Source organism: Chiloscyllium punctatum, chromosome 42 (assembly GCF_047496795.1).
Source record: "Chiloscyllium punctatum isolate Juve2018m chromosome 42, sChiPun1.3, whole genome shotgun sequence".
Classification (NCBI taxonomy): domain Eukaryota; kingdom Metazoa; phylum Chordata; class Chondrichthyes; order Orectolobiformes; family Hemiscylliidae; genus Chiloscyllium; species Chiloscyllium punctatum.
In genome coordinates, this window is record NC_092780.1 from 35,981,837 (window position 1) to 36,239,344 (window position 257,508).

The 257,508-nt window shown below is 42.3% G+C and overlaps 2 protein-coding genes across 4 annotated transcripts; both read left to right on the forward strand.

Annotated features, from left to right (window-relative positions):
- The first annotated feature begins 3,806 nt into the window (after nucleotides 1–3,806).
- Nucleotides 3,807–237,632, forward strand: LOC140465894 (rho GTPase-activating protein 15-like). 3 transcript variants are annotated; one of them, XM_072561796.1, is made up of 18 exons: nucleotides 3,807–4,211; nucleotides 64,862–65,917; nucleotides 175,994–176,395; nucleotides 184,031–184,273; nucleotides 186,969–187,049; nucleotides 188,347–188,478; nucleotides 199,475–199,561; nucleotides 200,082–200,149; nucleotides 203,949–204,036; nucleotides 206,743–206,847; nucleotides 212,322–212,420; nucleotides 214,476–214,566; nucleotides 216,908–217,036; nucleotides 218,721–218,819; nucleotides 220,347–220,424; nucleotides 224,951–225,085; nucleotides 226,939–227,044; nucleotides 229,827–237,632. In XM_072561796.1, exons 2-18 carry the CDS (start codon nucleotides 64,919–64,921, stop codon nucleotides 230,023–230,025), a joined length of 3,141 nt encoding a protein of 1,046 aa, XP_072417897.1. In that variant the 5' UTR covers nucleotides 3,807–4,211; nucleotides 64,862–64,918; the 3' UTR covers nucleotides 230,026–237,632. The 3 variants fall into 3 exon arrangements, with proteins under 3 accessions (XP_072417897.1, XP_072417898.1, XP_072417899.1); XM_072561797.1 differs by lacking the exon at nucleotides 199,475–199,561; XM_072561798.1 differs by lacking the exons at nucleotides 3,807–4,211; nucleotides 64,862–65,917 and adding an exon at nucleotides 138,918–139,017.
- A 14,395-nt stretch (nucleotides 237,633–252,027) lies between these two features.
- On the forward strand, nucleotides 252,028–252,568 carry LOC140465895 (small ribosomal subunit protein eS10-like). Its single transcript, XM_072561799.1, is given in 2 exon segments — nucleotides 252,028–252,049; nucleotides 252,052–252,568. Coding segments are annotated over 2 exon segments (483 nt in total). The 5' UTR covers nucleotides 252,028–252,033; the 3' UTR covers nucleotides 252,519–252,568.
- The last annotated feature ends 4,940 nt before the right edge of the window (nucleotides 252,569–257,508 follow it).

Sequence of the window (257,508 nt, forward strand, 5' to 3'; positions counted from 1 at the left end):
TATGAAAATGGCTGATCATCCAGCTCAGTCTCCTTTGATCCCTTTAGCTCTAAGAACTCCTTCTTGAAAACATTCAATGTTTGGCATTGACCACTTTCCTTGGCTGAAAGGCAGACTACTCTCTGGGTGAAACAAAGTTCCTCATTTTAGTCCTAAATAGCTCATCATGTATCCTTAAACCTGGAGTCCTGGTTCTGGAAGATTTCTGAGTTACCAATGTGGAGCTGGGATTGATTTCTGACAACTGTGTGAATAAGGAACAAAGTAAATTACAGCACAGGAACAGGCCCCTTCAGCCTTCTAAGCCTGCACCGATCTAGATCCTCTATCTAAACCTGTTGCCTATTTTCTGAGAATCTGTATCCCTCTGCTCCCTGCCCATTCATGTATCTGTCTAGATTCATCTTAAATGATGCTATCGTGCCCACCTCTACCACCTTGGCTGTAATGTGTTCCATACACCCAGCATACACCCACTTTCCACACCTATCTCCCTTAAATGTTTCCCCGCTCACCTTGAACTCATGACCCTTAGTAATTGAGTCCCCCACTCTGGAAAAAAGCTTCTTGCTATCCATCCTGACTATACGGGTCAAGATTTTGTAGACCTCAATCAGGTCCCCCCTCAACCTCTGTCTTTCTAATGAAAATAATCTTAATCTACTCAACTCTCTTCATAGCTAGTGCCCTCCATACCAGGCAACATCCTGGTAAGCCTCCTCTGCACCCTCTCCAAAGCATCCACATCCTGTTGGTAATATGGTGACCAGAACTGTACGCAGTATTCCAAACGTGGCCAAACCCAAGTCCTATTCAACTGTAACATGACCCGCCTACTCTTGAACTCAGTACCCCGTCCAATGAAAGAAAGCATGCTGTATGCCTTCTCGACCACTCTATTGACTTGCATTGCCAGCTTCAGGGTACAATGGACCTGAACATCCAGATCTCCCTGTACATCAATATTCCTCAGGACCTTTCTATTTACCATATAGTTCACTCTTGAATTGGATCTTCCAAAATGCATCACCTCACATTTGCCGGATTGAACTCCGGCTGCCGTTTCTCTGCTCAATTTATCTCTATTCTGCTGCATTCTCTCTCAGTCGCCTTCACTATTTGCTACTCCACCAAACTGAGTGCCATCTACAAACTTGCTAATCAGATTTCCTATATCTTCCTCCAGATTATTTACATATATTGTAAACAAGAGTGATCCCAACAAGGATCCTTGTTGAACACCACTGCTCACAGTTCTCCATTTTAAGAAACTCTGTTCCATTATTACTCTGTCTCCTGCTGCCCAGCCAGCACTCTATTCATCTAGCTAGTACTCCCTGTACTCCATGTGACATCACTTTCTCCATCAGGCTACCATATGGGGAAGCTTATCAAATGCCTTACTGAAGTCTATGTGTATGACATCTACCGCCCTTCCCTCATCAATCAACTTTGTCACTTCCTTAAAAAATTTTATTAAGTTGGTAAGACATTACCTTCCCTGCACAAAACCATGTTGCCTATCACTGGATAAGCCCATTTTCTTTCAAATAGAAATAGATCCTATCCCTCAATATCTTCTCCAGCAGCTTCCCTACCATTGACATCAGGCTCACCAGTCTATAATTAGCTGGAATATCCCTGCTAGCCTTCTTAAACAAGGGGATAACATTAGCAATTCTCCAGTCCTCTGAGACCTCACCCATGTGTGAGGATGCTGCAAAGATATCTGTTAAGTCCCCAGGTATTTCCTCTCTCACTTCCCTCAGTAACCAGGGATAGATTCCATCTGGACCTGGGGATGTGTCCACCTTAATGCCCTTTAGAATACCCAACACTTCCTCACTCCTTATGCTGACTTGGCCTAGCATACTCAAAGATCTACCCCTAACATCATGATCTGCATGTCCCTCTCCTTGGTGAATACCGATGCAAAGTACTCATTAAGAATCTTCCCCCATTTTCTCTGACTCCACGCACAACTTTGTACTTGAGTGGCCCAACCCTTTCTCTAGTTACCCTCATGTTCCTTATGTATGAATAAAGGGCTTTGGGATTTTCCTTAAACCGGTTTGCTAAAGATATTTCATGACCTCTTTTAGCCCTCTCAATTCCTCATTTCAGATTGATTCTACTTTCCCAATATTCTTCCAAAGCTTTTTCTGTTTTCAGTCACCTAGACCATGTGTATGCTTCCTTTTCTCTCTTAGCTAGTCTCGCAATTTCACCTGTCAACCATGGTTCTCTAATCTTGCCATTTCTGTCCCTCATTTTCACAGGGATATGTCTGTCCTGCACTCTAATCGACGTCTCTTTAAAAGCTTCCCACATGTCGAATGTGGATTTACCCTCAAATAGCTGCTTCAATCCACATTCCCCAGCTCCTGTCGAATTTTGCTATAGCTGGCCTTCCCCCAGTTTAGCACTCTTCCTTTCGGACCACTCTCATCTTTATCCATGACTATTCTAAACTTACAGAATTGTGTTCACTATTCTCAAAGAAATCCCCTACTGAAACTTCAGTAACCTGGCTGGGCTCATTCCCGACACCAGGTCCAGTATGGTCCCTTCCACAGTTGGACTATTTACATACTGCTCTATAAAACCCTCCTGGATGCTCCTTACAAAGTCTGCTCCATCTAGACCTCTTATACTTAGTGAATCCCAGTCAATGTTGGGAAAATTAAAATCTCCCAACACCACCACCTTGTTGCTCCTACATCTTTCCACACTGTAAGTAATCTAATCTAATCTAATCTTTCCATAATCTGTTTACATATTTGTACCTCTATTTCACACTCACTGTTGGTAGGCCTGTATTACAGCATTGAGAGCGTGGTGTTAGAAAAGCACAGCAGGTCAGACTGCATCTGAGGAGCAGGAGAATTGATGTTTATCAGGACCAATGGTCTTGACTGGTCTTCCCTCTCTCCCTCAGCAATCCTAATCTGCAGTGCGATCAATTTACTAAACGTATCCACGACCTCGTCAGCATAGCGTGGTTCTTTTAAAGCTGATGTTTGTTTTGTTTTGTTGATAGGTGTGACTTAATGGGCTGCTGTCTGAGGTCTGATTTCTGTTGCAAAAAAAATCCCAATGAATAGATTGGTGTTTGCTATACCTTTCGGAGAAACTCGCCTTTTTTTTGGTCACACCCTGTTTTGCAATTGAAACCCCTCCCATTGCTGAACAATTGGATGATCTGCTCCCAATCCCCTACCCCTTTTTTCAATCTGTGGTCCCGCAAAGTCTGAGGCATTTAACTAGGATCACAACAGGAAGGGGTTCAGGAAGTCGTGATGTGAGTTTCTGGGCAGCTGTTGGATGTAAGCCAATCCTCTATGCAATTAGCTACAACACTGAGTGCAGGCCACACGCACATTCTCTGGGGAATAGCATCTTCTCCAACTGAAGTCTCGGCCATTAATGAAAACAAAACTAATTGTAACTTTAACATTTCACAGCCTGTAATTTGTACCCACTCCTTTCCTGGACTTCCCAGCGGAATGTTCCTGTCTGACACCATCCTCCTTACCCCTCTGTAATACATTTATTAAATGGATCTCAGTTAGTAATTTAACTTAATTATTACTATTCAATCCCAACCTTTGTTAATTCATTATCAATTAGTTTAAAACTTACTTTATTGAATACAGCATTATTTCTTTACTTTCTAGAAAATGTTAATTGACGTATTTATCTCACATATTACCATTGTCCCTTATTGAAAACATTTTTAGATTTTTTTAAAAAGTGGTCTTGCATTTTAGAGTGTGACGGTTAATCTTATTTCTCTAATTTTGCAGATAGACTGAGACTGAAACTGTGGGACTGAGGAAGTTTTGAGAATTGGCTTCAAGCGGAAGCCAGAGACGAATAGCGAAAGGGAGCGAGCTACTGAGAACAAGTCCTTACCCGCAGAGGAAAAGAGAGAGAGAGAGAGAGGTAGATATGCGGGTCAGCTTTGGGACGTCCCATTAAACATCAGAGCACTGTCAGTGACTACACAATACGGAGCTACCAGGACTCTCTTCAATCCAGACGCGGGTCACATCACCATTCAAGGGCACGCCACAGAAACCGTCCAAAGGGAGGGAAAAATATGCAGGAATTCCGGTCACGTTTGGGAGAACCTGTTTGCTGGACTAAACTGCTGGAGCGTAGCCCTTTTCTCTAGAAGGTGAAGTTTCACCTACAAGCAGAAATTTCAGGTAAAAATTATTTTTAATCAAAGGGTTAATCTTTCTTTTTACAAAATACCAGCTCATTTAACGAGGATTTTTCCCCCTTTTAATAATTTATTTAAGAATCAGTCCGATTGTAAAATTAAGTTGGGAGAGAATAAAGCTTGGTTCGACAATTTTATTTTGTAAGCCCGTGTTCATTGTTCAAAAAGCGCATATTGATTGCCGGCTGAGGTTTTAAAAAAAGATCGAGACGGAGGAAGTGTTTCCGCACTTGGGTTGGTACATATATTTACATTAAATAGGGCAGTGTTAGAAGTTTGGACTGAAGACATTTTCCATGGGCTGAGCTGAATTGAAAACAAACCGACAGCACTTCTCAATCCGGTCAACCAGAAATAGCAGTAGTTGAAAAATGGTTAGGAATGAGTACACATTCCCTTTAAGTTTGAACACTTTAATTACACCATAATTTAATTATAAATATAACAGCACACTTTATTTGAAGGGGAGAAAATCTATTCTTTGGAAAATATTATCGTTAGAATTTCTGTAGAGATTGCTTTGTAATGTCACAGTTTTATAGTTTGTTGGCAATAAGTAAACAAGCCTTCATATATCATGATTGTTGTAACCGCATTGGCAGTTTCTGTTCACATAAGGTGCAAAGTTGAGACAATACATTCTGTTTAATTCAGGGCGGTGCTTTGAACATGACCTAATTTTTAAGGCTTCAAGTGACGATTGAATCTCCAATGTCAGGCAAAATGTTAAGTGTGACATATTTCCTCAGAGCACAGGTTGCAAGCCTATTCAGAGGTGTGCAGTTTCTGTTAAGAATGTCATTCCTCGAAAAGGGTGCAATTTAACATCAGAATAAATGAAGTTTCACTTGACATTTATTCAGTCAGTTTGGTAGTATTCAAAAGAGACTCCTGATCAGTTACTTCCAGGGATCTACTGCATGTATTTCAATATATTGATGTACCCTCAGTGAGTAACAATGGTTTCATTTATTAGATAACATTTTATCTTACTAACTTGAATGTAGTGAAAAGAAGAAAGTGTTTAATATAACAGTGCAAGATTAGAAAAACTGAAGGAGGAAGCTTGCAGGTAGTCCAAGGGCTGCGAAGACAGATTCTGATGTGGCCTAATATCTGCACAAAGTTTTTTTTAATCAAATTTATTTTGCACATATAATCTAAAGTGGATTTCCCCCAATGGTAGTGTTGCTGTTTCTATACACCAGTACGCCAATATTTACAGAGCAAGATTGAAGAGGTAACTGCCAGACAATATATTCTAACTCTTCAATTCATTAGTTTGCCAAGGAATGTTTTATTTTATTTTATATGAGATAGGTGGTTTGGAGAAATGGAAAGTAGGGTGCAGCTGAGTTTCAGTTCAAAGAAGTGAGGGGATGTTCTTTCTGCGAAAATACATCGGAAGACAACGTGAAATAGTTCAATTCTTGGAGGAGAGATGGGAGGGTGGTTGGAGGGTGCAGGAGAACAAGGGAAAACCTGTTCGTGCCTGTAAAAGGAATACAAGTGAAGGCGTATTGTGATGATTCTATGGCTTTAGGAGGTGCACTCTTGTCGTCTTATGAAGAAAGGTTGAGATAGAAGTGTTGACTGATGTGCTCAAAAGTCAATAACGTAAAAGCTTGTGAGGCCTTGGTTTATTTTAGAAGTTGGAACATTAGAAGCAGCTTGAATGGATGGGATAGAGTTCCGACAGCACCAGGATTTTTATTTTTACCGTTCAGCAGTTGCTGAGATCCTGAAGTTGGATGTGGGTGCTCTTATTCCTCCCTCTATTACAGCTAAAAACTGGGGGTCGCTTCTGGCTGCTAGAATCGCAAAATAATGTCTTGGGGGTAGGTGCTGCCAATGAAGGCAGGAGATTGGAACTACATAGCAAAACTCATTTAACAAGCTGCGGCCATGATGGGCAGTCTATTTTACTGAATTTGCCTTTGCCAAGGGTGTGTGTATGGGATGTTACTATATAGGAACAGATATATATAATAAGAAAAGAACTGGCTTATTGAACGCAATGCCTTACACTTAACTGCAAAATAAATAAACGTTCAAGTCTAAGCTATTTTAATGTCTGTTTAGGGGGTGTGGTCTAGTCTATAACAATGTAGTTAATGTGATCTACATAAGAAAGAAGGATGAAGTGAGGAAAAGTACTTTTCACTCAACGAGTAGTTAGGGGAAAGACTGCGCTGTCTGGAGGTGTGGCAGAGGCCATTTTAGTTCAGTCATTCAAGGTGACATTGGGTGATTTAGATAAAAATACAGTGTCGGAGGGGAGGGGGGAGACAGGAGATTGGAACGAGGTAACAAAACCCATTTAACAAACTGAAGCCACGATGGGCAGAATGTCGTCCTGTGCAACAATGCTGCTCTGATTATATGCAAAGAGTTGAATTTCTTAGCAGATAAAACACTTCAGCAATGTGCCCAAGCATTATAGATAAGTGCAACATTGGTGAATCATGAAATCTTGTATTAACTTCCTGGGCTATGCTCAGTAAAGATATCAAATGCGACTAAAATTCAGGCTATCAAGGATGGAGAAGAAACCAATAACTCTTGGTTAATATTCAATGATCCTGCTGGACATTGTGTGTGAAGGGGGTTCTTGTGCCGTCTGTGGTCACTTAGCCTACTGATGATTATCTTTTTGGCAAAACGGCAATCATTATCCTTGAGTAGTCATCAACAGAGGAGGAATGTAGATTAATGGAAATAAACACCTTAAATTCAATTTTGGATGAATACTGTTTAAAAGTAGTTGAAACAAATATTGCTGATAAGACACCTAACAGAGTAGGGTTATACAAGTATGAATACACCTTCCATAAAAAGTGAAGATGCCTTCCTATCCAGGCTTGCCATTTTGGAATTATTCCCAGATGATGACGTCAAAATGTATTGTCTCTACCAAAAGCTATTTGCTAAATGCTTCCACAGACCGTTAGCAATCTCATCAATCTCATGATGGAAACTTCTGTGTACATATTTACTATCTACAATATTTTGCTGCTTGCTCCTAGATTTCAGTATTTGTAAATGAAATTTCATGTGGTTCCAACAACTTAAGGGAATTATATTGCATTGGATATTTGACCTTGTCAACCCTACCTGCAATTGTACAGTGATTAGATATTTTAGAAGTAGTGATTCTTCTCTGGTCTTATCTAATGAGTGAATTCTAATTATGATAGATCCTGTGGTTTAAAAGAATGATACAAATTTACAGCTATTTAAAATTCATTCACAGACAATTTTTGCAGACGATCGTACATTTAAAACTATTATAAATCCTCTAAGGCAGTACATTATAACCATCTGCATCAAAATAGAACAGAAAATCAATATAGCAGATTTATGTGAAAATTAAATATTAAAGATGCTTCAATACGGTTTAAAATTTCTCAGTACAAGAAGTGATGATTTAAGAGACACTTCCTGCTTCTCTCAATATTTCAATTCTAATGGTGTACAGTGCTGAAGATCCAATCACTAAAGTAAGCTGAGTACCTCAAGCAGTTGAATTAATGTTGCAGTCATCTACAATCTTCCCACAGATTCCCAGTTAAATATACAACTATGGAGGTTTCTCAAAGTTAGTTTTTCCTGGTGAGGTACATAGGAACAGGTATAGTCTCCCTGAGCTTACCTTAGCCATTTGTTTTGACTATGATTGACCCGTCTCTCCACTCCATTTACCCACTTTCCTTTCAATGCTTAAGGAAAATGCTTAACTCTTGAAAATTTTGTTTCTCCACACCTTTTTGGGAGGAGTGAGTTTCAGAAATAGCATTCTGATTTCACTACTAAATGCCCTAGATCTAATTTGAAAAGTATGCTTCCTTGTTCTGATTTCCCAACAGTGCTGAAAAGTTTCCTTTTTCTACCCTACTGAATTTGCTAACAATCCTTTCATCATATTTAATACCTTTGATTAGATCAGTCACCAACTTCCGAACACAGTGTAAACATGCTTGTAAAATCCATTTTCCTAAGTTATTACTTAAAGTGCCAGTATAATTCTGGTAAAGCTGTGCTTTATTCTGGCAAGGCCAATATATCCAACCTGAAGAGGAGGAGCAAAAACGGATTACAGTAGTCAACATAGTGTTTGGCCAAGGTTTCATTCAATGCATCAGTTCCTTCCCTTTGCATTCCAACCCAAATGAGATATGGAACAAAAGAGACTGGTGAGTGCAAGTTCATAGTTCCTTGAAAGTGGAGTCTTGCGTAGATAGGATAGTGAATAAGGTATTCAGTATGCTTTCCTTTTATTGGTCAGAGCATTGAATATAGGAGTTGGGAGGTCGTGTTGCAGGCGTACCTGACATTGGTTGGGCCACTTTGGGAATATTGTGTGCAGTTCTGGTCGTCTTCCTATAGGAAGGATGTTGTGAAACTTGAAGGGGTTCAGAAAAGATTTACAAGGATATTGCCAGAGTTGAAAGATTTGAGCTATGGGGCGAGGCTGAATAGTCTGGGGCTGTTCCTTCTGGAGGCTGTGGGGTGACCTTTTTATAAAGGTTTATAAAATCATTAAGGGCACGGATAGGGTAAATAGACAAGATCTTTTTCCTGGGGTCGGGGAGTCCAGAACTAGACGGCATAGGTTTAGGGTGAGAGGGGAAAGATATAAAAGGGACCTAAGGGGAAACATTTTCATGCAAAGGGTAGTGTCTCTATGGAATGAGGTGCCAGATGAAGTGGAGGAGGCTGATATGGTCACAGCATTTAAAAGGCATCAGGATGGGTACATGAATAGGAAAGGTTTAGAGGGATATGGGTCAAATGTTGGCAAATGGATTAATTTAGGATTCTTGTCCGCATGGACGAGTTGGACTGAAGGGTCTGTTTCCCTGCTATATATTCCTATAACCAAAGTTGTGTTGCCCTTTTTCCAATTGAATTAAAAATATTTTTCACAGCGTTCTCTTCTGGGTCTCTCTCTCTCAGTTTGGTGAGCAACAATATCTAATTTATGCATGTTGGACGAGAGTCTATTGTGGCTTTTTTCATTTGCAGTGTCAATTTTGGGAGAAGAGACTTATACAAGTCTCCCAGCACTACATTTCCTTTTTGATCTTCCTATCATCTGATGGTTTGCAAAGAATTAATTATATCAAATTTGATGAAGTTTCTAGCACTCACCATAATCTCAGCCTTCACTGATATGGGTATTATCATTAATTGGAGTCAGTAGTCTGACATGCTTTAAATGTGTAATTATCTAAGATCAGAAATCACTTGACACCAGGTTATAGGCCAACAAATTTATTTGAAAACACAAGCTTTGAGTGCTGCTCCTTTGTTTTGAATGCTTGTGATTTCCAAGAAGCCTGTTGGATTATAACCTGGTGTTGTGTGACTTCTGACGTTTTCCATGGGCACCCGCATGGGTCCCAGCTCTGTCTGTCTCTTTTATCCTCCCACTTCCTCCAGACGAAAGGGGTAGCCACGGGCACCCACAAAGACCCCAACTATGCCTGTCTCTTTGGCTATGTAGAACAGTCCATCTTCCGTAGTTATACTGGCACCACTCCCCGCCTCTTCCTCCGCTAGAACCCCTTGTCCACTCCAGTCCAATACCTCCACATCCAGAAATATCTAATAGCGCAAGGTGAATACTCTCCCACTATCTTAAAATGGAAACCTCTGTTTACTGGAAAATTTACATTTTTAATCTCATTAACACTTGTCGAGCTTTTCAGTACAGAAAGAGGCCCTTTAACCCACTGATCATGGTGACAACCTGCCCATCTGGAAAGAGGGAGTCATGGGAGTGAGCACTGTGAGCCTGCGCCCAACCAATAATTTATCCTTCAGTCTAAATGCCTCAAGGTCTTTTTTTTCCCCCAGAAGATCACATTGTGAGAGCGGGTGAGTAATTTTCGATATTGTAAACGTACCCTACTTGGGTCCTGTTCACCACTAGAATTTTGCTTGTGCCTTGTCTGTGTCTGTTGGAGATGCGACTATTCATCGCTTCAAACATAGCGAGATGGACCTTTCCCCTTTTTTTTGTCAAAGCATTCTTTTGTTATTATTTCTTATCTCTTCTAATAGCTCTGATTTCAATGCTATTGTTGTGCTAAAAGAACAGGATCATTGTAAGTCATCGTTTACAGGAGGTTATGTATTGTTTTTGTCATGGTAGTAAGTATGGATCATCTACAGCCAGAAATAGCAGTTGTCATTTGGTTAATGTATATTCACAGCAGAAGGAATACAATCCAGAGGAAGTTCAGGAAGGACATCAAGTACGGATCTTGCCATTTTGAAAGCAAAACTGTCAACAAAAGAGGAGGAGGCTGTAGTGAGAGAAATGTAGAATTTGCAGGAATTGTAGGCCTGGAGGAAAAGGTAAATATGTAAATTCCAGGTTCTGGGGGCCAGTGTAGACCAGTGAGCAGAGGAATTCTTCAGCTCTCCTTTGCTGTTCTGAACTGAGCCTAGAGCCACTGCTTATTAATGGGCTGCTGTCATATAACTGGTTAGAACATTACAGTACTTTACAGGCCCTTCAACCCTCCATGGTTTCACAGTTGGGCACAACAATCTGAAGCCCATCTAACCTACTTTACACCAATCTTGTCCATATGCTTATCCAATGACCACTTAAATGCCTGTAACATTGGCGAGTCCACTACTGTTGCAGGCAGTGCATTCCACGCCCCTACTACTCTCTGTGTAAGGAAATTAGAGATAAAAAAAACTGCAAATACTGGAATCCAAAGTAGACAGGCAGGAGGCTGGAGGAATACAGGAAGCCAACATTATGGGTGTAACCTTTCTTCACGACGGGGGGTGGGTGTAGGGGGAGCTGCAGATAAAGGGGGTTTTTAGGGCAGGGTGTTGAGGTAGGAATAGGTGAAGCCAGGTAGAGGATATGACCTGGTTGGTCAATGGGAGGAATTAATCTGGTTGGTGGCAGGGAGGAGTGGAAAGGAGGGGGAGGGGCTAGAAAGGGAGTCAGGTGATGGGGAGGGAGGTTATTTGAAATTGGAGAACTCAAATTTGTTCTTCGGGCTGAAGGCTGCCCAGGTGGAAGATGAGGTGGTGTTCCTCCAATTTGCAGTTTGGTTCATTGTGGCAACGGAGGAGGCAAAGGATGGTCATGTTAGAGAGGGAAAGGGAACTAAAATGGGCAGTGACTGGGAGGTCCCGTTGTGGCCTGCAGGCCCAGCTGAGATGCTCGGCAAAACATTCTTCCAGCCTTCTCCCTGTCTATGTCATACAACTGGTGGCAGTGCCAGAATAAATTTGGCAGATTGTTCATGTTAGCTTTGCACTAGGCTAGTCTTTGTGAATCTAACATATCTGTTTTGGTGTTGGCACCAGCTGCATAAGGAATGCATTTTTGGTACCACTAGTCGATGACTGAGAATGTGCCCACTCTATAAATTGGATAGATCTCAGTGCTAGGAAAGCCAATGTTAAGTGTTTTTATAATTAAAAGCTAGTTAAAGCTATTGAGATTGCAGACCAGGCTGTCACCTTTATGTTTATGATCTGGTGGAGGGCAAGTAACTATACTTTAACCATTTGTGAGTGATCCAAGGAATTAATTAGAATCACATGGTTCCATAGGTTTTGAATGAACAGTAGTAAAGTTGACTTTTACAAGTCAAGAATATGATCTAATGTCATATACAATACATACCTTATTTTAATTTTGGGGTATAAAGAATAAATGATTTACTTTGGTGATAGACTGTGTTTGAAGAAACGTGATATGTAGTAAATATGATCAAGATAAATCCCAAGTTTAATTACCACTCCCACCAAATACTAATGACATGATGGGTCATCAAATCTAATTGCACTTCACAAGAGGTCACACCTTTTCATTTGTCATACCAATCTGGACTTGGAAAGTGCCTCTGACAGCTCTGTTACAATTAAGTCCCTCCTTTCCTGTACCCTAGATTGAGCTCATGGGCTTCTCAGCAATGTTAATGGCACAATGGGTCAATGTATCTTATTAAACCTCTTGATCGCAATGATGCTTCCCTCTTGCCAGTCTGAGCTTAGACTCCTTCTCAACCTGCTTTGTTGGGCACTGTCTCAAAGACTCTTGCTGTTTTTGTTGATCACCCTCCTGGTGTTACTGGTCTCTGAAACTGCACTCATGACCAACCAAATCTGCAGCTCTTTACCGACTGTGAGCACCATCGATTAAGCTCTGCTCTGAGGATTTTCTCCAAGCTCAAATCTTAGTCAGCTGCATTAAGCATGTACTGCTGGTGAGCTTTTCAAACACCACCTCCTTCCCCCTCCATTTCTCAGCTGCATTGAAATATTAATGCTAACACACTGCTTCTGAACTCCTTACAGCTTCCCACAACACAGAGCTACTGACCTTTATCTCTTGTTCCGTTCCTCACGACTACTTCTGACTTCAATATTTGGCTACATACTAATTCCTGCCTGGGTTTAAACAGCTGTTTTTGATTCCTCACTGAATCTCCTACACAGAATCTGTGTATTTCGGTGGCCCTCCCGGCAGTACAGTTAACTGCGGCATTTCCAACATGATGTGCTCTTGTGTCTCTGGCATCCTCACTCAGTGACTTTCCTACTGCCTGTTTCTTTCTCAAAATAACTAACACTTGAACCCCACCTCAGTCACCCTTGAACTGTCCTGAGACCTTTTCAAAACCTTGGAATAAGCCTCTCCCCTCAACTTTTACCCCGCAATTACTCAGCAAATCTAACAAATCTTGGGAGCGAGCATACCTTGAATGTTCACAGGTTTCAAACTTATAAAGCAAAACATTCGTCATATCTTGTCTTAGGTAGACAGAACATTTTACAATGTTAAGATTTCTTTAAAATAGCTTTAGAAATACAACAAACATCTTATCATAAACTTATTACAAACTTTGCAGTTAACCCATTTAGTCACTTTTATAGTTCTATTAATGTGATGTGTCAAAGCTTAACTTAAATAGCTGCAAGAACATGTAACGTGTAGGATTAACCAGATATAAACATCACTACATTAATATAGCTCAATGCTGGTGTTTTCCATGTACCTGTACTTTAAACTCTGGGCATCACATCAATAATTAAGGGCTTTTGTTTTTACATACTTTTCATGTTCAATCAACTGCAGTGAATATACATCAGTTTTCTTTCAAACCTCTTTATCAGCTTGTACTTCTATTTTGTACTGGGGGTTTTCAGTCTGGTGTAACTACAAGCCAGATGCTGTAGAACACCTCCCCTTCACACATGGATGTATATTAATTCTGCTGGATGATATAAATGACTTGGATTTCTCAACTGGAATACAGATGAACATGGGTTTTTATACTATTTCCCTCTTGATAAAAATACACTTGCAACAAGTCCTTTACTTTTGCTCTGGAATACATGTATTTCTGATTGACAATGAGCTTTGTTAATCTGTGCTTCAGCTCCTCATTCTGTTCCTTGAAATTAACCTTAGCTGCTCTTAAAGTCTGGAGCTGCTAATTATTACTCCTGTACTTGTTCTCCAGATTGCATTGTAGCTCAAAAGTTTTACTGCTCTTTTCAAGATGCATTTCCTATAGTCTGTCAATCTGAGCTTTTAATTCTGTATTCAGCCATCTGTTCCTCTCCTGTTCAAGGCAGTTTATACAGACTTCAGAGACTTCTATTATCTGAAGATTTTCAGGTTTTAATTGAAGATCTATTTTGGTTGGATCTATAGGTTTATCATAAAATATTGCAAGCCCTCATTCAAGTGTTTTCACTTCCTGTGAACAAAGTTAAAGTGTTGTCACCCACTTCCCATTTTTTATTAACAAACTCATCTGAGACGATAGAAGTTGGTTCTTTGCACTCAAGTTTTTCTTAAGTCAAGCTAGTTCCTGATGTTGCCTTTGACATTCTTAGATATCTCATACTGACTTTCCTTGGTCCTGGGCTAGTCAATTTTCCATTTTACCCTGTCCAACTTTGAACTTAGCCTATGGTTTTTGTGCGAATAGACAACAATCAAGGATATTCTTCGTGAAAAATCTCTTGTTTTTTCACCTCAACTAGTTCTCTTCACTCTTGGAATTGCTAAGAATTTTACACATGCCAAAACATTACTCAATATAAAATCCACCCTTTTCAATATTTAAACTTGGAACAATTCCCACAGTAAGAACACTGTCTCCTAAGTCACTTCATAGATTAACTTTGTACTGGAACACGCTCGTAAACCACATCGAGAAGCTTTCTTTTCATCAAACCATCTGGAATACAAATTGTACTGTACACCATCATCAATGACTGATCTATGCAGTAGCTTTCAAATATATCAATTTGTTTAGTTTTTGAGGTGCAAGGGAACACTTCACCTTCGGAGATAAAGCCTCAATTACCTACAGTAACTAACTTGATTTCAATGTTGCAGTACTTGAAGTATTCCACTAATTATCCTGAGCTGAATTTTCCATTTTAGTAGTTTCTGAGAGCATACATTTCAACACTCATTTCCTTTACTGATATTGTTTTCTGAAGACTCCTTTAAATATTATTGTTTCTCTAACCGGTTTACCATTCCACTTTCTAAGAATTGGATTTTATATTCCCCCTCATGGCAAGGAAAATATACAGACTTTTTGAAATCATTTTTTATTCTCGATAGTGTAATTCCTAGTGACTGGTTCAGCTTCCCTTAAATCATATAACCTAAAGCATCTTTTACCCACTTCATGATTTTTGATTTCTTCTGTCTTTGAAGAAACAAGAAAAGTGAACTATCTTAACAATTTCTTTCTCTGGATTTTAAGATTTGTCTTTTTCAAGTTCACGAGTTCTCTTTCTCTTTTTCTGTTTCAAGCTGTTGATCTCTGCAACTGAATTCTAGCTACACAAGCTATGTCCCACCTGGGTTAGATTCTTCCTCTTTCAATTGCTGATGTCATGTTATAAGGGTGACGGTGGTTCAGTGGTTAGCACTGCTGCCTCACAGCACCAGGGTCCCAGATTTGATTTCAGCCTCGGTCGACTGTCTGTGTGGAGTTTGCACATTCTCCGTGTCTGCATAGGTTTCCTCCAGGTGATCTGGTTTCCTCCCACAGTCCAAAGATGTGCAGGTCAGGTGAATTGGCCACGCTAAATTGCCCGTAGTGTAAGGTGCATTAGTCGGTGGGTTACTCTTCGGAGGGTGGTGTGGACTTGTTGGGTGGAAGGGCCTGTTTTCACACTGTACCTAATCTTTAAAAAAAACCTCCATTAACCCTGCATTGTTAGACCTTTTTAATTTCAAGTCCACTTTTCTGACTGTGCTGTTTACCTATCCTTGGTTAATTCTTGCAAATTATTCATGGATGAAGCTTACTTTTCCAGCAAAGTCCTAGCAACAAACCGTGATTTTGGTTGGTAAACCATATAGCAAGTTTTACCGTGATACTATCAGCCAGCCCATAACTTCAGCATATCCCAGCATTCCTATTTGTTTGTGGATTTTAAATCTCAAATTAACAGGTAGTTTACTGAAACCCTCACAGGGCACATGAAATAACAAATGGAATCAAGACTGATCCCACAGATTTCTCAGGCATTTTGCCCAGATATTAATGACCGTGAATGCCAATAAACTTCACAAGGGATCATAAAGCTTCACTATTGCTAAGTTGGCCTTGGAACCTCCTCCTTGAACAGCTTTGTGCACTGCCTCAATTATTTGTCTTGTTCTGTTCGAATTCCCAATTCCCTGGGTCCAGTTGCTCCTGGACAACAAAATTGCATTCCAGTATTAATTAACAAGCAAACCTCCCACTCTTTATTGACTGCTAGTTTCGCTGAGTCAGTCAGCTCCCAGGATTTTCCCCAAACTCCAATCTTGCTCAGTTGTATTGAGCAATTATTCCTGGTGAGATTTTCATCTCTCTCACTCTATGCTAGATTGAAGTATTAGTGATTTCAGGTTTCCTCCAACAGACAGCAAGCCCACTTTCTCCATTTCTCAGGATGACTTTGAAGTGCTGACTCCAACACTTAGCTGCCTACTAATTCCTGAACTTCTCTGTGGTTCTAATAGCACCAAGAGGTCCAGCTATTCTTGACAAAGAAGGGCTTCTGCCCGAAACGTTGATTCTCCTGTTCCTTTGCTGCCTGACCTGCTGCGCTTTTCCAGCAACACATTTTTAAACTCTGATGTCCAGCATCTGCAGCCCTCACTTTCTCCTCATTGAGTATACTACACAGAAACTGTCTTCCATGGTGTACGGCTAACCACACTACTCCTTGAATGAATTGACCTTGTACCCCCCTCATCCTCATCAGCTGACTCCCCAGTGCCTGCCTCTTTCTTTAACTTCCTGTAACTTCTGAATTCCACCTCTCTCGCTCTTGGACTGTCTTGAGGAGTCATTTATTAAAGACGTTGCAAGAAACCTTGTCCCTGTTTGGGCAGAGTTAAATGTAGCCACCTAGCAAATCTTAGCCGTGAATGTGCTCTGAATGTTACAATTCAGTTTGTTGCAGTCTGAACACAAAACAAACCTTACAGAAAGTAGGATTCACCGACGAAAAGCACAGGTGTTTTCCTAAAACAGAAGCACTGAACATTTCTCTGAAAAGAATAGCAACTGAAAGTTTGTGGTAAAGTCATTTTCACCACACTGTTATTAATACAAGTGTTTGGCATATTCCATTTCACGTTCAGGGATTTAAAAAAAATACATAAACCATGAATACCACTATTTTTACAGACTGTCAGTTCAGAACTGCTTGAGCTTCAACGAATAGCTGTCAGTTATTCCTCGATCTGGCTACTCTATCTGATTTATATCAGCCAATCCTAAACAACATAATAAAGACACCAGAATGCAAAACTATTCCTGCAAGTTTATAGATGACAGCATCATGCTTCACAGTGTAAAGAAAGTAGGGATTATGCACTTTGTGCAAAGGCTTTGGTGTAAGTCTCTTCTATGTGGTTCGGTAAAATCCCATTACTCTGTTAACATTAGGATGTGTAGAATGGATATGGACTTGGTCTCAGCCATTTCAATCCAACTCTACAAAGTAATGACTATACAAAAAAACACATTGCTCGAGAAATTCCGCAGGTCTGACGTGTCTGTGGAGAGAAAAGAGTTAACGTTTTGAGCCCAGTGACCCTTCAGAATCAATTAATAGCTAGCCCATTGTATTTATTTCACCTTTTAACTACTTTGGTTCCTGTGTCTATTTACAATGCTATCATAAATGTGCAAATGTTTTCCTGGTTGGTATTTCTAGTGCAGTAGTGATTCCAGTGTCTCCTTTTATAATTTACACTGGGGCTATGTATTCACAGGAATTCACAGCCTGTTTTAGCAAATGTGATAAGTTTACTCTGGGACTGTCGATGCCTGTTTAGAGATCTCTACTCTCCCACTTCTAAAAATCACCTGTTCTACCAGGTTTAGATTGATTCAGAATGGTGAAATGGAAAGAGATGGGAAATGTTACTCTTGAGGCAAATGCCTTGTCATTTTAAAAGTCGTCAAGCTTTTATAACATGGAAAACACAGTCAATTTTTTTTTGTGTAGTTTTTTTTCTGTATTTGGATATAATTTCTGGTTTTCTTTTCTGAGAATTTTTACATCTGAACAGATGTATAAGAAATCCCCACTTCTGAAGAGACAATGTTGGGGATTTTATGCTGAACTGTTGATTGCTGTATCAACTTATTATGTAACATCATTTGAAAAGTTAGAGATACACCATTGGTTTGGCAGCATTTGAAGAGAAAGGAACTGTGTTAACAGATCAGGCTGACATTTAGTCAGAGTTCATTGGTTAATACTGCTGCCTCTCAAGACCCAGGTTTGATTTCACCTTCCAGCAACTGTCTGTGTGGAATTTTCCCATTCTTCCCTGGATCTGTGTGGGTTTCTTCTGGGTGCTGTGGTTTCCTCTTACACTCCAAAGATGTGCAGGTTAGGTGGATAGGCTGTGCTAAATTGCCCATTGTGCCCAGGAATGTGCAGGCTATTTGGATTAGCCATCATAAATGCAGGGTTACAAGGATAGGGTGGGGGGTCAGGGGGATAGGTTTGGGTGGGATGCCGTTTGAAGGGTCAGTGTGGATTCAATGGGCCAGTTGGTCTGCGTCCACACTGTAGAGATTCTGTGATGCTGATGTTAGATTAGTGCATGACCTGAAATGTTACTACTGTTCCTCGCTTCACAGGTTCTGGCAGGACTGCTGAGTATTTCCAGCATTTTTTTATCTACACCTTCAATATATTGTTTAGCTGAGATCAATATTTTGGACAGGGATACTTAGATTCATTGACCACTGCACTGAATTGACATCCATCCCTTTCCTACATGTTCTCCCAAGGTGTTGCTAAGATATGCTTCATGAGAATTAGCGACCAGCTAGTACATTGCTCAGGTGAAATTCTTCGTGGGGGAAACAAGTGTTAGCAGGCTATTTGACCATGAAAGTCACCATTGTCGGGCACAGCCCAGATCTTGCTTTGTTCTGTGCTTTAACCTAACTTTGGTACTAATATGGTAAGATACTTAATATCTCAGGGCTGTGGGTGTCTATATAGATACATTGTTAGAGGCTGCTGTCTCCTTAGCATAGAGTGAAGCAATTTTTTTTCCCAATACCGACTTCACTAGAAATTCACATGAGTATGGTCTCCAGCAGGAATTATTGGATGACAGTGGGAGTGGCTTTTTGAGTGAGGCTGATTTCAGTGTCTCAAGGTCAAATTGCCAATAGACCTACCAGACTGTAGGGCTGCTTTCTTATTAGAGAGATGACTGGTGATTTAACCTGAGGGCCACCACACCTCGGGCAAAGGGGAGAGGTTGAGGAGAAGGAGAGTTCTTCATGGCAACCTCAGCGGTGCGAAAATTGAACCCACGGTGATGGCATCACACTGCTTTGTAAACCCACTATCCAGCCAACTGAGCTGCCTAGGCCCCCTATACTGCAAGGAGCAGCTAGCCCAGCAGAGATGGGAGATATCAGCCATTGGCTGACTTCACTCCTCCCTTTTATTCCTTTAATCTCTGCAAACCTCTCACAACTCCATTTTCCTCCAAACTGAGCCGTTTGTATGTCCTCCCCTTCCCGTGTTATCAGCTCTGTGTGAATTGGTTCAACCCTAAGTCATAGAGTCACAGAGATGTACAGCATGGAAACAGACCCTTCGGTCCAACCTGTCCATGCCAACCAGATATCCCAACCCAATCTAGTCCCACCTGCCAGTGCCCGGCCCACATCCCTCCAAACCTTTCCTATTCATATACCCATCCAAATGCCTCTTAAATGTTGCAATTGTACCAGCCTCCACCACTTCCTGTGGCAGCTCATTCCATACATGTACCACCCTCTGCATGAAAATGTTGCCCCTTAGGTGTCTTTTATATCTTTCCCCTCTCACCCTAAACCTCTGTCCTCTAGTTCTGGACTCCCTGACCCCAGGGAAAAGACGTATATTTATCCTATCCATGCCCCTCATAATTTTGTAAACCTCTATAAGGTCACCCCTCAGCCTCCGACGCTCCAGGGAAAACAGCCCCAGCCTGTTCAGCCTCTCCCTGTAGCTCAGATCCTCCAATCCTGGCAACATCCTTGTAAATCTTTTCTGAACCCTTTCAAGTTTCACAACAACCAGAATTGCACGCAGTATTCCTACAGTGGCCTAACCAATGTCCTGTACAGCTGCAACATGACCTAACTCCTGTGCTCAATACTCTGACCAATAAAGGAAAGCATACCAAAGGGCTTCTTCACTGTCCTATCTACCTGCGACTCCACTTTCAAGGAGCTATGAACCTGCACTCCAAGGTCTCTTTGTTCAGCAAAACTCCCAAGGACCTTACCATTAAGTGTATAAATCCTGCTAAGATTTGCTTTCCCAAAATGCAGCACCTCGCATTTATCTGAATTAAACTACATCTGCCACTTCTCAGCCCATTGGTCCATCTGTAATTTGAGGTACCCCTCTTTGCTATCCACTACACCTCCAATTTTGGTGTCATCTGGAAACTTACTAACTGTACCTCCTGTGTTCATATCCAAATCATTTATGTAAATGACAAAAAGTAGAGGGCCCAGCACCAATCCTTGTGGCATTCCACTGGTCACAGGCCTCCAGTCTGAAAAACAACCCTCTACCACCACCCTCTGTCTTCTACCTTTTGAGCCAGTTCTGTACCAAATGGCTAGTTCTCCCTGTATTCCATGAGATCTAACCTTGCTAATCAGTCTCCCATGGGGAACCTTGTCGAACGCCTTACTGAAGTCCATATAGATCACATCTACTGCTCTGCCCTCATCAATCCTCTTTGTTACTTCAAAAAACTCAGTCAAGTTTGTGAGACATGATTTCCCCATGCACAAAGCCATGTTGACTATCCCTAATCGGTCCTTACCTTTCCAAATACATGTACATCCTGTCCCTCAGGATTCCCTCCAACAACTTGCCCACCACCAAGGTCTATAATCCCCTGGCTTGTCTTTACCGCTTTTCTTAAACAGTGGCACCGCGTTTGCCAACCTCCAGTCTTCCGGCACCTCACCTGTGACTATCGATGATACAAATATCTCAGCAAGAGGCCCAGCAATCACTTCTCTAGCTTCCCACAGAGTTCTCGGGTACACCTGATCCAGGTCATGGGATTTATCCACCTTTAACTGTTTAAAGACATCCAGCACTTCCTCCTCTGTAATCTGGGCATTTTGCAAGATGTCACCATCTATTTCCCTATTTCCCTACTGTCTATATCTTCCATATCCTTTTCCACAGTAAATACTGATTCAAAATATTCATTTAGTATCTCCCCCATTTTCTGTGGCTCCACACAAAGGCCGCCTTGCTGATCTTTGAGGGGCCCTATTCTCTCCCTAGTTACCCTTTTTCCTTAATATATTTGGATTCTCCTTAATTCTATTTGCCAAAGCTATCTCATGTCCCCGTTTCACCCTCCTGATTTTCCCTTTAAATATACTCCTACTTTATACTCTAAGGATTCACTTGATCTATCCTGTCTGTAACTGACATAATTCGGAGATGCCGGCGTTGGACTGGGGTGTACAAAGTTTAAAAATCACACAATACCAGGTTATAGTCCAACAGGTTTAATTGGAAGCACACTAGCTTTCGGAGTGACACTTGACAATCACCTGATGAAGGAGCGTCACTCCGAAAGCTAGTGTGCTTCCAATTAAACCTGTTGGACTATAACTTGGTGTTGTGATTTTTAAACTTTGTACCTGACATATGCTTTGTTCTTTTTCTTAACCAAACCCTCAATTTCCCTATACCTACCAGCCTTCCCTTTCATCCTGACAGGAATATACTTTCTCTGGATTCTTGTTATCTCATTTCTGAAGGCTTCCCATTTACCAGCCGTCCCTTTGCCTCCAATCAGCTTTTGAAAGTTCTTGCCTAATACCGTCAAAATTGGCCTTTCTCCAATTTAGAACTTCAACTTTTAGATCTGGTCTATCCTTTTCCATCACTATTTTAAAACAAACAGAATTATGGTCACTGGCCCCAAAGTGCTCCCCCACTGACATCTCAGTCACCTGCCCTGCCTTATTTCCCAAGAGTAGGTCAAGTTTTGCACCTTCTCTCGTAGGTACATCCACATACTGAATCCTGAAAATCTCTTGCCAAACCTCTTCTCTCATTTCCTTTTTTTAAGATGCTGCTTAAAACCTCCCCTCTTTGACCAAGCTTTTGGTCTGTTCCTGCGGCTATTTGTAGCTGCTCCTACCATGAAGTATGCTGTTCTGGTATATCACGCTTGTCTGCCTTCTGCCATCCTCAGACCCATTGCAGATTGTGCCTGCAACTGCTCAGTGCCATCTGCCATCCAACTGTGAGGCTGACCTCTCTTGTTCTCAGCGTCAACATTCTGCTCTGGAGGAGGTCACTTTGGCCATCTCTCCCAAGTGGCACTTAGATTTATTGCCTTTACCAAACAAAAACCTACGCACGTTGTTGCTTTTGAGTTGTGTATATCAAGTGATTCACTGGGGGAAGAAGTGGAGCTCCTGTTGTTGAATTACTGTGTGGGGCTAAGCTGAAAGGTACAGTAGCTGGGAAGGGAAAAAGAAGACTCAGCCAAGGGCGTTCACAACTGATGAGATGATCTGTCAGTTGGTGCAGCTGGAACATGCAATGGCAGCAATTGGAGAAATGAAGCAATTCAAAAAACTATGCAAATCCCTGGAGCTGATTTGGATCAGCTGTTCTCCTTTGGTTGCTGTTTACCTCTTTGATTTGAACTACTATTGCCAATAATTCCGCTCCAAGGATGGTGAAGCAGTGCAGACTTGTGCTGTATTCAAACAAAGCATTAACAATGACTGTCCTGGCAATTATGTCGTGTGACATATATAGCTAGGCAGTAAGCAATGATCAAAATGCATCCAACTAAAACGTTGGTCACTTTTGTATCCTCAGGCTAAATATTTTAGCACAATTAAGAATTAGTGGTATTTTCTACCTCAGCCTGCATACTTGTCTATTCTTGAACAAGATGCCATTCCTGTATAGGAATACTTGTTCAGCCCACATGTAACCATGTGCAATTTTAAAACATAGCTAAATTAATGGCAATCTCAATCACTGAACAAAAGGACAGCGAGAGCTGTAATCATTTATGGAAAAAGTACACTTTTACAGCTGTAAATGCAGAGTTGACATGATTTATCACTGGCAATATTGGCAGGTGAAAGGTTAAGGTATTTACATAGTATTTCTTTGTCTGCTATTTGAACGGGGGCATTTGCCACTGGAAAAGGATCAGTTTCACAAGCAAATTAAGCTATCAGATCCACTGTCCTGCAAATGTGTTAAACATTTGTCTAATTTTGAGTTTGCTGCATTCAGTTCTGGTCATTATGGGCTACAATTTAATAGAACATGCTCCAGCCTATTCTGTGTATCATAATAACATAAGAACTAGGAGCAGGAGTAGGCAATCCAGCCCTTTGAGCCTGCTCCGCCATTCAATAAGATCATGGCTGATCTTCTTGTGGACTCACCCGCGCACTCGCCGTATCCCTTAATTCATTTATTGTTCAAAAAAAAAAATCTTAGCTTTAAAAATGTTTACTGAACTAGCCTCAACTACTTCACTGGGCAAGAAATTCCATACATTAACAATTCTCTGGGTGAAGAAGTACCTTCTCAATTCAGTCCTAAATCTGCTCCCTCTAATCTTGAGACTATGCCCTGTTGTCCTATCTGCATCTAACAGTGGAAACCTCCTATTTACTTCTATCTTATCTATTCCCTTCATAACTTTATATGTTTCTATAAGATACCCCCTCCATTCTCCTGAATTCCAATGAATATAATCCAACTCGACTCAGTCTGTCCTCCTAAGACAAGCCCCTCAGCTCCAGAATCAGCCTAGTGAATCTCCACTGCACTCCCTCCAGTACCAGTACATCCTTGAGTAAGGAGACCAAAACTGCACACAGTTCCAGAGGTGGCCTCACCAGCAACTTGTACAGCTGCAACATAACCTCTCTGCTCTTAAACCCAATCCCTTTAGCGATGAAGAACAAAATTCCATTTGCCTTCCTAATTACCTGTTGAACCTGCAGACCAAACTTCTGTGATCATGAAGCAGCATTGGCAGAGTGATGGCTCTCTGATCACCAGAGGTAGCTACTCAATGAGAAGAGTGTTTGTGGAAGGCACTTTCTGAAATTCTCCACATGGCCTACACTGGGGAGTTAGGAGGTGAGTTACTCGCTGCAGATGGTTTCACTTGGTGTGTATGGGTCATTCAGTTTTGGGGGGGAAGTGGAGGAGACAGAATGCCCCTCCATAATAGAACATAGAACATAGAAAAATACAGCGCAGTACAGGCCCTTCTGCCCTCGATGTTGCGCTGACCGAAGCCTACCTAACCTACACTAGCCCAATAACCTCCATATGCTTGTCCAATGCCCGCTTAAATGAACATAAAGAGGGAGAGTCCACCACTGCTACTGGCAGGGCATTCCATGAACACTCAACCCGCTGAGTAAAAAATCTACCCCTAACATCTGTCCTATACCTACCACCCCTTAATTTAAAGCTGTGTCCCCTAGTAACAGCTGACTTCATTAGCGGAAAAAGGTTCTCACTGTCAATCCTATCTAAACCCCTAATCATCTTGTACACCTCTATCAAATCTCCCCTAAACCTTCTTTTCTCCAATGAAAAAAGCCCCAAGTGCCTCAGCCTTTCCTCATACGATCTTCCTACCATGCCAGGCAACATCCTGGTAAACCTCCTCTGCACCCGTTCCAGTGCCTCCACATCCTTCCTATAGTATGGCGACCAAAACTGCACACAATACTCCAGATGAGGCCGCACCAGAGTCTTATACAACTGCAACATGACCTCAGGACTCCGGAACTCCATTCCTCTACCAATAAAGCCCAGTACGCCATATGCCTTCTTCACAGCACTATTTACCTGGGTGGCAACTTTCAAAGATCTGTGTACATGGACACCAAGATCCCTCTGCTCATCCATACTGCCAAGTAGCCTACCATTAGCCCAGTAATCCATCATCTTGTTACTCCTACCAAAGTGAATGACTTCACACTTAGCTACATTGAACTCCATTTGCCACCTTTCTGCACAGCTCTGCAACTTATCTATATCCCGCTGTAACCTGCCACATTCTTCTTCACTGTCCACAACTCCACCGACTTTCGTGTCATCCGCAAACTTGCTCACCCAGCCTTCAAGCCCCTCCTCCAGGTCATTTATAAAAATGACAAACAGCAATGGTCCCAAAACAGATCCTTGTGGAACACCGCTAGTAACTGCACTCCAAGATGAACCTATACCATCAGCTACTACCCTCTGTCTCCTTCCAGCCAGCCAATTCCTAATCCAAACCTCTAATGCACACTCAATGCCATACCTCCGTAGTTTTTGCATTAGCCTGCCATGGGGTACCTTATCGAACGCCTTGCTAAAATCCATATACACCACATCTACTGCTTTACCCTCGTCCACTTCCTTGGTCACCTTCTCAAAGAACTCAATCAGGTTTGTGAGGCACTACCTGCCCTTCACAAAACCATGCTTATTATCCTTGATCACATTATTCCTATCCAGATGTTCATAAATCCTATCCCTTACAATTCTCTCTAAGACTTTGCCCACAACAGAAGTGAGACTCACTGGCCTATAGTTACTCGGGCTATCCCTGCTCCCCTTCTTGAACAAGGGGACCACATTCGCTATCCTCCAGTCTTCTGGCACTATTCCCGTAGACAACGACGACACAAAAATCAAGGCCAATGGCTCCGCTATCTCCTCCCTAGCTTCCCAGAGGATCCTCGGATAAATGCCATCAGGCCCAGGGGACTTATCTATTTTCATCCTTTCCAGTATTCCCCAGACCTCTTCCCTACGTACCTCAAGGCCATCCATTCTAATCACTTGTGACTCAATATTCACATCAGCAACAGTGTCCTGTTCCTGAGTGAATACTGATGAAAAGTATTGATTTAGTGTCTCACCAATCTCCTCCGCCTCCACGCACAACTTCCCACTACTATCCTTGACTGGACCGATACCTACCCTAGTCATCCTTTTATTCCTGACATACCTATAGAAAGCCTTAGGGTTTTCCCTAATCCTACCAACCAAGGACTTTTCATGTCCCCTTCTCGCTGCTCTTAGCTCTCTCTTTAGATCCTTCCTGGCTACCTTATAACTCTCAATCGCCCCAACTGAACCTTCACGCCTCATCTTTACATAGGCCGCCCTCTTCCCTTTCATAAGGAATTTCGATTCCTTATTAAACCACGGCTCCCTCACTAGACCCTTTACTCCCTGCCTGACTGGTACATACTTGTCAAGGACACCCATTAGCTGTTCCTTGAACAATCTCCACATATCATTTGTGTTCTTCCCTTGAAGCCTACTTTTCCAATCCACGCATCCTAAGTCATGCCTCACCGCATCATCATTTCCCTGCCCCCAGCTATAACTCCTGCCCTGCAGTGCACACTTATCCCTCTCCATCACTAGAGTAAAAGTCACCGAGTTGTGGTCACTGTCCCCGAAGTGCTCACCTACCTCCAAGTCTAACACCTGGCCTGGTTCATTACCTAGAACCAAATCCAGTATAGCCTCACCTCTTGTTGGCCTTATAATAATGGCCTTATGGCTGTGGCCACTTTCTACATTTTAAACACTGCAAGGTCTTCAGAGGGTCTCCATCTTGAGGTGCTGTCCTCTTTCTCCACCAATGACAGTAGAGTTGCTAATCTTTCACTGGTAGTAGACTTCCTATTGACTTCCCAGCTTGAGAAGCTCACCTAACCTTAATTCAACAAGGCCTTTGAAGACCACCACTGGGTTGGCCTGTTTCCTTCAAACTCTTCTTGATGTTGCTGCTTTTTCCAATTCAAGGCCCAATTTTCTTCTCGGTGTGTTACTCAGGACCCAGGAATGAAAAGTCATCCCCAATTCCCAGGAAGGGTTTTGTGGCCCAACCCCCTTCCATTTGCCCTTTTGTCCCCTGAGTTTCTGATCAATCTTGTGCTATGATATCAGTGTGGGGTTAAGTCCTGAGTACTATCTGCAGAGATTGAACCCAAACTTTGGTGTTATTCTGCAAAATGCACTTTAGGTATCTAAACTAAGCAATCAGCCCAACAGAATAATACCTAGATTAAATGGTCAAATTGTGAAGACAGGTTGCATAGGCCATGTTTGGGCATTCCTCTGTGTATGAAAAATTGAGGGATGATTTAATTCAGATGTGTATAATGATGAAAGTGCTTTGGATAGAAACAGTTTCCTTCAGAGTCGTGGTTCCTTCAAGGTTAAAGTTAGATTATGGCCATTCAAAGGTGATTTTAGGAAGAATTTCAGCAAACCAAGGTTAGTGGAAATCTGGAACAATCCGCCTTAAAAGATTGAGACCACTGCTTAATTGAAAGACCTCAACTGAAATCAATGGATTTTTGTTAGACTGCTTTTTTTTAAAAAGGGTTATGGAACCAAGGCAGAGAGATGAATTTCAGATCCAAGTCGACCATACATTAGACAGCAGGGAAAACTTGATAGGCTGAATGGCCAACTCCTAAATTCTAAACAAATCTGGCTGCTTGTGCTAAACATAACACAGTGACATGTTGGCTTCAGATATGACGACCAGTTATTCTGTGAATAGCTCTTTCACACTAGTGATTTGCATACAGGTAAAGTGTAACGATAAATTTGCTTTTAACAAGTTATGGACAATTGTTTCTGTTTGCTAGCTTTAACATGCAAACTAAAATTGAGTCTCAAGTGAGATTCTGTAGTTTGCTTAGTTTCTTCACCAAGCATGGGAGACCATTTGACTTCTTTGGCTAATTTTCACCTCTTCCTCAGTTACCCTGTACTGTTGACTCTTCCTATCTGGTTCTCAGGCACGAGATATTTTCTAGTTTCTCAGCTTATTGATTGACATTTTATGGTTGGACCTGAACCATGAGTGTCCACAAGCAATTCAATTTCCACTGCTAAGCTTGCTCCACCTTTATCTGCAAGCTGATTTGCTAAAGTTCCAGGTCCAAAAATACCCTAGCTAGTCACAATTATCATTAATGCTTCAAGTACAAATTTATAAACTCTTAACACTTACCAGATAAAACTGTAATTGCCCTGATGGGTTTTCTGACTTCCATTCATTTACTCACTGACAAATATTGCCTTGTGAATTTTTCAACCGAACTGTTGTGGGTGATATCCAATTTTGAACCCTCTGATCTGCCAAAGGATGCAAACATTACAATATTGGACATATATCAATCCATTGGACTGTCTTCCAGTGTTTACTGTTGGGACAATTGCAGCAAGGATGTCTACCTACTTCTTTGGGGTTGCCATTCCTTTCATTGGGGTGCAGCCATTTCTATTTAAGAATAGAGTTGACAGCTGTGCTCTTCTAATCGGAAGCCTCTTCCAAATTGTGGGAATTTTCAGGTAATGCAACAACTTTAAATGCTAACACCTGAATTTGGCATTGCACATTACCGTTTGAAAACTGCCATTATCCAAAATTTCCTAATTTGCCCACACATTCATTTCAAGAACCCCTGGTCCCCAGTGGCTTGATCTTTGTAAAGCTGCTTGTCTTCACCTACTCAGCTGGACACTGCAAATTCCAACTCAACCATCATGCTGCTGTCGTGTTACATTGACCTTACTTCAGCCTTTCACAAGTGATCCATTCACAACTAATTCACTTGCAAGCCTTCATTTTTATTTACAGATTTGTCCATGGGTTTTTTTTGCTTCATGATAACTCTGTAATCTCTGCAATGGGGCAGCATGGTGGCTCAGTGCTGCCTCTCAGCACCAGGAACCCAGGTTTGATTCCACCCTCAAGCAACTGACTGTGGAGTTTGGCACATTCTCCCCTTGAGCGTGGGTTTCACTGGGTGTTCCGGTTACCACCTCTAATCCAAAGATGGTACAGGTTAGGTTGATTAGCCATGCTAAATTGCTCATGTTCAGGGATGTGGAAATGCAAGTAGTGGGTGAGTTTGAGTGGAATGCTCTTTTGGAGGGTTGGTACAGACCTGAATGGCCTGATGCCCCATTGTACGGATTCTACAATCTCAAATGTCATAGCATACTTCACTCTTCTGGGTCACAGTAATGTGTTTTTGAATTCCTTTCCTAAATTTCAGCAGCTTGTTTCACCTTGTGCCTTTATGACTTTACATAGAATCGTACACTCTCTACAGTGTGGAAACAGGCCTTTCAGCCCATCAAGTCCACACCAATCCTCCAAAGAGTAACCCACCCAGACACATTCCCCTACCCTTTGAACCTATATTTACTCCTGAACAATGCAATTAACCTACACATCCTTGAACACTATGGGCAATTTAGTGTGGCCAATTTACCTAACCTGCACATCTTTGGATCATGGGAGGAAACCCACACAGACACTGGGAGAATGTGCAAACTCCATACAGACAGCTGCCCGAGGCTGGAATCAAACCTGTGTCCCTGGCACTGTGGTGCAGCAGTGCTAACCGCTGAGCCACCGTGCCACCCTGGTGGTGATTTCTATGATGCTGGAAATCAGATGCAATACCAGATGTTGCTGGAGAAACTCTGCATGTCTGGCAGCAGCTGTGGAGAGATAGCAGATTTAACACAAACATAGATGGGAGACCAAAACGGCGCACAATATTCAAGGTGTGGCCTCACCAAGGCCCTGTATAACTGCAACAATACATCCCTGCCCTTGTAGTCAAAAGCTCTTGCAATGAAGGCCAACATACCATTTGCCGCCTTTATTTCCTGCCGCACCTACATGCATACCTTTATCCCAAGTTTAATTACCACTCCCACCAAACACTAATGACATGATGGGTCATCAAATCTAATTGCACTTCACAAGAGGTCACACTTTTTCATTTGTCATACCAATCTGGACTTGGAAAGTGCCTCTGACAACTCTGTTACAATTAAGTCCCTCCTTTCCTGTACCCTAGATTGAGCTCATGCCCTTTTCAGCAATGTTAATGGCATTATTGTCACACTCTCTCCAAAGTTCTCACCTATCACTAAATCTCACACCTGGCCTTGTTCATTACCAAGTACCAGGTCCAGTGTGGCCTCTCCTCTTGTCGGCCCTTGGACATACTGTGTCTGGAAATTCTCCTGTACACATTGGACAAAAACTGATTCATCTGACGTACTAGAGTTAAAGCATTTCCAGTCAATTTTGGGGAAGTTAAAATCCCCCATAATGACCACCCTTATCTTTTCACTCCTACCCAGAATCGTTTTGCCAATTCTCTCCTTTATATCCCTGGAACTTTGAGGAAGCCTATATTTTAAAAAAAAAAAGTCCCAGCAGTGTGACCTCTTCTCTCCTGTTTCTAACTTCAGCCCATACCACCTCATTAAACGAGTCCTCGTCAAAGGTTTTTTCAGCCGTACTGTCTGTGACTAACAAGGCCACACCTCCCCCCTCTTTTACTGCTTACGCGACCCCGAGCGGTCCGCGTCCAACTACTTAGAGGGACAAGTGGCGTACAGCCACACGAGATTGAGCAATAACAGGTCTGTGATGCCCTTAGATGTCCGGGGCTGCACACGCGCTACACTGAATGGATCAGCGTGTGTCTACCCTACGCCGCCAGGTGTGGGTAACCCGTTAAACCCCATTCGTGATGGGGATTGGGAATTGCAATTATTTCCCATGAACGAGGAATTCCCAGTAAGTGTGGGTCATAAGCTCGCGTTGATTAAGTCCCTGCCCTTTGTACACACCGCCCGTCGCTACTACCGATTGGATGGTTTAGTGAGGTCCTCGGATCGGCCCTGCCGGTGTCGGACAAGGCCCTGGTGGAGCCCCGAGAAGACGATCAAACTTGACTATCTAGAGGAAGTAAAAGTCGTAACAAGGTTTCCGTAGGTGAACCTGCGGAAGGATTATTATCAGCTGGGGGTACGCCCGTTTCCGGTTCACCTCGTCTCGCGGGGGTGGTTTCGGGGCCAGCAGGATGGAACCTGCAACATCCATACCTGACCCTGCTCTATCCATGTCTCTGAAATGGCCACAATGTCGAAGTTCCAGGTACCTATCCATGCTGCAAGCTCACCTACCTTATTCCAGTCACACCTGACGTTGAAGTAGACACACTTCAAACCAGCTTGCTGTCTGCCAGCACACTCCTGTGACCATGAAATCTTGTCCTTGTCCTCCTTACTCTTATCCGCCTGTGCACTGCAACTACACCTCAGGTTCCCATCCCCCTGCTGAGCTAGTTTAAACCCACTGAATAGCACCAGCAAATTTCCCATCCAGGATATTAGTATTCCTCTGGTTCAAGTGAAGACTGTACTGTTTGTAGAGGTCCCACCTTTCCCAGAATGAGCCCAATTATCTATATACCTGAAACCCTGCCTCCTGCACCATCCCATGTGTTCAGCTGATATCTCTCCCTGTTCTTCACCTCACTATTGCTTGGCACAGGTAACAAACCAGAGATAACTGTTTGTTCTAGCTCTCAGCTTCCACCCTAGCTCCCTGAAATCCTGCCTTACATCCCTCTCCCTCTTTCTATCTATGTGGACCACAAATTGGGGCTGGTCACCCTCTCCCTTCAGAACCCCAAAAACACGATCCGAGACATTACAAACCTTGGCACCTGGGAGGCAACACACCAACAGTGAGTCTCTTCCATTCCCAACAAACCACCTATCTGACTCTCTAACTATTGAGTCCCCAGTGACTTAACACTCTTCTCCTTTTTTCCCCTCCTTCCCTTCTGTGCAATTGGGACATACTCTGTGCCAGGGACCAGCACCCCAATGCATGCCCCTGGTAAGCCAGCCCCCCCCAACCCCCATCCCCAAACTGTATCCAAAACGGTATACTTGTTTTTCAGGGGAACGACCACAGGGGATCCCTGCACTAACTGTCTTTTTTTTTTCCTCCTTCTAACAGTTACCCACTTTTCTTCATGCCTAGGAGTAATTATTTCCCTGTAACTCTTCTCTATCACAGACTCTGCCTCCCGAATGATCTGAAGTTTATCCAGCTCCAGTTCCCTAACGTGGTCCTGGAGGAGCAAGAGTTGGGTGCACTTCCTGTAGGTGTACTTGGATGGGATACTAATGGTGTCCCTCGCCTCAAACATCATGCAGGAGGAACATTCCTCTCCCTGCACTGCCATCCCTGCTAGTCCCCTTATCAGATTGTAAAAAAAGAAGAGAAGCTTACCTGATGTGTCCCTGGCGTTTAAGGTTAGAGGAGGTGGATGGGTGGGAGGCCCTACAGGATAGATTCTCTGGTTTAGAGAAAACATTCATATAGCTGAAGGGGGAGAAAAGGCCCTCCTTTCCCAGAAACCTCTGCTCTCTGAGGTAAGCTTTTAAAGATTTCAAGATTTAAAGGTTTAAGGCAGGAAAGAGGAGTTGAGGATTCAGATCTGCCATGATCAAATTGAATGGCGGAGCAGACTTGATGAGCCGAATGGCCTAGTTCTGTTCCCATGTCTTATGGTCTTCTATGAATTCATTTTGCCTTATTGCTACTGGAGTCTGTGGCTTAGAAGATCGCAGAATCTTTGGGGTGGAAGGGGGCTGTAAATGTTATATTGTGTCCAAGCAGTGCTGTATCCAAGCCGGTGAGTTAAGACTTGGTAACACTTGAGCCTCGGCTCACAAGGTCCTGGGACTCCAGAACCACAATGCAAAAACTCAAGGCTGCTGCACAGTACTGAGGAAGTGCTGCATGTAGGGTGTGATGTTAAAAACGAGGCTCCATCTTTCTGCTTGAAGATCCTAATTTTGCAGAAGACAGATGCTTTATTCTCATCTTTATTCCTCAATCAACATTGAAAAGACCTTCTATGAATATTAAAGAATGTATTAGGTTGTAGATTCGTTCACCGAGCTGCTGTAAATTTCTGCAAATGTTTTATTGCCTTGCTAGGTGACATAGTCAGTGCATCTTTGATTTAAAGTGTTGTCTATCCTGTCTGGTCTGTTACTTCCGGTTCTGTGCCTAAGTGATTTGTATATAGGGGCTGAAGAAGGGCTTATGCCCAAAATGTCGATTCTTCTGCTCCTTGGATGCTGCCTGGCCTGCTCTGTTTTTCCAGCACCACATTTTTCAACTCTGGTCTCCAGCATCTGCAGCCCTCACTTTTTTCTCCTGATTTGTACATAGGGCCCAGTTCAATGTGTTTCTTGATTTTAGTTCCGGCTGGAGTGCCAGGCTTCAAGAAAGTCTCTCGCCTGTCTCTGTTTGCCTGTGCTATGATGGTTACATTGTCCCAGTTGTCTGTGTGGTTGGAAATGAGTGCGCTAGTCATGCCTGGCAGTGGCGAGCTGATGTTTGTACACTTGTATAGTCCGTTTTATTCCTGTTTGGCCTATGTAGTGCTTTTCACAACCCTTGCAGCGTATCTTTTAGATAACGTTTGTCGTGTTGGATGTGAGTGTTGGGTCTTGACCTTTTGCGAGGAGCCGGTGAAAGGTGTTTGATTGCTATCAGGATTCCTAGGGGTCTGAGTAGTCGGGTAGTCATTTCTGGTCTGTCTTTGATGTATGGTATAGTCACTATGTTGCCTAGTCATGTAGTGTTTTTTCTTCTTTTAGGTTTGTTGGTAAGCTTCGGAGGATAGTGCTGTTGGGATATTCATTTCATTTAAACCCCTTGAATAGGTGCTACGGTTCTGCCTTCTGTAGTTCTGGGTTGCTGCAGTGTGTTCTTGCTCATTTGCATAGTGTCCAAATGCAGGTCTGTTTGTGGGTGCTGGGGTAGTTGTGTTATAGTTCAGTATCTGGTCTGTATGGGTGTTCTTCCTGTACACACTGGTCTGGAGTTCACTGGTAGGTGTGCATTCCACTAATACATCCAGGAAGGGGAGTCTCCTGTCGGTGAACTGGTAAGTAGATACCTTTTGGTCATCACCAAATGTACATAACTAGAAGTAACCCACCACCACATTAATAACTTCTTCACAGGAATAAAGTTCATGAAAGAGGAGGAAAACAACAGCAGACCCTCCTTCCTGGATGTACTAGTGGAATGCACACCTACCAGTGAACTCCAGACCAGTGTGTACAGGAAGAATACCCATACAGACCAGATACTGAACTATAACAGCAATTATACCAGTACCCAGAAACTGAGCTGCATTAGGACACTATATTCAAATGAGCAAGAACACACAACAGCATCCCAGAACTGCAGAAGGGGGAACAGTAGCACTTATTCAAGGGATTTAAATTAAATGAGTGTCCCAACAGTACGATCCTCCAATACTTAGCCAACAAACCTAAAGAAGAAAAACACTATATATGACCAGGCGCAATAGTGACTATACCATACATCAAAGACTTATCAGAAATGACGACCTGACTACGCCGACCCACAGGAATCTTAAAGGCCTACAAACCGGCAAACACCTTTCACCAGCTCCTCTCAAGGTTAAAGAGCGGACACCCACGTTCAACAGGACGGACGTTATCTGCAAGATACCGTCCAAGGGTTCTGAAAAACATTAAATATGACAAACAGGAAGAAAACTGAGAGCACAAACATCAGCTCACCACTGCCAGACGCAACTAGTACTCTCTCTCATTTCCAACCACACAGAAAACAAAGGACACAATGTCAACTGGGACAATGTAACCATCTGAGCACTGGCAAAACAGAGACCTACCAGAGAATTCTTTGAAGCCTGGCACACCAACCGGACCTGGATCAATAAACACATTGAACTGGATCCCATACACAAACCATTCAGATACAGAACCGGAAGTACCAAAAAGCAGAGAGACACGCATACCAGGCAGGATAGACCACTAATGCTTTATCGAAGATGCACTGATGATGTCACCTAGCGAGGTGATGAAACGTGTGCAAAAAACCACATCAGATCAGCAAATGAATCTAAGATCTCATCTCCAACCCAAGCTACAAATCTTTTCAAAGTCTCTAAAGAATGTATTGACATAGTGGACCCAACAGGGCTTTTGCCTCCGTCTAGATTATATCCACGCAGATGCAAGTTGGCAAAACTGTGTACTAGTACAAATATCTTTCCAAATAAAAAAAAGCCATAGCATTATGCCAGACCTTTCATATGATTGGTGTGTTTACATATAATACAAAAGAAAGTAAAACAACGTTTTTTCTTTTGTCATCCGGCTGTCACTTGCACATGTGTGCGCACATGCAGCCCCCCCCACCTTAAAGGGATTACTTAGAGCTAATGAGTGCCATGTACTTATCTTCAAGATTCTGCACAACTTAGAGGGAACATTGCCTCCAATCACGAAGCCAAGTCCTCCAGATCCCTTCTCCCCTGCAAGACATGTGACCACCCCAACACACCGAGAGTCTTGAGTCCTATATCACTGAGATAGGTCCTTTGACCCAAACTGGTCCATGTCGACCCAAATGTCCATTCACACTAACCTCATTTCCCTGCACTTAGCCCATATCTTTCTAATCCTTTTCCTATCTGTGTATTTGTCCAAATGCCTTTTAATGTCAATGTACCTGTCTCGACCATTCCGCCGGCAGCTCATTCCATATGCATACCACTGTCTTTAAAAAAAAATTGCCCCTCCGGTTCCCATTTATTCTTTCCCCTCTAACCTTTAAACTGATGCCCTCTAGTCCTCAATTCCTTAACCCTGGGAAAAGGATCGAGTGCATTCATTCCTATCCATGCCTCTCATGAATTTTACATCTCTGTAAGATCCCCCCTCAGTCTCCTACACGCTAAAGAAAAAAGTCGTAGTTTGTCCAACCTCCCCATAACTTAGACTGTTGAGTCCTGGCAACATCGTTGCAAATTTCTTCTTCATGCTGTTTCCAGTTTAATAACCTCCGTTCTACAGCAAGGTGACTAAAACTGAACGCTACTCCAAGTGCAGTCTCAGCAACATCCTGTACACCTGCATCATAACTTCTATACTCAATGCCCTGACTGCTGCCTTCACTGCCCTGTCTACTGTGACTACATTTTCAGAGAACAGTGCACTTGAACTCCAAGGTCCCTCTGTTCCCACTACACTTTTTAAGGCCCTACCATTCACCAAGAAAGTCCCACCTTGATTTGATTTTCCAAAATGCAAGACCTCATACTTAACTAAATTAAACTCCCTTTGCCATTTCTCAGCCCACTTCCCCAACTGATCAAGGTCCTGCTGCAATTTCTTATCTCCCTCACTGTCCATGATACCAACTATATTAATGTCAACTGCAAACTTACTTATCGTGCTTTGTACATTCTCATCCAAATCATTGATATAGGTAAGAAACAGCAATGGGCTCAGCACCGACCCCTGAGGTACACCACTAGTCACAAGCCTCCAGTTTGAAAGCATCCTTTCACTATTACCCTCTCCTTCATACCATCAAGCCAATTGTGTATCCAATTTGCCAGCTTCCCCTGGATTCAATGCGATCTAACCTTCGAGAGCAGCTTACCCTATCCAAGGTCTTACTGAAATCCATATGGACACCGTCCATCGATCTGCCCTTGTTAACCTTCCTGGTCACTTCATCAAAGAACTCTAACAAACTCGTGAGGCATGATCTCCCATGCAGAAAGCCATGATGATGACTCCTAATCAAACCCTGTCTTTCTAAATGCATGTATATCTTACCCCTCAGAATCTTCTCAAGTAACTTACCTACCACAGCTGCTAGACTTACTGGTCTATAGTTCCTATGACGTTCCTAGCAGCCCTTCTTGAAAAAGGGCACAACATTCACTACCCTTCATTCTTCCGGGACCTCACCCATGGCTAATGACGATGCAAATATATCAGCCAGGGTCTGAACAATTTCTTCTCTAGCCTCTTGCAGTATTCTTGGATAAATCTGGTCAGTACCAGGAAATTTATCCACCTTCATACACTCTAATATGTCCGACACCTCCTCTACCGTGATATGGACTGTCCCCAACATGTCACCACTCACTTTCCCAAGTCGTCATGTCTTTCTCCATGGTGAACACAGGAGAAATGCTCATCGAGCACCATCTCCTGAGGATCTACACGTGTCCACTTTGGTCCTTGAGGGGTCCTAATCTCTCTCTCTCTCATTCTTTTTCCTTTAATTACAAACCACTTTTGAATTCACCCTAATCTTCTCAGTCAAGGCTATCTCTTGCCCACTTTTTGCCCTCCTGATTTCCTCTTTCAGTGAACTCCTGTATCCCCATATACCTCCAGGCAATCCCTTGATCCCAGCTGTCTGTACCTGAGCCATGCCTCTTTTCTGGCCAAAGCCTCAGTGTCTTTTGTTATCCAAGGTTCTGTATCCTGCAAACCTTGCCTTTCCTCTTCACAAGAACGTATCGACCTTGAACTGTAGCTATCTCTCACTTTTAAAGGCCTCCCACTTGCTGGAGGTCCCTTTTGCCTGCAAACAAACTGCTCCAATCATGCTCTGTAAGCTCCTGTCCAATTCCATCAAAGTTTGCCATGCCCCAGTTTAGAACTTGGTTCTGTGGACCAGTATTGCATCTCTCCAATGGAACTATAATTACTTGTCTGAAGGTGTTTCCCCACTGCCACTTTCGTCACCTGTCCTGCCCTATTTCCCAAGAATAGGTTGGGTTTTGCCCCTTCCTGAGTAGGACCCTCTATATCCTGCCTGAGGAAACTTTCCTAACCATGCTTAACAAGTTCCACCCCATCTAAGCCATTAATTATCTGGCAGTCCCAGTCTGTTGGGAAAATTAAAATCCCCTCCAATTATAACCCTATTGCTCCTGCAAGTCTTCCCCAATCTCCCTGCATATTTGTTCCTCAATTCCAATTGGGTATTTGGGGGCCTATAGTACAACCCCAATTTGCCAGCGTTCCCATCTTATTTCTTAGCTACCATAAAGACTAGTTGGATGACCCTTCAGTTATTTCATCTCTGATTAAGGCAAGTATCCCAGCAGTCATCAACATGCAACTCCCCCCTCCTTTCCTTCCACCATCTCTGTCCCGTCTCAAGCACCCATACCTTGGCACATTAAGCTGCCACTCCCGTCCCTCCCTTAGACATGTTCTGTAATGGCTATTCCCACATACCTATCCATGCCTTGGGTTCATTAGCCTGACCTGTCAGCTCCCCCCACCTTGTATTGAAATTGATGCAATTTAATCCAATAGGCATTCCTCACTCCGTCGTGTTCCAGCCTGGCCTGTCTTTTCAGCTTAATATTTCTGATTACTGTATCTCCTTCGAGGCTGACACTTGCTTTGCTGCTGTTGAGAATCCCATCCCACCCCCCCTGGTCAATCTAGTTTAAACCCTCCCATGCAGCATTAGCAAAACTGGCTAAGATATTGGGCCTCCTCCAGGTCAGGTGCAAACCTCTTGAACAGGTCACCTCTGCCCCAGAAAATATCCCAATGATTTAAAAATTTGAATCCCTGTCCCTTTCTGATCTCCTTGAGGTCTCAGAATTCTCCCAATCAAGGTATCCACTTTATCATCCAGCACCTGAAGGCTCGAATCTCAACCTACAATACTGAAGTTTCTGATTTGCTCCTCTGTGCCCCCCATGGTCGTCCTCCTAGAAACTTCAGTCTATTCCTAAGGTCAATGGCCTTCTGACTGCTTGACCTTCAAACACCTGCCCCCAGGATCAATTCTCTCTCAGTAATCCCTGCCTGACTGAAAGCTAAGCCTATCTGTGACAGCAGTCCCTGCCTTCTGCATTCCCTGAGCTTTGCTGGCCCTCTTACGATTTCACATATTCCGAATGTTGAAACGACCCTCTATGTCAGAGAGCTAGCTCTTGGAAATGCCCACAAACGACAAACATCTGAAATCTGTGCACAAAGGCAACTGGGTCAGTGTTGGGTAATTCAAATACAGTAATGTTTTTGGTTGATACTTTGCATGGAGTATCTATTGCAAAAACATTGGTATATCTTCTTTTCCATTACCAATGCATTTATGATGAAACAACAGAGGAAGAATGTCACGCAGCTTCTGGCCAAAATTAGATGTTATGTTTCCTGATTATTGATGTGCAAATAAATAATAGTGAATGGAAGCTAAATTCATCCCATTTCCTAATGAAGTGTTTGCATTTAAGGTCTGACGTTACTGATTAGAAATTTGTACATTGTATTTGGGAGGAGTCAACTGTAGTTTGCTAATCAAACTTCTACAGTCCCACATTGTAATTGCTGTAGAACATCTTAGAATTAGCATTTTTTTACCACTTGATTTTACAGCTATGTTAAACTGTTCCTGCTGGTGAGTAAAATGTCTGAATCCATTTGGAGATTGCAAAAGAATTAGCATGTTTTTGTTATGTGGCCTTTTGCGTCCTCAAGATATCCCAATGTGTTTTACACATTGATAATTACACATAGCAGTTTTGGTGTTGCTTATTTCAGAAAGATGGTAAATGTGATGAAGGCAGCTCAGAGAAGGTTTGCTAGATTGATTTCTGGAATGAGTGGGTTGCCTGATGGGGAATGATTGGACAAGCTGCACAAACACTCACTGTCTGCTTTAGATGCAGGAGATTCCACACAAGCACATAGACAGAAATGTGCACAGTTACTTAGAACCATGTCGAGAGAGAGCTGCTATGTAGATGAGCAGAAACTGGGTCAAAGTATTCTTATAACAAAGCTTCAGCAAAGCAAGGCACCTGACAAGCTCCAGCAAACCACATCTTGCTGCACCACCCTGTGTTGCAGACCACACCATTCTTGATGGCTTTGAGCCTAAGAATTGCAGCCTCTTTGGTTTCATGTCACAATTTTAAAAACAATATATGGTTGTTATTCTGCTGATACCTTGTAGGAATATTTCAGAAAAATTGAATTCTACTTGTGATTAATCTATGGTGGATGAAGCAAGTATCCTGTCCAGAGCCATGTATACCTTACAGAAGTGCAGTATTTTAATGGAGGTGGTTGGTTTTGCAACTTCACATAACTTTGTAATGGAAGGAATTTCAGCTAATTAATACTCTGACATGAACGTTCCCTTGTGTGACTATGACCGTGGGTTGGGTAGACCGAAACAGCAGCAGAGATCCAGGCTTTAAATCCCTTAGAATGACTGCATTGGGTCAGGTATCCCCAACAACACCCACATAGAGCAAATACTTCCCATCAGATGTCAAGCCTCAACTTAGAACCAGGGCTCAGCATTCTCTGGTGGTTATTTCACCAATATGGACTTTTTTGATTCAATTGACAAAAACATATTATTAAAACAGTTTCGTGCTGGAAAAGCACAGCTCGTCAGGCAGCATCCAAGGAGCAGAACAGTTGACATTTCAAACATATTCTCCTCTTCAGGAATGATGTCATGGCCCAAAGGGGCTGAGAGATAAATGGGAGGGGAGTGGGGCTGGGGGGACGATAGCTGGAATGCAATAGATAGATGGGGGTGGGGGGGGTGGTGGTGATTGAGGCAGATGTGAGAAGCGAGATGGACAGGTAGGATAGTTCAAGAGGGCAGTGCTGAGTTGGAAGGTTGGATCTGGGATAAGGTGAGGAGAGGGCAAGTGAAGAAATCTACATTGATCCAAGATGGAAGGTGAGCCATTTTTCCTCCAAGCGTCGGGTGGCTAGTATTTGCTGGCAGAGGCGGCCCAGGACTTGCATGTCCTTGGCAGAGTGGGAGGGGGAGTTAGTGGTTGGCCACAGGGAGGTGGGGTTGCTTAGTGCATGTGTCCCAGAGATGTTCTCTGAAATATTCTGCAAGTTGGCTTCCTATCTCCCCAATGTAGAGGAGACCTTACAGAGAGCAGGAGAATTGACGTTTCGGGCATGAGCCCTTCTTCAGAAGGGCTCGTGCCCGAAACATCGATTCTCCTGCTCCTTGGATGCTGCCTGACCTGTGCTTTTCCAGCAACACATTTTCAGCTCTGATCTCCAGCATCTGCAGTCCTCACTTTCTCCTCGAAGACCTTACAGAGAGCAATGCTCACCAGATGATGTGTGTGGACATACAGGTAAATCTCTCTGATATGGAAGGATCCTTTTGGGGCCTTGGATGGAGGTGAGGAGGGAGGTGTGGGCGCAGCTTTTGCACTACTTGTGGTGGCAAGAGAAGGTGCAGGGGGTGGGCTGGTGGAGGCTGTGGACCTCACAATGGAGTCCTGGAGCGAATGGTCTCTGAAATGCCGATAGGGTGGTGAAGGAAATAGATCCCTCGTGGTTGGGTCTGTTTGTAGGTGATGGAGGATGATCATTGTATCTGGGTGCAGTGAAAAGTGAGGACCGGGGTTTGTTTGTGGGGGGGGAGGTGATCTCTCCTTTGTTAGGATTGGAGGAGTGGGGTTCAAAGGCAAAGGTGCAGGAAGTGGAGGAGATGCCCTGGAGGGCATTGTCGGCCATGTGGGAAGGGAATTTGCGGTCCTTGAAGGAGGAGGCCATCTGGGATGTTCTATGGTGGAACTGTTCCTCTAAGAGCAGATGTGGCAGAGGAATTGGGAATAAGGGATAGTGTTTTTACCGGAAGCAGGGTTGGAGGTGGTGGAGTCGGTGGGGTTGAAGTAGATGTCTGTGTTGAGTCTGTTGCTGGAATTGGAGATGGAGGTATCCAGGAAGGGGAGAGAGGTGTCTGAGATGGTCCAGATGAACTTGAGGTCAGGGTGGAAGGTGCTGGTGAAGTTGATAAACTGTTTAAACCCCTCACAGGAGCATGAGGGTGGAGCCTATACAGTCATTGATACAGCAGAGGAAAAGCTGGGGAATGGTGTCAGTGTAGCTTTGAAAGATGTACTGCTCCACGTACCCGACGAAGAGGCAGGCATCTCTGGGGTCCATGTGGGTGCCCATGGCTACACCTTTTTGGCTGGAGAAAGTGGGAGGATTGGAAGGAGAAATTGTTGAGGGTGAAGTCCAGTTCACCCACTCAGTTGACAACTATTAGGTGAGTGTGTCAGTGGAAGGGTACTGGTTGGGTTAGTGGGAGAGGGAGAAACTGAGGGCTTGGAGGCCTTCATCGTGGCGGATGGATTTATACAGGAACTGGATGTCCATGGTGAGGGTAAGGCATTAGGGGCCAGGGAAACAAAAAGCATTGAGGAGGTGGATGGTTTGGGGAAATCCTCGATCAAGGGGTACAGGACGGTGTCAAGGTATGCAGAGATAAGTTCAGTGGGGCAGGAGCAGGCTGAGACGATGGGTTGACTGGGGTAGTCAGGTTTGTGAATTTTGGATAGGATGTAGAACTGGGCAGAGCGGGGTTCCCGCTCTGAGGTTGGAGGCTGTGGATGGGAGATTCCCTAAAGTTGGGTTTGGAGCAGAGAGAGTGGAGGACTGCGTGTTGCAAGGGTGAGAGGGATGGACAGGTCGAGGTGGTCAGTGTCACGACGGCAGCAGTAGAAGAAGAGATAGAGACCAGCACGGGGTGTCCAGGTGGATGAGGTGTGTTGGAGGGATGAGAAGAGGTCCACGGCTCCCACAAACTCACCTTCCACTCCCAACACCTTCTTTTGCCACCACAAGAAGTGCAAAACCTCTGGCCACATCTCTTCTCCCCCCACCACCACCACCTCCACCCAAGGATCCTTCCACATCCAACAGATTTACCTGTACTTCCACACACATCCTCTACTGTATCTGTTGCTCTCGGTGTGGTATCCTGTACATTGGGGAGACAGGATACCAACTTGTGGAACATTTCAAAGAACGTCTGAAGGACGCACGCACCAAACAACCTCATTGTCCTGTGGCTGACTACTTCAACTCCCCTTCCCACTCCGACAAGGACATGCAGATATCGTGGGCCACCTCCACCAGCAAACTCTGGCCACCTGACACCTGCAGGAAGGAAGCTCCATCTTCTGTTTTGACCCAACCACATGGGATCAATGCAGATTTCGCCAGTCTCTTCATTTTCCCTCCCCCACCGTATCTCAGATCCAACCTTATAACTCAGCACTGCCCCCTCAATCTGTCCTACCTGTCCATCTCCCTTCTACCTATCCGTTCCACCCTCCTGACCTATCACCATCACCTCCCCACCTCCATCTACCTATTGCATTCCTAGCTATCTTCCCTCACACCCCCTCAGATTTATCTCTCAGCCCCCTTAGGCCGCCACCTCATTCCTGATGAAGGGCTTGTGCCTGAAACATCGATTCTCCTGCTCCTTGGATGTTGCCTGACTGGCTGTGCTTTTCCAGTACCACACATCTTTGACTTTGATCTCCAGTATCTGCAGTCCTCACTTTCTCCTATTTTATTAAAAGACACATAAGCATTCATAATGAGCCATATTGAGGTTAAAGCCTTAATGCATTAACTTACAGATCGATGTAAATGCTGAGGCTCCCTTCCTAACAGCACTGTGCGTTTATCTACAGTGTGTGAGCTGCAGTGATTCAGCAAAGCAAATTGCTACCAACTTCTCATGGCCAACAGGAGCATAAGATATAGAAACAGAATTAGGACATGCAGCCCATTGAATCTGCTCAACCATTTGATCGAAGTTAATGTTTCTCGACACCATTTTCATGCCGCCTTCCGTAATTCTTGATCCCCTTACTGATCAAGAACCTATCCTTCTCTGTTTTAAATGCACTCCTCAATGACTTGGCCTCCACAGCCCTCTGTGGTAATGAGTCTCACTGATTTAACCACCCCTCTGGCTGAAGAAATTTTTCCTCATCTCCCTTCTAAAGCATCTTTCCTTCGCTCTAAGGTTGTGCCCTCAGATCCTAGTCTCTCCTAGTGGAAACATCTTCTCCACTTGCCCTCTATCCAGGTGTCATAGTATTCTGTATGAGTCAATGCAATCACCCCCACCCCCTCCAAATCTATTCCTTATAAACTCCACTAAGTGCACACCAGGGTCCTCCGCCGCTCCTCTTATGCCAAGCCCTTCATTCCCATGATCATTCTTGTGAACCTTCTCTGGGCCCTCTCCTAGGTCAGCACATCTTTCCTTAGATATGGGGCCCCAAACTGCGCTCAATGTTCCAAATGCAGTTTAACCTCAGCCTTGTACAGTATATTCCTGTTCTTGCATTCTAGCTTTTTTGAAATGAATACTAATATTGCATTTGCCATCCTAACTGCCTACTGAATCTGCATGTTAACTGTAAGAAAAGTTACAGTTCAGACTTCAGACTTCCAATGCCATTTCCCATTTTGAAAATAGTCCATGTCTCTCTCCTTCTAATCAAAGTGCTTAACCTCACGCTTTCCACACTTTGTACTCCTTCTGCCACTTCTTCACCTACTCTCCTAGTCTCAGTACTTCTGCAGTCTCCCCACTTTCTCAACACTACCTGTCCCTTCAACTATCTTTGCGTTCATCTTCAAACTTCGCAACACTGCCCTCAGTTCCTTCATCCAGATCATTTTATGTGTAACATCAATACTTGTTGTCCCAACACTGACCTATGTGGAGCTTCACTAATCACCAGCTGCCATCCTGAAAAAGCCCTATTTATCCCCACTCTCTGCCAGTCAGCCAAAGCACACTCCATGCCAGTACCTTGCCCCTAACACCATGTACTCTTATCTTATTTAGCAGCCTCCTACATGGCACCTTGTCAAAGGCCTTCTGGAAATTGAAATAGACCACATGCACTAGCTCTCCTTTCTCGAACTTGCTTATTACTTCCTCCTGGAATTCTAATAAATTTGTCTTTTGTGATATCTCTTGATAAAGCCATTCTGACTCAGCCCTATTTTACTTCTGGTAAGATGGCACTGGAGGAAAGCTGCTGAGCCTGAGTTTGCTTTTCTTTTTCTCTCTTCCCTCTAGCCTCTTCTCCGCTACCGCCCCCTCCCCCTCTCCTCTCTTTTTACCCCCTTCCCCCTTCCCCCTTCCCCCTTCCCCCTTCCCCCTTCCCCCTTCCCCCTCCCCCTTCCCCTTCCCCTCCCCTGCCCCCCATGAGTGGATCAGCAGGCATTTATTGGGTGTGAGGAGCAATTGTTTCCATTTAGCATTCTTTCAATCAGTAACTTGCTACTGGCATTTCCTTTATCAGTATTCATCAGGAGTGGGTCTAATTGTTAGCCAGTTAAATGAAAAGAAATTCTGGTGGGGAAGTACTCAGAATTGGAAAATCACTGGAATATCTCTGAATTTGTGCTGAAAGATGTGTTGGATTTGGTCGTAAAACAGATATCAACAACAATATGCTGTCATTCCCTGTTAATTTTACCTGGTGCTGCTACACCTGAGAAAAACACCTTGAAGCTTGATTGATTGCTATTGAGTTAGGATCTGGAATGGACTCCCTTGAAGGATGATGAAGCAAATTATTATAACTTTCAAAAGAGAATTAAGTGCATATTTGAAAGGAAGATGCTTCAAGGAAACAGAAGAGCGAGGGAGTAGGATTCATTTAAAAAGCTGGCACAGCCATGGGCACAATGGGTTAAACAGACTCCTGTAAAATTATGCGGCTGAGAAAAATAACTGAGCAGCTTTTCAGCCACACCCAAATGTTTGAATTCAGTTAAAGCGAGGTTGCTGGGCTGACTTAGGCGCAGGTTTAAAAAGTTTGTAGAGATAATGTGCTGAGTGACAAGTCTCGCAGGATGTTTGTGTTGCTTTGAGAAGTTGGAGAGGTGGCTGGGAGAGAAGTGAAACAGGTAGAAAAGAGCACGGCCTCAGAATGAACTCTGTAGGTCCGTTGCAGTCTGGCCCTGGAATTTACACCCGCTGCATTTATGGCAAGGGTATTCACAGGAGAATCGTAATCTTCAGCCACTGACTGTGGCAAAGCGTTAAGACCACTTTCTTGCTTAATGCAAGGTTTATTGGTGCATGCAGTTGCTGTAAATAGAAACAAAGCAAGTTGCTTTTTATCACTAGCTGATTTTTGTTACTTGTTGAATTCATTGCCTTGATGGCCTGGACCTTGGAACTATCTCAAAGTTACAACTTTCCAAACAATTTCAAAAATAGAGAAGAAAGACTCTGGGTGTCCACTCTTCTTGGTAGCTTTTAAAAAAAACATTTACATAATGTAAGATCGACCAGATAAATGAAAGTGAAGGGGAAATGTCTCGCACTAAAATTTCTGCATGGATAGCTCCTTAAATTATATAATTTAAAGTTGAATATTCAACGTTATCATTCACCTCCACCCCTTGAACAAGAGAGAATTTTAAACTTAGTAACCCACAAAAACCACTTTACAAAGATTAATGCTGTAGTGGACTTTGCACCTGTTGTGGTTAATAGTGCTGCCCCTGATACTTATTGACCTGAACTGGTGATTTTGTTGCTTGGTGCAACATATACAGCTTTTCTTGATTTGTATTGATTTGATTGTATTATTTTATTGATAACTGAGATCTGTATGTACATAGTACTAATGAAGTGTGAACAGCAGTGCTCAGTAGTTAGCATTCTCAGCTCTGAGATTCTGGAAGAATGTAGACACTATACTAAATAGAGACTTCTGTAAGATTTTATGGTGAAACTAAATGAATAAAAATACAAAAGCTACCTTTTTTTTGAGGTATATTTTCTAGTTGAGATGTTACACTGTGCCCCTGTATTTCCATTATTTTGAAGTAGTGCAGAGAGGTTCTCCTGATGTTTAGGCCAGTGTTTATCCCTCTTCTATACCTCCTCTATCTCTGGTTATTAGCACAAGTGGGATTATACTGCAGGTGCAAAATCCTTTATCCAAAATGCTTGGGACCAGCTGGTTTTCAGAATTCAGAATTTTTCAAATTTCAGAATAAATGACAATATAATGGTGAAATTTTTAAAAATCTTACCAGACAGCAAACTCACTGAGTAAAATGGGCCTGAAAATAGAATTGAGGTCTGCCAGTGCTGGGCCCCACACACACACACACACACCTACTAACAACCGTCGCATCTGAGTGACACGCGTCGACTTGGGTTAACTGTTTGTATGCCAAACAACCTTGTGAAAAAAAACTTCACAAAAAAAGCCTTTGGACTTTAGAGCTTTTGGATTTTGGGATTTCAGATAAAGGGTCGTCTACTTTACTTTTCAAAAAATAATGGCTGCTGCATTACTTCCATTGTAACATTTAATCTATTCTGGAATTGTATTCAATGTCTGTACAGTGGTTTTGAATATTCTGTAGGACATCCTGCATGTAAAAACACTGGGCAAGATGAAGGAGAATCCGAAGATATTCCATAAGTATAAGGGTGGGTGAGTAACCAGGTAAAGAGTAGGGACCAAGCAGGCAATCTGTGCATGAAGCTGGAGGACGCTGGGAGAGTGTTAAATGAGTACTTCACATCTGTATTCAGAAAGAGGAGGATGCAAGTACAGAATTCAAGAAAATGCACTGTAACATTCATCAGCAGATTGATACAAGAAGGAAGGGTTTTTCGATGGATTTAAAAATGAATAAATTCCCAGGTCCGGGTGAGTTGTAACCCAAGCTGCTGTGGGCGATGAGGGAGGAAATTAAGGGGTCCTGACCCAAATTTTTTAATTGCTTCTGGCCACCGGGAAGATGCAAGAGGCTTGGAGGACAGCTATTGTGGTTCCACTTTACAAAAAGGGTGGTGTAGAGACAGGCCAAGGTACCATAGACATCAGTGATAGGGAAACAATTTGAGAAAATAGTGAAGGAGAAAAATAATCTCCATTTAGACAGGCAAACTATGATCAGGGATAGTCAACATGGCTTTGTCAAAGGGAGGTCATGCCTAACAAATCTGTTGAAATTTTACGAGTAGGTGACCACATGTTTAGGTGAGAGTGGGGCAGTAGATGTATTTTTATATGGATTTCAGGAAGGCGTTTGACAAGTTTTTCTCGTGGCAAACTGATAGAATGTAAAAGCTCGTGGGATCCAGAGTAACTTGGCAAGTTAGATCCAAAATTGGTCTCGTGGCAGGAGGCAGAGGGTGGAGGTGGAAGGCTCTTTGTGTGACTGGAGCCTGCTGTGTAGTTGCATACCCAAGCATTGATCCCTATAGTTCCTTATTGTTTGTGATATTCATAAATTAAGCAAACAGGGAGGGGGTGGGAATGATCCGTAAATTTACAGATGGCACAAGGATTAGCTAGGTGGTTGATAGAGATTAGGAAAGTCTTGGGTTCCAGGAGGATATAAAATGATTGGTTGGATTGGTAAATCAGTTGCAGATGGAATTTAATTCTGATAAATGTGAAGAAGGAACAAGGGAGTTCTCAACAATGGCAGGACACCAGTAAGCTTAGAGGAATAGAAGGGTGCTTGTCCACAGATCCCTGAAGGTGGCAGGGCAGGTTAAGGTATATAAGATGCTTGACTTTATCAGTTGTGGCATAGATTTATAAGAGTAAGTTGGTCATGTTGGAGTTGTACAGACCTTTTGCTTAGGTCATAGCTGGAATACTCTTTGTAGCTCTGGTCACCAGTAGGAAGGATGTGATTACACTGGAAGCAACTGGAGGAGTTGTAGAGGAGATTAACCAGGACAAAGCCTGCGATGGAGCATTTCAGTGATGAGAGGCTGAGTAAGCTCTAGTTTTCTCTGGAGCAGAAAAAGTTAAGGGGATCCTGATAGAGGTGTATAAGATTACAAGTTGAATAGGTGATGGGGTGAAAAGAAGGAGGGTCATTAACAAGGGTGCATAATTTTGCAGTGAAAGGCATGCAATTTAGTGGGGATTTGAAGAAAAACATGTTCACCCAAAGGATAGTGTGGGTTTGGACTGCAGTGCCTGGGAGAATAGTTGACATGCAGGAGGCTGGAAGGACACAGCAAGCCAGGCAGCATCAGGAGGTGTAGAAGTCGACATATTGGGCGTAACCCTTCAGGACTGGGATAGTTGAGGCAGGAAACTGTACAGTCATTTAAAAAGTCCTTGGATGAGCACCTGAAATGTCATGACATGCAAGGCCATGAGCCTAGTTCAGGAAAGTGGGACTAGTGTAACTATGGCCATTTTTGATGGTAGAGGCAATTTGGGCTGAAGGGTCTTTTTTGTCTTGTATAATTCTATGTAGGTTCTAAAAGATACTACATAATTTCAAGTCTTTTGTTTCCCTTTTTGTTCTCCGAATGACTGCTCTGCTGTAAATGATCTCATCTTTTTGCCAAATACTGGGCTAGTCTGATTAGGTGTGACATTAGTTTGATTGCTAGTTATCTGCCTTTTTAGCGTCTCATTGGCTTTCATACTCCCCACCCCATGTTCATGTCTTTCAGCTGCTAAGACATGCCTCTACTGGAAACAGTCATTCAGAGGAAGATCCACTCCTTGCACAAACACTTTTGCTGTTTAATGGATAAGGAAGAGCTCAAGATAAAAGTCAGAATTACACTTATCTTGACTTCAGGAGGTTCCAGGCACTTTACAGCCAGTGAAGCATTATGAAGTGTCATCACTGTTGTAATGGTATTGTTTGTACATGGCAAATTCTCAGAGGAGAAGCTGTTAAATAATCTGCTTCAGTGATGTTAGGGGTTAAATATTGGCTGGAATACTGAGGAAAGCTCCTCTCTTCTGGAATGCGTGCTATATATTTCGGCAGTGCAGCTTGTAGATAGTACACATTGCTACTATTGAGCTTCAGTGTTGGAGGGAGTGGATGTTTGTGAATGTGATGCCATTCAAGTGGGCTGTTTTGACCTCTGGTGTCAATCTTCTTGTGTTGTCAAAGCTGCATTCATCCAGGCAAGTGAGGGGTATTTCATCACACTCCTGACTTGTTCAAGATCTACAAAACCAAGGCTTTCTGGAGTCAGGAGGTGAGTTATTCATTGCAGTATTCCTAGATCCAGGCTTGGGCTAGAATCTGGCAAGTAAAAATTCACACCACAAATACCAGGCTATGACCATCTCCAATAAAAGAAAATCTAACCATCACCTCTTGACAATCAATGGTATTATCATCACTGAATAGGCAAAAGTGAGGACTGCAGATGCTGGAAACCAGAGTTTAGATCAGAGTGGTGCTGGAAAACCACAGCAGGTAAGGCAGCATCCGAGGAGCAGGAAAAAAAAATCGACGTTTCGGGCAAAAGCCCTTCATCAGGAATGTCACTGTCATTCCTGATGAAGGGCTTTTGCCCGAAATGTCGTTTTTTTTTTTTTTTGTTTTTTTTTCCCCCCTGCTCCTCGGATGCTGCCTGATCTGCTGTGGCTTTTCTAGCACCACTCTGATCTAAACTTATCATCACTGAATCCCCACTAACAACATGTTGGGAGTTATAATTGACCAGAATCTAAACTGGACTCACCGTATAAGTACAATGGATACAAGAGCAGGTCAGAGACTAGGAATGTTATACTGAGTAACTCCCCTCCTGATTCTGAAAGCCTGTCCATCATCTACAAGGTACAAATCGAGTGTGTGGTGGAACAGTCCCCACTTGCCTGGGTCAGTGCAGCTCCAACAACACCATGAAACTTACTATCATTGAAGACAAAGCAGCCTACTTGATTGCCACTACATCCACTCCCTCCAGCACTGATGCTCATTAGCAGCAGTGTGCACTGTCTACAAGATGCACTGCAGAAATTCCCCAAAGATCCTTCAACCACACCTCTGAAATCCATAGCCACTAGAAGACAAAGGCAACAGATGCATGGGAACACCACCAAGTCCCTCTCTGAGCATCAACATCCTGACTTAGAAATAGAATTCCCTCTCTAATGGTACTGTGGATCTGCCTACAGCAGTGTGGATTGCAATAGTTCAAGAAAGCAGCTCATCTGGTCAGCAATGCCCATATCCCATGAATGAATAAGAACAAGTCCTAGCCAGCTGTGCAGGCTTGGCCATAGGCCACCTCCCTGCAAGTGGACTAAACTTATTTGGAGGCAGATCAACATAAAGAAGTGCAGGTAGGATAACGTTCACTCATCAGGACACTTTCATCAATGCCGCAACAGGCCCCAGAACATAACCTCAATTAAGGATTTTCTGCTGAATGTAACATACCTTTGGTACAGCTCCAACATTGTCTCCTGTTTCAAACAAATTGGAAATTGCTGTTGTGCTTGGCCAAGTATTTTCATTCATAATGATGCAGGTTGCACAGGCTATTTCCTGGTGTCAAAAATGCCACGGATGCTTAATTATATGATTTCACCTTTACGCTGAACAATAAATTTATAATACTTTTTGATCATTACAAATCCGTTGTAATCTGTGGTTGTCAAACAGAGATTAACATATGAATTGTCACTTCTCGGATGAAAGTTCAAACCAGAAACAAATGTTAAATTGCTTCAATGAAATTTGCCGCCATTTTAAAATAAGTACTTTACTGGCAAGCAAACAAAGACACTTTGTACAAATGTGTTGCCATAGGATAAAAAGGGAGAACCACAAGCTTGATAATAAATGACCATTGTCATAAAAATTCAATTGGTTAACTCATGTGGTATAACATAGGTGTAACTAAAAATAAGGTGTGACAAAGTTACAACATAAGCTATAGACATGCTAAGCAGTGGAAGCAGCATGCCTTTGACCATGCTAAGCAATCCCACAACCAGCAGATCAATCGACGCTCAAAATAGGTTCAGTCATGAATGGTGGATTCAAGAGATTGCTCAGGCACCAACATTGCCTCTTTGGCTTCATCTATCAAAATGGTAGCTACTATTTTTGAAAATCACCCTGGCAGAGTGGTGTGGAATTACTGATTATGCAACTTCTCAGTCTCTGAATCAGTAATGAGCTATCGAACAGAGCCATCAGCTGTATCTCTCAATCAAGGATGCGTTGACTGTGAGGTTTAAATCTGAAAGGGACACTGTCGTGGTGTCTGGTAAAGTCTAACAAAGGTATTCAAAGACAAATTACCTTGCCTGTGATTCATGGCTGCACTTATCCAAGAGGTCGTAGAGATGCCGGGGGTGGGGGTAGGTTTGGAGGCCTAGCAGGGAGGCATGAAAAGAGGTAATGGTTAAAATAAGATGCCTCCAACTATCACTTGCCTTCTGGTACTGGCATATTATGGCAGTGGAAGGGGATAATGCCCTTAAATGGGCCTTAATTGGTCAGTTATAAGCCTCAAGGGTGGGTTGGATAATGAGCATCCCAATCACCCCTCAATTTATGATGATTTGCATTGAGAGGAGGTACAGAGGCTAGATCCAGTCATTAGGTGTCACATGTAGTCATTACCCCCATCCTTCCAACAATAGTGAACCAGAGGGTACCCTTGCCAACACGAGCTTTTTATTCCGGATGGTATTCGGTGCATTGACTTTGAATTCCCTAGCTGCCGGGCTGAATGTTGAACTCGGGCTGGATTTTTCTTGCCAGTGGTAGGAATAGATGGTCCCACTAATCCCACAGTTCTGGCCCTTTCATCTTCACGCCATCAGAGTGAAATTTCATGATGGAGACAGGTCTGGTGTCTACATGGCAACCTCAAAATAGGAAAGAAGGTAGGCTGATTCTAGAGTGTAGATTAGAGTGGTGCTGGAAAAGCACAGCAGGTCAGGCAGTATCAGAGGAGCAGGAAAATCAATGTTTCAGGCAAAAGCCCTTCATCAGGAATAGAGGCAGGGTGCCTGCAGATTGGAGAGATAAATGAGGGGGAGTTGGGGGGCGGGGAGAAAGCAGCCTAGAGTACCATAGGTAAATGGGGGTGGTAGGTAAGATGGAAAGCCAGCTTCATCTGGGATAGGAGAACCCAACACCCACACATATATGAATTAATCCAACCCCATCAGCAGATGCCACCTCACTATTGCCTTCAGACATCTTGCGTCTTTGCACAACCTACTGCCAATGTAAATGTTATTATGCTGATTTTTGAAATAAGCCTCAATCAGTGTCCACTTTCCCCTCTGGATGATCCTTGACTCCTTCAAGGTATGTTTTTAATAATTCTTTACCAATAGCGAGTGTTACTGGCCTGGCAAGCATTTAATATCCATTCCTAATTGATCCTGAGAAGGCAGTGGTAAGCTGTTTTCTTGAACCACTGTAGTTTTTGGAGGGTAGATAGACCCAGATTGCTGTTAGGAAGGATGTTCCAGGACTTTGACTAAGTGACAGTTGAAGGAATGGTGACGTAGTTCCAAGTCCGTATGATGTTTGGCTTGGTGGGGAACGTACAGCTGGTTGTCAGAGTCCTAGAGCTGTACAGCACAGAAACAGACCCTTTTGGTCCAACTCCTCCATGCCAACCAGATATCCTAACCTAATCTAGTCCCATTTGCCAGCACTTGGCCCATATCCCTTTTTAAACACTTCCTACTCATACACCCACCCAGATGTCTTTTAAATGTTGTAATTGTGTCAGCCACCTCCACTTCCTCTGGCAGCTCATTCCATACAAGCACCACCCTCTTTTTAAAAAAAAGTTGCCCCAGAGGTCCCTTTTAAATCTCTTCTCCACCCCCCCCAAACTTATGCCCTCTAGTTCTAGACTCACCCGCCCCAGGGAAAAGACCTTGTAAAATTACCCTATAAGGTCACCCCTCAGCCTCTTCTCCAGGAAAAACAGCCCCAGCCTATTTAGCCCCTCCCTGTAGCTCTAATGCACTAACCCTGGCAACACCCTTGTAAATCTTTTCTGAACCCTTTCAATTTTCACAGCATCCTCCCGATAGGAGGGAGACCAAAATTGTACACAATATTCCAAAAGTAGTTGTGTACCCATGGATCTGCTACTCTTGACCTACCCAGTAGTAAAGGTTGTACATTCGAAAGGAGTTGTTGAAAGACCTGATTACTACTCCTTCCTTTTTAAGCTCTATAAACTTTTAAAGACCATTTCCATTTGCTGTTTCCATCTGTGCCTGCCTCCATGCCATTTCCCCACTTTATCCAGCTGGAGTGATTCTTGAGGGCTTCTGACATCTGGCAGCCTTCGTCAAAATCTCAAATCTTCCAGAGGTATGCATCTAATGAGCCCACAACAATGCTAAGTGAATCATTGAAAGGTGTGGGTTTTAATTCTGCCAGCGCACTTTTTTTTTGTGTGTTTGTTTTTCCAGGCTACACAAATGGCACTGGGTGGAACCAGAAGTGGGATTTCTAACTTGCAACACTTGTTGAATCATAGAATCCCTGAAATGTAGAAATTGGCCATTTGGCCCATTGAGTTCACAACAACCCTCTGAAGAGCATCCCACCCACACCCACCCCCTACCGTAGCCTTGCAACCTTACATTTTCGCATGGCTAATCTGCTTAGCCAGCACATCCCTGGACACTATGGGGCAATTTTGATCATACTGTTGGGTGTCTGGATTACTGGCCTAGTGTGATAGCAAGTTTCCTATTATAGCAATAATCAATCCTAGACCATTCTGAGTTTGCACTTGGACTTGTGTGAAAAACTATAAACAATGGGTTCATTGGTATTCAGTCAGATAGTGAGTGCAAAGGAAAGGAAAACTGATTTATACTTTACGATGCAACTCACACCATTCTAGTCGCTCATTAAACTGCAGCATAGGATCCTGTTAACAATGCACCCATAAGTGTTCCATTTAGTTTTGTTCTTATTTCATTCCTGCATTAAGTGGTTCCTGTTTCTCACCTTCAACAGGAATTCAGTGAATCACTTGTTGAGCATGGCTCACCTATCCTATATTAAATGGAACAGTTGTCTACTTTGCAAAAGACCTAACACAAGCCAATCATCACAGCAAACCTCAAAATAATTCTGCAGGAGCCGAAACTGGGGGGAGAAAAGAAATTGTTTTGTTTCAATAGCCAAATACAAGGAGGTGGGAGGGTAAAATAATTCATTTTGACATTTAAGATAACTTTAGTGATGTTCTCTTAGGTTGTGCTGGGACAGGGCGATACAGGGGCTCAGACTGACTTCTTTCAGAGATTGCTTGTTGGATTTGCTTTAGAAACTGAATCAAATGAAAGAAAATGTGTACTAATGTTTGGTATTTATCTTAACTATTTCCTGCTTTCCTCCTTTTTTAGTTTGTTATATGGGTTAGATAACTGAATCATGAATGTTTTCAGGATAAGGCTATAGGCTACATAATCTGCTTTTTACACTATAAAGGCTTGATTGGTGCTGCAATCTATCAGCTCAGTACAGTATAATGATCACTTGACAACTGTGCATTAAATTATTACTCTGGAATCCCACAGTACAGAAGGAGGTTATTTGCACATGTGTTTGTGGTAGAAAGAGCATCTCAATTAGTTCAACACCTCTGCTCTTCCATCATTCCATTCCAGTATTTTGCCCCATCACCTTATTACCCAATTCTGCTTTGAAGATTATTGTTGTATATGGTTTCACCACTCTTTCAGGAAGTGCATTCCAGATTATTAACAGTTGTGTAAGAAAGGATCATCTGATCTCCCCTCTGTTTATTTTGCCAATTATCATGGAGGCCATAAACCAATTAACATTTTGATAGGAATAGAAGAGAGGTGGTAGAATACAGGAGACAGTGGCAACTTGCTGGTGTTTCCCAATTAAAAGCTGACTACTGTTTTTGCAATTATTTCAAATGATCAGAAGGAGAACTGACATTTAAATATGTCTGACAAAGTGAGAATGGTGGTACAGCTTTAACAGTCTTGTGTGCAGGAATTCCATATGTGCTGATTGAGAGTTTTTATGGTGAAGTATTTCCAAAGGTTTCCAAAAGATAGTCTGCTTTTCAACTATTAATCGTTTACTTGATATTACATTTATAAAGGCTGAATCCATGATCCTGTGCTTCCATAGGAAATTGCAGACAATTTTCATTTTTGCAGAGTGGAAACTCTCGAACTGCATGCCCATGCTTACGGAGGTGAATATCCTGTGAGAACGATTCATCCTTGTGTGCGCTGGATCACAGAATCATGCCACAGTTGAATATCCAATTAAAAGTGAAATTGCATGTAAGAACATAGCTCAATGCACATGTAATTACAATGAGGAATATCATAGTTCTGAAGCTGATTGATTCATCTGACATTCCACTGTCAGTTATTCACCACTTTCTCACAGCGAATTAGGGATTAGCAATAAGTGCTGGCCCAGCTAGTGATGCCCATATTCAGTGAGTGAGTTAAAAATTAATCTTACACTCATTCAATAATGGGTTAATAATCCCATTAAAGAAAGAGATCTTATTTTGTATAGTGGGAATACTCCAAAGTTCTCTCAAGTTAAATATAATTCAAAACAAAGTTACTTTAGTGTGACCACTTTGCACACTAATGTGATAACAACTAGATAATCTTTTTTAGTATTATTGGTTGAGGGATAAATGTTGTCCAAGGCACCTAGGAAAACTTCATTGCACTTTGAATAATGATGCTTGAATTTTTATGCAAGGGCTGGCAGGGCCCCTGGTTTAAAGTTTTCACTTGTAAGGCAGCACTTCTGATAGTGTACAGCTGTGGAGGGTTATCCTGAAATTTGCCCTCAAGACTTTGGAGTAGGACTTGAACCTACATGTTCATGACTCAAAGGCAATACAGTATTCTCTGCCTAGCAGCACTGGGTGTAACTGCACACATGGACTACTGTGGTCCAAGAAGGTGACACTCACCCACCTTGAAGATAAACAGGAACATGCAATAAATGCTATGTCCACATTTTATGAAAGAATAAAGGAAAAATCATGAAAAGATGAAAGAGTTTCATAAGATTTTGTTAATAATTTACAATTTAATACTGTACAGTCCTGGAGAGTATGCATTAATGACTTGTAAAATCCTGGATACCAATAGCCACATATATGGGAATATATGATAGGGGGTATGTTTAAGAGATTTGATCTATTATTCACTGCAGTTCATTTATTACAGCATGGCAGAAGATGCAAAGGGCTGTAGAGCCAGCATACGTTCAACAGATGGTAAATGTGAAGAGTAATCACAGAGGACTCTCTCTGTAGCATTAGATTAGTGATAATAGTTCAAGAAGTGCTTGAAATATACAGCTGGCTCATTGCTGTCTGAAACCAAAAAGACAGGATAAGATTAGGGTTTATACCTTTCAATTAGATGTTCTAGACATGTTTTTTCAAATTTATTGCCCACAGTATTTCCTCTCCCCTCTCTCCTTTATGTTGAGAAACTACATTTATTTGCGACATCAGACTTTTAAAATAGAAAGGAAGAACAAAAAGGAAGGCATTTATTTCCGGGTGGTTTCTTCCAAAGTGTATCTAGAGACCCCCAAACTCCTGATAATCCACAGATTTACCTCACTGGTAAAAGAGAATGCTTTGAAATGGAACTTAGAATGTTTGTTGTGGGGAGACCTTTGATATAACATTTGTGCAAGGGTGGTGAGAGCATTGGCTTATTAGAGAAAAGCCAACTTCTCCATGGACACTGCCATTGGACTTCAAGTTGCTATAATATGATAAATGTTGTTAAATGTGTTATTCATAGTGGCTAGTTAGAGTGTGGTGACAAGCAGGAGGCTTGTCCCTAACTAAGTTAGTGTGAGCTGTTAGCTGAGGTACTTTAAATTAAGAAGTAAACATCATGAAAGCAAATTACATATTCATTTATTGGACCATTGTATTGCACTTTTTATGCCAACTTAGCCTCCCTGACTCCTAGCCCCTGTTATTCTGAAGGGACCTTGACAAAATGTGAAATGAATTTTTATCAATCCAGTCTTTTTTTCAAAAAATATAGCACCTTCATAAAATTTGTAAACCTACATCACAAAACGTTTCTACTTGAATGTTACACAATTTGCAATAGAATTCAACTTGTCTCCATACAGCTTGTTCCACTCAACTCAATCCAATTGTAATGGGTTTAATTTTTCTGAAATATATTCCATGTACTACCAGAGAGCAGCAACATTTTATTAGAATCATAGAATCCTTAAAGTGCAGAAAGGGGTCATTCGGCCCATTGAGTCCTGCACTGATCCTCCAAAGAGCATCTCACCTCGATCCAATCCCCCCCATCATGTCCGTATAACCCTGCACTTCCCATGGCTCATCCACCTAGCCTGCATATGCTTAGATGCTATGGACAGTTTAGCATGGCCAATCCACCTAACCTGCATGTCTTTCGATATGTGAGGAAACCAGGGCACCCAGAGGAAACCCACACAGGCACTGGGAGAACATGCAAACTCTTCATATTTTAAACCAGAAATGATAGATAATCCAATTGTTCTCATTTTTTTCTCATTGAAATGCCTCAAAATAGTTTTAATACTCTGCAAAGAATGTGCATTATGAATACAATGTACTCAGCACAAAGGGTTCTGTGGTTTCAATGCTGTTACAGAAAGGCCTTCGCAGCATCCTTTTGCCATTGTGCCTCTGTAACAACTGCCCTGAGCTTTACTGCATCAGTTTGAATGTGGTCCTTGACTTAAAATGTGCTAACTTTCAACACTTGAATCAAGAGCAGCTCCACGTGTTGGAAGACAGCAGTTTTCAGGCAGACCAAAGAGCATCTTTCACAGAGTTGTTGACCCTCCAGGTGCGTTTGATGTTTGTCTCTAAATGTAAAACTAGAGTCAGCCCATAGTGCAAAGTACAATGCTGCTTGAGGAGAAACTTAACCAAACAAAAACCCACTAGCACGTTGGGTAACCTAACCTGACAGTGAAAGGGACAAAGACGTGTGTGTGTGTGTCCAGTTAGCAAAAACATGGCCTTGCTCTTGCTTTGATTTACCTTGGCTCCTGAAGTCAATTCAAATTGGTTGTAAAAATTAATCAGTTTGCCCACCATTAGTGCATTTAATCTGAAGGCTATGCTGTTGTCCATCGATGAGGAGGCTTTAACCTGACAGCCTGCAGTTCCTGTGATAGCCACACCTCTCATTCTCCCATCCTTCCTGATGGACTTGGTGAAAACTTCTCTGCAACACATGTATAGGATAAAGTTAGCTTGCCTGGCTCCAGGTTTCAGATTCCCACCGAATGATTGAAACTGCAGTGGAGGGATTGGTGGATGGTGAGTTGCAGGACTACCTGACAGTGGTTCCATACATGTGTCCCTCCTAAATTTCCCTTTTCTTTACAAAACTGAGGCAGTGTTTTGGGTAGCCTTTGTAGAGGTGGCCTGACTCATCATGCAGATTGCTGCATTTATGTGATATTATTCCTGCTTGCATGTCTCAAGGATAACTGTACTACATTTGGCCACCACTTGGCCAGATTTGCCACAGGAACAATACACTTTGATTTGCTCATGGGAATCCAGGAAGTCACTACCCAACATCGAAGCTTGGAGGGAGGATAGAAGGATTGCTTCCTTATCGTTCACCTTAAGTATTACTTTGTTGGTCCAGATCTTGACGGTGTCCTTCATTTGAAAGCCATCCCTAAATTGATCAATGCACATCCAGGTCGGGAACATTGCGTTGTCACTACCTGGTCCAAGTGGGGACGGCAGAGTAAACAATTGGCTTTGCCATGAGAATGTTCAGCTGCAGCAGTTTCTTCTTCTCGTTGAAGAACTCAATTGAGGCAGCAAAGTTGCTGAAGGATAACTGAAAGTGCCCAACGCTGGGGGCAAGAATTGTAGACAGTAGCTGTGCACAACTTCAAAACTGCAAATTTTACAATTCCTTTTTTTTTTGGATGAAGGAAGTGTGATCCTTCTGAAATACATTCTTTGCCATCCTTCCAACCCCACCTGAACTGTGTTCCATACTCCCTTCAGAGATCACCATCACAATCTTACTGTCCCCTGACAGCAAGTCTCCGCAATGGATATAACTTAAACTTTAGAACACATGCTAACTGAGTTTGGGCCTGCCCTTAGCTGATGTCCACATTGCAGGACTCGAATGATTCTATAATGTGGAAGCAGGTCATTTGGCCCATCGAGTCACACTGACCTTCAAGTGCATCCCGCCCAGACCCAACCCCCTACCCTATTCCTATAACCCTGCATATCCCACGACTAATCCACCTAGACACAGGGAGAACATGCAAATTCCACAGAGAGTCACTCCAGGGTGGAATTGAACCTGCGTCCCTGAAGCTCTGAGGCAGCGGTGCTAACCACTGAACCACTATGTTGCCCTGCACTCAGTTTTTATTGGTTTTGATCAAGATTAAGGACAGCAATAGATTTTTCTTTGTCCTTCTCCAGCTAAATAAAATTGTACTGACTAGGCTGAATGCGTAAACATCCATAAACTGTTAAATACTGAGATTGAATAAGGATTGAACAAGGGCCTTTTTACCCTTTATGACTAATTTTCAAAAGGATACTGAGTAGTCTGCTACTCGGTGCATGAACTACACAATGAAACTTACATTAAAATTTACTTATGCCTCATTTTAAAAAGTTTGTAAATCACAAGTGTGCAAACATATTTATAATGAAATGTTATGTTTAGATCTGTATTATGTATTTAATCAATTTATTCTATAAGTTTGCACGTTGAATGTATAATCAAAATGAAATTAATAATTCAAATCAAATAGACAGTAAATTCAGAGGACACAAACGTAAATTAGAGTTTTTAAATCTAATGTTAGAAAAGCTAAAAGAATAACAATTATTTGGAATAGTACAGAATGCTAATAGAATGGGGCTGCAATGATTGTAGTGATAAAGCATTGCCCTTATTGGACATTGCATGTAATTTGATTAATTGGGAACATGGATGATTTAAGTGGTGGTGGATGATAGATAAAAAGTACCATGGGTGATTTGTGGTGGGGAAAAAATTCCATTTGGTTGTGTTATAACACTAATGAAAAAGAAATAAGAGTAAAGGACTGAGGTTCAGTCGGACAACCTATGTGCTGAAGCAGTGGACTTAGTTATGGCAGAGAAAATACTGGAAAAGAGTGGTTCAATAGGAGAACCAAGGTCCTTGTATGCAATGAGTTTCATTGGGCAAGTCAGATATCTTGCGGGATACGTGTTGATGGGAATTTTTATCTTTTGAGGAATGACATTTATTGGCTGATTTAATGTACGGAAAAATCAAGTGACATTTTCTTACATTGAAGATGCACTGCTGGTATAATACAGATTTCTGTGCAATGACAGTAAGACATGGTGTTGATACTGCTCATTGTGTTGGTGATATTTCCTGTTATGTTTCTTTGCAAGTCGACCTATCTACCGGTGTGCACTAAGTTGTCCGTCTGCTGTAACCAAACAGATGACGGAGATAAAGTGGGTATCGGAATCTGAGATAAGGATATTGTTTGTTTCAGTTTATATAATTTCCCAAATCTACTTTTGTTATGTGTTGTCACTATGAAGGATATGATAGAATTACTAATGTTAACTAAAGAGCAAGTATGTTGTGCATTTTGAATATTTAATTTTTAAAAACTTTGTTCATCACATTTGCTTTTCAGAATTCTGAGCCAGTGACAGTTTAGTTGTGGAGCACTGAAAGTTTGGACAATTTTGTTTTCACTATCTGAATGTGTTTCTCACTGTTTCCTTAGTTCTCAATGAATCCAGTAATGGACTGAAACATAAAGTTCAGGAAATTACAATCGTGGCCCATGACCTAACCAGCTGGGATATTGCATCACCAAAATTCTGTCCATTCCATTCCAATTTTTCCCCATTCTAAGGGAATAGCTGTAACTTCCCAATGTTTGCTCTAAATAGAAGTGACACTATAGGTGTACTTTTCTTTATTAATAGCATGTTAATTTCCACTTCATAATTAACCATGCTGTAAACCTAATCTAGTCATTGGGAGCCACCCAACTAGGATACATTTATAACAGTTCTGCAATTAACTGGCTAGCATTACTTACGTATGTTGCCAACAGAAATATTGTTTGTCAATAGTTCTTGTCTGTCTTTACGGTAAATGCCTTAAAACATTAAATCTTCCTCTGCTATCTTTTCTGTTACAAACTGGAACTTTGATTTCAAGTTGTTGCTTCTTGGGGATCATACCAAATGCACAGGTAGGAACTGGAATAAAACATTGAAGAAATATAGACCAGTTAGCTACTACAGTGATCATCTTTACATTTTTATATATCCTTCTTCTGATTATTCAAAGTATTTTGTACTAAGCTGCAAATATCAATTAAATTAATTTGAATGTAAAAAAAATCTAAAATAGAAAACAATTAAAAATCAATCTCAATTCTCTGACGTGTTTTTCTCTTGGATTGAAGGTGGGAACTGCTGGAAGCTGTTTCTTTATTAAGGATAGTGAGCTGATTGAATCTGTCCCCGGTGGTTGTTTGTAAGGCCTGCTTTAAAGCGTCGAAGTGAATCTGAACTATTTTTTAAGACCATAGACTCGAAGGAGGAATGACCATATGTGTGAAAGATGTGTTTTCTGTGCAGGCTGCATAGTTGCATTTCTGGCTGCACTGCTGAGAGTTGTGTTAGTAATAGGGAACACTATAATCAGGGGATAGAAACTTCCTAGCCACTGCTAGGAACTCAAATCGTCACGTTGCCTGACACTACAGTTAAGGCCATCTCCTCACGCTTGCGATGAACTTGGAGTGGAAGGGGAAAATGCCCCTGTAGGAACAAATAATGTAATTAAAACATGTTCCCATGAGCGATTAGGGTCCAATTTTAAAATACAGAACGTCAAAGGTAATATTCTCTGAGATTGTTCCCTAAGCCATGTGCCAATTGGCATTGGGTCAAGCGCTGTGGAACAGCTCTCTTTCCTGAGTGATGATACCTGTCCCCCATGAATCAAAATCGCATCTTCTGCAATAATTGGGTAAATTTAGCAGTGGTTAACAATAGCAACAATACTAAGACATAATTCAGTAAGCTGTTAATTTGTAAGACACATTACCCTGATTAAATTGAGGACTGCAGATGACTGGTTTCCTACTCATGTTAACCTTGTTACTAAAAGTATTGATTGAAAGGAAGTGTGCACTTTGTTCATTGAAAGACCATTATGGTTCTATTTGTGCGATGATAACATGAGGTGTCACAGATTTATCTTGGGAATCAGTGGGTTCGTTTAAATTGCCTCTCAAATTGTTTAATTCAATCTCCTCAGCTTCACTGAAAATTGCTGATTCATCTAGCTTAGGACAACCAATATTACATGATTTCAGAGCAAAAGCATGTATCTGCCAAAATATATTACAAAGCCAAAATAGACTGAGACAGTTTTTTTTTAAAGTGGGTAGAGTATTTAATACTTTGTGGAAGTGGATTTTGAAAGCAAATGTGGAGGTTGTTCTCGGAAAACGATCGTATCTAGTTTTCCACGTTTGGACAGGCAGTTGGTGACCTTATCTGGCAAGTACTTTCCTTTTCACCCATTTGGTCTCCAGACAAGTTTTCATGATTCCTGAAAGTTGGCATCAGAGAAAACAGAAAAGGTAGTTTTCTTGGACTTGTGTTAAAAAAATTGCAGATGCTGGACATCCGAAATAAAGATGGAAAGTGCGAGAAAAACTCTGCAGATCCGGTAGCATCTATGGGGAGAGGTGATGGCCTAGTATTATCACCTGACTGTTAATCCAGAGATCCAGTTAATGTTCTGGGGACTTGGGTTCAAATCCTACTGTGGTGGAGATTGAATTCAGTAAAACCTTTACTGAAGTGGTTGACTCTGAATTGCCCTCAACTGCTTCAGAATGCACAGCCAGATTTTTTTTTTTTAGATTACTTACAGTGTGGAAACAGGCCCTTCGGCCCAACAAGTCCACACCGACCCGCCGAAGCGTATACCACCCAAACCCATACTCCTACATTTACCCCTTCACCTCACACTATGGGCAATTTAGCATGGCCAATTCACCTAACCTACACATTTTTGGATTGTGGGAGGAAACCGGAGCACCCGGAGGAAACAGATTGTTCCTTCAGTTCCTACATTCTTTTTTCTTTCTGCATGCTTTTAACCACTTAGTTTTATAGCAGTTTGCCATTCAGAAGTTTTCCAAAATCTCAAACATGCAAGACCAAATCCAGCAGCGAATATCTCTGGACAACCTTTCAAAATATATTTTGACCTAATAATTTGTTTTAAAAACGAGAACCTAGTGGAATGTGAGAAATACCTGTTTTTTTTGCTTTGCTAAAATGGATGCTAACAAAGCTAGATCTGGAAACATTTTAGACCTTTCTCATAAAAGTCTTGCTCTTCTGTTAGAGACAGGTCTGAACTCTGACAATATTACAAGCTGCTCAGTGGTTAGTATTCGTTGAAGTTGCGATTATGTCTGTTTTCGGCAGTAAGAAATTTCATCCCCTTGTTGGCCAAACAGAGTTGATCTTGAACACGTGATTTAAACAGAAGTGAGACTAATAAATGGCTGCAGTTTGCTGGATACTTGATTAAGAGCACATTTTCAGAACTCTTTCCTATGTTCAGCTGTAAATGCTTCACACTGTCTGGATGTGAGTCATGTGGATTCTTGGATCTGTCTACCAGGTAGTGTCATAGAGATGTACAGCATGGAAACAGATCCTTCGGTCCAACCCAATCTAGTCCCACCTGTCAGCACCCGGCCCATATTCCTCCAAACCCTTCCTATTCATATACCCATCCAGATGCCTCTTAAATGTTGCAATTGTACCAGCCTCCACCACTTCTTCTGGCAGCTCATTCCATACACGTACCACCCTTTGTGTGGAAAAAGTTGCTTGTTATGCTGAATTGTCTGGTACCAGTGGGACCAGCTACCATAAAGTACAATGCAAAAGTTAGATAAAGAATCAGCCAATTTTTTATGGTGAATGTTACACAATGGCCTTATGTATGGCAAAGGTGACTGTGTTTGGTGTGTATATTGTGTCGATGCCAGTTGAAGATCGGTCTGGGCTCAGCTAATATGTGGTCAAATAGTTTGCTGACCTCCATTCAACCTTTTGATGCATACACAGGAAATGGTTGCATAGGTGTTGCTGAAAGGAAACAAAATTGAAGCTTTTGTCTTGCACTGTCCAGGACTGAAATGCAAGAATAAAACTAATTTCAGAAAAAGAAACATTTCAGACTTGGGGAGATGATGGTGCTGATTGCTTGGCATGGAGATACAAAAGGAATGATTAGCTACTTATGGATAATTTCATCAATTCAAATCATGCAGGTTGACTGTGAAATGTTGGATTATGGCTGGCATGGAAATTCATTGAGCACCCTGCATGTGTGAAAATAGCTGGTACCTTTTCAAACTTGGTTTTTTGTTGCTTCAGTTCTAATGAGTTGAAGATGAAAGGTTTTTTTGACTTCAGCGCTTTTTGTTTAAGATCTGTATATCTACATTGCTATTTGCATGGATATGTTACTAGAGACAAACAACGCCCATGAAACAATAACTAGCATCAAACTTTGCTGCAAACGACTTACAACATGAGGTACTGACTGATATTTCTTTCTCTTACAGAGATGAGGTTACATTGCTAAAAGGAATCTCACTGAAAGCATCTATTCTGGGTTGGAGATGTCTACTGTCCCACGGAAAGTGTTTGTTCAAGTTGAATTTGACTATGAGTACACAAGGGATGGGAGACTTATCTCTATTAAGCAAAATGAGCGATACATTCTTGTCTCAAGAACCAATGCCAACTGGTGGTATGTTAAAAAGGATTCCCACTCCAAAGCCTTCTATCTGCCGGCACAATATGTGAGGGAATTGCCTCCAGAAGCTCCGGCCTCTCCTGGGGTGCAGTCCCTGAATGGATCTGACTGTCCTGATAGCCAAAATGTCGGCGGGCCAACAGATACAGTAGGTGTGACTCAAAACTATTGTGACGTTGGGGAAAATCAGCTCCCTTACCAAGACCAACCAGGCCAGGATGGCTGCAGTTCTGATCCAATCCAGGAGATAAAGAACTCCATTCCTGCTCAAGACAAGAACCTTTCACTCAATCTGGTGAGCAATAGTAGCCCTCCAACAGTGCATGGCTCAGCAGACTCTCCACCAAGTTTGACTGTGACACCTCATTTGCTCCCATGTTACAGTGAAATACACAGACCTGCAGTGAACAATGAAGAATCCAAGAATCCAAAGTTAGCTCCTGCAAAAGCACCGAAATGGCAAAGCTCCACTGTCAGGGTACGTCCCAAACAGCAAGGTAACCATACCCAAAGACTTAGCCTGGTAGGAACCTTCAGTCCAGCACAGCTGACGTTTAGTCCCCAGACCCTAGATCCCAAGCTCAGACTCAGTGTGGGAAAAGACATTGATCAATCGGAACAGCTCAACCTATGCCAAAGTTTCAGCTTTAGCCATGAGATCAGTTCCAAAAAATGTTCTTCAACAGAGACCATTGCCATGACATTGGAACGCCCGAGAACTGCAGAGAGAAAGGATGTAATGAACTCCAAGTCCTTACCACAGACACCAGATTATGGTTCTGAAAATGTTTATGAATCGATTCCAGACTTAACAAAGCCAAAGACTAAAACCCAAAAAGAAAAAGCTCGTCATTCACCAAAGGTATGTTGACAAAAGAGAGGCATTAAGAGTTTTGGGAACAAGGTGAACGTGTGTGTCTCTGTCTGTCTGTCTCAGAGAGAAAAGGTTTGTTTGTTTGATTTTTGTTCGTCTGAGGAAATGTTATTCAATCACTCGTAGCCTTTTTCCTTTGTCCAGCTTTTGTTTCCATCAGTTTTAGTTGTTGCCTTGTTTCTGTGTTCTGAACACTGCTCTAATCTCTCCTAGTAATAGGACCATGGAGATTTGATTTGGTTTTAGTCTTCATGCTAGTACTAGATAATGAATTTCTATTTGCCTGGATGTCCAAGTCATAAATACAATTTAACAGTCTTACTTGAGTACATCACCTTTACAGACCCTAGTCTAGATGCTGAGAGAAGTTGGAATGGACATATACAACAGGAATGAATAAATATTTTGTTTAGAATCTTAAGACCCAAGTGGGGCACTGAATTAAGAGAAACGTAAGGTTTTGTTCACAATTTAATCTCTTGTTCAAAGGTCAGTTAGAACAAATAGAAAGTGCCCAAATTGCAACCACCTAGAATTTTAAGGAAATCTGGAGAAGGATTGAATTGAGATAGCATCAAGGGGCAATATTTAATGCAAGCAACAGTGTCTCATGGACCGACTGCAGAGTGCAAATGCATTCAATACCTGATTAAGGGACTTGACATCAGTGTGGTGATTGGGGGTGTGTAGTGCATTGAGAGACACTTCCCTGCTCTTTCCCTGCTAAATCTCAGACACTTATCTGCTCCTTCATCCCATTGTCATTTGCCTGTGTCCTGGATGGGTATAGTACCGATAGCAGCCACTGACTCCTGGTGCTGCCACTCAGTAGAATTGCTAGTCTCTGGCCAACAGTTCTTTGTTCTCTCTATGATATTATTGCATGTGATGGGCCTTCCCAGTGAGAGGCAACTTGGGGCTACCATTAACTGTGAAACCTCAATGGAAACTTTAAATACCACCTACTATTTCAGGTTAAGATAGGCAGGTGGATTAGTTTTTGGATTTCTATTCCCATTACTACCTCAGAATTCTTTCAGATCACCTCCTCAGGTCTTTCTATTTAGACCCCTAGACTGAAGAGGTCCATTGGAAGGTGAACAAATTAGAGGAGGTGCAGAAAAGATTTATGACAAGATTCCATGTTTTTATGACAAGATTTCACTAATCTAAATATGTTTAGAAAGTTGGAATTGTTTGCTTACAGTGGAGAAGATTGAGATGAGATTTGATTAAGGTTCTCAGTCATGTTTGGTGTAGGCAGGATAGATAGCAATGTTACCAGTGATGGCAGTTTGAGTGCTAGAAGATAAATGTCAGTTTATTTGCAAAAGAAAATCATTGTGACACAAGCTGTTTGTTTTTGTTTTGTTTTTGTTTTCACCTGGAATGCACTGCTTGAGAGTATGTGGTGAGATGGATTTAATTGTAGTTTTTGAAAGGCAGTTACTTAGGTGCCTAGAAAGAAAAATTAAATGCAAGCCTATGGGTAAAGTGCGAGAGTGGGACGAGTTGATTGGCTCGTGAAAAGAGCTAGCACAGTGTTGGCTGTCTGAATGGCTACTTTGTGTTGCAACCATTCTATGATACTATTGCGTGCACAGTTCCTCACTCCAGTTTCTAAAGTGTGCATTTTTGCTCGACCTAATCTGTTATTACTTTTTTTTTTCTGAAGGGGGACTTAACAATGATCTAAAAATAGTTCCAAATTGTAACAATATACTGTAGCTTTGTTTTTAGTACTTCAATTCTCTGAACTGCGCAATGGAGCGATCCACCTTGAAATGGCATTTAGTCACCAGCAGGGAGTGGTACTATCTCTTTTTGAGCAAAAGTAACAAATGAGGATGTAATCCATGCAGCAACCATGAGATTTTTGCACTGTTTCGATTTCCATTCGGAAACCAGTGACTAAAAGCATTGTTCTGGAAATTCTGAACGTGGTAACTCAAATTATTTGCCCACACAGGGACTCCTATTGTAAAACAACATTTAAAGCACAACCTTTCTGTGTAATAGTCATACTTAAACTTTGTAAGCTTTATGAAATAGATTAGATTACTTCGTGAGGAAACAGGCCCTTCGGCCCAACAAGTCCACACCGACTTACTAAAGCGCAACCCACCCAGACCCATTCCCCTACATTTTACTCCTTCACCTAACACTACAGGCAATTTAGCATGGCCAATTCACCTAACCTGCACATTTTTGGATTGTGAGGGGAAATCTGAGCACCCAGAGGGAACCACCCAGACACTGGGAGAATGTGCAAACTCCGCACAGAGTTGTCTGAGGCGGGAATTGAACCTGGGGGTCTGGCACTGTGAGGCAGCAATGCTAACCACTGTGCCACTGTACCGCCCAAATGTTTTGAGAGTGGGCATTCATGTTTATGTTCTCAAGATATTTAATCTTTGCTAATGGACACAGATGCACATGTGTGCAAAGCTTTTGGACCTGCCATGATCTCACTAAAGCCAGGCAGTTTAAAGAAGGTACTACCAACTGCAAGCTGACAATTAATTTCTAACTGTAATCATCTTTGTTCATGATAAAATTATCAAGTTTGCAGGTGATACCAAACTAGGAGGAATGGTGGATTCAGAACAGACAGACCTAACAGACTGGAATGCATTGAACAAAATATGTCAGTTGAGGGACGTATTTAAAGTAGTCTCAGGTTGCTATGTGCAGAACATCTAACTTGGAAATATGTCACCGCTACTTCACTGTCACTGGGTCAATATGCTGAAATTCCCTCCCTAATGACAAATTGAGTCTACCTACAACACATGGACTGCATCGGTTTAAGAAGACAGCTGAAAATGTGTTGCTGGAAAAGCGCAGCAGGTCAGGCAGCATCCAAGGAACAGGCGAATCGACGTTTCGGGCATCAGCCCTTCTTCAGGAATCAATATGCCTGGCTTTGAGAAGACAGCTGCCTACCATCTTCAAGGGTAACTAGGGACAGGCGAGAAATGCTGGCCAGCCAGTGACACTTACATCTCTTAAGTGAATGAAAAGAGCAAGTGAAATAACAAGCATGCTTAATGCTGAAATGCCTCTGGTTGAAACCAAACCAGAGTGAGGAATGTTAGGGTATTGAAATTGAGACTGAGCAACTGGATGTTGCCCTAACTACAGCAGAACTAGTTGTGGCCAAACTTTAAAGTTTCTGGTCAGACTTTTTCTTGAATACTTTGTGTAGTCCTGGTGCTCCAAGGAACAAGAAAGTGCTGGAGGTAGTGCAAGAAAGGACCATGAGGATGCACACTGTTGTGTCAGAGGTATATATTAGAACAGACTTTTGATTGTTGACTTCAAATAAAGCAATGAAGTGATTTCATGTCAAATTGTTAAAATATAAACAAAATGAACCTGGAATTTTAGTTTAAGTTAAGATGCAGAAATAAAGCTAGAGTGCTTGGGTTCAAACTCTCAGAAGTTGATTTTAGAAGTTATTGGGAAATTCTGCTTCAGAGTGCTGAATATGTGGATTGCCCTTTTGGAGTATGGAGGCAAAAACTCTGGAATCATTTTAGAAAACAAGTTGGCTGCCACAATTCAAAGTCTCCCAAACTGATGAACTAAGATGGGGAAAAAAATTGTTTTTCTCATCAATAACTGTCTCATTATTTTGTGAAAGAAAATTCAATTCCAAAACAATAATTTCACTAATATCATCCTTTTGTTCTACTTTTGCTGTGGCCTTGTGGGTTGATCTCTGACTTCACATATAATTTTGGAACTAGTTCAAGGTGACTGATCTATTTAGGACTTGTGCAGGACACATCTAGGGCAGTTCACTGCTGTGTATACACTTGCCTACCTATTTAGAATGAATACAAGCACATTTGTCATCTTGATTGAGGCATGTATGCATATTTCTGTCTGTCTAGATTCCCAAAGATCTTTCCATCTGTCTGGAATAGATGGGCAGAAATATCTGTCCAACTGACTGAGGCATGCATGCAGTATCTATTAAGTATGGGCAAAATGAGCAAGTGATTCATTTTCCATCTGTAAGATGTGTTAACCTCCGTATAGGGTGAGGCAACAACACAAACTTCAGTTTGTCTGGGAATTGTCTTCAACTCAGCTCTCTGTTAAAATTTGAAATGTGTTATACAGAGTTCATGAGAGACAAGGCTGCGAAGCTTACTGAAGGAGCTGGTTTGATGAGCAAAATTAGTCTTCAGTTTCTTTTGAAAACTGCTTTTATATGTATCCCGTAACAGGGAGAGAGCAGCATAATCCAAACTGAGTTTACAAATTTTCGAAGACACCCAGTTGGGAGAACCTACTTTCTTCGTCTTCACTTACTTTAGTGTCCAGCAACAATGTTCCTTGCAGACTTTACAAAATTTCTTCTTGAAAAGATAGATTGACCGTAAAGTGCATGTGGTGCAGATTCACTTGAATAAAGCTGGGATGTGGAGGTGCCAGTCTTGGATTGGGGTGGAAAAAATCCGAAGTCACATGACACCAGGTTCTATCCAACAGGTTTATTTGAAATCACAAGCTTTTGGAGTGCTGCTCCTTCCTTCACCTGACAAAGGAGCAGTGCTCTGAAAGCTTGTGATTTCAAATAAATCTTTGGGACTATAACCAAGTTTTGTGGACTTCTCAATAAAGCTGGGATTAGAGAGATAAATTGCGTGGACTGTTTGTGTAGACTAGGCCTGTATTGCCATCTGTTTAGATAGACTCTTACTGCGGCAGCAATCAGTGATATGTAGAAGCCAAATGTCAAGGTCAGTCTGTTTGTTTTTTTTTGTGTGCTGTGGGAGCATTGCAGTGTAGCGATAATGCCACTGGGCTAGTAACCCAGGATTATGCTTTGTACTTGAGCGTGGTGCTGGAAAAGCACAGCAGGTCAGACAGCATCTGAGGAGCAGGAGAATCGACATTTTGGGTGTAGGCCCTTCGGAATCAGGCTTGTGGGCCAAGTGGGGTGAGGTTGAGGTGGGTGGGTTGGGGTGCTGATGGTGGGGGGGGGGGGGGGGAGATAGCTGGGAATGTGATAGGTCGATGCAGGTTGGGGGGGGTGGGGGGAGGTGATAGGTCAGAGAGGAGGGTGGAGGGGATAAATGGGAAAGGTGACGGGCAGGTCAGGAGGGTGGTGCTGAGTTGGAGGCTTGGGACTGGGATAATGTGAGGGGAGGGGAAATGAGGGAGCTGGTCTCTCATGGTCATGGCGAGTCCTGGAGGCAAGCCTCCCTCGGCCCCCATGTTATCCCAGTCCCAAGCCTCCAAATCGGCAACCCCTCTTGAGCTGTTCATCAACTTTCCCATCTATCCGCTCCGCCCTTCTGTCCGACCTATCACCTTCTCCCCCTCCTTCATCTACTAATCGCATTCTCTCATAACTTCCCCACCCTTCTCCCATTTGTGTCTCAGCCCACTGGCCCACAAGCCTCATTCCTGATGAGGGGCTTCTGCCCGAAACTTTGATTCTCCTGCTCCTCAGATGCTGCCTGTCCTGCTGTGCTTTCCTAGCATCACACTCTCGACTTTATCTCCAGCATTTGCCGTCCTCGCTTTCTCCTAATGCTTTGTATTCATAAGTTTAAATCATGTTAAGGTGCTAATGGAGTTTAAAATTAGAACATAAGAGACAAGAGCAGGAGTAGGCCATGTGGCCCCTTAAGCCTGCTCTGCTTTTAACAAGATCATGGCTGACCTTTTTGTGGACTCGGCACCACTTACCTGCCAGCTCACATAACCCTTGATCCCTTATTGCTCGAAAATCTATCATTGCTTTAAAAACATTCAACGAGGTAGCCTCCGCTGCTTCACTGGGCAGGGAATTCCACAGTTTCACAAGCCTTTCGGGTGACAAAGAAGGTCCTCAACACGATGAATCAAAGAATAAATCTGGAGTATTGCTAATAATGGTAACTGTGATAAGTGTCATTGATTTTGCTTTGTATAAACCCATCTGGCTCAGTAATGCCCTTGAAGGGAGGGCAATCTGCCTACATATGGCAACAGACCAACATGGGTGGCTGATTGATCACTGTCCTCTGCAATGGCTGGACAAGCCACTCAGTTCAAAGGCAAGTAGGGATGAGCAACAAATGTAGACTTCACCAATGTCAGTGACCTCCCGTGAAAGAATAAACAAAGGGAACCACAGAGAGAGACAGGCTGTGATCTAATAGTAAATATGAAGGATTTAGAATGTATTTAGGGCATGTTCCCATAAACTAGCCTCTGCAGTGTGAAAGCACTTTTATGTTCTTATGTTTACGCACCTGCCTTACTTCAGTTACATTGGAACAGATGACATTTACTGATGGAAAGTTGTGAATATTTAGTAAACCTTGCCGAAGACACAACTTTGTATCTGTGTGATCTAAATGATTTTTCCACTTCTGGCTTGACTTGTCCAGTATTTTAGAATATTGTCAGTATATTTTAATTTGCCTTTAATAGGCTAATCCAGTTGCCCTATTTGCACCATCCTGCCCCAGAATCACAGCATTGTTACAATGCAGAAAGAAACCATTCAGCCCATCTTCCCTGTATCATTTCTATTACCTTGTCCCACTCTAGTGCCTTTCCCATCTCCTTGCACACTACTCCTATCCAAATAATTATCCAGTGCTCAATTGAACTGACCTGCATCACATTTCTAGGCAATATATTTCCATTTTCTCTCATTACTTTTGCTTCATTTGCATATCACTTTATATCTCTGCCCTCTGGATCTATTTTCCTTTTAGGATCTGGAACAGTTTCTCCATTCTGTTCAGCATGCTTATGATCTTGAAAGCCCTCATTGGCAGCCTTGGCTCAGTAGTTATACTCTAGGCTCAGACCTGGAGGTTGTATGTTCAAGGCCCGGGCTAGAAACTTGAGTATGAAATGAAGGCTGACACTGCGGGAGTACTGACTATTGGAGCTGTCTTCTTTTAGGCTCTCTCAAATGCTTGTCACTGTTTGTGTTCTTCCTCGTGTTCTTCCTCGTGTTCTTCCTCGTGTTCTTCCTCGTGTTCTTCCTCGTGTTCTTCCTCGTGTTCTTCCTCGTGTTCTTCCTCGTGTTCTTCCTCGTGTTCTTCCTCGTGTTCTTCCTCGTGTTCTTCCTCGTGTTCTTCCTCGTGTTCTTCCTCGTGTTCTTCCTCGTGTTCTTCCTCGTGTTCTTCCTCGTGTTCTTCCTCGTGTTCTTCCTCGTGTTCTTCCTCGTGTTCTTCCTCGTGTTCTTCCTCGTGTTCTTCCTCGTGTTCTTCCTCGTGTTCTTCCTCGTGTTCTTCCTCGTGTTCTTCCTCGTGTTCTTCCTCGTGTTCTTCCTCGTGTTCTTCCTCGTGTTCTTCCTCGTGTTCTTCCTCGTGTTCTTCCTCGTGTTCTTCCTCGTGTTCTTCCTCGTGTTCTTCCTCGTGTTCTTCCTCGTGTTCTTCCTCGTGTTCTTCCTCGTGTTCTTCCTCGTGTTCTTCCTCGTCTTCACTAGAAAGAGGCTATCCATTCTTATCATGTTTCCTGTATTACAGTAGCACATCATTGATTGTAAAAGGACTCTAAGTGCAGTACCTGGTTTGCCCCACTGGAGGGCTACATTGTGTGATGTTGGAAACCTGACACACTTGGCCTCCAACTGAAAGTGAGACCTTCTCAATCGGCTGCCTTCCAGTGCACCTTTAGCCTTTCATAGAAAAATCAGACGTGGCTGTTATGGGGTAACTAGACATCCTGGTTTTACTGGGCTAGTCCTGACTTTTCATTAAGTGTTCTAGTATCCTGTCAAGTTCGTAAAAATGGTTCAATTGTCCTGAATTTCACTTGTTCCTTTCTCATTGCCAAAGATAAACTGGACCTGGAAAGAGGGCATTTTTGTGAAATTTGCTTCTTTCCTGTCAACATCCACCATATGTTGTGCAGCAGAACTGTATCGCTTGCCCCACCTACCTTCCTGATGCTTCCAAGGGAGGAGTTACTAACTTTTGGCACTGACGGCACCATTGCTGATGAGTTGTGGAAAAATGTTGCCAAATCGGACTGGATAGTTTTATAAGTGATATCACATAACTTCCGATCTTCTTCTGTCCCTCTGTTGGACCCCTGCCATTGGAACCTTTTTTTTCCCCCCTATGGTTTTTCAATGTGTCTTAGTTTTAAATTTTGAAAATCAAGGTATCTTACAATTCGGGGATGCCAAAACTCCAGAAAAAGTCATGTCCCTTCAATCTACTCTGCTAATGGATAAAGTAGTGGCTGATCTGAACTCTGTTCTTGGCTGCCCTGAGTAAATTTTCCCCACCTTCCCCACCAACGACGTATCTGCCCTGCCTTAAATAAATTCGAAGATGCTGCTTCCAATGTCTTTTGAGTAAGATCCCTCTGAAAGAAAAGTAATCCCTAATCTTCTTAACTGTGAGATTTTTTTACATCATCTCTTGTGGTTCTAGTCCCTTCCATAAGGGGAAATATCCTTTCAGCATCCTGTCCAGATACCTCAGGAATGTAGATGCTTTTTCTAAGATCATTTTGAAGTTAGTACCGTGATTGTGGTGTACATGGTAGGCTCATTTAGAAAGTAAGGAGACATGGAATACAGGGGAATTTGGCTGTCTGGATACAGAATTAGCTGGCTCATAGAAGACAGAGGGTGGTGGTAGATAGAAAGTATTCATCCTGGAGCTCGGTGACCAGTGGTGTTCTGCAGATATCGGTTCTAGGATCTCTGCTCTTTATGGTTTTTATAAATGACTTGGATGAGGAAGTGCTTAAAAATGTGTTGCTGGAAAAGTGCAGCAGGTCAGGCAGCATCAAAGGAGCAGGAGAATCGACGTTTCGGGCATAAGCCCTTCTTCTGGAATGAGGAGGGTGTGCCAAGCAGGCTAAGATAAAAGGTAGGGGGGGTGGGGGGCGTGTTGGGAATACGATAGGTAGAAGGAGGTTAAGGTGAGGGTGATAGGCTGGAGAGAGGATGGGGGCGGAGAGGTCAGGAAGAAGATTGCAGGTCAAGAAGGCGGTACTGAGTCCAAGGGTTGGGACTGAGAAAAGGTGGGAGGAGGGGAAATCTGCATTCATCCCTTGTGGTTGGAGGGTTCCTAGGCGGAAGATGAGGCGCTCTTCCTCCAGGCGTCGTGTTGCTATGGTCTGGCTATGGAGGAGGCCAAGGACCTGCATGTCCTTGGTGGAGCGGGAGGAGGAGTTAGTGTTCAGCCACGGGGTGGTTGGGTTGGTTGGTCCGGGTGTCCCAGAGGTGTTCTCTGAAATGTTCTGCAAGTAGGCGGCCTGTCTCCCCAAAATAGAGGAGGCCACATCCCGGTGCAGCAGATGCAGTAAATGATGTGTGTGGAGGTGCAGGTGATTTTCTGATGGATATGGAAGGATCCCTCGGGGCCTTGGAGGGAAGTAAGGGGGGGGAGGTGTGGGCGCAAGTTTTGCATTTCTTGCGGTTGCAGGGGAAGGTGCCGGGAGTGGAGGTTGGGTTGTTGGGGGTGTGTGGATCTGCCGAGGGAGTCGTGGAGGGAGTGGTCTTTCTGGAACGTTGATAGAGGTGGGGAGGGAAATATATCCTTGGTGGTGGCGGAAATGACGAAGGATGATATGATGTAAATGGACATTGGTGGGGTGGTAACTGAGGACCAGTGGGGTTCTGTACTGGTGGCAATTGGAGGGGCGGGGTTCAAGGGCGGAGGAGCAGGAAGTGGAGGAGATGTGGTGGAGAGCATAGTCAACCACGTCTGAGGGGAAATTGCAGTCTTTGAAGAAGGAGGCCATCTGGGTTGTTCGGTATTGGAATTGGTCCTCCTGGGAACAGATGTGGCAAAGGCAATGGAATTGGTAATATGAGATGGCGTTTTTACAGGGGGCAGGGTGGGAGAAGGTGTAATCTAGGTAGCTGTGGGAGTCGGTCGGTTTATAGTGAACGTCCGTGTTGAGTCGGATGCCCGAGATAGAAATGGAGAGGTCTAGGAACGAGAGGGAGGAGTCTGAGACGGTCCAGGTAAATTTGAGGTCGGGGTGGAAGGTGTTAGTGAAGTGAATAAACTGTTCAACCTCCTCGTGGGAGCACGAAGTAGCGCCAATACAGTCATCGATGTAACGGAGGAAAAGGTGGGGGGTGGTGCTTTCTCCTTGGATGAGGAAGTGGAAGGGTGGGTTAGTAATTTTGCCAATGACACACAGGTTGGTGGAATGGAAGATAGTGTGGAGGGCTGTTGTAGGTTGCAACAGGACATTGGACAGGATGCAGAGCTGAGCTGATTGGAGGCAGATGGAATTTATCCGAGAAGTGTGAAGTGATCCACTTTGGAAGATCAAATTTGAAGGCTAGTTTAAAGTTTAGGTTCTTGGTGGTGTCTTATTTTCCCCCCTCAGTCGAAGCAAAGCAGTGAGACACAGTATAGTTTTATCTCCTTCCCATTATTCCAGGCCCTGGAGGGAGACCGAACAGAGACCTGGGTTCTCAGTCTTTTCTGGAAAAGCAGTTTCTTCATGAATTATATAGTCATTTTACAGGGAGGAGCATCGAAATAAGGCAACATATTTTTTGGGTGACCGTTACAATCAACGAGTGTCAATATTAAAGATTAAGCCACCTGCTGTTACACAGTGAATATTCTTAACCTTAACTGGCCTCACATTAATGAATACTTTTCACCTTGTTAAACTGATCTTGTGTACTGAATGCTTCCAATATTGTTAAATGGCTCGACATAATGAATGCTTTTCCACCTTGTTAACCCATTACCCTTGCCTCCAGCACCCATTATTAACTGCTAGTTCTTATCTGATCTGAGTCATGCTCAGCTGAACCACATGTTTCACAAAACTCAGAACTTAACTCCTTCCCTACACACGTTCTCATTGGCAATGTTGAGGGACAGAGGGATCTTGTGGTCCATGTCCCTAGATCCCTCAAATTCGCCACCCAAGTTGATAAGGTTGTTAAGGTGTATGGTGTGTTGGCTTTCATTAGCAGGGGGATTGAGTTTATGAGCCGTGAGCTGCAGCTCTATCAAAGCCGTGGTTAGACCACACTTGGAATATTATGTTCAGTTCTGGTCGCCTCATTATAGGAAAGATGTGGAAGCTTCAGGGAGGGTGCAGAAGAAATTTACCAGGATGCTGCCTGAACTGGAGGGCATGTCTTATGAAGAAAGGTTGAGGGAGCTAGGGCTTTTCTCACTGGAAGAAGAATGATGAGAGGTGACTTGATACAGGTGTACAAGATGATGGGCTTAGAGTGGATAGCAAGAGACATTTTCCCAGGGCGGAAATATCTGTCACAAGGAGGCATAATTTTAAAGTGATTGGAAGAAGGATTAGAGGGGATGTCAGAGGTGGGTTGTTTACACAGAGTGGTTGATACATAAACTGCACTGCCAGCAGTGATAGTAGAGTCAGATACATTAGGGGCATTTTAGCGACTCTTGGATAGGCACATGGAAAATAATACAATGGGGGGTATGTAGGTTAGTCTGATCTTAGAGTAGGATAAAAGGTCAGCACAACACTGAGGGCCAAAGGGCCTGTACTGTTCTATGTTTTATTACCTCTCATTCTTCTAAAAGCCAATGAATCCGTCCAAATTGCGATCCGATCTTTCCTTGTAAAATAACACCCTTATTCCAGGAATAAATAGAGTAAGCCTTCTCTGAACTGGGAGTTTGAAAGGAATGTTACAGAATGACAAACCTTTAATGATTTGTGAAACATCTACCACCTGTTTTAATTCCTGAATAATTGAGGTTTTGTGTAATTGAAAAACGAAACAATTTTGAGACTACCTAGCTCTGTTCAGGATGTCCGAAGTGATTTTTACAGTGAATGGGATACTAGCATAGATAATTTATAGGTGGCACCTTTTAATCTTGCTGGGAAGAATAAACAGCCCTGCAAGTGTTTCGGTGAAAGGATTGTCAGTTACGCTCAGATAATGGCCACAAACCTTTGTGTTTCCAGATTTAGCTCATCCATTATCAGGTTGAGCCCTAAGTAAATATTTGCGAAAGCAGTCTTTTATGGTGCAGGAGATGCAGCATAAACTGAACAATTACTAATTGACTCTGACTCTGAGATCTGTGCCCTCAGAGCACCGTGTCTTGGAAAATTCCTGAAGGGGTTGTCATTCGTGAATTCCTGGCTACTTTGTGAATTATTCAAGCGAGGGATTCCATCCAAAATGATCTTCTCTTTTGCATGAAAAAGCCTTGTAGCTCAAAGCTTCATTCGTGTGGTGCCGCACCTTATAAAGTGGGCAGGGCATGTTCATCGCCTGATTCCAGGATTTTAGTGTGGGAGGGGTGGAGTTGGTGGTGTCATGGAAATGTCACTCATTGTGTATTAATCGAGAGGCCCAGGCGAGTGCTCTGGAAACACAGGTTGGAATCTCACATTGGAACTGAAAATTAAGTAATAATTCTGGATTTGGAAATTAGTCTCAATTGTGGTAACCATGACAGTTGTCATTTGATTGTTGTAAAAACTCATCTGGTTCTTCTATTTCCATTGAGAAAGGAGATCTGTTTGTGCATGTGGCTCCATTGTAATGTACTTGACCCATACCGGCCACACAACTCGAGGGGTAATTTGTGATGAGCTACAGAGGCTGGGACACTAACATCCCATGAAAATAAAAGAAAGACATTCGGTCTATTGTGACTAAACTGTACCAGTTCTTGAGAGAGTTATTTGACTTGTCTCACCAAGTGTCTGTCCATTTCATAACTGAAGCGAATTATGAAAATACTTATTTAGAATTTGCTGATATCACGCTGTAACAGCCAAGCTAACTTCCTTTAGTCATGATAAATTACTATTTTTTTGACATTAGTGGTTCACAAAAAAAGACTCTTGAATTAGCTTTTATTGTCATGTGCATTCGAATGAATGCCCTGGTCTGGCCTGGGGCACACTGCCCCCACCCCCGCCGAGGCCTGGCCCGGGACTCACCACCAGTATTGCATTACAGAACACATGTTGCCCAAGTGCACTTGACATCTGTGGCAGTTTCTTGTGAGATGTTTACTTCAAGTTGTATCCTGAAGGAGCAGTCAGGGTATGATTAATATCAGTTTAAGTAGCGGGTGGCAAGGCAAGTTTGAAACTTGGAGTTCATAATCTTTCTCCCACTCAGCTGCCTCAATACCATGTACCAAAGCCAGAAAATCTACCGCAAAGTACAAGGCTTCCCAAAATGGAGATTGGAACCCAAGTAGGGGAGCAAGCTGAAATGTTTGGGTTGTACAATCTTGGGCAACCTTTAGTTCATTTGTCCATGGGATGTGGGCATCTCTAGTTAGATCATTTATTATCAATTCCATATCATCCCGAGGGTAGTAAAGATACAGCTGATTTGCTGTAGGTTTGGAGACGCATCTATAGGAGAGTGTGTAATTTCCTAATGGCTATTAGTCAACCAGATGTTTTTATATATATTTTTTTCTCTATTCCAGAATTTATTAAATTCAAATTTCACCATCTATTACAGTGGCATTCAAGCCCATACTGAGTAATGGCCTGGGCTTCTGGATTACTAATCCAGTAACAAAATAGAGGCATGGGATTGAGGACGATTTAGCAGTTTGGATCAGAAATTGGCTAGCTGAAAGAAGACAGAGGGTGATGATTGATGAGAAATGTTCATTTACTAGTTACTAGTGGTGTACCGCAAGGATCTGTTTGGGACCACTGCTGTTTGTCATTTTTGTAAACTAACTGGATGAGGGCATAGAAGGATGGGTTAGTAAATTTGCAGATGTCACTGAGGTCAGTACAGTTGTGGATAGTGCTGAAGGATGTTGTAGGTTACAGAAGGACATGGATAAGCTGCGGAGCTGGGCTGAGAGGTGGCAAATGGAGTTTAATGCAGAAAAGTGTGAGGTGATTCACTTTTGAAGGAGTAACAGGAATGCAGAGTACTGGGCAAATGGTAAGATACTTGGTAGTGTAGATGAGCAGAGAGATCGCGGTGTCCATGTACATAGATTCCTCAAAGTTGACACCCAAGTTGATAGGGCTGTTAAGAAGGCATATGGTGTGCTAGCTTTTATTAGTAGAGGGGTCAAGTTTTGGAGGTTATGCTGTAGCTGGACAAAACTTTGGTGCGGCTGTACTTGGGAGTATTGCATACAGTTCTGGTCACCGCATTGTAGGAAGGATGTGGAAGCTTTAGAAAGGGTTCAGAGGAGATTTACTAGGATGTTGTCTGGTATGGAGGGAAAGTCTTATGAGGAAAGGTTGAGGGACTTGAGGCTGGTTTCGTTCGAGAGAAGGTGGTTGAGAGGTGATTTAATTGAGACATATAATCAGAGGGTTAGGTAGGGTGGACAGTGAGAGCCTTTTTCAGAGGATGGTGATTGTTAGCACAAGGGATTATAGTTTTAAATTGAGGGGTGATGGATACAGGAAAGATGTCAGAGGTAGGTTCTTTACTCGGACAGTAGTCGTGGCGTGGAATGCCCTACCTACAACTGTAGACATGCCTCCTTTTAAGGGCATTTAAATGGTCATTGGATAGGCATATGGACTAGAATGAAATAGTGTAGGTTAGATAGGCTTCAGATTAATTTCACAGGGCAGTGCAACATTGAGGGCTGAAGGGCCTGTACTGCGCTGTCACGTTCTATGTTATAACATTACCATTACACAATTACCTTCCTCACCATAGCTGCCCTGGAGTTCTGAAGAACTATAATAGCTGCGTTTCTGTTCCAGCAGGGAGAAAATGAGGACTGCAGATGTTGTAGATCAGAGTCAAAAAGTGTGGTGCTGGAAAAGCACAGCCGGTCAGGCAGCATCGGAAGAACAAGAGAGTTGACATTTTCAGCATAAGCACTTCAGGAATTGGGGGTGGGGGAGAAGGGCAAGCACGCTGAGAGATAAATAGGAGGGGGGTGGGGCTGGTAGGAGGCAGCTGGGAATGCGATAGGTAGATGAAGGTGGGGGTGAAGGTGATAGGTCGGAGTGGAGGGTGGAGCAGATAGATGGGAAGGAAGATGGCCAGCAGACCCCTCTGTCCCCTACTGCCCTTTTCTGTGAGCATTTCTGACTATTTTCAAGCATTGAATTAACATAATGATGGGGATAAAGATTGGGGAGCATTAACCTAGAAAGAAAAGGAAAGCAGATACACAGGAACCCTACCGGTTACCAGACGACATCCAAACTTCGAAATCTCCCACAGTTTTTTTTTCACTGCTGATCAAATGGCACTCTGGGTGCTCTTGCACCACATAGTTCAAGAAAGCAGTGTACCAGCACCACCTCAAGGGCAGTTAAGGATTGACAGTAGCATGTAATGCTCAGACTGCGAAATAATAAAGAGAGAGAAACCTCGATCCATGTGGCCATGAGCTCAAAACTAATAGGAATAGCTTGACAGTATTATTACAGGGCTGACAGGATGTGTTCATGGGAAATGTGTCACTCATGCTTTTTATTGCATTTGGTCTCCGATACACTGGAGAAAAATAGAGGGGTCTATTCTTCATCTAACGAGGGTAAATCTCAACCCTCTTGAGAAACCACCATCAGATGCCTTTTAAGGAAGGAAACCCGTAGCCATACTAGGTCTGCCTTATGTGTATCTTCAGACTCACAGCAATGAGGCTCAAAATTGTCTTCTGAAATGGCTTAACGAGCCACTCTGTTGGAGGGCAAATAGGGGTGGGCAACAAATACCAAACTTGTCACTGATGCCCAAGCCCTGTGAAAGAATAAATGACTTGAAAAATTAAATATGTTCAATGACTCCTACATGCACGATTCAATATAAGCTGCCTGACCATGTGAGTATGCAGTTGATGAATTTAGAGAGCTAGAGCGAAGGGACTGGAGAAAAGCTGGGGAGCTCTTTTGGGAGCCAGTACAAATACAATGGGTCAAAAGGCCTCCTGCACTGTAAAATTCTATGATTCTAATTAACTGAATGGTTGTTGGAAGCCAATGTAATAGCAACTTGGGGAACAGGAAATATCTGAGAAAAGGCAAACATTGTGTCACTGGGGAGTCCAGCCTTGTGAGGAAAGGCTGGACAGATGAGCTGTGTATTCTCTAAGTTAGATATTTAAGATCCTGAGGGGATTTGACTGGATGGATGTGGAATGAATGTTTCCTGTTGTAGGAGAATGTTGAACTAGGGATAAAAGCTTAAAAATAAGAAGATGCCTATTCAATTGAGATGAGGAATATTTTTCCCCTCTGAGGGCTTTGGAATTCCCTTCCTGAAAATACAGTGGATGCAGAATCTTTAAATACGTTGAAGGCAGATGTAGGTTGGTCCTGCTTGCCAAGGAGATGGAAGATTATCAGGGGTATGCAGGACTGTAGAGTTGAGATTAAAATCCAATCACCCATGATCTTATTGAATGGTGGAGCAGGCTTGAAGGGCTGAGTGGCGGCTTCTTGTTCCTTGTTTGTATGAGTGGAACTAATTTGTGTGATGCTGCAAGTAGGTCAAGCTGTGAATGGTATCTTCGTATAGACTCTTAGAAGTACAGCATGGAAATAGACCCTTCAGTCCAACTTTTCCATGCTGACCGGTTATCCTAACCTAATCCAGTCCCGTTTGCCAGCGCTTGGCCCATATCCCTCTAAACTCTTCTTATTCATGTAGTCATCCAGAGGACTTTTAATTGTATTGTAATTGTATTAGTCTGCACCGCTTCTCCTGACAGCTCATTCCATACACGAACCACCCTCTGTGTGAAAATGTTGCCCCTTAGGTCCCTTTTAAATCTTTTCCCTCTCACCCTAAACCTTGTCCTTTAGTTCTGAACTCCCCCACCCCAGGGAAAAGACGTTGTCTATTTTACCGTATTTATGAAAACTCTCTAAGGTCACCCCTTAGCCTCTAACCTGTCAGGAAAAACAGGCCCCACCCATTGTGTTTCCCTGAAGCTCAACCAGTCTCCTGCCTACCTAACCGGTGTAGAAGATACTTTGAACATTATGATGATGATTTCTTTTTCCCCTGTGGCAAACCTGTCCAAAGGTAGTTTTGTGCTATTTCTTGGCAACATTCCTTGTAGCTGAGCATCATTTATTTACCAAAAGGCCTACCTCTTCCTGTTAGCTTTAACAGCCTGGGAAAGTTGAACCACATTGAAGCTGCGACATAACTGGAATCTGTTAGATTAGGGAATCTGGATGAACAGCCTTTTTTGAATAGTGTTTACAAATGCTACTCATAATGGGTTTAGCATGCAAATCCATCTTCTCAGAGGAGGATAGGGTGTGAAGATACCAAAACAAACAAGCAAATTATATACTTTTCTCACTAGGAAGAGGCCCAGTAGATTTCAAAGCAACTTAAGGGGCAACCTTTTCAGGCAGGGGATGGTGCATATATGGAATGAGCTGCCAGACAAGTGGAGGAGGCTGAAATGCAACTGCATGGGTATATGAAGAATATGGGCCAAGTGCTGGTGAATGGGTGTGGATTAATTTAGGATATCTGGTTGGCATAGATGAGTTGTTTTCCGTGTTGTACGACTGTGTCTATGACTCCATGAACATCATGAAAACTTGAAGCAAATGATCCTTTGACCTTCTAGATTCCAGAGAAAACAACCCTGGATTGTGTGATCTCTATTTTAATGCATGAAGTCCAGTTATTATTCTGGTAATTCTATGCTGCACACTCTTTTGGGCCAGTGAATTAAGGTGTGGTCCCTGGAACTGCTCATTGTAATCTAGGTGTGGTCTCTGGCTTTGTTTTTGATGCATGACTTCTAACCCATTTCTTCCTGTTTCTGTGAAAGTAAAGGTCAATAATCCATTCATCTTTACTTGTACTTGTTCTTAGCATTCTAATGATTCATCTATCATATAAATGCACATTGTTATGACACACACACACATTCTCCACAGCAAAGCCCCAAGAACTGAACTAGGATAAGTGATTAGTTAATCTAATTAAGGAGTTTCGGCAAAGTGAATTCCCATCCTGGGAAGGCTAGTAATATAGCAATCTTTGTTTAAACTAGCACCTTACATGAACCAGCACTCACAATAAAGTGGCAAATGTTGTATACCTGAAATACCAGAAGCTTATTGTGTTATCGTGATCTCTGCAATGTCCAAGTAGTTAGTTGAAAGTGTGAGTGAGGCTCTCTGCTGGTAGGCTTTATTTAAGGCAAAGTTGTGTTATTATTTAAGTGATTTATGCTGTGTATGAAGTGTAGCAGTGATGTGTATACCTCCCTGCATTACATTTTTATTACTTCCTGGGTGTTTTGACATTGATTATGTGGACCTCTTGATCAACCGGAATATTTGATCAACTGGTAAACTCCATATGTGCCGCTTAGTAAAATGTTAGCGGTTCGAAGATGAGAGAGAGGAGGCCAGTTGTACTTTCCTGTAGCTTATGAGAGATGTGATTTGAAGGAGGATTTTATGCTCCCACATACAATTTGTTGGATTTATACAGCATGCGAAGCTGATTGCACCCTTTTATAGACTGTTGTCTTGTGATTAATTGTTGATTCTTCATGTATTTATGGGCAGGTTTTTGTAACTACTTGACTAAGTGGTTCAATAATCAGTGATTAGCCATTTCAAGCCATTGACAAAAGGGGTAGCCGGGGGAGTTGAAGACGAATGTTTTCATTCAGACATTGGAATCTCGACTTAAGACACGGAAACTCATTCTGTAAGTAATTTTAAAAAGAATGTGTGATAGGTACTGGAGGATAAAATACATGCAGGATATGGACCAAGTAGTGGGGCTGCTGTTTCAACACCCAGACAAACCGTGTGGGCTGAATACTATACGTTTCTATGATTCCATTATACCAATAAGGGTGGGATGATGTTTTCCTCATGGCAATAGAAGCCTTAGTGCAAGTTTTTGTTTGTTGCACAAGTTGTCAATGCCATTCCAGTAGCTAAAGATCTGAATAGCTTCGTGTTCTACACAAAAGGTCTAGCAACCTATAGCATAACATGCTATCATTTCAGTGTATTTATTTTCTTCTTGTCTCCCAGGAATGTTGCCAGCCATGTTTTCAGAGTATCAGCCCTCAAATGCCCCTCCCACATAATCACTTGTCAATTGTGAACTTGAACAGGGAGTAGGAGGTGGTTTGACCACAAGGGTCATCACCGTTCTGTTTCTTTACTTTAATTATTCATTCTCAGGATATGAGTACCACTGGCTTGCCCGTCCCCAATTAGGAGTCAACCACGTTGCTGGGGGTCTGAAGTCACACGTAGGCCAGACCAGGAAACGATGGCGGTTTCCCACCTTAAATGATATTAGTGAACCAAATAGGTATTTTTCTTGATAATGGTTTCATGGACATCGTTAAGCTCTAAATTCAGGTTTTTATTCCATTCAAATTCTGCCTTAATGGGATTTGAATCCATGTCCCTAAAACATTACCTGGGTCTCTGGATTAATGTGTTCTGAGGAAGGATCACTGGACCTGGAATGTTAACTCTGATTATCGTCTCAGATGCTACCAGATCTGCTGAGCTTTTCCAGAACCTCTGGTTTTTGTTCTCTAGGTTAATAGTCTAGTCATAATATTACTGGGTATTTCCCCTCCCCTGATGAGCAGAGTTAACACTCTTTGGTCCCCATCTTCTGAAGCCAAGATGTCCTTGATGCCATCTACTGATACTGACATGACTGAGGTATATTAACTGTACATGGATCAGAGACCAAGCCTGGGGGTGACTGGTGTTCTGGATTATTGTCTCATTAACCAGTACCTTTACAAACTTCTCATGGAGAGGCATTAAGGTTTTTTATATGCAATTCAACCTAAGTCTGTTTAAAATTAGGTAATGTGGGGGAATCTAAGATGGCGGTGATCTGAAAAGATCACACTGCAGAGCTTTGCATCGCAGCAGGAGCAGGACGGTCCTTTAGCCCACCCAACCCAGGTCATCAGGATTTCTTGGGGTGTTGGAAAGATTGTGGAGCCCCAAGAAACATTTAAAAATTGACTTACCTGTATTTTCAGCTGTCCAGAATTGTCTAAAAAGGGAGGAGCATCTGAGGCCGGGCCTGCAGCTCAGCCTGCAGCAGCCTCAGAGCAGGTTATTCTCCAGGACCTGGTGAACCAGCTCTCGAAATCTCGCGAGATGTTGGGGAAACAGATTGAAGATAAGCTGGCTCCAGTCTCTTTCATGCTGCAGAAGCATGAGCAGCAGCTGGGAGACCTGGAGAAGAGGACGAATGAGGTGGAGCGCAGGGTCACAGTGGTGGAAGCTGATGCCCGTTCATTCAAGGAAGAGATCCAAGCCCTGAAGACGCAGGTTCGTAATTTGCGTGACCAAGTGGCAGGAGAAAAAACATTCAGATCATCGGTCTGCCTGAGGGTAAGGAAGGTGAGCAGTTTGCGGAATTTGTTGAAGATTGGCTTCTGAAATTCCTTGACTTGGACACTGGCATGAGAGGATTGAAGATAGAGGGCTCACCGGGTCACAGCATGGAGTTTGGATCTGGATCAACGCCCTTGTCCTTTCCTGGTGTGGTTCCATCATTACTAGGATAAGGAGAGTGTCATGGAGGCTTCCAGACTCCAGGGGAAGGATCCAAAGGCCCTAATTTACGAGGGGTCTAAGATCATGTTTTTTCAGGACTTTTTCAGCGGTGGTGATCCAGAAACGAAAATCGTATGATGATGTCGAGAGAAGATTGAAGGAGCTTTGGGATTCAGTACTCCGAGATATCCGGCAGTGCTTCGGATCACCTTAGATGGGTCCATGCATCTCTTTGACACATTGGAGAAGGCAAGAGACTTTGTGGACAAACTAACCTAAGTTACACAATTGTAGTATGTATTGGATACATACTATTTGGATAATTTGGATCAAATGATGTTTGGCGGTGGCTAAGATGTACATTTTAAATTTCTAAGTTAGGACATAGCAAAGGATGGGTGGGGTATTTATTCCCTTTTTTTATATAAAAGAATGTTTTTTTAAATTCATATTGATATTCTATGGGGTGTTTATTCTTTTTAGCTTGTGCTTGCGATGTGGCTCTAGCTGGGAGAAGTGAAGGTGGTCGAGATGGTTAGATGTCTATTTATGGGCAGTTCGGGACGGGTAGTTGCCCCCTCTGGGCAGGGGGTGAGTTCCCCTACTCAGCACTATTGGCACTTTATATGTTGGTTTGTTTTCTGGTTTTTGTTTTTTATTTTTAATAATTTTGTATGTTTGTTAAATGTAGTGGTTTTAGTTTATGTAGTTTTTGTATTTGGTGGATCATGAGACACTAAGGGTCAGCAATTTGTGGTTCGGGTTCCTCCTCTCTGGAATTTAAATGTAATTGCAGATTATGGCTAATGATTTGATTAAATGGTGTACCTGGAATATCAAGGGATGTCACTCACCAATTAAGAGGAAGATGGTACTCTTGAGTCTTAGAAAGGAGAAGGTGGATATTGTTTTGTTACAGGAGACACATTTGGATGACAAGGAGCATCTGAAATTACAGCAGAATGGCTTTGACCGAGTTTATTTTTCATCATAAAATACCAGAAGTAGGGGAGTGGCAATATTGGTTAGGAAAAATCTCTCATTTAAATTGTTGGACTGTGTTAAAGACACATATGGGAGATTTGTAATTCTTAAAGCCTTGATAAATGGGGAAGCATATGACATTTTAAATATTTATTGTCCCTCACCTCATCCTCTTAAATTCTTGGTAAATGCTTTTTCTAAACGGATAAGTCTCAAGTCTCGGCACATCATTATAGGGGGAGATTTTAATTGCCTTATGGACCCCACAGTAGATAGGTTGCCTAAAGGTCCCTTGATACCCTCTGCACAAACTAACTGTTATTGGGTTTGTGTGGGAAATTAGGATTGGTGGACATCTGGAGGTGTCTCCACCCTACAGGTAGGGATTTCAAGTTTTTCTCCAATCTGCACAGATGTCACATGAGGATTGATTTTTTTTTTTGACCCCTGCGGTAACCCTGAATCTGGTGGCATCCTGTATGATTGGTAATATTGCCACCTCTGATCATGCTCCAGTGTACCTCATGGTTAAAATTAAGGATGTTACAGTGGATTCAAGGACTGGCGAATAGACCCCTTTATCCTCATGGACAGCAAGTTTGTGGAGTATTTCTGTAGGGAATTTCGGGCATTCCTAGACATCAACGTAGGCTCGGTTGATAGCTCATCTGTTCTTTGGGAAACTGCCAAAGCTTATGCTAGAGGGTTAGTTATTTCATATTCCACAAGTAGGAAGCGACTGAAGGTTGAGCAGCAACGTCTCCTTGAAGCACGGTTGAAGGCAGCCGAGAAGGCCTATTTTGACAGACCCTCATTGGTCAAACTACAGAGGATTACAGCATTGCGGTCTGCACTAAATTCTGTGCTCACGCAGACGGCAAAGAAAGAGCTGGCTTTTGCAAAGCAAAGGTTATACGAGCATGGTGACAAGCCAGGCAAATACTTAGCATACCTTGCCAGAAAGAGAAGTGCCCCACAAACCATTACAGCAATTAGGGAAGGGTCTGGGAACCTAACATGTGATTCTAAAAAGATTAATGTGGCGTTCCAGCGATTCTACTCTAAATTATATCAGTCTAAGAATTGTGAGGAGGGGCAGGCCACAAGGGAATCCTTTTTTAGAGATCTGAAGCTTCCAGATGTGACTCCCGAACAACAGTCCTTTCTCAATGCCCCATTATCAGAGCAAGAAGTGCAGGAAGCTGTGAGGCAGCTTCAGAGTGGAAAGGCGCCCGGCCCAGATGGACTTCCCAGTGAATTCTATAAGGAATTTATAAGTATACTGTCAGGCCCGATGCTGAACATGTTTAATGATTCTTACAGTCATGTTCCTCTCCCACCATCTGAGAGAGGCCAATATTTCACTTATCCTTAAAGAAGGGAAGGATCCGGAAGACTGTGCTTCATACAGGCCCACCTCACTCTTAAATGTGGACTTTAAGATCGTCTCTAAGGCTCTTGCGTTAAGGCTGGAGACTGTGTTACCCTCTTTAATAATAGAGGATCAGACGGGCTTCATAAAGGGTTGCAGATCCTCCAATAACATGAGGAGGCTGCTTAACGTAATTCAAGCATGCTGACAGCAGTCAGTACAGGGATTGGTGATTTCTTTAGATGCAGAGAAGGCATTTGACAGAGTTGAGTGGCCGTACCTTTTCTATACTCTAGACCGGTTTGGTCTGGGCGAAGTTTTCATAAGATGGGTAAAGGTTCTTTACAGTGTACCTCTCGCTGCGGTCATTATCAACTGGGTACGATCGAGAAATATTAATATTTCTAGGGGCAGCCGGCAGGGCAGTCCCCTTTCACCGTTACTTTTTTACGTTGGTGATTGAACTGTTGGCAGAGGCCATTCGTGGGGATCTCAATATATCAGCTCCAGAAGTGGGGTCAAAATTACATAAGATCTTGCTATATGCAGATGATCTAATTTTCTTGACAAATCCAGCAGTTTCAGTGCCTTGCCTGATACAATGCATTCATGGTATAAGATTAATTTTGCTAAATCAGAGGCTATGCCTATGGGTGGTCTTACAAAAGCGTTGGCTCTTGAGAGTGACTATAGATTCCCATTTAGGTGGTCACAGGGGGGTTTTGTGTATCTGGGCATATTCATTACTCCAGTTCTGGGTTGGCTGTTCAAAGTCAATTTTACTCAATTATTTGAAAAAATTAAAAAAGATGTCCGAAGGCACTTCCAGTCTCATGGTCGGGTCGGATAGCGCTTATTAAGATGAATATTCTCCCTCGTTTGCTATACCCTAGACGGATGCTCCCCCTGGTTTTCAATAAACAAACACTTAGGAGACTGAACAGTTGGTTCAGCTCCTTTATCTGGCACCATAAACAACCCCTCATTAAATTAGCCAAACTGCAGTTGCCTCACAGATTGGGGGGAGTAGACCTTCCGGACATTAAAAAGGACCAATTAAGCTCGTTTTTGACCTACGTAAGTGATTGGGTTTGTGGGGACCCTCTTTCAATATGGCTAGATATCGAAACCTCCCAGGCGAGATGCCCCATTACCAGTTTGCTGTTTTTGGATAAGGTGAGGACAGTTAGGGAATATTGCCATAACCCAATAGTCATCAATACTGTTAAAGCACGGAGGGCAATTCGGCAGAGGGAAGGTAATGTTGGCAAAACATCTTTGTTTACACCTTTAATGGGTATGCCAAGTTTTCAACCAGGTATGATAGATTCAGGATTTAAACGTTGGGCAGCTAGGGGTATATCTTGCCTGAGTGATTTATTTGAGGGAGATGTAATGATGTCCTTCGATCAGTTAGTACGGAAATACGAGTTACCTAATAGATACCTCTTTCGGTTTTTTTTCAAGTTAGGGATTTTATTCAAAAAAGGACCACACTTTTGACTGATCCCTACAAATCTGACATAGAAAGAGGGGTAACTAAGGGCTAAGAGTACACTCTCACTGTCAGTACTCTATATCACCAACTGGGGGGTGCCACCTCAGATGAGTCTGATTGACTCTGCAAGATGTGGGAAAGAGAGCTGGGTGTTGAAGCTTCTTCAGAGGCATGGGAGGATATTTGGGAGAATGCAAGGAAGATATCAATTTGCAATAGGACCCATGCTTTACAGTTGAAGATTCTCCACAGGGTCCACTTAGCCCCAGACCATTTGTCAAAATTTAAACCAAGGGTATCTTCAGCATGCACCAAGTGCAAGGTCTGTACGGATACTCTTACCCATTGTCGTTGGTCTTGTGACAGGCTTCAAACATATTGGAGCACTGTGGTGGGTGCAATGGAGAGGATTTTAGATGTAGGGGTGGAGAAGGAGCTGGAAAAGCGCAGCAGGTTCCGCAGCATCCAAGGAACAGGAGAATCGACGTTTTGGGCATCAGCCCTTCTTCAGAAGGACCCTATTTCTCTCCTTTTGGGCCTACCTATTCTATTTCCTGTGGACTCGCATAAGGCAAAACTTTCCAATATTCTTACATTCTCTTCAAGGAAGAATATCTTGCTAGGTTGGATATCAGAAAACCCCCCCAGGCCTGTCGGGTTGGTGGAAGATTGTTATGGAGCATATTCCCCTGGATTTTCTCACAAATATGGTACACCACAGACTGAGAATTTTTACAAGACATGGCAACCCTTTTTGAAATACCTGGACACAGATTTATCTGCCACACTAACAAGGGCTTTTATATAACCTTAACAATTGTGTTACATGAGTCCAATATCCAGGGAGGGGGAACTGTGAATGTATGAGTGTTTTGTTTGGCTGGGCTGAGCTGAGCTATTATTATTTATTTGTTTGTTGTTAGGTATTTATTTAGTTAAATAGCTAGTTTAGGTTTTTCTTTAATTTTATACTTCTCTGTTTATGTTTATAGATTCGTATTGGAGGGTGGGTTGGGGATTTTTTTTATTATTTGGGTTTAGTTTTGTACTATTTTTGTACTGTTTTGAATTGCAATGTTTTGTATTTATAATATTTTAAAATCTATTTTTTCTTATAAAAATATATTATTAAAAAATTAGATAATGTGGAATGGTAATAAAGGGTTTAAAGATACCAGGTAACAAGATTGTTTATATGTGCTAGTTTCAATGGCAACCAATGACACATACTTCATTCACTTAGGACTGAGAGATCTAGGAAGTAGGGGAATGGAAAAATAATTCTCAGGCTAGTGAATGCCCTCCAGTGAAACAGTTTTGGGTGGTGCTTGGCAGTGTATCCACACTACGTTAATGCTGCATTCCTGAGCTGCTTATGGTAACGATGAAGTTTGGAAATGCTCAGTTGTTACAGTTGTCAGTTCATTGAGTGTAGTGCCACACCCACAGTTCAGTATCCTGCAAAGCTACACCCGCATAGTCTGTCACAGCTGCTGGAGGTCACAGGCAATATCAAAGCCTCCGATCTGCCACAGTACTTTGTCAATATTTTGAGTCATTATTGGGCCAACCACAAGATGCACTGGGAAAGTGGTACGATAGTGTGGCCTTCCATGTCTAATTTTCAGTTTAAATAACATGTTTTTGCCCCAAAATTAGTATCCTTAAGCATTTAAGAATTAAATATTAGTATGAATGGTTAGCACTTTCCTATCAAGCCTCTATTTCTGATTAGGTTAACACTAACATTAACAAAAAGGTGCCTTTTACATTGAAGTATTAAGCCTTTGAAAGCTAACAATCACTCAAAAGTCTAATTTAATAATGTTTTATATCAATAAGATATGGGGTCCAGGAAATAAATTGGATTGTGTTGATGAACCAAGTAGAGTGGAAAACTGTCACAATGGGAGCATGTGCCTAACGATGTTGGTCTGGGTCTTGCTGAACATTAGGCTTAATATATATAAAGTGGGCAAGTTGCAACACCAATGGGGCTGGCAGTCCACAAAGTGGAGCAGGAGTGGTGTTCTAGGTGGATTCAGGATTCAGGAGGGCTGTTTAAGAAAATTTATTTATTTGTTGGCGAGGGCAGAGACATTAAAACTTTCTTATTGGACTGAAATATCTATGAGGAGATGTTCAGACACACAGTCCTGCACTTTCCCAGCTACCTTCCCTCCTTGCCCCCCTCGCAAATATCCACCCCCCTTCCATTTATTTCTCAGCACCCTTGGGCCAAAGCCCCTTTCCTGATGAAGAGTTAATGCTCGAACTGTCGACTGTCCTGATTCTCGGATGCTGCCTGACTGGTTGTGCTTTTCCAGCACCGCTCTTTTCGACGGTAGAGGATAGGAGCATATTTAACCAGGAGGAGGGAATAGTGTTCAAATGTTTAACTGGGGCTCTGAGCAGATGGACAGGCTGCAGATCATACATTAAGGAATGTAAGCGTACTAGAATGTGAAATGACAAAACAGTATCAAAATTTACACACTCCATTATGGGTATTCAATCATCCATCACTGTTTCCACCCAAGCTCTCTAGTCACTTAAGTTTTGCTTGCTTCCTGGTATCTAAACTTAATTTTCAGAATCTTTATCCTCCTTACAATACTCCACATCATCCGCTAGTCTCAATAGAGAACAATCTGAAGTTCCTCAAGCCCAGAGGGCAGTTGTATCCCATTGGATGTCTGTCATCTCAGTCCACGTTTAACCCTCACTATTTTAAGCTGAGATTGTGGTTTGATTTAAGGTATTCTGGGCTTTATGAATCAAAGTGTAGGGTATTAAAGCCTGGAATTACTGGTGAATCTTTGTAAGAGCATTGTTTCCAATTCTGAGCATTCTAGCTTAGTGAAGGCTTTAGTGAAGAATTAGAGAAGAGTCGCAAAATAGGCATCACCGACTTCAGTTATGTGGATGGATTGGAGAAACTGGAGCTGTTCTCCTTCGAGCAGTGTGTTATGGGCCAGATCAAAGCCTCTCAAGTATATCAAGATGGCGTAAACCACACTTTTTCTTATTTTTAAAGGCAATTGTAAGGCTTTGTTCTGAATGCAGTTCAATCGGTCCAACTACCAGGCTTGAAGCAAAACACACTTCATTCTTCCACTATAGTTAAGACACAAACAAAAGAAAGAAGCATTGGAATAACTTGATTTTATTGAAAGCCTTAACAGAATGATTTACCTATTAAACAACAAATGTTCCAATATAGCAATATCCCATAAACACACCCTTTGGTGAAGGCAAATTCAGTAAAATAGATTCTCGCCTGCAATTTTCCAATCCAGAAAGAAAGAACATCAAGAAAAACCTCTGCATGTGAGGGAGAGAGAGAACTCGAGCATTTGCTGCAGCAAGGAGAGATGTATAGCAGCTTTGAAACCCCAAGTGCTACTGAATATTGAACTAAAATCCTGTTTTTTTCTGGGAGCTTGACTCTTCTTCATGCTGCTTCTATTGTTCCAATTTGGTAAAAAATGCCCAAGTCCCCACAAGCTGTTTTCTTTCTTGGCTTGGAACAGACCACTCGGAACCTCTGTCTCAACCTCTCTTCCTTTTTTTTTTAAAAAAGGACAAAATGCACCTCTTGCAGCCATAGTATCTCATAAGAGAAAGTTGCGACAAGATTTGATAATGTGTTCATTTTGATAAGAGAGTGAATAGAGAGGGATGGTTTCATTTGGAAGAGGGCTTGTTCACCATAAGCCTTTGATTTGAGGAGATGAGCAAGATAACCAAAGCAACCAAGAGGAATAAAGTTTTTAACATAGCAAGTGATTAGGGTTTGGAAGAGATTGTCTCAAAAGCAGTCCTGAATTTCAAAAAGCACCAGAAGAGAAAACAATTGCAAGCTTAAGAGAAAGGGACAGAGAAGTGAGTCCAACAAAATTTGGAGATGCTGGTGTTGGACTGGGGTGTACAAAGTTAAAAATCACACGACACCAGGTTATAGTCCAACAGGTTTAATTGGAAGCAAGTGTGCTTCCAATTAAATATGTTGGACTATAACCTGGTGTTGTGATTTTTAACAATAAATTAATATTGCCAAAAACTGCTCCTTGATGGACAGACTGAATAGCATCCATTTATCCTGTAGCTGGATTATTCCCAACCAGATGACCTTAATTACCCATGTTAGTGGACGACTGTTTGATATTGCAGTTCTGTGGCAAAAATATCAATTTTACAATCAATGCAAAATTAATTCCTCTCTCTTCCTGGCCTTTTGAATGCAGAAGAGATGAGAAGACTGTGGTTTGATTGTTCTGCTTATTAGCTGTTTGAAACTGATTGTCAGGTTCTGTTCCTGTGATGGAATTGGAGTGATAAAGAGGTTACCTGAAAATATGCTTTGGTGAAGAGCATGTATTTTCTGATTTAGTCAGAAGCGGATGAGTCGTTCACTAATGGGGATCTCAACTGTGGAGATCATGTTAAGTGTCTGAAAAACAGTTGATTCTGTTAGGCTCCCCAAACAGAATAGTGCGATGGAGACTGTGTTGGTTCTCCAACTGATGCAAAAGACCCTCCATCAGTCTAACAAAATCTCGGCCTTAGTCTGTCTTCTGTATATTCTTCTATTTTCTGCAGCCCTGTTGGACAATGACCGCTTGTGTGAGTCAGATAATTATAGATGAGTAAAAAGAGAAAATGAACGTTCTGTCACAACCAATGCTTCTGTCAGTAACTCAATGGAAAGAGTTCCGGAAGCAGCTTTACTGGGATGCTTCCTTTTTCTGTTTAATGTCTGGATCCCTTGAGAGCAACAGGATATCCTTTTATGTTATTGGACTTTGTAAAGCAAAGAAAATGTGCTGATTTATTGAAGGAGATTTACCTCCATACTTTATAAACATCATTTAATAATTTAAAAAATGACAAAATAAAAATTAATTAAAGGAAAGGTAACTTCTCATTTCTGTAATTTTCTATGGATAAAGCATGCACGATGACAGGAAAAGAATTTTCAAAACTCTCTTTGCAATGTTGAAATATGATTTAGATTGGAGGCTGATCTCTCAACTGCAATGGAAATTAAAGTTGAGTTGCATTACTACTATTGTTGTTTAAGGTTTATTTATTGTCTTGGTGTTGTCTGCCTCTTTCTTTTTGCTTCATAGAATAATATCCATATCCCACTGATATTTATCTGAATAGCACTAACTAAGCTACACATGGTTTGCTGAGATGGAAGTCTGATAAGGAATAAGTTAACTTTTTTGTGTTCATTCTTAGAATATGGGTGATATTGGCTAAGCCATTATTAGCCATGTATTAGCCATTCCTAATTGCCCTGGAGAAACTGGTGCATCGAGTGAACTGCCTTTTTGATGGTCTAGGGATACCCACAGTGCTGTAAAGACGAATAAAGGGTCTTTAAGATTTCACGCCATGGGACTGTGGATTATTTCTATTGGAAACTTATTCCACTGTGGGATAGTCCTTGAGGGGGGATGATTGTTAGCTCATGGTCTTGGAAACACATGGTCTTTGTCATTTCTATGGTTAACTACCTCATGTTTTCTCACTGCTGGAGGGTATGAGGTATTTGTTTCTGTTAATTCCCACCAACCCATGCCGTATTTTATAGAACGTTGTTGTGGTTCTGTTCGCCGAGCTGGGAATTTGTGTTGCAGATGTTTCGTCCCCTGTCTAGGTGATATCCTCAGTGCTTGGGAGCCTCCTATGAAGCGCCTCTGTGATCTTTCCTCTGCCATTTGTAGTGGTTTGAATCTGCCGCTTCCGGTTGTCAGTTCCAACTGTCCAGTGGTCGATATATTGGGTCCAGGTTGATGTGCTTATTGATTGAATCTGTGGATGAGTGCCATGCCTCTAGGAATTCCCTGGCTGTTCTCTGTTTGGCTTGTCCTATAATAGTAGTGTTGTCCCAGTCGAACTCATGTTGCTTGTCATCTGCATGTGTGGCTACTAAGGATAGCTGGTCGTGTCGTTTCGTGGCTAGTTGGTGTTCATGGATGTGGATCGTTAGCTGTCCTACTGTTTGTCCTTTGTAATGTTTTGTGCAGAATGTGGTTAGTCTACTTTCCTCCCACATTTGCTGCAGTGATTCCCATTCCCAACTTTTGATCCAGACTGTTGCTGTGGTGTATTTTTCATACAGAATTGTTGAGTCAATAATGCCCATTGTGCAGTCGTGTGGTCAACCACCTGAGTTGTTGAGGCATTTTTCCAATGGTTTCCCTCACCTGGCAATTGAATGCTATTATGATTAGTTTCATTTTTATTAGTCCATTTCTGATTACCAAGTAAATTCACCACTAAACAGCCTACGCAGTTTACTGCTTCCTGATCTGGTTTCACTGTTTTCATTGTTCCCTCATCTCAATATGAGCAGATTAAAGACAGGAGATTAAAGGGCAATCTAATTGAGGTGCTTAAGATAATGGAAGGATTAATACAGTCAGAGAAATTATTTCCTAGTGAAGGGAGTTCAAAACAATAAGGCGTAATCTTAACGTGAAAGCCATGCTGTTCATTGTGACAGCAGAAAGCGCAGCCTCGCATGAAGAATAATGGCACTCAGGGTTCTCAACCTCCGAGGGGTTTGGAGTCTTGGTCAAAACTGAAGCTGAGCTTCATTGGGTGAGAATACAAAGTGTTGTGAAACCAAGGCAGAGAGATGGGGTTAAGTAGTAGCTGTGATCTAAATAATTCTCGAAGCATACCAAATGAGTTGAACTTTCCTACATTTACGGACCAGCAGTTAATTGGCCAATAATATGTGATATTAATTGTCACGGGCAAAACATCATGTCCATCACTTTTTGTTTCTTCTCTTTAGAAGAGCACAGTCATTGGCCAGGGTAAATGTGGAGCACTGTTGATTAAAGGATGTGCTACATCAAGGAATCTTTTTATTAGAATTCCTACAATGTGGAGGCAAGCTATTCGGCCTGTCAAGTCAACACCAGCCCTCGAAAGAGCATCCTACTCCATCCCTGTAGCCCGTACTTCCTATGGCTAATCCATCTCACCTGCACATCCCTGGACACCATGGGCAATTTAGCATGGCCAATCCACCTAACCTGCACTTTGGGCTGTGGGATGAAACCAAAGCACCTGGAGGGGGGAGAGGCAGAATGTGCAAACTCCACACAGACAGTGCCCTGAGGGTGGAATCGAACCTGGGTTCCTGGTACTGAGGTAGCAGTGCTAACAGCTGAGCTGCCATGCCGCTCTAATTAGAATGTTAATATTATTGAGAAGGCCAAGAAATAGTGCCCATCTCCAATCAGATGGTGCTGAGCTACTTGCTTCAATATGATTCAGTAGCTGTAGGCAAGTTCCAAAACATTATTGGGGATCTGGAGTTAGATACAGGGCAAACTAGATGAAGGATGACCGATTTCATTCTCTAAAGTATTTTGAGTAGAATGGGTTTCTAAAGAAATTATGGTAGTTTCAAGGTTGCCATCACTGATATTAGCTTTTTATTCCAAATTTACATAATTTGTTAAAATTACAACTGTAATGCAGAGTGCTATTTTCTGGGTCTGTAGATCGAAAGAAGCAAAAACGGCCTATAGTAGAGTGGTATGCTCTTGTCAATTTGGGAGTTTATGGAGAGTTTGCGGTTACTTAGGATTATATCTATAATTAGATTAGATCAGATTACCTACAGTGTGGAAACAGGCTCTTCGGCCCAACCAGTCCACACTCACCCTCCGAAGAGTAACCCACCCAGACCCATTTCCCTCTGACTAATTGACCTAATACTATGGGCAATTTAGCAGGGCCGGTTCACCTGACCTGCACATCTTTGGACTGTGGGAGGAAACCGGAGCATCCGGAGGAAACCCACGCAGACATGGGGAGAATGTGCAAACTCCACACAGACAGCTGCCCGAGGCTGGAATCGAATCTGGTACCTTGGTGAAATGTCATTGGTTGTGAATCCTATCAGATTGAATGGATCACTTGAAGAGGCAGTTAGAAGCAATGAGGAATTTGAGAGCAAGGGAATGTGATGGATGGCAGTTATTGGAAGGGAAGAAAGTCTCAGATACAGTCATGTATCTGATGGGTTAACTCCAGGAAAGGTAAGAGAGGTAGGCATATAGTGCAGTAGTCTTCTGTGGCTATCCCCATTTCAAACAAGTATAGAAAATGTAAGGGGTGATGGACACTTAGGAGTACATAGCACAAACAGCCAAGTTTCTGGTATTGAGACTGGCTTTAATGTAATGAGAGGTACGTCGGGTTCCAAGCGATCGATTATGTTAGGGGACTCTCTGATCCAAGGTACAGTCAGATGTTTCTGTGGCCAGCAGCAAAAAAATCGCAATGGTGTGTTGGTTCCCTGATGCCAAGATCAAGGATATCTTAGAGAGGGTGCAGAATGTTCTTGCGGGGAGAGGGACTAGCAGGAGATCATTGTACATATTGGAACCAACGACATAGGAAGGGAAAAGGTTGAGATTCTGAAGGGAGATTAGAGAGTTAGGCAGGAATTTAAAAAGGAGGTCCTCAAGAGTAGTAATATCTGGATTACTCCTGGAGCTACGAGCTAGTGAGGGCAGGAATAGGAGGATAGAGCAGATGAGTAGCTGGTGTACAGGAGAAGGATTCACATTTTTGGATCATTGGAAGCTGTTTTGGGGTAGAAATGACCTGTACAAGAAGGATGGATTGCACCTAAATTGGAAGAGGTCTAATATACTGGCAGGGAGATTTGCTAGAGCTGCTCGTGAGGATTTAACCATTAGTAAGGGGGGGCAAAGGGGGGACCTAGAGAGATAGTGAGGAAAGAGATCAATCTGAGACTGGTACAGTTGAGAACAAAGGCGAGTCGAACAGTCAGGGCAGGCAGGGGAAAAAGCAGAGAACGAGGTAGGACTGATACATTGAAATAAAAGCAGTTAAATTTAAGAGGCCTAACAGAGGAGGCAGTTGAACTCTGCATGGTTAGGAACATGGGACTGGGATATCATAGCAATCACAAACATGACTCAGGGATGGGCAGGACTGGCAGCTTAATGTTCCAGGATACAAATGCTACAGGAAGGACAGAGGGAGGCAAGAGAGGAGGGGAGTGGCATTTTTGATAAGGGATAGTATTACAGCTGTGCTGAGGAGGATATTCCCAGGAAGTTATTTGGGTGGAACTGAGAAATAAGAAAGGGATGATCACCTTATTAGGATTGTATTACAGACCCCCTAATAGTCAGAGGGAAATTGAGAAACAAATTTGTAAGGAGATCTTGTTATCTGTAAGAGTAATAGGGTGGTTATGGAAGGGGATTTTAACTTTCCAAACATAGACTGGGACTGCCATTGTGTGTTAAGGGTTTAGATGGAGAGGAATTTAAGTGTATACAAGAAAATTTTCTGATTCAGTATGTGGATGTACCAACTAGAGAAGGTGCAAAACTTGACCTACTTTTGGGAAATAAGACAGGGCAGGTGACTGAGGTGTCAGTGGGGGGAGCACTTTGGGGCCAGCGATCATAATTCTATTAGTTTTAAAATAGTGATGGAAAAAGATAGACCAGATCTAAAAGTTGAAGTTCTAAATTGGAGAAAGGTGGCACGCTGGAAGATTTGGAGGTTGGCTAGTGAGGTGCCACTGTTTAAGAAAGGTGGTAAGGACAAGCCAGGGAACTATAGACCAGTGAGCCTGACGCGGTGGTGGGCAAGTTGTTGGAGGGAATCCTGACGAATAGGATGTACATGTATTTGGAAAGACAAGGACTGATTAGGGATAGTCAACATGGATTTGTGTGTGGGAAATCACATCTCTCAAACTTGATTGTGTTTTTTGAAGAAGTAACAAAGAGGATTGATGAGGGCACAGCAGTAGATGTGATCTATGTGGACTTCAGTGAGATGTTCGACAAGGTTCCCCCTGGGAGACTGGTGAGCGAGGTTAGATCTCATGCAATACAGGGAGAACTAGCCATTTGGATACAGAACTGGCTCAAAGGTAGAAGACACAGGGTGGTGGCGGGCGGTTGTTTTTCAGACTGGACTGCCACAAGGATCAGTGCTGGGTCCACTACTTTTCATCTCAAGAAGTATAGTTAGCAAGTTTGCTGATGGCACCAAAATTGCAGGTGTAGTGGACAGCGAAGAAGCTTAACTCTGATTACAACAGGATCTGGACCAGATGGGCCAATGGGCTGATGAGTGGCAGGTGGAGTTTAATTTAGATAAATGTGAGGAGCTGCACTTTGGGAAAGCAAATCTTAGCAGGACTTATACACTTAAAGGTAAGGTCCTAGGGAGTGTTTCTGAACAAAGAGAACTTGGAGTGCAGGTTCATAGCTCCTTGAAAGTGGAGTTGCAGGTAGATAGGATAGTGAAGAAAGCGTTTGGTATGCTTTCCTTTATTGGACAGAGTATGGAGTACAGGAGTTGGGAGGTCATGTTGTGGCTGTACAGGACATTGGTTAGGCCAGTGCTGGAATATTGCGTGCAATTCTGGTCTCCTTCCTATCGGAAAGATGTTGTGGAACTTGTAAGTCTTTCTGAACCCTTTCAAAGATGTTGCCAGGGTTAGATGACTTGAGGAAGAGGTTGAATAAGCTGGTGCTGTTGTCCCTGGAGCAGTGAGCCTTATAGAGGTTTACAATATCATGAGGGGCATGGGTAGGATAAATAGACAAAATCTTTTCCCGGGGTATGGGAGTCCAGAACTTAGAGGCCATAGGCTTAGTGTGAGAAGGGAAAGATGTAAGAGAGACCAAGAGGCAACTTTTTTCATGCAGTGGGTGGTATGTGTGTGGAATGAACTGCCAGAGGAAGTGGTGAAGGCTGGTACAGTTGTAACATTTAAAAGACATTTGAATGGGTATATGAATAGGAAGGATTTGGAGGGATGTGGGTCAGGTACTGGCAGGTGGGACTAGATCGGGTTGGGTTATCTGGTCAGCATGGACGAATTGGACAGAAGGGTCTGTTTCCGTGCTGTACACCTCTATGACTCTATCTGACCACATTTCTCCAGGTCATTCATCCAGATCTCCAGATCATGTTACTGGACTCTATTCCAATGTACCCAGTGTATCGGCATTTGGTGTTACGGACAAATCGTGCCTTCGTGACAAGTTGCAAGCTGAGACTGTTGGTGCAAGTTATTCTGCTATAACACATCAGTTGTGTTCCTCTGCAACTTTATCCTATGGAAAACTCACTATACCCATTCAGCAGAAAGTTTTCATCATGGTAACAATGTCCACAATTCAACAATTGCATTATAGCCAATTTATGCTGACAAAATGCACATTATACAAGAACTATCTCAATACCTCCAGGTTGATTGGTGGGATTTTATACATTGCACAAAGGCAGCCACTTGCTTTGTGTTTCCTTTCCCCCAAAGGCTGTGGGTACCGGGATAAATAACACTTTCGAAGATAAGCTTGATGGGATTTGAATGAGGTAAGAAAACCAAGGAATATGGTGCAAAGGTCAATAAATGGGTTTGAAATACCAATTGGCTTCAATTTTGGAGCAAACTCTGATGTCTGACTAACCTTCTGAAGTTATAGACCTGCAGTATGTTTAGCTGAAGCTCCTGCTAATCCATATCAATCAACAGGCATTTGTTCTCTCTCTAATCCCATCCTTGTACAGTACAGTGGAATTTGAATTCAGTAAATATCTGGAATTAAGAGTCTAATGATGATCATTATCAATTTGTCAGGGGAAATAAATCCCATCTGGTTCACTAATATCCTGAAGGAAGGAAACTGCCATCCTTACCTGGCTTGGCCTACATGTGACTCTAATCCCACAACAATTTGGTTGACTTTTAATTGCCCTCTGTGCATTCAGAGGTTGGTAGTAAACACTGGCCTAACCGTTAAGTCTACATCCACACCCCCGCCTTGTGCCTTAACAGGAAAATGTCAATGTGGCACAATTTCTTTGCTGTTAGAGCTTGTTGTTCCAGAACCTTGCACATGAACAGCCCCTGTCATTGTGGAGAGTTCCTTCCCTTACAGTTGAAACCAATACTGATTGTGGATGTTTCTTTGGTTTATTGACAGGCTTTTCAATGTCTGCTTTGTTCTCTGTCTCACTCAAAGTAAATCTGTGTTTTTCATTTGCTTCTTAAGGAATCCTCCTGGGCACTAACCTGCTGGCACCAAATGACCCTGCCTGCAGTTTAAAACCATTTGATACTTGTATGGTGAGTGACATCCTGGCTGCCATCCCAGAGGGTGAAGGGTATTCTGCAGGCACTGTGGGGTGGATTTGGGAGTGAGCCTGAAAATATGGTAAACATTGATACCAATGACAGGATCTCAAAATCTACTCTCTCTAAGGTTAGATTTTCTGGGGGTAGGGCGAATGTTAGAAAGTAGGACTTTGAGGATAGTCGTCTCTGGTGAGGATCAGTCCCAGTCGCATGTGTTAACTACGATACAAACGAGAAGATAAGAGGATACTTTTAATCAGCATGTTCTGGGGAAGACGTTACAAATTCAAAAGAGAGCAGTTGCACCTCCGAGGGGCAGGGAGCAATTCCCATATGGTGATTCACTCTTGTAGGTGTGGATGTTTAAACTAAATTGGCAGTGAGATTCAGAAAAATCCCAAACTTTGCAGAGGATATATTCCGAGGAAATCTCTCAAATGGTGAAATTGTGAACAGTGAATGTTTTATGTTTTATAATTGGATAGGCTCCAACCATGTAAAAGTCTGATATCTACAGATATTGTTAGGCCCTTTAAGAAGTACTTTGAGCACTTGAAGTGTCGTAACCTCCAAGGTTTTGCACCTACTGCTCCTACCTATATCTCGTATTGGTAGTGGTGTATTTTTTTGTGTTACAGACTCAGTGGACCAAAGGGCCTCTTCTGTACTATGATTCTATGAATAAGAGTGTTATTAATAGAGTCCAGTAATGTCTTCCGAAAAATAAACCTGGGCCAAAAGTTCAATGCAAACTGCTCATGGTAACCCGGCTGATTTGGGTAAATCTCCTTTGAATGTGGGCAAATAAGAGGGTTCCTGTGGCACAGTAGGAGTGTTCCTACCTCTGGACCAGGAGGTATGGGTTCAAGTCCCACCTTAGTGTGCCACAGCATCGTTGAACATGCTGACTAAAAATACCTACAGGGTTTTTCCCTCTTATTTGGGATCCTATCTGCACAAGTCTACCAGCTAATTTACATGAACTATTTAAAATCTGAGTTATAGAATGCCCTAGAATCATACAGCACAGAAACAGACCTTTTGGTCCAACTAGTCAACACCAAATGTATTCCTAAACTAAACTAGTCCCACCTGCCTACATTTGGTTCATATCCTTCCAAAGCTTTCCTAATAAACGTCCTTATCTAAATGTCTTTTAAATATTGTAATTGTACCTATATCCATCACTTCCTCTGGCAGTTTATTCCACACATGAACCACTCTCCATTAATAATGACAGGTTGCCCCTCCAGTCCTTTCTAAATCTTTCTCCCCTCATCTTAAAAATATAATCCCCTAGTTTTGAACTCCCCCAACTTGGGGAAAATACCTTTGCCATTCACCTTATCTATAAGCCCTCAAAATGAGGTCATGTTCCCACACCCAAAACAAGGAGAGATTTTGAAAACAAAAGAGACAAGTAAGGGTTTCTTGTGGTAATGTCCCTACATCAGGACCTGGAGACCTAGTTGAAGTCCCACCTTCACACATGTGTAATAACAACTGTCAACAGGGTGATTAGAAAATAACTAGAAGAAAGTGAGGACTGCAGGTGTTGGAGATCAGGGCTGAAAAGTGTGGTGCTGGAAAAGCACAGCAGGTTAGGCAGCATCCAAGGAGCAGGAGGATCAATGTTTCGGGTTTATGCCTGAAACATAGAATCTACTGTTCCTCGGATAGCGCCTCACCTTTTGACTCAGAAAATAATTAGAGGCAAGTAAGAAAGGGTTCTTGAAGGTTCCAGGGATTGGAGATTTTCATTGTAGGGTTTAATTGGAAAAGCTGGAGTTTTATTTAGAGCAAGCAGGATTTGATAGAGGTGTGCATGATTACGGGAGACTTAAAAATATAGATAATAAAAAATTCTTCACTTGGTTTATTGTATGGGGATCAGGGGACACAGATTTAAGACTTGTGAAAGGTGACAGGAAATTTGTATAGCCATTGTGCAGTTGATGATCCTATCGCATCCTTTCAATGAGAGCAAAGTGTTTTCCTTTAATCAGTTCTGCAATATATAATGAGTATTTCCCTATTGTGTGGAGATTCTGAATCTGTGCAAAAAGCTGTAACTTTCGTTGGCATAACAACTGTCACTGAGGGAAAAAAAGCAGGATCAGTTTATGTTTCTGAAGAACATGATAAGGGAGTTAAGATACGGGGGTTGCAAAATGCATTGTACCATTACTGAGTCTGACTACAATTTATTTTGAAATAAATCACCTGGGTTTATATCAGTCCTTACTCCCTCAAATTTAAACTCCCTACCATGTGAAAATTCCTTCAGTCTTGTTGAACCCAATCTGAAAACCACCTCCAGCACTTTTCAATTCTCATAAATAGTTGCAATGCAGTGAACATAGTGTTAATGGCCTTTAAGAAAACCTTTTTAAAAGGTTTTAAAACCTGGAAATGATTGGAAACAAGACATTAGTATGGAATTAGGGGAAGAATAGCAAGCTAGAGTCAAATTAGATGACATATTTTAGTTTTAACAAAAGCAGCAGCACTTAGATCTGAAAGGAGGTGCACATTCACAGACATTAAAGGCAGCTCTTTCACATTATTGCCTCTCTTTATCTCTCCACTACTGACACTCAGTAGTAAGTGTGTCCCAAATCCAAGATGCACTGACATAATTTACCAAGATGTGGAGGTGCCAGTGTTGGACTGGGGTGGACAAGTTAAAAATCACACAACACCAGAATATAGTCCAACCTGCAAATAAACCTGTTGGACTATAACCTGGTGTTATGATTTATAATTTATCAAGGCTCTTTAGTCAGCATTTTCCAAACTAAGACCGCTACCACCTCAAAGGACAAGGTTGTGGGTATGTGGGAAGGTTCCCATCCATGTCCCTCATGATCCTGTCTTGGAAGTATATCAGTGTTCCTTCAGTGATGTTGGGGCAAAGTCCTAGAACTCCATACCTAACAGTATAGTTGATTTAGAATAGATTCCCTACAGTATGGAAACAGGCACTTCAGCCCAACAAGTCCACACCTGAAGAGTAACCCACCCAGACCCATTCCCCATATTTACCCCTGACTAATGCACCTAACACTATGGGCAGTTTACTATGGCCAATTCACCTGACATCCACACCTTTGGATTGTGGGAGGAAACCAATGGGGAGACATGGGGAGAATGTGCAAACTCCACACAGACAGTCACCCGAGGTAGGAATTGAACCTGGGACCCTGGTGCTGTGAGGCGGTAGTGCTAACCACTGAGCCACCGAGCTGTCCCACCATCACCACCTCGAGGGCAATTAGGGATGGACAATCTAGAGATAACAAAAGCATCTACATCCCGTGAATGAATAAAAAAACGTTTGGCTTCTCTTCGTGTTCCTGCATTGTTATTGCTTGTGCCTGAAGAACCTTTCCTTGACCCCATATGGCTACTCATATCATCTGAAGGCACCATATTGGTTTTTCTCTCACATACTGACAACACACAGTTCCACTTCGCCATCACCTCTTTGATCCCTCCACTTGCGAAATTGCTGGACTGTTTATTTGGCATCCAGTCTTGACCAAGCAAAAGGTTCCTCTAATTTAATGTTGGGAAAGCAAAAGCTGTTGTTTACGGTCTCCACACCAAACTTTATTCTCCACCTTTTGACGACTCCTCTCTCCCAGTCTGAGATTAATCCGACAACCTCTGTTGGTCCCAAGATGAGTTTCTAACGTGCTATTTGCTTAGACCACCTCTTTCCACTCTGCAACATCTCTCGACTTTCCCCATCTCAGCTCATCTGTTCCTTAAATCACTATCCATGCCTTTATTATCTCTAGATTCAACTATTCTAATTTACTCATGGATGCTTTCCCAAACTATACTCTCAAACTTGAGGTGGATCATCTAAAACTCTGCTGCCTGAACAAGTCCTAGTTCCTTATCACCCTGAACTCATTGATCTAAATTTGCTGTTAAAGTTCTCATCCCTGTTTTCAAATTTCTTTATGATCTTGCCCCACCTACCTGTATAATTTCTGCTAAATTTACCATAATTCTGGCCTTTTTTTTACATCATAATCATTAACACTTCACCACCGGTGGCCATGCTCCGGTTCACTTAATCTCAGGTTCTGGAATTCTCTCTTTATGTATGCGACCTCTCTAACTTGCTTTTATCTTTGAAGATGCTACTTAACACGTCTCTTTGACTAAACCTATGATCAACTAGGCAAAAGTGAGGACGGCAGATGCTGGAAATCAGAGTTTAGATCAGAGTGGTGCTGAAAAAGCACAGCAGGTCCGTGGAGCAGACAAATCGACGCTTCGGGCGAAAGGGCTTTTGCCCGAAACGTTGATTTTCCTGCTCTGATGCTTCCTGATCTGTTGTGCTTTTCCAGCACCACTCTGATCTAAACCTATGATCATCTGACCAACTAAATCCTTGGCCCAGGTTGTACTTTGATATTCCTGTCATGTGCCCTTGAATACTTCATTATGTTAACATTGCTGTGTAATTATGAACTGCTGCTGTTGTTTAATCTTCTTTAACATCCAACTTATTGGTCAAGCATTTAGTTGCTCTCTTCATCTGTTCATTTATATCACAGGGTTTGTTTTCTGTGCATATTTGGAATATTTCTTGTCAAAAGCACTGCCTGAGTAAAAGTTGCTCCTTCCTTTATCAATTATTAATTAAATCTCACTTTGCACTCCAGACACACCAGCAGTATTACCCTTAAGGGTGGGTAAATTTGCAGACATTATTGCAGAGACAATGCACAGATATGTGGTGTTTACAGGTTAGTTAGTACCTTTCCATTGCTACTGTAACAAGCACAGCTCAGCTCTGCTATTTACAGCAGAACAAAAACTAGTATTACAGGTCCCAACTGTAGATACATGCAATTATTAGATTTGAGATACCAGTGCAGACTTGCTACTGTGTAACTGACAGCTATTTCTGGATTTGGTTTGCTCAACAGGAACACACAAATTGCTCTATATAATGACACACACCTGTGGTCAATACTAAACAATTGATATAAATACCTGTAGTTGTTCATTGGGTGCTTTTTATAATAATGTTTAAAGTTACATTATTCTGGGTATACCTAAATCTAATTCCCCATCTTAAATTGTAGAGGGAGAAGACTCAAAACCAAAGTCTCTCAGAAAAGGGAGATCATCGGCTTAGTATTGGAGTATGGGTCAGTTAGGTGGTGTCAAGTCAACCAGCAATATGACACCAAGGCAGAGCTTTGGTTCCTGAGCTTGGAAGAGGAAAACTCACCACAACTCCATGTGTATGCATGTTTTGCTAATTGCCGTGTTAGAATGTAGTACAGCATACCCTTTGGCTCACATTGTGCCGAACATGATTCCAAATTAAACTAATCCCTTCTGTCTACCCATTGTCCATGTCCCTCTAATCCTTGAATATTCATGTGCTTACCTAAACGCCCCTTAACTAATGTATCTGTGAAAATCCCTATCATATTAGATTGGATTAGATTAGATTTCCTACAATGTGAAAACAGACCCTTTTGGCCCAACAAGTCCACACCGACCCTCTGAAGAGTAACCCACACAGACCCATTTCCCTCTGACCAATGCACCTAACACTATGGGCAATTTAGCATGGCCAATTCACCTGGCCTGCACATCTTTGGACTGTGGGAGGAACCCGGAGCATCCGGAGGAAACCCACGCAGGCACAGGGAGAATGTGCAAACTCCACACTGTCACCCAAGGCTGGAATCGAACCTGGGTCCCTGGTGCTGTGAGGCTGTAGTGCTAACCACTGAGCCGCCGTGCCACATCTGTCCCTATTGTATTAGAGTCATAGAGATGTACAGCATGGAAACAGACCCTTCGGTCCAACCCGTCCATGCCGACCAGATATCCCAACTCAATCTAGTCCCACCTGCCAGCACCCGCCCCATATCCCTCCAAACCCTTCCTATTCATATACCCATCTAAATGCTTCTTAAATGCTGTAATTGTACCAGCCTCTACCAAATCCTCTGGCAGCTCTTTCCATACACGTACTACCCTTTGCGTGAAAACGTTGCCCCTTAGGTCTCTTTTATATCTTTCCCCTCTCACCCTAAACCTATGCCCTCTAGTTCTGGACTCCCCGACCCCAGGGAAAAGACTTTGTCTATTTATCCTATCCATGCCCCTCAATTTTGTAAACCTCTATAAGGTCACCCCTCAGCCTCCAACGCTCCAGGGAAAACAGCCTCATCCTGTTCAGCCTCTCCCTGTCGCTCAGATCCTCCAACCCTGGCAATGTCCTTGTAAATCTTTTCTGAACCCTTTCAAGTTTCACAACACCTTTCTGATAGGAAGGAGACCAGAACTGCATGCAGTATTCCAACAGTGGCCTAACCAATGTCCTGTACAGCCGCAACATGACCTAACTCCTGTACTCAATCCTCTGACCAATAAAGGAAAGCATACCAAACACCACCTTCACTATCCTATCTACCTGCAACTCTACTTTCAAGCAGCTATGAACCTGCACTCCAAGGTCTCTTTGTTCAGCAACGCTCCCTAGGACCTTACCATTAAGTATACGAGTCCTGCTGAGATTTGCTTTCCCAAAATGCAGCACCTCGCATTTATCTGAATTAAACTCCATCTGCCACTTCTCAGCCCATTGGTCCATCTGGTCCAGATCCTGTTGTAATCTGAGATAACCCTCTTCGCTGTCCACTACACCTCCAATTTTGGTGTCATCTGCAAACCTACTAACTTTACCTCTTATGCTCACATCCAAATCATTTATGTAAATGACAAAAAGTAGAGGTCCCAGCACCGATCCTTGTGGCACTCCACTGGTCACAGGGCTCCAGTCTGAAAAACAACCCTCCACCACCACCCTCTGTCTTCTACCTTTGAGCCAGTTCTGTATCCACCTGGTTAGTTCTCCCTGTATTCCATGAGTTCTAACCTTGCTAATCAGTCTCCCATGGGGAGCCTTAATAGCTGTTATTTGAACACTTGTCCCCCCCCAGAACATTTGATGCTAATTCAATGAACCAAGCACCTCCCTCTAGCTTGCAAAAATCTGGGAAAATACCTTAGCACTTGACAACTTTACTGCCAGGATCATGATCCCAAGTAATATTAAGATAATATTGCAGAATAATCTTAAACCCAAATATTCATGCATGACGTACCTCTTTATGTTAATCTTTTAATTGAGTTTTCCTTTTTTTTTAAAAGAGACAATAAGTATGGTTCTCACCTCAAAACTACAGTTCAGAAGAAGTGCTCCAATGTTCGTTCCATTTTCTGTCTAGTCTCAGCTATTTCTGGCCACTCCATCAACAGTGGTCGCTCATTATCATGTGAGATGTAAAAAGAGAATGTGTGTATCTTGCCAAAATCTAGAAGTCTGGTTCTCCGGCACATAATTACATTCATTTGGAGGTGTGCACAATCTAGATGCGTTACTGAAGTAATTTGTCAATGTAGAGCAAGAAAGAAGGATAATATAAGATTCAAAATGGATGGGTATTGAATGAAAGAAGTCATTGCAGCCTATGGAGATTGAAGGAGATTGAGAGCTGTATAAAATGTGAAATCCCTCCGGGAAAACCTAAGTCTTTAAAAGAATCCTTATTTATAGCCATGTTCCCCTCCAAGCCACTCACCATCCTAACTTGGAAAAAAATCATCTTCACTGTCGCTGGTCAAAATCTTGTAAGTCTCTCCCCAATGGTATTGTGAGTCAACCTAAACAAGTAGACTGCAGCGGTTCAAGAAGGCAGCTCACCTCCACCTACTCAAGGGCAATTAGGAATGAGCAATAAATGCTGGCCTAGCCAGAGATGCCCACATCCTCCAAAAAATGAATTTTAAAAAAACTAGAGGGCAGAGACGTAGGATCAAGTTTCTTTCAGAACATAAATATTTATACAATGGCTGATAAATATATTGACTGTGGACCAGATCAAGTATTGATGACTGGCCTTACGGATGCTGAAATTGAAGTTGGGGGCTTTTGTATTTCAGATTTGAGAGAATGATGAGCTTTGAGCTCAAGGATCAATTTTCATCCTACAATTTGCTTTGTGCCAGAATGATATCAATAAATAGGAACAGGACCATGCCATCGGTCTCCTGGAGCCTGCTGTCACCTTCAGTGCGGAACCTGTCAACTTCACCTTTCTGTCTTATCCCCAGATCCTTTGATTTACTTATTATCCAAATACCTGATAGAGCCTCTGCAACTTTCATAGTTCTGAAATTTATGTAAAGGTGTTTTTATTCAGTACTCGAAAGCCAAGTCTTTACCCTGAGAGCTTTCTTCAGGGATATGATCAGCATCAGTTTCCATTTGATGACAGGTAAAGATTTGTCTGGCTACCATGTCAACACTTGTGTTGAGGCACTCCAAAAAAAGTCCATGTCACTGGCAATCCCAGTGCCATAACCATGTACATGATCTTGTACAGCTAGATCCTATAAAGCAAAACTGGCAAAGGTAGTACTCTGGAAGGGCAAGACCAAATGAATTGAAGTGCATTTTTCATGTAATGGTTATTCTGACTTTCCAAACATTTAACAGCACAAGAGTTGCTGAGGAGAGAGAGTAATTCTGTTATTCAAAAATATAAACCATTTTCCGCTACTATAATCATCTATTAAACGTTGTAAATGCTCAGGAACTTTTCTCCCTTTTATATTTATTTCCCTATTCATTTCCTTAATACTTTTCTTCTCATCCTGTGTCCAATTGGCCGTATAGTGAATCACTCTGGATTTCTTAAACCTCCCTTTTTAATTACTTTTCCTGTTATAATACATCGTGAAACCAACGACTCGAGGAATATTTCTGCACCATTGTGTTCCATGAAGGCCTTAGCAACTATTTCAGCTCAGATTAACTCTGTCTGTAGAGCTCCTTCGACTCAGACAGTATTGCAATGTCTGTAGAAGGGTCAGCTGACCTGAAACGTTAACTTTGCTTTGTCCTCACAGATGCTGTCAGACCTGAATTTTTCCAACAATTTCTGCTTTTGTTTCAACTTTCCAGATTCTGCAGGTGATTAGGTTAGATTTTCTACAGTGTGGAAACAGGCCCTTCGGCCCAACCAGTCCACACCTTCCTTCCAAAGAGTAACCCACCCAGACCCATTTCCCTCTGAATGATGCACCTAACACTATGGGCAATTTAGCATGGCCAATTCACCTGACCTACACATCTTTGTGACTATGGGAGGAAACTGGGGCACCCAGAGGAAACCCACGCAGACGCAAGGATAATGTGCAAGTTCCACACAGACAGTTACCTGAGGCTGGAATCGAACCTGGGACGCTGGTGCTGTGGGGCAGCAGTGCTAACCACTGAGCCACCCAGCTCTTTGCAATAGCTTTGATAGTCAGCTGTGGCTCAGTTGAAAGCAAAAGCATTTTCTTTGAATCCAATAGGTTTCATCAAATCTCTCACCAGAGATTGAAACACAGAAGTCTGGATTGATATGCCAAGTATTACTGAAGAGTGCTTCATTCTTGGCTGTGTAGTATTTTGGATGAGACCTTAAACTGTGCCCGACTTCTCAAAGAACACGGCATTATCCTCCATCAATATAACAGAAACTGACTAACTGGTCATTATCATTTTTGTTTGTTGGGATGTTGCTATGCATAAAATGGATCTCACATTTCCCAAATGCCACTTCATTTTTTGACCCTTCAGTGTTTTGGGATGGCTGGAGGTGGTGAAAAATGTCTCCCACAAATGTAAATGTTTTCCTTTCTCTTTTGACACATTGGAATATATTGTACATGGAATGGTGTATCAATGGGGCCGCAGAAAGAAGAAAGATTAGAATCAAACTTATTGAAGGCTAACCTATATATGAAGAAAATCATTTATGTTTTAATTATCATAGTGATCACTGTCTAATCCCTGAGAGTTTTACTTGAGTTTGTCAGTTTTACCTCTAGAATTACTAGGCAGGAATCAAATTCATCTCATGCGTGATGTTATCTTGATGTTTTTAGGTTTGTTTTGATATTCACGTGAAACTCAGCCCCAAACGAGTGCTGTTCATATCTACAGACAAATACTCCATATTTACGAGCAAGTTACTACAGATGCTGGAATACTTAAAAATCTGTGATGTTGCCGGACTCAGTGTGATTTCCAGCACTTTTTGTTTTCAGTTTCATGTATTGAATTACTTACATTTGTCCACTATCTAAAGAGTAGTATGTATCGATTTAAAATTAAAGTTCTTAATGGTTGCATTAAAGAAAAAAAATGGAATGCATGTTATTTAGTCTATTTAGTATACAGTATTGTTGATCATATTTTATAAGCCCCCGGTCTTGATGGTGTACTGAATGGTGACTGCATTTCAAAAAAAATTGAGTTGAGGATTGAAAAGACCTTTTCAAAATGCGAGCTTTTAAAAAATGTTTCTAATCTGTTTTGCTCCAAAATGATGAGTAACGTGAAGGGAAATAATTCAGCCATTCACTGTATAGGAGGGTTACAGCAGTAGCCTTGGTTTTAACTCTGGACATGAGGGCTGTGGCTGAAAATAGAGGTAACCCCCCAGACTGAGTTTGAGGAGATTTACACTCCCTGGCCTCAGGTAAGTGAATGCTGTGCCCAAACCCAGTGAAAGTCAATATCTGACCAATTCTTGGGAGTGTAACTTTGGAAAACAGGATTACCATAGCCAGTACTCGGGGATCAATCTTTAAACATTGGAGATGAACCCAATCTTGGAGACACTGGCTTAAAATTCCTCTGTAGAACACAGCTGCAGATCTGCGTGACAACCAAAACAATGTACTTCAGGAACACATCTGGCCAGCTTCCTGATCAGCACTTAATATCATTCCAATCCCAAAGGAATGTTATTCTTCAACTATTTGACAGTAATAATGTCCCTGTCTGCCTGAGACACAGATGAAAATCTAGCAGTTAACATGGTGACAGCACAATCTCATGGGAAGTGCCTGATTATGATGTTACTCCACCCACCACAGCTCTGTTGCCAACTGTTCAAATAAGTTCTTTATTTTTATTATCACATTGACCTCCAACAAATCATTCCTTGCATGACAAAAGTTAAGAGGAGTATTTTCAAAAACAAATGGATCTTTCTATGACAAAAAGAATCAGTCAACCTTTTACAAATGAAGTTCAAGATAGACTGAGAGATTATTTCCTGCATAGAGGAGGAAGTATCAGGTTTATTGAGAAATAAATGTATAAAGAGCACAAAATAATCATGTGAATCGGCTCAATGCTATAATGGCAGAGATGCCATATTTGGATTTTTGGATGCTGTAAATGATCCTAATGTGCCTGCTCAGATGTTAAAGACCAATATATTCCCTTATTCACCGGAGCATTCATACTACGTTGTGTTTCCATCATATGGAGGTGCCAGTGTTGGACTGGAGTGTACTAAGCTAAAAATCAAACAACACCAAGTTATCCCACAACAGGTTTATTTGGAAACACTAGCTTTCAGAGCACTGCCCCTTCATCAGGGAACTAGTGGGGCAGGATCCTAAGACACAGAATTTGAAACAAAAGATCATAGCATCATGCAGCTGCTACAATATAATGAATGTACCTAGATTGCTGTTAAGTCTTGCGTCACTTAGAATACGTTGCAGGTATCAATGCATGCAACCTGATGAAGGAACAGCACTCCGAAAGCTAGTACTTGCAAATAAATCTGTTGGACTATAACCTGGTGTTGTGATTTTTAGTTTTGTATTTTCATTACCATCCTTCGTTGTCTGCTCCCTCAGTTTAGACAGAGTATGAGTAGGCTATTTCTGAACCAATTTCTTGCTCAAATGTCATTCCTGTATGATAATTGAGTCGAAGTGCTTGAACTCCCTCCCTAACTACAGTGTATCAAAAGATCTGAGCATGTTGAGTTCGGGTCAAGTTAGTGCTGGAATGGAATATGATGAGACATCTGATAACTTGCCATTGCTAGTAGTAGGAAGGGCAACATCTCCCTGAATGTGAAGGAATTACTATAAGATATGAGTAATCTGGGTCAAGTTATATATGGTAGGAATTATGAGAGTATGATGGTCATGGAAAAAGGCCTTAAGAGACTGCAAACTGTCTTTGAGCATGGAGAACTAAGTGATAAAATGAACTCAGTACAAATTAAGTCATCGGTCACAAAATTAATGACAGTCATTTGAGATTTTCCTTGGTAACTGTTTTTATTTCTATTCAGTGAATTAATTTATTAAAATTATTTTAATACACAAACAATATGCTTATGCCTCCAATCAAATGTAAGAAATAAATCAGCAAGAATATGGTACTCAGTAAAGTATTCAGTTTTGGTTGGCCTATATAGTGTGGTGATAAGATATTGTGGAGAACCTCAATCAGCAATGAACTGAATAATGTCTAAGGCTGTCTCTTATGCTGTTTAAGAATCACTATTCTATTAAGTTGAAAGAAAGTTGGTTGTTGGAAGAATCAGATGAGAATTGCATAGAGGTAGTCAGTATGAAAGCAGTAGCAAGAAGCTCTCTGGTTTTCAAAGGCAGGTGGGATGTTGAAAAGTTGGTGAAAAGGTAGTGTCTCTCAATGAGAATATCCAGCCAAGGTTTATTTCATATAGGGACATTTAAGCGACTGCTGGACATGCGCATGGATAGCAATGAATTGAGGGGTGCGTAGGTTAAGTTATTTTATTTAACATTAGGATTAATCCTCGGCACAACACCGTGGGCCAAAGGACCTGTTCTGTGCTGTACTCTTCTATATTCTACGTTCATCCATGTTCAAACGTGAGAAAAGGCAGGTTGAGGTCATGTGTGAAATTTCTGATTGAAATTTCAATGCCACCTTAACTGGCTGTTCTGCGGTTAAAATTATGCCTGTTTGAAACATGCAAATCATGAGCAAAGGTAGGCCATTCAGTCCCTTGAGCTTGTGCTGTCATTCAAGTTGATGCAAACAGATGAAAAAGTATTGAAAGGGCAACATTAAGCAAATGACAGTAAACATTTGCAGTGATCTCCCTGATGCCCTGTAAGGAAATGCAGCAGCTTCAAAGTTTAGACACTTTCCTCCTTATTTATGTTCAAAGGATTGCTGATCTGATGGATGTCAGAATGTGTGTTCTTTTCTCGAACAAACTATCATTTTGGCACAAAGTGAAATCAAGCATTAAACTATTCCCTTGAAAAGCTGCCTTCATAACAAATGTTGTGCCTTTCATTTGTTATATTTACTTTAGGTTAATTAATAAGTTTATAAGCGTAGTCATCAGATGTTCTGGCGACAGGTCTTGGACCTGAAGTGTTGAAAAATTTAATTTTCCAGCAGGTGTCAGGAGCAACACATTGGAAGCATTTCCAGAACGTGACCCTGCCATTGCCTTATCTTATGAGAAGCTGCCTCCGCATTTATCATCCAAATAAAGAAGGCAGTGTCAGATGAGCCACAGCACCAGATGACACCGCTGAGGCTGGAAGAGGAATGTCAGGGCACCTCAAAACGATGCTCATCTCATGAGTGAAATTGTGTTAATGTTTCTAGTTCAAGAAGGTGTTGTTGCCCATTCTCTCTGATTCTGGTCTATGGGTCAGGAAGTTGAGGATTCAGTTGCAGAGGGTGGAGCAGAGAAAGGCAGGCAATGTAATCAAAGACCCCTCCAATCCCAGTTGTACTGTCTGCCAAACTCTTCCATTGGACTGAAGATATGAAAGCTTAAATACATAATCAGAGAGATCTACAGCGTGGAAACAGACCCTTTGGTCCAATCCGTCCATGCTGACTAGATATCCCAACCCAATCTAATCCCACCTGCCAGCACCTGGCCCATATCCCTCCAAACCCTTCCTATTCATATACCCATCCAAATGCCTCCATAAATGTTGCAATTGTACTAACCTTCACCACTTCCTCTGGCAGCTCATTCCATACACGTATCACCCTCTGCATGAAAAAATTGCCCCGTAGGTCTCTTTTATATCTTTCCCCTCTTACCCTAAACCTATGCCCTCTGTTCTGGACTCCCCAATCTCAGGGAAAAGATTTTGCCTATTTATCCTATCCATGCCCCTCATAATTTTGTGAACCTCTATAAGGTCACCGCTCAGCCTCCGACACTCCAGGGAAAACAGCCCCAGCCTGTTCAGCTTCTCCCTGTAGCTCAAATCCTCCAACCCTGGTAACTTCCTTTGTAAATCTTTTCTGAACCCTTTCAAGTTTCACAACATCTTTCCGATAGGAAGGAGACCAGAATTGCATGCAATATTCCAACAGTGGCCTAACCAATGCCCTTGAGTATGGAGATTCAAGAAGGCATGAGAACATTGTATTTATGCAGCACGTTCTATGATATCAGGGCATCTTAAAATGCTGTACAGCCAAATAAGTAGAGACGATTTAAGCACAGCAAAACACAGCACAGAGCGGAATACTAAATGACCAGTATTAGTGATGTCTGTTGAAGAATAAATGGAGAGGGAGGTGGAAATCCTTGAAGTCCACAAGAGAGCGCCAGCTAGAATTACCAAATCTCCAAGTTTGTTCATGAGATTCCAAGAATTAATCTTTTTTTAAAAATTATCTATTTTACTTTGCACACTTCCATTTATTAATTATAAAGATTCAATTGATGCATTCAAGAGGACATTGGATGATTAGGTTTGGTGGATTGGCCGTGCTAAATTGCTCATACTGGCTGAGGATGTGCAGGCTAGGTGGAATAGCCATGGGAAATGCAGGGTTACAGGGATAGAGTAGGGATTGTGGTTCTGGGTATGAGGCTTTTCAGAAGGTTGGTGTGGAACTGATATAGCGAATGGCCTGCTATATCACTATAGGGATTCTATAATATGATTCAATGGTTATTTGAATAACACCCAGTGAATCTGACCTCTGTAATCATGAATTCCTTCAGAATGCTGATCATGGCCCACATCAACTCTAACCTCACAGCCTGCCTCAATCTCCTGCAATTTGCTTACTGATGTAACAGGTCCACAGACCGATGCCATTTTCCTAGCCCTGTACTCGTCCCTGGAGCATCTGGACAACAAGAGCCCCTTCGTCAGACTCCTGCTCATCGACTACTGCCTTTAACTCCATTATCCCCTCTAAACTGATCTATGACCCTGGCCTCTGTTCCACCCTCTGCAACTGGGTCCTCCGCTTCCTGACCCATAGACTGCAATCAGTGAATTTAGGCAACTGCACCTCCTCCACAATAACCTTCAACACTGGAGCCCCCCAAGGATGGGTCCTCAGTCCCCTACAGTACTCCTGTGCACTCATGACTGTGTTGCCAAATTCCGAATGAACGGCATCTACAAGTTAGTTGATGACACCACTGTGGTAGGACAGATATCTAACAACACCAAGGCAGAATATGGCAAGGAGATAGAGGGCTTGGTGAAGTGGTGCAATGATAACAACCTCTCTCTCAATGTCGGCAAAACTAAAAAAAACTGATGGTTGACTTCAGGAAAAAAAGGAGGCGAACACGCCCCCATCCACTTCAGTGGAGTGGAGGTTGAGATAGTTGAGAACGTCAAGTTCCCAGGAGTAATGATCACTGACAACCTGTCCTGGACTTCCCACATAGATGTGATGGTTAGGAAGGCACGATAATGCCTCACGCAGCTCAGGAATGTTGTCATGTCCCTAAAGATCCTCACCAATGTTTACAGATGCACCATAGTAACCATACTGTCTGGGTGCATAATGGCCTGGTACGGTAACTGCTCTGCCCAGAACCGTAAGAAATATCGGAACGTTGTGTGCACAGCTCAGTCCATCACGGAAGCCAACCTTCCTTCCATGGACTCTATCTGCATGTCTCGTTGCTGCAGAAAGGCTGCCAACATTATCAAAGACGCACTCGACCCCGGTAATGCTCTCCTACAACCTTTTCCGTCAGGCAGAAGATACTGAAGCTTTAACACCTGCACCAGCAGGTTCAAGAACAGCTTCTTCCCCGCCATTCGACTGATGAATGGACTCCACTTGAAATAATGCTGGTCTTGTTAATGTGGTTCTTGCCTTGCACACATCCTGTGCGGTGTAAACTATATGACTTACTCTGTCCAAGTCTTTTTCCCCACCCTATAATCTGTACATCCTTACTTACTATGATCTGCCTGTACTGGTTGCAAGCAAAGCATTTCACTGTACTTATGTATATATGACAATAAATCAAATCAAATCAGAATGTGAATTGAAATGGGAAAAGGCAAGAGATTGGCCCTCGGAAATAGAACAAGTCCAGGCACAATGGACTGAATGGCCTCTTTCTGTACCATTGTGATTCTGTGATAAAGAATATGGAAGAAAGGCTATTTGCCTGGATAGTTCCAATGCTATTGTTGCCTTAAAGCTTGGTTAATTCTGTCTTCACTTCACTGGACAAGCACTAATAAAAATCGAAAGCTTGCTGCAGTCAAACAACCTGTCTTTCAATGCCATGTCAAATGAATTAGATACTTTCTTGTTGAATTCTGAGCGGATAGAGGGATTTCCTAACCCTCTCAGGCCCCTGAGTGTGTAATTTAATCAGGTGGTTGTCACTGCTTTGAGGAATTGCTAGGCTCCTCCCATTCAGGTGGAGGGAGTGTTGTACCTGTGTCACTGGGCTCTGCAGTCATTGGAAGGGGCGTGATTTAAACCAGCCATGCTATTAGCTCACGGTATCGGAAAGGCTTTAATCCACTTTAACACCAGGCACTTAGCTGAAAGCAGTCCAGGACTCAAAGCACCTGCTTTTCATGGGAGACATACCCAGGATTTAGAGCGTAACCCCAGTGGGTTTAACAGAAGGAGCAGACTTGGCTTCAATCACAGCAAGTCTCAATAGTTGGTAAGGAGTTCTTTTCCTTCCTGTTCTGTTTTCTTAGGCTAGTGGTAAGGAGAGTTTGAGGGAGAGGAGTTTGTGTATGGAGTTAGGGTAACCTGGGTGTGGTGCATTATTGATAGGTCACGCAGAATGTTTGTAGCTATGTAGTGTTTAGGGCAATCGGATTTCTGAACCGATTAGTTTCTCAGTTGTATTTTGGAGTGAGAATCCTTTCATTGTGGCTCCTTTTCCTAAACATTATCCTGCTCAAGGAAGTAGCAGGTATTTTTACAACAGCTCCCCAACTCTGAGATGCACTGAGAGAAATACATCTCTTCCTTGTAGTGTAACAGGAAACACTGGTGGCTTATGAATTTTGTGAAAATCTGACTGTGTAAGGTCACAATCATTGTCAGCCACAATGACAGCACAGCTGATCGAAAAGCAAAATGACAGCTGTCTGTGTTTGACTCGCTCTACAGCCCCATATTCCAAAACAAAACCAGTCCCAGCCAGTGTACGCAAATGTATGTTGTAGATACAGCACTCTTTTCAAAATGACTGTGTGCTCTCAGCAATATGACCTGATTGGAACTGAAAACAGGCTGGGAGTCACTGATACTGCAGTGTGCCTCACCCGTATTCTTTCTCTTCTGAATGTATTGATTTGTGTTCAGTTGCTGGTTCCCTATTGCTTTGTCCAAATAGCCATGCCTGAACAATAGTTATTAAAATTTGTTCTTGGATTGTGGGTGTGTCTCTTACTTATCATCCATTCCTGATTTCCCTTAGCAGTTGGTCGCTAGACTACTTCACACTAGTTAAATGTCAGCCCCCACTATATGTTGGGCCTCGAGTCAGCAGGATAAGGATAACAGGTTGCCTTCTTTTAAAAGACATTGAGAAACCAATTTGGTTTTTTTTTCACAAAAATCGAACAAGTCCACTCTCAGCTTTTTAAACTGAATTCAACATTGAAAGGTGCTACAATGGGATTTGAACCCATGTTGTCTGGATTAATAACCCTCTTTACATAACCATTAAAACATAGTCTGTGATGCCATCATATAACAGAAGGTATCCTACTTGACAGGCAGACTAATTGGACAGTGACTGGGTAATGTGATGTTCTTTGTGTGCAATTGTGACTGCTACTTTACAGCATATCTTGAATATAACCGACACAAGCCATGAGAAAGAACTGTGCCATACCTTTGACGGAAACAATTCCTTGCTAAGTATGCGCCAGTATTAAAAGTGCTGTTTCTTTGAGGGGAGTAAATTAGAGGCTTCTACCTACCTTCTCGAATGGATGTTAATTTTGCTTTATTTGCTTGTGGGATCAGGGCATGTCTGGTTGAGCCAACAATCATTGCCTGTCCCTGGTTGTCCTTGAGAAGGTGGTTATGAGCTGTTGTCTTGAACTGCTGCAGTCTGTGTGCTGTAGGTAGACCTACAATGCTATTTGGATTCTGACCCAGCAATCCTGAAGGAACAGTGATTCATTTCCAAGTCAGAATGGTGAGTGGCTTGAAGGGGAACTTGCACATGGTGATATTCCCACGTGTCTGCTACTATGGCTGGAGTTACAGTAGGTTTGTCACTGCATTAGAGGTTTGGAGAAGAGGTGAAGTATCAACTGATATTCATTGGCAGGGCTTGGCTAACTTAACCAGAACGGTCATGTTTTTAAAATTTTTACGATTAGCATAATATCTTAAAAGCTTCAATGTTGGCAATAATAATGGAAAACAAAAGCGCATTTTAACGGTTTCCTTTTACAAACTGATAGCTAACAATATTTTATTCTCATGCGCTATGTTCACAATAGTTTCTTTTTATGACAAAGCATTTAATTACTATCAAAATGTGTTTAATCAATCAGGGTTAGAGAGTCACAACAGGTACTTTAGTGAACTTCGTGCTCCGGAGTCACAGGTTGCTAAGCCCTGCTGTATGGAAATACAGTTGAAACAAAATACCTCTGGAAAGGGATGAAGAATGGACAAGATCAAAGAAATTCAAATAATTGTGGCAAGGGTGTTACTAACCTATGCAAATAATGTGACGCTTCTAGCTCAGCTGTTAATTCAGACCTACAACTTCATCATTCCTGGTGGCTAATTGTTTCATTTCTAAAGGCTTGTCATTTGTGTTTTCATCCCTACTCCAATGCAGTATTCCAGGGTTATATAGGAGCTATGTACAGGTACCCTATTGGTATATAATTTAGTATATAAATTCCCTGTGCCCCATACCGCAAATATTAATGCATTGCTCAGGGTGCAGGTGAGTTCATGCTTCAGTCTGAATAGGAAGAAGAGTAGCTCCATCCTTCCCTTCCTGCCAGTTTGACCACTTAGTTAGTTCATATTGAATCTGTTTCTCAGTTTTGTCTGCCTGCCTCCATTCCACATCCCTCACCTGACGTGGAGCTCATTGACTAGGTCACTGAAACTTTCAACCACAGTCTTGAAATGTCTGATTTCCATTACATTTTGACAGTGCGTTTTGTAATTCCCTCCTTTAAAACCCCAGCTATAATCTTAAAGTGACATCCTTTTGACCTTGATTCCCTAAGCAGGAAATTAGTTTCTCTAGGTGGTATCTTATGGTTTTGGAGGGAGGGAAACCACGCCCTGTGCAGATGGGAAAGACTGCCAGATCTTCTAGCAATCAGGCAGCTGATTGGTGAGCTTCCTATCAGAACTAGATCCCTGGGATGAGGAAATCCTGGATGTTGACTGCTACCGGTGATTCAGAGCATTATTCATGGGTGAGGTTTGGTGTTTGCTGGGGAGGGATTGGGATGGTGTCATGGGATGGTGTCATGGGATGGGGAACATGGGAAGAGGGGTGTAGGGGTTTAGCAGCAAGGGCAAGGGTAGGGCAGAAGAAGGCCTCGAGGTATTATTGCTGGCGTGCTAATCCAGAGACCCAGGTAATGTTCCATGGGACTTCACTTTGAATCCTGCCATGGCATAGTGTCATGTACAGCTGAAGCATGACCTAGTGGCTCTGAAACTCAATCCCAGGTATAAAATTTCAACATACAGGTGGTCTCGGAAAATCATGTTGGCCGTGGATCACAAGAAAAGGAATTTGTGGACTGTCTATAAGATGGTTTTTTTGGAGCAGCTTGTGGTACAGCCCACAAGGGAACAGGGAATTCTGGATTTGGTGATGTGTAATGAGGCAGATGTTCTTATGGAGCTTAAGGTGAAGGAACCTGCCCCCCCCCCACCGGGAGCAGTGTCCAGTTCTGGTTGCCACATTACTCAAAGGATGTGGATGCTTTGGAGAGGGTGCAGAGGAGGTTCACCAGGACATTGCCTCGTTTGGAGGGCATGTGCTATGAAGAAGTCGAGTAGGTTAGGATTATTTTCATTAGAAAGATGAGGTTGAGAGGGGACCTGATTGAGGTCTACAAAATCATGAGATATATAGACAGGGTGGATAGCTAGGAGCTATTTCCCAGAGTTGGGGACTCAATTACTTGGGGTCACGAGTTCAAGGTGAGGGGGAAAAGTTTAAGGAAAGTTCTTTATGCAGTGGGTATTGGGTGCCTGGAATGTGTTGCCAGTGGAGGTGATAGAGGCAGGCACAATAGTGTCACTTAAGACTGTGCTGGGTCCTCTACTTTTTGTTACTTACATAAATGATTTGGATGTGAGCATAAGAAGTATAGTTAGTAAGTTTGCAGATGACACCAAAATTGGAGGTGTAGTGGACAGCGAAGAAAGTCACCTCAAATTATAACAGGATTTTTATCAGATGGGCCAATGGGCTGAGAAGTGGCAGATGGAGTTTAATTCAGATAAATGTGAGGTGCTGCATTTTGGGAAAGCAAATCTCAGCAGGACTTATACACTGAATGGTAAGGTCCTAGGGAGTGTTGCTGAACAAAGAGACCTTGGAGTGCAGGTTCATAGCTCCTTGAAAGTGGAGTCGCAGGTAGATAGGATAGTGACGAAGGCATTTGGTATGCTTTTCTTTATTGGCCAGAGTGTTGAGCACAGGAGTTGGGAGGTCATGTTGCGGCTGTACAGGACATTGGTTAGGCCACTATTGGAATATTGCGTGCAATTCTGGTCGTCTTCCTGTCGGAAGGATGTTGTGAAACTTGAAAGGGTTCAGAAAAGATTTACAAGGATGTTGTAAGGGTTGGAGGATTTGAGCTATAGGGAGAGGCTAAACAGGCTGGGACTGTTTTCCCTAGAGTGTCGGAGGCTGGGGGTTTTTTATAGAAGTTTACAAAATTATGAGGGGCGTGGATAGAGTAATTAGGCAAAGTCTTTTCCCTGGGGTCGGGGAGCCCAGAACTAGAGGGCATAGGTTTAGGGTGAGAGGGGAAAGATATGAGAGGCCTAAGGGACAATGTTTTCACGCAGAGGGTGGTAGGTGTATGGAATGAGCTGCCAACGGAAGTGGTGGAGGCTGGTACAATTGCAACATTTAAGAGGCATTTGGATGGGTATATGAATAGGAAGGGTTTGGAGGGATATGGGCCGGGTGCTGGCAGGTGGGACTAGATTGGGTTGGGATATCTGGTCGGCATGGACGGGTTGGACCAAAGGGTCTGTTTCCATGCTGTACATCTGAGTCTGTGTATCTGGACAGATACATGAACGGGCAGGGAGCAGAGTGATATGGATCCTTAGAAAATAGGCAACAGGTTTAGATAGAGGATCTGGATCGGTGCAGACTTGGAGGGCCAAACGGCCTGTTTCTGTGCTGTAATATGTTCTTTGACCGTAATATGATGGAATTCACCATGCAGTTTAAGAGGGAGAAGCTGCAATCAGATGTAACAGTGTTACAATTGAATAAAGGTCACCACAAAGACATGAGGGAGGTCCTGGCCAGAGTGGGCTGGCCAGCAGGGAAGATGGCAGGGGTTTCTGGGGGTAATTTCGGTGGAATTTGAATTCAATATGTTCTGAGTCCAGTGTGACTCTTGCTCAGAACTGGTTTATATAAAGAAGACATGTTGCATTTGTATAGGTTTTAGGACCACATTGCGGTTACTGTGTGAAGTTTCCATGCTTAAGAAAGGATATGCTTGCTCTCTTTGGAGAGTCGGTGTGGACTTGTTGGGCCAAAGGGCCCGTTTCCACACTGTAGGGATTCTAATTCTAATTCTAATTCTAATTCTTTGGGGGCAGTGCAACAAAGATAGGTCCTAGGTTGAGGATGAATAAATTGGGTTGATGCGTTTTGGTGTTTCAAAGAGTGAGAAGTGAGTTCACTAAAACGTACAAGATTCCTAAGAGATTGCGCTTTAGATCCTTGATCTGCAGAAACAGTCAAAGAGTGTGGTGCTGGAAAAGCACAGCCGGTCAGGCAGCATCTGAGGAGCAGGAGAGTCGAAGTTTCGAGCATAAGCTCTTCATCAGGAATGAGGAGGTGGCCCAAGGGGGCTGGGAGATAAATGGGAGCAGCGTGGGCCGGGGGAAGGTAGCTGGGAATGCGATAGGTAGATGAAGCTGGGGGTGAAGTTGATAGGTCAGAGAGGAGGGTGGAGCAGATAGGTGGCAAGGAGGATAGCCAGATAGGAAAATTCAGGAGGGTGGTGCTGAGTTGTTAGGTCCACACCCACCAAACTGTTCCTTGGATGCTGTCTGACTGGCTGTGCTTTTCAAGCACCACACTGTTCAACTCTGCTCTCCAGCATCTGCAGTCCTCACTTTCCCCTCTGCAGAAACAGTGTCAAAATAAAGGGTTGGTGACTTAGCACTGAGATGCGAATTATTTCACTCCAAAGGTTGTGAATTGGACGAGAGGAGAAAGATTTAAAAAGGACCTGAGGGACAATGTTTTCACGCACAGGGTGGTTTATATGTGGAATGAACAGCAGAGTCATGGTGTGGAGGAGCAGATGTTTATACCGGGGCGGGCAAAGTTTAAAAAAATCACACAACGCCAGGTTATAGTCCAACTGTTGGGCTGTAACCTGGTGTTTCTTTTTAAAATTTGCAGAAGAAGTGGTAGATGCAGGTACAGTTACAACATTTAAAATGCATTTGGACAGGTACAAGAATAGAAAATGTTTCTAGCGATATTGGCCAAATGCAGGTAAGTGGTCCTTGTTTAGTTTGGGAAACGTGGCATGGGCGGATTGGACCAAAGGATCTGTTTCTATGCTGTATGACTCCATATTTTAAAACAAAATCTGGAATTAAGAGTCTAGTAATGACCATGTTAATGTTGGAAAAACCCATCTGGGTCACTAATGTCTTTTTAAGACAAGGTAGTTGTTTTCCTTACATTGTCTGGCCTACACATGACTCCAGACCGACAGTAATGTGGTTGACACTTAAAGGCCTCGGGGCAGTAACTGCTGGCCTATCCTGTGAATAAATCAAAAATAAAGTCCCTCAGTTAGTCACATGATAATGCAGATTCTGTGATCCCTGCCCTGAAACTGACATCTTGCCTGCCCTGGTTAACCAGTCAGGTAGCCTGATGTATTCTTGTCACACGCAAACTTGAAATACTCGCACCCCAGTTGAATGAGGCCCCTGAATGATTGCTGATTGAGTACTCAAGCTCCTGCATTGGCAGTGGGGCAGAAAGTGAAGCTTCAGCTTTGTCTGCCCCACACTGTTGTTTGGGAAAAGGCAGGAAAGTGGCAGGGTTCGGCTCTCCGACCATTCTGCCTGAATAAGATCCACTTCTGTTTCCAGCCTTGCTGTCCAAGTCCGAAATATTCTGCCCCCTCCATGCTTCCTTCCCACCACCGGATTACTGCCCCCTGCCCCCTCTATCCAACCTCCCACGGCTGGATTACTGTTCCCTCTATCCTACCTTCTCACCGCCGGATTACTGTCCCCTCTATCCTTCCTTCCCACCGCCGGATTACTGTCCCCTCTATCCAACCTCCCACGGCTGGATTACTGCCCCCTCTATCCTACCTTCCCACCGCCAGATTACTGCCCCCTTGATCCTACCTTCCCACTCTTCCATGTGAGGATGATCGCCATCCAAATTGCCCCCTTAAACAGGATAGTTTCACATATCTTTACTGAGACTAGCATTTTATTTAAGATTTATTATTTTAATTTAAATTTCAGAGAGTGTTATGGTGGGATTTGAACCAGTCTCCACCGAGTGTCAGCCTTTGGATTATCATAATAGTCAATTTTTTAAAGTTTTAAAAATGTACTTTATTTATACAAAATATCTTTGTGTATATACAGGGCCCAAATGCAATTTAGTTCTGTTCAAGGGAACAAACTTTGGGGTTTGACTGTATCCAACTTGTCAAAGACGTCTCTTACAGAAACAAAACTAAAATTGCATGCTTTGAGACACTGGGGGTGGTTCAAAAACTGAATGGACCCCCATTTAACTTCAGCAGAAAGACCAGATCAGTGACATTAATACTGTGCCGTCTTCAAAAATTGGTGAACAGGCAAACCCAGTTCCCCTGCGGTGACTCTGTTTACTGCAGGATATCACATATAAAGTCCCTTCAACCCAGTATTACCAATCTGTACACTTGCACATCTCTGTAATTCTCTTGAATACTTTTTTTCCCTGAAGCTTCCTCTCAAAAATGGAGACATTGATCTTATGTTTTTGCTTTTCGACTCTCACCAAAGGATTGTTGCTGTTTTTCTCTTGAGGGCACTCCCTCTCTCCAACAATCCAATGTCTTCTCTAGTTTGTACTGTCACCCCGTCCCCCTCATTAGCTTCTCTATCTGACCACTTTAGTGTCGGGAGAGAGGAATATTTTGTGAAAACACAAGCATTGAGGCACAGCAAGGGTTCTGTTATAATCTCTTTATCATCGACAGAATGCACATTGTTTCAAAGCCCACTGACGCAATCTAATATAAGGAGAGTTTGGCTTCCCTTCAGACTTCAATTGTGATACAAACTTTTTTTTTGGATTTAAAGGTACACTGTTAAAGATGAGTTAGGGTTTCTATTATACCACAGAAAAAATCCTTGCCATAAAGAGATAAACAAGTATTATGCTGTGGTGACAGGACCTGACCTCAATAGCTCCAAAATGGAAGGAATGTACATTCTGGCATCCATTGGAAACCATTTGCTTTATCTGTGCATGAGGCTATCTTGCTCTTCCCTTCTGTTTGCAACTTACTCCCCTCCTCAATAGAATGCCCAGCATTTGACACCACTTGCCTGAATGTACACTCTAAATAATAAATATTGGCCAGCTCTTTTACCCTGGTTGGCTTCACAGCTACATCATATTCCTGAATTCACCGTCACTGAGCACTTTTCAGGAAATCAATGAATAAAATGCAGGACTACTATCTTTGAACCTGAGGTATTGGGATCAACAATTACACCTTGGTCACTTGTGAATGGACTAATTAAGCACAGAATAAAAATTTAACTTTTGTTGAACTGTATGGTTCAGGCCTATACTCTGTGATTATTGACTGAGTGGTTGGGATAGCAATGATGAGTAAACAACAGGTTTTGTTTTGTTTCATCACAACTTAAAGAGCTTGCATCTCTAGAGCACCTTCTACAATCTCTGGTGTCACAAAGTACTGTACAACTAATCAAACACTTCTGAAGGGCTGCAGGTTTGATGAAGGGAAAATCATAGCCAACATGGAGACAGCACAAACACACACAAGCAGCACTAACAGATCGTTTCTTGTTAGTGAGAGTGTTTTGAGGGAGTATTGACTGTGCAAAATAGGAGCAGACAGACCATTCAACCCATCAAGTCTGTTTTGTTAATCAATAGATCTCAGTTGATTAGTTTGTGTTTTGAATTCTACATTCCCATCTGCCCTTCTTAAACCTTGATTCCCCTCTCGATCAAGAATCTAGCTATCCCCATTCAATGGCTCACCCCCACTGCCTTCTCAGACAGAATTCTAAAGTCTCACAACATTTTTGAAAATAAAAGATATGATCTCAGTCCTGAAAGGATGACCCCTACATTTGCAGAAAGCTCTAAAATTGTTGGCATAGTAACCAGTGAAGAAAGTTATCTAAGGTTACAAAGAGATCTATTGAGTTAATGGGCTGAAGAGTGGCAGATGGAGTTAAATTTGGCTAAAACGCGAGGTATTGCTTTTTGGTAAAACAAACCAAGGCATGACTTGTACAATTAAAAGGAGGGCCTTGGGAAGTGTTGTGGAACAGAGAGACCTAGAGGTTCAGGTGCACAATTCTTTGAAGTTTGCATCACATATAGACAGGGTGGTGTTCAGCACTCTTGCCTTTGTTGCTCAGATCTTTGAGTCTAGAAGTTGGGATGTTATGTCGAGGCTGTGCAGCACGTTGATGAGACGTCTTTTGGAGTACCGTGACAAGTTCCCCTCCCCTTATTACTGGAAAGATAGTATCAAGCTGGAGGGGGTTCAGAAGAGACATACCAGAATGTTGCCTGGATCGGAAGGTTTGAGATATAAAGAGAGGCTGGGATGAGCACAGGAGTTTGAGAGGGCACCTTCACAAATGTTTACAAAATCATGACAGATGTCGATAAGGTGTCTTTTCTCTAGGGTGGGTGATTTCAAGACTAAGGGGCCTATTTTTATGGTGAGAGGAGAAAGATTTTAAAAAGACCTAAAGGCAACCTTTTCCACACAGTGGTTTATGTTTGGAATGAGCTACCAGAGGAAATGGAGTATGCAGGTCCAGTTAACAATGTTTAAAAGACATTTAGATAAGTGCACGAATAAGAAATGTTTGGACGGATATTGGCCAAGCGCAGCCAGATGAGGTTAGTTTAGTTTGGAATTATGGTTGGCATGGACTGGTTGGATTGAAGAGTCTTTTTCCATGCTGTGTGACTATGATTATAAATCAGTATCACTATTTCTGGACTGACACACAAGAGGAAATTGTCATTCGCCAGCACATAAGGAAAGCCCTCTAACTATTCTTTGAAGATCTTTTACATCCATTGGAGCTGTTTAATGCTCCATCTAAAAGCTGACACTTTAGCAGTGCAGTATTTCCTCAGTGGTGCTGTGGTGCAACTGTCTGGAACTCATGTATGTATAGTGGAATTTAAATTCAGAACCTCCTCAGTTAAAAGTAGGCGTGGTATCCACTGAATTACAGCTGACAGCTACAAAGCTTATACATTAAACAAAGTGAATCTTGAGTGCATAGGGAACTTTAGGTGCACCCCTTCTCCATGTTTGAGGAGTTTACCAATATTTTGTTCTTATGTTTTTACCATTGCTAGAAAAAAAAGTCAATCTTTGAATCGAACAATCCCTATAGTGTGGAAACAGGCCATTCAGCCCATCAAGTCCCACGCCGACCCATCATTGAGCATTTCACCCAGATCCACCCCCCCCCACCACCACAACCACGCTGTCCCTTGAGTCTGCATTTCCCATGGCTAATCCACTTGCCTGCACTTCCCTGAACACAATGGGCAATTTAGCATGGCCAATTCGCCTCGGCTGCGCATCTTTGAAATGTGGGAGGAAACCAGACCACGCAGAGGAAACCCGCGCAGACATGTGGAGAATGTGCAAGCTTCACACAGACAGTCGCCTGAGGTCTCTGGTGCTGTGAGACTGCAGTACTAACCACTGTGCCACCAACAATAAGTTTGTTTTTCTACTTGCTTATTTAACCAATTTTCTCACCCTTACTGATTAACCATGTGTTTGTGGTTTAAAAATATTCCTGAGAAATCTAATGCAACAATGCTGAAAATAAATGTAGTTCTTCCTCAGAAACCTCATTGTGATGTTGTGATTCTCCCAATAGTGCATTTGAAAATCCAGTACTCCAGACTTTTATTGAAGCACATCTTGTAGACGGTACACACCGCTACCACTCTATCAGTAGTGGAGGGGGTCGAAGGTGGTAGATGGGGTGCTGATCAAGCAGTTGCTTTATCCCAGATTGTGTCAAGCTTCTTGAATATTGTTGGATGTGCACTTATCCAGGTATTCCAATATGCTCCTGACTTGTGCCTCTGAATGTTGGACAAGCCATGGGGAGGTACGCATTATTACAGAATTCCTAGCCTCTGACTTGCTGTTGTAGCCACAATACTTAAATGGCTAGTCCATTCAGTTTCTGGTTGGTGGCAATGCCAAGCATGTTACTACTTGGGGATTTGGTGATAATGCCACTGATGGTCAATGGTTAGACCCTGTCTTGTTGAAGATGGTCAGTCCTTGGAAGTTTTGTGGCAAAAATGTTACTTATTGCTTATAGGTTCAAGCCTGAACATTGTCTAGATCTTATTGCGTATTGGCAGAGACTACTTCAGTATCCAAGAGTTATGAATTGTACTGAACATTGTGCATTGAGCTGCTTCCTTCAATTTATTTCATTGCCCACCAGCATTCACAAACTGCATAGCTTTGATCTGATTGCACTGTTTAGATCTATCTCATGCAGCTTTCACTATTTGATATGCAAGTGGTCCAGTGGAGCTTCACCAGGTTTTCATCATCTCTTTTTAGATATAACTAGCGATGTTCCTGGCATACCCTCCAGCACACTCTCTTGAACCAGACTTAGACTCCTGGCTTATTGGTAATGGTAGCGAAGGGACCATGAGGTAACAGAATGTGGTCAGATTTGGCTGCTTTTCATAGTCCAAGGCACCTTAGGAATGTCCAGTTTTGAATTGCTAGACCTTTTTGATATCTATTTAGGTTGGCATGATGGTAGCGTCTCGCAGCATGCTAGGGGATATCCTCAGTTTCTGTGCAGTGGTCACACTTACCAATACTGTTAGACCATAAGACATAGGAGAAGCAATTAGTGTATTTGACCCATCAAGTCTGCTGATAGATTTTTCAAGCCCATTTTCCTGCTTTCACCCCATAGCCTTTGATCCCCTTGGCAATCAGGAACTTACCAGTCTCTGTTTTAAATATACTCAATGACCTGATCTCCACAGCCTTCTGTGACAATGAATTCCACAGAACTCTATGGCTGCTGGAGTTTCTCCTTATCTCCATTCTAAACGGTCTTCTGTTACGCAAAGATTGTCCCCTTGGGTCCTCATCTCTCCTTCCAATAGAAACATCTTCCTAATGTCCACACTGTCCAAGCTGTTCAGTATTCTGTAAGTTTCAATCAGATTCCCCCCTCATTCTTCTATACTCCCAAGTATGGTCCCAGAGTCCTCAAACATTCCTTGAATGTTAAGCCTTTCATTCCTGGTATCATTCTCGTGAACCTCCTCTGGACCCACTCCAGAGCCAGCTCATCCTTCCTGAGATATGGGGCCCAAAGTTGCTCACAATGCTCTAAATCTGGTCTGAGCAGAGCCTTATAAAGCCTCAGAAGTACATCTCTGATTATATTCTAGTCTTCTTGAGATGAATGGCAACGGGCAGCACGGTGGCTCAGTAGTTAGCACTGCTGCCTTACAGCGCCAGGGACCCGGGTTCGATTATAGCCTCGAGCGACTGTCTGTGTGGAATTTGCAAATTCTCCCCGTGTCTGTGTGGGTTTCCTCCGGGTGCTCTGATTTCCTCCCACAATCCAAAAGTGTGCAGGTCAGGTGAATTGGCCATGCTAAGTTGCCCATCGTGTTAGGTGCATTAGTCAGGGGTAAATGTGGGGAATGGGTCTGGGTGGGTTACTCTTCAGAGGGCCAGTGTGGACTTGTTGGACCGAAGGGCCTGCTACTATGCAGTAGGAAATCTAATCTAACTGTATTTGCCTTACTAACTACTGACTCAACCTGCAAGTTTACAATAACAGAAACCTGGACTAGGACTCTCAAATCCCTTTGTGCTTCAGATTTCTGAATTTTCTCCCCAATTAGAAAATAGTCCATGCCTCAATTCTTCTAACCAAAGTGCGTGACCTCACACTTTCCCATGTTGTACTCCATCTGCCACTTCTTTGCCCACTCTCCTGACCTGTCTAAATATTTTTGCAGCCTCCCCACCACCTCAATACTACCTGCCCCTCTGCCTTTATTTGTATCATCTGCAAACTTAGTCAGAATGCCCTCAGTTCCTTCATCGAGATCATTAATGTATAAAGTGAAAAATTGTTGTCCCAACACTTTGTGGAACACCACTAGTCACCAGCCTCCCATCTCTACCTTCTGCCAGATAGCCAATCTTCTGTCTATGTTAGTACCTTGCCTCTAACACCACAGGCCTTTATCTTATTTAGCAGCCTGCTGTGTGGCACCTTATCAAAGGCCTTCTGGAAGTCCAGATAGATAACATCCATTGGCTCTGCTTGGTCTAACCTGCTGGTTACCATCTCAAAGAATTCTAATAGAGTTGATAGGCATGACCTCCCCTTTATGTTGCCTGGTATGGAAGGTGCTAGCTATGAAGAAAGGTTGAGTATGTTAGCTTTATTTTCATTAGAAAAAAGGAGATTGAGGGAGACTTGATTGAGGTTTATAAAATCATGGGTATAGACAGGGTGGGTAGAGACAAGCTTTTTTCCCCAGGTTGAAGGATTCAATAACAAGAGGTCACACTTTCAAGGTGAAAGGTGGAAAATTTAAGGGGGATCCACGCGGCAAGTACTTCACACAGAGGGTGGTGGCGTTTGGAATGAGTTGCCACCAGAGGTGGTAGAGGCAGGCCCGGTAGATTCATTTAAGATGAGTCTGGATAAATGCATGAGTAGGTGGGGAGTAGAGGGATACAGATGCTTAGGAATTGACCGAAAGGTTTAGACAGTAGATTTGGATCGGCTCAGGCTTGGAAGGCCTGGGCTGTAAATTGTCTTTGTTCTTTGATGAAACCATGCTGACTCAGCCCTATTTTACCATACACTTCCAAATATTCAGAAATCTCTTCCTTCACAATTGACTTCAAATTCTTAGTAAAAACTGAGGTCAGGCAACTGGCCTATAAATTCCTATCTTTTGCCTTGCTCCCTTCTTAAACAGGGGGTTTACATTAGCAATTTTTCAGTCCTGTAGGACCCTCCCTGACTCCAGTGATACCTGGAAGATCACTACTGAAGCCTTCACTGTCTCTTCAGCTATCTCCTTCAAAACTCTGGGGTGTAGCCCATCTGGTCCAGGTAATTTATCCACTTTCAGACCCTTCAGTTTTTCTAGCACCTTCTCCTTGGTCAAGGCCACCATCATGGTGGGATGCTCTTTACAGTTCGGTGCTGACTTCATGGGCTGAATGGCCAACTTCCACACTGTAGGGATTCTGTGATTCTATATTGCATTCAGGGACTCAGCCAGCAATGGTGCCCATAGTGAACAGTGAAGTCCCTATCCAGAGTACATTTTGTGTCATTACCACCTTCAGTGTTTCTTTCAAATGGTGTTGAAAACAGAGGACTATTAATTCAGCGGTTGGGGTGGGAAGGGGATCACTAGACCAGAATCATGAAGGGGTTTCTTTGCCCGTGTTTGACATGGCATCATGAGACTACATGGGGTCTAGAGTTTCGAGAACTCGCAGTGCCAATCCCTTCCAAGTGTCTACCACTGTACTGCCACTATGGGTAGATCTGCCATGCTGGTGGAATGGGGCATATCCAGATACACTGTTTGTGTTATCTGTGGCATTGTCTGTAACGTTCCTTTTGGTGAGTGTGACTATCTCAGGCCGTTTCTTGAACGGTTTGTGGGGCAGCTTTGCTGTTAGCCCCCGGATATTAATTAAAGACTTTGGCAAACCCAGCCCTGCTGACCCTATTATGTCATTTCCAATGCCAAGGTGAATGGCAAACAGCCCATCCAATTTATTTATTTTTGAATGTTTTGTAGCAGTTTTATAGAAACAACAGTCTTTTCCCTGGTGTGGGGGAGTCCAGAACTAGAGGGCATAGGTTTAAGGTGAGAGGGGAAAGATATATAAAAGGGATCTAAGGGGCAACTTTTTCGCACAGAGGGTAGTGTGTGTATGTGTGTGTGGAATGAGCTGCCAGAGGAAGTAGTGGAGGCTGGTATAATTGCAACATTTAAAAGGCATCTGGATGGGTGTATGAATAGGAAGGGTTTGGAGGGATATGGGCTGGGTGCTGGCAGGTGGAACTAGATTGGGTTGGGATATCTGGTCAGCATGGAACGAGTTGGACCGAAGGGTCTGTTTCCATGCTATACATTTCTATGACTCTCTGACACTAAATGACTTGTAAGGCCATTGCTGTGGGTCTGGAATCACATGTAGACTTCCTTCCTTAAAGGATGGTCATGAACTCAGTACATTTTTCCCAATCATCTCTAACGGTTTCATGAGCACTATTACTAAGTCTTGTAGTTTCAGTTTTATTAATTAACATATGAAATCATTTAATTCCATTCTCTGATTCATTGAATTTATGTCATTAGTTTTTATTATCTAATATATAGAAGAATAACAATACAGCTCACACTCATGGAGAGTGTGCAGTTTGTTCCATTTAGCAACTTCAAGAAACTTCCCATGACCTTCCACATATGCAGATATTGTCATCAATTGTAGCAGCTTGACCCATGTGTTTTGGAGCTTGAGCAACAGCTAATGGTACTGTGGTGCACTCGTGAGCTTAAGAACTTTGGACAGTAACTTAATTCATGTGGTCATCTTGCATCTTAATGGTATGTAGGATGAAAGGAATGGGTGATCACTAAGCAGTCCAAAAGGAAGAGACATGTATATTAACAGTTCCGGAGTGTGTCTCACTTTTGCACCAGTATTCAGTTTTAGTGCGTCTGAGGCTGCAACTCTGAATCAGGATGGTATGTTGGCTTCATTATACCAGGTTTAAGGTTGTTATTGAATGACTGCAGAGCACTCAGAGGGTGAACATCCAATGGTTATGATCCATATCAGTACCAATGCTGTGAATGGGGAGAAAATTATTTTCTGCTGTAGTCAGAATATAGGGAACTAAGTGGGAAACTCGCAAGCAGGATCACAAAAGTAGCAATCTCTGCATTATTGTCAGTATCGTATTTAAATGAATATAGCAAGCAGAAAACATCACAGATGAGTAGGCTATTTTTAAAATACTGCATTTAATGTTGGTTTCCCTGCTATTGGAATGATGTTGTAAAACTTGAGAGGGTTCAGAAAAGATTTACAAAGAATTTGCAGGGTTTGAAGGTTTGAGCTCGAGGGAGAAGCTAAATAGGCTGGGGCTATTTTCCCTGGAGCATCAGAGGCTGAGGGGTGACCCTATAGAGGTTTATAAAATCATGAGGGGCATAGGTAACGTGAATAGCCAAGGTCTTTTTTTCCCATGGTAGTGGAGTCCAAACCTATACGGCATAGGTTTTAGGTGAAGTGAAAGATTTAAAAGGGACCTAAGGAGCAAGGTTTTCATGGCGAGGGTGTGCGTGTATGAAATGAGCCACCAGGGGAAGTGGTAGAAGCTGGTACAATTACAACATTTAAAATGCATCTGAATGGGTATATGAATAGGCAAGATTTAGAGGGATAAGGGCCAAATGTTGGCAAATGGGACTACGTTAATGTAGTATATCTGGTTGGCATGGACAAGTTAGACTGAACGGTCTCTGTCCATGCTGTACATGTCTGACTCTATAACTTGAACTTTAACTCCGCCAATGTGGAGAAATGGTGCAGGAGGAAAATTGTAGATTCCTGGGACATTGAACCATTTCTTGGAAATGTGATATGTTCAGGCCTGATCCAAGTTGCACCTGGATCAATTTCCTTGTGCTGTTGGAAATGGTTTAAGTTAACTTGACAGGATTGTGGGAGCCAAGAGGTGCCTGACAGGAATGCCAAGATGCACATAGAATCACAAAAGACAGATAAAGTAGTTTGATATTAGAATGTATTACTTTCCCTCCTACTCTGATTCCAAGTTATGTTCAGTGTGCATGTATGTGATTGTGTTATGAGGTTGGCTAGATACTAAGAGATATGAAAATGGGGATGTGGAAGCAATAGGCGTAATTCTCAAATCCTCCTTTTTATAGGAGTATTTGCAGGAGATTGTGAACATTTTTGAACAAAGGTAATCCCAGCAACTGTAATCCTTAGTGGTGAAGCATTTGAAACCAAAATTCAGGGAAAATATTTCAGAGAATAACTCCAGTGATGAGGAATTTTAGTTAAATAGATAGATTAGTGAAGTTGGGATTGTCTTCCTTGAAGAGAAGAAGGTTGAGAGGAGATTTGACAGAGATATTCCAGATCGTGAAGTCAGTGGAGAGAAACTGTTCCTATTGATGGAAGAATAGAGACTGATAGGGCACTTGATTTAAGGTGATTCACAAAATGGCAACATGAGGCACAATGTTTTTTGATGCAGTTTGTGGCTAGGATCTGGAATGCACTGTCTGAGAGTGTGGAGGAGGCAGGTTAAGTTGAGACTTCTGCAGAAGAGCGTTGCAGGACTGGTGAGACCTAAAACAATGTGCAGAGGCATGCAGTAAAGTTGGGAATGGCACAAGACAAATTGATCTTTCTAGAGAGCTATAATTGTTCTGACCAGTCAAATGGCCACTTCCTGTGCTGAAAACACTAAGAACTTTTCAAAGTGTGGTCACTATTGTAATGTAGAGAAATGTGGCAGCCATCTAGCACAAAGCAAGTACTTTGAAAGTCCCTTTCCAAACAACCTCTTACCCCCCCCACTCCATCCAAAAACAATTTCAAAAGATGTTTGGAAATACCCTCCAAACATCCCTGCAAGAAGCTCTGCTATAGCCCGTAACTGTGAGCACATACTCCTCTTTTTACATGAAATGGTAATAACAGATCCAGACCCAGTGTCAAAATCTTGTTCACCTATTTAAACATTTGCCCACATGATTAGGATGGTGGTACTGAGCTCCATTTAATGGGCAGTGTGAAAATTCAATCAAGCTGGTCTTGGAGGACTTAGAAACAGGAGTAGAAAATGTGTTGGTGGAAAAGCGCAGCAGGTCAGGCAGCATCCAAGGAACAGGAGAATCGACATTTCGGGCATAAGCCCTTCTTCAGGAATGACCTGCTGCGCTTTTCCAGCAACACATTTTCAGCTCTGATCTCCACCATCAGCAGTCCTCACTTTCTCCTAGAAACAGGAGTAGGCCATTAGGGTTTTAAGTGTACTCTAACCATTTGTTTAGTTCATGGCTGACCTGATTGTGGCCTGAACGCCACTTTTTTGTCTGTCTTCTTTAATCCTTGGCTTCCTTGTTGATCAATAAACGATCTCACTCAACTTCCACTGCTTCCTGGGGAAGAGATTCCCACACACCCTGTGCGGGAACAGAATTCTCTTCACTTCCATCTTTTAATACTGTTCTGTGAAGTTCTTGTTTACTCACAAGAAAAATAGTCAACCCTATTGAGTCTCCTCAGGATTTTTGGATCTTTTGGTAAGATTACCATCTTCTAAACTCCAAAGCATATAGGCTCAAACTATTAAACCTTTCATCACCATCTCTTCATCGAAGGAATGAGTAGAGTGAATCTTGTTTGAATTGCTCTGACATAATCAGTGATTCAACATAGGGTACAGTATTCCAGGTGTGGTTTACCAATGCCCAAGGGTACTGGGGGGTGTCAGATGTGCCCATCTGATTTCTCAGGTAGGGCTGTCAATCCTGAATGGACCATTCCTGGAGTTTTATCACATGATCTCTCACCTCCACTCCCACGTTCCTGCCATTGGCCACCTGACATCACCATTTTTGTAGTGCCTTGCCCTCTCCAAATATTTGCAACTGAGCAGCGTCTTGGCTGTCTAATTAGATTGCAAAACAGCCTTTAAACCCTCTGAGGGAAAAAGTTTTGCCCCCAGTGCAGGAAATTGAAAATGAAAGATTTTCTTTTAAATTTGAACCCTATGATTTTCCTCCTAAGATGCTCATAGTAGTGTCCTGGAGATCAGTTGCTAGAAACTCCAGGACAAAGTTGAAGCACCAGCAAGCTCAAGACTGAGCGGCAGTTGTCAAAAATTGCTGCACAGTGAGACTTGTTAATGGTGTATGCAGATAGTGTCGGGCTGAAACAAATGTGACACCACAATTGAGGAAGGGAGGAAGAGACAAAACATAAACACACCAGTTAGCTTAACATCAGTCATCAGAAAATCTTAACTGCATGTTGTATGATTAGACAAAGTCAAAATGGTTTTATGAAAGAGATAATATGTTTGACAAATTTTTTTTGAAGGAACATTTATCAGTAAAGTGACTAATCAGCCACTTTGCTCTTTCTGGCAGTTTCTGGTTTTGCTGTGCACACCATCTAACTGTTGAAAAGGTGTGAAAGTGGTATCGAGTGTCAGTAACAATGAGCGGATGTGATTCTGCTGTTAAATCTTTGTAAACACAATGTTCTCATAACTTGCAGGTTCCTTTTAATTTTCTGATTGGGTATTAATAAATGTGTATACAAAACCCAGGTAGTATGGATATTGGAAATCTAAAAGAGCAGAAAGCTATAACTTGACCTCTGTTTCCGAACACAGATGCTGCCTGACCTGTTTGAATTATTCCAGCTTGTTTTATTCTTGATTTATAAATACATTTCTTGCATATGTCGATATATCAAATGAGGCAGTTGTACAGTGATGCATGTCGAATTCAGAAGCCATCAAATTAGTCCGAAAGTGTTCTGTTCCTTTTTTTGTCGCCGATCACACACTAATGTGATTGACTCAGGAAGCTTTGAGCTTCGATGTTGCCTTTTTTTTTGCTTCTTAACAGCCAAAAGGTTCCGTTTTGCAGTTGATGTCCTGATCTGAAATCGAGCCAGGAAATGACGCCACAGTCAGTTATGATAATTATAGCCTCCTTTTATAGTGTTGTGATGGACTTCACAATGTGAAATGTTTACTGCTCAAAACTGTACTTTGTGTTGATATGCCTGATGCTATTCCCATGGCGTACCAGGGTTCAAAAAATATGGACCACTGCTTGACCTCTGCAGCCTATTCACAGGTAAAGGACATGATTGACATTTGGTTGCCCTTTCGCATTTGTCTGTCTTTTCTTTTATGTTAAAAAGCTTGCAGCTGAAACCGTTGGACACTGTCAGCGGATGGTTGCTTCTTCTTTTTCCTCCCATCACTTCCTGTGCATCCTGAACAGTATTTTAGAATGGCTGTGAAATAGTTATTGCAGGGAGAGTATTCAAACTGAAACAATGTAGAGGAAGTTCTTACAGACAAAATTATCTTGGGGCTGAAAGTTTAGGAAAAGGGTAGCTTCTGAACTTGAACTGTGCAGAATTTCTCAGTTGTTATTTTGCTGGTGCAGCTCAGTAAAATATTTCTTTAATTAGCAACTATTTGTGAACAGTATTAGGCCTAAGTGTCAGATGGTAACTCCCCGCCACTTGAGTTTATTTTCTGTGCAATCTAGGGTTTGAGGGGGAGGCTTTATTCTTTAATTGTGAAAATTCCAACAGGCTGGTCACTGGAACTGAGTCTCCAAATTATTCACCATTATTGTTCACCTTTTGGCTACTGGAATTAAAGTCTTGCATTTGTATGTGAAGTAATTATAATGAGGTCAGCCAGGTGGAACACAAAGAATATGAGTTCCCTGGCTGGGGCTGTTAATCTGGCTGACAAATAAGAAGAGGAGTGTCAGAGGTTCTGTTCACTCTGAGAGCTGGCTGTGAGGAAGCTGGGCCAGTGTCAAGTACAATGCGCATGTAAATAAAGGGTGACTGGGTGACTGGACGCCAGTTCTATGGACTTATTTCAATATGAAATCTTTGACCACCAAACATCACAAAACTCTGCATGGCTAATTAAGTCTTTTTGAAGGGAAGTTACTGTCATGGGAACACAAAGCCAGGTTGCACACAGCAAGTTCCCATAAATAGCAATGTGATAATGATTAAATGATGTGTTTTGTGATGTCCATTGAGAGATAAATATTGGTCAGGATAATGGGGTAATGACTCTGCTCCCCTTGAAAAAAAGTGTTTGATTACATCTGAAAGGTGATGGCTTTGACAATTGTAGCTTGCCCCCAGTACAGTACTGCACTGGGGGCAAGCCTTGATTTTTTTCTTTGTGCTCAAGTCCTGGAGTGGGACTCGAATGCACAACCTTCTAACTCCGAATCAAAAGAGCTGACACAGAACCACAACAGCCACCTTGTATTTTGTTTTTCTGGCTGACCCTTCTTTACTTTGCTGGTCAGCATGCAGCATAATATGATGATTATGCTATGTGTGTAATTGTACAATCATCGGAGTGTATCTGGGAAAATTAACGAACAGTGAAATTCATAAACTGATCTTGGAGGAACCTGTTTGGGAGAGGTCACAGCACAGACGGATAAGTGAATAGTTTTAAGTGTGGCCTTGGGGCCTTGCTGTAAGTCTGCAGTAGTGAATAGAGTTGGTTCTTCTTTGATTACATGTTTTATTGAGATAATAAAATATAAGTCTTAAGTATTGAGTTAGACTGGATCAGTGTTTTGTAGAGGAATAAGATGGTGCTATTTTCTGGTCTGCAGATTGGAAGAGGTAAAAATGGCCCTTTGAGTGATTTGCTCCTTTTGTCGGATGTGGGAGTTTCAAGAGAGTTTATGTGTTATTCAAGAATATGTCTGCAACAAATGCCATTGGTTGCAAATCCTATCAGATCGAATGGAGTGGTTGGAGCAACAGTTAGAGGCAATGAGGAAGTTACAAGAGCAAGGGGGTGTGATGGATGGCAGTTTTGGAAGGGAGAAAAGTCACAGATATGGTCACATAGATGGCTTAACTCCAGCAAAAGTAAGAGAGATAGGCAGGTAGTACAGGAACCTTCTGTGGCTATCCCCATTTCAAACAAGTATGCTATATTGGAAAATGTAGGAGTGATGGATTCTCAGGGGAACTTAGCATGAAGAGCCAAGTCTCTGGTATTGAGACTAGCTCTAATGCAATGAGGGGTATGTTGGGTTCCAAGAGATCGATTGTGTTAGGGGACTGTCTAGTCCGAGGTACAGACAGACGTTTCTGTGGCCAACAGTGAAAAATCAGAATGGTGTATTGCTTCCTTGGTGCCAGGATCAAGGATATCTCAGAGAGGGTGCAGAATGTTCTCAAGACGGAGGGGGGCCAGCAGGGACCAACGACATAGGAAGGGAAAAGGTCAGATTCTGAAGGGAGATTACAGAGGTAGGCGGGAATTTAAAAAGGAGATCCTCGAGAATAGTAATATTCAGGTGCTATGAGCTAGTGAGGGCAGGAATAGGAGGATAGAGCAGATGAATGCATGGCTGAGGAGCTAGTGTATGGGAGAAGGATTCACATTTTTGAGTAATTGGAAGCTCTTTTGGGGTAGAAGTGACCTGTACAAGGACAGATTGAACCTAAATTGGAAGGGGACTAATATACTGGCAGGGAGATTTGTGAGAGCTGCTCGGGAGGATTTAAACTAATAAGGTGGGAGGGTGAGACCCAGATCAATCTGAGACTGGTACGGTTGAGAACAGAAGCGAGTCAAACAGTCAGGGCAGGCAGGGAGAAAGCAGAGAACAAGCAGGACTGATAAACTGCATTTATTTCAATGCAAGAGGCCTAATAGGGGAAGCAGGTGAACTCAGGGCATGGTTAGGAACATGGGACTGGGATATCATAGCAATTACAGAAATATGGCTCAGGGATGGACAGGACTGGCAGGTTAATGTTCCAGGATACAAATGCTATAGGAGGTACAGAAAGGGAGGCAAGAGAGGAGGGGGAGTGGCGTTTTTGATAAGGGATAGCATTGCAGCTGTACTGAGGAGTATATTCCCTGAAACTTGGGTGGCACGGTAGCTCAGTAGTTAGCACTGCTACCTCACAGTGCCAGGGACCGGGGTTTGATTCTGGCCTGGGGCGACTGCCTGTGTGGAGTTTGCACATTCTCCCCGTGTTTGCATGGGTTTCCTCCGGGTGCTCCGGTTTCCTCCCAGAGTCCAAAGATGTGCAGGTCAGGTGAATTGGCCAAGTTAAATTGCCCACAGTGTTCAGTGCATTAGTCAGGAGTAAATGTAGGGAAATGAGTCTGGGTGGGTTACTCTTCGGAGGGTCGGTGTGGACTTGTTAGGCTGAGCGGCCTGTTTCCACACTCTAAGGAATCTAATCTAAATACATCCAGGAAAGTTATTTAGGTGGAACTTGAAAATACGAAAGGGATGGTCACCTTTTTGGGATTGTATTACAGATCCTCTAATAGAGGGAAATTGAGAAACACATTTATAAGGAGCTTTCAGTTATCTGTAAGAATAGTCGGGTGGTTATGGTTGGGGATTTTAACTTTCCAAACCTCAACTGAGATTGCCATGTTTCGTGCTTCGATGGAGAGAAATTTATTAAGTTTGTACAAGAAAATTGTTTGATTCAATAGGTGGATGTACCTACTAGAGAAGGTGCAAAACTTGACCTACTCTTGGGAAATAAGGGAGGGCAAATGATTGAGGTGTCAGTGGGGGAGCACTCTGGGGCCAGTGACCATAATTCTATTGGATTTAAAATAGTGATGGAAAAGGATAGGCCAGATCTAAAAGCTGAAGTTCTAAATTAGAAAAAGGCAAATTTTGACAGTTTGAGGCAAGAACTTTCGAAAGCTGATTGGGGGCAGATGTTCACAAGTAAGGGGATGGCTGGAAAACGGGAAGCCTTCAGAAATAAGATAATGAGAGTCCAGAGACAGTATATTCCTGTTAGGCTGAAAGGAAAGGCTGGTAGGTATGGGGAATGCTGGATGACTAAAGAAATTGAGGGTTTGGTTAAGGAAAAGGAGGAGTCATGATTTGGAGATGCCGGTGTTGGACTGGGTGTACAAAGTTAAAAATCTCACAACACCAGGTTGTAGTCCAACAGGTTTATTTGGAAGCACTAGCTTTTGGAGCGCAGCTCATTCATCAGGTGGCTGATGAAGGACCAGCGCTCTGAAAGCGAGTGCTTCCAATTAAACCTGTTGGACTACAACCTGGTGTTGTGATTTTTAAAAAAAGAAGGAAGCACATGTCAGGTATAGACAGGATAGATCGAGTGAATTCTTAGAAGAGTATAAAGACAGTTGGAGTATACTTATGAGGGAAATCAGGAGGGCAAAAAGGCGACATGGGATAGCTTTGGTAAATAAAGTTAAGTACAAAAGGGTAACTAGGGAGAGAATACGCCCCCTCAAAGATCAGTAAGGTGGCCTTTGTGTGGAGCCACAGGGGATGGGGCAGCTACTACACTAGTATTTGGCATCCGTATTTACTGTGGAAAAGGACATGGATGATATAGAATGTAGGGAAAAAGACGGTGACATCTTGAAAAATGTCCATATTACAGAGGAGGAAGTACTGGATGTCTTAAAATGCATGACAATTGAGAAATCCCCAGCACCTGATCATGTGTACCCTAGAACTCTGTGGGAAGCTAGGGAAGTGATTGCTGGGCCCCTTGCTGAAATATTTGTATCATCGATAGTTACAGGTGAGGTACCGGCAGACTGGAGGTTGGCTAGTGTGGTGTGACTGTTTAAGAAGGGTGGTAAGGACAAGCCAGGGAACTGTAGACCAGTGAGCCTGGCATTGGAGGTGGGCAAGTTGCTGGAGGGAATCCTGAGGGAGAGGATGTACATGTACATGCAAGGACTGACTAGGGAGGGTCAACATGGCTTTGTGCATGGGAAATCATATCACACAAACTTGATTGAGGTTTTTGAAGAAGTAACAAAGAAGATTGATCAGGGCAGAGCAGTACATGTGATCTATATGGACTTCAGTAAGGAGTTTGACAAGGTTCCCCATGGGACACTGATTAGCAAGGTTAGATCTCATGGAATACAGGGAGAACTAGCCACTTGGATACAGAACTGGCTCAAAGGTAGAAGACAGAGGGTAGTGATGGAGGGTTGATTTTCAGACTGGAGGTCTGCGACCAGTGGAGTGCCACAAGGATCGGTACTTGGTCCACTACTTTTCAACATTTATATCAATGATTTGGATGTGAGCCTAAGAGGGATAGTTAATAAGTTTGCAGATGACACCAAAATTGGAGGTGTAGTGGACAGCGAAGAAGGTTACCTCAGATTACAACAGGATCTTGATCAGATGGGCCAATGGGCTGAGAAGTGGCAGATGGAATTTAATTTAGATAAATGTGAGATGCTAAATTTTGGGAAAGCAAAACTGAGCAGGACTTATACAATTAATGGTGAGGTCCGAGGGAGTGTTGCTGAACAAAGAGACCTTGGAGTGCAGGTTCGTAGCTCCTTGAAAGTGGAGTCACAGTTAAAAGGATAGTGAAGAAAGCATTTGTATGCTTTCCTTTATTGGTCAGAGTATTGAGTACAGGAGTTGGAAGGTCATGTTGCGGCTGTACAGGACATTGGTTAGGCCACTGTTGGAATATTGTGTGCAGTTCTGGTCTCCTTCCTATCGGAAAGTTGTTGTGAAAGGGTTCAGGAAAGATTTACAAGGATGTTACCAGGTTTGGAGGATTTGAGCTCTCGGGAGAGGTTGAATAGACTGAGGTTGTTTCCCCTGGAGTGTCAGGGGCTGAGGGGTGACCTTTATAGAGGTTTATAAAATCATGAGGGGCATGGATAGGGTAAATAGATAAAGTCTTTTCTCTGGGGTGGGGGAGTCCAGAACTAGAGGGCATAGGTTTAGGGTGAGAGGGGAAAGATATAAAAGAGACCTTAGGGGCAACTTTTTCATGCAGAGAGTGGTACGTGTATGGAATGAGCTGCCAGAGGGTGTGGTGGAGGCTGGTACAATTGCAGCATTTAAAAGGCATCTGGATAGGTATATAAATAAGGTTTTGGAGGGATATGGGCCGGGTGCTGGCAGGTGGGACTAGATTGGGTTGGGATATCTGGTCGGCATGGATGAGTTGGACCAAAGCATCTGTTTTCGTGCTGTACATCTCTATGACTCTAAACGAGATCAACTGATAAAAGTTGCACCAACTTCCATCATGAAGGATGTTCAAGAAATTGGTTTCGGGAGCAAATCTAAACTGCTGTGTGGGCACCATTTAAAAGCAAGAGATGTAGAGAAAAATGGGAATGTTTTCAGGAGGTATTTTACACACTGCATCTGACCTCAAAGCGATGGAGGATCAAAAAGGAAAATAAAACTTGTTTATGGCAAAAGAATAAGTTTTTGAATACGAGAAAGTTTGTGAGAAATTTCAGGATGTGTATAAAGGAGAAGGTCAGGGAAAGCTATACATTCAAGCAGAGGTTGGGCAAAAATACTGATAAATACAAAGAATGATTGAAAAGACTACAGTTGCTCAGAACAAATACTACATTCTTGAACCCACATAATTTTAGTTATACACTTGTTCAATGTTTGTGCCTTCAGTTAATTAGGCCACTAGGAATTGCATCTTTAAACCCCTCTACCCCCTGACCTTGCTTTTCTTCTTTAAAATTGGTTGTAAAATCAAATCTCGCACTAAATGTTTATAATCTGCCCAAATATGCTCTGTGCACTTTGGGACGGTTTTTTCGACTATCGGTGATGTGAAAGTATAAGCTGTTAATTTTTAAAGAACAGCTTAAATTTAAAAAGTCTCTACAACATATAAAATGTACAACCACAAGTTTTGGTGGAAGGTCCATGGAATCAGTAACATTCAAAGAAAGTGAGGAATGAGTCATGTCATCAGTCCCCGCCTTTTTTTTAATAAAAGATGCAGCCAAAGGATCTCGTCACCAAAAAAATTGTGTCTTGGTTGTGAGAAGATTGTTGAGAATTTGATGAGCGCTGGTGTGAGTTCATTTTGACCCAGGCGTATTAGCAAGAGTAGGCATGGGCTTAGCAGGAGGGTCCTATCTTGATTTACAAACCATCCAGGATTGCATCAAAATCTGGACATTGCTGCGGGAAAAAAACAGCACTGGGGAATTTGAAAAGAGCTTTGTTAAAAAATTTCCTTTGGACATTTCAGCTGCAAAAATATTGGAATTGAAATGGGAAGTGCTGGGTGATTGGGTAGCTGGACTGGAGATCATGTGATCTCCAGGAATAAGTCTAAACAGAGTCAGCTTCCAAAATGACATCTGGCCACTTTATCGAATGTTTTTGAGCAAGGTGGAGATGTGGGGCAGGTGGGGGACTCAGTTAGCTAAATTGGCTGGATGGCTGGTTTGTAATGCAGAGTTTGACCAATGGTGTGTGTTTAATTCCAGCACAGGCTGAGTCTACCATGAAGGACTCCCTTTCTTCACCTCTTCCCTCACATCAGGTTAAATTACCACCAGCAATCTCTCCGTAATGAGAGAGCAGCCCTCGGGTCCAGTCTGACTTTACCTTTACTGGCTGGGATTGCCAACTGTTTGTAGGCATTTCTTGAGGTTTTATCGTGTGTTGCCTGGAATGTTAAATGTTGAGTCATGTGATATCAGATCAGATGAGGCAATTCTTGCAAATAGTATTGCATTTCTAATACTTAGGCAGCCTGTGGTTGAGAATTATTATTTATGGCTTCCCACCTGTGTAAGTGCTGTGAGAAGTCCCTGGGCCCTGTGGGCAAGTGATCAGGAGTATTTGGGGCTGGTGGAAAGGAAAACAGTTTAGAAGAGACCATCACACACACCCCAACCACCATCAATCACATTACCAACGAAAACATCATGAAGCTAGTGGACCTGTGCCTCACCACCCACTTCACCTTCAACAACATAGTCTACAAACAAACCAACGGCATACCCATGGGATCTCCACTATCAGGATTCATAGCAGAAGTGGTAATGCAAAGACTAGAACAAACAACCATCAAACCAAAAATCTGGGTCCACTACGTAGATGACACCTTTGTCATCACAAAACGAAACAAGATAGAAGAGACATTTAACATCCTCAACAACACCCTCAGAGGCATAAATTTCACCAAGGAGGAAGAAACCAATAACAAATTCGCATTCCTGGACGTCACAGTCGAAAGAAAGGACAACTGAGAACTACAAACCTGCGTATACAGAAAACCGACAAACACTGACCAAATACTTAACTACACCAGCAACCATCCCAATACACATAAACGAAGCTGTATCAGAACACTATTCCAACGAGCCACCACACACTGCAGCACAGATGAACTTCAGAAAACAGAGGAGAACCACCTATACAACGTATTCAAGAAGAATGGATACTCAAAAAATACAGACCGCAGATTCCTCAGGAACAAACCATGACAAGCAGACCTAACACAGCCAAAAACCCTAACCACCTCACCATACATCAAAGAAGTCTCAGAAATGACAGCCAGACCACTAAGGCCCCTTAGAATCCTAGTAGCACTCAAACAAAAACTAACAAACTTAAAAGACTCAGTATAATCCATGGACAAAACCAACGTCATCTACAAAATTCCATGCAAGGACTGCCACAAACACTACGTAGGACAAACAGGAAGAAAGTTAGCCACCAAGATACATGAACACCAACTAGCCACAAAAAGACATGACCCTTTCTCCATCGTAGCCCTACATACGGATGAAAAAAAACACTATTTCGACTGGGACAACACATCTATCCTGGGACAGGCTAAGCAAAGACATGCCAGAGAATTCCTAGAGGCCTGGCACTCCAACCACAACACCATAAACAAACACACAGATCTAGATACCATCTACCAACCCATCAGAAAAAGAGCAGGAAATGACATCACCACAAACCCCAGGAACCCCATCCAGGACAAACATATAAATAGAAAGCAGGAGGCAATAGCTTTGCTTTGCTTGGAGGTCATCACTGAAGATACCTAGCCAGGTGATGAAACGTCTGGATATCAAACCTACAGCTCAGCGAGCAAACGTACACCCTAAAACAGATTCTCTCAATCTCTCTCCATGCTCCTCAATGCCCATTCCTCAGTCTTCCTGTCTCCTTCCCCCAGTCTGCCTCTCCCTGAGATTTAACACCCATTCAATGTGCTCTTTCAACTACCCTGTAGTTTCTGTACTGAAATCATAGAATTCCAGTACAGAAGTAGGTCATTCAGTCCGTCAAGTCCACACACACCCTCCAAAAAGCATTTCACCCAGACCTGCTGTATCCCTGTAACACTGCATTTCCCATGGCTAATCCGTGTAGCCTGCACATCCCTGGACACCAAGGGCAATTTAGCATGGCCAATCCACCTAACCCGCACATCTTTGGACTGTGGGAAGAAACTAGAGGAAAACCTATGCAAACATGGGGGGAATGTACACATGCCTCACAGACAATTATGCCGAGGCTAGAATTAAACATGGGTCCCTGGCACTGTGAGGCAGTGTTGCTAACCACTGAGTCATCATACCAAACCCCCAAAGCAATCCTCTGTTTCATTGGCGGCTCTCTGTGGGTACTGACTTTGTACCAAATGATGAGCTCCATTGCAAATGAGGTGAACGCAATTGTTGAAACGAAAGAAAGTTTAATCCCTTTCTGACTCCTGGCAGCAGTCCAGCAGTCAGTCATTAATTACAGTCATTCAACAAAATGTCAGGTGTTTATGTGGGCACAAAAGTGGTAGGAAATTAATACCTGTCATTAGGGCTGCATGAGGTGGTTTTTCAAATGGAGCTCTTAATTTCAGAAGGCACCTTGCAGATTGGGTAAGGTTGGAAATAGTAGTTGCAAATCTGGTTGGTATGAGTGAGGCAGTAGCGATTATCTATCTGGAGTTCAGGAATGCAGTCTTTCTTGTGTCTCACCTCATTACGTTTACAAAGAGGACTGGATTAATAGTCAAGGGGAGGGTATATGCTGATGTAGAATCACAAAGAAAATCGAAGGAGGGTGGGCTACTTGAACCAGTAGTGTACCACTCAAAGCGTTAAACTGACTACAACACATACAGGGAGTAGTGAAAGCAACACAAAAATACCCACTTCAAATAGGATGGCTCAATACATTGATAGCTCAGGACTTTGGAATGCATTTGCAGTTGAACTGTTCTCCTTGACAACGAATGCCACATTACCATTGACCTCTTCTTTACTGAATTTGTTTTTGCATTAAATTGCTGCACTTTGTTGGATCAGGAAACATTGCGCAGTACACATTCAGGGTAACAGCTCCCTCCCTTTTGAAATCATAGAATCCTTACACAGTGGAAACAGGCCATTCACCCCATTAAGTCCACACCGAGCACTTTCAGATACATTATTGGGGACTGGGAGGGTGAAGAAGGGCTTATGCCCAAAACGTTGAATCTCCTGCTCTTTGGATGCTGCCTGGCCTGCTGTGTTTTTCCAGCACCACATTTTTCAACAGTGGGAGGGTGAGTGTTCATACGAGGTTCTCTGTATTTTGGAAATATTCAAAGCACTCTGCAGTGCCTCTCAGCACAGAATTGCTAAATCTAAGTCAAGCTCCTTGCCTGCAAGGGGTTTGTGGTCAACCAAGATGGGTCAAGACAGAGGACCCTTTCTGTTGTCATTTATTCTTTCCTGGGATTTGTCCATTCCTACTTATCTTTGAACTGAGTTAATTACTCTGGGAAACCGGATTAATCACTTGGCTGTAGATCCGGATTCGCATGTAGACCAAACCAGATCAGGAATGCAGATTTCCTTTCCTGAAAGACATGCCTTGTGACCCAGCTGGATTTTAGCAATGATTTCTAGTCCAGTGGCATTCTCACTATGTCACTTGTCATGGCCTGCATTAACCAGCCTGCTGTAATGGAGAAGGGAAAATTAGATATTAGAAAACTCAAATGATAAAAGTATGTTGCTGTAAGGTATTTAAAATAGACATGTGACCGACCTGAGTTTTTTTCGTGAAACTCTGGTATTGAAATTGAACACTCTGGTTAGCTATTACAGCTGGCAAGGACACAACAGGACCTGCTGTGCCATAACTATTCTATGATTCTCTATCATTTAAAATTTGTCACAATGTTTAGTATTATGTCAGTGATTTGAACAGGTTGGTTTGCTAACAAAAAGAAATTACCTTCCAAGTTTAAAGACATCTGCAAGTCAGTCTTCTTTACGTGCAACTCCTAACCCTCCCTATTGTTAAACACAAAAACACACGCGCACAAACACTCACTCTCACTCTCTTTCTTTCTTTCCTTTTTTCTCTCTCTCTCTTTCTTTCTTTTTTTTCTCTCTCTCTCTCTCTCTCTCTCCCTCTCTTTCTCATCTCTCTCTCTTTTTCTCCCCCAGTGACTTTCCCTCCTTGTGTATCAGCCCTTTCTGATGGCTATGCCCTCAGTTGCTGTCATCCCGTACTCTGGAATTTTCTTCAAACACCTATACCTATGAACCTTTAACACCCGTCTGCCAATGCTCTTTGTTTCACATGTTTTCTGAAACCTTTTGGGATACTTTACTGTGGTACATGTGCTTTTTAAACTTGAGATGTCATTGCAATTGATATCCGCTAATGGATTTCTGCCTCTTTCTTCCTGCAGTGAGAAAGTGCTGATGAAGTTTATCTGAAGAATTGTTTTTTAAATTGTCGTCATTTTGTGGTGCATGAGCTAGCAGTTGAGGAACCTTCACAAATACAGAATCCCAAAGTCACAGGAAGAGAGTTTGAGGGTGGGGGCAATGGGTTATGCAACTGGAAAGGATGAACTTTCAGACATTTTTGAACATAATGACTTTTTTGTTAGCAAACTAGCAAGCTGCCTGTTGAAACTACTGACTTTGAGCAAGTGTGCTCACACTGTGCTATATTTGATCTTCCAAAATATAAGTTACATTCAACTCTGTCTGACAGTATGGCAGGGCATTTGATAAGGAGTTCAGTAGTTCACTCAGGACAGTCACTGAAGGGTTCAAAGGAGATGGCAGTGAAACTGGAAGAAAGTTTGTATGTACCAGAGTCAGATAATTATCATAGTACTGCAGGAGTGTCTGTCCTGGCTGCTGGGTGAAACTCAAGGAGGTCCTAACTACTGTGAAAGGTTTAAAGGAAGCTGATGCCTAATTAATACAGTTGTTAACTATAGCAGAGTGAGGCAGTTGAGCAAGATTGAAGCTCAAAAAAAATCCAGGGACAAACTGGCTTGAGGAAACTCATTGTTTGTGAAAAGCTGGTGTTGTGTTAATGAGTAAGGGCTGGAATGCAGTTTCTAAGAATCCAGAGAAGTGCAGCTCCAGTAAAGGAAGGTGTGGATTGTTGTGAAAACTGTGGGATCTGTTTTATTGCATTTGCTGCATGCTGTGTTCTGTGGAATGCTTAACTATCGTTTGTCGTGTAAATTTTGTGATGTTAAAATATAATTCTTATATCTTCACACAGTCTAAACTTCTTTTGTTAATAATCTTTGCATGTTTGTTTATTTGTTTTTATTTTTAATCAATCATATTTGCTGAAAGAAACCTGGCTGAATTTTTCCATAACTGCACCAGACACAGTCTAAAACCTATACAATTGGCCATATCACTGCCCTTGGCGTAAGTGAGGACTGCTGATGCCTGGAGATCAGAGTTGAGAGTGTGGTGCTGGAAAAGCACAGCAGGTCAGGCATCATCTGAGGAGCAGGAGAGTCGACATTTCAGGCAAAAGCCCTTCATCAGGAACGAAGCTGTGAGCCAAGGGTTTGGCCTGATGAAAGGCTTTTTGCCTGAAAGAAAGTTTACAGCCCAGGAACAGGCCCTTCAGCCCTCCAAGCCTGAGCCGATCCAAATGTGCTGTCTAAACCTATTGCCCAATTCCTAAGCATCTGTATCCCTCTGCTCCCCATCTAAACATGCATCTGTCCAAACGCATCTTAAATGAATCTACTGTGCCTACCTCTACCACCTCTGCGGGCAACGCATTCCAAATGCCCACCACCCTCTGTGTGAAGTACTTTCCGCGTGTATTCCCCCTTAAACTTTCCACCTCTCACCTTGAAAGCATGACCTCTCGTTATTGAATTCTTCACCCTGGGAAAAAGCTTGTCTCTGTCCACCCTGTCTATACCCTTCATGATTTTATAAACCTCAGTCAGACCCCCCCCCCAATCTCCTTTTTTCTAGTGAAAATAAACCTAACCTTCTCAACCGCTCTTCATAGCTAGCACCTTCCATACCAGGCAACATCCTCGGAAACCTTCTCTACACCCTCTCCAAAGCGTCCACATCCTTTTGGTAATGTGGTGCCCAGAACAGTACACAGTATTCTAAATGCGGCCGAACCAATGTCTTGTACAATTTTAACATGACTTGCCAGCTCTTATACTCAATACCCCGTCCAATGAAGGCAAGCATACTATATGCCTTCTTGACCACTCTCTCCACCTGTGTAGCAACCTTCAGGGTACAATGGACCTGTACTCCCAGGTCTCTCTGCCCATCAACTTTTCCCAAGGCTCTTCTATTCATTGTATAATTTGCTCTAGAATTAGACTTTCCTAAATACATCACCTCACATTTTTCTGCATTGAAAGCCATCTGCCACTTTTCCGCCCAACTCTCCAGTCTATCTATATCCTCCTGTATTCTCTGACAGTCCCTGATGCTTTCTGCTACTCCCTCAATCTTTGTGTCATCTGCAAACTTGCAGATCATACCAACAGTGCCCTCCTCCAGATCACTTATGTATATCACAAACAACAGTGGCCCCAACACTGGCCCCTGTGGAACACCACTGGTCACCTTTCTCCATTTCGAGAAACTCCCTTCAACTACTACTCTCTGTATCCTGTCGCTCAACCAGTTCTTTATCCACCTAGCTAGAACACCCTGTACACCATGTGACTTCACTTTCTCCATTAGTCTACAATGGGGAACCTTATCAAACGCCTTACTAAAGTCCATGTATATGACATCAACAGCCCTTCATTCATCTATCAACTTGGTCACTTCCTCGAAGAACTCTATTAAATTGGTAAGGCACGATCTCCCCCGCACAAAACCATGTTGCCTATCACTGATAAGCTTATTCTTTTCTAAATATAAATAGATCCTATCTCTCAGTACCCTCTCCAGCAACTTCCCTACTACCGACGTCAGGCTCACTGGTCTGTAGTTACCCGGAATATCCCTACTACCCTCCTTGTACAGGTAGACAACATGAGCAACCTTCCAACCCTCCAGCACCTCACCTGTATTTAAGGATGTCACAAAGATATCTGTCAGGGCCCCAGCCATTTCCTCTCTCGCTTTCCTCAGCAACCTGGGATAGATCCCATCCGGTCCTGGGGATTTGTTCACCTTCATAACCTCTAGCATACCCAACACATCTTCCTGACTTATTCTCCTGCTCATCGGATGCTGACCGACCTGCTGTGCTTTTCCAGCACCGTGCTCTCAACTCTTATCACCACCCTGGTCAAATGTAAAATTTTATGATGAGTGGAAGAGTAGGATTGGAAAAGAATTAATGCATCTCTCCAACATTGGTGGTGGGACATTACAATTAACATCCTCGGGTATTGTCTTACCATCACCATCTGCATCATTTGCTCCCTTTTCAACGTGTTTCTCTGTACAACCGATCTTCTATGGTTCTATTTTCTAATGTAATGGCTTTCATTTGTGAAGTTTCTTTTGTATTGTCTCCACTGATTTCTCTTTCCATGCCTGATTAGATTAGAATTCACTTTATTGTCATACGTACTCACATCTTAGATACCCGAGGTACCAAGGTACAAATTCTGAGGGGAAAAGAAATGGAAAGATAAAAACTCCAGCAATAAGATGGAAAAATAGAGAAATAAGAGTCCATCATAATAGTCCTTCAAGCCAGAATGGACTGGGCTTCATCTGGAGGCTGGGAGTCTGAGGCAGTGCTGGCTTTTACCCCAGACATCGCTGATTCTGCCCAAGGATGGGAGGTAAAAAGAAAAAGAGAGGGAAAAGAAAATAAACAGATTAATCACCTTGAGTAGATGGCAGATCTCTATCTCTTGCCCCCTCCTCAGTTTTCTATAAGCTTACCCTTGGTGCCATCATGCAGAAGCTTGAGGGCAGCCATTCCCCCACTTATTAATGGCCTTAATTTTGGAAGTTTTCCATTGATCCCTGTACCTTTGCTGTTTTCTCCAAATGACTGAATGGTGTTAAGACTTCTTAAAAAAAACTTTAATTTCCTCCAACTTATGATTGTCAAAGCCACAGTCTATTATCCTTGCACTCACTCACTGCACGCCCATTGATGTATAGATTTTGTTCTTAGCTTCAAAACATTCTAAAACCATACTTTACCAGTGCAACAATTGTTTCCAAGCAGAACCCGCCAGTGTACCGTTGTACTGCACAAGGCATGTATATAATTTACAGACATTACAGCTTTTTTTTTAACTAGCTTCTTGTCTATCAAAAGTCAAAGCAGTGCCATTCTGATTGGCTACTCTTGAGTGTGCTAGCACAAAATGACCGAGTGGTAAGGCACAAGTCCGCATTAGTGATTCCTCCCATATAATAATCATTGGAACATACTCTGCAGAGAACCTGCATTCCTTCACTACAATGAGAAGAAAGTTTTGGTCCTGTTGATTCATTGGGTCATTGTTGTACCCCAGGGATATACTTTACACTCATTGATTGGCAGCAAGTGCTGGCTCAGTCAACTTGATAACTACCAGGGATTTAATAATGTTTGCTGCTGAAGAACCCCATGTTGGGATAGGAAAAAAATTTAAACTGCAGACTGTGTTTTAGAAATGGGTGAAGTCTTTGATAATGAGCTTAATATAACTTATAAGGTAAATGGCTCAACTGTAATGTCATGGCATCTTTAAAGAATCCCTTTTGTTTGAAGGATTTGGCAGAGGTGCCCAAAGAGAGAGCGAGAATGGTAGGTGCATTGAAGAGAATCGATTTGTCTGAAATAAATCTTCAGATTCTACTACACACTACATAGCAAATAAGAGACAAGGTTGGTTTCCCATGGGAAGAAGTCTCTGAAGCGTGTGCTGTGTATTATATAGAGGGAGTTGGTATCGTCATTCACCCCCAGGACTGCAGGCAGGCATCAGAAAGAGTTCAACAGGCTGATTGTGTCAGGCGATGAAACATATTGGCTTATGTTCTGAAAAGCAGCTGGACAAAAGGGAAACGTGCTCAGTCACAACCTCTGACATGATCTGAATCTGGTAAGGTCATGTGTGGAGCAGCAAATTAATTGAAGGTGACTAGCAAAGGGGAGGCATTGCTTCCACTGACTCAATAGATTTTTTTTCAACACTGTTGAGGTGTACCACTTGCACAGACTTACATGCTTATTGTTGTTACTTATTTTATTACTGGTGTAGTAAATATAGACCAAATGATAAGCGCGCTATGTGGTTAAGTGTGTGAGTAGTTCTGATCGCACCATAGGAGTAGAGTAAGGCTGTGGAATAGTTTCAAGTGTTTATGATAATCATGGACTATTGCTGCACTACTCCAGTTTTGCTTTTGTGATTTCCAATTAACTACAAATAATAATTGATAAAATATTAATTGAAGGGCTTATGTAAAGTTGAGAGTGAGAACATGTATTTTGGGTGTCTTTGGGGCAGAACTGGTCAGACAATATGTGGTGGTTTTGTTCAGCTATGGCTTCATCAGCTCTCCATTGTACTACTTATTGCAGAAGAACATTTCTGTTTTTTTCAGTCCTGGACCATTTGAAGTTGACAGAAATAATGAGAGAATTTGCCTTTCCTGACCTTGAGACATCCCAAAGCCCTTTAAAACCAATTAAGAACTTTTACAGCATTATATTGGGAAATGACGCAGATACTTTGAGGACAGCAAGGTTCACAACCATGTGATAAATGGTCAGACAATTTGCTTTTCATTGTCCGTTTTGAAATAAATGTTAGCCAGAGCAACTTTAAATCATATTTTCCACCTTCTCTGAGAGTTGAGATATGTGTATGCTTGTGCATGTATTATGAATTGGCAGCTGGAAGCTTACTTTATTTGATGGGAATCTACAACAACTGCATTAAAATATTCTTACTTTCACTTTCCAGCCTTTTACCTGAATCTCAAGTCAGTTTTGATTTAGTCCTTCACTGCAGTGTCCCACTTGGCCATATCTTCAAATGACGTTTCAGCCCAGTGTCTCTGTATTTCCTATGAGTTCAGGGCAAATTTCAGCCTCACGTTTCAACATCATTCCTTTTATCTATGGTCTTACGTATGTCTCATATTAATTGAAGCAGTCAGAGAATTTGTTCATTAACTCCAAGCCCCATGTGAGTTGTAATCACTAGGACCTGGGTTTGGAATAGAAATAGCATTTCAGTGACCCATTTAAGGACAATATAACATTAGGACCTTCACTAGTTTGCTGTAACGTTGTGCTTGCTTAATGTTTATATCTTCACATTTTATGACAAGATTGCACAAACAAGATATCAGTTTACTGCTGTCAAAACTGTAACTAGGTGGTTCCTTGATATCGTGCTGCCATTGGAATTATTTGTGAAATATGATCGAATCCTTCTAATTTTGTCTATGGGCTGAAACCAGAGACCTGTGCGTATGTATGCGAACGCATGCAGTGAACAACAAAGGCTTGCATTTATCTATCACCATTTACCATAATAAATCATCCCAAGGCACTTCATGGGACCATTATAATCTCTTGAAGAGTATAAGGGGGAGTAGGGGCATTTTTAAGAGAGAAATCAGCAGGGCAAAAAGGGGATCTGCCACAGCCTTGACAGATAGTGTTAAGGGTAATTCAAAGACATTCTACAAGTACATTAAGAGCAAAAGAGCAACCAGGGTGAGAATTGGATCTCTTAAAGATCAGCGAGATCATCTATGTGTAAAACTGCAGGAGATGGCAGTGATACTAAATGAATATTTAATGTACAATGGAAAAAGACATGGGGGCTAGGGAATTCTGGAATTATAATACTGATGTGTTGAAAACAGTCCACATTATAAAAGAGGTGATGCTGGAGGTCTTTTTAAAAAAAACCGTAAAAGTGATGAATCTCCAGGACGTGATCAAATGCATCCTCGGATGTTATGGGAAGTTATGGAAGAAATTGCGGGAACCCTGGCATTTTTAGTGTCTATGACCATGTGTGAGGTGCTGGAGGACTGGAGGGTGTCGTATCTTGTGCCTTTGGTTTGATTCCATCCTTGGGCGACTGTCTGTGTGGAATTTGCACATTCCCCCTGTACCTGTGTAGGTTTCCTCCGGGGTGCTCTGGTTTTCTCCCACAATCCAAAGATATGCGGATTAGGTGAGTTGGCCGTGCTAAATTGACCATGGTGTTCAGGGATGTGTAGGTTAGGTCCATTAGTCAGGAGTAAATGTGGAGTGGTGGGGTGGGGGAGTGGGTCTGGGTAGGTTGCTGTTTGCAGGGTTGGTATGGACTCGATGGGGCAAATGGCCTGTTTCCACACTGTAGGAATTCTATGAAAGGAATTCTATAAGGAGAAGTCTGGGAATTATAGACCAGTGAGTCTGACTTAAGTAGTGGCTAAATTATTAAATGGTTAAGTAGAGAGGATTTACATGCATTTGGAAAGGCAAGGACTGGTTAGGAATAGTTAGCATGGGCATCATGAGGTTTTGAGGATGTAACCAAAGAGATTGAGGGTAGAGTGGTAGTCATCTGCATGGACTTTAGTAAGGCCTTTGACATGGTTCCACAGAGGCTGATTAGTAAAGTTAGATTGCATGGGATCCAGAGAGAGTTTGTCAATTGGATACAAAATTGGCTTAAGAGTAGGAGACAGAGGGTGGTGATGGAGGGTTGTTTTTCAGACCAGAGGCCAGTGACCAGTAGGGCAAGACTTGTACAGTTAAATGGTAAGATCCTGGGCAGTGTTGTCACACAGAGACCTAGGTGTTCAGGTACGTACTTTGTTGAAAGCTGCATTGCAGTAGAAAGGATGGTTAAGGCATAAAGCACACTTGTCTTCATTGCTCAGATCATTGAGTATAGAAGTTGGAATGTCATGTTGAGGTTGTGCAGGATGTTGGTGAGACCACTTTTGGAGTAATGTATATAGTTATGGTTGCTTTTATATAGGTGGAGAGGGTTCAGAAAAGATTTACAAGGGCATTGCCTCAACTGCAGGATTTGAGTGATAAGGAGAGGCTGGAAAGGGTGGGACTTCTTTCCAGTGGAGTGTAGGAGGGTAAGGTGTGATCTTACAGAGCATTATAAAATCATGAGCATTAATAAGTCTTTTTTTTTAAACTGATTTTTTTTCTAGGGTAGGGGCATTCAAAACTAGGCGACATATTTTCAAGGCAATGGGAGAAAGATTTAAAGGTATCTGAGAGGCAGCTTTTTCGCAGACCGGGTGATTTATATGGGGAATGAATTGCCGGAAGAAGTGGTAGATACAGGTACAGTTACAACATTTAAAAGATACTTGGGTAGGTACATGAATAGAAAGGGTTTAGAAGGATATGAACCAAACACAGGCTAGTGGGATTGGATTTAGTTTGGTTCTGGATTAGTGGTGCTGGAAGAGCACAGCAGTTCAGGCAGCATCCAAGTAGCTTCGAAATCGACGTTTCGGGCAAAAGCCCTTCATTTATTTCTGATGAAGGGCTTTTGCCCGAAACATAGATTTCGAAGCTACTTGGATGCTGCCTGAACTGCTGTGCCCTTCCAGCACCACTAATCCAGAATCTGGTTTCCAGCATCTGCAGTCATTGTTTTTACCTTGGATTTAGTTTGGGTTGAGTGGATAGAAGGGTCTGTTTCTGAGCTGTATGACTCTTTGACTCTATAAAACAAAACATTGTCACCAATCTCAAGAAGGACACCAAGTGCTGGGTCAAAATGGAGTGTTTAAATCAACTTGTGGAGAGGTTTGAGGAGGGGTTTCTTGAACCTGGAGTGTGTATTGGAGCAGTCTAAGGTTCTTTATCTCTGTGTCCAAGTCTTCTTCCAAACATCACACAGCCTTCTATAAGCTCAGCTTTAGTTAATCTATTTTGCATTTTTCCTGCAAGTTTAGACCTTTGCTGCTTCAGCTGTAATTTTTGGTAAAAGAAAATTAACCCACAGCCATCTTTGGAAACACATTCATGAAATTAATAGAAATGAAGTCTGCAACAGTTTTATTTTGGACAGACATTCTGCATCCTGTGGTGTACATATCCATTAAAAGGCAGTCCTGCATTACCACCTACCAACTGGTTCTTTCCCATAACAGGTTCAGGCTAACACAAATAGTGCAGCAGTAACTGTGGTGGCATCTGTAGAAAGCAAAACAGGATTAACATTTATAATCCAATCCAGTATTGGAGAGAGATAGACAAGTGGGTTTTATGCTGTTGGAAATGAAGCAGGGAGGAACAGGTGGAGCACAAGGGTAGGTGAGGTTAGAGGTTGAGGGATATCAGAGAGCAAAGGTGTCACAGAGCTAAAAGCAAAGGGAGTTGTAATGTTAGTATAGAGGTTTTACTGACAATATAGGCCAGCTCTGCTGAAAGTAAAACCACAAAAGCACAACACAGGGCGGGGTGAAATATCAAAATGGAGAGCAAAGTTCAAGCTTTGAAGTTTTAGAATATGATGTTGAGTTGATGTCAACGAGCAAAGAAAATACAGGAGCAACTCGTCTGGTCTGGCACCAAGTGAAAAGAGAGAGAGAGAAGAACAGAGTTAATGTTTTGAGTCTGGTATGACTCTTTAGAACTGTTATACTGGTCTGTTTCTCTCTCCACAGATACTGATAGACCTACTGAGTTTCTCAGGCATTCTGTGTTTGTTTCAGATTTCAAGCATCAGATTAGATTAGATTCCCCACAGTGTGGAAACAGGACCTTCGGCCCATCAACCTTCCAAAGAGTAACCCATCCAGACTCATTTCCCTACATTTACCCTTGACTAATGCACTTAATGCTATGGGCAATTTAACATGACCAGTTCACCTGACCTGCACATCATTTGGAATGTGGGAGGAAACGGAGCACCCGGAGGAAACTCATGCAGACATGGGGAGAATGTGCAAACTCCACACAGACAGTTGCCCGAGGCCGGAATTGAACCTGGGTGCCTAGTGCTGTGAGGCAGCAGTGCTAACCACTGAGGCACCGTGCCGTTCGTGGTAGTTTGCCTTGAGTTAAGGTTCTGGGTACCTGTGAGTCATTCTGATAGCAGGTCAAACTGTTGGTGTCAGTTAACAAGTGGTACAGAAAACTTGTTAAGCATTTCATACAAAGTAATATCCCAGGATATAGGTGCTTCAGGCGGAATAAAGGAGGAGGTAAAAGGGGTGGAGGAGTTGCATTACTGGTGAGAGAGGTGTGCTGAAGGAGGGCACTGTGGAGGACTCGAGCACTGAGGCAATATGGGCAGAGCTCAGAAATAGGAGGGGTGTGGTAACAATGTTGAGGCTGTAATACAGGCCTCCCAGCAGTGAGCGTGAGATAGAGGCACAAGTATGTAAACAGATTATGGAAAGACGGAGGAGCAACAGGGCGGTGGTGATGGGAGATTTTAATTTTCTCAACATTGACTTGAATTCACTAAGATGTTAAGGTTTAGATGAAGCAGAATTTGTAAGGAACATCCAGGAGAGTTTTCTAGGCAGTATGTAAATAGTTCAACTCGGGAAGGGGCCATACTGGACCTGGTGTTGGGGAGTGAGCCCTGCCACGTGGTTGAAGTTTCAGTAGGGGATTACTTTGGGAATAATGATCACAATTCTGTAAGTTTTAGAATAGTCATGGACAAAGATGAGAGTGGTGCTAAAGGAAGAGCACTCAACTGGGGAACTATAGCAAAATTTGGCAGGAGCTGGCGAATATTGATTGAGAATAGCTGTTTGAGGGTAAATTCACATTCGATATATGGGAGGCTTTTCAAGCAAGGTTGATTTGAGTGTAGGACAGATGTGTCCCTGTATTAATGAGAGAGAGAAATAGCAAGATTAGGGATCCATGTATGACAGGTGAAATTGTGAGACGAGCTAAGAGGAAAAGGAAGCATCCATAAAGTCTGGGCAACTGAAAGCATACTATATTTGGAAAGATATCAGGAAAACAGGACCAACCTGAAACGAGGAATTAAGAGAGCTAAAAGGGGTCATGAAATATCTTTAACAAATCGGGTTAAGGAAAATCCCAAAGCCTTTTATTCATATATAAGAAGCAAAAGGGTAACGAGAGAAAGGATTCACTCACTCAAGAACAAAGGAGGAAAGTTATATGTAGAGTCAGAGAAAATGGGGGGAAATGAATACTTTGTGTCGGTATTCACCGGGGCGAGGGACATAATAGATTTAAGGTTAGAGATAGAGGTTCGATTACACTAGGTCAGGTCAGCATTAGGCGGGGGGGAGGAGGGGGAGGGGGGGGGGGAGGGGGAGGGGGAGGTGGGGGGGGGAGGGAGGGAGGGGGAGGTGGGGGGAAGTGTTGGGTGTTCTTAAAGGCATTAGGATGGATAACTCCCCAGGTCTAGATGGGAGCTTTCTCAGGTTACCGAGGGAAGTGAAAGAGAAAATAGCTGGGGCCTTAGCAGAGATCTTTGCAGCAACCTTGAACATGGGTGAGGTCCCAGAGGACTGGAGAATTGCTAATATTGTCACCTTGATTAAGAAGGGTAGCAAGAACCATCCAGGTAATTATAGACTGGTGAGCCTGACATCAGTGGTAGAGCTTTTGAAGGGCTTTTGCCTGAAACGTTGATTTTTCCTGCTCCTCGATGCTGTCTGACCTGCTGTGCTTTTCCAGCACCACTCTAATCTTTACTCTGATCTCAAACATCTGCAGTCCTCACTTTCGTTAGTGGTAGGGAAGCTGCTGGAGAAGATACTGAGGGAGAGGATCTATTTACATTTGGAAGAAAATGGGGTGATTAGTGATAGGCAACATGGTTTTGTGCAGGGAAGATCATGTCTTGCCAAATTAATAGAATTTGAGGAAGTGAGCGAGTTGGTTTATGAGGAAAAGGATGTAGATGCCATATACATGGACTTCAGTAAGGTGTTTGATAAGGTTCCCATGGTAGGCTGATGGAGAAGGTGCAGTTGCATGGGGTCTAATGAAAGCAAATATTCATCGCTATGTGTTGGCTTCCATATTAGTTGAATTAAACTTCTGCATTCAAGGCACAGAGTTAAACTGATACAAGACTAGACCCATACATGCACTTTAAATCTGTATATTTTTGCATGGTGACTCAGTGGTTAGCACTGCTGCCTCACAGTGCAAGGGACCCAGGTTTGATTCTAGCCTCAGGCAACTGTCTGGGTAGAGTTTGCACATTGTCCTCATGTCTGCATGGGTTTCCTCTGAGTGCACCAGTTTCCATTCACAGTCCGAAGATATGCTAAATTGCCAATAGTGTCCAGAGATGTGCAAGCTAAGTGGATTAGCCATGGGAAATCTAGGGAACAGGGATAGAGTGTGGGGTGTGTGTCTGGGTGTGATGCTTTTTGGAGGGGCACTGTAGACTCGAAGCTCCAAATAGCCTGCTTCCACACTGTAGGGTTTTGATGATTCTATATATCATTTATTTTGCTTTATTTATATATCTGCCTGACACATCTTGCAGTCTGTGAATCTTGATAGGCAGCCCTTCTATTTTTAGTGGACTTGTCAGAAATGTACTTCCTTCCAAACTCTGCAAGTTTAACGTTGCTTAGTTGCAATGAAACTCCATTGACTTCCTCTTGTGTTTATGACTTTTAGATCCTTCATTGTCTTACCTTTTTATCATAGTCATGTAACACAGACATGTAACCCTCTGGCCCATCGAATCTGCCCAAACCGTGGGCAGCATGGTGGCACAGTGGTTAGCACTGCTGCCTCACAGCGCCGGAGACCCGGGTTCAATTCCCGCCTCAAGCGACTGACTGTGTGGAGTTTGCATGTTCTCCCCGTGTCTGCGTGGGTTTCCTCCGGGTGCTCCGGTTTCCTCCCACAGTCCAAAGATGTGCCGGCCAGGTGAATTGGCCATGCTAAATTGCCCGTAGTGTTAGGTAAGGGGTAGATGTAGATGTAGATTTAGGGGTATGGGTGGGTTACGCTTCGGCGGGGCAGTGTGGACTTGTTGGGCCGAAGGGCCTGTTTCCACACTGTAAGTAATCTAATCTACCTCCATGCATCCCACTAGATCCATTGCCTTAAATGTTGTGACATTTGAAGTGGTCATCCACATTCGTTTTTTTAAAGGTTGTGGGGTTTCTTGCATTTACTATCTTCCCAAACAGTGCATTCCAGATTCCACAATCAGATTAATTGTTTTAGTAGAATTGGTGAGGGTTAAATGTTGGACAACAAACGCAGCTTTTCACTGAAAATGGCACCATTTGGTCCATTAGTTTTAAATTTTCTATGTTGAAGAACAACTCTATTAGTCCCAAAACTTTGCTGTTTCACCCATATCCCTCCAATCTTTCGGTTTCTCTTTGAAGTATTTATCTGATTGTTTGTTTTTTCAGTTACTATTGCATTTGTTGCTATTACCCTGTCACTTGCTGCAATCTAAAGCCTAATATTCGTTACTTAGGAAGATTTTACCTCATGATGGCTTTGGTTTTTCATCTCTCCCCCCCCCCCCCATCAATTCTTGCATTTTGTGCACCTGAGATGGCAGGCTGGGTCTGAATTTAGCATCTCATCTGAAAGACAGCTACAAGCAGTGTCACACTTCAGTACCTGTGATGTGTAGTATCATGAGACAGAAGAATCTGGGTGCATGAATCATCAGTCATTGCTGTGCATATGCAGCAATTAATTAAGGGAGCTATTAGAATGTTATTGTTTTTTATGAGGTGATTTGAACTGAAGTAAAAAGTTTATGCTTCAGTTATATAGAGCATTAGTAAGATCATATCTGAATACTGTTTACAGTATTAATGTCCATATTTAAATAATTATACAAATATGTTGAAGGCTTGGGTATAAGAGAGATAATCATTTTCCTGTTTAGGTCAGCTCAGCAATTATCATCTTTCAATATCTAACATATTTTATTCCGGGAAACTAACAGACTAAATTTGGCCTGTGTTTAATTAACTGATTGCTAGAGCAACTCAGCAGGTTTGGCAGTATTTGTAGAGAGAAAGCAGAGTTAACGTTTTGAGTTCATTAACTCTTCTTCAGAACTGATTTAACTCATCTCAGTTCGTGCTGCAGTATGTGGCTGCTAATTGACCATCATGACTCCAGATAGACAAGAAAAAGTGGTTCAACTAAGATTCTGTTTTGGATCAACAGCTAATGGCTTTTGCTTTCTGGCTAACTTATTAGCGATGAACGGACTCCGATATAACTTTTCATGCAGAGCAACATTCAATGTAGCATTGTGGAATTCTTGTAGATTCTGCTGATCACATCTTCTCCAGTGTTTTAGGATTAAGCTTGAGATTTTTTTTTTACGAGCCTATGTTTTCTCAATTGGTTAAAAAAAACAAACAAGGGTCTGGATTTTTGCTCCCACAAATTGGGACATTTCCCAGCATCGCAAACCAGGAAACGTGGCTAACATGGTCTGTTTCCAGAGGATGACGGGGTTTCCCTGGGATGTAAACCAAGTGACCTGGAATGAGTGCAGAATTGAACAATTTATTGAACGATGCATCGTCACTTGCATTTTACAGTGTATAATACAGTAAAATACAATGAAAAGCTTCAACTGTCGCCATAATCCTGCACCACTTTGAATAGTTTAAGAATAAAAATAGAACTGAAAGAGAATCTATCTTTGTTACATGTTATCTGCTTGATCCTGAGCCAATTCACCAATGACACCCTCATTCACCATCTTGCTGCCACATGTGCCGGATCCACCAACATAGGGGCTACCACTCTCCAGGCACTACATCTTCACTGTTGGGCCCAACTTGTCGCCGTTGATGCCGGGTCCATTGCTAAACCCACACTTGCCGTGCAAACAGGAGCCCCGGCTCCCAGCCTACCGCAGCCAGGAGCTGCTGCCACTGCTGCCTTGTTGCAAACCAGGAGTTCCCGTTCCGGGCCTGCTCTAACTGCAACCAGGATTCCCTGGCTGTGCTGCCACCTGGATGATACCAGGAATCCTGACTCTGAGCCTACTGCACCAGGAGTTCCTGGATGCGCTGCCAGACCAGCCCCTGGCACCCTCTCACCAACAGTCCCCCTCTAGCTGCCCCCCTCTGAGATATCGCCTCACCGGTGCCGCCATCTTGAAAGGTCTGCAGCCACCACTGCCTCCGATGGTGGGTGATACGTTGCCACCATTGCCTCCAATCACCAGGAGAAGCTGCATCCGTAGTGGCTACCTTGTCCTGCTGGGAGGCTGCTGCCATTCTGCGCATGTCTCACTCTTGCTGCTGTGCCAAAGCCATCGATTAACCTGCCTCCAATGGCGTCGCAATGGACCCCAGCTCTTCACATGGTTTCTCACAATCTCCCTCTTCCTGCTCCCGGGGTGTGCTTCAGCCTGGCTTCTCCTCCATCACATTGTGTCTTGGTAAATATTTATTCCTCAATTAACATTGCTGACAAAGATGATTAATTAGTCATTATCACACTCACTGCTTACGATTTAGCTGCTTCCTACACTGTGACATGTGCCTAGCCGACATGTGACTTCAGGCATACAGTGATGTGTTTCACTCTTAGCTGCCCTTTGACCCTTTCAGGATGAGCAATAAATGCTTGGCTAACCAACGATACCAATGTCCCATTTCAAAAGAAGTCTCCATCACCACCTCCGAGAAAATTCATGATGAGGGAGTTGACATAACATTTTTGAAATAAATATTGTTCTCTTTGATAGGTTCTTGGATAGAATGCACCTTGCAGCATCCCCCATCATTCCTGACTCTTCTGAACATTGCTGCACCCACCCATAATCTGACGACACTTGCAAATACTCGGGATGCCCCAAAGCATTGGCATCATTTGAAATGACCTCCCTATATCACGGAATCCTGTCTGTATAGGAGCAATGCTGAGGTCATAGGCTGCTCAAATCAGTCTGGGTTATCCCTGAGTTAACAGGAAACCACAGTTAGTGCCATGGGATCAGTGGGAGATATTTTAAGTAAGTTAATGCATGATCAGTGATGCATGACATTTGACATGGAGAGATAATATTTTCCTTAATAACAGGAAACAGGTGGCAGTTGTAAATAAGAATGTTTCAGATGGTCGTGATGCTCCAGTGGTTATGAGTGAGAAACCCAATTGGAATCATATTCTTGAAGATCATGTTTTAAATAACATCAGTAAGTACTTTTGGGAAAGTCATCCAAACTTTAAAAGATATAAAGAAATAATGGTGATGGAGTGAGGGGTTTACAAAAGCACATTTACATTAATAATAACAGAAAATGCTTTAGAAACTCAATAGGGTTTCAATGGATTAATGGCTCATAAGATCTTTTTGGGTGATGTAAGCAATTTAAAGCCTGACAAGATTTATAAAATCATGAGGGGCACAGGTAGGGTAAATAGACAGGTCCTTTCCCTGGGATGGAGAGTCCAGAAGTGCAGGGCATATGTTTAAGCTGAGGGGGGAAAGACTTAATAGTGACCTCAGGGGCAACCTTTTCATGCGGAGGGTGGTGCGTATATGGAATGAGCTGCCAGAGGAAGTGGTGGTAAAATTGCAACATTTAAAAGGCATCTGGATGGATACATACATAGGAAGCGTTTAAAGGGATAAGGATCAAGTGCTGGCAAATGGGACTAGATTCATTTAGGATAGCTGGTAGGCATGGACAAGTTGGACTGAGGGTCTGTTCTTGTGCTGTACACCTGTATGACTCTATTGTATGAAGTGTAAGATAAGCATGGAAGAAATTAATCAAAAGAGAGGCGAGATACAAATAAAATTAGTGCTGCTCAAGGTTAGCATGGGGGCAATGTTGGGGTGGTTTAGTCAGTCAGACTTCCAGAGTGACTATTGCTGCCCATCAGCTTGTGACCCCAATGAACACTTGGTGTTCATCTCCACTTTGACCCGATTAGCATTGCTTTGCAAAGCGAAATGTTGCAGATGCTGGTCATCCAAAGTAAAAGTGGAGTGTGCTGGAAGTAGGTCTGACAGTCTCCATGGAGGGAAGAACAAATTAATGTTTCAGGTCAATGACCTATTGTCAGAGGAGGAACAGGTTTCTTTTTAAGCAAGTGTAGAGCTAGCAAAGTATCTTGTTGAGGGAGAAAAGGAGACGGTAGATGTATGTTAGAGTGGAAGGAAGTTACACTCCTGGTAAAATATTTAATTGTATACCTGCAAACAAGGCCACTCTGCCCCTTCAGGCCTGCTCCATCATTCAATAAGGACACGGCTGAGCTGATTCTAACATCCTCTCTATATTCCCGCATATTCCTGATAATCTTCCATCCTCTTGATAATCAAGAATCTGTCTCCTTCTGTCTTATAAATATTTAACAATTCTGCATCCATTACCTTTTGAAGAAGGGAATTCCAAAGACTCAGCCTTCTGAGAGAGAAATGTTTCCTCATCTCTGTTTTAAATCGGCAGGCCCTTATTTTTAAACTATAACTCCTAGTTCTAGATTCTCCCACAAGAGGAACTATGCTTTCAACATCCACCCAGTCAAGTCCGCTCAGGATCCAAGATGGCAATGATGTAGGAATCCTGAGCTGGAACTCATCCACTCCATCCGTTTCTTTTCATTTTTTTCTCTCTCTTTTTGTGATTTCTTCTTTTCCCTTTTTCTTTTGATCTCCTGTCCTCGGGCGGTATTGGTGATGTTGGGGGGGTAAGCCAGCGTAAACCCCTGGCCTTGACGTGAATTCTGGGTTGCAAGGACAATTACTCTGAGCTCTTGTTTCTCTATATTTCTAATTTATTGCTGCACTTTTTGCTACTTTATTTTTAAATTTTTTTTCTCTAAGAATTTGTACTTAAGAATCTGCATCTAGGTACCTTAGTTGGCGCCATAAGTAGCAACTTGCAAACTTTGCACTGTACTTGTGTGAGTGACAATAAAGCTCATTCTAATTCCAGTTTTAATCTTTTATGTTTCAATTAAGTCACCTCTGACTCTTCTAAACTCCAGAGGATATATGCTAGCCTTTCCTCGTAAGGCAATCTGCTTATTCTAACTACAAATGGAAAACCAGAAGCTTTAATTGAAGCTTTAATCCCTTTTGGTATTTTAGTAGGAGTGCTAATGTATTAAATAGGTTAATACCTTCACTGAATGGGAAGCTTGAAATAACTGCGGGACAACTGGAAAAGCTTTGTATACAAATAACCACGTACTTAGCATTTTGCAAGAATAGCTGCTTATATTGGGTTGAGGAAACGTGGAAGCTTTGTGTGACTCTATGCAGAATTTCATAGAATCTGTAGCACATAAATAGGCCAGTCAGCTGGTCGATGCTGGCTTGATGATCCTCACGCATTCACATCCCTTTCCTCCTAACTTCCTCAACCCCATGACCATTGTGTGAGCGTGTGCTTTATCTATCTACTTACAGTTGTTTCAAAAGTAAAATGACCTGCTCCTGAATTACAGTCAAAGAACACAACTGACAGACAGAGAATTTGTACAGTGCTTTTCACAACCTTGTGAGCTGTGACCAGCACTTGAAGTAAGAAAATAAGGGACATTGTGGGATGGGGCCAATGCTGGGATAGGAGGCTACTGCTGATACTGTTGGGCAGAGCAGCAAATAATCTGGACACAGGACAACTGTCTCAAATATGGATGATTATGGGATCATGGGTCCCAAAAATGGGACGAAAACAGAAATTGCTAGAAAAGTTCAGCAGGTCTGGTGACCCTTGAGTTCTGAGGAAGAGTCACCGGACCTGAAACATTAACTTTGATTTCTTTTCACTAATGCTGCCAGACCTGCTGACTTTTTCCAGCAGCGTTTGCTTCTGATTTATAGCATCTGCAGTTCGTTCTTAGTCCCAAATATGGGGTAGGTGATCGCTTTGACATAATGCTAAAAATGAAATTTCAACAGCTTTGAATTATAACGTTCCAGGGAATTTGTCATGTCAATGTAGAGGGATACCTCAGCATTGATTCTATAGGTGAAGGCTATGGTAACTGTCTATACTCTGAAGGGTTCCTGCACGTTCCAATATCAGTGGGCATGCCACTGCATGAATTTAGACTCCAGGAAGAAGGAGTTATGATGTTGCTAAGAAACTCAAATGCTAAACAAAGGCTTTGTCATGGAGCAAGACTGGTTGTTAGGAAGCTGTTTTGTATCGATGAGAAATGCGGAAATTGTAACGGGCTGATTTCAAGGAAATAAAGGCTGAATCTTACTCTTATTTATGAGTGTCAGTTTCATGGAGAGTTTCTCTCTGAGGCTTAGTGAGATCTCTCCCCATATCTTGCCAAACTCTCCTGATCTAACGAACTATGGTGTACATCTCATCTGATTCGAGCTGCATTCTATCACTCGCTGTATTCAGGGATACTCACCGCTGCCAGGATATCTAGACTGGCATCCCTGGTGCCAACACCATCTTTGAAAGGTCATTGTGCATCCAGGCAAACATTGTTAAGCTGGAGTTGATCTGCGTGGGTCATGATATTTGTCCCGTCATGGCACAAATGGGAGAATGTTTGCCCCTCAATGCGGATAAGTTTGTGGAGATTCTGCGGGAAGAGCAGGTGCAGAAGCAGATCGTTCAGTATCCCCAGCGCTGGCACCAGACCATGCCAAGTTGGTCCAATGTTGCCTTCTGGGTCAGGACAGTCTTGGCTATATGGAGGAACATCATAGAAAAAAGGTCAAAGATCTTCTCTGTCCCACCAGAATAAGTGCCACCATCTTCTCCCGTTACCTCGCACTTACTCAGTCTCTACCTCTGTAAATGCATCACGAGTCAGGCTCTTGGTAATGTTTATACTTATTTTCCTGGCTTTTCATGGCTTATTTTCATGGCTTTACACATGTTCAGCTTTACGTAGCTTTTCTCAGTGAGAAATTTGGTGCTGTTTTGAAAGAATACCGAAAAAAATCCAGAATTTAATAGAAGCACTTTACCCTGCAAATGCAAATTTGAATGCAAATATTTTGCAAGTCGCTGCTAGCTGATCTATTTGTGTGTCCTGGCTCAGCAAAATGTTTTATTTGAAGTATTTAATTGAGTTTAAATGTGTTTTAATGCAACTTTATTAATATAGAGGAACCTCGATTATCTGAATATCGATTATCTGGATTTCAGATTAGCTGCAAAAAATCACAAGGTCCCAATGCTTGGCTGAACTGTGTTATCCAGCATTCGATTGTACAAACAAAATACTCCCCGCCTGTGTCATTCGGATAATCAAGGTTCCTCTGTAGTTAGGTTCTGCATGTTTTGCATGAACAATATAACAACTTGTTGCTTTAGTTTAGGTCTTCAGGAATGGGTTTATTTCAGTGGGCTAATTCTTACACTGGCAGTGATGGCCTGACTCCACATGTAGATATTGGTGATGAGCTTGCCCCGGCTCATTCAGCAGCCATTTAATGCCACTAGGCCATTAAGCAACTTGAGGTGGGTCTTCTACCGCACACACGCATCCACTCAAAGCAAATTGCAGAGCAGCCCCACCTCTAAGAGGTATTAGCTAATCAAGGGATATTGCGTACAGTTCTGGTCTCCCTGCGAGAGGAAAAATATTGTGAAACCTGAAAGGCTTCAGAAAAGATTTACAAGGATATTGCTGGGGTTGGAACATTTGAGCTACAGGGCGAGGCTGAATAGGCTGGGGTTATTTTCCCTGGAGTGTCGGAGGATGAAAGGTGACCTTATCGAGGTTTATAGAATCATGACTGGCATGGACAGGATGAATAGTTAAGGTCTTTTCCTGGGGTAGGGGAGTCCAAAAATGGAGGGCATAGATTGAGAGTGAGAGAGGAAAGATTTAAAAGGGATCTAAGGGGCAATGTTTTCACACAGATGGTGGTGGATGTATGGAATGGAAATAATGGAAGCTGTTACAACAGCATTTCAAAGGCATCTGGATGGGTACATGAAAAGGAAGGGTTTAAAGGGATATTGGCCAAATGCTGGCAAATGGGACTAAATTAATGTAGAATATCTAGCTGGCATGGATAAATTGGACTGAAAGATCTGATTCCTGCTGTACAACACTATATCTCTAATGCTAAGGTGCTGATAGCACTGCTAATACCCGATGGCCAATAGAAGCTGTAGCCACTCTTGGTATTGCACAGAGTCCCAGAGCGAATTGTGCTGTGTTACATCCAGAATTGAAGCCACGTTTGGGATCTCATTGGTGGAATAGGCCAGTGGAATAGGGCAGGAAGGAAGAGGAAGGAAAGTGCAGTGGTAAAGTATGCTGGGGAAGGCCTCTGATCTGCATAAGGGCTTCAAAAAGAGGCACTTCCTCCTACTTGATAGACTTGTCTTGCGGTCTGTTAGGGTTCACAGGGCAGGTTGGACACTTAACACTCATTCAAAGTTTGGTAGCAGATTTGTAGCTCGGATGCTCGTTGTTGTGGTTCTGTTCGCCGAGCTGGGAATTTGTCTTGCAAGAACAGAACAGCTCGGCGAACAGAACCACAACAACTTAACACTCATCTCCTGACCCTCCTCCTCTCTACCATGGGTAAAGCTCTGATGGTTGTAGGTAGAAGCCCTCAAGTGGGCAATCAGCTTCTAGAGTGTTCCAATTAGAATTCGGTTGAATGGGTCACCTGTTGCCACTCCTACTGTTAAGATTGCAGCAGGAGTTGGCATGTTGCACGCCATTGCCACTGTGCCCTATTTTACTGCTTCACTTCTCCCATCTCTCTGCCACCAACAATACACATTGCTGCCCCCTTCCCATCAGCTGCCATTCCACTCCATGGAATTCAGCTCAGTGAATGAAGAAGGCTTTGGAGAGGAAGTTCCCTGCATTTTACTGGAGTACTTTTGCAATCTGAAAATCCTCAACAAAAATCTTTTAACTGTAACCTGTGGTGATTATAATGAGGTCAGCCAAGTGGACCTCAGCGGGTTTGAGTTCCCTGATTAGGGCTGTTAACCTTGTCCAATCAAGGAGTCCTGGCTGATAGGTGTACACAAAATTGTCAGAGGTTCTGCTCACTCTGAGAGCTGGCTCTGACAAAGCTGAACCAGTGTCAAGGACCATGCACGTATAAATATAGGGTGACTTGGTGACAGGATACTGGCCTCTCTACAGTTATTTCATAATCATAGCTTTTCATGTAGTTGAAATCTTGAGTCATTGGGTGTCCGTGGAATGGGGAGCTGCTTAAGTCTTATGGGGACTGTGGTTGCAGTCAATTTTAACAGAATCCTTGGCCTTGCACCTCCTGAATGTGTTAAACTGCACCAAGAAAGGATGGGATGAGTTGAGCTTGGTGCTGGAAAGCTGCTATGTGGAAGAAGGTTGGACAGGGAGGTCTGGTGCAGGAGGTCCCAAAGCATAACCTGGCAGTGTAGGTCAGAGAACAGCTATTATTGGGACTCGAAGTCCAGTCATACCAGAAGTAGAAACTTAAGAAAAGTCAAAACTGCTGCCACTGATGTAACTCTGATGTAATGATAGCAAACGTTCCATGAAAAGTGAAGGGATTTGATTTATCTGTTAATGTGACAATGTTTATTTAACAGATCAGAATCTACTCCCACTCTATCCCATCTGATTTTATAGTTAACTGCTTTAGTAGGTTAAAGTCAATTCAATGCATCCAGCAAGTGACATTTGATGGCATCCTCCTCCTAACCACCTTTCAGATCTTCCTCCTCTCCGATCTCTATCCTAAGTGTGTTGATCCAGTTTTGATCTAGCTTTAGGTTACCTGTTCTAATATCTCCTTATGACTCAGTGTCTTGTCACGTTACGCTTCCTGTGAGCGGCCAAGAGATGGTTGACGATATTAAATGTGCAATCAAATACAAGATGTTTATACAATCCAGTATTAGAGGGCTGGGAAAACATCTGTATGTTATAAAGGAAAGAGAAGCTTCTGCAAGCCTCATTTTATACTTTGGCTTTGTGTATTTTATGCAATATAATAGTCCATTATCAGTGATGGATCAGGCTTCTGGTGAACTGAAAGAACCTATGCTTCACATGTTGGGTGCTGCCATCCCTACTACATGTTCAACAACTGGCTGGAAATACCTTGCCGATAAATAAGGCGTTTCTTGCTGTATGACTCTGATTCTGTATGAGTCTATGACAGATTACTGGATGCAACTATCTGCTTTGATTTTCTGAGTTTTGTTCACTGCTATTGAATCTAATCTCATAAGTTAGCACCAAGATCACCTGAGGAGAATGCTGTAGTGTTATGCCCCACATAGTGTTGTGTATTTTCTTTATTCATTCATGGGATGTGGCCATGGATGTAGGCCAGACCAGGTGAGGATGGCAGTTTCTTTCCCTAAAGCGCATCAGTGAACCAGATGTGTTTTTCGGACAATCAACCATGGTTTAATTTAGACTCTTAATTGCAGATTTTGTTTTTTTTTAATTAAATTCCAATTCCACCATTTGCCGTGGCAGGATTTGAACTTGGGTCCCCAGAATTTTACCTGGATTTCTGAATTGAGGGTCCAGTGGTAATACCATTAGGCCATTGCCTTCCCCTAGGGAGGGGCATAGGACTTTGGAGTATCAGTAGGCCATTTGGCCCTTCAATTCTGTGACAGCTTTCAAGAAGATCATGGCTGATCTGATCGTTGGTCCTCAAGTGCACTGTCTTTGTTTGTACTCCATAACCCTTGTCTCTGTTTCCTATCAATATCTATCTCATTCAGTCTTGGAATAAAAACTCATCCCCCACTATCTTCTGTGGAAGACATTTCCACACTCTACTGACTCTCTATTGAGGAGGAAAAAAGGTTGCTGGCTTAAGCGGGAGAACTCTTATTCGTAAGCTATGTCCCCAGGAAGACACATCATCTCAGTATTTACCCCATCCAATCCTTTCAACATCTTATATGTTTCAATAAGATCATTTCATTCTTCTGTACCCCAATGAATATAGACCTAATGTGTTCAAACAGTTCCACGTAAAATGATCTCCAAAGTTGTACAGGTTTGGTGGATTGACCATGCTAAATTGCCCAGTGTCCAAGGATATGTAGGTTAGCTGGATTAACCATGGGAAATGCAGGCTTATAGGGATAGGGCAAGGGATAGGTCTGGGTGGATTGTTCTTTAGAGTGTCGGTATGGATGGAATAGGCAAAGTGCCACATAAAAGGCTGCTGCATAAGATAACGATGGTTTACGGACAATGTATTAGCATGGATAGAAGATTGGTTAACCAACAGGAAGCGAAGAGTGGGTTAAATGAGTGCTATTCTGGTTGGCAATCAGTGACTAGTGGTGTGCCTCAGGGATCAGTGTTGGGACTGCAAGTATTCACAATTTACATAGATGATTTGGAGTTGGGGACCACGTGCAGTGTATCAAAGTTTGTGGAAGACACAAAGATGAGTGGGAGGGCAAAGTGTGCAGGGGACTGTGAAACTTTGCAGAGGGACATAGAGCATTTAAATGAGTGGGCAAAGGTCTGGCAGATGAAGTACAATATTAATAAATATGAAGTCATCCATTCTGGTAGGCATAACAGTAGAAAGGACTATTATTTGAATGGTAAAAAAAAAATTACAGCATGCTGCCGTGCAGAGGGACTTGGGCGTCCTAGTGAATGGAACACAGAAGTTTCATCTGCTGGTGCAACACGTAATTAAAGAGGCAAATAGAATTTTGTCTTTCATTGCTAAAAGGGATTGTGTTTAAAAACAGGGAGGTTAGGTTGCAGCTGTATAGGTGCTGGTGAGGCCACACCTGGAGTTCTGCGTGCAGTTTTGGTCGTCTTACATGAGAAAGGATGTACTGGCACTGGAGGGGCTGCAGAAGAGTTTCACTCGGTTGATTCCGGAGTTGAGAGGGTTGGCTTACAAGGACAGACTGAGTAGACTGGGATTATGTTCATTGGAATTTAGAGGAATGAGGGGGCATTTTATAGAAACATATAAAATTATGAAGGGAATGAATAAGATAGAAGTTGAGATGATGTTTCCATTGGCGGGTGAACCGAATTGAGAAGGAATTTCTTCACTCAATGGGCTGTGAATTGATGATATTTTCTGGCCAGGAAGTAGTTGAGGTTTCCTCATTAAATGTTTTTAAAGTTAAGATAGATACTTTTTTGCACAGTAAAGGAATTAAGGGTTATGGAGAGAGGGCAGGTAAGTGGAGTTAAAGCCGTGAAAAGATCAACCATGATTGTATTGAATGGTGGAGCAGGCTCAACTGGCCAAATGGCCTACTCCTGTTCCTGGTTCTTACGTTCCACACTTGAGGGATTCTATGAATCAAGTAAATCTTTTTTGAACTGCTTAATGCATTAATGCATTTTCTCTGTTAGTTTTAAATGTATTAGTGGTAGCCTGTGCCTCAAAGATCTCCTAACTCAGATTAATACTCTTTTCTTAAGTACTATCCCCATGTGTTTTGGATTTGTATCTGGTCAGACTTGCTGCCTTTTGGTTGAGTCATGAATGTACGGTGGAAGTAAACATTGCGTGGCACCTTGACATCAGGACATCATGACTAACATACCCCCCTCAAACAGTATCCTAAACAAAAAAAATACATTCCCGCATCATTCATCAACTGTATTTGTAGAATTTGGCAAATTGGCTGTTGTCTGTTGCCAATAGAGTGACTGTTTCCAAAAGTAAACTATTGGCCGTATATCCCCTTGTAGCGGGGGAGGGGAAGGGAAGGGAGGGTGAGCGAGAGACAGACAGACAGACAGATTTAACGTTTTGAAGGAACAGTTCCAAAGAGTCAAAACATTACCTCAGTTTCTCTCTCCACAGAATGCTGCCTGACCTGCTGTGTTTCTCCAATACTTCCTGTTTTTGTTTCAGATTTCCAGCATTTGCAGTATTTTGCATTTTTTCAAGCACCTTTATGATACTGTAATGGCACAACATCAGTCCAATCTCTCTCTCTTCTTACCTTTTGGTATCGACTTTTAAGAATTCCATAATTAAGTTGTAAAGTTAAGATTCATACAATCTTTACCTGATGTTTACTTTGGTATAGTAGGTCCTGAAGTGATGAAAGGTATTATTGAAGTGCAGATTATTTTTAAAATTCAACTCTCTTAGCTGAATCTTATTTTGTTTTATTTCTTTGTGTTTTTAAAGGCATTTGAAGCGAAGTCGGAGTTGGTGTATCAGAATTTGACAGAGCTGAGGCAGGAGCTCACAGAGGAACCATCTTGTCTCAGCGATAACTTGATCAGTCACCTGGAAGAATGGGAAACGCATACTGACCAAGCAACTGGACAGCCCTTCTACTACAACGTGGTGACTGGAGAGACTACCTGGGACTCCCCATTTGATAGCCCAGACGGGAAGGAACCACAAACCCCACGTTCCCGCACTTCCAGTACAAGCAATCCCTTTGTGGAATGGGAATCGCATCTTGATGAAATCAGTGGGCAGACCTACTACTACAATCCTGTAACTGGAGAGACTACGTGGGAACGACCAGAACAGCAGGAGGAAGATACGGCAGAGAACATGGATAATCTCCAGGACCAGAGGGTAGGTGACCACCTCTCTTTTGCTGGAAGGTGTGCCTCTGAAACCTCATCCACTAAGAGCACAGAATTGTGAATCTGGTGTCAAAGATGACAGCTGTCCACAGCATTTTCCCTCTATTAATTTTAACAGGTGAAAATGTTCAAAATGAGAATCTAGAGGCGCTGGGGCTCTCCCATCCAATCCATCTTACTGCTGGACTAGGTGTGTCCGCTCAAACAGATTGAGTCCTTGTGTACATAACTGTGTTGATGGAATAGGGTTGCAGAAATACCTGGGCACTTGACATTAGTAAATGGAATACTGTTTTCTCTTGATGAATATTTCCACACTAACAGCTCATGCGGCCTAACAGCCTCACATGGTGCACCGACCTTCAATGTTCATTATTTTTTAAAAATCTCCTTTTCTGTCCAATAGAACATAGAACATTACAGCGCAGTACAGGCCTGTCAGCCCTCTATGTTGCACCGATCTGTTGAGCCAATGTGAAGCCCATCTAAACTACACTATTCCATTTTCATCCATATGCCTATCCAATGGCCATTTAAATGCCCTTAAAGTTGGCAAGTCCACCACTGTTCAGGCAGTGCATTCCATGCCCCTACTACTCTCTGAGTAAAGAAACTATCTCTGACATCTGTCCGATATCTATCACCCCTCAATTTAAAGCTATGTTCCCCATGTGCTAGCCATTGCCACTCAAGGAAAAAGGTTCTCACTGTCCACCCTATCTAACCTTCTGATTATCTTATATGTCTCAATTAAGTCACCTCTCAACCTCCTCCTCTCTAATGAAAACAGCCTCAAGTCCCTCAGCCTTTCCTCGTAAGACCTTCCCTCCATACCAGGCAACATCCTAGTAAATCTCCTCAGATCCCTTTGCAAAGCTTCCACATCCTTCCTATAATGCAGTGACCAGAACTGTACGCAATACTCCAAATGTGGCCGCAGCAGAGTTTTGTACAGCTGCAACATGATCTCATGAGTCCAAAATCAATCCCTCTACTAATAAAAGTTAACATACTGTATGCGTCCTTAACAACCCCATCAACCTGGATGGCAACTTTCAAGGAACTATGTACCTGGACCCTGAGTTCTCTCTTCTCATCTACACTACCAAGAATCTTACCATTAGCCTAGTACTCTTCATTCCTGTTACTCCTTCCAAAGTGAATCACCTCACTTTTCTGCATTAAACTCCATTTTCCATGTCTAAGCCCAGCTCTGCAGCTTTTCTATGTGTCTCTGTAACCTACAACATCCTTTGACACTATCCACAACTCTTACCGACCTTCGTGTCAACTGCAGATTTATTAACCCAATCTTCTATGCCCTCATCCAGGTCATTTATAAATATTACAAACAGCAGTGGCCCCAAAACTGACCCCACTAGTAACTGAACTCCAGGATGAAAATTTCCCATCAACCACCACCCTCTGTTGTCTTACAGCTAGCCAATTTCTGATCCAAATTGCTAAATCGCCCTCAATCCCATGCCCCCTTATTTTGTACAATAGCCTACAGTGGGGAACCCTATCAAACGCCTTACTGAAATCCATATATACCACATCAACTGCTTTACCCTCATCCACCTGTTTAGTCACTTTCTGAAAAACTCAATAATGTTTGTGAGGCACAACCTACCCTTCACAAAACTCTGTTGACTCTCTCTAATCACCTTGTTCCTCTCTAGATGATTATTAATCCTATGTCTTATAACCCTTTCCAAATCTTTACCCACAACTGAAGTAAGGCTTGCAGGTCTGTAATTTCCAAGGTTATATCTACTCCCCTTCTTGAACAAGGGAACAACACTTGCTATCCTCCAGTCTTCTGGCACTATTCCTGTAGACATTGGCGACATAAAGATCAAGCCAAAGACTTGGCAATCTCTTCCCTAGCTTCTCAGAGAATCCTAGGATAAATCCCATCTGGCCCAGGGGACTTATTTATTTTTACACTTTCCAGAATTGCCAACACCACCACCTATGCCCCTCAATCCCATCTCGTGTGGTAGGTTGTATCTCAGGATTCTCCTTGACCACATTGTCTTTTTCTAGTGTGAATACTGACAAAAAATATTCATTTAGCACTTCCCCTATCTCCTCTGACTCCACGCACAACTTCCCACTACTATGCTTAATTGGCCCGAATCTTACTCTAGTCATTCTTTTATTCCTGATATACCTATAGAAAGCCTTAGGGTTTCCCTTGATCCTATCTGCCAATGACTTCTCATGTCCCCTCCTGGCTCTTCTTAGCTCTCTCTTTAGATCTTTTCTGGCTAACATGTAACTCTCAAGCACCCTAACTGAAACATCACATCCCATTCTAATGTAAGCTGCCACCTTCCTCTTGACAAAAGCTTCAACTTCCTTAGTAAACGAGGGCTCCCATCCTCAACAACTTCCTCCCAGCCTGACTGGTACATACTTATCAAGGACCTGCAGTCACTGGTCCTTGAATAAGCTCCATGTTTCAATTGTGCCCATCCCCTGCAGTTTCCTTCTCCATCCTATGCATCCTAAATCTTGTCTAATTGCATTGTAATTGCCTTTCCCCCAACTATATCTCTTGCCCTGCGGTACGTACCTATCCCTTTCCATCACTAAACATAACTGAATCGTGGTCACTATCGCTAAAATGCTCACCTACCTCCAAATCTAACCCCTGGCCAGGTTCATTACTCAATACCAAATCTAATGTGGCCTCACCCCTTGTCAACCTGCCTACATACTGTGTCAGGAAACCCTCCTGCACAAATTAGACGAAAACTGACCCATCTACAGTACTTGAACGATAGTATTCCCAGTCAATATTTAGAAAGGTACAGTCCCCCATAACAACTACCTGTCACTCTCACTCCTATCGAGGATCATCTTTGCTATCTCATCCTCTACATCTCTGGAACTATTTGGAAGCCTATAGAAAACTCCCAACAGGGTGACCTCTCCATTCCTGTTTCTAATCTCAGCCGATACTACCTCAGTCGACGAGTCCTCAAACGTCTTTTTTGCAACCGTAATACTGTCCTTGACTAGCAGTACCCCAACTCCCTATCTTTTACCATTTTCTCTGTTTTTCCTGAAACATCTAAATCCTGGAACCTTCGACAACCATTCAATAACACCTGCAATAAATCTGTCTGGTTTTGATTTGAATTCTTTTTACACAAAAAAGCTTAATGATATCCCATACTAATCTGTTTGAGACTCCCTGGCCTGTTAACTTTTTAAAACTCCAGCCTATTTAATCATCTTATCCTGACTCATTTTAATTGAACCTTATACCACATTTGCCTGCATTGACTTTTTGGCTTCCCTTCTTAATTTGGGAGATTTATAATTCGATTGGGCTGTGAGGGAACCTCTGTACTCCCTTTAACTTTGTCCGTAGTTGTCCCTCTGGATACAAGAAATTATTTGTGAGTTAATAAAAATATTTCCTGGACATTGGTGTCCTAATTCTAAAGTAAAACCATTCAATTCCATCTTTTTATGTCCACAGTTGTTACACATGGTAATTATTCAGGCGATGAATTGATTTGACATGTGCTACAATGTGTGTTTTATTGCACTTTGTTTTTAAAGTCTCATGCATCTATTTCAGAAAATAATTGAATCGCCATCTGAAAATCATTTGTTAACTTTAAAAGGTCAAAGTAGTGGAGCAGTTTCTTTCATGTTCTTTTCTATTATGTTATGGGACAGAGGCAGTGGAATATAAATATGAAAGATATTTATGACTTCTTAAATTGTTTGTCACTTACGTTCTCAGTTGTTGAAGACCTAAACAATGCCTCAAGTAAAGCCAGAGACAAACTAATGAAACAAAAGAAAGTTAGGACTAGCATTTGTCGGGTTAATCATTGACTTGCTTCACCAGCAGTACGTATTGATTCTGCATTGTGTATTAACTACAGGATACATTGCAACAACTTGCTAAGACTTCATTGACTTGTCAAACCACCTCTGTCCACTGCCTGAAAGGACAAGGGCATTAAGTACATCTGAGCACCATTCTGTCCTGGTTTCCCTCCAAGACCAACAACATTGACTCAGATGTTTATTGTTATTCACTATTCACTCTGCAGTATTCCTGGAACCCCCTACATAACAGCATTGTGATAGTACCTTCACCATCTGGACCGAAACCACCCAAGAAGGTGTATCACCATCTCAAGGGTTGGCCAATAATTGCTGTCCTTGTTAGGAATGTCAACACTCCAAGAATTCATTTTTAAAAAAAATGACTTTCATAATCCTGTGTCTCAACTATTTCTTCAACTGTGACCAAGTCAAACTCCTGCATCAATGTGGATGTACCTGCCCTTCATGGACTGCAATGGTTCAAGATGGCAACTCACCGTCATCACCTGCAGGGAAGTTAGGATGGGCAATAAATGCTGACCTAACCAGTGACACCCACATCCTGTGAATGAATATAAACATGCATCACAACTGTTAAGAAGCATTGAAACAGAAATAATCGGGGAAGGATGAGGTCATTTAGCCTTTTGATCCTACTCAATATGATCATGGCTGATCATTCAATTTAGTAACTTGTTCTGTGGTAGAGAATTCCACAGGCTCACCACACTCTCTGGCAATATTCCCTCTAATTTTCTTACTAACTGTTCCTCCGAGGTCTTTGCAGGGAAATAGCTTCTGGATTTCCAGAATCGGATGTCAATTCTGAGATTGACGTGCTGACACTGATTGCTGTGCTTGGAACATCAGACCTACTGCTCACATGCAGCTTAGATGAAACATTTGTTGTCTAGGTGAAGAAAACTCTCCTCATCTCAAATATAACACACAGCAAGTTTGACTAAGTTTTTCAGGGACTGTTATCACATCTGTTGATGACACACTGATTGTTTAAAATGCTAGATTAGATTCCCTACAGTATGGAAACAGGCTCTTCAGCCCAACAAGTCCACAGCAGCCTTCCAAAGAGTAACCCAGCCAGACCCGTTCCCCTACACTGTACTTAACCTGACTAACGCACCTAACACTATGGGCGGTTTAGCATGGCCAATTCACCTAACCTGCACATCTTGGATTGTGGGAGGAAACCGGAGCACCCGGAAGAAACCTACGCAGACACGGGGCGAATGTGCAAACTCCACACAGACAGTTGCCCAAGGCAGGATTTGAACCCGGGTCCCTGGTGTTTTGAGGCAGCAGTGCTAACCACCGAGTCACTGTGCTGCTCTGATGTACCAAATTAGCTGTCCCATTTGCAATGACACATAACAAGTATTTTCCACGGGAAAAAAATAAACTTAATCCTTGATCTCAAGTCCCAAAATCTGAAACCTTAAAAACAACATGTGAAACTGTCGGAATGGTGGTTAGTTTTCTTTAAAGTCTGCTTCATTGAAACAACACAAGTAGCATTAACACAATGAGTTCTGTTTTTATGTGCTGGAACCAGACACAGCACAAAATTAGTAAGATAATATAGTGCCTGTTCAATTCCAAACCAATTGAAATTCTAATGTCTGATTCAGGTTTTGGACTGCCACATTCAGAAGGAAGTTTAATTTTAATGTTATAGACCTTTCCTAATTCCCTCCGAATATATTAAGATGATAGTCTTGACCCTATCTTTTTCTTATTTTAAAGGTAAGTGCCAGGAGTTGCAATCCAGATGCAAGTCGATTGATCAAACTACAAGTCTTGAAGCAAAACACATTTTATTCATACATTATAGCTAAAAAAAAACACAAGGAAGAATCCAAATAACTTAATTCTTTTGGAAAACCTAACAGAGTAATAGATTATTCAACTACCAAACAGTAACTGTTCTAATATAGTAACATCCCATAAACACACTTGCGGCAAAGGCAAATTCTGAAAAATAGATAATCTCACATGCAATTCCAGCAGCAGAAAGAGGACCCTCAGCTTTTAGCTGTAACAGAGAGGAAACACATCAAAGGAAAACTCGGAGAGATGTACTGCAGCTTCCAAACCCAGCAACTGCTGCTGAGAAACTAAAACTAAAAATTCTGGCCCTAGTGGAGCTTGATCTCACCTATTCAGGCTGCTTTTATTGTTCCATCATTTTAAAAAAAACCAAGGCCTCGCAAGCTGCTTACTTTATTGGATTCAAATAGACAGCTCAGTTCCTCTGCTTCAAAGCATCTCTTTGTAAAAAAAAAAAGGACAAAATACACCTTTTAAAGCCATAGTATCATCACACCACTTAGTCTCAAGTGTGTTCATGAATAAGAATCACCGTTTTCTCATGAGCGTTCACAAATGGGTCACAAATATTCATCTTTGCAGCAATACCTACATTACAAAAGTGAATAAAATTGTCATTGTACTTCCTACATGCATAGGCTACAGACAGATGGTACACAAATGACAATTTCAGCTCCTCAAATTCCTATGAGCTCTCCTCATACTGGATCATATGCATCAAATTCAAAATGTTAATAGCTAGATCGAAGAGTGAATTGTCGCTGACTAGTCACAAAATGAATTTAAATGTTTTACCCAATTACCAATTATATACTTGATCTGTATTAGAATTACAATTTTGAAAGTAGTTAGGTTTCTTTAATAAACACCATAATTATAGATTTATTGTGAAATCAGAACTTATTTGGCAAAGATGTAACTCAGTTCAACTTCTAATTTGAAGTATCAAAGTGTAAATAATCACTCTTATCAGTAAGCCATTTGCTAATACACGAATTAAAGAAAATACTTTGGCCAATAATCATTAATTTTTGAAAGTAAAAAGGATAAGCTATGAACTGCTTGAAATGCCATTCAGTGAGTTCAGGAATTGTTGATAATTCAGAGGCTTTTCAAGAAGGCAGCAAGATCAGTGTTTCCATTGTCACACTGGTCCCTTCAAAGCGGCTTTCTCAAAGGCCGAGGATGAACTGAGTGCACACATATGCTTGTCAACACTGTGTGCTTAAACCATGTCATGTTCATGTTTGAAAACATGTCCCAAATGACTCTTTGCTGACCCTATCTTTTTTTTAAAAATTAGTCTTTGCAAATGAGCCCCTATCCACAATCAATGAATCCTCAAATGTTGTTAATGAAATCTCTTCATTGACAGATTCATGACTTCTGAATTAGCTTGTCTTATGTCTAGTTGCAGTTGAGATGTTTCATTTAGGATCAGTTTCCCTTGGGTAGGAAGTTAGAATATTTGAAGTCTGAGCCTTGCTGGGAATGTGGATGTGTCGTCTGTAACTCTTCCTGTGATGGAGCAGTCAAGTGACACTCTAAAGGTATGAGTATGAACAATACCTAAGAGGGTGTAATGAATGACACCAGGATGTTTGACCACAGAAGTGTGATATGCATCAAGGACAGTCAGTTGTGTGGAATAATATCCCAGCAAGTAGGTACAGTCTTTAGGAGAAGGGAACAGGAAATGGATTCTTTATAAATCAGTATAAAAAGGGATTGAAACAGGAAGAAATTGGCAGGAACAATGCAATGCAATCCGGTCCCCCCAAATTGTTCCATGTGTAATATTTGATCTTCTCAATTTAGACTTACATAGTTACTGTTTCCAGTTGGTTGTTTATGCATTCATACCTTTGAAGTTTATCTTGCATTTTGATGGTGAAAGCTCACTCCTCTGTATTTCTTTCAGCCTCCTACTCCAGAAGAGGATTACCCAGAATTCATTGAGGAGAGCCCTCCAACTCACATTGGGTCATACTTAGGTCATCGGCGGCAGCCATCAGCCTGGTCACAGGATGAGTACAGCGAGCCACAGTCACCAGTGGACTCACCATTATACCAACCGATAGAACCACAGACTCCCCCAGGCTGGTCCTCTGAGCTGGACCAAGATGGACAGCTGCTTTATACCAGTGAAGTTACGCAAGAAAAAGTGAGAAACATTTTTGTATCCGTTGCAGTTGTCGAGTACCATGTGAAATTTGTCACTTTCTATTCTGAAAGCCTTTCTTTTTCCCCAGAGACTATGGTTTCAAAACAACACCATGATCGACCAATTTAGCAATGCTTTATGTAATCGTATTTTGTCCCTTAGTTTCATAATTAGCCCATTTAAAATAAATTATTAAATACACATTTTGCGTTAATGGACCAGAGAATGCAAATTATGCCCTTATTTCACATATTAGGAGAAAATGGAAAGCCCACTCCTGCTCCTGGCTGGGCTCATGGTAGAATCCTAGAATGAGGTCATTTAGCCCGTCCTTTTGGTGCCAATTGTCTGCAAAAGCAGCTCCTCTATTTCCAGTACTTGCTCTTTCCCCACAGGCCTGCAGTTATTCTCCATTCTGGTGCTTATTCAATTCTCTTCTGAAAATCACAAAATTGAATCTTTCTCCACTGTGCTGTCAGGCTGCACATTCCAGAACCTAATCTCTCTCTGACTAGAAATACTTTTTTCTCTCATGTCACTGCTGGTCCATTTGTACTTTAAATCAGTCTTTTTTGGTTTTCAACCCTTAAAACAATTGGCAACAATTTCTATACACTCTATCCAGTCCCATCATAGGTTTTAAAGACACATTTCAAATCTCTCAACCTTCTCTAAGGAGAACAATCCCACCTTCCCCAACTTATCCGTGTAATCGAAGTCCCATATGCCTGGAACCATTCTTGACTGTGGATCCAATGAAGTGTCATGGCATCAGGTTAAACATGGGCAAGCAGACTATCTGCAATGCCCACCTACCACACATCCTCATCTGTTGAGGGCCTTATGGAGAAGCACTGAGAATGGTAAGGGCACAGACTCTACTTTGTGTGGTTGACTTCGATATCCACTACTATGAGTTGCTCAGCAACCCCATTACTGACTGAGATGGCCCATTGCTAAAGGGTATATTTGCTGGACTGGACCTGTGACAGGTGTTGAAGCAACCAATAAGAGGGGAAAATGGATTTGATCTCAAGCTCACCAATCTACTTGTAACAGACGGATCTATCCATGACAGTCCTTGCGAAGACAAAGTCCCATCTTTAGATACACAGATCAGAATTCTATTCACCCATAATCTGCAAGCTCACGGTCCATCACACTGCCATTCTGTGATTACCCTCAAGCCAGAAGATCAATCTTGCTTCACTGGGGTATGCAGGAAGGCGTACCAGGAGCAGAAGCAGGGATACAAAAATGAGCTTTCAACCAGGGGAAGCTTCAACACAAGGCAATGTGCCAACCAAGCAGCATTAGAGCCAAGTGATACACAGAGCCAAGCAATTCTGCAACCAATGAATTGGCTATATGCTCTGCAGTCCTTCCGCATCCAGTTGTGAATGGTGGTGGACAATTAAATAATTCACTGGAGGAGGAGGCTTCACAAATGTTAACATCCTGGGTGATGGAAGACACATCAGTGCTAAAGTGGACGCTGAAATATTTACAACAATCTTCAAGCAGAGGTGCTGAGTGGATGATCCATGTCAGTGTCCTGCTGAAGTTCCCAGCATCATGGATGCAGGCCTTCTGCCAATTTAAGTTTTACTTCATGACATCAAGAAAAGGTTGAGAATATTAAATACTGTGGTGCTATGGGTTCATTCCAGTAATAGTATTGACGACTTGTGCTCCAGAACTAGAATTCAGAATGTACCCCCAGCCAAGTTGTTATGGTAGTTACAACACTGGCATCTACCCAGAAATGTAGATAATTGTCCAGTTATGTCCTGTCCACATAAGCAGGACCAATCCATCCCTGCCATTAAGCACTTTGTCTGTCTACTTTCAATCATTAGCAAAATAATGGGAGGTGCCATTGACGGTGCTACCAGACAGCACATACCCAACATTAACTTGCTTACTACATCGGGTTTCACCAGGTCCACTTGGCTCCTGTAATCCTGTGGTCTAAAAATGGGCAAATGTAGGCAGTTTTCCACCATCTTCTCAAGGGTGATTAGAGATGAGCAATAAATGTTGGCCCAGCCAGTGAATTTAACAGCCTGTAAGTTAACAATAATCCACAAGAATTTCTGTACCCCCTCTAAACTACATTTCCTTGCTTGCATGCAGTACTTTAGGAACTGGCACGGTATTCCTTTTGAAGTTGAACCAGTGTTTTATCAAAGTTCATCCTAACATTCTTGCTTTGTGTTCAGTGTTTCTATTTATCAAGTCTATTATCCTGTATCCCGTTCTTTACTATTCTTTCAATCTGGCCTGCTACCTTTAGTGATTTGTGCACACATTGTAACCAAGTAGCACTGTTCCACATCCATTTTAAAATTAAAATAATGCTGATGATAGAACACTGGGTCTATATGTATGTTCAAATTTACATGTGAGGCGCACTGCTTTAAAAGTGTGTGGAGTCTGTACTTTCAGTTAACATGGAGAGCTGTATGGCTGTTATGTTGTAATTGGACTTGTAGCTCTTAAACTCTGCTGAGACTAGTTTAGTGGGTCTGTTCACAATTCTACATCAGCCTCAGCATCTTGACTTCTGTGTTTTTACTTTTATAGTTATTCGAGCAATGGCTTTAGTAGTTAATTTCCCTATAGAGTTGCCACCTTTTGTATTAAGCAAGTGATACTGTGTGACCTCAATTTTGTTTTGTGTCATTCCTCTCAGTGGATAAGGCATGTTGACAGCAATGGCAAGTTCTATTACTATAATCCAGAAGGAGCCAAATCTGAGTGGGAACTTCCTCAGGTAAGGGATTTCCACAAGTATTGAATATTATGTTGTGAAGGAGTTTTCTTAAATACTGACATTTATGAAGAGACACTACTCTTCATACTTTCCCCTTTTCAGATGAGTGAATCAAAGTACCTCACTGTGTATTGTCTTTTGAAGAGTAGTTGACATTGTCTTGTGGACTAACCACTTGTATTCAGTATGAAACACATTTCAGTACATTACTGTGTATTTCTGTGTTCAGTGGTAGTTTTGCAGCTGTCGGAACAGGGTTCAAACCCCATTTCAGAATGTCTGATCAAGCTGAAATTCTGGATTAGGTCCACTGGGAAATACTTCAGTGAGTTTGGGTGAATCTTGTATGAGATGAGAGAGCCCATAAAATCCTCCTGCTGTGCAAGATAACCAACTCCATAGCCTGATATTTAAATGTCTACAGCCATCATAGGAGCATACATGATCACAGATTGTTAATCAATCTGAGAAGTCCTCCCCTACATCAGACTATTCACTCCAAAGAAAGTGTATGAAGGTAGAAAGATGACAACAATGGCATTCCTAAAAAGAATGCTCGGTGTTGGTCCTTGCCACAGTTTGTGCACTGAGACTAGTGTGGAAAGGATCCCTACTGTAATGAAGAGAACACTTCCATAAGGTCACCAAGATTCTGATTAAAAAGATCAGAATTTGAGGTTTAAGCAGTGGCCCATCACCCCAGTTGAATGATTAGGGACCAGGTGGGCATCATGTGACCACACATTGGTCGCTTAAGGGCCTCAGTGGGCACCTCGATACTGCTCCATTGTTGGTAAAATACTAGTAGTGGTTGTCCTGGGCCATACAAGGAAACCTGACCCTCCAGCACTGTTGTCCCCTGTTGTAGGTTCCTACCGTCAAATTCCTGTTCCCTCCCAGCATCCTGGTTGAGTCCAGCTGGGGCTCTGGGAATGGTGTTTTAAAGCCAGTTGGGTTTGTTTGTCTCTCGATTCCTCTGATTCATTCCTTCACTTAACTGCTCCCTAATCTCCCCAAACTGTTGCTGCTGAAATAAAAATAAGAAATACTGGAAAAGCTCCATAGATCTGGCAGCATCTATGGAAAGAAATAAATTTAACATTTAGAGCCTGTTATAACTGTTCTTCAGAACTGTTCAGGAAAAGGATCATGACAGGACTCAACATTAACTCTGTTTCACTCTCCACAGATATGCTAGACCTGCTGAGTTTCTCCAGCACTTAGTGTTTTATTAGTTTAGGCTATTTTTTCCCGTTTGCCCAGGTGAAATAACTGATGTTTTCCCTTACTCCTTCAGTATGGAACTCCCTCCAGTCAACTCAATGCAGGGAATGGAGTGGATCAAGAAGGAAATTTTGTTTTCTCAAACTGGCGCCATGGCCTCGCACCGAAGCCAGTTCTATCAGTGCGCTACAATGCAGAGGAGAAGGTGAGTGAAGGAGTGAATAAATTCACAGAACTTTTAGCGTGATTTAACCTTTCTGATGAGGACTGGATGGGACAGATGTGTTCGACTTGAGGTGAGTTTGGTCAGTCTCGTCTCATCCCTATGGAAGGCAGCCTGCAACTCAGAACTAGACTGACCCAGCAAACCCAATGCTGGCTTCACTGGAGTTCCTGGCATTGGACATGAGCTGTTCCTCTGAGATATTGTTAAGTTAACAAAATGATGAGGTAGTGTGAAGACAAGCAACTACAGAGGCAGACAAACATTTGAAAAGTAGCTGAGAAAAGCCTCTGTGCAGGAGTAAAAAAGATCGAGAGGCATCGAGGGTGCAGATGCTGAGAGGATATTTTATCTTGTGGGGAAATCTCGAAATGGGAGTGGGCAAAGTTTTAAAATAGGTGCTCAAATCTCTTTTAATTCATCAAGTCTAAGAGACTTTTCATTGTTCTGGCCTTGATTCACTCAATATGGAACAAACAAAGTGTTCCAACCCACGTGAAAAGATTGACTGTGTCTGCGAACACATAATGTCAAGAAACAAGGTGAGGCGTTTAAATTTTCTTCTTGTCCTCCAAGGTGAAGGACCATGGGAAGGCCGTCATTCAGTTGTGACTCTGGCCCATTTTGCTGTCATTTTGAGAGTGGTTGCTTGGGTCGTTTTACTGAGCTGTTCGACTCCAATGCCTTGTTGTGGTGTAGGTTAGCCATCACTCATTTCCCTTTACATGACCAGCAGACACTGCACAACTTTGCAGAGCACTGGCCATTGTAATTTGAGGCCATGGTCATTTACATCTGCTTGAGTTTACAATCATTGTGGGGACTTGATGTAACTGTTACTGTTGTCATGGACCTTTTAAATGGTGAGTTTGGTGAATTTTCCTGATACTAAATCACACTTAAGGGAAGTGCTGTTTTGAGATAGGATAATTGCACAGTATTTAATGCTGTTACTTGCCAGATGCGCCGAATTCACACTGGCTAGTATCAGCCATGCCCAGGGTCAAAAACTCTGTTAAGGCGAGCAAGGGAAAATAGTTCAGGGTCTGACCATAATTTTTCACGTGTGTTGGAGGATTGGAAAGCCACTAAGGTTTGTGGGTTAAGAAGAAATGGATTGTGTGATTAATTACAGATCAGTATGTTGGAGGACATACTATTGGAAAAGTTCTGAGGCACCATTTAAAACATCAGGTTTAGATATTTTCTATCAACTTGTTGCACATCACAGGAGCACGTGGGATTTGAATTCAGGTGTCTTGCCTGAGTGGTTGAGACACTACCACTGTTTTCCAAGCGCCCTCCTTATATCATTGGGCATGGGTAAAGGCATGGATCTGTCAACGTCAATCAATTTGGACCAACCTTCTTGTTACAGAATCAACAAATTCAATAAGGCTAATGCATCTAACATGACTTGGAGATGCTGGTGTTGGGCTGGGGTGTACAATGTTAAAAACCGCACAACGCCAGGTTATATTCCACAGCTTTATTTGGAAGCACTAGCTTTCAGAGCGACGCTCCTCCATCTGATGAAGGAGCAGCGCTCCTAAAGCCAGTGCTTCCAAATAAAGCTGTCGGACTATAAGCATCTAACATGGATTTTCACCAAACTTTTAACAGGCTGTTCAGAAAAATAAAAAGCTGCAGGATCCAATGCCAAGTGACAAATTGATTGAGAACTAACAAAAGATGATGGTCATCAGCTGCTCTTGTAACTGGAAGTCTGTGTGTTCCCAATTAGAGTTCAGTTCTCAGTCCCTTGCTTCTCATGATACCTATCAGTGATTTTGACTTAAATATAGGGGGCGTGATTGCGAAATTTTCATATGATACAAAAGTTGCTGGTGAGTGAGAGGGCTGCTGATGAGGTGTTTAGACAGAGAGAGAAGTGGCATTTGGAACTCATTGTGGAAAATGTGATAATGCACTTGAGAAGGGCAAACAAAAATACGCAATATGCAAAGAATACACAGTAAATGGTTAGATGTGTAAAGAAACAGAAAATCTTTGGAGTGCATGTCCTCAGACTCCTATAAGTAACAAGTCAGATAAGGTGATTGAAAAGATGGACCAATTACTTTCCTTTATTAGCTGAAGCATAGAAATAGAATTTGGTTTCAGTTAGAATTAAGTACAACAGTACAGTGAAAAGTTTACCATGTCATCTTTCACGGTGCCGTCTTAGGGACAAAGTACCTAAGTACAAATGTTAGATACAAAATAGAGAAATAAAGAAAAAAAACAGTTATATATATCTTACAGGGATTCATAGTGTAAGTAAGAAAAATAAGAAATAAAGTTAAAAGGATAAATATTACAGTCAGATAAACAGATTATAAATAAACATTACATTGCAGTGGATCAGTGCAGGGGCTTCTACACGTGGTCTGACCAGGTTTGCAAGCCGCTGACTGCCCACACTGGTCCCCAGTTCAACAACCATCCCATCCCATTCTGTTTGGGTCTTCAGCCAGCTCCACTCCAGCCCTCAGTAGGGTGAACATTATAATGAACAATATAAAACACAATATAGGCCATTTCTAGGCAACTGTATATAGTTTTAGTCACTACATGATGAATATGATTGGGCTTGAAGAAGTACAGAGGAGATTTGAGAGGATGTTACCAGGTTTGAAGAATTTTAGCCAGGAATCTAGATTTTACAGGTTGGGGTTAGTTTTAGATTAGATTAGATTACTTACATTAGATTAGATTAGATTAGATTAGATTACTTACAGTGTGGAAACAGGCCCTTCGGCCCAACAAGTCCACACCGCCCCGCCGAAGCGTAACCCACCCATACCCCTACATCTATATCTACCCCTTACCTAACACTACGGGCAATTTAGCATGGCCAATTCACCTGACCTGCACATCTTTGGAGTGTGGGAGGAAACCAGAGCACCCGGAGGAAACCCACGCAGACACGGGGAGAACGTGCAAACTCCACACAGTCAGTCGCCTGAGGCGGGAATTGAACCCGGGTCTCTGGCGCTGTGAGGCAGCAGTGCTAACCACTGTGCCACCGTGGTTACCACAGTTTTGTTGAAACTGAGCAGGCGGAGAGGTTTACTTAAGGCGTATAAAATTATAAATGGCTCAGCTAGGAATGTCCTAATCCATTAGCCAGAGAAGTCAATAGTCGAGGGCATCAATTTGATTTAATTGGTTAGAAGGATTTTAGAGGGAGTTGAGAAGAAATAGAACATAGAACATAGAACATAGAACATAGAACAATACAGCACAGAACAGGCCCTTCGGCCCACGATGTTGTGCCGAACTTCTATCCTAGATTAAGCACCCATCCATGTACCTATCCAAATGCCGCTTAAAGGTCGCCAATGAATCTGACTCTACCACTCCCTCGGGCAGCGCATTCCATGCCCCCACCACTCTCTGGGTAAAGAACCCACCCCTGACATCTCCCCTATACCTTCCACCCTTCACCTTAAATTTATGTCCCCTTGTAACACTCTGTTGTACCCGGGGAAAAAGTTTCTGACTGTCTACTCTATCTATTCCTCTGATCATCTTATAAACCTCGATCAAGTCACCCCTCATCCTTCGCCGTTCCAACGAGAAAAGGCCGAGAACTCTCAACCTATCCTCGTACGACCTACTCTCCATTCCAGGCAACATCCTAGTAAATCTTCTCTGCACCCTCTCCAAAGCTTCCACATCTTTCCTAAAGTGAGGCGACCAGAACTGCACACAGTACTCCAAATGTAGCCTAACCAAAGTCCTGTACAGCTGCAACATCACCTCACGACTCTTGAATTCAATCCCTCTGCTAATGAACGATAATACTCCATAGGCCTTCTTACAAACTCTATCCACCTGAGTGGCAACCTTCAAAGATCTATGTACATAGACCCCAAGATCCCTCTGTTCCTTCACCTGACCTAGAAAACTACCATTAACCCTGTATTCCGCATTCTTATTTGTTCTTCCAAAATGGACAACCTCACACTTGGCAGGGTTGAACTCCATCTGCCACTCCTCAGCCCAGCTCTGCATCATATCTAAGTCCCTCTGCAGCCGACAACAGCCCTCCTCACTGTCCACAACTCCACCTATCTTTGTATCATCTGCAAATTTACTGACCCACCCTTCGACTCCCTCCTCTAAGTCATTAATAAAAATTACAAACAGCAGAGGATCCAGAACTGATCCCTGCGGAACTCCACTTGTAACTGGACTCCATGCTGAATATTTACCATCTACCACCACTCTCTGACTTCGACCGGTTAGCCAGTTTTCTATCCAATTGGCCAAATTTCCCTCTATCCCATGCCTCCTGACTTTCCGCATAAGCCTACCATGGGGAACCTTATCAAATGCCTTACTAAAATCCATGTACACTACATCCACTGCTCTACCCTCATCCACATGCTTGGTCACCTCCTCGAAGAATTCAATAAGACTTGTAAGGCAAGACCTACCCTTCACAAATCCGTGCTGGCTGTCCCTAATCAAGCAGTGTCTTTCCAGATACTCGTAAATCCTATCCCTCAGTACCCTTTCCATTACTTTGCCTACCACAGAAGTAAGACTAACTGGCCTGTAATTCCCGGGGTTATCCCTATTCCCTTTTTTGAACAGGGGCACAACATTCGCTACTCTCCAGTCCCCTGGTACCACCCCAGTTGCCAGTGAAGACGAGAAGATCATTGCCAACGGTACTGCAATTTCCTCTCTTGCTTCCCACATAATCCTAGGATATATCCCGTCAGGCCCGGGGGACTTGTCTATCCTCAAGTTGTTCAAAATGTCCAACACATCTTCCTTCCTAACAGGTATCTCTTCTAGCTTATCAGTCCGTTTCACACTCTCCTCTTCAACAATACGGTCCCTCTCGTTCGTAAATACTGAAGAGAAGTACTTGTTCAAGACCTCTCCTATCTCTTCCGACTCAATACACAGTCTCCCACCACTGTCCTTGATCGGACCTACCCTCGTTCTCGTCATTCTCAGGTTTCTCACATACGCATAGAATGCCTTGGGGTTATCCTTGATCCTATCCGCCAGGGATTTTTCATGCCCTCTCTTAGCTCTCCTAATCCCTTTCTTCAGGTCCCTTCTGGCTATCCTGTATCCCTCCACTGCTCTGTCTGAACCTTGTTTCCTCAACCTTATGTAAGCCTCCTTCTTCCTCTTTACTAGACATTCAACCTCCCTCGTCAACCAAGGCTCCCTCACACGACCATTTCTTTCCTGCCTGATCGGTACATACATATCAAGGACACGTCGTATCTGCTCCTTGAAAAAGTCCCACATTTCCACCACATCCTTCCCTGACAGCCTATGCTCCCAACGTATGCTCCTCAAATCCTGTCTTACAGCATCGTAATTTCCCTTCCCCCAATTGTAAAAACTTCCTTGTTGTGCGCACCTATCTCTCTCCATAACCAAGGTGAAAGTCACAGAATTGTGGTCGCCATCACCAAAATGTTCACCCACTAACAAGCCCACCACTTGTCCCGGTTCGTTACCGAGTACCAAATCCAATATGGCCTCCCCTCTGGTTGGACAATCTACATACTGCGTTAGAAAAGCTTCCTGGACACACTGCACAAACACCGCCCCATCCAATCTACTTGATCTAAAGAGCTTCCAATCAATATTTGGGAAGTTGAAGTCGCCCATGACTACGACCCTGTGGCTTCTGCACCTTTCCAAAATCTGTTTCCCAATCTGTTTCTCCACATCTCTGCTGCTATTGGGGGGCCTATAATAAACACCCAACAAGGTGACTGCACCTTTCCTATTTCTGACTTCAGCCCATACTACCTCCAGAGGCAGATCCCCCTCAAACTTCCTTTCTGCAGCCGTTATACCATTTCTAATTAGCAATGCCACCCCCCCTCCTTTTTTACCACCCTCCCTAATCTTACTGAAACATCTGTAACCAAGAACCTCCAACAGCCATTCCTGTCCCTCATCTATCCATGTTTCCGTGATGGCCACAACATCGTAGTCCCAGGTACCGATCCACGCCTTAAGTTCACCCACCTTATTTCTGATACTCCTTGCATTGAAGTATACGCACTTGAGCCCATCTCTGTGTCCGCAAGTAGTCCCTGTCAGTGCTACCTTCTCCACAGCCTCCCTACAGTCTTGGACATCCTGACACACAGCTAGCTTACTTGCTGGACTACAAGTCCGGATCCCATCCCCCTGCCAAATTAGTTTAAACCCCCCCGAAGAGTGCTAGCAAACCTACCCCCCAGGATATTGGTGCCAATATTTTCACCCAAAAGGTGATGATAGTTGTAGAGGTGGAACCCTGGATCAGTTTTTAAAAAGAAGAACAACTTAGATATAAAGTTGAAGTACTGTACCCTACAGGGCGATGGATTTAAACTGGAGAATAGGATTAGGCTGGACTGCTCTTCTTTGGCCAGCACAGATACGAGGGCCAAATGGCCTCCCTCTGTGCCATATAATTTCCACGTTTCGAACAATAGCTCAGGACAGATTCTCTAGCAAATACCCTTTTAAAGAACTTTGGGTCAATGAATCAGTAGATTACAGCTATCAGACACCCTTCCCCTTAAACATTAAACAACAATAACTTTTATATCACAAATTTATAGTAGTAAGATGACTTAAGCCATTCCAAGATGCATAATCAGATATTTTTTTAATGCACCAAGTCAAAGATGGAGATACTAGGCCTGAGCCTAACTATGAGCTTATGAGTGGATTTGATTAAAATTGGGCCGATTAGCAGTGATAACCAAAATTGCAGTCAGAGAGGAGAGTATACAGTGTGTTAAAATAGGAATAAGAAGTGACAATTTAAAACAGGAGTCCCAAACTTTGGGGCTTAGACACCTGGAGTCTGGTCATCAATTACAGATGAAGAAAAGGGAGAATTCACAAGGGACCCGAATCTTGAAGCTACCAAAACACCATTTTATATGACTCGAGTTTCTCGTAATGCTTCGCCTGAGCTGTGTAGAAGGCAGTGATCTTGGGGGCACAAGTATGATCATTTTATTGATTACTTATTGGCCTGACTTAGTTCCAAATATTCTGGACCCATCTCTGAACATTGAGTGAACATTATTTTTGTACTGTGTGCGAAGCTTGCTCAGTAATGTGCAAAGGACAAAGAAAATTACAGCACAAGAACAGGCTTTTCAACCCTCCAAGACTGCATTGATCCAGATCCTCTATCTGAACCTGTCACTTATTTTCCAAGGATCTGTATCCCTCTGTTCCCGGCCCATTCACATATCTGTCTAGATACATCTTAAATGACGCTATTGTTCCCATCTCTGCCACCTCTACTGGCAATGTGTTCCAGGCCCCCAGCATCATCTGCATAAAGAATTTTCTGCGCATATCTCCCCTAAACCTTTCCCCTCACTTTGAACTCGTGACTCCTAGTAATTGAGTTCCTCACTCAGGGAAAAGCTTCTTGGTATCCACTCTGTCTATACCTCTCATGATTTTGTAGACCTTAATCAGGTCCCCCCTCAACTCCGTCTTTCAAATGAAATAATCCTAATCTATTCAACTTTTCTTCATAGCTAGTGCCCTCCATACCAGGCAACATCCTGATGAACCTCCTTTGTAACGTCTCCAAAGCATCCACATCCTTTTTAAAATGTGGCGATCAGAACTGTACACTGTATTCCAAATGCGGCCGAACCAAAGTCCTATACAATTGTAATATGACCTGCCAACCTTTGTCCTCAGTACCTCGTCCAATGAAGGAAAGCACGCTGTGTGCTTTCTTGATCTCTTTACTGACCTGTGTTGCCATCTTTAGGGAACAATGGAGCTGAATGCCCAGACCTCTCTAAGCGTCAATTTTCCCCAGGATATTTCCATTTACTGTTTAGTTCATTGTTGAATTGGATCTTCCAAAATGCATCCCCTCGCATTTGCCCAGATTGAACTACATCTGCCATTTCTCTGCCCATCTCTTCAATCTATCTATATTCTCCTGTATTCTCTGACCGTCTCCTTCACTATCTGCTACTCCACCAACCTTGGTGTTATCTGCAAACTTGCTAATCAGGCAACTGATACCGTCCTCCAAATCATTTATATATATATATTACAAACAACAGTGGTCCAGGCACAGGTCCCTGTGGAACACCATTGGTCACAGGTCTCCATTTGAAGAAACTCCCTTCCACCACTACTCTCTGTCTCCTGTTGCCTAGCCAGTTCTCTATCCATCTAGCTAGAACACCCTGGATCCCATGCGACTTCATCTTCTCCATCAACCTACCATGGAGAATCTTATCAAGTGCCTTACTAAAGTCCATGTACGTGACATCTACAGCCCTTCCCCCATCAATCAACTTTGTCACTTCCTCAAAGAATTCTATTAGGTTTGTAAGACATGACCTTCCCTGCACAAAACCATGCTGCCCATTACTGATAAGCATATTTTCTTTCCAAATGGGAATAGATTGTATCCCTCAGTATCTTCTCCAGCAGCTTCCCTACCACTGACATCAGGCTCAATGGTCTATAATTGCCTGGACTATCCCTGCTACCCTCCTTAAACAAGGCGACAACATTAACAATTCTCCACTCAGCCGTAACCTCACCCATGTTCAAAGATGCCCCAACTATTTCCTCTCTCGCTTCCATCACTAACCTGGGATAGAACCCATCTGGACCTGGGGACTTATCTAACTTAATGCCTTTTAGAATACCCAAAGCTTCCTCCCTCCTTATGCTGACTTGGCCTAGAGTACTCAAAGATCTATCTCTAACCTCCACATCCGTCATTTCACTTTTCTCAGTGAAAACCATTGCAAAGTACTCGTTAAGGATCTCCCCCAGTTTCTCTGACTCCATGCATAACTTTCCTTCTTTGTCCTTGGGTGGGCCAACCCCTTTTCTAGTTATCCTCTTGCTCCTTATATATTTTTCTTAGCCCTGTTTGCTAAAGATATCTCATGACCCCTTTTAGCCCTCATAATTCCTCATTTCGGCTTGGTCTTACATTCTTGATATTCTTCCAAAGCTTTGTCTGTCTCAGTAGCCTAGACCTTATGTACACATCCTTTTTCCTCTTAGCTAGTCCCCCAATTTCACCTGTTATCCATGGTTCTCTAACCTTGCCATTTCAATCCCTCATTTTCACAGGAACATACTTCTCCTGAGCTCTAAACTACCTCTCTTTAAAAGCCTCCCACATCTCGAATGTGGAGTTACCTTCAACAGCTGCTCCCAATATACATTCCCCAGCTCCGCTGAATTTTGGTATAGTTGGCCTTCCCCCAGTTTAGCTGTTCCTTTAGGACCACTCTCGTCTTTGTCCACGAGTATTCTAAAACATATGGAATTGTGATCACTACCCCCAAAGTAATCCCCTACTGAAACTTCAATTATGTGGCCGGCTCATTTTCCAGGGCTATTTACATACTGCTCTAGAAAATCCCCCTGGGTGCTCCTTACAAATTCTGCTCCATCTAAACTTCTAACACTAAGTGAATCCCAGGCAATTTGCGAAAATTAAAATCTCCTATCACCACCACCCTGTTGGTCCTACTTCTTTCCATGATCTGTTTACATATTTGCACCTCTATCTCACGCTGGCTGTTGAGAGGTCTGTAGTACAGCCCCAACATTGTTACCGCACCCTTTCTATTTCTGAGCTTTGCCCGTATTGCCACCTTGGTCGAGTCTTCCATAGTGCCCTCCTTCAGCACAGTTGTGATATTTTCTTTGACCAGTCATGCAACTCCTCCACCTCTTTTACCTCCCACTCTATTCTGCCTGAAGCATCAATATCCTGAGATGTTTAGCTGCCAATCATGCCTTTCCCTGCAACTTCAACAATAAATGCTTTTGAAAAGCCGCAAGTATATTGGGACCTCCCACTGAAACACGATAAATAATTGTGCATGGGGAATTGAATTGTGGATCATCCAATTAGCAAGGAATTCAAAATGTGCTTGAGAATTGACTTTGTATCAACACTCAAATGATGCATGCTCATGGGATGAACTCCATTGCTTGATGAATATGCAAGGCAAAATGGACTGGATATATTCCCTCCAAAATACCAGCAATTATGCAATGATATATATTTGTGTTTGCCCACTGTTTGGAATGTCTATGTTAGTTGGCTCATGTACTTGTGTAATTTTTTTCCTGGGCGTTTCAGCACAGCTGTCTTCTGTCATCCTCCTACCGGATTTCTGAAGTCAGTTGAAATAATATATTTTAGTGACTCAAAGCTTCCTGAAAATTGACAGGAATAAGGCAGCAGCACCATTCATTCCTTTTAGTCACTAATATTCCCACTGAGTGACTTTACTAAATACAGGACATTGCAGAGACGCAGTGACTGCATTCTGAGTTCCCATGTTTGCAAGTTGACAATTTTTGAGGTTTGATTCATGGTCCATAACTAGAGTCGCAAACATTCTGCCTTCCTTTTAAAAGAGCTGGTGCATCAGGTTGTTATGTTTAAGAGAACCTGTTGGTGATTAATCATACTGCAGCCTTTTACTTCAATCATATAGAAGCCTGACATAACTGCCCACTGTTTCAGTGAGTGCCTTTTTAATTGTTTGTAACCTGTTCAGACATGTTGTAATGCACCTCCTGGGCCAGGTGGGACTTGAACCCACATCTTCTGATCCAAAGTTCAGGATACTGTACTACAAGACTGTGTGAATGTCCCTTTGTACTCTTTGAAAGTACCAAATAATTGAAATTAGATCAAATTAATAATTAATGGTCTTTTAAAAGGAGAGTGTCTCTTAATATGTGCTCAAGTGAAACCCTAATCAATGCAATCCAACACAATTGAAATAAATCAATAGTCCACCTTAAATGTTATCCAGGATTTGACAAGCCCTTAGCTTTTGGTCCCATTTCTTATGCCCTCCCATATCTGTTTCCAAAACTGCTTCATGTGAATTTGCCCTATGTGAACACAACCAATTGACTGAGAAGATTTGATGTCAATTAATCTTTATTCTGTTTCTTTAAGGAACCAATAGTTATGCACAGGCGAAATGCATCTGATTACAGTGCTGAAATCGCACTTGGGAACCGTGCTGATATCCTGCTTCCCCACGTTAGTGTTTCCAGACTGTGAGCGAGGCCACCTCTTCCTTCACATTGGTCTACTCTTACCCTAATCCTATTGCTCATGTATAACACGCAGCTGCAGTCCCATCAAAGCTGACAGTTAATGCATGATATTTTAATAGGGATCCTCTCTGCTGGTGACATCTTCTCACTGTCTCTAAATATTTTAACTACATCTGGTTCTTCTTTTTAAATTATAATTTTTTTCCATTTGCCTGATAGCTTTTTGAGCCATTATTGTTCAATTGCTGTTGCCGGGAACTATCTGTTGCTGCACAGGTTCTGACCATTTTCTGCATGAACATTTTGTACCTTGAGGCCCATTGCTCTGGTGTTTTGAACCTTCATTTGCCCTTTGCCTGCAGCTATTTTCTGTTCACTAAATAATGCAGGTATTCAAAGGGAAGACTGGTGCTGCACAGTGAAGCTTGGGTTTGGAACTGCTGCCTGCTTTCATTGCTCCTGCACTTCAAGATTTACTCATTTGCTGTTTCTCAATTGTTTAGTCTCAGTCGTTGGATAAAGCTGGAATTCTAAACAAAGCCAAGGTGGCAGATAATGGCAAGCGTATGAGGTAAGAAGCCTTTCTGACTTAACTGAGAAACATTTGTGCAGTATTGTAGCTGCTTTAGATCAGGAACTAAACCCGTAGCTGAATTTACAGATGGTTGGGTGGTTTCATGATAAGCATGCTCCTCTTAAAACATTAAAATGGACTGGTTTCTTCCTGTATCGCTTTTTCTCAGATGCCTAACTGTTTCACAGAGTAAATCATACCAGTTGAATATATAAACAAGTATTTTAAACTATTGTTTCCTTTTAGCTCTGCAATATTATGTTAGCTGTATTAGTTATTTTGTACAATATTATTAAATTCAGTCAGGCATATTTTATTCTGTCACTCACTAATAAGTGGCAAAATATATTTGGATATGGATACCTTATAGTTTTAAAATGGTATATTCGGCATTTGCTTTGACATTTGGAACTTTGCTTTCATATAGATTACAGAGTTAGACATCATGCCAAGAATTCCTTTACAGCATGGTGTTTTAAGTGAGACTAAATTACTCCCATGACTCAATACTTTACTCTTGTCGCATAGGACTTTATTCTTATAATGGGGGACTGTAGTGCCACAGCTGAAAAACAGGTTTTCTTTCTTTTGTTCAGGTGTATCGCTCAGTCTTGGGATTTTGCTCACATTACTCTGAGCTCCAATATTTATGACTTTGGTTCTGTTATTCACTGTTATTCCCCACATATGTGGCTTCGTTCTCATTATTAGAAATTTTATTTGCAATACTTTTGGTTAGTTTGTCGTTTTGTCGCCAAAAATATGGGGCTTTCTCACCAACTGTAATCTTTGATAGCTTCACCTTGAATTTTAAGGTAAACAGTCTGGTTAAGTTAATCAGCTGGGCAAGTGGTTTGCCAATGGCAGTCCTGATGGATATGTGATACTGTGTGGATATTTAGGATTCCCATATTTCAAATCAGGAAAAAAATCATTGTTTCTTTTTCTGTATGCTTTAGTTCTTTGCTGATTTTTTTTCCCCCCTCCATCCCATCCTCAAGATGGCGCTCCTGATGCGTAACCCAAGTTGACTGGCCATTATTCATAGATGACCATTGGTTATTTGACCACATGAATATACATAGGCAAACCCAGTTCTGCCTTCAGCAAAATATCTTACAAGGAGTAATAGATATTGCTTGGTATTAGGAACCCAGCAGAAATGAACTATTTTGCAACTGATCAGGAATCGAACCTGCAATTTTGTTGGTGTGTTTGTGTGTCTCATTGGATTCACCCAAAATCAGGAGTTTGAAGTAATGACAATTTTTTTTGAACCATTAACTGATCCACCATATTAATTCCAATCCTGTAAGCCGACTTGCCATCATCCAGTAACTGTAATCTCCATTGTCATGTTAAAGCTTCAAGGTAAAGGCAAGCAATCACATAAATCGCTACCTTAAACTCTCCAACCTTATATAGTTAAACTATAGTTTTGTTTTTCATTCATTCACAAGATGAGGGCATCACTGATTAGGCCAGCATTTATTGCCCAGAGGTCAGTTAAGATAGAATTTCGTTTGACAGTAAGTTATTAGGCTGGCTAATTGAAGGCAATCTGAAGCTAAAGATATCCCCACAAGTTGGCATGCTTGTTCTTGAGCTCCAAAACCCCTTTGGTCTGTTCACAGGATTACCCACTCACATTAATTGACTTATTGTCACGTGCTGGAATACAGTGTTTAGAAGCAGTACAGGCAGATCATAGTAAGCAAGGATGAACAAATCAAAAAGACTTAGACAGAGGCATACAGGTTATATTGCTCAGGATGTGTGCTAGGCAAGATAAACATTAGCAATATCAGCATTATTTGAGGCTAGATAGTCCATTTATCAATCTAATAACAGCCAGGAAGAAGCTGTTCCTGAAGCTGCTTGTGCATGTGTTCTGGTTTCTGCCTGACGGAAGAGGAGGTAGGAGATTATTACCTGGGTGCAAAGGGTCTTTGATGTTGGTAGCCTTTCTGCAGCAGCAAGTCATGTAAATGGATGGAAGGTTGGCTTCTGTGATGGTCTGGGCTATGCACACCACTACCTGTAGTTTTTTATGCTCCTGGGCGGAGCAATTGCCATACCATTACACAGCCAGGCAGTATGCTTTCACTGTACATGGGAGTCAATCAGACTCATTAAAGCTTAATTGAAGCCAACTAAATTGAGGTAGTGCCAGTCAGTCTGTGGGGCATGGTAAGGGCCGGATGGTGCATAGAGGCATGTGCTTGGCTGGGGTGGGGGTGGGGCAAAATTCTAGGCAGATCCGGAGGTCTTTACCCAGATGATGCACAAGCAGTTGTGGCTGTTCAAGCTATCTTTGAATTAAAGAGTTAGTAACATTGTGAAGAAACCTCTCTCTTATGGTGCAACACAACCCTCTGTTGCTCTTGAGCTGAAGGTCAATTGTGAAGCTGAAGATCCAAAGTCTTTAATTGTATGGGAGACCTGTCTCTAGGCCAATTAAGAAGGCGCCTATGAAAATCACAGTGAATCACTGTTTCACCACCAAAGTGGATTTGGCACCTAGTAATAGTCTCCATTTCTGATTCCTGCTCCTGGGCAAACAATGCAGCCCAACCCTGTTCTACATTTTTATGTTTATTGTAGGAGCTAAATCTATGCATATGTGAACCAGCACAGAGCTTTACACAATAACAAATGTATATGGCAATTTGGCCAGCGGAGGGGCCGAGGGTCCAGTTATAATGGTTGGAAATTCATATCTGCTGCAGATTGAGATATTGATTTTTCCGCTCATATTGCCAATATTTTCACCTTTCATTTGAAACTCACCATAAAACCAATCCCCGTAATCTGCATTCCTACTGTGCTTTATTTTCTTGCTGTACTTTGATTACTGCGATTATAGAGCAAACCGAGAGCTTGCAGGAAATTGCTGTTGTCCCTCAATAAATGAACAATGCTGACATTCAGGCTGTGGTTACCATCAATCCTCAGCATCATGCATGGGTGCCTGGATTTACAAACACACTATTGCCACCACCAAGCAAATTCAATAGTTTTTCACTGAGTAATCAGGATGTTGCTTTATTCACATACAGAATGTGGATTAACTCCTGGTCTAAGCCAGCTTTTAATATTACATGACTAGCTGCACCCTGTTAATTATTCTCTAATTATTGTATTTCAAATACCCCAAATACCAATGGGGTTTCATCACTTCGATAAAGCTACTAAACTTCAATCACTTGTACTAAGTTATAGAAGATTGATTTCCTGATTCTATTCATGCCATTAGAGAACATCTGACAATCTTCCAGTGATCTGTTTTTCTCTGTTGTACACTTGTGGCCTCCAAGACACTTAATGAGGGTTCAGAAAATCTGTCTCAGGACTTCCTTCAAGAACAAACAGCAAGGAAGGGGAATTCATGTGGATGGCTCCAATGTAGAGCCAGCACAGGTGTAGGTTCAATTGTATCGGTGCTGAGATCTGTATTGTACAGCTATACATCCTGTTCAAATGGGTAAACCTTGCTCAGCTGTCAGCTAATGCATAGGCAATAGAATAGATAGGGAATGGAAGGGGTAGAGATTCCCTTGATTACTCTGTTGGTAACGTGGTCACTGAAACAGTCATGATTACACTAAAGCCAGTGTCGGAGAAAATGTTCCCTTCTAGATCCTACACATCAGATGGTACTGTTTAAACTGAGGGTATCCAAATTTTCACCAATTGACTGCTAACCTAATACTCATGAGGCATTTGCTTAATTGGTTAGAAACGTGCTTCCTGTTGTGTTTAAGTGAGTTATACTGATCCTTGTGTTTTATTTTAGGAAGAACTGGGCATCCTCATGGACTGTGCTGCAGGGTGGAATTCTGACCTTTTATAAAGATCCCAAGAATCAGTCCGCAGGCACACTGGTAATGAGTTTAAATCTAGAATATCCCCAAAGAGTAAATCTGAGAGAAATAGTGCATTTGATGAGCATCATTTTCAGCTTCACAGCCTGGGCTGTGTAACCTGAAAGGAATGAGTTGTATGACTGGCTAGCTGTTGTAAACCCCCAATCCCTGGTAACCATTGAAAACAATCCATTATCATCATCATCTCAACACCTTGGCCATCATCAACAACAACTTGCTTTTACGTAGCACCTATACTGTAGTGAAAAAAAAAGTCCCCAAGGATGCAGTCAGACAAAGCTCAGACCAATGAGGAGATGGTAGAAAGAGAGACTGAAATGGCAAACAAGGGTGATTGACTGGTGGTGGGACTAATGGGTGAAAAAAAAAACTGCAGGAGATTTGATAATGAGAGAAAAAAGCTCAGTTATATGTAAGAGCACTTCTTGAAAAGAGGAGAAAAAAGAAGAGATTAAAAGTCAGGCTTTAAAGAGGCGATGGAAGAATTGAAAGAAGCTGGAGGGAAAACTTAGGAAGGCAATTTGAGGCTTTGAGACCTATATGGGTGAAGGAACAGTGGCTATTGTTTGGGGGTGTGATACAGGTAGGTGTAGAGCTGTAGAACATTACAGACAGAAAGAAGGGAGTGGCACTGTGGCTCAGTGGTTAGCACTATTGTCTTGCAGCACCAGGGACCCAGGTTCAATTCTAGCCTGGGAAAACTGTGCAAACTCCACACAGACATTCTCCCCATGTCTGCATAGGTTTCCTCTGATTGCTCCGGTTTCCTCCCACAGTCCAAAGGCGTGCAGGCTAGGTGAATTAGCCATGGGAAATTGCCCATAGTGCCCAAGGATGTGTTGGTTGAATGGATTAGCTATAGTGGATGCACTGATCGGGATGTGGGTCTGGATAGAATGCTCTTCCGAATGTCAGTGTGGACTTGATCAGCTGACTGGCCTGCTTCTACACTGTAGAGATTCTACGAAACTAATCTAGTTTTTTTTAAATCCTTAGGTTGGGAATTTGAGGCACTGGGGGAACAAAGATCCAATATCTGTCAGCCAGACCAATATATGTCAGGTGATCAGAACTGGATGGGACTGAATATGGGCAACAGTGTTTTAAATGAGCTGATACTTATAGTGAATGGCTTTATTGGCCAGGAGAGCATTAGCATAGTTCAGTCTAGAGTTAACAAGAGTTTGTTTGATAAAAAGAACGAGGTGGGAGGAAGCAGTGTTTTAATGTAGGCCACATAGAATTTGAAATTAGGCCATTTATATTAAACTATGAACAATGGGGTTCAGCTATAAACAGTGGCAATCCACTTGACTAGGTTGCCACAGTAAATTTGAACGCTATTTTGAATGTTTTTCAATTGGGCTTTTCTCATGTTTTAATTTATTTCTCAATAAGCAATGGGTTAAGAGTTATGCCTTGCCACATTTATGCAGATAAGTTATGCTTTATTGTGAATGTTTAACCTGATGCCTGTACTGAGTGTGATTCTCGACGATAAGCCATCCATCTTGGATTTACAAGCATGTAAAATTGCTGAGCATGAGAAGTTGGCCCAGCAAACCTACTCTATGCTCTGACTCCTGTCTTCCTTGCTCATGACCACATCATCGCCTGGGAAGAGCAAAGAAATCCAGCACCAATATGGGAAAACTCAATTCGTCAATAGGTTTTGCATTCAAAATGGACAGCACTTCAACAGAGGGATTATGCGTGGTTCCAGGTTGTGCCAGTGCAAAGCCATTGCCCAATTGCAGCACTGAACTGCTTTCGGCAAGCTGCAAGCACCAAGTGGGCATCCAGAAACAGTTTGTCATTATCTATGGCGGTGATTGCGGCCAACTTAATGCTAATAGAGGCCCTTGGGTCAGGTCGTGTGGCAATAGGTGATACTGGACTGGCAATGGCCTGTAGTTCTTTGCTAGAACCCAGAGAAATACTCTGACTATACAAAATGTCAAACATTTGCAAAGCTTCGGGCTTTTTCTTCTGCCACACCTAGTGGTCCCTTTTTAAACTCTGCTGGTTTGACCCCTTTTAACTCCCACTAATGCTGAAACTAACTTACCTACTAAGATCCTACAAGCCTCAATTAAATGGATCAACTAAGCTTTGGGTAATCCAATTCTGTGCACAATGCACCTCCAGAATCAATCCAGCATTATAGATCACAACCTGATTTGAATTCCAATTTGTCTATTTCAGACACAAGAAATGGACTCATCGATATCCCATTTGTCCTGTAATACAACAGTCAGTACACAGTTGAAACCAGAGAAATGTTTACACTGTATATATGCCATTATATATCACACCCAATTTTTCTTTCCCATTGACATCAAAGCAGTTTATGCACATCTAATGATGGCCAATTGGATAGTATTCTTTCTACAACACCAACTACAAGTAAAAGTGCTGCTCTAGAAGCTACTTAATTCAGACTCAACTTTTCAGGGAAACAAAGTATCTCTCTATCAAATCATCCAAGGTCAAGGTCACCTAACAGTATTCTAATGGTAGAGTGCCAAAACGCTTGGTGAATCATTCAACGCAATGGGTTTAATATGATGAGGTTATAATTCACATTCTTTTTCATAAAGATAATATACAATCTTGAAGCGAAAGTAATCAAACAACTGAGTTACAAGCAAGCGGAAGTTGATGTTCAGCCTCTTTCATGTTGAATGTGTTTTTTTTGGCTAGAAACAAGGTGCTGGCCAATTTGTATCTGAACATACGGTTGAACTGAAAGGAGCGAGTATCGGCTGGGCAGCAAAGGACAAATCGAGCAAAAAGAATGTTTTAGAGGTGAGGATGTGCACTATCAATATCAAACAGGCAAATAAATCATCAGGAACTCTTGTGGTACAATGGGTTGAAGCCTTCTCTATCTGGGTCAGAAGTTTCAAGTTCAAATCCCAATTTAGGACATGACAATCATGGAAGGTGTGTCATATGTGGCCAAGCCACTTACTAATCTGTAAATCCTTCAGATACACCAATCACGGGTTGGAGAGCTTCCTGGTCAGACAGAGCCATGTATTAGCTGCAGTGCAGTTTCTCGAGTGACCAAACATCATCATCATTTCTGAAGAACCATCACACTGGCAAGGAAATTATTGAATACCCTTGAGAATTGCCAGAAAAGGACATTATGTAAAAGAAAAGATGAAAATATTATTTGTCTGTTAACTTAAAGGAAAACAGATTTGTCTAACACCACCAACCTTTATCCTAAACTCTCCAGCTGTTGGTGAAACACTTATTTTAACGTTAAAGTCTGTTTTTCTAATTGTGGATTCACACCCTAGTTAGTTATTACAAATTCCACGCTGATCGGAGGACTTGACACATTTGAATCAAATCTCTCTTCCAAAATAACAAAGAAAGCAACTTTAAGGAAATGTGCTCAGCACTTTTTTTTTCTGGTTATGCACAAGATTTATCCATTGCTGGCTAGTCCAGCATTTAGCACCAAACAGTAATTGCCCTTGAGAAGGTTAGTTGCTCCATGTAATGTAGGTACATCCGTACTGCTGTTAGGGAGGGAGTTCCGGGATTTTGATTCAGTAACATTAAGCAAGGGTGTGATTATATTTGCAAATTAGGATAATGGTGGTGTTCCTATGCATCTGCTACCCTTGTTCTTCTAGATAGTAAATGTTGTGGGTTTGGAAGGTGCTGTTAAAGGAGCCAAGGTGAGTTATCCCTTACTGTAGCTTTGAGCTAAATGTTTTTGCTCTTTGTATTAAGCAACAATGTCTGTACTCTGTTATTAATCCTTGCAGCTAATTACTTTACATTATTAACATTGTTTTACTATAAAGCTGTAGGTGAAATTACCTATAACAAAAAAAACCCAGCAGGCTTATCAAGAGATTATATTATAAAATGGCTTTTGATTAATAATTATCCTTTTTAGTTTCAGTTAACAATCTCTAACCAGGCCACCCACTTTGTTATGATCCTGGGCAAAATCACCAAAAGATGCTGTTATCTGAGTTGGGACAGTAATCTTTATTTTGAAAGTAGTTAATTATGAGATCCATAGAGAATAAAGCCTCAAGATTCAAGGCTTATGGTATGTTTTCCTTTATGGGTTGGAGTATCAAGTATTGGAGTTGGGAGGTCATGTTGCGGCTGTACAGGACATTGGTTAGGCCACTTTTGGAATACTGGTCTTCCACCTATCAGAAGGATGTTGTGAAACTTGAAAGGGCTCATAAAAGATTCACAAGGATGTTGCCAGGATTGGAGGGTTTGAGCTATAGGAAGAGGCTATATAGGAAGGGGCTGTTTTCCCTGGAGTGTCAGAGGCTGAGGGGTGAGCTTATAGAGGTTTATAAAATCATGAGTGGCATGGATAGGATAAATAGACAAAGTATTTTCCCTGGGTTAAGGGAGTTCAAAACTAGAGGGCATGGTTTAAAGTGAGAGGGGAAGGATTTAAAGGGGATCTAAAGAGCAGCTTTTTTATGCAGAGGGTGGTGCGTGTATACATCGGGGGAAGTGGTGAAGGCTGGTACATTCACAGCATTTAAAAGGCATTTGGATGAGTCTATGAATAGGGTTTAGAGGGGTATGGGGCAAGTGCTGGCAAATGGCACTAGATTAGGTTAGGATATCTGGTCAGCATGGGCGAGTTGGACCAAATGGTCTGTTTTTGTGCTACACATCTCTATGACTCTCTTCCATGGCTTTGAACAAACAATAAACTTTACTATATAATATTAGTAATACAATTTACAATGCATGTACAACTTATTTCTACCATCTAGAATTAATGTGTATTCAACATGTGTAATGGCAGTTAATCAAGTTCTTGCAGAGCATACAAAAGTAGGAAATGCGATCAAGACAGCTCATAGATTTCACAGCAACACACTCCAAATGTTGAAATAGTGGGTCATCAAATCTCATTAAAATTCACAAAGGATTACAATTTTTCACCTTTGCTGATCGGACCTTGAAATTCACTCTCAAGTGCAACTCCACCATAGACCATCTCAATGACTTGTCCTGCTCTGATCAATCATCCACATCTCTTGGGTCCATACTCCCTTGGAATGTGAAAACTGCACTCCAATAACTTATTCATTGATACAATTCTTGATTTTTGCCAGTAGCTGTTTTCACCAAATTAAATCATTACTTGTGTTTTATTCCTGAGCTTCCATCTTGCTCAGCTGCAGCAAGCAGACACCAGTTGTGGCTTTTCACTCACACCTGTACTGAACTATTAGTGGCATCTTGCCCCCTTGTGAGTCATCAGAACTTCCACAGGCTTTTCCTGAACCCTGACTCTGACTGCTAGCTGCCTAGTAACTCCTAGAACTTGGCCTGAGTACTAACAACACAGAGATATCCAAATGTTCTTGATTTCTACCCTCTATCCTTAACCATTCAAACTCAATATAGTTTAGTTGCCTTTTTGAGCAATAAGATCATGGAGATTGCTTCTCCTTCTCCTGGGACTTCCCTGAACCCCAACTACGCGCAACCATTTAAATGCTGTTTGATTTCTCTGATCACTCAACTAGTTCACTTGAGTAACTATAGTTCAGTCACCTTCCCTTTTTTGCAGCTGAAAATCAGCATTTCTAACATGATGCCTTCTCTCCAACTCACTCATTTCTTCTGAGATTTTTTTACATTCTCTCATATTCTGAACTATCCTGAGTGACAGAAAATACTGCAAAACAAACTCCTGCCCTCAACTCTTGGAATTGAGTGTGCTCTGAATGTTATAGTCTCAGAAAATGCTGGCTTACTAAGCACAAGAAAATGTGGTAGGTAGACGATTTCACCAGATGAAGGGTGGGAGAAGTTGGAAAATCTGTTTCATAAGTTGCCAGATTGCCTTGATCCCTTACAATGCATCTACTGGCGCAAACAGGTCCCCAGCAGACCCTATCTCCCTGGCCCTACACTCATCTCTGGAACATCTGGATAACAAGCATAGCTACATCATGCTCCTGCTTATTGACTGCAGTTCCACCTTCAACACCATTATTCCAAACAAGCTCCTCTCTAAACTCTGAGACCTAAGTCTTGGCTGCCTACAATGTAACTGGATCCTCAATTTCCTGACCATGGACCGCAGTGAGTAAGAATAGGCAATATCACTACCTCCGCCATAATCCTCAACACCGGTGCCCGCAAAACTGTCGGTCAAATTCTGCCTCAACTCCATTTACAAGTTTGCTGATGACACCATCATTTTGAGATGGATCTCAAACAATAATGAGACAGAAAACAGGAGAGAGATTGAAAGTTTAGTGGCATGGTGTGAAGACTATAGTCTCTCTGTCAATGTCAGCAAAATGAAGGAGCTGGTCATTAATTTCAGGAAACTAAGTGAAGAGCACACTCTATCTGCATCCATGGCGTTGAGGTGGAGATGGTCGAGAGTGTCAAGTTCCAGGTAGTGATGATCATCAGTAATGTGTCCTGGTCTACACATGTTGATGTGATGGGCTAGAAAGCATAACAATGTTTCCACTTCCTCAGGAAGCTAAGGAAACTTGGCATGCTCACAGGGACTGTTACCAGTTTTTATAGATGCACCTTAGAAAGCATCCTGTCTGGATGCATCACAATTTGCTATGTCAGCTGCTCTTCCCAAGACCACAAGAAACTACAGAGAGTCATAAACACAGCCCAGTCCCTCATGCAAGCCAGCCTTCCTTCCATTGACTCCACCTATACTTCCTGCTGCTTCAGGAAAGCAACCTAACAAAATCAAAAACCCCTCCCTCCCTGGTTATACTCTCTCACCCTCTTCTGTTCGGCAGAAGATATAAAAGTCTAAATACGTGTACAAAAAGATTCAAGAACAGCTTCTTCTCTGCTGTTATCTGACTTTTGAACAGATCTTTGAATGTTAATTCTGGTTACTCTGTTGCACCTTCTCTGGAGCCATAACACTCTGCTATTCTGATGTACTTTGTATGGTATGATCTGCCTGTATAGCACATTAACAACACATTTCACTGTATCTTGGTCTTTGTGACAATGATAAATCAATCAATCAATTAAGTTACAACTGGCTAAATAATACACATGCCCTCTCCCCACCTGCATATTGTACCATTTGTGTCGATGAGTGTGACGCTAGAAATATACAGCAGAAAGTAAATGTTTTGGGCATAAGCCCTCCCTGATTGAAGAGCTTATACTCAAAATGTCGACTCTTCTGCTCCTCGGATGCTGCCTGACCTGCTGTGCTTTTCCAGCACCACACTTTCTGACTTTGATCTCCAGTATCTGCAGTCCTCACTTTCTCCTATTGTACCATCTGTGCCCATCTACTGCTGCTTTGACTGACCCATGGGTAAACAGACAATAGCAAGCTGAGGGTTTTGCCACTCCTGAGGTTTTTCTCCGGGGGTACACACCCACGTAGTGACCCATTGGCAACCCTCTTGCCCATGCTGTTGGTGCAGTCTCCTGTTGGCAACACCATGTGACCTCTCAGGGGCTGCACACAAAGTACTCCTCCCCAGCTTTCAGTTCCACTTCTGATTCCATTGCCCTGTCAACCCTAGCATACCAATCACTTTGCCAGAATTCTCCAGTTAGACCCTAGACTTAGTGGAAAGTGTGGCGCTGTAAAGGTTTCTCCGCAGAACTATCTTTGGTTTTACTTCATCTTTGGTGATCTATGTTATGCTGTACCAGTGGCCAAGATGTGCATCCAATTTCTTCCTCTTGTTAGGGTGTACTCAGTTAACTTGCCCTCCCTGCATATAGTTGGGGGTATAGCTGTAGGCTTTATTGCTGGTTTTCTGTCTCCCGGCCTATCAAATGCTCTGCCTGATAGGGATTACTGGACCAGTGAGTCTCCACACTCTCATATTTTTTTTCAGGGCTCCTCTGGACAGTAAAGGTGAAATTTTGACATTTATTGGAATTTTTAAAATCTTCACAGAAAAATAGTGCATTTAATATTAATCAAATGGCTCTATCATAAATCAGTAAGAGGATTGCCATACTTACCTTCTCTTCTGCAGAAGGTGAAAATAGATTCCTTAGGCGTCCACCCAAAGGATGACTCTCAATGTACGGGTGAGGGTGGATATAACTAGACTACTCAGTCCCAGGATGGGGAAGGATTCACAGCTCACCTGAAGTGGGATATTTTCCTGTGATCAGGAATGTCAACCCAAAGGAGTTTTTCCCAGCTGTACCTGTGTGTTTAACCCAGAGCAACACCTGGAATAGAGTCAATCTGATTTCCTGCTCCCAAGATGGTCATAATATGTCCTTTCTTTCATCTTCAGTTGAAAACCCGAAGAGGCTCAGAGTACCTCATACAGTACGATACCGAGTCTGTCATCGGGGACTGGTATAAGACAATCAGTGAAAGTATCAATCACCAGGTAAGTGACTGAGAAAGCAGCCAGACATATTTTGCGTATGATGGATGAGGGAAAATTACACTGGGAGGACAGAACATTTACTGTCAGCAAACCAAAGGAAAGGGACATTGAAGCTCTTCAAACACTCAAAGTTATTGCTGTAGGATGTCTGTTCTTCTTTGGAAATATAAATCCAGTAGGATTGGAAGTGTAGGTTTCAGTTTCTTTACCGAGGACTGATTGAGCAATTTGAAATAAAGATTTGATCAATTAGAATTAGGTTTTTTCATCACGTGTGCTTAAGTACAGGGATACAGGAGTAGAGTGAAATGTTTCCAATATTGCCATTCATGGTACCATCTGAGGTACAGGTTCCTAGGTACAAAATATTAGATTAAGAATAGAACAATAGAGAACTAAGTTAACAGTTCAACATTACAATTCTTGTCAGGATTAAGTAGTATATAGGAAATAAAGTTAAAAGTTTCAATCAAGTGGCTATAGAGAGAATGTGTCTCGTGGGGATTTGTGTGGAAAATCCTAAGAAATATACTGCAGGAATGGGGTGGCCTTTACAGATCTCTGGAGGAGGAGTAACTGTGAAGACTAAATTTGCAATCTGTCACAGCCAAGTAACTGAGGCCACTCGTAGAACACAGTCAGAAAGGAATCCAAATCTGAAGAAGTGTGTGAGTGTGAAGAGTATGGATCTCAATATCAATGAACATACATCAAAAAGTGTGGTGCTGGAAAAGCGCACCACGTCGGGCAGTATCCATGGAGCAGGAGAATCGATGTTTTGGGCCTAAGCCCTTCTTCAGGAATAAGGCTTGTGGGCCAAGGAGGATGAGAGATAGATGGGGGGGTGGTGGGGCGGGGGGGGGAAGGTAGCTGGGAATGCAATAGGTGGATGAAGGGATAGTCGGAGAGGAGGGTGGAGCAGATAGGTGGAGAGGAAGATGGACAGGTATGACCGTTCAAGAAGGCGGTGCAGAGTTGGGAGTTTGGGACTGGGATAAGGTGGGGGAGACGGAAAATGGGGAAACTGGTGAAATCCACATTGATCATTTGTGGTTGGAGGGTCCAAAGATGGAAGGCATTGGGTGGTCCGAGTTTGGTAATGGAGGTGGCCGAGGACCTGCATGTCCTTGGCAGAGTGGGAGGGGGAGTTAAAGTGTTCAGCTACAGGGTGTTGGGGTTGGTTGGTGCGGGTGTCTCAGAGATGTTCTCTGAAATGATCTGCAAGTTGGCGTCCTGTCTCCCTAATGTAGAGGAGACCACATCAGGTGCAACAGATGCAGTAGATAACATGTGTGGAACTACAGATAAATTTCTGTTGAATGTGAAAGGATCCTTTGGGGCCTTGGACGGAGGTGAGGGGGAAGGTGTGACAATAAAGCCTAATTCTAATTGATTAAATCTTGATTTCAAATTGCTCCATCAGTAACATTTCATGGAAGGGTAAACTATGGGGGAGAGATGGTTACAATGGTTAATTTAGATGAGGAAAAAGGTAGGCAGAGGTGAAATAGAGCATTAATACTGACAAGGAGTTGTAGAACTTAATGGCCTATTTCTGAGCCATATCGTTTTTTTATTGCAGGCCATGTGGTGAAGGTGTTCCCAGAATATTGTTGTGTAGGGAATTCCAGCATGTGGTCCCTGCAATGTTGAAGGAGTAGGTGATATTTCCAAATCAGACTTAGGTGTGATTTAGAGGGGAACTTGTGGGTTTTAATTTTCTCATACAGCTACTGCTTTGATATTGGTGTCTCCCTCTTTGGGAGGTACCTTTTTGTATTTGGAATGATGTCCAAAGTCCAGGATTGTAATATTTTTATAGTTTCTCCTCACTTGTTGCTCGTTACCATAGATACCATATGTGGCAGGTATGAGGATGGGTCTAGCATACAGGCAGTGTGTAGTTTCTGAAAAATGGAAACGGCTATGTCAGAGGCAAAGCATGTTCTCCTCCATTCTCCTCCAGATTATAATTCTCAGAAATACCCAAAAATCTCTAACATCCATGTGTAATGGCATTAATTCAATGTATTCTCCTTTGCTTCTCCATTTAAGGTGGATACTATCAGCACAGATGAAGTTGATGCTGATGTAACTGGACCAGAGAAATATAACAGCAAAGACAAGGATGAGAAGAGGATTCGTGGTAAATGTCTGAATGAGTTTGTACTGTATTTGCCATTGGGCAATGATGGAATGATGGACCAGTTTCCGATTCTTGTTTAGATTAGATTAGATTACTTACAGTGTGGAAACAGGCCCTTCGGCCCAACAAGTCCACACCGCCCCGCCGAAGCGTAACCCACCCATACCCCTACATCTACATTTACCCCTTACCTAACACTATGGGCAATTTAGCATGGCCAATTCACCTGGCCTGCACATCTTTGGACTGTGGGAGGAAACCGTAGGACCCGGAGGAAACCCACGCAGACACGGGGAGAACGTGCAAACTCCACACAGACAGTTGCCTGACGCAGGAATTGAACCCGGGTCTCAGGCGCTGTGTGGCAGCAGTGCTAACCACTGTGCCACTGTGCACAGAATTAAACCAAACCCCAGATCCAATTCCCCAGGACCTCACGTCGATGTCTCTCTCTCCCTCTCTCTCTCCCTCTCTCTCACCCTCTCTCTCACCCTCTCTCTCACCCTCTCTCTCACCCTCTCTCTCACCCTCTGTAAAATTGCTTCACTGGGTCTGAACATTCCATAGCTGTTTTTGAGTAATGATGCAGTCTGCTTGTCTCCAGGGGCTTTGATAGGCTGAGGCAAATGCATGTTCACCCATGACCTTTCTATTTTTACATGTGGTGTGCAACTCATTGCCATTCCCAATCACTTCCCAAGGTGCTATAATTGCCTATTCTCTGGCATTTTTCAACCCCACTTCTATGAATTTTTTAAAAATGTTTTTTCAATTATACCGTTAGTGGCAAGGCCAGCATTTGCCCATTCCAAATGACCCTTAGTAAGATGGTGGTGAGCTTCTTTGTTGAACTACTCCAGTCCATATGGTGTAAGGACACTGGTGCTGTGAGGGAGGAAATTCCAGCATTTTGACCTAATCGCAATAACGAAATGAAGATCTAGTTCTAAGTTGTGTCCGTTGCAGAACATCTATGTCAAAAGAACAGTTTTTGCACAGAAGACCCATCACCTCCTTTGATCTCAGTCTCCCTCAATGTAACGTCCAGGAGCTTCTCCAGCATCCTGGTCCCATTTCACATTCCCTGGTGGTCTGTTCCATCTAAATTCTTCTCCAAATTCTTCCGAAACAATGCCCTGAATCAAAACAAAATGTTGGAGAAACTCAGCAGGTCTGAAGAAGAATCATGTTGGACTCACAATGTGAACTCTGTTTCACTCTGTACAGATCTGCCAGACCAGTTAGAGTTTCTCCAGTGCTTTGCTTTTGTTTCAGATTTCCAGCATCTGCAGTATTTTGCTTTTACTCTCCTCCAAATCATAAGAAGTGGATTCAAAGTCCGACTTCAGAAACTTGAGCACAAAATCCAGGCTGAAGGTCCAGTGTAGTGCTGAGGGAGTGCTGCACTGTTGGCCTCACCACCTTCTAGATTAAAGGTAAATGGTGGGTGAGCATCACAGAACCCATGGTACCATTTGAACAAAAGCAAGGCAGTCTTACCTAATATTTCTTCTGAAGTAACGTTACGCAGACAAGTTGTTGTGGTCACTTATCTCTATGCTATTTGCTGTGCATAGTTTGACAGTCATTTTCTCCAATTGCAACAGGAACGAAACTTTGCAATGACTTAATTCACTGTCAAGTCCTTCCCAAATCCCTTAGAAACTCCGGTCTAAATTCTGAATCCTGAAAGTATGGAAAAGAAACAATATTAAAATAAGGACCAAATGTTTCAAATGGCGGAAGCAATGTTCCCTTTAAAGCTGAGTTGTGTATGGTCTTTTTGTTTAGTATGGGGTCCCCTTACATCTTTTCAGCACAGTAGGTCACACCTATTACTTTTCTGAGAATGAGGCTTGTGCAGTAATTTCTGAATGTTTATGTACACAACTTAGTAAGAATGTTGGGCGGGGTTGGGGAGGTGTCTTGTAACCAGAGAAGAGCGATTTGAGGTAATTGTGAAAAGATCCACAGGGGAGATCAAATGATTTGTTTTACACAGAATGGGTTAAGTCTCAAAAGCATTGACTGAAAGGGTGGTCGAAGCAGATTCAATAATGACTTTAAAAACACTTGGAGAAATGTTGCAAGGAAAGTTCCTTGAAAGAGCTTGAAGTGACGTGATGGGCCAAATTGTCTCTTTCTATACAATTTGATTCAATGAATCAAATGCTGGGAGCAAAAGATCTCCATCTTGAAACATCACAACATTTTGAACTGCTTTTGGGTGATGTAAAGATTTGTGCAGTTCCCTGGTCGCACCTTACTTTGAACTGCCTTGCTCCCAGTATACAGGAAGTGATGTCAGGATTAACTCTTTCTCTCTTGACCTTTATTTCAGGGGTTCCCAGAAGTACCTCGGTCAGCAGTACTGAAACCACAGATCACAAGAAAGTCAAGATCAAATTGAAAAGATTCTTGCAGCGGAGACCAACACTGCAAAGTGTGAGGGAAAAGGGTTATATCCAAGGTAACGGAAGATGATGTGAGGCAGCGTAGCAAAAAAAACTACAGATCATTCAGAGATCGCACAAGTTACCATAACCTGCCAACCATTTTGTTTTAATTAGACCCCCTCCAACAGCTAACAATATGATCTATTTTAATTGAGACTCCCAGGTGGAATCTTTCTCTCCTGAAGGTAATTGATTAATCAGCATCAAAATCTACCATTTTCTAGTCACAGAAATTCAATTGTGGCTAAGAAAACCTTCCCACCACTTAATTAAGATCCTTAAGTGTTCAAACAAGGGCCTCTTCGTGGCACAGCTACGATTAACCCTGTTTATAGCAGGCGAGATCGCCAGAAGATTTCCTGACCAGTAAAAGTGAGTGGCCCACTACCTGGGCCGTGGGGATGGGGCCCTCAATCTGCGCCAATCTGGGCGTGGCAGAGGGTGCAGATGAAGCTGGGAGGGAGGCAACTGAAAGCCACACACTGGTCCTTGCTTTTAATTCTTTTCCAGGCCCCTCCCAACAAGTCCCAGAATCTGGCATTGCTGTGGCACAGGCAGCTAGGCCTCGGAAGCAGCAGTGCTGCTCAGTAATTTTCTATGTACTGTGAACAATTTGTTTTTGTTCTATATTTCTATACATTTTGTCCACCTCAAAGTCACAGGAATTAGTACAGTGGGAGTACACTTGGCCTATTGTACTCGTTTGCAATAAGGCCTATGTTCAAACATACTGGGAGTTTTTCTTTTTGGTACAGGAAATTTTAAAAGATATCATAAAAAGCATAACAATGAGAAAAGATAAAGTGAAGAAAGACAATTGGCCATTCAAACTGGTTATGCTTATATGAAGAATATACTGATTTTCTGCATCATCTCAAACCTCCTGCTGTATCTTCTCATCGCTTAATTCCCTTGGTTCCCAAAACTCCATCTACATTTGTCTTGAATGTACCTGGTGCCTGATCCAAGGCTGTCTGCTGGTGGGCTATTTCAACAATTCACAACCCTTTTAATGAAGACATTTATCCTCATTTCAGTCCCAATTACTGAACCCCTTACTCTGAGACAATAACCTGTATTCTAAATTCCCCAACCAGGATTGAGGGATGCGAAGGCAGAGGTCTTCTCTTAAGTTTTGGAAAGTACCAGTCTTCAGGGATTCTTGAGATGCGTTTGTAAAAGATGAGGATTGTGACATGCTATTTTTTCAATAGAATAATTTTAATTGAATCTGAATATTATCAGAAATATTAGTCCAATGGTTTATGACTATAATGCTCTCTATTAATCTAGTCATTATTTGTTCTGTATAATCATGTATTTCACTGTTCATGTCTTTTTTTATATCAGTGCATGCTTGTTAGTTAATAGTATTCCACCATGTTAATGTAATTGGTGAGTTGAGCATGTATATTGTGAATATAAAATAATCTCAGATGGGAAGTTCACAAGTCTATGAACATCCTTGCGCTAACTGTGCAATGATTTGACTAAATCAGCCCTGAAATGTAATGTGGATGGTGTACATTTTACCATAGACACTATTCTAGGAGAATGTACCCATTCATATATCATTGAGTTTACAGCACCTTGTCCTGCCTTTCTTTAACTCCTCTGATCTTCATTCACTGTTCTGAGTTTTGTCGTGTGGCTTGTGTTTAATGGTTAGAGACTCATATGATTTTTGGGTTTTTACAGATCAAGTATTTGGCTGCTGTTTGGCAGTCCTGTGCCAAAGGGAAAACACCACAGTGCCACATTTTGTGATGCAGTGCATTCAAGCTGTGGAGAAACGAGGTAATGTTTGGGAACTCTGTCACTTAACATTGGACCTTTTCTGATTACTCTCAGAGGAATCTCATTTCAGACACATAACTCAAACATTTTTAATTTTACCTTCCAATCTCTCATCGTGATGATCATTACCAGAGAAAACAAAATTCCTCCCTTTCCTTGGAGCAAACTTTTCTGTGTTCCACCCTCAAACTTTGTCTATCTCTACCATTTTCTCTCCAACTCTTTCTCTGACACTTTGGTTCTCTTTCTGTTTGATGTCCATTCTTTGCTCTCTAAATAGCTCACATACCTCTTTTTGTCAGCTCTACACATGTTTTCATTCCCCCTTCTTTCTGTCATAATGTCTCCTCTCCCTCCTTTGTCACTCACACCATCCAGAGTGGAGAACGGGGGGAAAGCAATGAAGCTGGATATCATATGCATGCACATGGTAGTTGATGTCACCAACAGGAAATGTACAATTTGAGAGCTGACAGCAAATAGACAGGAAGTGAAGCCAATCTACCCATGCATGGATCAATAGCAGTGGAACATTGCACAGCCCATCATGACGTAGTTTGTCTGCGAGACACTTCCAAGCATGAAAAACCAGCATTTTGGGAATGTGACGAAATCTCATCTAGTCCTAAAGTCGGAATATAAAAACTCTGCCAGTATCCTGTTTATGGATCATTACAAATTATCAAGAATGTATCTTGGGGGAATTGATGTAGCACCTATTTTTCTGTTGTTTGATTCAGATATGATCACTGCCCTGATTTGAGAAAGCCTTATCTAAGAATTTAACTCCTTTTGACCCAGAGCGTGATTGAAACATGGAACTTAATATCACAAGAAGTAGGGTTAGAGTTCACATTGATATGGTTTAAGGAAATGCTAGATAAATAAATTATGGGGTGAGATGAGACATGGGAGGGAACTTCTGTGAAACACACATACCAGAGACCATTTGGACTGAGTGGCCTGTCTCCATGTTGTACATTCAAAGAGATTCATAGATTAGAATCATAGAATCCCTACAGTGTGGAAACAAGCCCTTCAGCCTAACAAGTTCACACCAACCCTCTGAAAAGTAACCCACCCACACCCATCCCCCTACCCTATTACTCTACATTTACTTATGCATCCCTGAACACTGTGAGCAATTTAGCATAGCCAATTCACCTAACCTACACATCTTTGGATTGTGGGAGGAAACTGGAGTACCCGGAGGAAACCCATACAGACAGGGGGAGAATTTGCAAACTCCACACAGATAGTCGCCCAAGGCTGGAATCAAACCTGGCTCCCTGGTGCTGTGAGGCAGCAGTGCTAACCACTGAGCAACCATGCACATTCTCTTTGCATTGATTCATACATCAGTATAGATAATACTTATGATGTATCAGTCATATTAGCATGACATTGCTGTTCTGTCCTATCCTTGTGTCAACCTTTCTGGCCTGTTCTCACCAGGACTCTCTGATTTCAAACTGAAAGCTGTGCCATGCAAAGAATTCTCAATGATCTCCTTTTCTCACCTGTTAGGTTTGGACATTGATGGCTTGTACAGAGTCAGTGGGAACTTGGCGATCATACAGAAGCTACGTTACAAAGTCAATCATGGTGAGACTTCATCGCTTAGCAAAGATGTGACAATAAAACGAATTCAATTCAAGGTTGCTAAAGCTACATTGCTGACTTGTATTTAGCACAGTAAAAGCTCCTAAAGTGTTCACAGAAACTTAATCAGGTAGAATTTGATAGCACCCTACCATTAGGAGAGGCATCCAAAAACATGAACAAAGATGCAGCTTCTATAGGTGCATCTAAAAGAAAGGAAAAAGGCAAAGAGAATTAGAAGGGAATTACAGAACTTGGGGGTTGAAATGACTTCAGACATGGTCACCAGCTATGGACTTCAAGAAGGCCTTTGACAAGGTGCCGCACAAGAGGCTACCGAGTAAGATAAGGGCCCATGGTGTCAGAGGGAAGGTGCGAGTATGGATAGAAGCTTGGCTGTCTGGCAGAAAACAGAGAGTGGGGATAAAAAGGTCCTCCTCAGGATGGCAGCTGGTGACAAGTGGGTGTTCCGGGAGGCTCCGTGTTGGGACCACAACTTTTCACTTTATACATTAATGATTTAGATGAAAGATCTGAGGGCATTCTGTGCAGACAGTGCAAAGATTAGTACATGAATAGGCAGCATTTAGGAGGTGGGGAGGCAGCAGAAGGATTTGGAAAGGTTAGGAGAGTGGGCAAAGAAGTGGCAGATCGAGTACAACATAGGAAAGTGTGAGGTCATGCACTTTGGTAGGAAGAATAGGGGCATGGACTATTTTCTAAACGAGGAGAAAATTCAGAAGTCTGAAGTGCAAAGAGACTTGGAAGTTCTAGTCCAGGATTCTCTCAAGGTAAACTTGCAAGTTGAGTCGGTAGTTAGGAAGGCAAATACAATGTTGCCATTCATCTTGAGAAAACTAGAATATAAAAGCAGGGATGTACTTCTGAGGCTCTAGTCAGATCACATTTGGAGCATGGTGCGCAGTGTTGGGCCCCATATCTCAGGAAGGATGTACTGGCCCTGGAACGTGTTCAGAGGAGGTTCACAAGAATGGTCCCAGGAATGAAAAGCTTAACATCTCAGGAACATTTGAGGGTCTATACTCAATGGAATTTAGAAGGATGAGGGGGGGGGGGCACCTAATTGAAACATCCAGAATACTGAATGGCCTGGATAGGTTAGATGGTTGGGAGAAACTAGGACCTGAGGGCACATCCTTAGAGTAAAGAGAAGACCTTTTACAACAGAGATAAGGAGAAACTTCTTCAGCCAGAGAGTGGTGAATCTGTGGAATTCATTGCCAAAGAAGGCTGGGGAGGCCAGATCATTGAGTATATTTAAGACTCAGATAGATTCTTGAGGATCAAGAGTTATGGGGTGAAAGTGGGAGAATGGGGATGAGAAATGTATCAGCTATGATTGAATGGTGAAACAGGCTGAATGGCCTAATTTCTGCTCCTCAGTCTTTTGGGATAGCACAAGAGGGCAGTGAGGGAGTGGTAAGGTCGTATAATTTGTCCACATAAGTAAGAATTTTAAATTTGAAGCATTGAACAGAAGTCATTGTATTTCGGTGGCTCAGGAGTGATGGGGACATGATTTGGTTCTAATTAAGACAGCAGACAGCAGAACTTTTTCACTTGAGTCAAATAGAAACTTAATGAATATTAAATGAAGTCTTCTCTCTCTTTTAATCATACTCTGAAATCTCTCTTTTATGAAGTGCTCATACCCCCCAACTCTTCCAATGGCACCACATGCCCCATCCATGCTAACTAGTGCCTGCTCTGTGCTCTCCGTCAACAATGTTTTGCTCTTACACCTACTAGAGTCGCAGACTGTGGTGCTGGAAAAGCACAGCTGGTCAGACAGCATCTGATAAGCAGGAGAATAGATGTTTCAGGCATAAGCTCTTCATCAAGAAGGGCTTATGCCCGAAATGTCAATTCTCCTGCTCCATAAATGCTGCCTGACCAGCTGTGCTTTTCCAGCACCACACTCTGATCTCCAGCATCTGGAGTCCTCACTTGTTCCCTCTTACACCTACTATGCCAACTCATCCAGTATCCATCCCTGGACAGACTTTGGCAGCCCAGCTGTGATTAAATGAAATAAAGTTCTCAGTATTTACTACTTGCGTCATAGTATTTAAGAAGTCTAATTTGATAAGTGTGTTTCTAACTCTCTTCAAGTACTTAATCCTGTATTTAAAGAAATGTTTTTAAATTACTTCATAACTTGGAGAAGCAAATATTTTAACCTTAGCCCCATGTCACTGACAAGTTTATAACCTCTATGGGCTGCTAATCAAATTGTGACATTAAGACCCTCCCAATCCAATAATGATCAGTTGTAAATGCAGTCAAAAAGCACTAAACCTATATCAATAATTCTGCCTTACGTCAACAAATATCTATTGAAATCACATGGGCTGCTTTTTTAAAAAAAGTCGAGATTGACTGTTTTTTATTTCAAACTTTAAAAGGCAGTGTATTCAAATGACTTGACAGCAAGTCAGTTCCAAAGACCTTATTCATTTTTTTATACTCATTCAAGTCTATTCCTAACAATTCCAAAGAAGGGTATCCAACCTCTCTACAAGGGTAGATTACTTCTCCAAAGAGCTCTGGCAGATTTATAACTTTCCCTCAAATGTCAAAAGACATGGTGGAATCATGAAGAAGGTTATCTCAGAGTACAATGGGACCTTGATCCAATAGGCTGATGGGCTGAGGAGTGGCAGATGGAGTTTAATCTAGATAAATGTGAAGTGCAGCATTTTGGTAGGGCAAATCAGGGCAGGACTTATACAGTTAATGGAAAGAACCTGGGGAATGTTGTCAAACAAAAAGACCTTGGAGTGCACATTCAAAGTTCTTTGAAAGTGAGTCACAGGTAGACAGGGTACTGAAAAAGGTGTTTGCTATGCTTGCCTTTACTGATCAGTGCATTTGGTACAGGAGTTGGGATGTAATCTTCCAACTATACAAGACATTTGTTAGGTCACTTTTGCAATACTGTGTTCAATTCTGTTCTCCCTGCTGCAGGAAAGATTTTGTTAAACTTGAAAGAGTTCATGGTGACTCAGTGGTTAACACTGCAGCCTCACAGCACCATGGACACAGGTTCAATTCCAGCGTCAGGTGACTGTCTATGTGGAGTTTGCACATTCTCCCTGTGTCTGCATGGGTTTCCTCCGGGTGCTCTAGTTTTCTCCCACAGTCCAAAAATGTGCAGGTTAGGTGAATTGGCCATGCTAAATTGCCCATAGTATAGGTTAGGTGCATTAATCAGGGGAAACGTAGAGTAATAGGGTAGGGGAATGGATCTGGGTGGGTTACTCTTCAGAAGGTTGGTTTGGACTTGTTGGGCTAAATGGCCTGTTTCTGCACTGTCGGGCTTCTATGATTCTATGAGAACATTTACAAGATTATTGCCAGGGTCAGAGGGTTTAAGCTGTAGAGAGAGGTTGAATAGGCTGGGGCTATTTTCCCTCAAGCATCAGAGACTGGGGGGTGACTTTATAGAGATTTATAAAATATGAGGGGCATGGGTAGGTTGAATAGTTAAGGTCTTTTCTCAGGGTAGAGGAGTCCAAACCTAGAGGGCATAGGTTTAAGGTGAGAGGAGAAAGATTTAAAAAGGACCTAAGGAGCAACTTTTCCATGCAGAGGGTAATGCATGTATGGAATGAGCTGCCACAGGAAGTAGTGGAGATCAGTACAATTATGACAATTTAAAAGGCACACAGATGAGTATATGAATAGGAAGGGTTTGAAAGGATATGGGCCAAATGTTGGCAAATAAGACTAGATTAGTTTAGGATATCTGATCAAAGGCTCTGTTTTCATGTACATCTCTATAACTCCATGACAAATCATTTTTCAAAAACATGGGTGACATAATTTGGTTGTGTTTGAAGGTAACTGCATGTTTAAAAGTGCCAATGATTCTGTGAAGTACCTGAAATAGCCCACACCACAAAAATGATGGATGGAACAGGAGTGGAACAGATTGATTCCAGGCCCAAGTATCATTTTGGCTAAGGCACAAGCCCTTCCAACTTGATGAAAATTAGGCTTAGTGATGTGGACACTGAATCTGTTACCCTTATTTGGTGGGGCCTACGTGTGGTTCTGAAATGACCAAGCAAGTCACTAAATCCTAGGGATTAGCAATCAATGCACCACAAATGGACAATTTTTGCCTATACTGTAAATAACGTCCCAATTTTAATGCAAATCTTTGTACATGGCAGTAACAAAATGACTCTTATTGGGATGACAGTTTCTTCCCCAAAAGGCCAAACTTTGTATAAACTTTGGCAATGAGAGTCAAAACCTACTCGACCAGGTTGGAGATCACAGCTCTTCTCCTCACACAGCCACACATGTGACCCAGTCAAACAATGCTGGAATGTATAACTGGGATTGCGACAATGTCATTTTCATTGGAAGATGTGACTCGACCATTGCATATTAAGGTCAAGCAACCTAAGGATTGCTCAGCAGGTATGTGGAGATGTGTAAGTCTTTGTTAGTGGTGGCCCGGTAGCTTAACTTGTTTATTTGTTATCTTTCTTTCACAGATGAAAGTGTGAACCTGGAGGAAGGCCCATGGGATGATGTCCATGTTATCACTGGGGCCCTGAAACTCTTCTTCCGAGAACTGCCTGAGCCACTTTTCCCATTTAACTACTTTGAGAGTTTTATCAATGCAATGAGTAAGTAAAGGTGAAATATTCTTTGTGCAAATGCTCCCTAATTTTAAGCCCCAATTGCTGCTTTTGCTAGCAGCTTTTTGATAAATTGAAAAGTGTAAATTGCCTGTGACCTCGCCCATGTCTTTGTTTTACTGTCACCTTGCATACAGAAAAGAGGTTTTGGAATCAAACAGAGTCAACTAGTGGTCAGAACATTTAATTATTATGACAGTTCGCATTGCAGGGGAAAAGCTGAGAAAACATTAACAAGATAAGAATATAATGTGCTACACAAGGTCTTAGTTAATGTACAGATATTGCATTCAAAATGAATGGTTTCTATGGAGATATTTGTCTTTCAGAGGGAATTGAGATTGGGTGATAGAAAATGGTCAGGTCGGTGAGAACTGGTTGTAAGTGATAACAAAGCACTTTATCTCATGAAAGCAGTATAAAAGATTGCCGTCAAACTTCCTTATTGCTGTGCTTCAAGAATGAAGAAAGACAATGTGGTAATGTTACTGCACCAGTAATCCAGAGACTCAGGCAAATGCTGTCAGGATATGGGTTTGAATCTCACTGCAGCTAGTGGAATTTAAAGGCAATAAATAGATTTGGAATATAAAACTGGTGCTATTAATGGCAATCGTGAAATTTGTACAATTGTTGTAAAAACCAACCTGGTTCAATAATACAGGAAGGAAATCTGCTGGGTAGTGGCCTTGTCTATGTGTGACTCTAGACCCATAATAATGTGATTGACACTTAACTGCTTCCTGAAATGGCCAGGCAACGAGTTCTGGTCTTGCCGGTGAAGCCCACACCCCAAGAATAAAGGAAAAAAATTAATTAATAGTAAAGGCTAACGTATCAGTTGCTTCCATTATTGGTTCCTCCACCTACATTTTCTATTTTGGTAATTTGTGTGCAAGTGTACCCAAATCTTTTTGAACACTAGTCTGTCATCTATTTTTTTTTTAAATCTTTTGTTTTCCTATTTTCTCTGCCATAGTGGTAATTTACCTTTCATTATATTCTATACCCCAGCTGCCACACTTCTTCATTTAACCTGACTACATTGTTCACTTTCCCACCCAGCTTTGAATCAGTGACAAACTGGGAGAATTTCAGTTCCCTCATTTGTAGCCAGCATGTAAACAGTACATTTTCAGGATCTGTAACTAGGCAGGTTAATTGATTTAGTTTCTTATTAACTGGAATTGGCAGCTCTATTGAATACAGTTTATAGTTTAATGCAGTGTTTCATTTTTTTTAAAACCCAAGCCAAAAAGATGACTGGTGAACCAAGGAAATCTTATCTCCTCTGGGAATCTCTTTGATTTTCTTCATGTTTATAATTAAGCAAACAGTCAGAGGTGCACTGCCTTTTAGTGAGAAACTGAAAGCTGTGGAAATCTATATCAAGCAGGATAGGTATCCTGTGTGTTACTACTTTTGATCATAATAGCCAAAATTGATGATGTTCCTGCAAAGCACCTTTGTAGACTCATGACCTTTCACAGGTCCTAACAACCCTGTGTGTAAAATAAGTGAGTTATATTTATTCCTTGAGTTCTTCTGGTGACCTCTATTGACAAGCTGGATTGAAGGTGAAGCAGTAACAAATGAATTTATACTCTTTTTTTTTTCTTTTTGCATAAGTTTAGTTTACGTTAAACTGCCATTCAGCTGGATGGTATTATGGTGCACTTCACTGGACCTTTCAGACTGATACTTGCAGGACCTGCAAGTCTGTTACCAACTTCAAATGGTCATGGTGCGAGAAAACACAACTGTGGCAAAACTGGGGGAAAATGTTTTCTCCCCCAAACACTGCACTAAAAGTTAAAATGCTACCTCCTTTTTCCCCACAGAATTAGGAGGTCCTGGACAGCGTTTGACATACATCAAAGATTTAATCCATTCACTCCCTGTGTCCAACCATGATACCATGCAAGTTCTCTTCAAACATTTGTGCAAGTGAGTACCTGTTTTCGCTCTGGATGAATTAAAGAGTACAAAACCCCAAAAGGCAGGCCAGAGATTAGGAACACTGCAGCAAATAACTCACCTCCCACCTTCCCAAAGCCTGTCCACCATCTACAAGTCACAAATCATCCCCACATGCCAGGATGAGTACAGCTTCAAAAACACTCAAGCTTGATGCCATCTAGGACAAAGCAGATCAGTTGATAGCCAGAGTTTAAAACATTTAAAAGACATTTGGAGAAGTACATACAGTCATAGAGATGTACAGCATGGAAACAAACCTCTTAATCCGATTCATCCAGATATCCCAACCCAATCTACTCCCACTTGCCCTATGGAGGGATATGAGGCAGGTGGGACTAGTTTAGTTTGGGCTTATGGTCAGCATGAACTGATTGGACCAAAGGGTCTGCTTCCATGCTGGATGATTCTAAGTGAAAGCAGGTGCGGCACAGTGGTTAACATTGCTGCCTCACACACCACAAACCCAGGTTCGGTTCCAGCGTCAGGTGACTGTCTGTGTGGAGTTTGCACATTTGCTGTGTCTTTGTGTGGGTTTCCTCCGGGTGCTCTGGTTTCCTCCCACAATCCAAAGATGTGCAGGTTAGGTGAATTGGCCATGCTAAATTGCCCTTATTGTTCAGGTAAGGAGCATTAGTCAGGGGTAAATATAGGACAATAGGGTTGGGGAAAGGGTCTGGGTGGGTTACTCTTTGGAGGGTTGATGTGGACGTGTTGGGACGAAGGGCCTGTTTCTACACTGTAGGGATTCTATGAAAGATGTTTAAGGAGTAAAGTTGTGAAACACTTAAACATGGTATTTCTACTTTATAATAGAAACCGTGTTTTTTATTTCAAGTAATTATTTTTAATTGGCCACAAACATTTTTGTGTCATCTTAAGTTGTGCACTATATAACAAGGTGTGATTAGTTTTCACTACAGCATTCATTAGCAAGAGTTAGGTGGCTCTTGTTTGATTTACCATATAGTCCACCAGTTTTAACCTGTACTGTAATTAACATTGAGTGCTTCCACCAGAGTATTCAATTAGAAATGCTTATATTTGATCATGTTGAACATGATATTGGCAAGTCAATACTGGACTGGATTTATTTAAAGTGGATGTTTCTGGGGAAATTAGTCATCAAGGATTGTTTGTTCAAATTGAGATAAAGGGTCAAAGTTCATCAATGTTGAGGGGGTTAGGAGGGAAACTTAGAAAAATGAAAAATAGAGGTCTGATGATCTCAGAAGAGGCATTTAAAACTCTAGGCCATATGAAAGAGACAGCTAAGGAATTCCAGCTTTTTGTGGTGCTCGTAAAGGAATGCATTAATAGAGCAGATGGTTCAAAACACTTTGATACAGGATGAAGGAAACACTGTGTAAGTGATAGCAGTGCTTAGTGTGCAGAGATCATCAATAAGTTATAATAAATGAGGGAAATACAAAGATTTAGACCTGAAATGGTGCAGGTTTGATCTTCAATCTAGGCAGAGTTATCAGATCGATGTTATGGTCACTGTAATATGGCACGATTTGCCTGATTTTGCCAAGCCTAATGAATGGGAAAGCAGCTGAGGTCCTTGGCCTGTTTGGTTAGTGGTTTTGTGTGAATATAGTTTAGCTCAGCCATGGTGCCTCAGAGGCAAACAGCTGCCTGGCCAAACTTGCACAAGAATAACCGTTTCAGTTAGCTATTATATCTTGGCACAAAAACAGAAGTTGCTGGAAAAGCTCAGCAGGTCTGGCAGCACCTGTGAAGAGAAATCAAAGTTAATGTTTTAGGTCTGGAAGGGTCGTTGGACCAGAAATGTTAACTCTGACTTCTTTTCACAGATGCTGCTAGACCTGCTGAGCTTTTCCAGCAATTTCTGTTTTTTTTCTGATTTACAGCATCTGCAGATCTTATGGTTTTTATTATATCACAGTCCTTGGCCAGTTTTCATATTGCTTTATATGAGTTTAATCAAGAAGAGAATCTTCATTTAAAAATTGAGGAAATAATTCATTTCACAACCAGTTTCCAAGAAAGGTCATCCATTGATAAACTAATTCCCAGGAATCAGATAGAATTTGAAAAATTCCAATCTGTGAGGAGTTAGCTAATATTTACAGTTATGAAAGATTTGATGTGGTAGGCATTGAGGAAATGTTTTTGACCTTTTGGGGACACCGAAACCAAGGGCTATAAAAAAATGCCTGATTAAACCTAATAGGAAATTCAACAGAAACTTCTTGACCTAGAGATTGGTTAGATTGTGGAACTGAATACTGCAGGTAGTTGAGATGACAAGTGTTGGTGAGTTAGAGTGGAAGCTCACCAAGTCCGAGCTAAACAGGAGTAAAAGGGGTCATGCTGATAGTATTAGCTCAAGTAGAATGATAAGTATAAAACACTGGATAAAGGCAGTTAGGCTTAAAGGCCTGTCTGTGTACTATGTAAATTTAGTCCAGTATCACATTGATCCAGGTTTAAAGAGGCAAAAATCTGTCATTATTCCTGCTCCTAATTAATCAATGGGAACTACTGATATGGACTTGGCCATGCATTGAGGGCTGGATGGGGTTGAAATGTTTGTACTTAAATCTTTTTGAGAGATGAGCTATGTTGCCTGCTTATCCAATATTTTTGTCCCTTTTCTAATGTGGGCATTGACTCAAAGCGAATGCAAGGACAATTTTAATGGTATGTTTTAGGATTGAACAATGGTGATATAAAAGAGCGTGTGGCTTTCCAAATTATAATAATCTCCTTCACTCTCTTCTAGTGTGATAGACTACCGCAACCAGAATCGGATGAGTTCCCAGAGTATGGCGATTGTGTTTGGCCCCACCCTCCTGCGACCAGAGACAGAGACAGGAAACATCGCAGTCCACATGGTCTACCAGAACCAGATTGTAGAGTTCATTCTTAATCAATACCGAAACCTTTTTAATGAAAGCCAGGAATTGACCATTTTTAGATGAGCAACAGAATGGGGCAGTGTAGCCTAACAGAGGACTGGTGTGTGTATGTATGTGTGCGTGTGAGTGCATTCCTAGAGTAATAAGGAGCTAGATGTGTCTGCATGCATTTGACCTAGCAGACATAGTCTTATGCAAAAAGAAGAAAGGCTGTTTCTCAGGACATGGTCTGACTCAACTTCATGTTTATAGATGGAGAAGCATTATTCCAAATGGGTCATATTCTGGGTGGACAGTGTCTTGAGCCCTGAGGCACAGTACAAATGAGCCTTCCCATCTGATCGACAACTTTGCTTTGCTGCTGTGCCTGTGGTTTTTGTTTTCAATATTCTGAGATCCTTATGTCTGGATCCAGCCAAGGTGCTGTGCTTATTTCAACTCGCGCCTGGAAATTATTTTTGGAGAAAGTCTTTCTAGCTGCTGCTTTCACTGTGTGGTTCATAGTAGTCCTTGGGATTCTGCCCAGCAGGATAATTTTGTTATGAATCAGCACACAGCACTTTAAAGTGTGCTTTTCTCTCTCTCTCTCTCTATTCTGAGGCCATTTTTACATGTGATCTGAAATCATTAATAAGAACTGGATCCAACTTCCCATGGTATTGGATGTTCATGTTTATGTATTGCTATTTATTGATATTGTGTATAATGATTGATTGATTGTGCAGTTTATGAAAGCAGATTGAATTGGGAAAATTGTAACAACTGGAGATTATATCACACATGAGTAACTGAAACCTGTGGGAGAAAGTCATATTGAAAATGATTTACCCGGGCTGTTAAGTCAGATCGTCAAGCAAGCTAGGGTTATAATGCTGGAGTTGAACTGAATACACTGTGTTCTTACAGCAATGTAATAGTGTAGTTTCCTCTAACACTTCAAAAAACTGTTTTACTCAAAAAGGACATTCTGACTATGGATAGTACAATTGTGGTAGGTAGTATGAGGTGGAGTTTAGAGGAGTTAGAATGTGCACTTTAGTGAATTATGAAGAGTCATTCCATTGTGTAGTTTATTTACTGTACGACTCCTGATGTTCTCAGATTACTTGATCGTCAAGGTATTTTTTTCCATCTTGAAAACCTAGATAAAAGGCCCATTGTGCAGGATACCAATAAAGTTTGAGAAGAGTAGGAGGTTGAATGAGGTAAGTGAAGTAGTGGTAAGGCAGTGTCAGGTTTGTGTTTTTATATAATACATTACAGGAAAGGGAAGAGTGAGGAAGCATGGAATTGATGCTTTCCAAGAAAAGAATTGGAAAAAAAATGAGTTTGAAGTAGCAGTCCCATCTTTCTAGATTCCATTTCTTCGTCACCATTTAAAATAATACCATTGTGAAAGGAAATTTTACTCTCCAGAATAATTGGAGTTGATTTTCTGACTTTGCAATTCCAATGAGGAACTCTCACTAACCATGAAATTGTGGAGACTTTGTCTCTGATGTTCCAAGCATTAAAGGTAGAACAAACTTGGAATGTTGCAAATGTCTGAAGCTGGATCTAGTTAGAGATTTGGCCAGAAGGGATCAGCATTGCTATGGAGCTCAGTATTGAGGTGCACACAACATCAGGAAGCTTGCTTATGCAGAAAGCAATTGTCGACAATCTTAGGAAAGGCACAAAAAAGAAACTGAACAATGCAAATGAACTTAAGGAAGCAATAGGGAGAAGGATGCAAATCGACTTGAAGCAGATGATTCTCCTTGTGAGGAAATCTAGAATGAGAGGTCATGGTTTTAGGATAAGGAGTAGCAGATTGAGGACACAGATGAGGAAGAATGACTTTTTCCAAATTGTTGTGAATTTGTGGAATTCCTCACCCCAGTGCACAGTGGATGCTGGGACACTGGATAAATTTGAGGAGGAGGTAGATAGAACTTTAATTAGTAACAATTAAAGAATTATGGGAAGTGTGCAGAAGAGTGAAGTTGAGGCTGAGATAAGATCATATCAAATGGTGGAGCAGGCTCGGGTGGCTACATTGCCAATTCCTGCTCCTAGTTCTTATGTATGTTTGTAAGAATTATTGAAATACAGAGCAAGCTGGAATGATGGATGACTTTTTGAGAGTTCTGAGACAGTAATATGGAATAGTTATGCCCAGTGGCAGGAGGATTAGTAACCAGATGATGCAGATTTCAGATAATCAGCAAAAGATTCAGAGGGGAGATGACATGCAACTTTTTTTATTTCAATAGGTTGTGATCTGGAGAAAGCGGTTGAATCAGATTCAGTAATGATTTTAAATGGACAAATGGAGACATACTCAAATATCTGTGGAATGAACAGCTTAGTGGATTGCTCTGTCAAAAAGCCAGAATGGGTCCAATAGGGCTGAATGGCCTTTTTGTTGTGTTGCAAGATTCAGCAATTATCTGCAGAGTTTGACTTAAGCTCAGTGTTGCCACTGGAAATAAGGGGATGGAAAACATTGTGGGCAAATGTACCATGTGTGGTATAACCTCCAGGAAATGTTGCAGTGCAGCAACAGCAATGTGACATTCACAACTGTGTGATCCAGTCAGAAATGTCAGAGTTTATAAATATTAATTGCCCTAGCAGTCTTAATTCAGATTCATTGGCATGTCAGTTTCACTCTAGATTTATAAAAAATGTCTGTGTTTAAGAATCTGTTTAATTGAAGTACTCCATTGCAACCCAAAATATTAAAATCCTCTGGGACAGTGGGTGAGCTCATCATGTGACCTTCTGTTAAATCCGAGAGACCAAGTAGGTCACATAATGGGAGAGAGCATCATTGATTTCTCCTTCGTGGAGAAGAGGTGCTACGCCTCAGGCATCAGTGTCCCCACAGCAGGTGGGAATAAACCGGAGAAGTATAGAGATGTATGTGGTGTCAGAGAGGTGGTGATGAAACATTTTACCTAGCCTGTGAAAGCACTGCATGATGAGGCCCAAACTCCCAAACTGTAATATTAGAAATTGATATTCAGTATAGCCACTGTCTCTAAGAGCACTGAAAATTCCTCAACATATTTTATTATCAATATTGACAGGACTCAACTATGTCAGTATTTCTTAGTTCACCAAATGAACATTGTGGACTACCAATCCCATTCAGAATTTCTGGAAGAAATGCAAACTATTTGTGAGGTTCTCACTGGGGAGATGAAAGCCAAAACTGATGGCAGAGATTGGCAGACTTTGGGGATCTACCTTCCAATATCCTCCACTAGCACCATTCCCCTCTGGTATACAACTGAGCAGCAATGGCAGAGTCCATGAAGAGAGTTGTAGTCACTCTCGGGCAGTATCCCGAGAATGCTCCTAAGAAAAAGGGTAAGGAGAGACATTGAAATTGATTACAGTGTTAAGTGGTGATTCATTTATTGGCATTGTAATCTTCACAAGTCTGCTGTTTGATCTGGGAGTATCCCTTTGCAAACTTCCGATTTCCAATATAATCTCATGACTCACCATATACATAAGAACCTTTGAGGCATTTTGTGATGGTAGATTTTATGGAAATGTACTCTAGCACAAAAATACATACTTTGGGAAGGAGCCAGAAATTTGCATGACACCACCCTGAATTAAAATTAACATTAGTTGATTGAAAGTATACTCTATGGTGGACAAAGGGTGTAAGTTATTGATTTGGACATCTACATGATGACAGGGTGGTAAACTACAAAATTATATTTACTCTGTGGGGTTTGTCAGATAACCTCTTCGTAGATTGCCTTTCTCTTTTCCACAACTCCTCATTTCAGTTAACTGGCAATCTTCAATCCCATATTGTTCCTATACAATGTGAAGTTCAGTCTTAGTGAGTTTTGAGAAGATTTGTAGCTCAGGTTGAGGTTCTGGATGTAAGTTTGCTTGCTAAGCTGGAAGGTTTGTTTTCAGACATTTCGTCACCATACTAGGTAACATCATCATTGATCCTCCAGTGAAGCACTGGTGGTGTGGACCTCTTCTTATTTATGTGTTTAGATATCCTTGAGTTGGTGATGTCACTTCCTGTTCTTTTTCTCAGGGGGTGGTAAATGGGATCCATTTAAACAGAATGGTTCCTTTGACTGCATCAAGATATAGTGTTTATTTTACTTAGTGTGAATGCCACACATTGAGACTTTCTGTTTATAAGGGATGGTTTGGCATCTACCGCCCTAGTAGGAAAAAAAGTGAGAACTTCACATTGACTCCAAAATATAATGCCTCTTTCATCTTGAATCAATTCTGTTCTACTTATGTTACCACTTCCAGGTGAACAGATCTTAAACACAATACCTTAAACATGCCTTAAACAGCAGTTGACTGATGAAATGCTCTTCCTTCATTGAATAAATGATAACTATTGAATCATTTGGAGAGCAGTGAGCTTGCTGAGAAAATCATGAGGGGCATGGATAGGGTAAATAGGCAAAGTCTTTTCCCTGGGTTCAGGGAGTCCAGAACTACAGGGCAGAGGTTTAGGGTGAGAGGGGAAAGATATAAAAGACACCTAAGGGGCAACTTTTTCACGCAGAGGGTGGTACGTGTATAGAATGAGATGCCAGAGGAAGTGGTAGAGGCTGGTACAATTGCAACATTTAGGAGGCATTTGGATGGGATAATGAATAAGAAGGGTTTGGAGGGATATGGGCCAGGCGCTGGCAGGTGGGACGAGATTGTGTTGGGATATCTGGTCAGCATGGACGGATTGGACCGGAGGGTCTGTTTCCATGCTGTACATCTCCATGACTCTATGTTGAATTTTTAAAAGTAAAATTGCCACACTCTGCATAAGATTACCCCAGTTAAAATGGAAGTGTTCCTACCAGTATAAAATAAAACCCATCAGAATATTCACACATTTATTACGTTTAAAGTGGAGTTGCCTTAGTCCCAGATTATACAGTTATTATACAACTGTGACTTTTCTACAATATTTGTATGCACATTATTTAATACATTCATTGGAAAGTAGTTTCTTGTGCTTGTTATTTTAGTGGAATTGTTAAACTTCGAATGCACAGTCTCTGAAAATAAGCATCTGGGTTAGGAAGGAATCATGTTGAAGCTGTTTTTCAGGCAAAAGGGTTACCAATCAACAGCACTTAATGTGGCGAAGGCGGTAGCTGTGCATGTTCTTGTGATGAATGCCCTCTTCCAAATTCCATAACATTTAAAGCACTGTTTTTATTAATCTGCGGATTGCTTCTACTTCATAACTACTGATTGTGTTTATGTGATATGTAACCCCTCTAACTTTTTAGAACGTAACATTCTGAGAAATTGTAAATAACTTAAAGATTCTAGACTTATATATATTATTTAAAATCACTGTAAATGAAATCAAATTAAGGTTCTGGACTTGTTTATTTTATTTTGAGAAAAGAGCTAGTTTGATTCTTACACTGACACTAGCCTCAAATACAACAAAGTTGGCAGCTCTTAAAGAAGTGAAAGTGTTAACCCTTTTCCTATAGTGTCAGATACTTGGCAAAAATTTAAAGTTTGAAATCCTGCTGACTTTAAAGTACCTAATGTAATAAATATTCAGTGTTAGAAAATGAAAGAGTGTAATGGACTCCCTGACAGACCACTGTGGAGAGATGGATTTCTAAATTGGACCAACAGTGTCAAATTCAATCCCTGGCCTCTTGCAGTGTGCTAGGACATTGCAATTGGACACACTGCCTCCAAATTTGGGACAAGGGAGGCAGATCGCGATCCATTGACCCCTGCTGGGAAAGTGTGCACATGACATCAGGGTGAGGATATCGATAGGGCAAAGCTTCAAAAGCATCTACCACTGCTGAATAGTTGGCTCCTTGGGGTGACGGATCCATACCACTGGAGAAGAAGGATGGAAAGTATGCACCATACCTGATGGGGTGCTCTAATGTTGCATTTGCATGGCTGCTTTTATGTTCTAGACAATGGTGGGTGCGGATGTGTGTGCGCTATGCCTGAATACATTGCCCTGGCCCATTGTCTGCTTCATTGTGAACCAATTTTTTGGCTGTTTCTGTCCCTGGTCGGTTTTCAATTGCCTGCGAGTGAAAGGCAAGGTGAGGATGCAAGTGATGGGGTCTGCTTCAGCTAGAATAAGACAAACCATGCTGTTGGTATTATTCTAAACCACATGCTAGTCAATTGAACAAACTATCTCCATCCATTTAGCACTGATATTGGAAAAGACAGGCCACCCAGCAAGTTTTATTAGTTATTATTAGGTAATCTAATATGGGCATCACTGACTAGGCCAACTTTTATAGCCTAGAGGGTACTTAGGAGTCAACCTCATTGATGTGGGTCTGGAGTCACATGTTGGCCAGATACCTCCCTACATATGATGTAATTGGACAGGGTTCTATGTAATTGGATATCTAGCCTCATTCTGTCCAACCTCCGTATTCTCTAACCTTGAGCTGAATTTTTGTTCTCTGCTGCAGTTGAAAGCTATCTCCTTTCACCTCTGCAATTGTCCACTCCGTCAGCCCTCTACTTCTACAAAGCCCATCACTCCATCCTCAGCTAATGGCCTCATTTCCCAAGTGATCACCTTGCTTGACCTTCAAAGGCTGTAGCTCTGAACCTTCCCTTTACAAAATGTCACTCACCCATCTGTTTTTCTTTTCTTTTTTCACTTGCTCAGCTCTGCTGGCTCCCCAGAAGATTGATCTCAAGACACATTCCAAAGAGAAGCCAGCTATTGCCTGCAAAGGAACAATGTGCATGGTTATCGGGGCATGGCACTAGGTGAATTGGCATGGTGGGCTGAATGGCTTCCTTCTGCTCTCCAGCAATTCTGTGGATTTCTCCTTGCTTTCAGATCCCTTCCATCCCAATTGAGTCTCACTCAACTGGTTAGTGTGAACTTCCTACAGTCGAAAACTCCCATTTCTTCAACTTGGAAACTTGCCTATATGCTCTAGTTGTCACTGACAGACTAGATTCCTCAGTAATTGCAACATAATCCTCAGGAATGTTATTTCTAAAGCCAGTCCATCTTTTTATCATTTTTCCAGCCACCTCAGGCTCCATTTAAAAAGCTTAATATTCTCTTCCCTCCACAAAGTCCATTTCTATACATAGTTAAAAATGTCACAACACCAGGTTATAGTCCAAGTTTAATTAGAAGCACGCTAGCTTTCGGAGCGCTGCTCCTTCATCAGGCGGTTGTGTGGCGCACTGAAAGCTCATGCTTCCAATTAAACCTGTTGGACTATAACCTGGTGTTGTGTGATTTGTAACTTTGTACACCCCAGTCCAACACTGGCATCTCTGAATCATTTATATACAGTTGATGCCTAATAAAACTTGTCATCTCTTTCCATGCTAAGCTTGCCATCTACCTCTCTACAATTAGGTGTCCTCTTGCTCTCTTAATTTGTGTATGTCTTGCCCCATATGTAAAGTGCACTTGAGACATTTCTCAATATAAATACAAGTTCTTGTATATAATTCTATATAAATAAGATTCTGTTCAGGAGTTGCAGTTGTATCTCACCTTTTTCTACTTAGCCAGTTGCCTGTATGGTATTTTGCTGTTGTTACATAAATGGTTATTAAATGAATTATGGAATAATTGGAGCTTTATTGCACACTGAACAAAAATGTGTACATTAGCATTTTTCTGTAATAAAGAAATTAAAATGTCAGCCTATTTGGAATTTGTTTAAAATTAATTAATTGCTTTTGTCCTGACAAAAAGGATTGGGGAGAAACGAGATTCCATTCAAAAAGGAGTTCCTTATGCAACTTCAAAATATCCCCAAACATTGAATTTGTTTTGAGATCAGTCACTGTTGATGCAACTGCATTGGGCGGTCCACATTTTTTTTGCATGTCTCACATGTGACTGCCAATGCACATTTGCTGCTCCGAGCTTTGTCCAGCAACTGCAAATGAGGGCAAAGGAAAAACCTCATGGATGTCCTCGAAACCTGCAGAATGCAACATTTCCCCCAACTTGTGGAAATCTCTTGCTCAAACGTGCCCAAGCTGGAGAAGAGATATCAGCAAGGTGCCAGCGGGTTTGAACATTGGTACGATGTGCAAGCACTCGCCCGTCTCATCAGACACCACCTACCCGGATCCAGCATTAAACTATTTTATTTCCTCAGGACCCACAAAGCTGGAATGGAAGAAGGTTATCCTCAGTCCACACAAGACTGCTGAATAAGAAATTGTCAATGTCTAATGGCAGGAATGCAACATTTATGGACAGCAGGATCCCACAAACAGCAATGAGATCATAAAATGCTAAACTGTTTTAGCAATGTTGGTTTAGGGATAAGTGTTGGCCAGTACACCAGGGAAGATTCCCCTGCTTTTCATTGAATTGGTACTATGGGAGCATTTGTCCATTTCAGTAGGTGAAGAAGGATCTTTGTTTAACATCTCATGTGAAAGACAGCCTCTTTGGCAGAGCCACACCCCCTCAGTATTGCACTGGAGTGTTAGCCTGAATTGTGTGTTCATGTCTCGAGTGGGAATTGAACTAACAATCTTCTGCCTTAGCTGTGACTTGGCTCTATTGCTCTCTCTGGCAAGGGAATGGCTACCTTATCCAAGTGTGAGCTTCTTCATGTAAAAGTGTAAACCCCACTGAATGTTGGCCTACTCTAGAACTATGGGAGTTATCACATGACCTTTGCCAAGTGCCCATACAAGTATGAGTGTCTTAAGTTGACAGTGGTGAGGCACAGAAGTCCTGGTAAACAGCCCCTTCCCTAACTTGAGGTAGTGAGGCTAAAGCCAAGTGTTTTACCATTTGCCTGTTTCCAATCTGCACATCACTCCCGACATCACTCTTTCACAACACTGTCTTAATCAAGGCAACTGAGAGAAAGAACTTCACCATTTGGGAAAATATGCAAGGTGCGATCTATGTTGTAATTTCTTAACTCCGGTTCAACCCTGTGCAGTACAGTGTCGTAAAGTGAGTTCCACGTGATGATAATGACTAGATGGTCCATTACCCAATGCTGGGCACCAGGCAGTGTCTCACTGGGTGGGGCAGCAGTCCCATTACTCACTGCCTCAGAGAATGTGACATCTTTATTGTCAGCAAGGCAGTCGTTTTGTCAGGGACAGCATGGCCACGTTTCTCTTTAATTCCGGATAATGCTGACTTCTAGATAACAGCTAATCCTCCTCCTGCCTTTTGTCTACCGAAGATCTCCAGCAGATGTCACTATGTTAACATTACAGCTTGCTATTTCCATACAGTTCACGAGGTAATGTGGGATCCACTCTGATCTGAAATAAATTTCCTGAACTACTTTTCATTAAAACAACCTAGACTCTCTTATCCTCGGTAGTGTAGTTTGGTGGAAATGTTAATTATTCTGCTTTAAGGGGAGACACTCTCACTTGATGAGTAGAGCAAAACTATTTGCGTTTTGTGTCAAGTGAGAATCTTCAGAACATATTAAATGCAATTCTCTGGGCTTTGTTTGCACTGAAATAGCATTACACAGAGAAAGATTTTCATGTAGACCACTTTTGGAATTAGGGATTCAGTTCTGTTCTCCCTCTTGTCGGAAATATGGTGTTAAACTTGAAAGGGTTCAAAAAAGATTTTACAAGCCCGTTGCTGGGATTGGAAGGTTTGGACTGTAAGGAGAAGCTGAACAGAGTGGGACTATTTTCCCAGAAGCATTGGAGGCTGAAGGGGTGACCTTGTAGATGTTAATAAAATCAGGAGAGGCATGGATAGAATGAATGGGTAAAATCGTTTTCTCCGGGTAAGGGAGTCCAAAACTCAGGGTCAAAGGTTTAAGATGAGGGGGAAATTTTTCATGTAGACAGTCATGCCTATATGGAATGAGCTACCAGAGGAAGTGGTGGTACATTTACAACATTTCAAAGGCATCTGGATAGGTATATCAGTAGGAAGGGTTGTGAGGGATATGGGCCAAATGCTGGCAAATGGGACTAGATTAATGTAAGCCATGACTTGGATGTGCTGGTGTTGGACTGGGTTGGACAAAGTTAAAAATCTCACAACACCAGGTTATAGTCCAACAGGTTTATTTGGAAGAACGAGCGTTTGGAGCACTGCTCCTTTATCAGGTGGTTGTGGAGGTTAAGATCATGCTCACAGAATTTGTAGCCAAAGGAGTCCAATGTCATGGAGATGTGATGCAGTAAACAATCTTAGATTAAAACTTTCATCTTATATACAACGGGATATCCTGGTTTTTGTTCTTTGATATGTAAATCCCAGAACTTCTTTTAAATTGCACTCTTAAGAGAGCTCAGGTTTTTAAACAATAGGTGTGAAGTCTGTGGCAAAAGTGAGGACTGCAGATGCTGGAAACCAGAATTTAGATCAGAGTGGTGCTAGAAAAGCACAGCAGGTCAGGCAGCATCCGAAGAGCAGGAAAATCGACGTTTCGCGCAAAAGCCATTCATCAGGAATAGAGGCAGGGAGCCTCCAGAGTGGAGAGATAAATGGGGGATGGGGCTGGGGAGAAGGTAGCAAAGAATACAATAGGTGAATGGGGGTGGGGATGGAGGTGATAGGTCAGAGGGGAGAGTGGAGTGAATAGGTGGGAAGGGAGATTGGCAGGTAGGTCATGAGGACAGTGCTGAGCTGGAAGGTTGGAACTGGGGTAAGGTGGGGGTAGGGGAAATGAGGAAACTGGTGAAGTCCACATTGATGCCCTGGGGTTGAAGTGTTCCGAGGTGGTAGATGAGGCATCGGATGGTGAGGGACCGGCAGTGGAGGAGGCCCAGGATGTCTGTCCTCGGCAGAGTGGAAGGGGGAGTTGAAATGTTGGGCCACTGGGTGGTGGAGTTGATTGGTGCGGGTGTCCTGGAGATGTTCCCTGAAGCGCTCTGCGAGGAGGCGTCCAGCCTCCCCAGTGTAGAGGAGACTGCATAGGAAGCAACGGATATAATAACTGACATTGGTGGATGTGCAGGTGAAACTTTGGATGTGGAAGGCTCCTTTGGGGGCTTGGATGGAGGTGAGGGAGGAGGTGTGGGCACAGGTTTTGCAATTCCTGCGGTGGCAGGGGAGGGTGCCAGGACGGGGAAGGGTGGTTTGTTGGGGGGGCGTGGACCTGACCAGGTAGTCATGGAGGGAACAGTCTTTTCGGAAAGCGGAAATGGGTGGGGAGGGAAATAAGTCTGTCTGTGTCCCAATGCTATGTCAGACTGATAAACCCTCTGTATAGTTTTACTGAGTTTTACATGGATTTATGCAGCAAAATAAAATGCAATTCTGAAAATACAAATTCACGCCATAAGCTTATGTGTGTGCACATGTAGGGGCAATAGATTGAGTGTGCATGTGGGTCTGAGTGGACGTGATAGTGTGTGTGAGAGTGTGTGTAATGGGGTGTGAGAGGGTGCGTGTATGTGGGTGTGCATTTGAGAGAGAGCTTGTGTATGAGGGAGGGTCTGTGTGGGTTTGTGAATTTGTAGGGGTGTGTGGGAGAGAAAGAGAGACAGTGTATCATGCAGTGGGGTCACCTGGAATGTGACATGAACCCAAGGTCCCCGTTGAGGCCATTCCCACGGGTACCAACTTTGCGATCAGCTTCTGCTCAGTCACTCTGCGTTGCTGCTTGTCCCAAAGTCCGCCTTGGAGAATGGTTACCCAAAAGGTCTAAGGCTGAATGTCTCAGACTGCTGAAGTGTTCTTGGAGGGAACACGTACCATGGACTACTCTTTAGTATCTGTCTCATTCTTGGACACTTGCATCTCCATCAAGGACAGGCATCTCAGTACCTCACTCTACTGCAAACCCACAGATAACCTCATGATGCTACACTTCTCTAGCTTCCACCCAAAACATATTAAGTTTAAAAGATCACACAACACCAGGTTATAGTCCAACTGGTTTATTTGGAAGCACTAGCTTTCAGAGCGCTGCTCCTTCATCAGTTGGTGGTGGAGAATAAGATTGTAAGACACAATTTGTAGCAAAAGTATACAGTGTGATGTAACTGAAATTATATATTGAAAGAGACCTGGATTGTTCTTTTTCACTAGCCCCTACAGGCCACCTAGACTGCACATTTTTGGACTGTGGGAGGAAAGAGCACCTGAAGGAAACCCACGCAGACACATGGAGAACGTGCAAACTCCACACAGACAGTTACCTGAGGCTAGACTCATGCTAACCCTTGTGAAAAGCAGTGCCATTGTCAAAGGCTACGCATTTCTAAATAAATGGTGATTGGGGTTGAGATGCGGCCTCTGAAGTGTTATTCTTGGATCCTTTAATCCTCTGGGATTCAACATCAAGTTCAATAAATTTAGAGCCTGATTTTATCGTTCTATGTCTTTTATCCACATCTACCTCCAGTCCTGATTGGACATAGATTGCATACAGCACAGCTAATCCATTTCACCCACCCTCAAGCTTATTATCACATTGTATGAGTTGCTTTCAGTACAGACTACCCATTTGCAGCTACCTTTAGCTCTCATTATCACTTATTCAGCTTTTCTTCTGTACTGGCCTGCCATTCATAGTCCACTCATTCAGTTACCCCTTCCTCTGTCTGGGCTCCATTGTCCCCTCACCTTTCCCTTCCCCCATTCCCAACCTCCCCTTTGGCATAAATACAGGATGAGCCCTGTAAACCCTGGAATAATTTTCCACAGTTTCAGTTACCTGTGGTTTACAGGGGCCCGAACGTATTATATGGAATGTTCCAGAACCAGAGGACTGCCGGGAAGGTAAATTTCCCATTGAAATGGATGGGTTCGATCTTATCTGTGGTTTCGGCTGTCTGTGACAGGTCTTGGAATGTATCCCCGCGGGTACGGGGAGGGGGGGTGGGGGGTCTACTGTACCACTTTTCCCCTGCTGCTATCAGTTCTGAAAAAAAACTCACTTGAAATGTTAACTTTGCTTTCCTCCCACAGATGCTGCCAAACCTGTGGAGTTTCGCCAGTAAATTCTATTTTTGTTGTTTTTTTTAAAATGTCCGGTGTGATTCCCTCCAGGTTTGAACACTCAGTGTCCTGTAACTTAATTTTCACCAGGCCAATCTGAGTGGGTTAGTAAATCTATTTGCGTAGCTGTTGTCATTACACCAGGAAGTTTCAGAAACTTTACAGTCTGAGAAGTAAGTTTTGAAGTAGACATTGCTGTAATGGATGAAATGCAGCAATTCATTTACAGACAGCAAGATGCCACAAACAACCAGATAATAGGGTCGAAATTCATGTCAGGCAGTGACAGAAATGGATGTGTTGGATCATTTGCTGGTCAGACAATTTACATTCCATTCCATTGACATTTTGTTTTGTGCACTATTGGTTGGAAGTTAATTATTTACGAAGACGAGACAGATCATTTTTAATAGGTTTTTGTTTTGAATTCGACATTCTGCTAAGATATGCTCCAGCCAGAGCTCTTCTGCTCTACCCATTCTTTTTCTGTTCTGTTTTTCCTCTCTCCTTCCTTCTCTCGGCCTTGGACAACCGGCCCCGGCTTCTGAAGGAGAATCAGAGGAGCTGCCAGTGACCAGCGGGACAGAGCGAGGTGTGGTAGCTGGTAGTGGCCAGATGACATGGAGGTCCCTTGTGCTGGTCTATGGAGAGCCCTTGGAGAGAAACTGTGATGTTATCTTTTTAACTTTGCTGCTTGTTTTGCTCATCTCTCGTTATACTGTGGATAACTGTAATAGAGTCACAGAGTCATAGAGATGTACGCATGGAAACAGTTATGTAACATTTCTTTTTTCATTTCTCTAACCTGTAACTAAGGATTGTACCTAACTACCTTTGGATCTTAGATGGTGCTGTAAGTGGTGACTTTAAACTATTCACTGTACTCATTTGAGTACATGTGACAATAAAACTAATTCAATTCAATTCAATTCCCATCAACTCCCAATAATCTTTCATTCCCTTCTTAACAAGAATCTATCCATCTTTGCTTTAAAAACATTCAATGACTCTGTCTCTACAAGCTACTGAGGCAGACAGTCCAACATTTCTCAGTCCTATCCTGAAAGGTCAAGCCCTAATTCAGAACTCAGCCCCAGGAGCAAGCACCATTTCCAACAGCAGTTTGTTAAGATGATTCAGGAGCTATTACTTTTCAATCATGTCACCCCTAACTCTTCTGACCTCCAGTGCAAACAAGCTCAGTCTGCATTCATAAGACAACACAATCATTCCAGGTATCAATCTGGTGAACTGCCTCCAATGCAGTTACGTCGTTCCTAAAACAATAAGACAAAAACTGCACAGGGTTTGAGATATGTCCTTATTAGTGCCCTGTATCTGTGAAGCTTAAACACTATAGTTTTATGTTAATGTCTTCTTTTAATGAAGAACAGCATCACATTCAGTCATGTGCAGTAGCTGTATACTAACTTTTTTCTGACTCGTAGTCATAGAGATGTACAGCATGGAAACAGACCCTTCGGTCCAACTCCTCTATGCTGACCAGATATCCCAACACAAATCAAGTCCCACCTGCCAGCACGCGGAACATATCCCTCCAAACCCTTCCTATTCATATACCCATCCAAATGCTTCTTAAATGTTGCAATTGTACCAGCCTCCACCACTTCCTCTGGCAGCTCATTTCATATACATACTGCCCTCTCTGTGAAAACGTTGCCCCTTAGGTCTCTTTTATATCTTTCCCAGCTCACCCTAAACCTATGTCCTCTAGTTCTGGACTCCCCAACTCCAGGGAAAAGACTTTGCCTATTTACCCTAACCATACCCCTCGTAATTTTGTAAACCTCTAAGGTCACCCCTCAGCCTCCGACGCTCCAGGGAAAACAGCCCCAGCCCTTCAGCCTCTCCCTGTAGCTCAAATCCTCCAACCCTGGCAACATCCTTGTAAACCTTTTCTGAACCCTTTCAAGTTTCACAACATCTTTCCGATAGGAAGAAGACCAGAATTGCACGCAATATTCCAACAGTGGCCTAACCAATATCCTATACAGCCACAACATGACCTCCCAACTCCTGTACTCAATACTCTGACCAATAAAGGAAAGCATACCAAACGCCTTCTTCACTATCGTATCTACCTGTGACTCCACGTTCAAGGAGCTATGAACCTGCACTCCAAGGTCTCTTTGTTCAGCAACACTCCCTAGGACCTTACTATTAAGTGTATAAGTCCTGCTAAGATTTGCTTTCCCAAAATGCAGCACCTTGCATTTATCTGAATTAAACTCCATCTGCCACTTCTCAGCCCATTGGCCCATCTGGTCAAGATCCCATTGTAATCCACTACACCTCGAATTTTGGTGTCATCTGCAAACTTACTAATATAATTCTTATACTCACATCCAAATCATTTATGTAAATGACAAAAAGTAGAGGACCCAGCACCGATCCTTGTGGCACACCACTGATCACAGGCCTCCAGTCTGTAAAACAACCCTCCACCACCACCCTCTGTCTTCTACCTTTGAGCCAGTTCAAATGGCTAGTTCTCCCTGTATTCTGTGAGATCTAACCTTACTAAACAGTCTCCCATGGGGAACCTTATCGAATGCCTTATTGAAGTCCATATAGATCACATCTACCACTCTGCCCTCATCAATCCTCTTTGTTACTTCTTGAAAAAACTCAATCAAGTTTGTGAGACATGATTTCCCATGCATAAAGCCATGTTGACTATCCCTAATCAGTCCTTGACTTTCCAAATACATGTACATCCTGTTCAAAGTTTGGGAGGAGATTTGTAGCTCGGGTGCTCGTTGTTGTGGCTCTGTTCGCCGAGCTGGGAATTTGTCTTGCAAACGTTTCGTCCCCTGTCTAGGTGACATCCTCAGTGCTTGGGAGCCTCCTGTGAAGCGCTTCTGTGCTGTTTCCTCCGGCATTTATAGTGGCCTGTCTCTGCCGCTTCCGGTTGTCAGTTCTAGCTGTCCACTGTAGTGGCCGGTATATTGGGTCCAGGTCGATGTGTTTGTTGATAGAGTCTGTAGATAATCCACACCTGTGACTATCAATGATACAAATACCTCAGCAAGAGGCCCAGCAATCACTTCTTTAGCTTCCCACAGAGTTCGAAGGTACACTTGATCAGGTCCTGGGGATTTAGCCACCTTTATGCATTTCAAGTCATCCAGCACTTCCTCCTCTGTAATATGGACATTTTGCAAGGTGTCGCCATCTATTTCCTTACATTCTGTATCTTCCATATCCTTTTCCACAGTAAAAACTGATGCAAAATACTCGTTCAGTATCTCCCCCATTTTCTGCAGCTCTAAACAAAGGCCGCCTTGCTGATCTTTGAGGGGTGCTATTCTCTCCCTCGTTACCCTTTTGTCCTTAATGTATTTGTAAAAACCCTTTGGATTCTCCTTAATTCTATTTGCCAAAGCTATCTCATGTCCCCTTTTTGCCCCCCTGATTTCCCTCTTAAGTATACTCCTACTTCCTTTATACTCTTCTCAGGATTCCCTCGATCTATCCTGTCTATACCTGACATATGCTTCCTTCCTTTTCTAAACCAAACCCTTAATTTCTTTAGTCATCCAGTATTCCCTATACCTGCCAGCCTTTTCTTTCACCCTAACAGGAATATACTTTCTCTGGATTCTCGTTGTATCATTCCTGAAGGCTTCCCATTTCCCTTTACCTGCAAACATCTGCCCCCAATTAGTTTTTGAAAGTTCTTGCCTAATACCATCAAAATTGGCCTTTCTCCAATTTAGAACTTCAACTTTTAGATTTGGTCTATCCTTTTCCATCACTATTTTAAATCCAATAGAATTATGGTCGCTGGCCCCAAAGTGCTCCCCCACTGACACCTCCATCACCTACCCTGCCTTATTTTCCAAAAGTAGGTTAAGTTTTGCACCTCTCATAGGTACATCCACAATACTGAATCAGAAAATGTTCTTGTACACACTTAACAAATTCCTCTCCGTATAAACCCTTAACACTATGGCAGTCCCAGTCTATTTTTGGAAAGTTAAAATCCTCTACCATAACCACCCTATTGTTCTTACAGATAGCTGAGATCTCCTTAAAGTTTGTTTCTCAATTTCCCTCTGACTATTAGGGGGTCTATAATAAAATCCCAATAAGGTCATTATCCCTTTCTTATTTCTCAGTTCCACCCAAATAACTTCCCTGGATGTATTTCCAGGAATATCCTCCCTCAGCACAGCTGTAATGATATCCCTTATCAAAAAATTCCACTCCCCCTCCTCTCTTGGCTCCCTTTCTATCCTTCCTGTAGCATTTGTATCCTGGAACATTAAGCTGCTAGTCCTGTCCATCCTTGAGCCATGTTTCTGTAATTGCTATGATATCCCAGTCCCATGTTCCTAACCATGCCCTGAGTTCATCTGACTTCCCTATTAGGCCCCTTGTATTGAAATAAATGCAGTTTAATTTATCAGTCCTACCTTGTCCCTGCCTGCCCTGACTGTTTGACTCTCTTTTGTTCTCAACTGTATCAGTCTCAGATTGATCTCTTTCCTCACTATCTCCATGGGTTCCCCCCACCTTACTAATTTAAATCCCCCCAAGCAGCTCGAGCAAATCTCTCTGCCAGTATATTAGTCCCCTTCCAACTTAGGTGCATTCCGTCCCAAAAGAGATTCCATTGATCCAAAAATGTAAATCCTTCTCCCATACGCCAGCTCCTCAGCCATGCATTCATCTGCTCCATCCTCCTATTCCTGCCCTCACTAGCACGTGGCACTGGGCGTAATCCAAATATTACTATTCTCGAGGACCTCGTTTTTAAATTCCTGCCTAACTCTCTGTAATCACCCTTCAGAATCTCAACCTTTTCCTTTCCTATGTCATTGGTTCCAATGTTGACAATGACCACTTGCTGGCCCCTCTCCCCCTTGAGAACATTCTGTACCCTCTCTGAGACATCCTTGATCCTGGCACCAGGAAAGCAACACACCATTCTGATTTTTCACTGCTGGCCACAGAAACAACTGTCTGGACCTTGGACTAGAGAATCCCCTTACACAATTGATCTCTTGGAACCCGACGTAACCCTCGTTGCATTAGAGCCAGTCTCAATACCAAAAACTTGGTTGTTCGTGCTACGTTCCCTTGAGAATCCATCACCCCCTTCATTTTCCAAAACCGCATACCTGTTTGAAACGGGTATAGTCGCAGAACATACCTGCACTAGGTACCTACCTCTCTTACCTTTCCTAGAGTTAACCAATCTATGTGACTGTATCTGAGATTTCCCCTCCTTCCTATAACTGCCATCCATCACATACAGCTGCTGTTGTAAATTCCTCACTGCTTCTAACTGTCTCTCCAACCGATCCATTCGATCTGATAAGATTTGCAACCAACAGCATTTATTGCAGATATAATCCGCAGTAACCCTTAAACTCTCTTTTAAACTCCCACATCTGACAAGAAGCGCATATCACTCTACTAAAGGCCATTTTTGCTTCTTCACAATCTACAGACCCAGAAAATAACACCATCTTATTCCTCTACAAAACACTGCCCCAAGTTAGATTAATAGTTACAGCTTATATTTAAGTTTAATCAAGAGACATATCTCAAAAAAACATAATCAAGAAATAACCCACTCTACTTACTACTGCAGACTTTCTGTAGGCCACTTAAAACAATTAACTTATCTGATTCTGTGCTGTGAACTTTGCCTAAACAGTTCCTCCAAGATCAGTTGTGAATTTCACTGTTTGTTAATTTTCCCAGATGCATTCTGATGTCCAGCGATACATGAATTCAAACAGCAAAGGCAATAACTGTGCAGGTTCACACTGGTGTCAGTCTCTCTCCCTCTCTTTATGTAAATGACGAAAAGTAGTGGACCCAGCACCGATCCTTGTGGCACTCCACTGGTCGCAGGCCTCCAGTCTGAAAAACAACCCTCCACCACCACCCTCTGTCTACTACCTTTGAGCTAGTTCTGTATCCAAATGGCTAGTTCTCCTTGTATTCCATGAGATCTAACCTTGCTAACCAGTCTCCCATGGGAATCTTGTCGAACGCCTTACTGAGGTCCATATAGATCACGTCCACCACTCCGCCCTCATCAATCCACCTTGTTACTTCTTCAAAAACCTTAGTCAAGTTTGTGAGACATGATTTCCCAAACACAAAGCCATGTTGACTATCCCTAATCAGTCCTTGCCTTTCCAAATACATGTACATTCTGTCCCTCAGGATTCCCTCCAACAACTTAATCACCCCTCATTATCCACTCAATGATGTGGAGGTGCCGGTGTTGGACTGGGGTGGATAAACTCAGAAGTCACATGACACCAGCTTATCGTCCAACAGGTTTATTTGAAATCACAAGCTTTCAGAGCCTGCTGTCATGTGACTTCTGACTTTGTCGACTCAATGATACTGAGCTGAAGCTCCTCAAGCTACAAGCAGGTTTGTGTTGGTTCACACTGATATCCAGGAGTTCCCACAATCTATAGTCTTGACACAGCACCAATTCTGCTATCCTTAATGAGTTTTAATAACTTATGTTGCTTTTTAAATATTTTACTGACTTTAACTTCAATTTGTGTACCATTTTAAATCCTAACAATTAATAGTGCTTGACCATTTACCAGATGCTCATCAATAGACAGCACATTTCTCTGTCATGCAGCAAGAACCAATTCGTATCGCATGGGATGAGAAGAAATGAAAAAGCAAAAGGAAACAAACACCTTTTCCCCATTATTCCCCGATCTCTCCCACTCACCAAGCTCTCAGGTTTGCTTTCAGTTGCCCAGCTAAAAGTTTTTCCTGCGCTATGGTGTTAAGTTTATAGTTCTTTATGTTATTTAATTCTTTTTGATATGCAATATAATCCTATAGGTTTTTACTTGAGAAGTTAGAGGAGGCTCAATCCAAATATTTCATCTGAAAGATGGCTTCCAACAGCCTAACACTGTTATATTCTGTAACTGTAAGGAATTTATACTTTTATAATAATTTAAGTTTAATGACTTAATATGAAAGAAGAAACTTTTCTTCCTTTTGAACAATAGCTCCACCAGTTTATATCCAATGGCCTATGGCTTTGAAGTTGGGCTTTGTAGCATTAATTTTATAATGTGTCATTTAAGTGTTTACGGGCTTATCCTTTAGTAATTATCCTTCGGTTCCATTGTGTTACAAAGATTGTAGCTGCCATCACTGATGCACTATTGACTGCTGGAGGCCTAAATAAACCGCATAAGGAGCCATGTCTCAGACACAGGAAATGTAATCGGCTGGGACAAGAAGTGAGACTGAGCACGACGCAGCTGGGCTGAAGGTTTGGAGTGAAGTTGGGGGAGGGGAGTCAGTCTGCGATGGGGGAGGGGGTCGGTACTGGAGGTGAAGCAAAGTTCAATTTCTTTACACAACTCCGCTTAAGTCATTATCTGAAGTTATTAACTCAACATAAATGTCATTAAAACTCAGATTATTCTCCGGCATACTTAGCAGCAAGAAGTTGTTACATTTTCTATTGTAGAAAATGTCTTGTGTTTAAATCTTTTTAATACACTGCCAGACCGTTACGTATAAAGTATGCAAATCCATTCTCTCACTCAAACGGATTCAGCCCCAACTGAATGGCAAATTAACGATGGCAATGCAAGTGACTGTCTCTCCATTTAAATGGCATTCAAGCGAGTCTCTTGAGGTTGATGAGTAGCCAGATTGGAACTTATGACGTGTAAAAGAATTTGAGTGGTCGCAACTGCAAGAGGGCCCAGACTAGCAGAATGGGAAGGCAAATGGCTGTCGGATTTACGACTGAGACGTGTGCGGTGATGCTTTGTGTTGGGGAGATGGACTTAATAGCACTGTTCTAAAGAACAGTGTGCAGGACGCACTGGATTCCAGATGTGAGCCCTTTTACCTGCAAGGTTAGGCTGGAGAGGCTGAATTATTTTCCCTGGAGCCAGTGAGTCTGAGGACTAAGGTGTACCCGATTGTGTCAAGTTTAGATAATGTAACATTATGGACACGGAGAGATTGTGGCTTGGTTTCCACATGTTGTGGTTTTCAACTGACTGAAGACATATGTATAAAGAGTTTTTTTTGTTATTCTTTCTTGGGATGTGGGTGTTGCAGGCCAGGCCAGTATTTGTTGCCAATCCCTGGTTGTCTTTTGAATTGAGTAGTTTGTTAGACCAGTTGTAGGAACATAGGAACATTCAGCCCTTGAGCCTGTTCCCCATTCAGTGAGATCACAGTTGATTTGTGGTCGAACTCCATTATATTTGCCTTTGTCACATATCCCTTAATACCTTTTGCTTAATTAAAAAAAATCTATCTCAGATTTAAAATAAACAACTGATCTATCATCTTCTGCCTCTTGCACTGTTCCAAACCTTTAGCACTGTTTGTGTTTAGAAGTGCTTCAGTCTAGCCAGAACAGTCCAGCCATAATTCTCAGAATATGACCTCTACTTCTAGAATCCACAAGCAATGGCAATAGTTTATCTATTCTGTCTTTTCCTGTTAATATCTTGAAGACTTCAATCAGATCACCCCTCAACCATCTAAATTCTAGAGAAAACAGGTCTGATTGAGAAAAATTCTTCTTCATTACTTAACCCCTGAAGTCCAGGTTTTATTCTTATGAACCTACACTGTACTCCTTCCAACGCCAATAGATCCTTCCCAAGATGGTGGCAGAGCTCATGCGTTTCTTTCTCTTATTTTCTCTCTTGGTGATTCTTTTCTTCTTATCTTCACTCCCAGCCTTAGCACGGACACAGCCGTGGCAATCTCTGGTCCTGGCCTGGCCCCTGAAGGTCTCTTGGCAGCACATGGAGGTATCTCAGCCCAGCATCCTAGTGTGGCAGTATCTTGGTGTGCAAGTGGGTCCTGCCATGCATGTTCTGGAGGCAGCGGGAGGAGATTGGGAGGCGGCAGCTTCAGCAGCAGTGATGGCATAGCGGCCAAATGTGGGTACAGTGAGTGCTGAGGGAAGTTCCCCAGTAACTGCAGTGGCACATCGAGAACAGGCAGCTGAGGTCTCCCAGAGAGCAAGCTAAGTGAAGGATTCATCAAAGACTGTGGAACTTTTAATCTTATTCCTTTATTTTTCTAGTTTATATTAAGAAGAACTTTTGGCTTCAGCCTCATTATTAGAGTTCAAGATGCTGATGCCCAAGAAGCTATCTTTGAGCTCGTCTTCTTCAAGGAGGGAGTAATGGTGACCAAGAAGGATGTGCATATGCCAAAACATCCAGAACTGGCAGACAACAATGTCCCTAACTTGCACGTAATGAAAGCCATGCAGTCTTTGAAATCTCGTGGTTATGTAATGGAGCAGTTTGCTTGGCGACACTTCTACTGGTATTTGACAAACGAGGGCATTCAGTACCTGCGTGACTATCTTCACCTTCCTCCTGAAATCGTTCCTGCTACTCTAAGTCACCAGACTCGTCCTGAGACTGCCAGGCCAAGGCCTAAAAGTCTGGGTGAGGACCGTCCAGCTCATCTTTGTGATGAAGCTGACAGAGACACTTACAGGCGGGCTGCTCCCCTTGGTGCAGACAAAAAGGCTGAAGCTGGTGCTGGTGCAACTACAGAATTCCAGTTTAGAGGTGGATTTGGCTGTGGTCGTGGACAACCCCAATAAATGTGTACAATTTGCTGTATAAAATAAAGACAATTGAAAAACATAAAAAAGGACTTTTATGTTAACTGTTACCTTATTTTTCCACTAATTCTATGAAAGTAATGTTTAACTTTTTTAACTTTCATAATCTCTTTTAGGAGCTCATAGGCTGCTTTGTGGATGTTTGCCGGTCTTTGCAGCTTTCCCATTCAGGAGGATATGTGTGGCTTGCACGTTTATAAGCCATTTCTGTTAGTTCTGTGGTGTTCCATAGTTGCCCTTGGTTGTTTCTCTATAGAGTGGAGCTTTTCCCTCTCGGGGTTATAAACTGTTTTATATTGTGTTAAATAATCCTCTAAACATCCGTCACTGTTTTTCAGCTGTTTTACCCATTAACAGACTTTCCAAGTTTACTATGGACAGCTCTATCTCATCTTGTTAAAGTTGGCCTTATCAAAATCTCACAGCTGGTTTGTGCTTTTCATTTTCAAACACTACATTGAACTCAATCATGTTATGATCACTATTTGATAAATGTTCTTGCGCAATTAGGTAACTAATTAAATCTAGCTCATTACTAATTACTAAATCCAAAGTTGCTTTTCCCCACATTGTATCTAGGACACATTGCTGTAGGGAACTAAGCTGAACACAATCCAGAAATTCACGATCTTTCTGACAGGGGCTTGTCTGCCTCTCCCAATCTATGATGTGGAGGTGCTGATGATGGACTGGGGCAGACAAGCTCAGAAGTCAGATGACACCAGGTTATGGCCCAATAGTTTTTTTTTGAAATCACAAGCTTTTGGAGTGTTGCCCCTTCATCAGGCAAAGTCTCCCAATCTAAGGTAAAGTTAAAATCCCACATTTAATACTACACAGCTTTAGCTCCACACTTGCCGAAGTTCTGCATTTACATAATCTAGCACTTCAGAACTGCTACCAGGAACCCTGTACACAACACCTATTTACAATCTTAGATTCTTTTATTGTTCTTCAGTTTTCACCAATTAAGTCTCCACTGAACACTTTCTGCTCATTATATCCTCATGTGCCACTGAAGCAATTTCATTTCTAACCAATAAGGCTACTCCTCGTCCTGTGTCATTTTCCTTTCAACCTATAAACCTTATAACCTGGTACATTTAGTTCTCAATCCTGACCATTCTGTATACATGTCTCAGTAATGGCTACTTTATTATAATCTCCAATTTGAATCTGTGCTCTTCAGTTAACTTACTTTATTCCCAACACTCCTTACATTTGTAAATAGAACTCTTATTTGGGAAATAAGCTATAATCTGTTTCTCAGCACTAACGCTTTATTCACCTGCTTATTAGTTTTCTCTTTTGGTTTAATCATTACACTCCTTATCGTTTTGCCATTCCCTGCTATACCTGAAGTAGGAATCCTGACTGTTCCTTTACTTGATTTTGAAACTGTATTGACTTCCCCTGAACAATTCCCCCTTCCTGCTCCCCCTCGATTTACTGGTTTAAAGTCCTTCTGAATACCAGATGTCTTTCTGCCACAGACTGATTCAGGTGCAGCCCATCCCAACAGTTCAGTTCCATCCTATCCCAAAACTAATGTCAGTGCCCTATGAAATGAAAGCCCCCTTTCCCACGTCACTCTTTAGCTATGCAATTACTTCCCTAATTTTCTTAATGTTTTTGCCAATTTGCACATGGTTTAGGTAATAATCCAGAGATTATAACTCTTGAAGTCCTGTCCTTAATTTTATTCCTAATTCCTGATAATCGCCAGGCATGCCTTTTGCCCGTGTTGTCAATTCCAACGTGGATCCTCTTCCTCTCACTCCCATTTTTGGGATGTCCCTTACCTTGGCACTATGCAGGCAACACACCATGTAGGATTTTTGATCCTGCTCACAAAGGATCCCTAATTGTATCCCTAATTATAGAATCCCCATATCAGTCCCATTCTCCTTCTTGCTCCCCCCCACTTGAATGACTTCCTGTACCATGGTGCAGTGGCCAGTTTTCCCATCCTCCCTCCAGTCCTTTTCCTCTCTCACATAGAGAGCAAGTATCTGATACCTATTGGACAAGCTCAAGAGCTGAGGCTCCTCCAATGAAAAAGTCAGGAACCTTCTATGTGACCTCAGAGAGCAATTAAGAAATAACCGCATTGCTGTGGCTCTGACGTCGCATGTAGGCCAGGCCAAGTTAAGACAGTAGATTTCTTTTCTATAAGATGTTAATGAAGCAGATGAATTGACTAATAAATGCAAAATACTCCAGATACTGGAAATTTGAGTTAAAGTGCTGTAAAAACTCAGCAGACCTGGCATTGTTTTTGGAGAAAGAAACCGAATTACTGTTTAGAGTTCAGTATGATTACTTCAGAATGAACAATAGTCAGATGGTCACCATTACTGAAATGAGCTTTGAATTCCAGATTTATTCACTGAAATTAAGTTCCATTAACTGCCATGGTTGGATCTGAAGCTGTGCCTTTTAAACGCAAGCACGGTTATAAGTGACTAGTCCAGACATACTCCCAACTTGCTCATTAAGTCTGAGTACTGTAACCATTAAAAACAGAAAAAAACAGATTTTCTCAACAGTTTTTTTAAAAAGGGTTAAGCTTATTAGCCATCAGCCAAAATGTATTCACACACTGAATCCACTCACGGGCTCGTGCAGGTACATGTACACACATACAACACAATGCAGCACAGGAACAGGCCCTTCAACACACTGAGCCTGCACTGATTCCTAATCCTAATTTAGACTTGCTACTTATTCTCCATACACGGTTTCTATCCCTCTGTTTACCTCCCGTACATGTCTCTGTTAAGATACGTCTTAAACGTTGTTAACGTGCCTGCTTCCACCACCTCCACTGGCTTCCACAACCCTCTGCGTGAAAACGTTGCCCCGCACTTTTTCCCTAAACTTTCCCTCTCTCACCTCGAACCTGTGCCCTCTTGTAGTAGGCCTTTCTATCCTGGAAAAAAGCCTCTGAGTACCCACCCTATCGATGCCTCTCATGATTTTGTCGACCTCTATCAGGTCGCCCCTCAGCCCCTGTCTTTCCAGTGAAGAGTTTATCTAATCTCTCCTCATAACTAAAACCCTCCAAACAGGCAACATCCGAGTAAACCTTGTGTGCATCCTTTCCAAAGCATCCTTGTCATTCTGGTAGTGTGGCAACCAGAACTGCACACAATATTCCAAATATGGCTGAATAAACATCTTCTAAATTTGGATAACCCTCATTATGGGGAAAACGACAGTGGCTGTTCACCCTAACCATGCCCCTCATGTTTTTATAAACTTCTATTAAAAAAAGGTGACTTAATCCAGTCATATAAAATAATCCAAGGGTTAGATAGGGTGGACAGTGAGAGCCTTTTTCCTCGGATGGTGATGGCTAACACAAGGGACATAGCTTTAAATTGAGGGGTGATAGATTTAGGACAGATATCAGGGATAGTTTCTTTACTCAGAGAGCAGTAGGGACATGGAACGGCCTGCCTCCAACAGTACTAGACTTGCCAATGTTAGGGGCATTTAAATGGACATTAGACATACATATGGATAATAATGGAACGATGTAGGTTAGATGAGCATCAGATTAATTTCACAGGTCGGCACGACATTGAGGGCTGAAGGGCCTGTACTTCGCTGTAACATTCTATGTTCGATATAAGGGTACCCCTCCGCTGCTCCAAGGGAAAAGAGCCCCAGCCTATTCAGCCTCTCCCTTCAGCTCATGAAGATAGCTCCGGCACCTTGTGTGGTTCCACAGGAATGAAAAAGTCATCTGACCTCTCAACACCTTTTTATATAAGATTAAAGCATTTATTCTGCACAAGTCCATGGATCCATATTTTGAGAGCGTAACAATAGTCAAGAAAAGTTGTTCCCATTACTGTCAGGGTGGCGCACTGACCTCTACACCGCTGAAGCCAAATGCCAACTCGAGGACACCTCTTCCTACCGCCCCCTCGACCATGAACCCACCCCCCATCACCAAACCATCATCTCCCAGACCATACAGAACCTCATCACCTCAGGAGGTCTCCCACCCACAGCTTCCAAACTCATAGTCCGGGAACCCCGCACTGCCCGGTCTACCTCCTTCCCAAGATCCACAAGCCTGACCACCCTGGTCGACCCATTGTCTCAGCATGCTCCTGCCCCACTGAACTCATCTCGACCTACCTCGACACTGTCCTATCCCCCTAGTCTAGGAACTCCCCACATACGTTTGAGACACCACCCACGCCCTCCACCTCCTCCAAGACTTCCGTTTCCCTGGCCCCCAATGCCTCATCTTCACCATGGATATCCAATCCCTCTACACCTCCATCCACCATGACCAGGGCCTCCAAGCCCTCCGTTTTTTCCTCTCCCGACATCCCCAACAGTACCCTTCCACCGAAACTCTCATTCGTTTGGCCAAACTGGTCCTCACCCTTAACAATTTCTCCTTCCAATCCTCCCACTTCCTCCAGAACAAAGGGGTAGCCATGGGCACCCGTATGGGCCCCAGCTATGCCTGTCTCTTTATTGGCTACGTATAACAGTCGATCTTCCATAATTACACCAGCACCACTCCCCACCTCTTCCTCCGCTACATTGATGACTGCATTGGCACCACCTCATGGTTGAGCAATTCATCAACTTCACCAACACATTCCACCCTGACCTTAAATTTATCTGGACCATCTCTGACACGTCCCTCCCCTTCCTGGACCTCTCCATCTCCATTAATGACGACATTTTTTACAAACCTACTGACTCCACAGCTACCTGGATTACACCTCTTTCCACCCTACCTCTTGCAAAAATGCCAATCCGTATTCCCAATTCCTCCGCCTCCGCCGTATCTGCTCCCAGGAGGACCAGTTCCACCACAGAACACACCAGATGGCCTCCTTCTTTAGAGACTGCAATTTCCCTTCCCACGTGGTTAAAGATGCCCTCCAATGCATCTCATCCACATCCCGCACGTCCGCCCTCAGACCCCACCCCTCCA

Excerpts from the sequence above, each read along its gene's own strand:
- LOC140465894 (XM_072561796.1), top strand. The coding sequence starts at position 64,919 with ATGTCTACTGTCCCACGGAAAGTGTTTGTTCAAGTTGAATTTGACTAT. Across the intron at positions 188,479-199,474 it reads GCTACAATGCAGAGGAGAAG|GAACCAATAGTTATGCACAG; the intron begins GTGAGTGAAGGA and ends TGTTTCTTTAAG. Across the intron at positions 204,037-206,742 it reads ATCAGTCCGCAGGCACACTG|AAACAAGGTGCTGGCCAATT; the intron begins GTAATGAGTTTA and ends TTTTTTGGCTAG.